Source organism: Sceloporus occidentalis, unplaced genomic scaffold (assembly GCF_023333645.1).
Source record: "Sceloporus occidentalis isolate IW3139 unplaced genomic scaffold, rSceOcc1.0.p SCAF_3, whole genome shotgun sequence".
NCBI lineage: Eukaryota > Metazoa > Chordata > Lepidosauria > Squamata > Phrynosomatidae > Sceloporus > Sceloporus occidentalis.
The window spans coordinates 58384913-58673270 of record NW_028316983.1 but is presented as its reverse complement, the minus strand read 5'-3'; the positions used below and the strand labels follow the sequence as shown (position 1 = coordinate 58673270).

The 288358-nt window shown below is 40.8% G+C and overlaps 1 protein-coding gene across 3 annotated transcripts; it reads right to left on the bottom strand.

Annotated features, from left to right (window-relative positions):
- Positions 1-49602: 49602 nt before the first annotated feature.
- Positions 49603-266652, bottom strand: LRRN2 (leucine rich repeat neuronal 2). 3 transcript variants are annotated; one of them, XM_089514566.1, is made up of 2 exons: positions 266160-266652; positions 49603-53360 (listed from the first exon to the last, which is right to left on the bottom strand). In XM_089514566.1, exon 2 carries the CDS (start codon positions 53119-53121, stop codon positions 51004-51006), a length of 2118 nt encoding a protein of 705 aa, XP_089370692.1. In that variant the 5' UTR covers positions 53122-53360; positions 266160-266652; the 3' UTR covers positions 49603-51003. The 3 variants fall into 3 exon arrangements, with proteins under 3 accessions (XP_089370692.1, XP_089370694.1, XP_089370693.1); XM_089514568.1 differs by lacking the exon at positions 266160-266652 and adding an exon at positions 114078-114097; XM_089514567.1 differs by lacking the exon at positions 266160-266652 and adding an exon at positions 53527-53659.
- Positions 266653-288358: the final 21706 nt, after the last annotated feature.

Here is a 288358-nt window from a genome sequence, read left to right as displayed (position 1 = left end):
TGCCAGTCCTGTCAGATTTTAGTGCATAGACTAATGAAGAGCAACTTCTTGTCCTTTGGCTTAGACTGCAAAATGTCTTGGTCTGGATCATAGTCTTATCTTCTACAGTCATCCCTTCATATTTACGGCTTTGATATTTGCGGATTTGATTATTCACGGATTTCATTAATATGTTCTCTTTAGGACTGTCTAGGTCCTCCAGTGCAACTCTGTGGTCAACTTTAACTAAGAGTTGCACTGAAAGACCATTTGTAGCTACTCCAGTGCCATTCTATGGTCAGTGTATGTTGGACATTGACCACAGAGTTGCACTGGAGGACCTAGAGATTCCTAGAGAGGTGTCCTCTCAGGTAAAAACAGTGTTTTTGTTATTTGCGGTTTTTCCATATTCACGGGGGTCTTGTTCCCCTAACCCTAGCGAATATGGAGGGACAACTGTATATTGTCTAAGCTATTTTTTCCCTTTCAAACAAGTTCTTTCCCTTGCTTTGAAGTGTACCTCTTGTATTTTTCTTGGTTTTGAACCTTAGAGGACAGGACTGAATTTACCTTTACCACCATATAGATGTGTGGGGAAAGGGAGCCAAAATGATTAAAGGGTTGGTGCACTATCCCTTCATCGAAAGGCTAAAGCATCTGAGGCTTTTTTGTTTGTGTGTTTAGTGGTGGAAAGCACTTAAGAGAGAGGTATAATAGGATTTTATAAAAATATGCACAGTGCCTAGAAAGTAGATAGAGGGTTTTCCCTCCTCCTCTTCTCCCCAAATGCTAGAATGTGTCATATGTTAAAATTTGACTGGTAGTAGATTCTGGACAAAGAAAAGAAAGTATTTCTTTACACAACTCATAACTGATGTTTAAAATTCATTGCCCTGGGCTGTGATACCTGCTATATTAGACTAGTCTTCCCCAACCTGATGCCCTCAGTATTTATATCTACAGCTCTCAACTCATCCCCTCCAACTAGCATGCTGTCTGGAGGTGATGGGAATTGCAGTCTAGAGGATGGCAAGTCAAGGAAATTTCACCTAGACAAATCCATGAAGGATAGTTCTATTCATGATCCCATGAATTTGCTTCTGTGCTCAGAGACAGTGAATGCTGATTATTGTGGAGGAATGAGTAGTAGACGGAGAGCCATCATTCTTTCTTTGTGGCTTCTGTGCCCCTGCCCAGCATTTCTTGAAGAAAAGCATCCTGCAATAGATGAAATAATTCAGGTTATCAGATGAGATCAACCTTCTTTAGTTTGGTGACATGTTTTAACTACAGCTCTCACATACTGCTTGGTGATGGTAGGATACCAAGTGTGAGAAGTTTGGCCAAGATTATCAAAATTTCACTCCCACTCAAGAAGCTAATCCTGTGAAGAATTGTGCACTGGCTATCTGACAACAGCTCCTTGGAAAATCTTTGGGTATTGCATTGATGTGGATTTTGGAATTTTAATCTAGGTCAGCATAGCTGCATTAACAATTTGTGTAACTTGGAAAATAGCAGATTCAGTTATATCAGGATCCTGTATTGGGAAATGGGAAAGCATGCAGGTGGCATTTTATTATTTGATCATTTGCCCCTTTGAACTACTAAGATAAAAAAAGAAATTAAAAGAAAAAGAAAATTTGTAGCTGGGCAATACTTTCATTAGAACAAACTAAACAAGATATTGGCCAACTCTGGATGTTGCATTTCTTTTTCTCCCTGTGAACCCATGCTGCTGCTTCTGTTTTTGTCTTTGGTCTGGAAAAAACAACTGGCTGCTAGGTAAAATTCAGAAGAAAGGTCTGCAAAATCAATTGTGAGTATTCTTTGCCCTTAAAAATCCTATGAAATTCATGGGGTTGCCATAATTTGGCAGGTGACTTGAAGGTGCACACACACACACACACAGAGGTAAAGCTAGCTAGCTTTTCTTCCATTGCCTTTCCTTAGTACAACATTTAACATTGTCTCCAGTTTTGTTAATATAACAAACCACCCAGTTTCTCTCTATTTCTACCTTTTCCTAATCAAAGATCTTGTAAATTTTGCCCAAGGATAGATGCAGTTTTGAGGAAAAAGTTGGATGTTATATTTTCAAAAAGAGATGACCAATTATTCTTTGTTTGTTCACAGCAGTCTTAAGGGCAGCTCCAAGGCTAACCTGAAATGTCTCACTAGTATGTTTTCAACCTCCCTTTTTCATTTCGTTTCAAGACTCGTGCAGCTTTCACTATCAAGTCAGTCTCTTCTCTCCCCTCCTATTGCTTCCTTTTTAAACGTATTGCAAATATCTTGTGACCTTTGATTTAGACTAATAGAAGTATTATATCAGTATTGGGTAATCATAATTCTTCATCACTGCCACCAGGGATTTTGGTTAAATCAGATTTTTGAAGCTATGGAATGTTCTTAAAGACACAGGAATGCCAATACATCTGATAGTCCTGATGAGAAATCTGGACAAAAGGCTACTATAAGAACGGAATAATGGCGGGATACAAACCGCCATATAGTACGTATAGGATACGTACTAGGGTTAGGAAGGGGCGGTGCTTCCGCACCCCCCTAACCCTAGTACGTATCCTATACGTACAAGATGGCAGCGCCCCTTCCACATGGGCGCCGCCATCTTTACGTACTGGACGCATAGCGTCCAGACGTGTCGCGTCCTTTGTGACGTAGTGAGTGCGCCCCTGGCGCCTCGCTACGTCGCAAACGCGACTCCAAAAGAAGCTCCATTTTGGAGCTTCTTTTTTGCTCCGCGCGGGAGCCGCGCGGTTTGGCTGCTGCAGCTCCCGCGCGAAGCAAACGGCGGTGGCGGGGAAGCGCCGCAAAGCGGCGGTTTGTATCCCGCCATAGAGAAACAAAATGTTTCCCATCAGGCAAGGCTGCATTCTATCACCCTACTTATTCAACTTGTATGCAAAAAGTATCACATGAAGAGCAGGTTTAGACTTAGAACAAGGAGGAGCAAAGATGGGAGGAAGGCACAAGAACAATATAAGGAAATTAGCACACCACCTTTTATTCCCATGCTAGACACGTGATGTAAATGCACAGGGATGTATTCTATCACACAGCTCCATCCCCAGGCAGTACTCATCCTGTACCTGACTCAGGCTTCCCCAGATCTTTTTTAAAAGTGGGAAAACTGCCTGGGGATGGAGCTGTGTGATAGAATCCATCCCTGTGTGTTTACATCCCGCACCTAGCACAGGAATAAAAGCTGGTGTGCTAATCTCTAAAATATGTGGCTAACACCATATTACTGGCAGAAAACATCATAGACCTGAAACAATTAATAAGGAAGGTCAAAGAAAAAAGTGTAAAGGCAGTCTATGACATAAAGAAAACAAAAATAATGACCATGGAACGTCTACATAAATTCAACCTAGACAATGAGGAAGTTGAAATATTTAAAGAGTTCTCTTACTTTGCAACAAACATTGATCAGAATGGACACTACAGTCAGGAAATCACAAAAAGGCTAGGGGAAGGGATACTGTGAAAGAACTAGACAAATTCCTAAAGAGTAAAGAGATACAACAGAGCACTAAAGTCAAAATCATGCAAGCCATTGTATTCCTCATCACCATGTACAGATGTGAGAGCTGGATAGTGAAGAAAGTCAATAAGAAAAAAGTCAACTCATTTGAGATGTGGTGCTGGAGAAGAGTACTGAGGACAATGTGGATGGCCAAAAAGATAAACAAATGGGTCTTTGAACAGATCAAGCCTGAAATCTTCCTGGAAACCAAGATGATGATGGGCTGTCATGAGAAGGCATAATTCATTAGAAAAGACAATAATGCTAGGAAGGGTAGAAGGTAGTAGAAAAAGAGGAAGACTGCACACCAGATGGGTAGACATAACCAGGGAGGTCATGGACCTGAATCAACAGGACCTAGGCAGAACAGAGGAGAACAGGGAGCCTTGGAGATGGAGAGGCAAGGAACTTGGACAGGGGGCGGGGCCAAGGCCTCTGAGGCTTCTTCTGCCCTGCTGCATTACCACCAGCCAGCTCCAAGCCAAGCTGAGGCTTTTTGTGTTTGTGCCTGTGCCTTTACCATCTGGGCAGCAGCTGAGGCAAGGAACTTGGACAGGGGGCGGGGCCAAGGCCTCTGAGGCTTCTTCTGCCCTGCTGCATTACCACCAGCCAGCTCCAAGCCAAGCTGAGGCTTTTGTGTTTGTGCCTGTGCCTTTACCATCTGGGCAGCAGCTGAGGCAAGGACACGCCCCCTCTGCCCTCTCGCCGGACCACCGACGCCACCAGAGCTGCGCCTTCGGCCGGGCGGCCTCCTCCTGGGGTGTCGGAGGTGCGCATCTGCGCACCGCCCCGGGAGTGCCGCCCACGGACTGGGGAGCTCCGCGGTGGGACCCCCCCTAAGACTCTGGGCTTGGCTTCTGGCTCTGGCGTTTGGCGGCCAGGAAGCGAGTGGGCCTTTAAGGAACACCTGGGGGGAAGCAGGGAGGAGCCCGCCAGGTGAGAGCGGCGGGTACAAAAGCCGGGCAACCGGCGCCTCCTTGACATGCCCCCCTCTGCCCTCTCGCCGGACCACCGACGCCACCAGAGCTGCGCCTTCGGCCGGGCGGCCTCCTCCCGGGGTGTCGGAGGTGCGCATCTGCGCACCGCCCCGGGAGTGCCGCCCACGGACTGGGGAGCTCCGCGGCGGGACCCCCTTAAGACTCTGGGCTTGGCTTCTGGCTTTGGCGTTTGGCGGCCAGGAAGCGAGTGGGCCTTTAAGGAACATCTGGGGGGAAGCAGGGAGGAGCCCGTCAGGTGAGAGCGGCGGGTACAAAAGCCGGGCAACCGGCGCCTCCTTGACACGCCCCCCTCTGCCCTCTCGCCGGACCACCGACGCCACCAGAGCTGCGCCTTCGGCCGGGCGGCCTCCTCCCGGGGTGTCGGAGGTGCGCATCTGCGCACCGCCCCGGGAGTGCCGCCCACGGACTGGGGAGCTCCGCGGCGGGACCCCGTTAAGACTCTGGGCTTGGCTTCTGGCTTTGGCATTTGGCGGCCAGGAAGCGAGTGGGCCTCTAAGGAACACCTGGGGGGAAGCAGGGAGGAGCCCGCCAGGTGAGAGCGGCGGGTACAAAAGCCGGGCAACCGGCGCCTCCTTGACACACCCCCCTCTGCCCTCTCGCCTGACCATCGACGCCACCAGAGCTGCGCCTTCGGCCGGGCGGCCTCCTCCCGGGGTGTCGGAGGTGCGCATCTGCGCACCGCCCCGGGAGTGCCGCCCACGGACTGGGGAGCTCCGTTGCTGCGGAGCTGCGCAATTGCGCAGCTTTTATTGGGCGAAGAGGCTTTGGACTAGCCTGGGAGCAGGGGATGCCTGTGGTGGCTAACCCCTGCTCCTCTAATAGCCATAGGAGGGTGGGGGGAGGATAGGGAAGCGGGGGATGCCTGGGCCGGGGATAACATCCTTGCGAGCAGGGCTCCAATTGAGGTTGTGTGGGGCAGGGGGAGGTATGGTGGTGGGAGAAGGGACTGGCGTTCCAGGGGAAGGCGTGATAGATGCATCATATCTATCCCGCCTTCCTGTCCCCCTCCCAACCAGAAGGACCTGAGGGTCACTCCAACCGTGCCACAAACCCTGTCGCTGCTCCTGTGCAATGCCAGGTCTGTCAACAACAAGACCCACATCCTCCAGGATCTGCTGGAGGATTCTAAGTGTGACCTGGCTTGCATTACCGAGACCTGGCTGGGGCCTGATGGGGATGCGGTGTGGGCTCAGGCCCTGCCCGCTGGGTTCTCGGTGAAGGATCAGCGCAGGTTAGGTGGGCGGGGGGGGGGAGTGGCCTTGATACATAGGAACACCGTGTCCCTCACCAGGAACCACATCCGACAGACCTCCTATATCGAGTGTATTTACCTGACCCTAAAGGCTAGGGACAGTCTAGGGATTCTGTTAGTGTATCGGCCACCCCGTGCATTAGCGGACTCCCTTAACGAGCTGACACAGCTGGTCGCTGAGCTGATGCTGGAGACGCCCAGGCTTCTTGTCCTGGGCGACTTCAACATCTCCCTCACGGCCAGCCATGTTCCATCCGGTGCGGCTCGGGAATTCATGGAGACCATGGCGGCCATGGGCCTGTCCCAGCTGATACAGGGTCCTACGCATTGTGCGCGTAATACTCTTGATTTGGTCTTCTGTTCGGAGGCGGAGAATCCGTGGGCGGAAATAGTTAATGTTTCCCCCCTGTCATGGACGGATCATTTCCTGGTAGAGGTGAAACTCAAGGCCTCTACCCAGATCCCCCCCGGGGGTGGTGGACCTGTTAGGATGGTCCACCCTCGAAGGCTGATGGAACCTGAGAGGTTCCAAGAAGCCTTAGAGGGGCTCACGGTTGGAAATGACGGCGACTCTGTTGATGCCCTCACCGGTATCTGGAATACCGGTCTTTCTAGGGCTATACACAGGATCGCTCCCAAGCGCCCTCTCAGGCCCGCTTCCAAGCGTAAGCCCTGGTATACGGAAGATCTCCGGGCAAGGAAGCGAGCTCTGCGACGGCTAGAGTACCGTTGGCGCAAACACCTCCACTTAGACGACAAGACTCTCCTAGACCAATTGTTAAAGGACTATGGAGAGGCAATACGAGCAACAAAGAACTCGTTCTATGGTGCTCGTATTGCGTCCGCTGAGTCGCGTCCGGCAGAGTTGTTCAGGGTGGTCAGGGAGCTAACTCAGCTCCCTCCCGCCCTGAACCAGATCCTTGAACCTTCTAAGGCCTGCTGTGACTTGTTTAACGACTTTTTTGCGGATAAAACTTCTCATATAAGCGAAGGTCTGAACGCCGACATTATAGCAGAACCTAGAGTAGAAGTGTCCAGAGCCTCCGTGGACTATGTTAAACTGGATCAGTTTGAGTTGGTGAGTACCGAGGATGTGGACAAGATCCTCGGAAGTGTCCGGAAAACAACCTGCTCTCTTGATCCCTGCCCCTCGTGGTTAGCAGCCCAGGGGGGACCGGCGGTAACATTGTTGTTACGCCGGATAATTAATACATCTCTGAGGGATGGGCTATTTCCATCGGATCTTAAATTGGCCATTGTAAAACCGATCCTAAAAAAGCCCTCCCTCGACCCCCTGGTTCATAATAATTATCGGCCTGTTTCGCTGCTACCGTTTTTGGGAAAGGTGATCGAGAGGGCGGTTGCGATCCAGCTTCAGGCGGTCTTGGATGAAACGGATTATCTGGACCCATTTCAAACTGGCTTCCGGGCGGGTTACGGGGTTGAGACTGCCATGGTCGCCCTGGTCGATGATCTCCGTCTGAGCATTGATGGGGGAAGCGTGTCCCTGTTGGTGCTCTTGGACATCTCAGCGGCTTTCGATACCATAGACCATGGTATCCTTCTGGGGCGCCTGGCAGAGGTGGGGATCGGGGGCACTGCGCTCCAGTGGTTCCGGTCCTACCTCTCCGGGAGGTCCCAGATGGTGCAGCTGGGAGACGTGTGCTCTGATGAGAGGCCCCTTAAAACTGGGGTCCCTCAAGGAGCCATTCTGTCTCCCATGCTATTTAACATTTACATGAAACCGCTGGGAGAGATCATCCGGAGACATGGGGCGCGGGGTTATCAGTACGCTGACGACACCCAAATTATTTTCTCTATGTCTCCGACTGATGCAGTGACCGGGGATGGCGTCTCTCCTCTCGTGGCCTGTCTAGAGTCAGAAATGGGCTGGATGAGGGAAAACCGACTCAAATTGAATCCAGAGAAAACGGAGGTACTAGTGATAGGTTCCCCTGGTCCAGGAATGGCGGTGGTTCCACCTGTCCTGAACGGGGTCACGCTCCCTGTGAAGGACTCCGTGCGCAGTCTGGGAGTGCTCCTTGACTCGTCGCTTCACCTGACTGTTCAGGTGAGTGCGACGGTCAGGAGCACCTGTTATCAGCTTCGGCTGATTCGCCAGCTGCGCCCATACCTGGCCCAGAGGGACCTAGAAACTGTTGTACATGCTCTGGTAACTTCGAGACTGGATTTCTGCAATGTACTCTACATGGGGCAACCCTTATACCAAACTCGGAAGCTGCAAATGGTGCAGAACATGGCAGCCCGGCTGGTCACTGGTGCTCCCAGGACCTGCCATATAACACCGGTTCTGAAAGACCTCCATTGGCTGCCCATTCGCTTCCGAGCCCAATATAAGGCGTTGGTAATCACCTATAAAGCCCTAAATGGCTTGGGCCCAGGATACCTGAAGGACCGCCTCTCCCCGTACATTCCGCCTCGCACCCTCAGAACGTCTGGGCAGCAATTACTGAAGGTGCCTGGGGCTAGGTTGGCCTCCACTACACGGAGGTCATTCTCCACAGCTGCCCCAGCCCTTTGGAATACGCTGCCCACCGAGCTCCGCTCGTCTACCACCCTGGCCCAATTCAGGAAGGATTTAAAGACCTTCCTGTTCCAACAGGCATTCCCCGAATAAAATCCTGTGGGCCTCCCTCCTCTTCCGTGGCCAAGAGGATGGGCTATGGGGCCTTTGTTGGTTTTTTTCTGTATGATTACTGTTTCGTATTTTAACTCTTGTCTTGATGTGTCTTGATTGTATTTTAACCCATGTTGTAAGCCGCCCTGATTTTTAGAAGGGCGGGATATAAATAAAAATTTTATTATTATTTATTATGGTTGCCATGAGCTGGGGTTGAATCAAGGGCAGCTGACAGTGACAGAGAACCACACTATACTGCACTGGTTCTTTATCTTTCTATCTCCCGCTAAAGCAGCAGTGAGACTGAAGCCCAAGACACTTTGCTGCTTGAGGTAAAAGACAAGATGGTGCCTGCTCCCAATTCCGTGTAAAAATTGACTAGATTGGTAGCTGAATCCTTACAGAGTTGTACAATTGGAATCGACTCCTGGGTCATCTAATCTAAGCCATCAGATACAGGAATCCACAGTTAAAGCATCCCTGAGAAATGGCTGCACAACCTCTGTTTAAAAACATCCACTGAAGGAGAACACACCACTTTCCAAGGGAGTCCATCTCACATCAAATGCCTGTTTCAGTCAGGAATTTCTTCCAAATCTCCTTTTTTTGTCATTCAAATCTGTTGGTTTGGGTCTCTTCCCCAGGAGCAGCAGGACACAAGCTTGCTCCAACTTTTGTGTGGTCTCATTTCAGCACTGGCAACAGAAAACATCTTCTTTACCTGAAAGCAAAGGCCTCACTTGGAAATGTGCTGCAGGGCACACAGATCCCTGCCCTTCAATTTCTTGCTGGGAATTGCTGGGACACTGGGAGCCACATAAGTCGTGAGGCAGAAATGGTCTCTGCTGCAACAGCTTAAGGGAGGGTACTTGTCCATTGAAGATGGTTGTGTTCAGCATTTAATTGCTACCTTGAGGATCAAGAAGATGACATTGTTGTCTTCTAAAATACTCCATGCTGGGAATGCTTGATAATACTGTATGACTACACCTGTCTCACTTTGTACAAGGCATGATGTGATTCTGTAAAGGCAGCAAGGGAAACCTTTTACAACAAACCAGGACTAGGGAGGGGAGTGTGATCGAGGACAGTGCAAAGACAGCCTGACAGGCCTTAATTAAGTGTTTGTCCCTTCGAAGCGGAACTCATCTGCATATCAGATTGACCCCTTTGCCCTCATCCCCATTAGCTCAGAAAGGCGCTCTGAAGAGGCCACAGGCATCAACCCAGGCTTTCTTTTCTTTCCAAGAGAGCCTTTATCCTGCTGTATCAAAAGCTCCAGCTGAGTGATTGTGAGGGGCTTTTGAGCCCTGGGGGCCATCAGGGTGGCAGTGATGATGGTACTGGTGAGAGTGAAGGAAGGACCTGCTCACTTTCTGGCTGGCTCTGCCTCTCCAACATTCTTTATTGTAGCTCATAAGCTGGCACTTGATGGTTAGCACATATTAATATTAATTTCTCATCAACTCAGTGGTGCCCATCTCTCTCTCTCTCTGTGTATGTAAATCAGAAATAAATTCCCTCCTAATTAAGATTTGATATGGGTCTGGAATGACACAGGAGCCACGAGATTGATAAAAGTCTTGCATTCCAGAGACAGCATAGTACAGATTGCAAGGAGACCTGGAGGATGGAATCTGAGGCTCAGGATGTTTTGCCCGGAAGGCATTTCTGTGACAGAACTTTTGCTCACTTCTGTCTGTTGGTTGTCCTTGACAAAGGAGGGCTCCTCCTCCTGATGCTGATGCTTCCCAAGATTGCAATCGGCAAGGCTCCAAGCAAAATGCCCGAGAGACAAAGTACTGAACTGGCAGTCACAAGTGATTTTACCTGGGCAGTGGCTATTGTAGAGGGCTTTTGGATTTGCTTTTGGCATCATGGTCACAATGTATCAAAGCTTCCTATCAGGGAAGGGAAAAATAATTTTGTTGAATTTGAAATTCTCAGCAAAAGGATCCATTTTAAATGCCCTGGAGCTCACTGCAAGTCAAAGTGTGTATTAGCTCAGAAACCTACACATTTGTGAGGCTCATAGTACATTTCAGAGAAATGAGAAAGGCACACAACTCGGCATGCATTTAAATATATGTGAACTGCTGAAAATGAGTACAATGGAAAAATACACACAATTATGCTTTAGTAAATGAGGTGACTGCATAGATTAAAATATGTACAAAAATATGTACAGTTTGCAACCTGATACAAACCAAGAAAGATCCCCCCCAAATGGTATGAACCAAGGAGGACTGATGAGATTTTCAAATCTTGACTCTGGTACACCATCACTCTGAGCAATTCTTTTCTTAGGCATTTCATGGCTATAAAGAGCCCATCTGAATCACATCAAAGGCCAACCTACCCACATTTGGTACCCTCTTAATATTTGGGTTTCACAGGCCATCTATGAAAGATAGAAATTGTAGTCCAAGGCATCTTGCCTGTCACGGTGGTCATCTCAATGCTTCTGGGAAAGCCACAATCAGGCATGAAGTGGAGCATCTTCCCCTGGTGTTGGCATTTGTTGGTGTACTGCTTCTGAAGACCGAGGTTCTGTTTAGCAACAATGGCTATTAGCCAATCATAGACCAATTCTTTATGAACTCGTCTAGTCCATAAAAAAGAGAGGAAAACATCTCAGGTAATGACCATCATCATATCCCTTAGGAGTGAATGCCACAGATAAATGGCACTGGATAATAAAGCCCTTTCTTCGTTTTTTTAAAAATCTCTTTCCAGTCAATTTCAACCTGGGGATGAAAATAATATTTAATAATGTTTGGACAGTAGCCCAAAAACATGTTTTCCAAATGTTGGGGAAACCCTGACAAGAATAATTCTGGAGTGAAAATAATCTTTGCAGTTTGGAACTCTTTCTGTGCACAATTCCCACATGGTTGTTTTGAGCAGAAAACAGCATTTTCTGTGCTGAAAATAATATATCTATGAACAAAAAATTCTGTGTACGAAATGCAGAGAAAATGATGCAGTTAAGGATTTACTTTGTGCAAAATTTGCACATGGTTGGTTTGCACAGAAAACAATATTTTCTGTGCAGAAAACAAAATATTATTGCCTGTGCAGAAAGTACAATTATCTGTGTCCAACAACCATGTGTGAATTTTGTTCAGAGTAAGTCTTGAATTGTGAATAGCTTTAGAAGACTGCTTGGGTTTGAAAGATTTTCATGCAGTGGGGGGAAAATACTAAAATTACTTGTTGCTTCTTTTGAGAAGAAACTTAATGAAGAATTACAGCCCTGTTTCACCCACAAGGCTTCACATTATGAGAAGTGTGCAAAATATTTCCCTATCTGTTATCTCTACCCTGTGCATCATTTGATAAGCCTCTATCATGTTCCTCCGCATCATCATTTTTCAATAACCCTGTTTTCTCTTATTCCTTTTAAGCCTCTAAACCAAAAAGGCCCAGCAATGGGAAACTCCTCAGCTCAGTGGAAATCTGCATTCTATCAAATGCAAAAAGGCAGTGGTGAGTGGGACCCCCATTCCATGATCTCTTTTTTGATCTATGAGGAAGTTATCAGGAGATGCTCTTTCAAGATCATAGAATCATAGAATCATAGAGTTGGAAGAGACCGCAAGGGCCATCCAGTCCAACCCCCTGCCATGCAGGAAATACAGATCCATCTATTCCATTGTACTGTATTAAAGTGTGTACTCTTGGCAACTAGTCAGCTCTCTTTTTCATTTCACTCCTATACTGTTTTACTATATGTGCCCCAGCATGTGCATATGTATTTTATTGATTTATTTAATCTATACTTGGCCTTTCTCTCAATAAGGGACCCAAGGCAGCTAACAATTTTAATCAAAACAAGGCATAGGTAAAACAATACATAGTATAATTTTTTAAAAATGGACAAACAATCTTACTGAATACACATTTGCTAAAAACAGTTTTAAAAGGCAGTTAAAAGATGATGGGGATAGATTTTACTCTTGGTAAACATGCATATTTAGTATATCGATTTAGTAAAACTCTGGTGCCACAACAAACTGCAATTCCCAGAATTCCATAGCATTGAGCCATGGCAGTCACAGTGATGTCAAACTGGACTATTTCTGCAGTGTGGATGCAGTCCATTTTAAGGGGCAATATGAGAGTGAAGTAAGCCATGTCTGATTTGCACAGGAGTACTAGAAAAGGAATGTGATAGAAATAAAAGTAGAGGCTGAAATCTTAGCAGTGAAGTGTTTTGAAGCATGTGTATTTGAATCTTTACAAATCTGTTTTTAAGCTACACCGACCTTGTGGTTTTTGGCTAATTCTTATCTGTTCTGGTTCCACTCACAATTTTCTATGTATCATTTTATAGCTAAGTTAGATGCATGCTTTGGAAAAGTTACTTTTTGGAATAAACTTCTGGAATCTTACAGTCAACATTGGTAGCATTGGCTATCCTGGAAGGGGTATTGTGGAATTTGTACTAAAAAGATAAACGTTGCTTTTTTGGAAATTAGCTGGATTTTTGTGTTTGTCGAGTAAGGTAGGAATGGAGATTGGGACTATAACATAAAGAAGATTTAATCATTCCAACATACCAATTTCCTATTGAAAACCACTCCCTTTAGCTGCTGTAGTAAGAAGCCATCTGTGCACATAAACATTCTATTTGGGGAGAAACAGCAGTTCTGGGATTTTCTTTACGTGGGCAAATGGCAAAAGAAAGAAATGAAACCTATTTTCCCTCTGCAATTAATTTCCCATTCAGACTTCTCACCCCTCCCCATTTCTGGGTTTGTTCTTCATGAAGCTTTGGAACAGTTAATTTTTTTATCTTTTTAGTTTTTATTGAATATTTAACAAATATTATATGATTCATTTTTATTTTGCTCCCTTACAACAAACTACAATGCCCAGAATTCCATAGCATTGAGCCATGGCAGTTAAAGTGGGGTCAAAGTAGATTATTTCTGCAGTGTGAATGCACCCTCCCTCCCATTCTCCCTCTTAATGGCTATACATATAATATATCCATATAGCACTTCATGAGCCATTTACCATAATATGGGTAATAATCCAAATCACATTGCTTATTCCTCTATACCCCCCTCGTGCATTAACTTTTTCTATTAACATTTTCCATTTATTGGTCCAAGATTCTAACTTTATCTGTCCAATATATTTCAATCTTCTTTTGCTAAGAAAATCAAATAATAAACATTTGACTATATATTTTTCAAGACTGAACTTAATCCACACTGATTTTTCCTTCCAACCCAAGACAATGACCATGTGCTGCTTTTAATATTTGCTGTGTAACATACTCTTTGTTCTTATTTGGCCCCAGTTTTCTTAAATTAAGGTAGTGCTATTTTCTTTCCCTAGAATCCTTTTAATTTCTTAACTATATTCCAAAATTTCAGAATGAAGGGACAGTCCCGCCACATATGGATGTATAATCTTTTAATACCACAACCATCCCAGCAGTTAGGTGAACAATCCCGTTTATAAAGGATAACTGATACAGTGTTCTATAACATCAGTTCCATTTGTTGTTCTTTTACTTTCATATTTTTATTTTTATTCTTTACTATTTTTTGGAATCCATATTTTGGTCTCATCTCTTGTAATTATTAAATCTTTATCCTAACAAGCTTTGAACCCTTCTTCAATGCTAAATTTGTCTCGAGCATAGCCTTATATATTATACCAATAAAACCTTTATCTCAGTTTAATTTTCTTTTTATTATACCATCTAGTAATGTACAGTAGGACCTTGTTATCTATCGGGGTTTGGTTCCCAGATCCCCTGCGGATAACAAAATCTGTGGATGCTCAAGTCCCATTAGATATAATAACATAGCAAAATGGTGTCCCTTATAAAAAATGGAAAATCAAGATTTGATATTTGAAATTTATACTTTTTTCGAACATTTTCAAACCATGGATGCTTGAATCCATATATAAAAAATCTGTTTATAAGAAGGGCCGACTGCATTTACTATTTTGTTATATCTTCTAGTAATGTATGTAGTCTATTTTCAGAATTGCCCAGCCATCATGGCCACTGGTGTTATGGGAGATGTAGTCCAAAAGGTAAAGTTTCCAAGCTCTGGTTCTTCACACAGACCCAAACTCAAGCTTAGCTCTCAAGAGGAACAGTTAAAGCCAGAGGAAAACTGTGATGATGTGGGGGTAGATATCACCTAGATGTAGTCTGACAGGCTCATAGCTCAAGGCCAACAGGGGTTTCATTATCCAGTTCTATATGATTTCAAGGTCATGGCGATCAGCTGGAAAAGAAAATGCACTGGCTTTTACATAAATGCCAGTACACTTACAGGTACTTTTCTGACATGCATTCCTACTCCCAGCTGGAGAATTACATCCCTTCAAAGTGATCAAAAACCCAAGAGACTCCTTTATATGTGTTTTTTCACATCTCATTCTCCTTTCTGCTGAGCTTACTGATCCCATAGAGTCTTATAGAAAGGTCAGGCTTGTGTTGGATGTTGTGAGTTGGAAGTATCTCCTATTCCAACTCCAAATGATTCAGGTCTGCTTCAGGTGACACTTCTAGCTGTGCATTTCAGCCCAAAGGAATATATTCAAGAGCTCTCAGAACTCATGCTACCCTGTTGTTGAGCTGTCCTATTATTTTTTGTTAATTTTCATCTAATTCTGCATTGTGATTCCAATGCTGATCAGTTTATAACTCTGTACATGCATATTAATAAGCAGGCATAATGTATGGTAGCAGTAGTGACTTGGTACAGTATTGGAATACAGTGACACCTGGGGGGAGTCCATGTCAAGCTGGTGGTGAATCCATTTTGGATTTTGTTTTAACTTTAAAGGAGTCATCAATGAAGCAAAAGTTATTTTGGGAATAGGTTTGCACACCTTGGGCAGCTCCTTTAAAGTCTGGAGTAACACCTGCAACAGATTCCCCACCCCAAGAGCAGCCCATCTTTTCTATACAACTCTATACAGGATTGGTTTGCTTGGACATTTCTATTTCAGGCATACCTTCTGTCAGAGCTATAATTTGTCCTCTTTCTATATTGCATTGTAATGCAGTGATTTTGGTAGAGGCTATAATTTCTAATGATAACAGCATGGCCAGGCACCATTACTCATCAACTGATAAAACATTAGCACCGGGAAAGCGATCAAGAGTCATAGAAATAATCTCCAAAATCACTGCACAGTGCTGGAACTCTGTATGGATTTATGTCTGCAATGTGGGCAATTTGAGTAACCTCATGGCTTACCTGAACTGCAGAAAAGCTGCTGGAGGAGGAAAAATAGTTAGTTTATATGTGCATGCATAGGCAGACAAGTATATCAAATCAGGTCTGATCAATTTTTAAACACTTCCTCCAAATTCTTGGCTCTCCCACATTTAATTTCCCTCCTTTATTTTGCTTACATAGGATTCATCCACTGATTTTATGATTTGCTGTGTCATGAGATGGTTGTGACAACAGTTGTTTTGGGGTATTATTCTTGATAGCAGTCAAACACATGGATGCAAGTGTTTAAAAGCCAGATGTAGAAAAAGTACTTGCAATAGATAAGCTGGGCTCCTCAAGAGTCCAGATTCAAGCATAGCTATGATTTTGTGACATTTTTTGACATTTTTGTTGTTGCTGTGTGCCTTCAATAATTTCTGATTTATGGAAACTCTAAGGCAATGAGTTTTTTCCTAGCAGAATTAACATTATCAGCTGGTATGATTTCTGTCAGACTTTTTCCTATTGACAATTCATTGCATGACAGGGAGGATCAACCCTCCATTTTAGAGTAAGGCAACTCCCTGTTAAAACCAGTATGATGAAGTGGTTTGAATGCCAGACTACAATTTTGGAAGAATAAGGTTCAAATCTCCATTCAACCATGGAAACCAATTTAGAAACCTTGGGCTTAAGAGGAAGGCAGAGGAATCCTCCTCTGAATAAATCTGGCTAAGCAAACTCTTGGATAAGGCTACCATACATTGGAGTCAAATTGAAGATACACAACAATGACTACTACTACTATTACAACTTCCCTGTTTAGCCGACAAGGTCACATCATCCTCTTTGAATGAAGAACTTTTGGGAGAGAATGAAAATGTACAGTACAAAGGAAATACACATTTCTTTGTGTGATACATTCCACAGTATATTGTTGTGGAGGAGAACTTTGTGGGAGAATTATGCCCTGATCACCATCTTTCCCTACCCTGCCCCATCGCTGTTTCTGCACCTGAATTTACATTGTTTGCTAAATGTATTGTTTTTACACTTTACATACTTTTGCAAGCATATGGTGACAACATTACCATATTCTGCTTTTGATAAATCAATAGTAGCCGCTTCTCCAGCTTGGTACTGTTGAGATGTAATAGACTACAAGTCCCATTCTCTTCAGCCACACTGGCCAGTCTTGGAATTGTACTCCAATGCTACTGGAGGGTACCAGGTTGGAGAAGGCATACTTTCAGGGTCATGGGAAACCTCATTTCTCCCAAAGCAATATATTCAGAGAAATGTATCCATTCCTTTTCCATGGCAATCCAGTCCCTTTACAAGGTTGAAAAGTTCACATTGGCAAAGTGAAGTTCTAAAGATTATCTCTTTTAAATAGTTTTCTGGATGGGAGAAGCCCACTGGCTACAAATTCTCCTCTACAGCAAAAGTGAGCAGGAAAAGGGACCAGATTTTAGTGACATACACCGTAAATATTAATGTTCAGTGCCTACCATCTGTATTTATGGCTTGCAATGACTTTTGCCTGAAACTGTGGAAAGTTGCAGCTGGGATATAGAGATAATACTAATCTGAATGGAACAATGTTCTGGCTTGGTACATAAGACAGCGTCCTCTGTTCCTAATGAGGTTGTAGAAGAGAAGATAGAAATTCAACACAATAGCTGTTTTCAAACTTCTGAAGGGCTGTTGCATGGAAGATGGAGTAAGCTTGTTTTCTGTCACTCCAGAGAGTAGGATCCAAAGTAATAGATGCAAATTACAAGAAGATTCTGACTAAATATTACAAAGGACTTCCTAATGGTAACAGGAAAGAACTCTTTGACACTGAAATGGACTATATTTGTTTAAAAATTTACTTCATTGGAGCTATCTCTCAGGAATGTTTTCAGTATGGACTCTTGTCTGGACTAAATAACCTTTGTAATACCTTCCAACTCTATAGTTATGTATCTCTTTTCTTTCTTACTGTTGTTGAGCTACTACAGGGTAATGACTGATTAGGATTATATTTTTATTATTATATTATTATATTATTTTAACATTTTAGCATTTTATAGTGTGTTTTAGTGTGTTCTGGTGTTCATTTTTTGATTGTATATATTTGATGTACTGCCTTTGGAAAGGGCATTATAAATAAATAAATATATTATTATTATTATTATTATTATTATTATTATTATTATTGCTAAAATATAGAATCACCATTTGGCCTAAGAAAGGGCAAAGTATTAAACAGAGCTTAGAAGAATTACTTTTTGACTACATCTCCCACACTGTCTGAGAATGATGGGAATTGTAACTGAACACATCTGGAGGGCAACCAGTTGGGGTTGACTGGCTAACATTAACCTTTCTTCATTAGCTCCAGATTTACATTTTTACCCAGTGATATTATGAGCTTGCCAGGACTTCCTAGCTTGGCTATTCTGCTCTATCTCAGAAAGTTTGTCTTTTACTAATTATTTTGCTTTGCCATGGAAATGCATTTTAGGACATTTGACTCTGCATTTCTCATAGATCTGAACAAATTTCTCAGGTTAAATCAATGAATGGATCTCATTGTTCATATCCAAAGAGTAATCTCTGGCATAAGTTTTTTTTTCCAAATACACACTCACATATGGGAAGATGAGCCCATTATATATTGTAACAACTAGTGCTTTGAAAAATATTTTTCCAAGTACACTTTCTGGTATCTCCAGCTAGCTTGGCCACTGACAATGCCAACTTGGGGATGCTGAGAGTTGAAGTCCAAACAACAACAACAAACCAGCTCTCCACAGTCCCGATATCAACAAACCTTGGCCTGTGGCTTCTGAAATTTATTACTCACAGATTACTTGGCACTAGGCCATACACTTTGCATATCAGGCATCAGTATTTAAATCCTCGGCCTCTCCAGTTAAAAAAGTGATGGGAAAACAAGCTATCCCTGAAACATTAAAAAATGCTGCAGTTACCGTAGACATTGTTGAATTATATGTATATATAGTCTGACCTAATTCCCTTTATTCCTCCTTGCCTTGGATTTATTTGTGCCATGTAATGCATCCCATAGCCTTTCCAGAAATGATAAAAGAATTGATAAAAACAGCTCCATTTCCATTATTTATAATAAAAATGCAGATTTTTTGTTTTTAAAAATGTGATCACCCGCAGCCCATGATCTGATTCCCACCAGGGAGTGTGTTGTGATGCCATACAAGCTGAACCTGAGTTTTGATAAGTGGTTAATGAGATTTGTAAGAGGTTAAAGCTAATGGATAATTGCTGAAATTCATAAAATGGTTCATTGCAAATTGGAAGCATGAGGTTTGAGGTGTGTGTGTAGGATAGTTAATTCTGACTCCCTCCACCCCAGTAGCTCAGTAAATGACTTAGTATTTCTTTTTCTGCTTTTGTAATCCTGACAGGCATGAATTTAACAGGCAACCGCTCACTTAAAGCCACTAGTGTCCTTTTAATTGGATCACACTCACTGATGAACCTTTTTGTTCTAGTTAGCAGTGGGAAGGGAGAAGAAACTATTTTAATGATAAATGTTTAAAAGTTAATGAATAAATGAATGAAAGTATTCCTACATCCCGAGTACAACATTAATGGGAGAACACAGACATGACCCAGGAGAGAAAGAGGAAAGAAAATTGTTATCAGAAAGTTAAAGCCACTAAGAGAAGATAGCTTGGGAAATTAGTTCAGCCATTCCACTCAGAGTCTTGCTGGCTGGGGAGAGGAACAGTCCAATCTGATCAGATAGCTTTTTAAAATAAATGTAGCATGTTTTATTGATTTGTATCCCACCTTTATCCCAAACTGGGACCCAAAGTGGCTTGCAATATATATTAAAACAGATTTCCTAAGACTACAACTGGTACAAAAGTGGCATTAAACAATCAATTCAATTAAAACATTATTTTAAAAATATTAATTTTCAAAGAATTGAAATTACATAAAACAAGTATTACATATTAAAACACCTGTTGCACAGCCCTCTACCACAACTAGTTAAAAGCTGAAGGCCTAGGCGCGTTACAAACCGCCATATAGGGACGTCCTCAGGACGTCCTAGGTTTAAAAAGGGGCGTCACTTCTTGACGCCCCAAACCTAATATGTCCTGAGGACGTACAAGATGGTGGCGCCCCATCTACATGGGGGCTGCCATAATGGCGTCACGAACACGCCGCCTCCAAACGAGGTGGCGCGGACGTGACGCTGTCTCACTGAGCGAGGGCGCATACTGCGCCCTTTTGTCGGAGCAGGAAGGAGCTCCGAAACGGAGCTCCTTTCTGGTCTTGCGTCGCTGGGCGTAGCCTTTAGATGGCTGCGCCCAGCGACGCAAGGGAGAAAGGGGCCAAGCGGCCCCTTTGTCCTCCTCCCCACTGCTGCGGGGTGTCCTTGGGGCTTGAAGCCCCAAGGACACCCCTTTCCAGGCCTTGGGGAAGGGGCCTTTTGCCGCTTCCCCGCGGCCTGGAAAGTGGTGGATTGGGGCCTCAGCGGCTGCCGCTCTGGCCACTGAGGCCCTGATCCGGCGGGGAAAGGGGCGGGTGCAGGCCGCCGCTTTTCAGCAGTCTGTAACGCGCCCTAGTTAAATAAGATGGTCTTTGCTTGCCAATGACAGGACACAAGAGATGGGGCCAACCAAGCTTCACGCAGGAGGGCATTCCATAGCCTAGGGCCATCCACCAAGCAAGCTTTTTCCTTTGTCTTCAGCAGACAAGCCCAAGAGGGTAATGGGATGAAGAGAAAGATCTCCCTAAAAGACTGCCAAACATAGGCACATTACAGACTGCCTGAAAGAGGCGGTCTGCCGCCGTCATCATTAGTGGCGCCGAGGAGCCCCAGCGGCCAAACTGCGAGGTTCCCTGGCACTGCAAAAAAGAAGCGCCAAAATGGTGCTTCTTTTTGTGCCCCAGAAGTGGCACCGCAAGTCACTAGTCGCGCACTCACAGCGTCACTTCTGCCAAGATGGTGGCGCCCGTGTAGAACGGGCGCCGCCATTTTGTACGTCCTCAGGATGTAGTAGGGTTGGGGGTGTGCGTAAAGCACGCCCTTTTCTAACCCTAGTATGTCCTGAGGACGTACTTTACGCCTGTTTGTAACGGACCATAGGCACACATATGAGGAGACAAGGGCTTTCAAATAGTTTTTTCTAGTTTTCTTAGCTTTTTATAACTGTTGTTGCTAATTGCCATCAATTTGCCTTGAATGAATGAAACTCAGGGCCTTGGCTTCTTTTCCTCCATACAGCAAAATACAGTCATTGGCCAAAATCCTATTGTTTGTCCCATGTAAAGTAGGATCATTGAATCAATAGGATATGTGTTGACTCATCTTTCAATAATGGATGGAATGAGTGTATTCAAGTCCAGGACTTATCAATAGGATTCAGGCTGCTATCCTTAACCCAGCTACGCTTGCCTATGATGTAGGAAGGTGGTAGTTTAGTTGTGTTTGAAAAGGATTAGACCTTCCCTAATTTAATGTCTTTCAGATCTAACGCCACAATTCACCCCAACCAGCACAGCAGTGCTATGGAGGTTAGGGATGATGGGCATTGTAGCTCAACACTTCTCCAGAGTTCCTGGTAGTGACAAGATAGCTTAGACAATCAGTGGGAATGGAAGCTATGTTTGTCATAGTCAGCTTAGCTGTCACTTCATTTTAAATGCACTAGTGGGTTTTCATCTTGACCGTACATATGGAAAAGATTACTGAGAAGGCATGTGCATTCTGGTCTGATTTTTAGCTAGGACTCATTGCCATGTTTGCTTCGATGGGTTATTGCAACACATCTGGAGCTGACAGGCAAGTCCAGCCAGGCTGCTTTAATCAGGTCTCCTGGTTGTGCAGGTTCCCTGGTGAAACATAATAATAATAATAATAATAATAATAATAATAATAGGATTTATTTATATACCACCCAATCACTGGGAATCCGAGTGGTTTACAACAGAGGGGATAATAGACGGTTCCCTGCCCTCAGGCTTACAATCTAAAAGACACGACACAAAAGGAGAAGGGAATGGTGAGGGGGGGAGGGGATCAGGTCCAGCATTCTTCTCTCCCTCTGAGGCCTGGACCAAGGCAGATGGACCGGAGGGAGGGGTCTTCTTCTTCAGGATAGCCCTGGTGGAGCTGGGCCAGCCTATTCAACTCCCTTGCAGGCTGAAGGATCACAGTTATGGAGGGAGGGCGCTCTATCTTCAGGCTGCCCTGATGGAGATGTTTGTTGGTTGTGATCTTGAGGTTTACCTTAAGGTACATTGACTCCTGCTTGTTCCAGTATGAAATAATGTGTAGTCCTTGTCCAGTTCCATATCTAGATATGAAATGGTTTGATACCAACTGCCAGTTAGACCGTATAAAATTAACACAGACAACTCCATTCACAAAGGTTGATTTTATTAGAATTTACCTTTTCTCTGTCAAGATTCAACTTCCTTCACTTTTCTAAGACTTCCATCACTTTGGCTTTACAGGAAAATGTTTATATCCTTTTAAAACAGGAAACTTGAAGCATGAGATAAAACATACAATTGAGTTGATTTGTTGAACTAGTTGAATTGTCTAAACGAGAGAATTATAATTATCCTATGATAGTACAAACCCCAGAATTGTAGATTGACCAGAATTTTCTAAGTGGATATAACCCAAGTATAAATATAAACATGTTGGAGAAGGAGGTATCTTACACCGTCCTGCACAGTACCTTTGCTTCTGGATATGCAAGAGCGAGTGGAGGCTCTTGAGCACAGCTTCCCCCCTTTCTTGGCCAATGGATTTGTAGTTTCATGAGATATTTAGAATTCTCTGCCAGAGAATCCCAGTGCTGTAGTTCAACAAGAGGTCTATTGTTCTAGCTGAATTGTCTAAACCAGAGAATTATAATTATCTTATGATATTACAAACCCCAGAATTCCACAGAACAATGGCAATTAAAGTGACAGTTCTAATTGCACAACTTGAATATACCCTTAGAAGTTTTTTTTCACAGTTAAACAAGCCTAGCATTGCAGCTTCAGAAATCACATGGTGCCTTGCTCTTAGCAAGGTTACAAAATAGTTAGTTTGTACATCATGAAGTTTAGGTTTCAAGCCACCCTGCCTGTTTCAGCAGTCATACACCCACGTATCTTTCATTTTTCAGTGACTTGGACACTTCAGTCTTCTCAAGTGTTCTGCTGTTCCCCCCCAAATAATTATATTCACTGTTCCCAAGGAAAGTCTAAACATGCAGGCATCTGTGCAGATTTCTAGCAACCAACCAGCTGTAGCAGTTTCCTTTTCCACCAGGAGAAGGACTTTTGTAAAGCTAATTAAGGCCCGGTGCAGACTGGAAGGGGCAGCCCGAGGCTGCCTCTTTTCTCTCCGGATCGTTGCCATGACAACTGCACGGCCACATCAACGATCCACAGCAAAAATGAGCTCCGAAACTGAATTCTTTCCGGTGCCTCCGCCGTGGCGCTGTAAGCACCCTGGGTCATTGCGGTGATGTTACACACATGCATTGTTGGGATGTGGTGTGCACACAACATCAGTATGCATCCCATGTGGACAGTGGTGCCTAAAGATGGTGCTGATATCACGTGTTAGGGCTCTGGACCGTGTGGATGCTGTGTGCTCCGGAACCCTGGAATTGGCCCCAGGCTGCCACAAACCGGCAGTCTGTACTGGCCCTAACTGGCAATTTAAAGCTTCCCACCAACACTTTGCACAATAACAGGAGTTTGTTGTTGTTGTTAACTGCCCTCAAGTAGACCTAGACTTGCGGTGACCCTATGATGAGACATCTCCAAGATACCCTCTGCTCAGATCCTGCAGGCTCTGGACTATTACCTCTTTGATTGACTCTAACAATCTGGCATTGGTCTTTCTCTCTTTCTACTGCCCTCTACCTTTCCTAGCATCATTGTCTTTTCCATCATGCCTTCTCATGATGTGGCCAAAGTATGAAAGTCTCAGTTTAGTCATCCTGACTTCCAGGGAGAGTTTGGGCTTGATCTGTTCTAGAACCTCACATTCTTTGACAGCATTCACATTTCTTTGAGAGCACTCCATAGCTTTTTGTGATCTATGCAGTCAAAGGTTTTGCTATAGTCAATAAAACACATGTACATTTTTTAAAAAATTTCTGGTTCACTTCATTAGCCATATTATGTTTGCAATGGGATACCTAGTTCCTCTTCCTTTTCTGAATTTAGCTTGTACCTCTGAGATGTCTCATTCCATATATGGTGGGGGTCTTTGGTGCAGAATTGTGGGCATGACTTTGCTTGCATGGGAAATTAGTGTGAAGGTTCTGTAGTTTCCACAAGCTTTTGTATCTCCCTTTTAAAGCCTTGGTGGCACAGTGGTTAAATGCCTGTACTGCAGCCACTCACTCAAAACCATAAGGTTGCAAGTTCAATACCAGCGAAAGGGCTCAAGCTCAACTCAGGCTTGCATCCTTCTGAGGTCGCTAAAATGAGTACCCAGATTGTTGGGGGCAATTAACTTACACTTTGTGAACCGCTTAGGGAGTACTTAAGTGCACTGATAAGCGGTATACAAATGTACTTGCTATTGGTATTGGTATTGCTATTGCTAGCCATAAGTCAGAAATGATTTGAAGGTGCACAACAATAACAACACCAACACCAAATTGCTTTGAGTGTAGCTTTCACTTCACTTCCCAAAATTTGGGGATCATCTTCATAAGTTTCTTCTTCCAATATATCATTTATTCTTTCATATTTTTAATAAAGCTCTCCTTTATATTGCTTCTATCTTTTTTATTCTCTCTATGGTTGTGTATTATTTTCCTTGTCTGATCATAGGGCATCCCTACACTTGGCTTAAATTTCTCTTTGAATTCCCATATCTTGTGGAAGCGGTCTCTTGTTCTTTCTTTTTTGTTGTTGGCTTCTTTTTTTCTGCATTGATTGTTGTAGTAATTCTCTTTGTCCTTATGCGTTAATCATTAGGCATCAGCATTCATGGTTCTGATTTTGTGCCTGTCTCCCTTTTCTTTTGCTTCTCATCTTTCGTTAACTGTGTGAAGCATTTTGTCTGTCATCTGTTGTTTCTTCTTCTTTTTGGCCACTGTTACTGTCTTTCTGCATTCCTTTTTAACAACGTCCCTGACTTCTGTCCATAGTTCTTCTGGTTCTTGGTCAACAAGACTTAATAGTGCAAATATATTTCTCACACTTTCTTTGAATTCTGTTGGAATGTTTTCCAGACCATATTTTGCATGGTTATTGATTTGGTATTCTTCAGCTTTATTCTAGTCTTGGATATTAGTTGTTCATGTTCTGTACTGCAGTCTGTGTAGCTCACAACATTATAATGTTCCTCCGGTGCTACTAAACTCATAGGGAAGCCTGACATAGGGTGTAAAGAGAATGACAGGAGACATCATCACCCCAGCTAATGAAAATGTCCTGCTGTTTAGACCCTCTGAGTCTTGGCTACACTACTCCACGGGATGTATCTCAATCCAGCTAAAATTAGCTAAAGACCTTTTAATGCATGCACTTAGTGTGTGTGTTCAAAAGAGAGCAGTTTTGCTCTGATTTACACATTTTAATTAGGCTGTTTGTTCAACTATATGTTCTGCAGACTCTTCTCCAGGTGTTCAGGAATCTTAGAAGAGTTCCTCATGAGTAAAATAGCATGGATGAGGTCCTTTTCAAACATTACTATGAATTTGTCTCCCCTGGGAAAAGGCTGCCATCATGCTGCTCCATTGTTATGCATTTGATATCCAGCATCTTGTTAGTGGCATCTGCAAACCTAAGTTTGCTTTATCTTTCCTTTTTTTGGGGGGGAAGGGGAGTCATTCTGGAGGCTGTTATTCTCTTTTTCCCTCTGCAGTGTCTGAAACCCCTACCCTCAGGATTCATCATTGTGCTGCAATATGACCATGACCATTTCATTGCTGATGGAGAGTGGAGGGGATAAAAGAAGCACCTGGCTATGCCCCTGTAGCCAAATGCAGAACAATAATTTACTGTAGCCAGACTGTGCTCTCCATAAGTCACGGAATGACCATTTGAGGTGGGGTGGGGGGCTATTGAAGCAAAACTGTAAATCCTGGGATTGGTGTTCCATAGTTGAGTGCCTCCTGTGGTATTCTTACACAGCTGTACAATGTAGGATCTTAGCAATGGTGTATTTATATACCATATGGAAAGGGTTTTTGTCCCACCAAAGTTGGTCCCATTGCTCTCACTGAAATTTAGTGAAGCCTAATATTGGCTGGATCAGTCTCCCAGAGTTTTTCTTTCAGTTTCAGCCAGCTTTTCTATCTGTAATTTCCTTCCTATTTGCTTTATAGATGTTCACTTTTTAGCCTAAATAGAGCTCAGGGCAGTATGGCAGCAACTAAGCCTCCGTTGATTGCAGGTTCTGAAAGCTAACATTAATTCTCTTGCAAAAGAAAGGTTCAGCAGCAAGTTTGTTCTAAAAGGGAAAGGTTGGGAGGGGGATGGTGCTTAAAATAGAATCTGGCACACAATGTCCTTAACTGAATTTTCTGGAAGCTAATAAGTTGTGTGTGAAATTCACAATGCTTTTTAGTCTGAGAAGAAACAGGATGGGAAGGTAAAGAGCAGAAGGTGCTGAGGAGATGCCCCATGTGCCAGACAGTTATTCCCCAAGCAAATGTAAAAACTGTAAACAATCATGACAGTAGTGGAAGTCTTCCAGGATACAAGAATCAGATGACACCTCAGATGCGGGAAAGAATGCACTTTTCCAACCAGCCTTTCATATTGAAAATGAAACCATAAGCAAATAACCTTTCTTCGCTTTTTCAAACAGATCATTTCTTCTCTCCATCTGTTTTTGTTTAATGTTCCCGTTATTTACCGGGAAGACTTAACCACAGCATAAAACTTTCCCCATATGATGTCCATAGATTTTAAGGTCATAAAGAACTCTTGTGAACATGAGCTTTCTAATCTTCAGTGTAGCACAAGGTGGAGAAATTCACCTATAATTCTTGCATCAGGCACATTAACCTGTGTCTGAACTATGGTGTATATTTTGGAAATGCTTCTGCAAGTGCCTCTCTGTTGGCAAGCAAAGAATTAATTTACCCAGTCAGCATTCCCCCACTACAGTCATATATTTGGGGAAATATTACTCAATACTTTCATTTCTTGGACCAAGAAACATTTTACATGCAACCACATGTATGTTTTCTCCAGTGGTTTCCTTGCTTCACTGAAAGCACACTCAAGAGGCTACATGTTTCACTGAAGTAACTGATGGAGAATGGCCTACCTAACCTTTTGTTTTTCTTTTAACCATACTACCCTCAGCTACTTTTCACATTGTAAAGAGAAAGGTTCCACTATACATTTTTTCCATCATGAGTGAAGTTTGGGGTGATTATTTTGAGTGTGAAAATAGCATAAATCCCCCACCCTGGAGGAAGCTGTCAGCTGTCTATGTGGCCACCATTTGCCTGTGAAAAGTTGAACATGTACATGTGACTGCAGTAATTTGAGTTTAGTTCAGAATTGGTGCTGGCACATTTAAAATACTGCATTATTAATGTTTTCAATGATATCCCTTAAACTGTTCCAGGCCAAAGATCAAGACAATAGCCTTTCTCACTGCTTTATGTGACTGCGTACTCCACTCCCCTGCCACAGCCCAATAACCTGTTCTGCTCTAAAATGTATTTGAATGGGCAGTCCATTCTAGAGAAGTTGTGCAAAATGCTCTGATATACCCATGACTGCAAAATGATGAGATCATTATCATTAACATTTTAATCATATGGTTGTACCCATGGTCATCAATGCAATATGCAAAGGGATCTGGTAGCACCTTTGAGACTAACAATGCAAAAGAGGTAGTAACTTCTTCAAATGCATCTGGCCAAGTCTACAAAAGCTGATGTTACTACTCTCCTTCCCCACCCCCCACAATTAGTCTCAAAGGTGCTGCAAGATATTTTGCATATTGATATTCTGGTTTCTTCTAGACCTTCTAATTGGACTATTTCATCATCCTTCATCATTCACTGTGGTGGTTAGAGTTTGAGAAATACAGACCAACAGCATCTGGAGAGCAAATTTTTCTTTTCAAAAATGATTTTATAAACTTACTTTTAAGTATGAAATCTCATGGCAAGTATCTAGGCTAAGGAACTGTCTGTGGACAGTTTTCATATTTGTTGTTGTTGTTGTTGTTGTTGTTGTTGTTGTTGTTGTGTGCCTTCAAATAATTCCCGACTTATAGTGACCCAAAAGTGAATCTGTCTTGGGGTTTTCTTGGGAAGATTTGTTCAGAGGAGGTTTTCCATTGTCTTCTCCTGAAGCTGAAAAGAGGCTATCAGAAGGGCCACTTGGTAACCCAAAAACAGGTTGAGCATCTTGCAGAAATGAAATACATCATGAGCTTTGGAGATCAACAATCCTCACAGCTTTTTCTAAAATGTAATACTGCTTCTATACAGCAACTGAAAAGCCAAGAATATATCCCAATGAACCTGGGTTTTGAATTTATTTTCTAGGAGGGAACATGATTTAAATTATTTATTTATTTATTTATTGGATTTATATCCTATGTTGCTCCCAAAATGGGAATCCCAAAATATTGTATTCTACATGTGGAAGGAGGACAGTCCTGGTTAGGAATTTATTGTGATATATTGTACATAAATGATTTTATTTGTGAAAATGAAGAATAGGTCGAGTTTCCCTTATCTGAAATGCTTGGGACCAGAAGTTTTGCATTTCTGATTTTTGGGGGGATTTTGGAATACCTGTATTATTATAAACATACATAATAAGATATCTTGGATATTCTGCCCTGGGCTTCTTACTGGCCACTGTGGGAAAGAAAGCTGGTCTAGATAGCCTTTGTACTGATCTGATATGACTCTTGTGTGCTTATAAACTGATATTTGTGCAAGACAGTGGTGGTGGGTTGGGTTCAAAACTACCATTCTGGTTAAGTATATCATTTCCTCTTTTACTTCCCACTCCATTTTTTTAAAGAGAGGTGGAGGGTTCAGGCTTACATGGAAGCCACTTCATGTATTCTAGAAGTTCTGCCCAAATGACTCAGATCAAAGCATATGCAAATTCTCTTCTGTATCTTCAGTGGATAGAAAAGACAGAATGTATACAAGAAGCTAGCAATAACAAGGGTTGAGAGGTGATCTTTTTTTTTTTTGAAGGACTTGACAGTGTAAGCAAATTAATGTTCCCTACAAATGTTCTGGATTGTGAATAGCCTTTAAACAGGATCTTTTAAGGACTTGTATAAGGCTTGACTCAAGCTGCAGACTCTGTAATCTAGTGACAGGAAGCTTGCAAGTGTTCCAGAAGGAAGGAAACAACTTTCTTATTTTAAAAGCAATCCCCAGAAACATAAATTAAAAGGTATGTTCTTCATCAAATCACTGAAATGGAAATCATTAGGACTCTTGATGGGATAGTGCACCTGTGGCTACAAACCGGGGTCACGTGGGCATCCTTGAGTAGCATTGCTCACTACATCTGCCTAACCAGAGATAGAATTTTGAAAATAACATAAAGAAAATGAAGACAACCCAGGTACAGAAAGCCATTTGGTTTCATTCTCATGAGACAACATCCAGAAATGACTTATGCCTAGCAGTCAAAAAACATATCCCTTCTAACACTGTTTCATTCTCAGGAGCTGCACAGTGGCCCATAAGTTCCAATAAGCAGGCCCTATAAAATTTTGCAGCCTTTATAATTCACAGTGTGCGCTTCAGTCTCTGACTATTCCCTCCTGATTAGGGATTTTGTCACAGTTCCACCTTCAAGGTAGTGATTCATAGGGTGGAAGGGTAGGCTGACTTTAATGGGAGTTTCACTGATTTGTGGCTTTTCTGACTTTGGCATCTAGGTGAGTCTGAAAGCCACTTCAGAAAAACATAAAATGGCCATATGTGAGGGTCAATCAGATGTAAAAGGAATGTATATTCCCTACAAATAACATGTTTTGCTTCCAGAAATAGAATATACATGCCACAGCAATCCGACTGGTAAAATAAGCCTATATTTACCTTTCAATGACCAGTCACAAAATGAAGCATGTCAAATGCAGCTGAGGAAATGTGGGCAATATGACAAACAAATTTCTTTCATTACTTGAGGAAGCAGTTTTTCTAAATATATGCTAAATGTATTATATAGTCTGACTGTAAGTTATAAAAAGAAAAAAGAAGTGATTTTGGCCTTTCCCAGGCCATGAATTAGGCCCAGTACAGACCGGCAGGGAGCGGCGTGTCCGTGCTGATTTTAGGGTTCCGGAGCATGCACCAACTGCACGCTCCAGAATCCTAGTCCATACGGACTGCATCATCATGGTGGCCTCCTGTCCACATGGTGGCTGCCATGATGACATCGTCACCGCACAGTATCCGGACACCACTTCCAGGAAGTGATGTCATGGTGGCACCCTTTCCATTTTACGGCGCCGCAAAAAAGAAGCTGCTTAGAGTGGCTTCTTTTTGGCAATGCGTTGGTGCCGTGCAGTGCGACTGCTGTGGCACTGACAAGGGGAAAAGACAGGTGGCACGAAGCTGCCCGTTTGTACCGTGCCTTAGGCACACACAAAACTGCTTAAAGCACTTGTGAACTTAACCACCTCCTCAGAGGTTAAGAGCAATTCTGGGTCTACTCTATAAACTTAGGTAGTTCTTTAAAGTTAAACAGTGCTTGGTGTTTAGGAAATTTTGAGAGTGATGATGTCTGTGTGTAGAGTGTTTTCCATATTCAAAATTGGCTACAAGGAAGTCATGCCCTGAAAAACAAATCTAAGATCACATGAATGCTCTGGTTTTATTTCCTTCAAATCATGTTCTCTACTGCTGTGCAATTGTTCTTCTCAGAGCTTGGAAAACTGACTTCTTGAGCTACAACTCCCAGTACCGCATATCATGCTGAAGTGCTATCATAGGTGTGTCCGCGGTTTGAAAATGTTAAAAAAAGTATAAATTTCAAATATCAAACCTTGATTTTCCATTTTTTAAAAAATAAGGGACACCATATTGCTATGCCATTATATTTAATGGGACTTGAGCATACACGGATTTTGTTATCCACGGGGGATCTTGGAACCAAACCCCAGCGTATAACAAGGGTCTACTGTACATTAAACTGATCTTAAAAGCACTCCACTGGCTGCCAATTAGTTTCAAGGCAAAGTGTTGATTATTACCTTTAAAGCCCCACTTGGTTTGGGTCTGAGTTACCTGCAAGATAACCTTTTCCCATACAATCTATCCTGAAGACTCAGGTTCTCTGCGAAGTGTTTGCTCCAACCACCCAGGACTAGACTGGCAAACCACTGGCAACAGATTCCCAGAAAACCTTTTTATGTGCTGCCCCTAGATTGCGGAATGACCTGCTGAAAGAGAGAGAGAGTTGCTGAAAATGCTGGCTGCATTTAAAACAGCTTTAAAGACATATCTCTCCTGGCAGGTCTACCCAGACAGTTTTAAATCATGAATTTTAGTTTGTAGAAGAGCTCTTATGAATGTGTTTAGAGGTTTTATAGTGTTGTGTCTTAACGGTGGGTTTATGTGTTTTAATTGTTTGTAAATTATCATGCTGTATCCCATCTTGAGCCTTGAGGAGAGGCAGAAAAAAGAAATAAAATTGGTGATGATGATGATGATCATCATCATCACTACTTCATTGAACTTTATTCTCTTTTCTGGTGAGTTGTATCATCTCATGATATATCTGAAGTATGTCCAAAGTTGTTAATTTATTTTTATTTTTTAATCTTTAATTTAAATGGGGATGTGGAAGAAAGTACAAACTCCCCCCCACCCCGCCTAAACACTGACATGTGCATCTGTGTTAGAGAGCTATCGAATAATTTTTTCCCATCCCCAAGAACGCTATAGTAAAATTGTCAGCCTCTATCACTTTGAAAAAACAGACATTTATTGGTCTGGCGTGTGTGTGTGTGTGTGTGTGTGTGTGTGTAGAACTAGAAATCACTTTTCTTCAAAAAGTTTGTGACTTGGAGTTCCAAGCACTATTACTGCAGCAGCTTTTAATCATTGGAAGTCTACTCCAGTATGATAAGTCTTAGGAGCTGTGTGCTCATTCCAATACTGGATGGCTACAAAGAAAATACTAAAAGGCCTAAAGAGCCTGGGTCCTCAATACTAGGAATGACTCTCCCCATATATGCTTGCAGGAGATTTGAGGCCTGCTAGAGGGACCCTCCTCTCTGTCTCACCAGTGGAAGCAATACGTATATTGTGTGTGTATGTGGAAGAGACGTTTCTCTGCTGTGGTGTCCTTGTTGTTGAATGTCCTCCCTATGGTAGCCCAATTGGTACCAATGCTGGATTCATTCTCATCCTAACATGGCTTTTGGCCTGTGAGATCCATATTGAAGCTTATAACATGGCCTTTTGTCCTAGTCTTGGGGTGGGGGGGATGATGTTGCCCAAATCTGTTTTAACTTGTTAAATTGCTTTAGGGGGTTAGAGTATTCCTTATTATGTTACATTTCAGTGATGCAGCCACTTCAGGCAACAGATCTGAGGAGTCATGAAAAGGAAATAAAAGGAAATAAATGGGTTGTTGTTGTTATTTTAATCCCAGAGATAAAGAGAGGAGGGTATGTATCCTGCTATGTGTCCTCAAATAACTTGGTTGGCTTTGGCTGACTTGGCTGCACCAAGACCTAGGTGAGCAAGGCTTGCCATTTGTGGCTTTGTTTCCGTCAGTGAAGTATCTAGGTATGCCCCACCCCTCCGTTAATTAAACTGCAAAGCTTGTGTTGCCTTTCTGTTGTGGAAGGGAGGCTGCTTCATTATTTTCACTAGTCCTCCCTTGCTTCAGTGCTGATCTCCCTCAAACTACAGATATTACTACACATGGCTTTTAAACCATGATCAGACCTGGAAAAAGTGGCTTTGGCAATACCTGTCACACAATGCTGAATCTGACTGTGGCTGCTGAACCCATCCCCCCAGTGTGGTTAGGGCATTCATTTTCATTGATGGGGGAAAGCCATCAATGAACTCACAGCTACGCTAGTCCCCAAGTGTGAAATGTTGCTGCTGGGCAATTGTAAGATTGGCAGTCACATCGTGTTAGTGTCCTCTCCTCTCCCTCTGTCCGTCCTCCCCTTCTACTCTCAAGCAGCTGATTATCTTTATTTCTTTCCCTTTTTAAATAAATTTAAATTACAGCATTAGAGTTCTGGAACTGCATGGAAAAGTGAATATAAAAAGAGATTAAAAATGTTTTAAAAACTTGAAGGCATGCTGGGTACAGCGTAGGGCAGGAAAGTAGGGTTAAAGGGGAGTCAGGAAAAGAGCATGATGGCAGCAGTGGTGAATACAAACTGAATATTTGAAAGACCGTATCTCCTCATATTAACCTGCTGGATCCTTAAAATCATCAGGGAAGGCTTTCTCTCAGTCCCACCACCATCACAGGCTCTCTTGGTGAGGACACATGAAAGAGTCTTCTCAGTAGCTGCTCCCATCCTCTGGAACTAGACTAACCCCCTCATTGGTTTTTTTTTTTTTTTTTTTGTCAGCAAGCAAAAACATTTTTATTTAAGCAAACTTTCAATGGTTAACCAGGGAAGGTTCTCATGTAGGCATATGTTTCCCCTGTATTTTAACTTTTGTATAATTTTAAAATGTTTTTATAGTGTTTTGACGTCATTATTTTAAATTATCATTTTTTAAAAAATTGTAAATGTTTTTAATTTGTTGTTTTGAAAGCTGCTTTTCTTGGGTCTCAAGAAAGGCAGCATAGAAATAAACTGAGTAAGTAAGTATGTAAGTAAATAAATAAATCAGTTTTCAGTGACAAGTACGACTGTGGCAGGAACGAGACCCGTGTAGTAAAGCCCTATGTCTGGTGTCCCATGAGCAGGAAATGTCTCCAAGGTACTTTGCTCAAGCCCACCTGCACAGCTGGGCATCTTTTCTAATTTTTGTGTTTATACTTCAAGAATAACTTATGATGACTGACTTTGCATTTAACCAGGTGCTCGCTTTTTACCATATGGCAGCCTGAAGGGGTTAGGGAGAATAGTACTATTCACTTTGTGAGCAGATGAGACAATAGAAAGAGGCAGTATAAAAAGAGAAGTGGGAAAGAACACTACTTTACAGTTGCGATTAGCCTCACAATCCAGTGTGAGATCAGCAATTGGCTCTGTTGCATTAAAAGGCTGCATTTTACTTAAAAGGCAAAACCAAGTGATATTCTAGCCAGAATTTCATTGGTATTAAGCACTCAGCATTGCATCCATTGTGAGTTCTTCTGATATCCATATGGTGAGACTCCTCCTAAGATTCCTCCTTATCTGTAAGAATAGAAAGATATTATGGCCAAGCAACTATAATTTGGCAATTTAAATTTTTGTTCTTGTTCAAAACTACAGTGGTTTATTTCTTTATTTAATTAATTTGTATCCTGCCATTTCATCAACAAAGGTGACTAAGCATAGTAATATATGAAGTAAAACATAGCCTACAACCAAACTTGTTTTTTTTAAAACCACAATTATAAACACCACAAAAGACCTAGAATACAACTATGGAAATAGAATAGCTGCACATTGGTAAGCAAGCAGCCATCCAACTAGAAGTATGCAATGTTGTTCTCATTATAGTATTTGTTTATGGTGCAGATTTTTTTCTTTCAAATCCTTCTGGGTGTAATCCTGCAGTGGCTTAATCCTAGTGGGTTGGATCAGTTCATAGTACTTAGTTTTCAAGAAACCAATTTAGACAAACAGGAGCCAGGGGAATAAAAAATCTGCTCGCCTTCTTTCCATCAAAATCTGGCTGCATCAAGCAAGTTTTCCTCAGCACAATGTTCTCATGATTCAGCTATTTACTCAGGGCCGCTCTCCCCACCCAAAAATCAGGACAGACTTGGTGTGACTGGAATATTTAGGTGACTATTGCATTGCTTTTAAAGTGCCTTATCCCTGATGGAATAAAGGTGTATTTAATTTTAAAACCAGCTGTTATCGCACATGCCGGTAGCCGGGCAAATGCAACCCATATACAGCCCAGATCTCAGCCACGCTTATCCAGCACCTTTTCAAAACCAGCAAAATCTCATTTATGAAAAGCCACTGGATAAGCACGGCTGGGATCCGGATGCAAACGGGTTGCATTTGCCCAGCCACCAGAGTGTGCGATAACAGCTGGTTTTAAAATTAAATGCACCTTTATTCCATAGGGGATAAGGTGCTTTAAATCAATGCAATAATCACCTTAGACTCTCCAAACAAAATATTTAAGGGCCAAGGGGAGACTCAGTGAGAATTCAATGTCAAGCTTGCCAAATATTTTCTGTTGATATTCTGGAGCTTACTAAATATTACAAAGATTCTCACAGCTGAATAAAAGCATGGTCATATTTGCATGTGTAACAGAGGGGAGAGAAGGGAAAGGGAATGAAATGACACATAATACATTGTCCAGTCATGGAAAAATAATTGTCCAATCATGGAAAAGAAACATAGGCAGTTTACAGGCTGCCCCTTTCCCCCAATGGATCGGGGCCTCAGCTGCCACAGCAGCAGCCCTAAGGCCCCGATACGCTGCTTTTCCAGGCTATGGGAAGCGGCAAAAGGCCGCTTCTCGCAGCCTGGAAAGGGGTGTCCTTGGGGCTTCAAGCTCCAAGGACACCTTGACAGCAGTGGGGAAAAAGAGAAAGGGGCTGCTCGGCGCCTTTCTATTTTGTGTCGCTGGCGCAGCCATGTAAAGGCTGCGCCAGTGACACAAATGAAGGAAGGAGCTCCATTTCGGAGCTCCTTCCTGCGCCGCGAAAAGGCACCACAGGCTCCCTTCTGTGGTGCCAGGACGTCACATCTGTGCCACTCCATTTGGAGGCGGCGCGGACGTGATGTCTTAATGGCGGCGTCCATGTAGAATGGGCGCCACCATTTTTTACGTACTGTGTACGTACTAGGGTTGGGGGCATCTGAAAGAGACACCCCCGGGCAACCCTAGTATGTACGGAGTATGTACTAGGGTACCCTTCTGGAAAGGGCCATAGTGATTGGTGATTGCAAGCCCCTCTGAAGAACCCTTGGAAGCCACTTAAATGCAATGCTCTGGGTTGACTCAGCATGGCATCCTTCCCTAGGTAACTAAAATGAGTACCCAACTTTGTAAACCACTTAGCACATTGATAAGTTGTATAGAAATGTACTTGATATTGCTATTTCGCAGAAACTGTCAAACTTAAAAAACAAACAAACCACAAGCCGCATCATGTTCCCAAAAGAACACCCTCCCCGACTTTGGCAATGTCTGGGCATCAGTTATTGGGGCAGGTAAGGGGACTAATTCACCAGCAGAAGAGGAAAACAGCTGTGCGGTGGTTTAAAGGGCCCACTTGATAGCACGGAAAATTTGAATGCACTGGATTTAAAGAGCTGGTATCTTCACCCACCAACTGGGAGCACTGAGAGGGGTAAAATAATGGTGATTTGCCACCAAGCCATGTCCTCTGCCCACCCTCTACCTATTACCCCTCCCTCCTGAGTGCCCTGAATAGGATCAGCAGAATGTTCCCATTGGCAGCTCCCTAAAATAACCTTGGTGCTTTTGAAAAGACTTGGAAAATGCCTTTGTTGCAAAAGCACTGGGTTAGGGGGGATTTATGCCGCCCCCCTGAAATTCAGGTCAGGAAAAACTGGTGCAAGTATGAATGACCCCCCCCCCCTTTAAAACCAGTTTCCAAACTGGTTTATAACAAAGTGTGAATGCACCCTCAGAATAACAATTAGGCTTTTAAAAGATTTCCATTTATGCCAATGGGAACTTTTTTTCCAAAGGCCTCTTGCTGTGGAATTCGGCTATGGGTCTAGAATGTAAATGGCTCAGTAAGGATGGGCAGAAAGAGATGGAATAGAAATGGAGGGAAAAGTAGAAAAAAGGGGAAGAAAGAGAGGAAGGCAAAAGCAAGTGCGAGGGGTGGGGTGGGGGTTAGAAGCCCTATCTGAGGGCTTATATTTGTAGACATCTGCACTCTGCACACAGAAAATGGGGCAATATGCCATGTGTTTCCTTGGAGGAATGGATAAATGGCATAGCCTTGGTTTCCACTCTCTTCCAAGGTAAGAAGGTAGAATAATTTCTGATCAAGGAAAACTGAAGAGAGTGGGTTGAAAGGTTGGATGGGAATATGAAACTTAGAATCATAGAGTTGGAAGAGACCTCAAGGGCCATCCAGTTCAACCCTTTGCCATGGAGGAATACACAGTCAAAGCACTCCTGACAGATGACCATCCTGCCTCTGTTTAAACATTTTCACTGATCAATATCTCTTACTGTCAGGAAATTCTTCTTAATGTTTAGGTGGAATTTCTTTTTCTGTAGTTTGAATCCATTGCTCCATGGACTGGTCTCTGGAGCAGCAGGAAAAAAAAAAAAGCTTGCTCCATTGACAATATGACATCCTCTCAAATATTTAAACATGATCAATGTCACCTTTTAAACCATCTCTTTCCCAGGCTGAACATACCAAGTTCCTTCATAGGGCATGGTTTCTTGACCAATTTTATCAATTTGATTGCACTCTTCTGGAAACGCTCCAGATTGCCAATATCCCTCTTGGATTATGGTGCCCAGGAATGGACACAGTATTCCAGGTGAGATCACAGAACAGATACTATGAATGGATGTGGGGAGGAGGAGGAGGAAGAATGATACAGTGAATATGTGGTGAATCCACTTCTGCATGTGAGCTGCATATTTCCTGGAAGGCTTGAGGCCCAGGTCAGGGAATTAAAGTGTCAACCAAGCAGCCAATGCACAGTCCTCATTAGCAGTTATAATGATCATGAGAAGTTTTCTTTCTTGCCTTCTAAAAATTAGGAGTAAACTCTATGTTCGTTTTTCCACCTTTGGAGTAGGTCGGTGGGTAGGTGCTTACAGTAGGAAGAGGCTCATATTATTTAATAAAAGAGAAAGAAAAGCAGCAAATAACTTTGTTTCACCTATCAGTAAGAAACTTTCCTTTCTTTCCTTTCTAGGAAGAATATGAAAAGATTAAAACCCTTTGTACAGCAGAAAGTGATATGGCCAGTATTCCTTAGTCTTAACCAAAAGAGTACACATTGTAATAAGCTGTCCACTGTAATAATTTCCATCAGTTTTAGTACCTTCTTGTGTCTATAAATATAGATTTTTTTTGGTTTTCTCCCCACCCCATCCCTCTGCTCCTCCAGACCCTTTTAACTCTTCTGTCTGGAGGGACCATTTCCCCACATTGATATGTGCTGAAACCAGTACAGTATTCATTATGAGTCAGGTTACATGTAAAGCAAATATACATTCCATGCAATTAACCCATTTTCCTCCCATAATATGATCTCTTTCAAAATACACATTTTAGAGGTGTAGTCTGTTCCCTTGCACTAAAGCATTAGGGCTCTCTAGCAGGGTATTTTATCTTACAAAATCCCAGAACAGAATGAAGGCATGACAGTTGAATGATACTCAACTTCTGTTCACTTTGCATATCCTCCAACTATCCCATTTTGGCAGGGACAGTCATAAGTAGTCTTCAGTCAACCCATTTTCCAGCCTCTTTTAAAATGTCACAGTGTCATGCCCTGTGAAGAAGCTGGAGATTCAGAGGCGGAAGCAGAAGAACCCAGCCTTGAGCCTGGCTCTGGTCTCTCAGTGCTTGTGCCAACAGAGACTGATGCCAATGAGGACAGGCAGGAGGAACCCAGCACCAATGCAGCAGAGGTTCCTGCTAGCTTCTCACACAGACGAGAAGGAGACAGACTTACCTGTGCCTTCCTTCAGCCAACAAAGATCTGAAAGAAAGGCTTGGCGTTGCTCACAAAGAATTTATAACGAACGCCGAGCAATTGGGGAATCACTGCACCAGTGAGAGCTGGAGATAAAAACCTGAGAAGAATGACACAACCTTTGTCAGAGGTTAACCAACTTCCCTGGTGAAAGCACTTTGTTCATGAACTCTTTTGCTGCTTGACTTCTTGGATTGGACCTTTAAACTTTGGATAGATGATTCTGCTTGTTGGAACTCCAGATTCTTAGATTGTTTGACTACTCTGATTGCTTGAACCTAGATTTTCAGACTGGCTAAGGACTTTGTTTTTGGAACTCCTTGTTTGCTCTAACCTCTTGTCATCTGATACTCAGGACTTGAATTATTTCAGACACTGTGTTTATTGCTCTTGTTGCTTTGCCATTATCTCAGTTGTTTTGGTTTGCTATTGGCTGCTGGCTGCTTTCCTAGACACCCAGTTTCTTGCTCCTCCTTTCTCTTTCCCCTTTTGTTCTCAGCATACTGAATTAGCAGAGAGAGAAAAGTGTAGGGGCAGAATCTTGTCTTTCCCAGTGAGCTAAGGCTAAAGCAAACTGCTGCAGCTTCTTCTAGCTTGTATGTTCTTCCTCAATAATTACCATCTTAGAAGATGGTATGTTCTTGCTCAATAATTTTTGCTACTCTAGCCACACGCTTGTGTTGTTTGGCCACACACAGATCATGTTTTTTTTAAAATGTGCAAAATGTTGGAGGGCATATGTTTGAGTTCCTGCCCCTTATTCTGCTTCTGTCACTTCTGTTGCTAGACCAGAGACAGACAAAGGCTGATGAAGAGCTGCAACAGCATTGGCTGTTGCTCATGGCCAGCGCAGGCCCTTCTTCACTTGATGGAAATGCCAGTACTGCCAGTAGTGCACACAACTTTAGATTGAATTCATTAATTTCACCACTGTTCTTTTAAGATGGTAATGTCATGCAGTTCTCTGAGTGAGGCCATTGGAGTTCTGTCCTAGAGACTTACCACTTCTGAGTACCATCAACAATCCTTGCATGCCATTTGCTTTGGTTCTAACTCTATACTGTATTGATTTTTCTCCAAAAAAATCCAAATGATGTGAAATTCAGGACTACAGTTCTTGTTAGCCTTAGGCAGCCAAGCTAATGGTCCTGGTTGAAATGCTTGAAGAAGTTATTTGTGGACTACAAATTCCAGAATCTCTTTGCCCACACAGCCACTGACCATGCTGGCTGAGGGTTTGTAGAGCAAAAGTAATAATTCCAATCTCTGAACAATTATGATATTGTAGTCAAACAACTTCTGGAGGTCCCCATGTTCCATATCCTTGATGTAAAATATTGATCTTGGCTTAAACTCTTCAAAACAAAGGACAGTGTGCTTTTCTGCTCAAACATTCCAAAGACTTGGCATAAGATTTTAGAACTTCAAGGCTTGGGAATACAATATTAAATGGCATAAAAGGGAAAATGGAGATACTGATCTTTCACATGTACCCCTGAGTAACTCCGTTGAAAGGGTACTGTAGATCAAAGAACCCTTGCTTCAGGATGACAGCAGTCCTCATTTAGGAAGTTACTTAAGCATGCATTCAATTTAAACATGGGAATTAAGCCCCATTTACTCAATGGAGCTAAAGCACATGATTAAATTTAAACAGAAGATTAAATACTGTGTTCAATGACACCAAGTCTGCCAAGAGCAAGTATCCAAAAGCTATCAAGAATGCCCCTAAAAACAGGAGCTTGGAGAATTAAACTGTATCCCTCTATATCAACCACTGAGAAAATGTCTCCTCAGCTAAATACAGCTGTGTTTACAGAGGATAAACCACAGAAAATAAGCTTGCTTTCTGCCACAGGAGGCAGACTTGCAGCAGCAATCACTTGATTTTAAGAGTAATCCCCTCCTTTATACTGAATAATAATAACAACAAGAAATCCACTTTACCTTTCTTCCCTGACATTTTTATGTTCCTTACACAGGGAAGGTGGATGACCACTAAACTGAACTAAGAATCACAGTTTTGTTTGGTCCAGGCTAAGTTCTAAATTAGACCAGAGCTTGGAAGGGTTATATTTTTGGACAACTGCCAACATTCCCCAGCCAGCATGGCCATAGGCTGGCAGATTCCAATTGGAAGACCAAAAAAATATTAAAATTTCTAAGCTGTATATTAGACATGAAGAGGTGGAAGCAGTGAAGATAACTGTTATTCCTAGATGGAGACCTGCATTATTGGGGGCTATCAGTCATTGCAAATGCACCTTGCCTGCAATAAAATGCAGGGAAATTCCGGTTATACAGTTGAAATGGCTATTGTTGAGCCATGATGATCACAGTCACAGGTGCTGAGATAAAACCAGAGGGGAGGCAGACATGAGTCAAGCCTATTGAAGGTTGTTTCAGTGAAAATAATCTAACTGTAACAACAAAGAAGTGGTAGTATGGAAACAAGAGGGACAAATATGTTTATTAATTATAACAAATGAGAAGGAAGCCTGCCATGAATTTGAAATTATGTACAGTTTAATTAGAAATTCTTAATGCCTGCTATTTAGTTCTGATGATGAACCTCTCTGGACTGGATCTATAGTTACTTAATAGAGGTTTACTGAGTTTTAAATACTGAAGCATGGATTTCTGAACTTGTTGTTTTCTGGACTTGACAGAGGCCTGTATTTTGTGAATATGAAAGCAACATCTGCTTCTCTGTTTGGGCTTGTAAAGTATATTAAGACAGAGGACTGATTAGATGAAATATCTCCTCCAGTTGAATCCAATAGGTGGAATGAAAGTACATGCCACTTTTTCTTACTCATCTCCCTGCAATACTATCACCACTTGTCTACCTTGGAACAGTGCTTCCAAATGCCACTTAGTGCTTCCAAATGCCTGCAGCTGCCCCTTTTACAGCCAGATCGGGGCTGCGGCAACAACATGCCATGGCACAGATCTGGCCTTTGCAGGTTGCAAAAAGGAGCTGCAAAAAGTGGCTCCTTTTTGCACCCTGCAAAGGGTGCAATAGCTGCGCTGCCGTAGCTTTACGACACTCATTCAATGCTGTGTTGTGCGGATGCAGTACCAGAGCAGTGCCATGATGCTGTGCACTGTGTGAAGTGGCATGCATCATTACGCCATCCTGGGGGCAGAGTTGGGGCATGCGTCATGTGGACAGAACACCCCAACTCCACCCCAGACCAGCCTTTATTGCCAGTCTGCACAGGGCCTTTATTTACTTTATGCATCTGAAGAAGTAGACTTTAGTCTACAAAAGCTAATTGAATCATAGAATCATAGAGTTGGAAGAGACCATAAGGGCCATCCAGTCCAACCCCCTGCCTTGCAGGAATTCTCAAATGCCACTTAGGGGCTGCTAACTTCTTTCTTTAAGGAGTCTCAAAGGTGCTACAAGATCTCTTTACATATCAGTTCACTTTAGTTCAATGTGCATAGGCAAGAATTGTATAATTTTACAATTTAATTAGGAAACCAGCTACAAATTTTTTTGCCCACAATTGCTGAATTGCACAGGTATGCATGACATCTCTACTACAGGGTTGGTGATGGCAACTCACTGGAGAAGCTGTGTATAATTGTTTCCTTCCACACATTGGGTTAGACTGGCAGGGATATTATCAATTGACTTGGCCTAGAATGACGTCTTTCTGGTTACAGCACCGGGGAATTATTATAAATAGACAGCATTTATACTATTGGAGAAGTACTTTAAATGCACATCTGGAGCCATGATGGTTGAGGAAAGGCCATTTCACACGCACACACTCACACTTTTAAATCCCTTATAAATGAAAGGGCAAAGATGTTCCACTCTCCATTTGCTACTTTGTTCTTCCATTGGTAACTAAAGAATAAAAATACAGTGCTCTATCTTGGCCTGAGAGAGAGACAAGTCGACTGTGGGCTGGTTGCAGTTCATGAAGCAAGAGCTAGAAGATTCTTTCACTACCATTGAGCAGGCCTACTTGGTTTCTTTTTGAAACTCAGAGAATGCAGAAGTAGTACTTCTGAAGGCCGAATAAGATGGAGCAAATTATTTTAGTTTGGCAAGTGAGAAAGAAGCAGAGGATGTTTTATCAGATCATAAGGATTCTGCACATCCTCTCTGAATTCATAAAGATGGGTAAGGTGGCCATCTCACTTGCATGAGACTTATAGTGGGGGAGCAAAGGTGTGGACAGGCTCTAGCAAATACAATGCTACCAGAATTCAAAGTTAAGTAGATTTATTATGTCTGGAATGTCAATATGTGAACCAAGCCTGTGCAGCTATATAACAAACTTTAATATTTTTGGTATTCAAATTGTAATTGATTATCAGCTGATATTCATTTCTGTGCTTATGCAGTCTGTGTAATTAAGCATCCGGACTCTGCCAAGACCCCACCTGAAATACTGGTTTTATGGAATTATGCCAATTTAACCCTTTAGTCACTGTTTACCAAAACAATCCATGTAAAAGCCTGGATTTGAAAACTGTCAACCAATCAGATTTGATGAAACCACTATGTAGGTTATATCTGCATCTTATCGAATGTTTCTTTCTCATTTGTGATTTTGTTTCTTTTCTATATCCTACTACATGTAAATTTTATAAATTTCTGCATTCAACTCTCTGGCTCCATAACTGGTGAAAACTGTAAACAGAAGGAAATGTGAAAACAGACAACCAGGAAAGGAAACATAATGCAAAGATAAATGATATCATGACATACAGTATAATGCCATACTCGAAGTCCCAAGATGCACTTTGCTGAAGTTCATTCTAGTACACAACAAGATCTTGAAGGAGAACTTTAAGTTTTGACTGAGGAATATGTAACTTGACCATCAAACTATGAATTTGTTGGGCTAAATGGTAAGTTTGCTCATTCCTAGCAGCAAAGAATACAGCAGGCATATATGTGTTTGGGGATGTGAAGACACCACTAAAAATTGACTTGCAGCATTCCATGCAATGGATTCCGACCCACAGTGAACCTTCTGTGACATAAGTATCATAAACTACCCAGATATGGACAATGAGCTGAAATGTAATTATTCCTATCTGCTGTGATTTTCTATTTCATACCATTTCATGGTGTATAGATACCTGAGTAATATGTGAGATACATCTGCAGAGCACAGATATGTAGGTACTAGTGAGAGATACCTGCAAAGTACAGATAGGTGAGCTATTTCATGTGACCACCAACCACTCCGATTGCTCGCATGTAATTATTTTTACATTATTCTCAGAACTTTTAAAAGGCCCATTTGTCCTGTGATGGCTGCTGAAAAAACCTAGAAGGCAGGTTAGGTCTTCTGTAGCTTTTGACCAGAGGATGGAAATCAAATTGCACCACAGTATAGTGGCTGTGGAATAGTAAATGAAAATGAAAAATTATTGGTGTTCTGTGTTGCTGCAGGCACCTCCATGTTGAGCTGATCGACAGTTGCTTCTACACTCACATTCATCTGACTCCACCATAACAGCTCACATTGCCAGGGCTGGCACATTGCTAAGGCTGGGATTGTATGTCCCATGTCAGTTTAATTTTTAATGACAGCCTTTCTACTGTACACCCTGAGCAATGCTGAGTTGTTTGCTGTTGTCACTTGCACTGGGCTTACAAACATTATGAGGGAAATTCCCTCTTGTTGATTTTGCCTCTTCTCTCTGATCAGTTCAAGGACCAAGGTCCCTCCTTCTAAAGGGAGTTGGCGTCATCATGTTTGCAGTGCTCTGGCACATCTTCTACATTAGTCTCTGGGCCTTGTAAACTTGCTAATGCAGCATATTCTGCATTAGATGATGACTGTTGAAACTGGCTGGCATTTCCCTGTAGGCACTTTAGTTTTTTTAACTGATAAAACACTTATAGGTTTGTAAGTAAAGAGTGGGCTTTTTAATCCATGTAGGAATGAATTTGACTGTAGGAAAGCCCAAGGCAATGTTCCTATACAAAGTCACATTAATGTCCTCAGTCCTATGCTATAGCACCTCTTTATCATCAAATCTGGCATCCAGTCTCCTTTTTTATCCTAGTCCTGATACACACAGTAGTGGTTAGAGCACTAGATTATAAGTCATACAAGCCGTGGAACAGTCATATTCTCTCAGCCTCAAAGGAAGGCAAAGGCAAACCCCCTCTGAACAAATATTGCAAAGAAATCACCATGATATCATCACCATAAATCAGAAATGACTTGAAGGCACACAGCAACAATGGCACATATCAGCTCTATCACTTGCTATCTTTTTCTGGAACTGGATTATTCTTTACAAGACTTGATTCAACAGGTTTCTGTTGAAAAAATGCTTTCTAAGGGGCCATTCAGACTACAGAAAAAAATGGGTTTGAAATTGATTCTTCCACGTGAAGTTCATATTGGGCCCAATTCTGTCACAATCCATGTCGGGGCTTGCACAAGGAAATGCCCCTTACCCCGGGGTATCCAGATTCGGGCTAAAATCCATCTTTTCTCAAAAGACTCAGGTTGCGCCAAATTTGAACTTGCCCTCGATCATGATCGGGGCAAATTAGGAAGGGATTAGGGTCAGGGGGCGGGCAGAGGTCAGAGCATTCCCTCCCATCATCAGAAGGGTGGGGGAGGAGGAGGAGGAGGAGGAGGAGGAGGAGGAGGAGGAGGAGGAGGAGGAGGAAAGAGCCGAAAAAAGGGGAATCGCTGGATGCAAAGGGTGACAGGAGAAAGGGGGAAATCAGGGGTGACTTTTGGGCTGCAGAAGGCTGTCGGAGAGAGGTGGGGGGGGTGGAGAAAGTGATGAAGGAGGAGGAGGAGAAAGGGGCTGTGGGAGGAAGGGAGCCATGGAGGGGATCCTAAAACGGAGCAGGAGGAGGAGGAGGAGGATGAAGGAGCTGGGGGAAAGGGTCAGTGGGCATCCCCGAGGAAGGAGAGGGTCTGAAGGAAGGAGGAGGAGGAGGAGGATTTCCAGGGGGAATTGGGTTGTGGGGCTACGCTGGGGCATGTAGGGAAATCAGGCTGCTTGTTCTACTTTCATTCCCTCTTGCTCCTGGATTATTGTCAGAGGGAGGTGGGGGGGGTGGAGAAAGCTGAAAGGGAGGAGAGGGTCGGAAGGAAGGAGGATTGCCCAGGGAAGTAGGGCTGTGGGTCCAAGCTGGGGGATGTAGGGACATCAGCCTCTTTTGACCATTTATGCGCATTATTTTTTGGGTGCTTGCTTGTTCTACTTTCCTCTTGCTCCTGGATTATTCTTATTCTTATTATTTGTGTTATATGAGGATGCTACAGGAATGCCTGCGCTGCATTTCCATTTTATTCTCAATTGATTCCATGGGTCTACTTTAGTTGGAACTGACAGGTCACACTCTCTCAGCCTCAGTGGAAGGCAATGGCAAAGCTCCTCTAGCAGGAGGAAAAGGGTCAGGTCAGGTCAGGTCAAAGGCAGGGCACGAACAGAGCCCACATCAGGCACCCCCTTCTTTTCCTATTTTTTAAAAATTATTTTTGACCAAATATGCGCATGATTTTTTTCTTGAGGCAGATAGAGCAGGGCTAGCGGCTTGTGCAAGGGGTTTCTCTGCTCGCTTCAAGCAAAGGGGAAATGTTGCGAATGCAAATGTTACAATCCTACAATACGAATGTTACATTTTTTGCTCTTGTCAATTAGGCAATGATACATGCTTTTGCTACTGAATTCAGAGGCAGCCCTGAATTGCTTTTAAAAGAAAAAAAAGAAATGCATGGCAATTGCATCCTTTACTGGCATTTCTGAGGTGAGGACTTTATTATTATTATTATTATTATTATCATTATTATCATTATTATTATTTCATGTGTAAGAGGCATTCTGGGGGGCAAGGAGTGGGGGATACATTAGCTTGCATGGGATTGAAAATGGGGACAGGGGCAGATCTGACCCAAATGCCTACATATACACGCAACACACAAAAAAGAGGTTTTAAAAAAATTGACACTGGGGCATTTTGTGCATGGCTCTTAAAAAAAAGGAGGGGGGAGGACACCTCCGATGCCCCTGCAAAAACGTCACCATGACGATAGCTTGATTGACAGCAGGCACCTTCACAGCAGGCACAGAATGCATTCGATTTAAAATGCCCCTCTTTTTGTAGTGGGCACTTGCTAACTGAGAGATTTGGGGGAGGGGCATCTGAATCAGCCCAGTTCCTTCCAGATTTTTGATGCCAGTCTGAATGGGGCCTTAAAGTAAGTTTTATTTGGTGTCTTTATAATGCAGATGGCTTTAAGACCCGCTTATTGAAGACCAGCAAAACATCCCATTATTAAGGAGACACTTTCAGATTTTTAAAGTGCAGTCAAATTTGATCAAGAAATAAGGCGGGAGACTGACTAACAAAATTTTGCAAGGCCAACAGTTTGTTCATTGCAAATACATTCTTCAAACAACCCAATAAACAACTGTATACATGAATATCTCCTGATGGCCAATATAGAAATCAAATAGATTACATCATTGAAAGCAGAAGCAGAAAGAAGATGTTCCAGTCTTTCTATAAAAACAAGACTAGGAGCAGATTGTTGAACAGACAATGAACTAATAGCAAAAGTTAGAGTAAAGCTAAAGAAGAACACTAAACCAACCATCATGCCAGAAACCTCTTCATAGAATATACAGACAGTGTGAAAAATAAATTTGTACTAGGAATTAGATGAACTCTGGACTGAAGCCAGGGACGAATGCAGAAATATACTATCTGTAGTTAAAAATGAAAGAGAAGCCTCAACAGATGAAACTCTTCAAGCAGTCAAAAACAGAAGGGAAGCAAAAGTAAAAGGCAACAGAAATAGAATAAAAACCCTGAATGCAACTGTTCGACAACTTGTGTGCAGGATAAGGAAAACTTCTATAATAAGCAATGTAAAGAAATAGAATTTGGCAACAAAAAGGGATGAGCAAGAGACCTCTTCCACAAGATATGGGAAATGCTCAGAGTGCTCTGACACATTAGATGAGCAAGTAGAAATAAAAAGATAGAAACAATACACTATATAAAAGAAATGAAAGGATGACAGATTCATTTGAAGAATGAAGATGAACCACCAATTTAAGAAACGGAAGTATAAACTGTATTGTCCACCCACCCTATATGCGGGAAATAATGGTGTGCGTGCTTGTGACAGTGCATGGGTGCGAGTACAAGCCCCATTACTTGCCTTCTGCGTAAACTCAAAGCCGTGGAAGGCCCACCCGCCTATGGGGAGGGCTGACTGTATTCAGAAATAAATCACCAGGAACATACCAATAGAGCTGCTTTAATCTACAGAGACAGAATCTACTCTAGTTCTAAGTAAAATATGAGAACAAAAATGGGAAACAAAACAATGGCCCACAGATTAGAAACACTCAATATACATTCCAGTCCCAAAGAAAGGAGACACTAGGGACTGTGGTAATCACAGGACCATTGCACTAATGTGAAGTGTAAAAATTAGAGAAAGAAACATCTACTATCTAAGATATGCAGATGGCATTATACTAAGATATTGGAATAGTTCAATATTGTTCATACCTTGGCTCAAGTGTGGAAACTGCAGACTGCACTCAAGAAATCAGAAGCAGTCTAAGATTTGGAAAGGCATCTATGAAGGAACTAGACAAGATCCCGAAATGTAAAGATATGTCACTGGATATTAAATTTAGAATGGTTCATGCCATCATCTTTCCAATATCTATGCATGATTGTGAAAGCTGGACAGTGAAGAAGGCTGATAGAAAGAAAGTAAACTCATTTGAAATATGATGCTGGAGAAGAGTTCTACGGATATTGTTGACTGCTAAAAAGACAAATAAATGGGTCCTAGAACAAATCAGGTCCGAATTCTCCCTAGAAGCCAAGATGTAGTTGTCTGAGCCAGTTGCCATACTTTGGCCATATCATGAGAAGGCATGTCTCTTTAAAAAAGACAATAATGCTTGGTAAGGTTGGGGGAAGTAGGAAAATAGGAAGACAGCGTACCAGATGGATAGACACATGACCCAGAGGGAAGCCATGACCCAGAGTCTGGGAGACATGACGAGAGCTGTAGAAGACAGAAGGACTTGGAGTCATTCATAGGGTCAATATAAGTCAAAGTCAACTTGAACATAACTAACAACAACAACAGCAAAAATTTCTTCTGAAACAGTAGGAAAGGCAGTATAAACAACAGTTCTTGTTTAAGGACTTGATTAGTGGGCAGAGATATGGTTTCTGATCCCTGGTGTTGTAACCTGTTCTAGTACATTACTCATCCTAATTGCAAAGATTTTAGTTGAGAGCATCATCCACTTGTTTTGGATGGGAAATCAATGAGATTACAACACAGCCTTTTGAAATGTTTAGGGTAGAACAGGGGTAGGCAATCTTTTTGAGCCGGGGGCCGGGTTGCTGTCCCTCAGACAACTGGGGGGCCGAAGTCAAAAAATAAATAATTAAATAATTTTAAAAAAATAATTAATATATAAATAAACCAGGACAAATGTAGGACAAAATTTTCAAATGGAAGACACTTTTTTTGAAAAAATGGAGGACACGTGAAAAAAGAGAGGAAGAGAGTCGTTTTGCTGTTGTTAAATAACTGGGAGCCAGAAATTCTTGTCAGTCTGCTGCAGGAAACTACCAACAGATTGAAGCATGTCTCTTTTGACTCTCCAGATGTTTTGCTTTATATTTCCATCAGCATGCCCAACAATGGCAAATATTGTCTCAAATTACCATAAATCCCATCCAGCATGGATTGTGTGGGTTGCATTCAAAAAATCTGGGGAACCAAAAATTCCTCACACTTCTTGATGTCACAGATCCATTTTCTTTCTATCCCTGTGTTAACTAGTAGACCAGAAGTGGGCAATTTGTGGTGCTCCAAACGTTTTGGACTGAACTCCCCACCATCCCTCACTATTTATTAAAGTAGACTGAAGTTGCAGTCCAGCAATATATGAACTTCTCACTCCTATAGTACATATTGAAAAATGGCACCACAGGGAAAGGCAAGGCTGATTGAGTCTTGGGCAGCTTTGTGACTTCCTGCTAGCATGTGCAATTGATGCCAGTAGCTCTGGTGGGGATGACTGTTCAGTCAGCTGCTCTCTTCCTGTTTGGTACTCACCTAAGCAGTATTCTGCCACTGTTGCAAAAATAAGAGAAGTTCCTTTTATAGACTACAACTCCCAGAATCTGTTACTGGCTACATTGGCTGGGAGATTCTTGGAATTGTAGTCCACAGACGTAAGTGACCCATGCGCTGCTCTTCCTGTTTCTGGTGTCATACATGCTGTGAAGGATATGGATGTTTCCTTCCTGGTAGGTCATCACCATTCAGGAGCCATCTGTTCCTATATGCTGTGTACTTCCAAGCCCCTTTCCCAAAGAACCACTGCTGCACATTTGAATTTGTGGAACCAAGGAAGAGGATAGCTGGAGGAGGAAAAGCACGCTGTCCACAGGTATATTTCATTTGCAGTTTTAATTGGCTTATCAGAAACAAAGAGGTGATGAGGGAGTTAGAAAACTGAATATTTATCCTCTCCCCTTTTCTTCAACCCCTGGCCCACTCCACTTGCCTTTGCCTCCTGGGATGTTTTGAATTATGCAGTATGGAGATCAGGCAGTTCAAACCAAAGAGTTCTGTATTCTTTGAAACTCTCTCACATCACAGATTATTCCCCACCCCCATTTTCTTCCCCCACTGCCCACCATATAGCTGAAGTAATGCTGACCTATCACAAAGCCTTTTAGCTATGGTAGATTGGTATACAAAGGATTTTTTCTTTCTTACTTTCTTTCATATTTTTTTTTTTTTACAAAAATGAAACAAAACAGAAAAGCAGGATTTTTTTTCACCCTCCCTCCTCCTTTTTCTTAAACATTATTCACAAAAGTTTACAAAATAGCCTTGAAATTAAGCTTTTGGGTTGAAATGCAATCCACGTTTCTAAGTGATGTTGCTAATTGATTCAAAGATTCATTCCTTGTTCTGAGGATCACTGTTATTTGTGATTCCCTAGTCTGATAAGGTTGCCTTCCCTTCCCTTCACCTTCCCTTTTCTTTGAGGTGGTCCACTGGAAGGAAACCACATAGCCTGCAATGAGAAGCATGTTGGGTTTGGTTTAAGATCCTTGATGGCAGTACAAATGTACACACAAAGGAAACTCCCACATGAAAAGGCCTTTTTTGTATTTCCAAAGGACCAGAAGTTTGCTGTACCAAAAGTATATTGGTAACAAGATGCTGCCAGAGGATCCACAGGCTGTGTGTGAGGGGAAGAGGAGTTTTGAGAGATACAAGGCTTGAAGCTTTGAGCTCATGTTATCTACTCTGGATGCTGCCTGTCTTTGTAAGAACTTCCCTCTCATAAAAATGGATTGTCTTTCTTGGCATAAAGGATCACTGGTGATTTGGGTGGATAAGGGACACATGAGGCCTTTATATTCTGCATCCTCCATGCTTATTGTTTCTCATGGTTGAGCATGTTCCCCCCTTTATATTTGGTAATTTTTAAAAAATCCACCAGATCTTATCCACCCTCCTGGGGGAAAAATATCAACCAACACGTTTCAAGAATCCAGTGGTGCTTGTACTTCCACAGATAAGAGTGTCTCGCCCTTTCTTCCTTGATCCCAGTGTTTGATGTAAGTTGGGTATACAACACGCACTGAAGATGAGTGTGTTTTCCATGGCATGCAAGGGCCCTGGCCATAGTTGCCTATAAGGCTAACAGTCAACAGCAAAAGGCAAAAAGACAGGACCATCAGGACACCCTGCCTCTTTTCCAAGTGCTGGTATGGAGCCTCTTTAGTCCTGGCATTGACACAGGCTACTTTGCTCTGCAAGTCTACAAAAGCTACATGAAGGCAAGCCCAGTATTCTGTGCTGTGGTGCAGCCGTGTGATGTTGTACATGTGAGTGCCTGTGGGAATGCGGGCCACACTTGTCATGTCTAAGCTAGGATCAAAGCTGGACCATGTGAGGTTAGAAGAAACTGTGTTGAGATGAGGTTTCCAAGTAACCAGGACGTGGTAGGCCTGGACCTCCTTCACTAGCAGCTCAAGCCTGTCCTCACTGAAGGGAAAAGAATTGTTGACCATTAGACTGATGCTCTTGGTGTCAGCACCTATGAGATTTTGAGCCATACATGTGTAGAGCCCAGCTTCTTGCACTGTAATCTTGTGGATCTCCAGGGTTCCTTCAGGGTACACTTTATACTTTCCATCTTCTGAATAGGGCATCAACTTGAGGCCTGATGGGGTGATCCAATATATCTCTGGTTCTGGTTCAGCTAGAGCCCTGCAGTGGAGAGAGAGATCCTCACCGCCCAACACCTCCAAATGAGAAGGAAAGCTTTTGTCAGAGATGAGGGGCAGGCATCTATCAGCCATTTCCCTGAAAGGGACATCCCGGATATGCTTTCTCTTTAGATCTGGAGGCTCAGCACATAATGTGGATTGTGGCTCAATGAAGCGTATGTGGTTTTCAGTACTATTAACCCAACGGATAACACAGTCACAGCGGATTGGATTGCTGTGGATACTGATTTCCTGAAGATTGGGGAGGGACTCCAGTGTCTGCTTATGCAAGGCACTGAGGGCATTGTTGTTGAGCATGAGGGTCTCCATCTGGGGCAGGTGGTGGAAAGCACTGGGATGGATATAGGACAGTTTAGGATTATTGGTCACATCCAGTTTGGTCAATTCAGGCAGGTTGATCAAAGCAAATTTGTCAATGGAAACCAGCTCCTCCATGTTGTTGAGTCCCAGTTCCTTCAGGTGCAGCATGTTGGTGAAGTCACTTTGCTTAATCCTCTGAAGTGGGTTTTTGTTAAGATCCAAGAATTTAAGACCAGGAACCTGCTGCAGTGCTCGCTTAGGGACATTGACCAGCTTGTTGTCATAGAAAGACAGGCTCTCTAGATTTTTTAGGCCTACTAGTGCATAATCTGAAATGTCTTTCAGGTGCATTCCAGCCAGAACTAGACTCCTCAGATTAGAAAGGGCTCTGAAGTTCATATCCAAAATGGCATCTACTTTGTTGCCTCCAATCATGAGGATCTCCAGACTGGGCAGGACTTGAAACCAGCGACTGTCAACTGACCTCAAGAAATTGGAGTTCAGATGGAGCCGAAGCAGGTTTCCAAGGCCTAGAAAAGCTTGGGGTGAGATCCTACGTATTTGATTGTGGTTAAGGTAAAGTTCTTGGAGATTGGCCAGGCCTGTGAAGCTGTTATCAGGCAGTTCAGACAGCTGATTCTCTTCCAGGTGGAGACTCAGCAGCTGGGGCATATTCTTCAGGCTGAAGTCCAAAATGTCAGAGAAGCTGTTTTGTGACAGATCTAGCTCTGTCAGGTTTCTCAGATAATCCAGCTCACTCTGCTCAACCTTAACAATATTGTTGCTTTGCAAGAGGAGGATCTGCGCCCCCTCTGGCAAGCTTTCAGGCACTGTGGAGATGAACAAATCATTACAGTCAACTGTGGTTGCTTCTCTGTATGAAGACCTAGGTGTGTACCATGGCCTGATCTGGCAGACGCACTTCAGTGGACATTTGACCTTCCAGGGTACGACAGGGATTGCAGTGGTGGTCGCCATACAGATGAGAAGCAAGTTCAATTGGAAGTGTCTCATTTTTAACTGGCAAGTCCAACTTCCATGCAAAGTGAAAGCCTTTACAGGACACATTTGGAACTCAACATGGACAAAATGCAGAGAAAGGTAAGGCAGACAGCAAGCAACCCCTTGATACTTCCACAGCTCTTATGGTTCCCGAGGGAAGATTCTGTGCAGAGATAGAAGGATTCCTCAGCTGAAGAGGTCATAATGGGTTGAGTGGCATTTCTCTATTCAGAGCTTCTCCTTTTCTTTCTCCATAGGTGATTCATTCTTGCTTGCATTGTCAAAGCTGCCTCTTAAGGCTTCACCTGGAAAAGATGAAACAAAGAATTTTGTGTGAGAAATGAAACATACAAGTCAAAGCTTAGCAGGTCAGCATTACATATACCATATTTTCTGGTGTATAAGACGACTGGGCGTATAAGACGACCCCCAACTTTTCCAGTTAAAATATAGAGTTTGGGATATACTTGCCGTATAAGACCACCCCTCTTCCAATGCACATCAAATAAAAATTTTAAAAACATCACTACATTTACCCCAACTCGTTCTCTAATCTTGGCTTGCTTGCTTGCTTGCCTGCTTGCTTATCTCTCTCTCTCTCTCTCTCTCTCCCTATCTCTCTCTCTCTCTCTCTCTCTCTCTATATATATATATATATATATATATATATATCATCTATCTATCTACTTCTCTATCTATCTATCTCTATCTATTTCTCTCTATCATCTATCTATCTATCTATCTATCTATCTATCTATCTATCTATCATCTATCTCCCTCTCTATTTCTCTCTCTCTCTCTCTATTTCTCTCTCTCTCTATCTCCCTCCCTCCCTCTCTCTCTCTCTATTTCTCTCTCTCTCTCTCTCTCTCCCTCTCTCTCTCTCTGTCTCTCTCCCTCTCTCTCTCCCTCCCTCTCTTTCCCTCCCCCCTCTCTCTCTATTTCTCTCTCTCTCTATCTGTTTCTCTCTCATCTATCTATCTATCTATCTATCTATCTATCTATCTATCTATCTATCTACCTCTCTCTCTCCCTCTCTCTATCTCCCTCCCCCCTCTCTCTCTATTTCTCTCTCTATCTGTTTCTCTCTCTGTCTCATCTATCTATCTATCTATCTATCTATCTATCTATCTATCTATCTCCCCCCTCTCCCTCTCTTTCATCTATCTATCATCTATCTATCTATCTATCTATCTATCTATCTATCTATCTATCTATCTATCTATCTATCTATCTCCCTCTCTCTATCTCTCTAACTATCTCTCTCTTTCTCCATCCCCCCCTCTCTCTATTTCTCTCTCTCTCTCCCTCTCTCTATCTATCTATTTCTTTCTCTCTCTCTCATCTCTCTCTCTCTATCTATCTGTCTCCCTCTCTCTCTCTCTGTCTCTCTCCCTCTCTCTCTCCCTCCCTCCCTCTATTTCGCTCTATCTATCTATTTCTCTCTCTCAGATAGATGATCTATCTATCTATCTATCTATCTATCTATCTATCTATCTATCTATCTATCTCCCCCTCTCTCTCTGTGTATCTCCCTCTCTCTCTCTCTCTCTCTCTCTCTCCCTCTCTCTATCTCCCTCCCCCTCTCTCTATTTCTCTCTCTCTCTCTATCTGTTTCTCTCTCTGTCTCATCTATCTATCTATCTATCTATCTATCTATCTATCTATCTATCTATCTATCTATCTATCTCCCTCTCTCTCTCCCTCCCTCCCTCCCTCCCTCCCTCCCTCCCTCTCTATTTCTCTCTCTCTCTCTCATCTATCTATCTATCTATCTATCTATCTATCTATCTATCTATCTAACTCCCTCTCTCTCTCTGTCTATCTCCCTCCCTCCGTATCTATCTATCTATCTATCTATCTATCTATCTATCTATCTATCTCCCTCTCTCTCTCTCTCCCTCACTCTCTCTCCCTCCCTCCCTCCCTCTCTCTCTATTTCTCTCTCTCTCTCTCTATTTCTCTCTCTCTCTCATCTATCTATCTATCTATCTATCTATCTATCTATCTCTATCTATTTATCTATCTATCTCCCTCTCTCTCTCTGTCTATCTCCCTCCCTCCGTCTCTCTCTCTCTCTCATCTATCTATTTATCTCTATCTATCTCTATTTCTGTGTGTGTGTGTCTATCTCCCTCTCTCTCTCTCTCTCTCTCATTTTTTATTTTTATTTTTATTTTCCTCAGGCCTTTGCTGAGGCCTGCAAAGCCTGCCTTGCATGCAGGCAGTGCCCTGGCCTACTATAGGCCAGGTTTAGGGGGCCTGATGCCCACAAACGCCGGCTTCCAAAGGGCTCCGCATCCGCAGGGCTTTGGAAGCCGGCAGCCAGGGAGGCACCCTCGCGCCGGCTTCCAAAGAGCTCCGGAGCCCTTTGGAAGCTGGCAGGACAACCAGGTAAGTGTTCTTACCGGCGTACAAGACGCCCCCCCCCCCCCAACTTTTGACCCCGTTTTAGAGGGTCAGAAAGTAGTCTTATACGCCGGAAAATATGGTACTTTAGAGTTTGTGACTGCAGAGCTCAGAACTGATAGGGTTTCTGTTCTGTCTTTGCATCTTGTGAAGACTGATCCAGTCCATTTGGCCAAAGAAACATCTAGTCTTTGGAAACATTTGAAACTGACTGCCAACTCTGTTCACATGTGGCTATTACAAATGAAATTGGAGTTTTAGGGAAAAGCTTTCAGACACCTTAGACTACAAGTCAATATTTTTAGATCCCACTGAAGAAAGTGAAAAAGAACTGCACAGATTTCTGGATGAAACTTCATATAAAGATTGCAGGAAGAAATCTATGAAGACACATCCCAGGAAACTTGACCAGGAATATTCTTCCTCCTACTACATAGCCACACACTGGGTAATGCTGAGAACCCCGATGCTCAGTCATTGGGATTTTTACAGCAAGAGTTCTGGCTATGTGGATTCTAGAAGTCCTTATCACAGGAGTCTGCCCATTTAGCTTGTGAATACCAGAAACTTCCTAGAGACACTATAAAAACCAAGAGGACTCTGGTTTGTGATGCACTTTCAGAATATTGGTCTAAGTAGATCATACGTCTGTGGGTAGAAAATACTAATGGTATATATCCCAACTCTTATTTTTCCTTGCTATTCACTAAGGTACATCATTTTCCAGCCCTAAAAATACATGAAGAGTAATATGAGATAAAACCAAAGGCCTATCGTATTCAACATCTTGTTTCCCAGTAGCTATCCCCAAGCCTATAGGAAACCTAAAAGCAGGATGTGACTGCAGCAGCCTGCTCCCACTTGTGCTTTTCAACAACTGATTGATATTCAGAGATACAGTTGGCCCTCTGTATCCCACATTCTTTATCCATGGATTCAACCATCTACAGCTCAAAAATATTAAATATATATACATATTCCAAAAAGCAAACCTTGATTTTACCATTTTATATAAGGAACACCATTTTACCATGCTATTTTATTTAATGAGATTTGAGTATCCACAGATTTTGATATCCATGGAGGGTCCTGGAACCAAACCCAGTGGATACCAAGGGCCCATTTAATATATAGGCATTGAAAGTCTTGTCGGCCTTTAATTTTCTAATTCCTTTTTGAAGCTGTTGAGGTTGGGGACTATCACTACAGCTTGTAGGAGTGACTTCCATAATTTGTACTACTTTTGTGACCATTGTCTTTCACTGGGTTGTGAAAGAAATGATAGTAGAGTCAGGACAGAGGGAGAAAAATGTTCCTCAACTACCTTTTCCATATTATGTATTAAAATCATAGACCTCTATCATATTGACATATTTTCCCATAAGGGAATTGGTGCAGTCCCTCAGTCAGTTGCCCTTTCCCTCACCTTTTCTAGCTGTTTGAGGGATGGTCATGAGACCTGTATACAGCATTCTATAAGAAGAAGGAACAGCTCAATAACCCGTTCTCTCCCTTTACTCTAAGTAGAACACTGACAACCCTGACAAGGTCTGCCTAAATCCTGTCAAGACTTAGTTGGGCAGGTAGAGTAATCTGTATATTTATACCTATGCCCATAGCTATATTTGTCTCTATATGTGTCTAAAAAGCCACGGATAGATGTATGATTCAGTGATCTGTCCTGGAGGTCTGGGCATTTGAGGATCTTGATTGGAATCTTGATAGGTTGCTTTTTAAAAGAATGGATTGAAGAGGTTACACTGAATAGTAGAATAACCATAGGGCTAGATAATTGTGGTGCTTGAGAATATGGGATTGTTGCTTTAACTCAGACACAGTACTACAGAACCATGTGTTGCATTCATTATAGTAGAATCCAAATGAAATACAAACACCTTGGCAAACCATTGTATATGATTGTGCCTCTAATTTCATTGCCTGTCTTCTTTGCAAAACTGTCTAAGTATAGTGACCTCCAAAGATGGAACATGTGTGGTTTGTCAATTCAGAGATCATAGAAAGCCATAGGTAGAATAAACCATGGTTTGTAAGCATGGTTTCTTTTTCCGGTTTGTTGGTCATTCACAAAAACAGTTTGCCACTTCAGACATTACTCTAATCATACTTAAGTTTCTTTTATCATAATTTTCTGTAGTGTCTGAATAGACAGATCAGGAAAACAAAAGTACAGATAGGTATGGTTGAAAAGACTTGTATGCTTTAGCAAAGGCATGGTTCACTTACTGACCACAAAGGAAAAGGTAGTTCACAAAATAATTTACATATCCTCTGATAACAGAGATTTATCCCGCCCTTCTTTTTCTTTTTCCCACATGTGAATACATGTATAGGTACTTTTCAGAAGTACAGATTACAAAGAAAAGCTTTATTGGAAATCTCTGGAGTTACTCCTTTCCCAGGTTAATCTGAGAGAGAGAAAGATCACTCATGCAATGATTCTGGAATTCTTACAAGAGACATTCCTAAAGAAGGGAGGGAGGATGAGTCTGATGTAAAAATGACTTTCCCCTATTTTCTGAGTCACATTAATGACCTTCACAAGAGACACATTCCAGGCTCAAATGAGCTCTTAGTTTCACTTGTGAATAAGCTGTAAAGCTCATGTAGGGATTACTGCTGGCTGTTACAGTGTTTTAATACTTTTATCTGCTGGCAGTTGTCTGAGTTAGAAGGCACTATCCAGATGCAGTAAGGCATGAACAACATGCAGTGGAGCTGACTGGAGAGACACAGAGCCATCTCTGTCAACAGGGAATGGGGAAACTGATGAGTCCAGTACTTGGGGCTGGGAAGGCAGGAGGCTGGTAAGCAGGGTCAGCTTCCTGACCTTGGTAGTTCTTCTTGAGTTGTCTAGAGACCCTTTCACACTTCAGAATTATAGCATTATGACTGAGTTTTAACTGTAAGGGTTCCATCCTATGGAATATAGCAATTGTAGTTTGTTATTGTGGTGTGATTCCATAGGATGTGACTGAAACAAAGTGAAATCAATGCTATAACTGTGTAGGATAAAAGTGCCCCTGGCCATTCCCTTTTTTTCAGGGCAGGACAGAGCTATGAGGTGTGTTGAGGGAAACTGAACGCCCTCAGGTTTGGTGGGCAACTTTATCTTGTCCTTTTTGTTGAAATAAAGTTGAACTACTGGTTGGGAAAATGGGCAGGCATTTTGTCCTTCCCATGAGGGAGCCAGAGGTTTCAGACCAGCCCTGAGAATAGCACATGAATGTTACTAAAAGTGATGTGCTTCTGGGATCCCAGCCCAGAGCCCATGTCTCTTATGTTAGTTCAAACTATGGCTATGGAAAACCTCTAGAAGTAGTTATTCACCTCTAGAGTGATGTGAGCTCCCAGTTAGAAAGTTGGGTGATTTTATTTTAAATGGGGATTTAAAAAACAAAAAACAAAAACTGAAAGTGGTATTTGGGGTCCACATGGAGGGGTTGGTGCATTGCCTCGAGGGTTTGTTATGGGAGCCCTGGAATGTACCACCACCAATGTAGAAAATTGCACTAATGTAGAAAACTAGCATATCAAGGAAGATGTAGAGCCCAGTTTTCTAAAATCTAGTTTTTGTACAAAGATAATAATCATCGGCTTTACTGAGTAATCTACCCCAGACCACTTTCCTGGGGTCCTTTTCCTTTTCTTGAAGGAAAACAAGAAAATCTAAATTTAAATAAGAAAATTTATTGTTTTGCAGCAACCTAATAGATTTATAGAAGAAGAAGAAGAAGAAGAAGAAGAAGAAGAAGAAGAAGAAGAAGACGACACTTCATAGAGTGGGAAAAGAAAGATGAAAGTTCATCATGAAGAATGAAAAAATCAATATAGCCTATCCTTTCTTCAACGCAGTTCCTATGGGAAATGGTATAATAAAAACCAAAGACCTTGCAGAAAGCAGAAGCATAAAGGCAAAGGATCAATTGTGGTAAATGCACCACAATAAAGCAATAGCATATAATCTTTATTCAGGCACCCTTTATAAGGAAAGTTCTCTCTCTGTGCATGCATGCATGCATCCATGGTCTAATAACATTAGCCTTGGGAAATCATGGCCCTGTCCATTGAGAACAAATGACATGTACAAAGTCAAATGCTTAACTTATTTTACAATTGGTAGTTTTGTTTTGCCTACTACAATCTGATTCTGATTTGGTGTTTTGGTCTTTTTGAATCTCCTTGTGAGTAACTGTGGAGTAGAGGCATTCAAATAGATTTGGAGATACCTTATTATTATTATTAGTATTATTTACTCATATATATATATATAAAAATGTGGGTCAAAAAATTGACCCAAAAAACCTGAGTCAACTTATCCACAGCTCGATGTAAGTACTGTACTTTAACTCTTATTTAAAAGAATGAACCATCCCCTAGTGAAAAGCAAGAGTATAATCTGTCCTGGAAGCACTGAACCCCTCTAGTCTCTTATCCATCAAGCCTTAAGAGTGAGCACAAAGAGTTATGTCTGCTGGAATTTTGCAAGTTCTTTGACATTGCTTTGCTTTACTTCATCTCTTAGATCTTTTGCTATATGCCCCTAGGTTTTACCCTTGACTTATCTACGGGTCATGGCCCCAAAACTTGCCCTCAACCTATACATGAGGTCGACTTATAGTTGAGTATATACAGTATACCTTTTTCTCAGTTTGGGATGCGAAGAGGCTTAGAACAGTTAAAGTAAACATAGCTAAACATTCACAACATACAAATGTTAAAAATGCAATCAAACTATCAAAATATTAAAACTAGTTAAAAATATAAACTATTAACAGGAAAAGAACAAATAGAAAATCGAGCACATTGTGCAGGGCTTTTTCCTCCTGACCAGTTTTCCAAGGCCTGACAAAACAAAACAAAAGTCTTTTCCTGTCTGCGTAAAGATAGCAAGGAGGGTATCATTCTAACCTTTCTGGGAAGGGAGTTCCAGAGTCTGGGGGCAGCCTCTGAGAAGGCTCTATGTACCTGTGAGGATGGTGGGACAGAGAGAAGGACCTCCCAGCAGATCTCCAAACAGAGTCAGGTTCATATGGGATATTATGTCCCTTCATTTAATGTTGACCTGAGCCATATAGTGTTTTACAGGTCATAACCAGCACTTTGAATTGTGTCAGGAAACAGACTGGCAGCTATTACAGCTGTTGCAACAGGAAAGTTGTGTGCTTCCTGTATTTCCCGGAGTTTGAAGTAATGTATTACGTGTAAACACATACAGAATGCATTATTATGGGAGGTAAAAAAAATCACAACAATATTCCTTTGATGATATAATGTAAAACAGATCACCTCATTTTTGGTGTACCAATTTTTATCTTTAAATAAGGGATTTAAAATAATTTAAAATTAACAACATATTACTATCACCTTATTTATAAAGTAACATGCAAAAACAATGAACATGTTGCTCCCCCCCCTAAAAAAGTCAACATCAAACTTAGCTTTGAAAATAATCTTTCCAGATTCAATGTTTTCACTGGAGATTGGAAATGTGAAATGAGGTGAAAGACATCATCCAAAAACAATTCATAATTGAAGACGTAGCATTTATTCTCAAGGTATAGTGGGGAACAATGTGGGACCTCATCTTTAAGTAGAAAGATTATCCTATGGATTAGTCATTACTTTCCTCTTTTTAATGGAGCTGGTTCTAAAAGAGAAACCTTCCAGAGGACCATTAAAACTTGGGAATTTCCTTCCTAAGGAGATCAGTTTGGCTCTCTCCTTGCTCTCCTTCCATCAAAAGGCACCTTTAGAAGCTTAAAAAAATGATAGCCTTTTGAAAAATGACTGCAAGGGCTTTTAATAAGGAGCTGTTTATCATCATCATCATCATCATCATCAATCTTGAATGTCTATTTTTAACAAGTTTAATTTTTTAAATACCTCGATTGCATTTAACTGTGTCTGCACTACATAATTACAGCAATCTGATCCCACTTCAACGGCCATGGCTCCATTATAATGAATCCTAGTATTTTTAGTTTGGTGAGGTCTGCAGAATTCTGAACTCCAGGAGTACAGCTCTCTGAAATATATTTCTAAACCACAAATTCCAGATTCCATAGAATGGAGCCATGATGGTTAAAGTGGGATCAAACTGCTATAATTATATAGAGTGGATAAACTCAAAGTTTATCCACTTGTATTTTCATTTGTACTTGATTTAACTGCTTTAAACCTTTGTGAATCTCAGTTCTGGGGGAAAGGGAGGATATGAATGAAGAAATGAATAGATGAAAAAATGAATGGTAACAACATAGGTAATAATACAGAACTGGTATCTCTGGAGCAGTGGCATCACTAAGGGGGTGCAGGGACTGTGGACCACACCAGGTGAAACAATAAAGTGGAGTTGATACCGCTGCTCCTCAAGCATCTACCTTTTGCCAGAAACAGTCTGTGGTATTCACCTGTGTCCTATTAAATTGCTGAAGAGATTATGTGAAGCTCAGTGGAAGGAGAAAGGAGAGGTCCCAGAGTTTTGTTTTGTTTTTAATTAAATTTTAATTAAAAAGTATTTTTTTTAAAAAAATAAATGTTATTCTTTTAAAATTTTCTTTAAAAACATAACCTTTTACCAAATTTTAACTTCAGCCACATGAAACTATGTATATGTAAGTGCACTAAGGCTATACATATGATATTGTAATTTAAAGGAATTATTTTAATTTTGCTAGGTGTTTATCTCACAACTATTACCATGACATTCAGTCATATGCAGGAATTATGATTTATGAGTAACATTAGTACAAAAAACATTACTAAGGATCCTGTATGGTGTGGTACAGGAGGAGGTCAGCGGCGGGTGACACCTCGCGTTACGGCACTGGGTGACACCAACCCTAGTTATACCACTGCTCTGGGGTGGGGTGGAGAAGGGTGGCCATCCTCTTACAGTATTGGTATCCTCATGGGAATTCTTTTAGGTGGGTCTGTTGGTGATGCTACCATCAGCCTTCAGATGGTCATTTGTGTTGGCAGTTTGTCAAATGACTTTTACAGTTCCAGTAACCCAATATAGAGTTCTGATGGTGTTGAAGCAGTTGGGCGCAGTATTTTACCAGGTAAGTGTGCAAAATGACAGCTTGGGGTTTCAGTTCTAATTAATGGTTTTGTGCTTATCACTCATTATTACTGATTCTTTGTCTGCTCTTCTCTGCTAATAGTCACACAAGGAATATAGGCTGGTCAATTCTTGGTATAGATTTAGCAATTTTACCTAATAGTGGAGCTACAGTAGAAGGCCCGTGGCTTGTCCCTGCTCTCAAACACCTTTGAACTGAGTTTCATGGTACTGTGTTGTTCATTTTTTAAAAGAGTTATAGCATGTAGCCCCAGCTGCAATTATTGCTGAGTTTTGTCCGTTGCCTTTTTTTTTTTGGGGGGGGGGGGTTAAGAGCTGCCTCCTAGGCACAAATTAGCTGGTAAAGCCCCCCCCCCCCTCATATTTCCCTATTATGGAATGGAGATATCGTCTAGCTTTATACACTAATGTTAGAGGTGCATGAGCTTAGCTGAACATAAAACAAACTTTTTGAAATTCTCCATATCTAGTTATAACATTAAGTATCCAGTAAATAATGCCGAAGCATCCTGTCAAACAACTATTTCTTATTGAAAATATTAAGAATAACAGAACACAATAAAAGTAGCAGTTTAGAAAAAGACAAAAAGACAATGATAAAAGTCAGGAATTGATCAATTTAAAAATCTTCTGCTTCCTGATGCTATTTTGTATTAGTGTTTACAAGGTCTTGGGGCATGCTGACCAGGGTGTGTGTGAATTGTAATGCAGCATATCTGGACGACACCAGGTTGAAAGAAGCTACTTTACTGAGTACATAGAGACAAGTTAGTATCTTAAAATCTAAAATTTGTAATATTCCCCTCCCTTACACACTGTAGTCCTAACAACAACAACAACAACAACAACCTATCCCTTCACTCACATGCCTGCTGTGAACTTGTAGCACAGACATGTTTTATCATAGAATCATAAAGATGGAAGGTACCACAAGCGCAATCTAGTCCAACTATTAACACACATCTGAAACATTCATGAGAGATCGCCACCAAACCTCAATTTAAAGACCTCCAAAGAAGGACAATCTACCACCCTCCAAGGCAACTGTTGAACAACTTTTGAAGATCTAAGGGGGACCCTTGCTTCTCAGAACATGACTGCAATAATAAGGCCACAACTTTTATTTATTACATACAGTTGGCGTTATTGTGGGACCAGATCCAGGCTTCAGCCAACCCACCTATTGGACAGTGAGTTGAACAGCTTGAGATGATAGCAATGGGATTCCACATGAGTTGATCCACTGTATCCCCTGTCACTTGCGAGCATGGCACACTAGGCATCCTTCCCGAGCTGGTATGCCTGTCACTTTCCACACACCCCAAATTCCTTAAGGGTACCTCCCCAATGTTCGTTGGACCTCCCAATTTAAAAAATGCCACCATGCTGTATCTGGATTGCATGCGTTCCCATCTTCAGTGGTGACAATAAACAGATGTACAATAAAGTTTGACACCAAGGAAGGGCAGATGGGAAGAAACTCCAGGATGGCTGGAGTTTGGTATGCTGGAGAGCGGGCTTATATGTTCACATGCTGGACCTGAGGGGAAACTTCCTTCCCACCAGACAACAACTTGATTCCCATTGGCAGGTAGTTTCAGCCTTTCTCCCAGAGCCATTGTAAAGTCATGCAGACATCAGGGAAGAAGATTCCCCTTGGATCGTAAACTCATCTCTCTGTGAGTCTGGAAGCACAGTTACTATCAGGAAGTTTTTACTAATGTTTAAGTGATTTTTTTTTTGTAATTTGAATTCATTGATTTGTGTCCTAGCCTCTGAAGCAGCAGAAAGCAAGCTTACTTCATCTTGTGTATGACATCCCTTTGAAAATTTAAAAATTGCTATCCAGTTACCTCTAAGTCTTCTCTAAGCTAAATATGCCCAATAATAATTATACATCTAGACTGAGATCCTACATTGTAGAGTCAGAGTATAAAGTTCAGCCTGTGCACTTCTGCTGGACAACCTCTTCTGCCTCCAATGAAATACAGCTTCCAATGACCAGAGCACACAACCCATGGATATTAGTGGCTAGGGGAGGGAAGATACATGGGCAGAGTTCAGCTATAGTTCTGTAGCTTGGAGAAGAAAGCAAATGTCACTGTCCCAGCTCTCCAATGGGTATATTAGTGTATACTGGAGACTGGGAGACTATGTCTCTTCTCAGAACTGATCTGGATGCTTCCTAAATCTCACCTGCAATTAAATTACCATGGAGACACATTCTAGTGCTGGGAAGCTGCTTTTTACAGTGGTGAGAGGATTTAACAAGGAGGTATTAAATATTCACCTTAATACCCAAAAAGTACCAGATCCTGTCTGATCTTGAAAGCTGAGCAGTATCAGCCCTGGTTGGTATTTGGATATAAGACAGCAAATGAATATAAGGTGCTGTAGGCTATATTTCAGAGGAAGGAACTGACAAAACCACCTCTGAATATTACTTGACTAAGAAAACCCTATGAAATTCATGAGCTCATCATAAGACAACAGTTGACTTGAAAGCACATACACACCCTTCTTCTGTAACAACCCAGAATAAATATCCTGGTGTAATAACATTATCCCATTTTATGGCATCAAGAAGATTCTGGCCAACGTGTCGCAAATAGTTCCTCATGGAACTAGAGTTTGGATGGTGGAAGAAAGGAAAAAAGATGAAACACAGAATTAATTGAAGTACTGGAATGCAGATTGGGAATGGCAGCCACATCTGGGGATCTGATGCTGAATTGGCAATTGTGTGCCATCTGTTTATTGCAGCGTATTTGTTATTTGAATGTAAATATTACAACGATACCATGTGTCTCTAGTGTTCTCTCAGCAATAAATAAATAAATAAATAAAAACCTAGCATTTCTCACCATTCAGGGTCCAGAAAGTAGGAAGTGTATAACAATATATCTATACAGATAACACTCACTTTTCAGTGATGGCACCAAAATTATTACACTGCTTTCATGACAGAGAAAACATTGAAAAGTGCAAATATTTCCCAATGGCTTGTTTTAGAAAACCTTAAGAATGTGATATTTTCAACAAGTGAACAGTTCTGAATCAACCCACATGGCAATTGAGAGCAAACAACATTTCACCGATGGGAGAACCCTTTACAATTTTGCACATGTCATTGGGGATGCAGATTTACTATTTTATTCTCACGCACAAGAATGAAAATTTTTGGATGTTTTCTGTCCTCTGAATAAGATTGCAAGAGATTTTGTGCATTTTTGATGGCTTTTTACATCTTGGAACTTTTTTTATTTTGCAAAAATTATATTTGTGCAGAAAAACATTGGTTGGCATTCTGTTCAATGATTATGATGTTGTAAACCTGACTTAGTACATTGTAACTATTCCATTTCATGAATACAGTTGTTGCATGATCATAATGATGAAAAGTGCTCCCAATATGCTACTTTGAAGCTTTGAAGCTTCTGCTCAACAGCCATTTCTAAGGAGATGGAGGGTGTCCCAGTGGGTAATGATGTTTCCGTTCCTCTTCTGGTTGCAGGGCATGCTGAGAGAGCAAGAGCAAGACAGAGCTGTGATAGGATCCATAAGGGACTCTGCAGCTCAATGGTGTAGCCATACCACATGGCCAGAGAGGGCTGGGCACTTCATTCCTCACCTCCCTGCTCTCCAGCATTTCAGCAACAGCTATGCTGTAAAGAGGCTGTAAGTCTTCAAAGGTAGGATTGTGAAGGACAGCTTTGGGAGAAACTGTTTCCATATGCAGGTCCTTGGCCATATGTGCTTTGCAAAAAAAGAAGAAAAGAGAAAAAAAGGATTTGTACAAACATTGTGTTGGGTTCTTTAGTACCAAATATATGTGTATTTCACACAAAATCTTTTACTCAGTGTTTTTGTGTAAAAAAACCACTGAAACTGAAGATAAATGGAGTGAGGACCCAATGCTGGTGTTTTTCCTTCTGGTGAAGAATGAAAAATCTGTCTGTCACTGACAATTTTTAAAATAGGTTGAGAAGGAACCAGGGTAGAGAAGGAAACGTTGCAGCGTCAGTGGACACAAGTCCAAAAAGGGAATAGCTGCTCCTTATTAGAGAGGTGGATTGTAGGAATTCCTCCCACACATACTTTTAGACTCTTGTGGGAATCTTCTGAGAGCGCAACTATATTTGCAAAGCTCTGTCCATATTTGGCCATTCTTATGTCACCTATGCTATTTCCCCCTATCTTTCCCATTATATTCTGGAGGCCCTGATCTTTAGTCAAACTAGATTAAAGGGTACACTAAAGTGAAATAAAGTCACTACTGATACAAAATACAGGCATAGCTGGGTATGTACTTGATCTTCAAGGACACATGGGACTTTTTATGCTCCTAGGCCCAGTAGACCTCCTAGGAGAGAAGGAACAGAATATTGCCTTTCCCAGTAGGCTCAAACAATGATATCTGCTGCAGTCTCCCCTAGCTTGTCTGTTCTTCATTAATAACTTTTACCATCTTGACCACACTCTGATGCTGCTTTGTCACATGTATCATGGTTCTCATCTGTAAAATGCTGGAAAGTATATCTCCTAGGGTGCTTTGAAACAAAAATGGTATCATTGCATGGAGGTGGGTGGTGGGCTTGGAAATACTGGTTAAGTCAAGCAGTCACAGACAGATGATTGCTTTTAAAACATTCAGCTTGGATGTACTTGGAGACAGTGTTCATTTGAGCCCCTTTATCTCCCTAGAATATTTCCTACTGAAGGCAGGCAGTTAAGCAATAATTTTAAGTTGCCACATAACTGATAAACATACTTGGTTGTTCTTGCACTGTAACAGTGTGGTTTTCACTACCCTGTTCTTCAATAGTAACAGCTGGTAAAGGACAACCCATTATGCCATAAACTGGACGAAGGTACAAAAGTCCCCAGGTGATTACAAATCAGTTCCACAATTTCTGTCTCTCCTCTTCCATATCACAAAACTGGGATCATTGTTTAAATGATATCATTGAAGGAGGAAGAGCTACAATGCTACTGTGATACTGTAGATCTTGGAGGTGCAAATGCATTAACCTACAAAGGTTCAAAACCTGATGGTGTACACATTTCTAGGATGCAACTGGTCCCAATGTTATCTCCATATGCATTATAAACATGGTCTGGTTATCAGCTATGACTTTGAAACCACCATTTCATGTGCAGAGTATTCCATCATATGGTGATATCAGAGATTTCTGGGCCCTAGAGTTCCATTAGGGTTGTACAGGACATAGTAACCTTACTAGGGAGCTGCTTCTATTGAACCGAAGATTTAATAATAATAATAATAATAATAATAATAATAATAAATTTTAATTATAGACCGCTATTCCGCAATGATCATAGCGGTGTACAGTAAAAAATTGCAATACAATACAAAATACAATGTGACAGTTAATGGAGGGAGAAGTCTCGTCCTTCAGGCAGTCCCTGATGTTGTTGGGTCTGCCTGATCGCTCCCTCTGAGGTCGAGATGACAGTTGAGGAGGGAAGGGCCTCTTCCTTCAGGCAGTCCCTGATGTTGCTGGGTCTGCCTGATCGTTCCCTCTGAGGTCGAGATGACAGTTGAGGAGGGAAGGGCCTCTTCCTTCAGGCAGTCCCTGATGTTGCTGGGTCTGCCTGATCGCTCCCTCTGAGGTCGAGATGACAGTTGAGGAGGGAAGGGGCTCTTCCTTCAGGCAGTCCCTGATGTTGCTGGGTCTGCCTGATCGTTCCCTCTGAGGTCGAGATGACAGTTGAGGAGGGAGGGGCCTCTTCCTTCAGGCAGTCCCTGATGTTGCTGGGTCTGCCTGATCGCTCCCTCTGAGGCCGAGATGACAGTTCTAAAGTATATATGCCTAGGATCAGGCATCAAGCTTCTTACTTGTCCTCCCCAACTTATTCAAGAACATATTCAACTCAGTTCAATCTTCCAGTTTTGCTTCGTGGTAGAAAGTCTCATTGATTTCTATAGCAGAGACAGCTAATGCTTTTAAAACCAGGGTGCTGGTATGGTGTAATTAATTGGTAAATGGAAATCACAAGCAAGGACTTTGAGGATGCTTGTTTTTCCTTTGGGGAGCTCGTTATGTGCCACTGTCCCCAGACGTCAGCTGGATGTTTTCCTAATGCCTCCTAAATAGACCTTAATGTAGTTTCCATAAGATGACTGCATCTCTTTATTTAATCACCTTGCTATTGCGGGGCTTGGGCTGTTGCATGGGAATCCAACTACACCCAACAAAAGGCTATTAAAATTAAATCTGCCTCCCTTGTAATGGGCCAAATGGGCTTGTAGCAGAACCATGAATTGGTTCACTAGAAGAACAAGATATTTAATTATAGAATAATTGTGAGGAGGGGGAACTGAAGGTACTACTTTGTGGAAGAGTACAAAAAAGAAGCTAAATTCTCTTATTACAAACTAAAAGTGGAATCATGGTGCCCTCCAGACACTGTTGGATTACAGCTTCCAGCAGCCATATTCAGTATATTCAATTGTGATCAATGCTGGGCAATGTAGTCCAACAGCAACTGGAAGGCCACATAATTTCCACCTCTGTTATAGATGTATTGATCCAGGAGATAGCAGTCAGTTACATCCTTGAATATGAACAAATGACCATCTGGACCAAGACATTGTCCTGAAGTCTGTGTAAAGGGCAATGTTTTACAAAAAGCTTGGTGCTTATTGCAAAATAGGTACACTAGCATGTGCCTAAAATACTTCACACAGGTTATATTATCTTGCAAAGACAAGATTGACAAGTGCAAAGTGACAATACAAAGAGTATTTTGATGTTAATTTGTCAGCATAGTAACGGACTCTTGACAGTGGGCAGAATAGAGGGGCAGCAACATGTTTTACATTTTGCAAAGACCGTTGGGGACAATGTGGTTGTGTAGAAATGCATGTGATTTTTTTCTGTGGAAAAAACTTATTTTCTCAACAGGAAACTGTTTTCTGTACAAGACCCATATCTTTTTGTGCAGAGGAAAGTGTATTTCTGTGAATGCACAAAAATTGTATTCTTGCACAGTGAAGAGAAAAAGTGTACATTCTATTCATTCTTGCCTGTGAGAAGGAAGATAGCAAAGATTTATATCCCTAGTGTGAACATAAGTTCCTGTTTTCCACAATTAAACAGAAAATGGAAGAGTAGTTCATATATGCATATTCCTCACTTGATTTCATAGCAATTAAGTATTTGCAACTGATTGTGTGTGAATTGCACTGAAAATAAAGTATTGTGTTTCAGGTGATCTGAAAACCCTGTTTTTGGCATCAGCTTTTCCACTCATGATATCTGACATAAGAAGAGCCCTGCAAAATCAGATCAATGGTTCATCATGTGAGCTCATCCTCATGCCTCCAAGGAGCCTACAAAGAGGGCACAAAGGCAATATCCTTTGGTTTTCAGCTGCTGGAATTTAGTGTGCAAAAATTCAGACCCATTTCTGAACTGTGGACTGCTGGCAGATCTGGACATTCCTCCATTATTATGTTGCACTCAGGGCTTGGAAAAACTGAAAAAAGTAAAGTTTTTATTATATCACAGCTGGCCACTGGCTGTGCTGGATGGAAAATTCAAGGAGTTATACTTCAAAAAGTAATTCTTCCAAGCTGTGATGCCCCAGGATCTCTATTGTTCTACTGCCAAACTCTCTGTGTCCAGAACTATTATCTTTTAAAGCCCATATTTTTTGGTTCTTGGGGTGGGTTGTTTTTTTGTGGTTTCACTTTATCTGAACCAATTAATTTCCAGTTATGGTAACTGGATGTGATAAAGGGATACGGTGGCTCAGGTAGTTAAGATGCTGACTCTGTTGATTGCAAGATCAGCAGGTTGACAGTTTGAGGCCTGGGTACCACATAATGGGGTGACACTAGTCCCAACTTCTGCCAACCTAGCAATTTGAAAGCATGCAAATGCAAGTAGATAAATAGGTAGCACTTTGATGGGAAGGTAAACAGTGTTCTGTGTAATCATGCTGGCCATATGATCACAGAGTAGTTTCTGACAATGCTGGCTCTTTGACTTAGTAACAGAGATGAGCACCACTCCCTATGGTTGGAAACGACTTGACAACATTGTCAATGGGAAATACCTTTATCTTTACCTATGGTTACTCATGGAAAAGAGAAAGGGAATGTACCTGTACAAGAGAGAGAAATTGCAGCGGCTGCTGCTTTTCTGAGAGACTCAGCACAGTTTTCAGGAAAACAAAACAAAATAGCAGTCTTGTTCCAACTGTACCTATGTCCCTTAATTTTCAATATTTCCTTCTCCTCCCCATTGTTAAAACTTGAAAATATATACGCGAGTTTGTAGCTATAAGTATTGAGAGAATTTCTAGAGAAGAATGTCTGACGTTTCATAGAACTGAATTTCATGCTTTGGAATCCTTGCCCCCATTACTAAAGAGCCAATATTAGTTCTACTCTCTTTAGTGTGAGAAGAAACAGAAGATCACATCATTTTGAAAACAATCAAGAAGGTAAAATAACATGTCTAACAAATTTCAGTGAAGTTTAATCTTCACTGAAGTGCCATTCAATGCCATCTTCTAGCCAGACACAGCAGGGAGCACAACTGTTTGCACAAGCACAGTGGTTAAATGCCAGTACTGCAGCCACAATGTTGTAAGTTTGATCCTAGAGGAGGGCTCCAAGGTCCACTCAGCCTTCCATCCTTTTGTATGTTGGTAAAATGAGGACCCAGCTTGTTGGAGTCAATTGGATTACACATTGTAAACTGCTTAGGGAGTGCTAGTTCACTGATAAGCGGTATAGAACTGTATTTGCTATTGCTACTTGCTATTGTTATGCTGTCAGGAGCCCTAACAACAGCAACATTTATTTATAAGGACCAAAGGGCAGAGCACCAAACATATATAAGCAAAACCAGACAATAAAACACAGACAGGAAAAAATCTAAAATGCTAAAATAGCATGTGAATATACTAAATATCCTAAAAGCACCAGATTCCATCTTTCTTGGAAGCTAAGTCATTGTCAGCCCTGTTTAGTATTTGGATGGCAGACTATAAAAGAATACCAGGTGCTGAATAGGCTGTATTTCAGAGGAAGGAACTGCCAAAATCACCTTTGAATATTCCTTGCCTAAAAAAACCCTATGAAATTTATGGGATCTGTGGCTTTAATATAGTACAAGTGTTCTGAAGACACTGATCATGGATTATATACATAGGGCATTTCAATCTTGCACACGTTCTTTATTCCAGAGTGAAGGGAAAGTGTAAGCCACCCCTGGGTTTATAAAGCAGATGAGAAGCAGGAACGAACCATGCATTCAGTTATGATGATACAGCCCTCCAGCTACCTTCAGGCATCTCTTTTTTTTTCTAGCCTAGATGGTGGTGGGAAGATTCCACATGAGATTCAAAGGCCTGCTCTTGGAAGCACCCTTTGCTATGAGCAGTTGTTGTGGTTACTTTTTAGAATGCACACATTGACTTTAGGGATGTGATCAACACACATCACTCTTACATTTCAGAGAGAAAGGTGCAGTATAATATGTTCTAGGTCATGTTTTAGATGGTGTACAAAGACTCACTTAGACGTACAATTTTTAAAAAATCATGAAAAGGTGAAAGTATGAGGAGGAAAAGGAAAACAAGTAGCAAATCTTTCTGCCTAAATCGAATGCCCCCAAACTATTTCATTTCATTTCATTTCACGCACATGTGTGTGTGTGTGTGTGTGTGTGTATGTATATCCTACAGCTGATGATCTCATGGTGTGGTACAAATTAAAACAATTCTAAAACAATTTGAAACCATTCAAAAGAATAAAATGAAATAGAAATTTACAAAAAATGGCTGGGACTGAAAACATAAGTTTTATCTTGGTGCTGAAAGGTTAAAAAGAAATCAAAGTTTATCTCGGCAGCGAAATGAGCCAATGTCAGTGTTGATTGGGTCCCCAAAGGGAGTAATTCCACAATTAAGGTAACATTGTAGAAGTACCTTTATTCATAAGGCCCTCTCCTGTGTCTCCAAATACCAAGTGGTAGGACGGAGAGGAGGGCTTCACCTGTCAGTGTTCAGACAGATATATTTAAAGAGTCTTATCAAAAAAAGGCCAAAACCATTTAGGGCAGATAAAGCAGGGAAAATGCATCCTCAAAGCCACACAGGCATGCACTGTGGTTTAAGCTCTTAATGCTGCATATGTCCTTATTCATAGTTACTACTAGCGTCAGGACTGAGGTGATTTGGATTGGGACTTTGGTACAGAGACAAAGAATGAGGCATCCCTGATGAAACAAAGGCGGGATACAGACGGGCAAAAAGGGGTGTGTTCATGACGTCATGAAGGTAGAGCCTTCAGACGGCCCTTACCTGAATGCCGCCATGAACACGCCGCCCGCACGCCCCAAGCGGGAAGAAGCGGCATTAAAAAGGTGCTGCTTTTCCCCGCTTCTTTTCTGTATGATGCGCAGCTGCGCAGCTCCGTCTGTAAGCTGCTGCACCGGTACGCCAGAATTGTTACGCTGCTAATTTAAGTTGCCCATTTAAAAGCTCCGTGTCTGCTGCATCACATAATGAGTCGGGGTCCTGGAACATGCGCAGTTTGCAGTCAGGCTTTAATTGCAGCGTCAGCTGTCATGCAGGTGTGGAAGCTGCAGCACAGCTGCAGCGCATTTTAAGACTCGTAACCCTAACCCTAACCCTAACCCTAGAGCAACATGTACGCATGCGCTGCTAGAATCGGGGAAAGTTTGGAATTTAAAGTGAACCCCTACACACATTCCTGTGCCATTTTCACCTAACAATAAAAACCCCTAAAACTTTAAATATTTACATATGTACAAGGGAGGTGATGGGGGATGGCAGGGGGACAGCGGTGGCAGTGGCGACAGCTGTGGCTGTGCATTGCAGATTCAGCAGGAGCGCGGGGACCAAAGGAGAGGAGGCATCCATGATGCTGGTGACATTGGCAACGTGGAAGCAGACAAGGATGCCAACACCAGCTGATCACCAGCTGGCAGGAGACCACTATTGTTCTTGGGCAGGGCGAGGGAAAAAGTTTTAAAGGGGCTTGGGTGCTTTAAATGTGCAGATAAGCTTTCTGCCGCCGCTGCTGAGCGCCGCAGCTACGCAGCTGCGCATCCGCCAGCCGGCAAAAGGAAAAAAAAAGCCCCGTTTTTGGCTGCCCGTGAGGAAGCTGCCTCTCTCTTTGCAGCGTCCTCCGAGGCGGCGGTTTGGAAACTGCAGGTCAGAAACGGCCCCAGGTGAGGCGTCTTCACTACTCCCCATGTGGAAGCCCCATCACCTGAGCCACGCCCCCGGGGCGGGCGGTCTGGAGGCTCCGTATTCAGCAGAATACACCTCCAAGACGTCTTCCCCTGCCCGTCTGTATCCCGCCTAGGATTCCCAGCAACTTTTTTTTGCTGTTTTTGAGAAAAAGAAAGACACTTGTGGCCCCAAGCGTAAAGTGTCCTCATATCATCTCTAGTTTGACCCTGAGAATAGCACTCTATAAAATTTCTCCATTACTGGGATGGTTAACATTGTGAAGTGTGTGTGAAAACACATTTACACCTGCAATTTTAATACTGATGTATATTTTTCTGTCTGTGAAACTTGTATCATCATCAGCAGAACTGAGGTTAAGGTCAGAAGCTCTCTAAGGGGAAGCTGCTTCTAAGGGAAATGCTCCCAGCCTTCCTTTGCTCCAAGCTTTCATTTTCATTCTCTTTAAAGTTCTGGTTAGAGGCTGCATGTTTTTATTCATAAGGCCAACCAGATTCTTCCAAAGTGCACATGGGTGTTTAAAAAGTCATGCACGCATATTCTTTACTTCTACAGTTGACTGATTTGCTGTGAAAACACGAGCATAACATTCATGTTTCCTAAAGCAAGCATGCCTTCGGTATAAAGAATGCAGGATGCTCCCAATTATTAAAAGCACATGTTATGAAATAAATAAAGATCAGGGGCATCCTTCTAATATACAGAGCCTGCCTAGAATGGATTCTCTCATTTCATCCTATGATCAAAAAAGTACTGGAATAATGGAAAAGAAAATACTGGAAATAAGTTGCTGCTAGAAGATGGGGGTAGAGCTGTTTGTAAGGTTCCTAGTATTTACCTCTTAATACACAGTTAATATGTGCCTCTGCTGATAGTATGATTTGATTAACCTACCAATGTAAAACTTGTAGCATCCTGATTTTTGTTGAGAGTTGGGCAAAGTGTGAGCCAATAAACCCTACTTTCCCAACCCCTGAAGTCACTCAAAGCCTCTACTAGCCATTTTAAATAAATAAATAAATAAATAAATAAATAAATAAATAAATAGGATTTTCAGACATTTTCCCACTCCAAACCACATGGAAAGACCCTAAATCATGCACCACAGCTCCATATAAAAGCATCTCCAAGTAGCTTTATACAGTATTTGTTAGAGTCGTCTCAAAATGATAACAGGAAGTGATGTGATATTACTTCCAGTCCAGTCATTTTGGAAAGAACTCTTATGAAAATAGAAATAGTTGGGACTACTGTTAGGAGGGAGTGTAGTCCATGTGGATGTGGGTAAAATGGACCCTGGCTCCCATACAGTTGCCTACCTCTGGCTTATAGCAATGCAGCATGGGATTGCATGCTTCACTGTTCAGGACCCATGATCAGGGTTACAGTTTTATTGAAGGCCTTATTATGTTTTGGGTATGACATCAGAGTGACACTTTCAAAAGGCTAAATGCTCAGATGCCATTAGAGATTGTGAAGGCAAGATGCCACCACACTAGGTGGGGAGGAACTGAGATGTTTTAAAAATTATCCCTAAGAGGATCTTGAGACTCTGGCATTGTACCATCATGCAGTAACATACTTAGTTGAGGAAAATGCATTGCAACATCATATTATATCAGCTACATCACTGATCACCAGGATGGGTTATTCTCTTCATAGATGTAGAATTCAAAGATATAGCCCTATTAGTCTGTAGAATCAGTATATAGAGAGATCTTGTAACACTTCTGAGACATGTTAGCACCTTGAGGATTCATAGACTTAAGGCTATGGCGTGTTACAAACCACTCAAAAGGGCGGTCTGCCACCGCCCTTGTTTGCTGTGCGAAGGAGCCATAGTGGACAAACCGCGCGGCTCCTCCACACAGCAAAAAGAACCCGCAAAAAGCGGGTTCTTCTTGTGGTGCAGTTATGACACCACAAGGCACCAATGGCACCCTTGTGGCATCAAAACTGCACCACGAAGTGCAGAAACTAGACGTCCGTCACATCAAAATGGTGGTGCCCATCTGTATGGGGCGCTGCCATTTTGACGCTCTCATCACGTGTGAGGGGCAAGGGGCGTCTAAAAGCGCTGCCCCTCGCATGTGATAACGGCGCCTCTATGGGCCCGTCTATAACACGCCTATGAAAACTTATGCTGCCAACTTGTTTCCTTCAGTTAGTCTCAAAGATGCTACAAGATTTCTCTTCTTATATGGGCTTCATTTAGATCAGTGGTGGGGAATGTGTGTGACCTTCCAAATTCTGAAGCTCATCAACTTCAGCTGGTGTGGCTGATGATCAAGGATTATGGGTCCTTTAGTCCATCTGAAGGACTACAAGTTCCCCATTCCTTAATTACATCTTGGCTGCCTGGACAATTTTCTACAAAAGCAGCCACCTCTCTGTGCAACCTTATTATTCCCCTGTGAAATAAATTTGTTTGCATTCCCAGGCCAGGATCAGTAGGCTATCTTTGGCAGCAAAACAAGATTTAGGATCAGCATTATAGAATACAGTGCTAGAATGAAAGCATGGAAATTGCACCTCACGTCTTCCATCTGCATCTTGTGAACCAGTGAGACTCTACTCACTTACCAATCCCCATCTGCTATGTTCACCTCCAAGAATCGAGATAGAAAAAGACCACTAAAGTGGAACTGTAAGAGTGAAAAATGTAAAACAAGATGAGGGAAATCTGTCAGGAAAGTTTCCCAAAGGGAAGTAACAGAACAAGAACAGCTGAACACATCCAACCTGCTCAACACAAAGGGTGCCTTTTGCAGGAGCTAGACAGCCGTGCTTATGAATAGGAGCCTCTTTTGGGCTAATTTTCCTGTGATGAAGAGCTTATTCTGTCTCAAACTGAAACCTCATTTTGAACCTATTATTAAATCTGGTTTGATCTCCATTGATTGTGCACTATTCTCATTCTGTGCTGCTGCTGACAAAGAGTACTGCTTAAGTACCCTGGCAAAGAATTTGTGTGTTTTGTTTGAAGGCTAGAGACAGAGCTGGTTAACTGCTTGGTCTTATGTTTTCAAAAATGGTGGATGAGCCATTAGTTGCTTCTTTGTCCCAAAAGTCCTAGATGCATCCTGAAATGTACACAGCAGACCCTTCATCCAATCAAGGCTGTGATCTTATATACACTTTCCCGATTGTTGGGAAGTCATCTGTGGCTGCATGCACACCACAGAAATAATCCAGCTTGACATGATTTTAACTGCCATGGCTCAATAGTATGGAATTCTAGGATTCATAGTTTTGTGAGAAATTTAGCTTTCTCTGCCAGAGAGTGCTGGTGCCACAACAAATCCCAGGATTCCAAAGCATGGAACCATTATAGTTAAAGTGGTGTAAATCTCAATTATTTCTGCAGTGTGGATGCAGCCTGTATCTCACAAGCCTTATATGACCTACATCCTGTGCTGTAGTTCTATTAAAATACCCCTTATTTAAAACTCTGAAAAACAGATTACAAAAGCTAGCAGGAAAGCATTCTGATGTTAGATGCACTAGAAACTGGGTGGCACAAAATTGCATACTATACAGAAGTTTCTTGAAATGGCCCACTTAACCAGCTGTTTCTGGACAGCAAGCTTTTTAAATGCTGTTCACCAGACTGGTGAGTGATTTTTATTCCACACAATCATAAATCTAAAACCAAGCAACCAAACCAAACCCCCCAAAAATAAAAAATAAATAAAAAATAACAAAAAACCAAAACAAAACAAACAAAAATAAATTATTAAAACATTATTTTAAAAAATCCTGTGGCTTTTCCTTTCTCCTCCCACTGAGCCTCACCCCATTCACACCATCTCTTCAGCATTTTAAAGGGACACGGGTGAACACCACAGCCTGCTTCTGCCCAAAGGCAGATGTTGGGAGAGCAGTAGTGTCACCCACCCATTAAGGTGTCACTTGGTGTGGCCTGCACGCCCTAGTGAACACTACTGACTTTAGGCAAATCCTTTTGAGCTCAGTGGGACATACTTCTGAGGAGTAGATATGTCTAGGCTTGGGCTGTTAATTTTTTTATCTGGTGCTTTCCTATCACCCCAGTATGTCCCAGAGGAAACCTGGGATTTATGTAGGTGAACAATAGCAGACCATAGTTAGACAAGAGGGCAAAAGTTATTAATGGGGAAGAACATGCAAAACTATCATTTTAATCAGAGAAACCCTGGAATTTATGTACTGAGTTTTGGAGTGTCTGAAAAAGAAAGTGGTAGTAGTGGGGAGGGAACGATAGATGATAGACATGAATAACAAGTAGTCCATCTTGACTGCATCTGTTTTCCCTCTGATAAGGTGCTGGGGTTTTTGGAGAAGCACAGAGCTGCATGTGTGGAGATTCACAGTGCAGTACATTGCTCATTAGTATCAGCAGGGAAACACAATTTAGACATCAAAATGTATTAGAGTGGCACTATGTCCTACTTGATACATGACTATCCTCCATTTGAATACCATCCTCTGTGTGACAGTGCCCTCTGTTTGAAAGTTTGTGTCATCATGGCCAACCACAAGGAGTACTCGGAGGATGATGAGGAGTACTTGGCTCCTCAGGTGCAGGAAGAATCTCAGGCCCCAGTTCTGCCTTGCCAGATCCCAACTCTGCTCTCCCAGCCCCAGTAGATTTGGCTCAGCCAGACCCTAGCTCTGTGGAATCTCCTCCAGTGGAGCCTGGAGCTCAGCACCACAGCCTTACCTCAGTAGAAGTGCCAGACTTGGGAGACATAGAGCAGGAGAGCATTGAGGTTCCTACCTTTAGCAAGAGGAGACCAGAAAGGGCGTGCCTTTAGCGTTCCAAGAGGCTTGCTGGGAAACGCTCATTAGGCAATCAGCAGTTGTGATAAGGGAGCTAGATATAAGGCACCTGGCAGACACTGAACTCTCCTGCCAGAAACTATTAGTTCTCATAAGTGAATGCTGCTTGATCTGACTCCTGGCTTCCTAGACTCTTGACTGCCTTTGAATCCTTGACCTTGGACCTTTATGTACTCATAAAAATTAGCATGTGAAAAATTTATGCAAATATGCATCTTTTCTTGCCCTCTTTCCCTCCCCTTTTCTTTAATCCCTCCCCCCCCCCCCCAAATAGTTAGTGGAGGGGAGGCTGGACACAAAATTAGGCAGAGTGAAGCAACCAACTCACGTAGCAGATGCCTGGAGTCTACATAACTGCCACTTGACTGTTCCCCCAGACATTTCCTTCTGTTCGAAGGGATAGAGCTGTGTGTGCCATAAGCAGGCTTATGAAGTCCCATCGCCATGAATTCAGGTAAGATTCAACTGGTCACTGTCTGCCTGTGGAACGGTGGTGGGAACACAATCTAGCCCTTTGCACCAGGTAGCAAAATATCATGGGTCTGGCCCTGGTAGAGTGATGAAGGATCCTGGGAGTGAGTGGGTGGGTGAGTGGCACTGTCTGGTTGTGGGAGGAGTGCATTTCTTGGGCAAAGCTGGAACTTTTCTTTTGCCCATTATTCTTCTAGTTCTCACTGGCTTTTGTCCTAAGGTCTAGCTATGTAAGGTAGCATTACTCTCTTGGAAGTACATTTATGTTCTTTGTTACGTGTGCTACCATGAAAATACCCTAAGGAAAAGGCTTATTGAATGTGTACCTCCACAGGCAACAAAGCACCAAATGGCAGTACTTTGAATTCTCTCTCCTGCTTTAAATTGATTGGATAAGCATTTGTTCAGCAGCTCTGGCAGGAAAAGCATAGAAGCCAGCAAGGCTTTTATCATTTGAAAACCAGCCAGTTTCCACCCTGTCATCATGGAGCAAAGTCCCATTTTTGCCTCTGCTCCCTTCCCCCCTCTCTGTATAAGGCAGAAAGGGAAGATGTGCTATCTGAACTGCACGCCTATGATGCAGAGTTCCTTTAAATAGTACCTTAGTTTGGAGTTCATATCCAATGATTCCTAGTTCAAACAAAATAAAGTTTACCATGGCTTTTGGATTATTGTGAATTTATTTGGAATTGCTTCTAAACACACAGTATAGACTGTTCCTTCCAGTGTTTCAAAATTGGACACCTACTATTTCTCTACTTCTTCCCACATGCCAGAGCGTCCTCCAGAGCAGATCTGGATGTGTTTGTGTTTGTGTGTATCAATTTCAGCAGTGGCATCTCTTCTGTTGTTGAGCAGACTGGGCAAACAGCTGTCATTTTTAACTAATTGAAGGCTTGTCATGTGGAAGGTGAAGTGAAATTGCTTTTTGGTGCTCCAGAGGACGGACTCAAAATGAATTATTTCATATTACAAGCATGGAAATTGCCAATAAACATTAAGGAGTACTTCCTGGTGGTAAGATCTGTTTGACAGAGGAACAGATTACCCTGGAAGGAGGTGGACTGTGCATAGTTGCAAATTTTAAACAGAGGTTAGATGGTCATCTTTCAGGGATGTTTTAGCTATGAATTCCTGTACTTGGAGGAGAATTGAACTAAATGGTCCCAGGGGAGCGAGTCTCTTTCAATTCTTTGATTAGAAGAATTAATCCCTTGACAATACAACATAGTACACATAGTGTTGGACTGTGGGAGAATTAAAATAGCAGTGCTCACATGCAGTGCAGGGGAGCAGATTAGGTTCAGTGTCAATGAAATCTATTGGAGTGCTTGGGTTTTGCCGAGGATGCTGGGCCTGGCCTATCATGTGAACTAGTGTCCAAGCATATTTTATTGGGGCCTGCTGATGTAACACTTCTCCCCCTCATCTGAAAGGCCTTGTCTGCTTTGAAAACTGGAAGGACTGATATATCTTTGTTTAGTTCCCTTTCAGCTCCTTACATTTCTGGCTGCCTGATATGTATTTATATCTAGACACAGCAGAAAAGCTTTGTATGCCACAAGGAAAGGCAAAAAAGAAGCCCAGGCTTTGGAGTGGAACATCTGAACAGGGCTTTCACATACATGCACAGGTCCTTCAAAGTAGCCTGAAAAGATGGATTACAAAGGATTCCAAATTGCATGGAAACTGCTATGCATATAAAGTCTGACTATGATTAAGAGAACGTGCAGAAATTGGGGAATGTGACCAGGTGGGGTGCACAGGTGCCCATGGTCTGTGGGTACAATCCCAATCCCTGTCCCCTTTGTAAATGTGTTCATGGGAAGAATTTTGAATTAGGACTGTAAAGGCACAGTGTTATTTTTTTATTCATTTGTATATGCAATATTATATAGTGCACCCACACCATACATGGGTGTGCCATGCGCAGCTTTCAGCTTACACTGAAGCCACGCTGTAATAAAATGAATGGTGTGCACGCCCATGGTGTGTGCACTGTCTTGTGCCACGAGCACAAAACCCATTGTATTCAATGGGGCTCAAGAATATGCATTTTTTGCCTTACCGGGGGGGGTGGGGGATGGTTCCCTTGGATAAAATAAGGGCCCACTGTATAAGGAATATTTATGAGATGGGTTTTGATTTTTTTTCTCCTCATGTAATTTCAATACACAGTCAGACCTCAATATCCACAGATTCTGCATCCATAGATTCCACCATCCATGGCTTGAAAATATTTTTATTTTTTCCTCCAAAAAGCAAATCTTGATTTTGCCATTTTATATCAAGGAGACCCTTTTGCTATGCCACTGTATACAATGGGTCTTGAGTATCCACAGATTGTGCTATCCACAGGGAATCACATGGAATCAAACAGATACCAACGGTCCACTGCACTAATTTTTTTAAATAAAAATGTAAAAACACAACCTGATGTTTTCTGTGCCAGCAAAATAAATAATCCAAATCATAGCTATAGCCTTAAATGTGGATCCTATCCTCTCTGTTTTATGGGCCCAAGAATAAAATGAAGATGCTTAATGGCATCTCTACACCTGCTTCTCTCACACACATATCTGTACTTGTGGTAGGCTTCCCTGGAGAATTCCTGTGAGCTCTTTTTAGTGCTACATTGCTGTTTTATGGACAACTACTTCATGTAAACACATGCATGTCTCATATTTTGACAACATGACTATCAGACCAAAATGGTGGAGCCAAGGATCTCACTATAGAAGAAAACAGAACCTTCCAGCTCTAAGATATGAGGCTGAAGTACGATACAGTCTTTCTGGTCCCAAAGGTAGAGAGATCAGTCTTTTGCGTCCCCGCCCCATGTTCTCTTTCTTATGCTGGATGTTCACTCGCAGCATAAAATTTTAGTTGCCAGGCACGACTGCTGTGATGTCCCTAGGTTTCAGACAGTGATATTCTAGAATGTCTGAGCATTGATGGATTACTTCAGCTGTGTGTTGTGCTGACTGAAAGAGCCTTCCACATCTTTTTGTGCTGGACTGAATCTTGAAGAACATATGGCTGGCATAATGGATTCTTACTTTGATAAACTCCAATCTTCTTGTGAGAAGATAAAATGCAGCTAAAGAGGGAGAGCAAGAAAGTGAGGCAGAAACCTTACCAAGCATATGAAGGAAGAGCTCCATAGTCTGTTTACAAAGCTGTTGCTCTTGCTACTGACAAATGCTCTGTAGAGGCTTGCTGCCAATTCACCTTGTGCAATACTTCAGATAGTGACTAGTCAACTGCCAGGAAATGTTTTCCTGGCATTTCCCCTTCCATCACTGCTCCTGATGGCTAAAGTAAGGTTGTGCTTGAAAATGTTTTACCTCCATCATAGTAGGAAAAGGGCAGAAGATTCATGTAAAAGATGGAAGACTTGAGATGGAAAAGGGCACATGGAAAGCATAGATTGTCAATGAGGAGAGAGATGTCATCAATATAGAGCTTGATAGGCTCAATAAAGACCTCTTCTGGTAAAAAAAATAGTGCCAAGTTCAGACAGTTTGAGAAAACAAATGAAACTAGGAATCCAGCTAGAGCAACTCCCTAAAGATGAGGAATGTCTATAGTGTAATAGATTTCCTTTGACAGTCCCCACCTTGCCCAGAGTATGAGAACAGAAGCACTATGCATGGTCCTTGGAGCAATTTTTGGCTCAGATTTGGCAGTTATGTTCTCTTTTGAACCCAGCCATCATCACTTGCCAATGCATTTGGCCCTGAAGGAGCTCATATTTGATAGCTGGTGGCTTCCATGTCAGTGAGGCAGTGAATCCACTCTGGGGTTTGATTTGAACCTTAAAAGAGCTATTCCAAGAGGCGCAACCAAAAATCAGATCATCAATTCCAGATCATCAACTCCTGGAGCAAATTTATTGTCTTGGGACTCTTCTGCACAAGCCCAATTTTTGCAGCAGCCATGCTACTAAAAATAAAATAATATACTGCTCTTAAGGTAGCTTTCACCACACCTCCTCTCATTTGTGCAACTAGGGCTGCTGTTCCAATCATGCTCTCTTCCAGACTTTCCCTTAAGCCCATGCCCCTGTCTTATGCCCTATGCCCCTGCCCAGCATACCTTTAGGTTTTTTTTTAAAATCTTCACTTTCTTCATGCAATTCCAGAGCTTTAATAGCACAAGTGAAGTCAAAAGGAAGAAAGAAAAAAAATAGAAAAACAATTACACGCTTGCCAGTTCATTGATGGGTTTTCCCCATCAATGAAAAGGGACAGGCTGGGGACAGCGCAGCTATAGGCTGATGAGTATGTCCATATCTTAATTGTGGTTAAAAAGCCATGTGTAGTAATTCCCCTACTGACATAAGAGCCACCAGCTGCCACTAATGCTTGTGTTGCTAAGCTTTGCTAAGGAGCCTGGAATGAAGAGAATGAAGAGATCATATTGGTTAGGGATGAGAATGGACCAATTTGTTTGGTTCTGCTCAGGTTCTCATTTTTTACAGTTGTTATTTTTACTTTGTGCTTTACACAAAGTTCATTCTTTCACATTTCTGTTTCAGTTAGCATTTTTCAAAACTCAACCTGAAAATCCACACACATATTTGTGAATATTTCTCCATTTAAATACATTGTTTGCCAACATATGCATTTCTGAAATCAATTTCCTTAAAAGAATGGTTGTGATCCTGCATTGTACTGGCGGAACATAAAGGTCTTCCAGACAGCTTTGCTTCCTCCCCTCTCCCTGTGTGCATGACCTGCCGTTCTCCTGTCAGGATGCTTCCCCTGCAAGGCAATTTAGCTGCCGGGGTAAAAAGGTTGGCAGCAGGCTGCTACAAGCTGTGTTTCTCTGAGTATGCTTGCTTTAAGAAACCTCTGAGGGACTTACAGGAGGACCATGAGAATTCTAAGGGTGCACCTTGGTGGCAGGGGGAAAAAACAGACTTGCAGAGTTATTGCATAGTGATGCTGGCTGCCTTCTTCCACAATGACTCTAAAAGGACATACAGAGGGGTAAAGTCTGTATATGCCAGACAGTGAGTTTCTGTGCCTACAGTTCCCAATACAGTGGGCCCTCCTTTTTTATGGGGTTAAGGTTGCAGGCCCCCTGTGAAAGTTGAAAAATTGCAAGTAAAAAACAAAACAAAACCACAACACTATTATTTTTACCTGAGAGATCACCTCTCTAGGAATCTCTAGGTTCTCCAGCACAACTCTATGGTCAGCATCCAGCAGAAGTTGACCATAGAATCACACTGAAGGATGTATAAATGTCTCAAGAAATGTTTTCTATAGGAATCTTTAGCACCCCTAGTGTGACTCTATGGTCAACTTCTGGCAGAGTGTGCTGGAAGACTGAGAGATTTCTAGAAAGAACATATCAATTAAATCTGTGAATAATAAAACCTGCAAAAGTCAAATCTGCAAATCTGGAGACCAACTGTATATACATTTTGGGATGCATTTCTCCCTATTATATATGTTTTGTGCACAATTTTTACTTGAAAACTGCATTACAATACATGGGACAGTGTAAGTAACACTACATAATTACATTTTGGTTTGTGCTCAAGTTTGGGGAGAGTGAATATGGTAGATTAGCATTAGAATGTCTCATCTTCTCTGTTAGGACATTGTTTTCCTCTCTTGGGGGATGCTAATGTTAACCCTGGTTTTCTGCATAGGAGACAAAAAGGCAAGCAGGCAGGCAGGAAGGCACATGAGGATGAGACTGGGTAAATCAAGTGACAGAGGAAGATTGAACAGAAGGGGAAATGCTACCAAATCAATCTGCACCTTCCCCCAGGCATGTCTGCCTGCCCTCTGGGATGAGATGCCAGTTTAAGAATAGGAACCCTGACAGATTAAGCTAAATATCCAACTAGTCTAGTATTCTGTTTTCAATAGTATCCAGCCACATACCTCTGGCAAGCTTGCAAACACTTCTCTGTTTTCTGTTTCCAGCACCTGCATTCCAAAATCTACTGCCTTCAGGGTTTACTTATGATGGATACTAGCTGGTGATAGAAGTATCCTATATGAATTTATCTAATAAGCCATCTCAGGTTCTAATTACACATTGGAAATGTCCCCCACCCACTTGAATTCTTCTTATGGGGAAGCAGTTTTAGAAAAAGATGCTTTCCAGTGGAGATATGGAAGTGAGGATGTTTAACTGTTTCCCTACCTACTGATTTGTTGCTGCAGTTCTTTTCCTCCAAGTTGCTTTTACTCCTATGAGATTTTTTTAAGGAAGACATTCAGAAAAACATATGTCGAAAGATGACAAGCAAACAACAAACAGATTTTCCTAAAAGAATTCCTTTTTGTCTAATGGTATCAAAAGTTAGAGAAACATCACAATAATAGTGTCATTTGGGTGATTTTCTGGTCAAGCAGGGAGAACTATAAAGGTCCAATACTGTAGTGATTGAACATGCTTCAACTGGCTTTGATCCTGCACCACAACAACACACTTTCACCACATGCATTTGATTTTAAGCCCGCTAGAACATATATTAGGTACTTCAATCATCTAAGGGAAGTCTCCAATTTACATTGGTTTAAAATCAGAAATTCATTAATTCTGTTCAGTCATATCCACCATTCATTTAACCAGAGAATCATAGAAAGGTGCCAAGTGTAACATGACAGCATGTTTCTCTATATGTATATTCCTCACCATTCAGCCCACATTTCTCACCACATCACTGTAAAAGTGCTGAAAGCTTAAATGTGGATTGTTACTTGTTACAGGACAATAACTGCTCAGCCAAAAGTGGTGAAACTTTCATACAACCAAACTCCACACCACACTTCTGGCCTAGTTTTGTCATAGGAGTTGTTAGAACAAGACAGTGTATTACACTGCAGGAATTAACACAAACCCTTAAGATCTGCAAGCTGACTCAAACTATTTCAATATTGGAATCAGGAGGACAATCAGTAGCCTGTGTGCTTTACACACAGGGTAGAGGGCAAAAACATAGAGAGAATTCATGCTGAGAGTTTCCATTCTGTTTCTGCTTCCTCCCCAACCTTGATAGAGATAATGAGTATCTTCTTCCCACTTACAAAAATCTGCCCTATGCAAATGGGAGCACTGAGCTGGGCAGGATTATTTCCATTGCTGAAATAAAGCTGGGGCAGGGGACCTGTTGGTCGTCATTTATTAGTTCCGCAGTCTAGAATGGAGTCTGCCTCATTATTTCTTAATTAGAAGCCAATGATGCCAGGAGGTAGCATGCAAAGTCATTTGCTGTTTTATTGCACTGCACCACAGTCTGGCTTCAGGGAGGGGAAACAGGGAGCCCCTTCTGAGCAGGAAGAACCAGATGAGACATTTATGAGTGTGTTTTAATGTTTCAACCACTGGGATGTATTTCAGTGTGGAGAGGAAGGAAATAAACTGTGCAGAGGTAGAACACTCATTTCAAACGTTTAAGGAGGAATTGAGCAATGTTAATATTTTTAAGAGTTGAGGGAGGGAAAAAGAAACATAATTCTTAACAGGCTTTTCCTCTCCTCTCCCCATAGGTCTTCCAGCATATTACAAAGGTGAATAAATATTATTAGTTACTCACTGAGATTGAAATTATCTGGTATCCCATCTCCATGGCACTCAGAGATGTGTTTTACAATTTAGGTCCAAAACACATTGCAGAAATAACCCAGTTTGAAACTCCTTTAACTGCCCTGGATCAGTCCTAGGGAATCCTGGGAATTATGAGTTATTGTGGCACCAGAGCTCTCTGACAGAGAATGCTAAATGTCTCACAAAACTACAGTTCCCCAAATTCCCAAGCATTGAGCCAGGGCAGTTAATGCAGTCTGAAACTGTATTATTTCTGCAGTGTGTTTTGAACCTTAGATGACAACTAGTGCATGCTTTCTTATTTACTGTCCCCAATGAATGACTGTGAAATGTAAATCCAAACCTCCAGACCCTTGTATTTCTGTTAGACAAAAACTTTTATAGGTGAATAGTTTGCTCATTTTTTTTGGAAAGGGTTTTCTTGGAGTAGTGCACCATGTAATGAAGAGAACACTTATCTGGAGATTGCCATAAATCACAACCATGATTGCTGAATCTAGGATCAATTTTGGGAGACTCATAATCCTTAAAAAAAATCCATACTAATAGGACCTGAGTCTCCTTTATAATAACAATAGCCATATTGTTTCCATTTTCAGTTTCAGGGGGATTAAAAAAAAAAAGGTTTTACATGTACAGCTAAGGTAAAACTCTGTGCTGATCTGGAGGTGTTGTAATTATTTCCTTGAAGCTTATCACATAGCTTTAAAAAGCAACTTACTGCTCCTGAATTGAATTCTAATTTGGGCTGTATCCTGGTTTTATCACATGGCTTTTGTCTCCAAATACACCATCTGAGTACAGCCTGGCTGCAACCTGGGTCCTTTAATACACTTCAGTGACTATTTTTCAAAGTTGAGAGCTTTTCGACTTTGAAAAATGGCCACCAAAGTGCATTAAGGGACCCGGATTGCAGCCAGGCTGTACTCGGATGGCAGTTTTGGAGACAAAAGCCATGCAATAGGACCAGGATGCAGTCCAAATTACAATTAAATTTGGGAGTGGTTAGTCGCTTTTTAAAGCTGTGCAATAAACTCTCTGGTCTAATGTTAGGAACATAAACATTTTACTATTTTGACTCCAACTCCCATAATCCCCCAGCCATTGGTAGTTTTGAAAAGTGCAGTAAAAAAAGTAAAATTTCTAAACTCTATGCTAATGTATGACTATTTGGATCAAGGAGGTGATATAACTGTGTAAATAGTTACCACAAATGGACTGTTACCACTGAGGCAAAATCATGGCATAATCATACTGATGCTAATTTTACTGGGTTGTTCTAAGTGAGGGAAGCTGCATCTCTGAATGTCCCCTTGAAGTTGTGGAATTAGCATTTATTTTTAAAGGGAATGTGCCTGCTGCCTGAGTTAAATCCCAGAGGGGAGATTAATCAGGATAAAACCTCAGAGACAGAAGACAGTACAACCCAAATCCTGTGTGAGGTGGAGAACAGCTCCTACCGAGAGCAGAAAGAGTCGTTTTACATGACAACGGTCACTGGTACTCAGCCCAGTTCAGACTGAGGAATCGGCTAAGATAGGGTGCGGAACCTTTTGAAGTCCAGATGTTTCAAATGTCAGCTACAAGCAGCCCCAACAAGTGTGGCCAAAAGTGGTGGCCAGTGGCTTCCATGTCTGGGATCGTGGACTGGCTTTGGGTTTCAAGCTTAACTTTAAAGGTACTGTCCTTATAGTATACACTGCCCACAAAATAAATTCTGCACACATGAGGATGAATTGGGGTAGGAGAGCCATAAACATTGTCTTTAGCTCAGTGCTGGAAAAGTAGGATTCTTCACAAACTAGCTAGCATTTAAAGGAGACAGGCATAGTCTAGCCTTTTCCCTAATTGTGTTTCTGTGGACATCATGCATTTCATCCAACGCTGCTGACAAAGTCTTATGGTAGCTAGGAACACACCACTTTTCTCAATTTCATAACATGGAAGCATAGCAATACTTTTTTCTACATTAATAAATGGGTATGTATTATGCATGCAGTTTTCTGGCATTCAGAATCAGTTCTTGAGTGAGTTCTGAGAAATTCCATTAGACTCAAAGGTGCTTCTCACAAAGATACATAAAAGCATTATTATTATTATTATTATTATTATTATTATTATTATAATAAACCTCTCCAGTTTCCAAACTAAAAGTTATTAATACCCAGTTTGTAGCCATAACATGTCCTCCCTACCACTATTCTTTAATTTAAGTAGCATTTTTCTCTCTCCTGTGGTTCAGCTTCAGATAAGATTGTAGCATGCTATAATGTCTTCATCATAGGCTCCTTTTTTCTGAGCTGAATGAAGCCAAGTTCTTTCTAATGCTGGTGATAAATTTTGTTTCTTTAATGATTCCAGTTGCTCATATGGTCCTTAACAAAATCACAAAGGCCTTTTCACAGTGGTTAATTATATTGTTCTAGTTAACCTTCATCATTAAGATCCAATTTCCACCACTGTGTAAAGGACATTTACAAATTTGCTTTCTCACTATTTTGCAAAACAGAGTTAAAACTGTCGTGGCCGGTGTACCCAAGCAACATCTGCATTTGAAATAAGACACAAGGAACAAGACTGCAAAAACCCACAAGGTTCCTTTGAGATAAAAGAGGTAGAGGAAAAACAAGCTATTATTTAGGTTTGCGGGTTGGCTCCTGCTGTCATTAAAATCAATGGACAGATTCCAACAGGAGCTGGACAAAGCTCTCAGTTGGCAATGGTGTGTCGAAAGGACACCTTCTCATTAGCTCCCGTGTAGCGCACACATTTGCTACATGTTGCCGGCAATCTGTTGCTGCTTCTGTTCAGGGAAGCGTGGGCTCAGATTCGGGGTTTTAAGAGTTTTTTATTATTATGATCTTCAGTTCAAAAGATTCGGCCTACAGTGCTGCATGCGGGAGTCTGCAAGAGAGGAAAAAAGCACTTGCTATGTGACTGGAAATTCAATGCTGGAACCACGTGATGTGTGTTGGAAATGTAAAGGTTCACTGTATCTCTTGATAATGAGCTACCGTCAGCTGAGATTCAGCAGTTTATACCTTCAGACCTTGCCTACTTCAGCCCTCAGTTGATATGATGCAATCCTTTAACAGTAAGGTGCGCAGAGGAGGCCAGAAAGGAAATGTCCTCTACCCTGTTTCCCAGCACTCAGCCTGAAGGCCATCTCAGTCCCACTCAGCTTCTATGGCCATTCTGTGGAGCCTTTCTGCTCATACATGGCACTATTGTTCTTACTTTTTATTGGTGCTAATACCAGCTTACCCTATTGGTTTTCTTCCCCTCCTCTTGTTTGATCATTTTATCATTTATTGATTATTAATTTTTGGTTACATATACAGGACATCTTGTTACTTGTAAATGCAGCCATGTTAATCTTATGCCTGTTTATATCTTTTTTAGTCACTGTTGAGATTGGTATTCCCTCCCTCCCTGTGCAGTAACCACCAGGATTTTCCCCCTTAACCCCCCTATAGCTGTTCTGTGCTTGGTGGGGAATGAAAGGATTGCACAACTGATCCTTTAATTGTAAGTTCACATATTTTATGACCTTTCCTTCTGATGCACACTATTGATTTTGAAGGGCTAATGCAAACAACAACAACAACAACAAACAAACCATTTGTAAAGTCTCACGTTGAGCCGCAGTATAATAATGCTGATGAAGTTTTTCTGCTCCTAATATACCAGGTGCTGTAGGCTATATATGTCAGAGAAAGGAACTGGCAAAACCACCTCTGAATATTCCTTGCCTAAGAAAGCCCTATGAAATTCATGAGGCTGCCATAAATCAATAGGTGACCTGAAAGCACATACACGCAGAGAGAAAGGAAACTGCAGCTGTCCAGATATGAGATTACTATACATGGGTTTTAAACAGCAATTACAACCAGAAAAAAAGTGCCTTTAGCAATACTTATAGCACATTGCCACCTCAAACTCATTGCTGCTGTGTCTGCGACATGCGGTTAGGGCATCCCTTTTCATTGATGGGGGAGTCCTGTAAATGACCTCCCTATCGTGCAAGTCCTTAGGTGTAAAACATTGTTGCCAGGGCAGTTTCAAGATTGGCAGTCACGCTGTGTCAGTGTCTTCTTCTCTCCGTCTGTCCCATTTCTCCCTTGCTATTCCCAACCAGATTGACTCCCTTTCCCCCCTTATTTCTTTTCTTTTAAAATTTAAAATTGAATTAGTAGAACTCCAAAAAAGTGTATGAAAAAGTGAAAATAAACATAAAATAAATAAAACCAAAAGGTACGCTGGATAGGACAGACAGTAGGTCAGGGAAGTGGGGTTAAGGAGGAAGGTGGAGAGAGCATCAGGGCAGAAAGAGCCCCAGTCACAAAACTGACAAGATGTGTGATATTGGCTGCTCTGAAAAGAGTATTTTCTAGTTATTTATTTAAAAAAGATGACATCATTGTGGCAAGAATGGGGCACATGTAGTAATGTCCATACTTAGCCTACAGCTTCAAACATCTGTGACCACTGGCCGTGCTGGCTGGGGCTGATTTGAGATGGAATCCACATTTGATGGTCCGCAAGTTCCCTAACTTTTACATTTGAAAAGCTAGGTAAATAATCACACACTCCCTCTCTATATATCTAAACATTTCAGGTATATATTGTAGAATGTATTTTCTTGATCGCTCAAATGAATTCTTCACTCAGAGTTTCCAAATTACTGCTGCTTGCAACAAGAATCTAATGGATGTCTTGTATATTCTGTACATATGCTCTGCATGTCTGCTTTTTAAGGAATTCTCTGTGTGTGAGAGAGAAAGAACAGAAAGTGATCTTTATTTTGGCAAGAGAGAGAGATACCTTGGCTGTGATTTCAAATATGCTCTCTGCTGAGATTTCATATATGCTGCACACATCACCAAAAACCCATATATGTACTTGACTAAAACTTGGAATGACTGGACAGTTAGAGTAGATATTTTTTTAAAAAGATGACCATCTTTTGAAGAGGAATCTAGATACATGTTTTCAGCATAATATAGTTATGTTTCCCTGACTAAGAGAGAATGGATGGACAGTGACCTTAAATAATTGAATCCCATCTATGAAAATATATGTTAGATGCCAGACCATTTGTAGTCTGAGAAGAACATGATTGTACGTGGTGAACAATGATGAGGTTTTTTTTTTAAAAAAAACACCTGTGTAATGTTTTCTCAGGGACAATCCAACTCTGACCATATCTGGGAATCCACCAATTGCCTCAAAAATGCACCCAAGGAATTGTTGCAATGGTATGGAGACCACATACAGTCCTGCACAGTCCTAAAATTGCATCTGAACACTCTTTACAACACTGCGAAATATTCTCTACCTCTTAGATTGTGCAGTACAGCTACTAAAGGGTGCAAAATGTCTTGGACTGACTCCGTATTCACATTAGTTTCTGTGACTGTGTGCAGTTTATATTTCTTCATGCATTTGGTTTAAGTTGTATGAGAGAAGCTCTCTCCAAGTTGGTCCTGCAGTTTCAACCCTTAGGCTTCAATCTCTCACCTTGCCCTTTTGTCCTCAGGCCTCAAGATGACCACAGTCTTGGACCAGTGGCTGTGCTGATCAGTGGATTCAGTATGGTAAAGTGTGACCAGTCCTTCTTATCCATTATTAAAATAAAACTTCTAGATGAAAGGTGAAGAAACTAAGAACAGTAAAGATTTACTATATGTAGGCAACCTGATTATTACATGACAGATCTGTTCCAGGCCACTTCGTGTAATATGATTTTTATGTAAAACCTGGAACATTATTTCTCTTACTTGAAATGAACAATGAAGTGTTTTCTCTAGGCACTTTCTAGGTTTTCTAGCATTATTCTATGGTATGCTTCTGCCGGACTTTGACCATAGAGGATAAATGTTCCCTCTAGGAATCTCTAGGTTCCCTAGCATGATTCTGTGGTCAGTTTCTGGCAGAAACATACCACAGAATCATTCTGGAGGACCTAGAAAATGCCTAGAGAGAACATATTTTCTTCTGACGCATGAAAGTGAATCTGTATTATAGGAACTTGCATAATATTATATATTTCTTCTGACGCATGAAAGTGAATTTGTATTATATGAGCTTGCAGTTCTTAAAGCTGTAACAAGTAAGATATCTTATGCTGGTTGCACACACAGTGCACAGTAAAGCCTCAGTTTCAAAGTAGCATTTCTCTCTGAACCCCTTCCACATTTTCTGCTCCCTAAAATTTAATTCAGATTGTCTCCATTCCCTTCCTCATAAACAGCCCTCACACTTTATTTCTGACCCCTAACTCCATATCATCCTGGCCCACTCTCCCCCTCTCTAACAGCCAGGTGTCTAGGTAATATCCTTTCACCCTGCAGGACACTTTCACAGCATCCTGAAGGCTGTGATTTACTAACTCTATCCAGACTTGTCGAGCTTCTCACTTCACAGATTATAGTAACTTTTCCCAGCTTTCTAGTCTTGTTTTACTCACAAGTAAAACAGTAATATTTTTAGACGGTGTACCATAACAAAAGGAAAAACAACAACTTCCAATGACAGGAAGACAGGAAAAAGTAGCAAATACTAAAAGGTTAGCAGTGCTATTATCAGATTATCATTAAAGGACAGAAAAAGTTTTAACCTCGAACCTACAAAAGTGTTAGCTCTTGCTTTCTTAACCTATGGCTTAGATCCAGAGCTGTCTTCCAACATGAGCCTGCCATGGTTTTTTGGGTCCTTGGGGAAAGGTTTCTTTCAGTCCCACCATCATCATCATAAGGACATTTGCTGAAGACATAGAACAGAGCCTTTTTGGTAGCAGCTTCCAGACTGTGGAAGCTAAGGAACTTGTTTTCTTTCTGCCAGCAGGCAAAGACCTCTCTGTTTACTCAGGTCTTTGACGGTTAACAATCAGTTGCAGAATACCCTTTAACTGGGGGAGTGTTATAATTTCATCATTATTACTCTATTTTGATGATCCTTTAAAATGTTTAAATTAATGTTTTCAATATGATTATTTGTCTAATTGTTTTGAACATTTGTATAATCCATTGTTTCAACTGTGTTTTGTTTTAAGTCATTGTGAACTACTCTTTGTCCCACATTAGGAGAGAAGTGGGATATTAATTACTTAATTACTTAATTATCTTCCGGTTCTTAATTAGTTAATCTGGTGAAGACGTCACATAAAAGGGGCCTCACCAACACTCAGACCCTTTCTCCAGCTGCCATTCACCTCTTGTTAGGCAAGCAAAGTACCTGAAAAAGAATCTCTAGGAATGGAGGAAGCTACCTTAAAATGAGCTAGAGTACTTATATATCTAGTTCAGATTTAATTATGCCAGGGGTGGGCTACTGTGGAGCTTCAGCATTTGTTGGATTATATCTCTCATAATCTCTTTGTTTTAGTTATGATGGCTAAGTGTGATGGAAATTATGCTGCAGGCCAAAAATGTATATCCATCTACAGTGGCCCAACCCTGGTCTACATTGATGATCAATAGACCTGCAGTGGTTTCAGATGAGTCTTTGCTGCCCTATCTGAGAATATTAAGGAAAGAGCCTGGTATCTTTTGCTTGCAAACCCCATACACTACCATTGAGCTGTGGTTCTGTTGCAGTTCTTAAAGCTTTCTGATTTATATTACTCACGAAATATACAGCATTGTAAGTATGCAAATTACTTTACACTTCCTGATTGCCTCCATAATAAGCTGGTGAGATAAAGTGTCATGATCCCCATTGTACAGATAAGGAAAGAAAGCAAAGATTGACTTGCCCAATTTCATTCGGTATATTCACAGCTGAAAGAATCGTACATTCTTTTCCATGTCTCTCACAGGCACAGGTCAAACAATCTAGGCTTGGGAACCATGCATAGCCAGTGCTGAAGAATGGGAGTTACATTCCAACAACACCTGGAGGGCCACAGTATTCCTATCTATGTACCAGACTGCCAGTTGCCTGTTGTGTTCACAACAACCTATTTCAAAGGAATCAAAATACTAGTCCATCCAACTACTGTTGTAAGGCAGATAATCCACATGGACTCACGTGCATAAACTAAAAAGAAACCCAGATTACAATGTCCCCCAGAAGAACATCTGTGCCAATAGCTTTAAATGATTTGAGCAACCCAGCAAGGCATGTACTACAGAGTTCTATACTCCTCACAACCACAATAATTCCTTTTTGGCCTCCGATTTAGCAAAACTCATCCACCAACTCATCCTAATATACATTTATTTGGTGCAAACTTTCCCTTCCAACTTCTTGCCCCTGCTGCCATTCACCTGCATCCCCACCTTGTATTTTCCTAGTGCAATTCAGAACTTGAGATTTTATTCTTAAAAATAATCAATTACAGCTATAGCTCTATGCCAGAGTAATTAGTCACCAGTATAGTTTATGAGTTTTAAAAGTATTTTTCTTATCTGTTTCTTAGAAATAACTAGAACAATTACTTTTAGTTACTTTTTAAAAAATTAAATGCTATAAACTGTTGTTCTGTTATCCTCTTGTCCACCTCATAACCCACAACTTAGCACAACACACCAGCATGAGGCAAAGCACAAACTGTGGGGAGAATCGTGTGATATCTCTGCTTCATTGTTTAATGAGGCAAAACTTGTGACAATTACCTTTTTTTTAGTAACAATTTCAGTGCAAAAGGAGTGAAATTATTATTTAAGTTGCAATCAGAATGCAACTTTGTTATGCCTAATTACTGAACAGATGGATTAATTATAAGTATGTTTTTGTAACAAGTTACTTTTAGATTCTGATAAGGTTTCCTAAGGAAATATGTCATTCTATCTTCCTCCTCAAATTGACTTACTGCTACTTATAGGGGACTGGGAAATGATGCATGCAGCAATGTTGCATCCTGTCTTAATTTTGACAAACATTGACTGGGAGTTTCATAACTGGAATTCAGCCACATCCATGCATCTAGTGCTACATGTTGTTCCTTTCCCTGTTAACCTGGCATGTACAGAGTTTGAGTCTATAGGTACCTAACTTTAAGATTTCTGCTCTGGTTCCGGAAACCTTGAATTTAATATTTTATGCACACGTCTGTAGACTTTCTGGTAGAACAGAGACCTCAAGATATTTATCATGCCAGCTAGATGAAAGTGGGATGTGTGGGAGAGCTTTCCCTATAATTCACTTCCACATCAAGAAAACGTCACCCTCTGCCTTTATGTAGTCAGGTTTCTCAAAAGAAATTAAACAAGTTATATTGACAGGCAGGGAATATAATATTTATATTATACTTCAAAATCAAAACACTTGTTCAGTTTCTTAGAATCTGCCCTAGGGCTCCTCCAGATGTGACAAACATGTCAGGAAATTGAAAAGTCATTGCTTTACTTCTTGGGTAATTTTTATCCCAAGGATGTCTCTGGTGTGCCAGATTATTTTCTGCTAAAGTCCAGTTCCATCTGCAACATTTTGTTCCCATGTTTGGGTGGGTTTCTTTTTAATTCTGAGTCATAGCAGAACAACAACAACAACAGTATCTTTCTGTCTTTTCTCTTTAAATCTTTAAAGAAGAGTTACAGTGCACCAGTATATTAGTTGATCACTGAAATGTCACTTTTGTACTCTAGCATTATAACAGCAACAACAAAATTAAATATCAGAGAGAAAAATTAACTGCAAACCCTAGTACCACCACAGCAAATTTTACCCCCATTTTTGAAAGCCTTTGGAAGAGCCCTACTGGAGATCTAAGAAATCATGACAAGCAGTCCATAAGAAGAATGGAACAGGTGACACAGAGGTGACAACAACTGGCAAAACACAGGGAATTATGTTGTGGGAAGTCACACTTCTTTAGACTAATGTGGAAGAGCTCAATCTTATTCAATCTTATTTTTCTCCTCAGGGGCCACAAAAGATATCCTCCAAATTCTATTTGCATATTTTACCTTTCAAATAGCTCAATGGCCCTAGCAATCAGTTAAAAACCTTTCTGCTGCTTTTACGCCTCAATAATAGATCTGACTAGCAATTTCATGTACAAATGTATATATTGAGTCCTAGCTGCAGAAATGGCATATGGTTTTAACGCCAGTGCTCATAGCTTGAAGGAGGTCTGTTGGGCAGGAAAGCCAAGCTCTCCCTCTGTGGTGCAATGGAAGCAGCAGATTGCTAGGACTGACTCCAGGCAAAGAAGAGTTTATGTAAAATAAGCTCTAGGCAGAAACTCTCAATAGCTTAAAAAGAGAGTATCAGAGATAGTCCTGTCCCTACAGGTGGAAAGGGGAGGGAGATGGCAAGTCCAATATGCTGAGGAAAAGACCACTCTGGAGACAGATAGCATAGTCTATCTGGACTGGAGGCTGAAAATCTGTCCCTTGAAGGAAGTACTTTACATGACAAAAAAGATCAGCTAGAGCAAAGCTCAGAGATGTTCAAACACACACACACACACACACACACACGCTCCCTCTGATATCACTGGTTCTGCTGAGTCTTACTCTTCTATGCCTGCCATCTATTACTTCATTAATGATACCACATGGCTAGGTTCAGTGCAGCCACTTTGCTAGTGGTATATGTGAACATACTGCTCCGCCCTTGTGTTTAAAAGGGAGCTGTTGGGCCTGTGCCAGCTCTCAAATCTGGCAAACATATCAGGAACAATGGTGGCTGCTAGCCTTCATGCCCATGGGGCAGTTAATCCACACTGTGTCTGAGTTTGAATCTTAAAGGAGCTATCCATGGGGCTGGAACTATTGGGAGAGTTGCATTCAGCACTTGGTATATCTCCTTTAAAGTCCAGTCTAAGGCCCAGGGAGGATTCACCACTGACACTGACATGGAACCCAGCAGCTGCTCCTGATCTGGACTCTGGGCTTTCATGCTGTCACGTCTACAGTATTCTCACACCCACCATTACTGTTGCTCCACCAATGAAGTTCCATGCTCCTAGGCAAGATCTGAGAAAACTTTGCAAAACAAATAGTATCAGCAGAGGGTATGTTCTCTGAGTCATGTTTGCCTGTTCTATGGAGGTTTTTACATCAGTTAGGGTCAAACCAGAGCTGATGTGGGAGATCTGCAGTTGGATTTCTTGACATTCTTTTCTAATGGATCTGGGTTGGATCCAAGTCACCATGCCGCTGATTGAATGATTTATCTAATTTTCCTGTTGCTGTCTCCAAAGCAGCTGTACTGTGTACAGAACTGACAGGTACCTATGCTGTTTCCTCCTCCCCACCATGGTTTATCACAGATTATTGGAGCGATTTAAGTTGAGCATAGAGTTTGTGAGAGTAGCAGTTAGTATTAGTTAGTCTCCATTCTCCCAATTGTTTTAACCTTGCTGAAAGGAGGTCCAATTATGCATCTTCAACACCACATCTTATGTAGGAACCTTTGGGAGCCCCGTGTGGGTAACATTCTTGCTGTGTGTCCAGCTACAAGAAAATAGCTGTACATATTGCTGCTGATCTCCCCACTGTGTGACACATGGATATGATTATGTTAGGTAGAAGCTGCTTTCAGGTTGGGTTTTGAGGCAGATTTGGCTCATTGCAAGCCTCTGCAACAGCTAGAAGAGAGAGTTACAATGGTGTAAGTCTAATTTCTGTCACTGTAATACACCAACAGGATGCCAGCTGTGGTTTTAGCTACTTTATTTTAATTTCTATTGTAAGCTGATTTGGGTCCCATATAGGGTTGCCATATAGCTCTGCCTCCAAACCAAGATGGGGTGGACACCCCACCCCTTCCCAGCCTTGCAACCAATCAGAGAGGCTTCCAGAGGCGGGACTTCTGGTCTCAATGGCCGCTGGGGCTTGTAGTCGCCAGTAGGAACCCACTGCAACTACAAGCCCCAGAGGCCTTTGCGACCGGAAGTCCTGCCCCCAGAAGCCTCCCTGATTGGTTGTGAGGCTGGGAAGGGGCAGTTCCTCCTGCAACTACAGGCCCCAGTGGCCTTTGCGGCTGGAGGTCTTGCCCCTTCCTCCAGCCAGAAGCCTCTCTAATTGGCTGTGAGGGCGGGAAGGGGAGGGACGTCTGGCCGTGCTTCATAGGGCTGGGGAGGAGGACCGAAGAAGACGGAAGTTAGTGGGCTGGAGGACAAGGGCAGCAGGCTGGAGGACAGAAGGCCAAAACCCAGGATTGTCCCGCCTAGAATCGGGACATGGCAACCCTCGTCCCATATCAAGAGAAAAGCAGGCCATGAATAAATCAAAATAAATAAATTGTCACATATGCCTGAAAAACATTCAGTGTATTCCTCAGGGGTACTCTCTGGGCATTTCCTCTCCCTGTCCACTTGATTTTAGACCAAGTGAGGTTTAGTCAGGACAGAATTCCCTGCATGTGAAACTTTTGTTTTCCCTCATCTATCCCTTCCCATGTGCTCCTTACTATTATTCTATGCTTCTATTTATTGAAGTACATGGCCATAAATACCTTTTATAACAAAGCAAATAGATCATGTGACCCAGGACACTTCCTTTTGGGATGTTGCTTATATAGAGAGTCTCTCCTCCTCAGCCTCCAATCCTTTCTTCCTTTTCCTTCTTCACCTATACCTTTTCAGTTCACCAGTATGGTGAGTTTAAGACGCAAGCTTTTTTCTTTTACCTGATCTATTTATTAGCTAGTTAGGATGTAGGCTTCCCCCATGCAAATGTAAATACCAAACCATTTGTAAACTTTTTCAAAATTTGCAACTTGAAACTGCCTGCCTTATTTATTTTGATCCTTTTCAGCTCTCAAGGATGAAGCAGCAGACAGACATGTTCTACTAAAGAAAGTGAATCCCTAATAGTTTTAGCTGTGTTATTTTTTATATTTAAATATTTTGTTTCCCATACAAGAGCTGACAGCCTAGGAAACTTTAATTCCCAACAACTCAGCCTACTCCCACACCAAATACCTCTTGCTAGAAGCAATGAAATAGCTATAAGTATCAGGATTACTAGTACTAGAGAAAAGGCTGTCTACTCCTTCCCAACAAGCAAGAAGGATTGTTTAGATGTCTTGTGTTCAGGGGAGGCACATCCTCAAGCCAGTCTTATGGGGCCCTCAAGTCCAAAAGGCTATTAACTGAGCTACAGAGGAAACAGTTTAAGTCTGTGCATGATGCTTTTTAAATTCTTGGTACAGTCTGTCCAAATGCACAACATACTCAAGAAAACACCCACTTAAAAAAACAAAACCCTTTTCAGACTATCCAAAGGAACTGAAGTAGAGCAAATAAGGAGAGAGCTCTCTGGGAGGGAGCAAGCAACAGAAATGATGGTGGTAGGGAATAAGCAGAGATAAAGAATTAGGAAGATAATGAGAGACTGGGGTGGGGGAAGAACAAGGGAGAGATAGTGGTTAAATGAAAAGAAACTAAAAGCCTTTTTCTAAAGGGGGGGGAGAGAATGCAATGAGAATGAGAATTGATGAGGCACAGAGAAGAGAAGAGTCCTTCCATCAGCAAGTTTGCCAGATGAAGCTGGGAGATAAATCACCAACTGGAAGCAGTCTAAGTTTCAGTGCTTGAGCTGGCTGCCTCTCTCCCTCTGTCATCTGTCTAATAGCCCAGCTTCAGGAGATAAATGGCTGCAGCTGAATCTCAGGCTATCCCACCTCATCTCTCCCCTCCCCACTTGCTGCTCCCCAGCCTCTCTTTTTCCTCACTCCCTCATTGCAAGGGCTTGTCACTTTCATGACTGCAAAAGTGCTGGTTGGCTGGTTCAAGGAACAGCAACATTACTCAGAATTGGACAGAACGACTGACGTTCAAATCAAGCATCTGCGGCTGTGATGTCTTGCAAGCATTTTATTAGGAGGATTATTATTTTTGTAAAGCCAGCGTTTGATGCATATAACAAAGGCAGTTGCCAGATCAAAGGAAGCAAATGAGAGGGACGGAGCCAGAAACCTGTGGCTGCAAACCCACTTGTTTTACACTAATATTTAATTTGAAAGCTGATTTCTGTCCCATTGTGTGAAAATAATTTTGACCCCTGGGATGATGGGTATTCCACCATACTGCAAACAATGCTGTAGTCCATTTCTACAAATGGAAAAAGCATGTGGTGGGAATTCCTGCCAGGATCCTACAACAGTTTGCATGGTGCAAATCTCCACTTTGAAGTTATGCATTAATTGTGCTACAATAGCATCATTGTGCAAATTAACCGAGACACCAAATGAGCAACTGAATGTGCAAACAAATATGCCTTTGTATCTATATGCAATATCAAGTGCACATCCATGTGCAATGGCATCAGATGTACAAATCCACTCTCACCACCTCAAAATGAGTGTGCACATTACTCAGTAGGAGTTTTTCACATTCTACTTGGATATTCATCTTCCCCAAGATGGTGTCATCTGTAAACCTGGCTTCTCCACTACTCACCATTAATTTCTGATCATTTATGAGTAAGTCAAATAGCATTAATCCAAGTACTGATCTGGAAGTGATCCCACTTTTCATTTCCTTCTAATGTAAAGACTACTTTCCATTTCCTTTTCTTTAATCATTTACTGTTTGTCAGGGAATCTTTAGTGGAAATTATGAAGCTAGACTTATTGTTCCTTTTAAGAACAGAAAAATAGAAGGAAACTCTGAATTTCATTCAGATACATTTCGGTCCAGTTCAAACAGAGACAAAACATTATACCATCATTTCCCTACACTTTCCCTCAAATTTTGTTTAAAGGAGGGCTGGGCGACTTGTTACAATTAGACTTCAGTTGCAGTTAGACTGCACCTCCAGTCGTTCATCACCATTGTTTTTGTGGGTTAGGGCTAATGGGAGTTGCCGTCCAATATCATCAGGAGGGCCACAATTTTCCACTGCTGGTTTAATGCAACAACAGTTGGTTGAATAATTACCTTTGCAATACTTGTACTATAGGTATTCACTTATTTTTCTCTAAATCACAGACAAATCTCAAAGGTCATCCATTTCAACCCCAGCTGAGCTAGGCTATCTGCTACTATGCCATCTCTGATATCTAGCCATCCAGCTTTTGCTTAAAAACCTTTAACAAAAAGAAACCCACTGCCTTCTGATGCAGTATACTCCATGGTCTAACCACTTGTACCTACTAATTCTTCCTAATGTTTAGCTGAGAGCCCACTTTATTTAATTTGAACCCATCAATTTGAAAGGATCAGAAGACAAAATCTGTTCCATCATCTGTTTACTAGCCATTCAACTAGCAAGTCTTCTGAATAACTTGACTGGTGTGAGTGACATTTTGTGGTGTAACACTGCTGTCCAAAAGGGTTGGCGTTTCTGCTACACTGTGGTTTTAAGATGGCTGGGTTGCTTTCCTCCTCTCTCTGTGAGTGCTTTTAAAATAGTTCTTTTGCTGAGACATTAGTGAATTTACCCTTTTGAAAAATGGCTGCTGTACTGGCTTTTAGTATTTTGTGGAATGACAGTTATTTCTGCCAAGACACTCAATCCCAAGTTCTCTTTGTTTCCTGTTGTGGGCTTTGATCAACTCCAATTGCCTTGGCTTTGCGAAGGGTTAAGGCCTCTATTAGCTGCATTCTTTTAGAAAGCCTGCTTTCCAGAATTTTAAGCACCAATCTAGTTCTAAAGGTACAGTATTCCTCTTTATCAGCAAACCCACAGTATTCTGTCTGTTCATACAAGATCTAACAAATGACTCAACAGTTTCTTCTGGCTTCTGAACCCTTTGGATGGGAAAAAGCAGGTTGGATCATATTCCCATAGGAGTGAGCTGGGCATCAAACTTGGCTAGAACAGTTTGTTCGTTGTGTTTGTAGCCTTCTTTAGCAATGTTAGAGGATTTACAAACTTGCTGGCTTCTTTGTCCTAGCATAAAGGAATGAACTTGACCACACTATTTCCTCTCCTAATTTGAACTCTGAAGCAGGTGAAAGCAAGCAAATGTTTCTTTCCATTTGCAGGCCTTGCCTCTGGATAATTAAAGATACATTTTTAGTTTGTGTTTGAAATTTGGCTTCTGACATCATGGTATGGCTCAGGAAACATACCAATCTGGAAACTAGGCTTGATCTCGCTTTTCAAACAAAACAAAACAGCTTCTGGAAACTGCCTCCTTCAACCTGATAAACCTAAGTACAATGCCATCTAGTGAATAAAGCTTATAGATGACAATATCCACATGCTAATTTAGGAGAGCTGCATGATGCCTTACAGAGTGGCATCACCTGTGTTTGTAAACCAGCAAGGACTGGATTGATTTGCTTTTGCTTTTAGTTCTCCTTACTTCCCTTCACCACTGTCATCACTTAGGAAAATCTGATTGTCTGTGTAGTGCCAGGACATTAGTCCATTCATGATGCAATTTGACTGTTGAAGAGAGGGAGAAATGCCAAGCAGGCAACAGAAAACAGGGAAATAGTGGTGCAAACCAGAATTTTAAAATTAATATTTGCCCATTTAAATGGAAGTGACGCAGGTTAAGGAAAGGGTTCTTTTTGCTTCTGAAAATCAAACCTTGCCTTTGAAAAAATCAAGCTGGAAAACATTCTGCACAGCCCTAGCTGGAAATATCTTTACTTTTACATTCTTTTTTGCCACTTTCTTCAGTACAGCAGTGGAAAAGCTTTGAAATTATAGGCCAGCAACCTGTTCCTTTCTTCATGACCTCTTCTCCCCCACCTCCATGCCTAAACCTAATAAACTGAGCTCAGGATCAGTGAGTAACACCCTGCTGTAAATGTTTGGGTTGGATGTTAATATGAAAAAGCATTCAACTCCAGCCGTGTTCTTGTCTGTAATTAATGACCCAGTTGGTTTTGCTTAGTACCCAAGGCAGATGATAGTGTTGCTCTGGCAATTGCAAACTCCTCACCCCAAAGGGCCATTTACAGTATTACTCAGTGATAATTTGTAAAGTTGCTCATTGAGTTGTAGGTTAATAATGACAATTAATAAAGTCCTTCTCCAGTCCCTAATTCTCTGGGAGGTTGATCCTGATACCTGGCGGGAAGACTCTGGGGCTTAGTATCTGGCTCCTTTCAAATATTTTGCCTTTAACTGAATCATAGTATTGATCCTTCTAGACCAATACACTGCCTACTCTGACTGGCAGTGGTTCCCAATAGCCTCAGGTGGAGTTTTTTCTTTCTCTGTTCCCTGTTACTTTCTAACTGGAGATGATAATGAAGTACAACCTGGAAATTTATGCCATTTGCAGCCGGAGACTTTCATGTCATTGGAAGTGAAATTTGCTCTGAATTTTAAGTTTGATTTTAGATCAAGCTTTAAATAGCTGTCCAAGGTACTGGACTTCAGCCTCCCCTCTCTCCAAGTTAGGTTAATCAATTTGGCATTAATTTGTAGCTGGGCCCAGGCTAGGATGGGTAAATCTGTTTGTTTTAGCTTCACTTGTTCTTGAATTATAAAAACAAGACAACAACAAAGACCTAAACACCTTAAGGTTTTTCTTCTCTGAATATGTAGCTTGTGAGGGTTGATAAATTCTTCTAAAATTAACTGAAATCAAATTTTCACATATCTGTTGTGGCCAAATTCAATAGATACAGCTATTTCCAGTTAGGGAAGGATGTTGTACCTTCCTGCCATACAGAATTTAAAGATGAGGAGCCTGCCAGAGGAAAAGAGGTGGCAACTGTAACTCAGTGTCACAACCATAGTTGCATACACAAGGATTGTAAACTCAACTTTTTAAACACTCAAGTTCCTAGGTCTTGATGGATGAATCTGTCTGTTTCAATCCCTTTCAGATTTAAGTTAAAAATAAAATAAAAAAGATAAACCCAAAGTTACTTCATCCTGAATCTGTTTTCTTTTTAAAAAAGACATCAAAACAAATTTTTCACTCGCTACAAAGCGATAATCCCTTATAGGTTATTTTTACTATTGTATAGAGATGGTGTAATTATGCAGAAACCGAGGGTGGGATTCTATTTCATACTGGTAAAGCATAAAGATCTGCCAACATAGTTATACAGGAAGTCTGGATCAGATGATGATGGCAAAATGGAATTCTCTGAGCCCTTGGTTCATTCGGTGACTGTTCTTGTTGGATGAGGGGGCAACATACAGCCTTTTGAATACTGCTCTACAAGGAGATACTGGATGCCTCTTTCTGCAGTGTCATCAGAAATATTTACACTGGTGTAACACTCAGTTGCACCAGCTTAAGAAGGGAATGGCCATGTATCCAAGGGCTACTTCACATTTGCAGCGTAAGCTGGTACCCACATGCACACCATTATGTGCCCTGACATGTGGAAGATCTGTCCTCCCACCACCTCAGAAACAGATAGATTTTCTGTGGATGGCTACTTTTCATATGTGCAATTGATCTAATGTCCATATTTCAATTAGAACTGCCTATTAAAATGACCCCAACATGGTGAATAGAGAGGGAGAAAGAAAAGAGGGCGTAAGGAAGAGATTTAAAAAGCTTAAAAGCAGTTCATTGTACAGAGAGATCTACAGAAAAGCAAGTGGGATGCCCATTTGGGGAGAAAGGAGGGATATAAATCCAATAAATAAATAGTACACTTGTGCACCCCTAAATCATAGTAACATTGCTTTTGTTGCACTTTAAATCTATGTGTGAGACTTTCCTTCCTAACCTGTCAGCCAAACAAAAAGTCTTAGAGGCAGTAATGGTTAAACATGGGGTTGACCCAATCGTGTGAAGCAGGAAGTGAGATTGCTTTTAAAAGCAAATGGACCTGAGTAGGTAAGGGGAACAAAACTTTTTTCTTTCCATGGCTTATACCCCAACAGTGTCTTTCCCCAGGTAGTTTTCTCTTTGTCTTGTCTTTAATACGGGATTCCTTCCCCTTACCTGGGCCTTGGAAAGTATGTGTTTGTGAGAAAAGTTATGGGCAGTAGACTTGGAGCAGGGGTCAACACTCCTCATTTGCGTGAACTCCTTTTGCTTTTAAAACCACATCACCATCATTAACCCTTTGTGCCTCAATATCCTGCATGTCTTCTTATATGCCTTTACATCCAAAGTAATGCCCAGTAAAGGATTTGTTGAGCCTCAGCTATGACCACTAATCAGGTCCCATCTCAACTGAAGGTAAAAAGAGGACAGATAATGGAATTTGCTAATTTTAGTCCAACTCTTTCCCACTAAGGCTTGCCAGATGTAAGTGGAAAAGAGAGCAGCTTGTGTTCCCTTCCCAAGAGATTAGGCAGCAGCAGGAGCAAGTGGGAGGTCAGTCACCATAACCTGGGAACAGCTGTGCTGTAATTCGTTCAATATACTGGGACAAAGTGAGGAAATGAAGCCTTCACCAATGTGTGCACTGACTCCATGGGAAAACATATTTTTTCCAAATCCCTTCTGGCCAAAAGGAGACGAACCTCATTTGGCTAAAAGTGAATATGACTGTAGGAAAAAGCATCATGTAGCTTTTTGGAGTTTGTGTTACCATTCTGTAGCCTTGCCACCTAAACTTTCAGGAGATGCTTATGGAATTCTATTTGCTGCAACAGAATTACAAAGCCTCCTCATGGTGAGGAACATAGGATTTAGAAAAGCTGATGACCCAAATTATGCTTTCCATAGACAATCCACCCTTGTGGTGCCTGTAGTGTGACATGCGGTAAATAAGTAGGAAATTACATTTTAGATACGTACTGGTCCATAGTCTAGCTGCTCAGGCCCAGAGATTAGTAGTAGCTAATTTCAATAAGTAGTTACTTGTAAATAATTCTTTTCTCCAATATCAACTATGGTGTGGTACAGACCATGCAAATGTGCTGTGCTGGCGCCGATTTTAGGGTTAGGGACCGCACGGCAACCACATGGTCCCTAACCCTAACATGGCGCGGCACTGCAACGTCACCTCGTGGCACTTACATAATGAGTATGCCAGTGGCGCACTTGTTATATCGGCCTTGCGGTGCAAAAAGAATCCAGTTTTTCCAGGTTCTTTTTCCTCTGGAGAGAAGCTGCGTGGTTTGGTGGCTGTGGCTTTCCTTTGGAGGAAATTAGGCCGCCGGCAGGCTGCCCTTTTTGGGTGGTCTGTCCCGTGCCTCTATAACATTGCAAAGGTAATTTACATTTGTGAGTTAATGTGGGACAGAGTCATTCCTTTTGCATTGTAACTGTAACTTCAAATTACTTTTATAGTGGGAGGGGTATGGTCTCATTAATTAGAAAGAACATAGCAAACTTGGAAAGGTTACTTGTTTTAGATTAGAAATAGTCATGCTGCCTGGGACTTGTTGTCTTAAAAAGTTCAGGAAATGTCAAATGGTTAAAGGCATGCCTTGTATTGCACCTCGTGTAGTGTTGTGAATGTTGAGGCAATGATAAGACAGTGTTACCCAGGCTGTTTTATATAAATTTTGGAATCAATGATAACCCTTGGATGACCCCTGGCCAGACTCCAAGCCTGTCCGCCATTACTGGCAAAGCGAGAGGACATGTACACCTCCCCTGAGGGAGTTCCCATATTAACATCTTAGAGGGTCCAGGGAAGTCGCATGAAGGGATTATCTCAAGGCTGGGAAGAGTGAAAGGATTACCTTCCCTGAAGCTATCAACCTCCTCCTCAAACCTATTGTCCAAGTGGCATAAGCCCTTTATACTATCTAAAGCAGACATCCAGGTGAAAAGAAAATGTTTAGAACACCTTTGTTCCGGCCAAGCCAGCCTCTTTGCCTCAGGCCAGATTTGGCCTATAAAAAGTCCCCACTTTGGCTGCTCAGCCTGCCATTTTCAAGGTCTACTTGCTCCACGTCAGTCAGACCTCTGTTTTGGTAGGCGGCATTTCTGCTCACCCCCAGGTTGCGGAGCAGACTTGTCTCACTGTCCAGCACCCCATTCACTTCCCGGAGGGAATCTACATTCTGGTAAGCATCTCCATTAGTAATGCCTGAAATCTGTTCCCATTTTCCAACCCTAATTTTCCTGAGTCCTGAGTGTGTGTGTGAGTGTATGCGCAACGCATGTGTTTTTCCCCTATTTCAATAAATTAGACATCTAGTTATTAATATCCGTCTCAGCTTTATTTATTGGGATCCCCTGGTCTACTCCGTATACATATCGGGAGGGCGATTTCGGTGGGCTCTTGTAGCCAGCCCCTCTTGCAATATTTGAGCTAATAACAATAATAATAAAATTCCCCTAAACGGACCCTTGGCTACAACAGATGGCTGGAGAATGTCTCGTACCAGCATGGAAGCTACTGCATTTATTTATTTCTTGTGAGCTTTCCCATACACATGGAATGACTTGGAGGCTGAAGGACTTTCCTTCTTTGGAGGTCTTTAAACAGAGGTTGAATGGCCATCTCTCAGGAGTCTTTTAGCAACTTGGCAGGGGGTTGGGCTCAATGGCCCTTGGAGTGTCAGGACCATGGTAAACAGGTCTGAGAAAATGACATGGATGTGGCCACTAGGTGGCACTGTTGTGCATGTTATTTACAGCTCTAGTGGCAATTATATGTGTCAGTATTTAAACAGTGTGTCATTGGAATGTTGATGCAATTGTCAACTGCAATTGTCAACTGTCACTGAGGGAGAGTGAGACAGTGTGTGCCTCAGAGTGGGTTGTTACTGGTGTGGGTGGGGGATGGTGTCAATGTATACACAGTGGAACTTCTTCTATGAATAAAAGCCTCATCTGAGAGAAGATTACAGTGTCTCTTTGCTCATTGAGAAAGCGACAGATGTTTCTCCAGCTCGCAAGCTGCTGACTACAGTCACAAAGGTGGAGAATCTGGCGCCATACATTGACGTGTTGCCTCACGTGCTGCACAACAACATCAAAAGCATTTCAAAATGGAATCCCTTCCAATTCTATGATTCTCTGATGATATATGCCTACCCAAGGGCTTGAAATCTGGTGAAGAGACCCTCCACAGTGTCTCACCACTGGGGTAACTCTCATAGATTTGGCCTTGTGGAATGCACTCTCCTTGGAAACCTGACTGGTGCCAATATTGGTTTCTTTTTGATGCCAGGTTTAGACATGACCTTTTATTAAAGCTTTTGAGGCCTATTTTACTTTTAAGCATGTACATGGTTTTAATTCCTTTTGCCTTTTAAAGCCCTTTTAATAAATTATTTAATTTGAAGTTGTTTATATTTTTTATCTGTTTCCTACCCTGTGATTTCATGATAAAAAGGTGGGATAACAATATTATAACAAACAAACAAGCAAAATGCTAGACAGGATAGGACTTTGTTCTGATCCAACATGACACTTATGTAAGAGCTTAACAGAAGCATATTATTCAAACCACCCATGAATCAAAGAGCAAAGAGGTCTTTGGATGAGCTAATGATGTAAACTTTCTTGAATATCACTGCAGAGCAGAATCGGGGTGAAAACTATTGACAAATTGTTTTTCAAATGCAAGCTGACAATAAAGAGCAGATTTTATAAATGTGATTAACTACTGTGCTTTTAATTGACCAATTAACTGATTCAAAGTACTAACATAACTGCTTTTGAAACATGCTTTCAGAATGCTTAATGGTGGTAACATTTTTTGTGGACCAAAAATATATGGGAGGGCATTCATTGCTTGCTTGGAAAATTATTAACAATACAGAAGCTCAACAAAGGAAGCCAAAGATCCAATGGAGAGGTATATATTTGTGGAACATTCTTTTTTCTTCTATGTTCAACTGGAGAAATACAGTCGGCCCTTCTTATACACTGATTTTTTTATACACGGATTCAAGCATACACGGTTTGAAAATGTTAAAAAATATATAAATTTCTGGGACTTGAGCATACACGGATTTTGTTATACACGGGGGATCTTGGAACCAAACTCCAGCATATAACAAGGGTCCACTGTATTTTATGTATGGAGTGGCCCATGATGTGTGGAGAATTCTCTGATCTGAATAGGAAGGGAGCAGCTCCTTTACAGACATATGTTTGCCTAAGGGTGATGATCCTCTGACTCCCTTAAATGTTACTGGACTGCAGCTCCTGTTAGCCCAGCTATCATGGTCAATGGCTGAGATGATGGGAATTATAGTCGAACAACATCTAGAACAGAAGCAAGGAAGGTGTAGCCCTCCAGATGTTGTCAGAATGTGAATTCCAGCAACCCTACTGACAGAGATGATTAAAACAAAACAAAACTCAAACTAACAAATGTTCTGAACAGGGTGATAGGAGAATGAAAACATGAAGAACTCAGAGAATTCCATGCCAACACATTTCTCCTGGAAAAAGATATAAAGCCTTGAATCAATCTTTTTCTGTTAAGAACTTGCAAGAATCCTTCCAACATCCACTGCTGACATCTCCAGATTATTCCATCCTGATTTGCTTCGGTGCTGACAGTGGCCACAGTTTCATAGCTCTTACTGTGCACTATGTTTGCATTGGTTCCAGAGGCATCAATGGGAGCATGATTAAATAAAAGCATTCTTCAGCTCTATGGCCTATGTCTCCTAATTAGACTAGTACTGATCTCCCCACCAATTCTTGCATGTTTAATTTATATAGAGTAGACAGTGGAAGCTTGTGGTTACAGTGTGTCAATGGGGTAGTGAATCCACTGTGAGTGTTTAAAGGAGCTCAAATTTAAATTTGCTATCCTAAGTACTGAATCTACTTGGGGAATATGGACATGTTCAATTACTTTAAATTTTATTCTAGAACCCAGAGTGGATTCACTGTCCCAGTGACATCAAAACTACTAGCTGCAATCAAGAGTACAATAAGTTTGCTTTTTTAGGTTGCAAAACAGCAGACTTAGCCAGTGAGCAAGGACAGAAATGGAACCTGAACATAGCTGTTGGGTTTGTATCTACATTACACAGTTATAGCACTATGAGACCACTAACTGCCATGGCTCCATCTTACCAAAACCTGGAGATGTAGTTTGGTTAATATTTAGAATTCTCTGCTGCAGAAATCTAGTGCTGAGGTTCAGGGGAGTGCACTAGAGCTTTCCAGCAGATGATTCTAAATACTTGCCAAGCTACAAATACCAAGATTCTGTAAGACAGAGCCATGGACTTAAAGTAGTATCAAACAGCTGTAACTGTGGAGTGTTATTTCTGTAAGAAATAAGGTGGATGTGTCTGCATGCTTAAAGGAACTCAAGGGTCGTACAAATCATTTTTAGAGAAAAAACAGCAACCCACAGCCTCTTCCCTAACAATTCAGCAAGAAATAAGCATGAATAAAAGCTAATAAATACAGGATGTTAGAAATGAAAAACACAGAATTGTTTGTATTAGGAATATCTAATGATGTTCTAAACTATAGAGTCTAAACTATAGCTTGACTACTCTATACAAGTAAATAGAAGACCTCAGAAATTCCATTCAAAGAAGACTGGACATTAAAAACTTTATAATTTGCAGAAATTATCCTCGGGCCAGTTCTATTCAACATCTTTATCAATGACTTGGAGGACAAAATTGGGGGAATACTTATCAAATTTGCAGATGACACCAAATTAGAAGGAGTAGCTAATACTCCAGAGGACAGGATCAAGATTCAAAATGACCTGAATAGACTAGAAAACTGGGCCAAAGCTAACAAAATGAAATTCAGCACAGAGAAATGTAAGGTACTGCACTTAGGGTGGAAAAATGAAAAGCACAGATATAGGATGGGGGACACCTGGCTTAAGGAGACAACATGTGAAAGGGATCTAGGAGTCCAAGTAGACCACAAGTTGAACATGAGTCAACAGTGTGATGTGGCAGCTAACAAGGCCAATGCGATTTTAGGCTGCATCAATAGAAGTATAGTGTCTAGATCCAGGGAAGTAATAGTGCCACCTGGAATACTGTGTCCGGTTCTGGGCACCACAATTAAAAAAGGACATTGAGAAACTGGAGCGTGTCCAAAGAAGAGTGACTAAAATGGTGAAAGGTCTGGAAACCATGCTCTATGAGGAACGACTTAGGGAGCTGGGGATGTTTAGCCTGGAAAAGAGAAGGTTAAGAGGTGATATGATAACCCTGTTTAAATATTTGAAGGGATATCATATTGAGGAGGGAGCAAGCTTGTTTTCTGCTGCCCCAGAGAATAGGACCTGGAGCAATGGATGCAAGCTGCAGGAAAAGAGATTCCACCTCAACATTAGGAGGAACTTCCTGACAGTAAGGACTGTTCGACAGCGGAACAAACTCCCTCGAAGTGTAGTGGAGTCTCCTTCCTTGGAGGTCTTCAAGCAGAGGCTGGATGGCCATCTGTCGGGGATGCTTTGATTGTGATTTCCTGCATGGCAAGGGGTTGGACTGGATGGCCCTTGCGGTCTCTTCCAACTCTATGATTCTAGGATTCTAGGATTCTAAATGGATAAACTAGCTATCACCATGAAAGAAAGAAAAAAAATCTGACAGTTTTGTGAAAGATTTTGAACCATTTGTTTAATTTCTTAATAAGAAAGACCACACATGCAGCTTTTGAGTCTTGAAGTATCAAGGAGCTGCTTACACCTGTAAATATGTGGAGGGAGTGGATGTTGATGTGAAGATATTAATGAAGAAGTACAAGAAAGGTTTATAATTACGTCCTAGGTATGGGAATTTGGGGAGTCATGTATATATGTGGTGGGGAGTTATGGGGTTGTGTTTGTTTCTTTTCGTCTGTGCGATTTGTGAAAATTCAATAAAAAAAATTGGGGGTGGGGGGGAAAAGAAAAAAAATCATAAATTAAGAGCAGGGTGATGGTGAGAGGGAAGGATGCTCCCTGGGGCCCTAGGCTGGGAGAAAAGTGGAATATGAATTAAACAAAGAAATAAATCCTAAATAAAATGGACTACCACCATCTGTACTTTAAAGCCCCCTGTAAACGGGCTTGGAAGGTCTAGAACCCTGGGAGAAAATGTTCTGTATGTACTGGCACTAATCTGATGTTACACCACAGAGTATGGATACAGGTCCCAGCTGTGATATTTATTTCAGAAATGGTGAATGCCGACATACTTTACTTGCCCCTTGGACTTTGAGCTGGATCTTTTTTAGACTGGTAATCTCTTCTATTTTAAATATCTTTATACAAGTGGAAGGAAAATCCTACCAGATAAAATTGTGTGTGTCCTGTCTTTACAGGACAAGTGTTCAGAAGGGATGAAAAAAAAGTTTCAGTGCAAAACTGGATCTTATTGAGAAAGACAACTATTGGGCTCAAACAGACAGGCTAAAATAAAGCTGCTTCAGGTCCTTAGGACTGGAGCATGGCTTTGGCGTGGCTTCTGGCCTCTTAGGATGCATGTATCATTTAAACAGCATACCTCCAAAGTGACCCAAAACAGCTTTATTTTGGCCTGACTGTTCGCACCCATTGAATCCCAGAGAGGATTTAATCCCAGATTAATTCTCCCCAAGTTCTAGATCAGCTGTTCCACAGATGGGATGGTTGGAGCGCCTATTAACTAGCTGTTAATCTTGAGTGAATATTCTAAATGACCCCCTTCTTGTTTAACATAAAATAACAATGTTATTAAATTTCAATTTCTTTGGATGAGCCATTTGTCATTAACATGGACAGGAACATATGTTTATGGAAGTAATACCTTTGCCCTCCTGTTAAAAATCAAGGATATTTTTCACATGTCAGTCTATCTGAAATACACTGATAGATCATAAATGTGGAACTGTAGGGTTGTAGCAGACTAAGGATTCAACCAGGGTCCATAGCTGAATGTTTTGACCATCAGTCAATGGCACAGCACATGCTTAAGGGAGATGGACCCAGGTCCAATACCCAGTATTTCCTATTAGAAGAATCAGGTTCCAGGTGATGGAAAAGACTTCTGTGGCTCGGTCTGAGATCCTGGAGACCTGCTGCCAAGCAGAGTAGAAAATATGATGGATGGAAAAATAGACTGACTTCAGAGTTTCCTATTTTTTTTTTGTCAGAGTTCAGCCTAAACATATTGTGAAATAAAACTAGCACCATCTTGAGTTAGTGAGAAAGTCTCTAGAGTATGAGATTTATCACACTAACAGGATCCCGTGGGCAAATGGGAGTTAAATGCAATTCAACGCAAAGAAAACCCAGAAATACCCGAAGTTTATCACATGACATCACAGTTAATGTGAAATAATGCAAAGTTAAACTGCAGTTAAAGTGGAGAAAACTGGCAGCTTTTTACTTTCGGAACAACCCAAAAGTAAAAAGCTGCAGTTTTTCTTCACTTTAACTGCGGTTTAACTTTGCATTATTTTGTTTTAGAAGCAATTTGGTGTGATAAACTCCCTGAATGTGCAAGTTTTGTTTAAACCTGAATGTACTTTAAATCGTGTTTAACTCCCGTGTGCCAGCAGGATCTTGCTAGTATGATAAACCTCTATGACAGACTCTATCCTAGTGTCCTGGGATTTGTAGTTTGGTGAGGCACTAGACCAGGCTGAATATTGCATCAGACTACAAATCCCAGGATTCTGTAGGATAGAGTCATGGTGGTTAAAGTTGTATGAAAACTGCTTTAGTTCTGTAGTGTGGATATACCCTGTATCTCTTAGTGATACTGCCTGAATTTTGAGATCTTCAGGAGAATGTTTTCTCTCAATCCCTCCATGGTTACAGGCATGTTTGGTGAGGACATATGAGAAGGCCTTCTTGGTGGCTGATCCCAGGCTCTGGATTTCCCTCCAGGGTAGCATCTTCTCTGCTTCCTTCTGCTGTCAGGAAAGATTTTTTAGACAGGCTTTTGGATATTAACTGGTTGCTGCAGAAAACAGGGAGATAAGAAATTGTATGTAAGTGTGTGCTATACTTTTATCATTGTTATATTTAAATTCTTTTAAATGGGTTTATATGTTATGTTTATCAATGTTTTAATTTTTTTATTGTTATGATTAGTTTTTAAGTGTATTTTGTTTTGTTTTAATCTGTGTTGTGAGCCACCCGGGATCCCATGCAGGGACAAATGTCCACTATTAAATAAAATAATACATAAATAAATAAAGTTAGCAGTGAAGTATTCTTCAAATATCATTAACACAGTTGAACTAACCATTATGGGAAATATACTATAAAGTAAAGCTGGATCCAATCTGCAAATTTCTCTGTATGGGAGAAATGTTGCAAGCATGTTGCTTGGTGAACTATAGAAGATGCCTTCTTAAGAGCTAAACATAAAGGCTTGGTTTGAAAACCTTTTAACTCTTTGGATGGAGTTAAAGTGTTGTGCAACAAGGGGAACAGTGTATGAAGGAAGCCTCAGTATATGACCTGTGATTATAGAGAGAATTGTGGTGTTTGGTTCAGAGTCTCTATGTTCTTTGATCTGGCCTATTCAAACATTAGGAAAGGATGCATAATAATCTTAGCTAAGTGTGTTCTACATCAGTATGTGCATGTTTGTATGCAAGAACATACATGCATGCACACACATACTCAAACAAAATCTGCCTTCTCCCTGTATGTTGACCTTGCCTGAAAAATTCAACCAGCTCTTCGAATTATTAGTTAGTTCTCTTAAGTTCTCTGAGAAATACACAATTGTTCAAATTAAAATGGTTTCAAAGTTGGAGAAGGAACTGTGGCCTTAATTCCTTATTTTTTCAACCCTCCTCCACACACCCAAACCCCTGGACCACTTCTGGGCATAAAATGCCTATGTCCTGCAATGGAGCTGTTTTACTATTTGCACAGTTCATTCATTCTCCCCTCCCCTCCCTGAATAATAATAATAATAATAATAATAATAATAATAATAATATGAAAGTCTTCAAATAAGCTGAAAATATAGGAAGTGCAAAAGAGGTCAATTTCCAGGAGTCTTTTCACATTGCAGTTATATTGCTACGATTCCTTTTTAACTGGTATGAGTGCATCCTATGAAATGCTGGGTTTTGAAGTTTAGAGAAGCAGTAGATCTCCCTGGCTGAGAATTCTAAATGCCCCCTTCCTAAATGTAAAATCCTAGGATTCCATAGGGTAGAATCATGGCATTTGAAGTGGAATTGTAGTACTATAAGTACTACAAGCATATAAGGGGTCTTGTTTACATTTCCAGCTGGAGATGCAATGGTGCAGCCCCCTGGCATAGGTGGATGGTAACTGTCCTGTGGTCCATAGTCCACCCTGAGTTGAAGTATAAATCTATACAATGCTATCAGATGCAACACAACACTAAATTCCAATCAAAGAAAATGAACTGGAATTAAAACAGAGAATAAGAATAATGTTGGCAGCCACCTTACAAGGTGATCACACTAAGGAAAATACATCTTAGCTTCATAAAAGCAGAGAGAAAATATGAGTATCATAAAATGATGTTAAAACAACATTAAAAGGCATGAGAGAATTTTTAAAAAAGGCTTCGTCTGGCCCAAGGAGATATTGTTGTCAGATGAATTTTTCTAGGGAGAGCTGAGGGCTGCTAAAAACTTCTCTTCTTCAAAGTCAGCCTTTGCATTTTGGTTTCAAACAGACTGCCAAGTCTAGTTTTGTATCCATGAGGTCTACAGAATTCTGGTTTTCAAGTGAAAGTGAAGGTTCTAAATGACTGGAACTGCGCATCCAATAGATCATGGGCTTAAATCCTACTGTTAGCTTTCATTTGAGTAGGGCCATTGAATCAACCGTATTTGCCTATGTGCTAACTCACAAACCCGCAATGGAGTCAGTGGATCTACTCTAGTTGGGACTAACCAACCGGCTTCCAACTGTGGTGTGGTGTCTGTTCCCCCCCCCCCTCCATATGATTGGGGACATAGAGGACACTATCTTCTTGAGAAAGTCATCCTCAACGTGTGGAGGACAATGAGAATAGAGGCTAAAAGGGATAGGGCTGGTGCACTTTTTCTTCTCATATATTGAACTTATTTAAGTGCTAGAATTTCTTAATAGGACTTAGGTTTCATTAGGTAGACTGATATAAATTTTAATGCTGGAAAAATAGGACAGAGCACATGCAACAATATTGTGTTTCCACACTATGAAGTATCCACAGCATGACTCTATTTATGTGCCTGTATATGCTTGTGTAATGTAAAAAGTCTTACCTTTCACGTTTCCATTATTTCAGTGACAAACTTTTCAGGGGAATCATTCTTAGACACTCAAAGCATTCAATTAGAGCTGCTCCCTCTCTTAGATTTCCAGTTCATGGAGACTGAGACCCTTGTATGAATGAGCAGAATGCTGTCCATAGTAATGATGTAATTACACTTGTTTTGAGATTACTTTATTTGGGGTAGGACCTGAAGTCAATGGGACAATTCCAGAGTAAACCATGTCCTTTAAGAATCATGTTCAGGTATTTGCCAGGGCATCGAAGCAGTAATTTAGAACAGCTCTGTTTGATGCATTGTATGCAAACAAAAATTAAATTCCATGAAATGTTCATGACACTAGAAATGGCTGGTGTGTGCATGTTCTGCATGATAAGTGCCAAAGAGGAAGAAAGAAAGAGAGAGCTCTCTTTACATTATGGCTGTTGCTTGGCAACCTAGGTGAGAGATACAACTCCCTTCCTCTTCTCATCCTCTTCTATTCTTGTATCATTTTCCCTCAAAGCCAAGAAGAACCTTCTCTGGTGTTGAGGGCAGTAGAACAGCCCAGATTATGCCAGACATTACTGAATATACATACCTGCAGCAATATGGCCAATCTAGTCATTCTGCAAACAAATATAACGGCTACATGTAAAGTCTGAGAAGTCTAGTATAACTCCAAATATTTTCTTATCTAGCTTGCATCCACCCCTGAAAAACTGTGGTGCACCTTCAGTTTCTGAAAATTCATTGTCCTCTTTTGGCATTTCAGAGAACTGGAGACCTTCACTCATAGTGGCAAGCGTTTCCAAGGGCTTACTTTGAGTTTGAAAAAAAAGGAGGAGGATGTATTATGGGCAAATGTGGCCTGATTGTCCATGTTGTCAGATTTGAACAAACCTGTATTTAATGTTTGCTAAATACAGAAGCAAAAAATGCTTACATGGGGAATATTAGTTTAGAATTGTCATCTTATAAATCTTTACTTCAGAGTAATCACACTGAAGTTTGAGACTCACTTGTTTGGATTGGATATTATGTCAGTCTTGATGGTAGGGGAAGAAATTTTGTGGGCAAAAAATATTGACTTTTCCCATTTAGGTATAGGGTATATTAGGTTTTGGCTACATCCACACTGCAGAAATAATCCAGTTTGACACCACTTTAACTGCCACAGCCCAATGTTATGGAATTCTGGGAATTTTAGTTGTGGCACCAGAGTTCTCTTATAGAGAAGGCTAAATGTCTCACAAAACGACAGTTTCCAGAATTCCATAGCATTGAGCCAGGGCATTTAAAGTGGTGTCAGCCTGGATTATTTCTGCAGTGTGGATGCAGCCTTTGGGGCAAAGGAAATGGAGGTCATTCCTCAATTCTTTTCAAAAGCCTTGGACTAAGGCAAATTTCATGCCTCCTAGTTTCTTTCACTTTCCAACCAGTACAGTGGGTGGTATTACTGTTTTGAAAACTTCTCTGAAAAACTAGCAAAGGGACAATGAAAAAGCACAGCACTGATAAGGCATCACTGGGCTGTAAAACCAGTGTGCCAGATCTTCCTTTGTAACATGGCAACCGAATCTCCTGCAGCAAAGCTGGCCTTCCTAATCTGTATGCTTTGTCACAGCCTCACACCATCCACTGGGTTAGCACCATGGCAACACCATGGTTTTTAAACACAGGAATTTGTGCTGCGATTGCAAACAGCATTAGGCAATTTAATTAAGAACCTGGCAACAACAACAAAAAATAAAGTCGTCACTTTAGAGCCATTTTATTAAATTCCACTGTATTGTGAATCCCTGTAACCTCACTGTTTTGTTTAGAAGCAGAATAGGACACATCTCTTTTCTACACATCCCTTTTTCTCATGTTTCAAAGGAGCCAAAATTGGGAGGGGAAGGGCCTGGAACATACTCATACAATGAGCAAAGGGGAAATTTGATGATACAGTGGGTCCTTAGACTCCTCTGGGTTTTGGGTCCAGGACACCCTCTCCCCCCAGGATACTAAAATCAATGGGTGCTCAAGTCCCATTATGTACAATGGATTAGTAAATGGTGTCCTTCATATAAAATGGCAAAATTAAGGTTTGCTTTTTTGATTTTTGGGGGGAATATTTTCACGCTGTGGATGGTTGAATTTGTGGATTCAGAATCTGTGGATACAGAGGGCAAGTTGTACCATTCTGTTTGGACTTGTTTCATAAAAAACAAAGCAAAACCCTGATCAAGTTAGCAATAAAAAAAACTACTACCTTTTTCATTTCAGAAAACTCTCATGAACTGAACCTTGACAAGACAGAGAGAGGGGTGGTAAAATGGAAGAAACGATACCTAGATTATGTGCCAGAAGTACCCATCTAGCAAAAGCAGACCCTATATCAGAGATGTTGAAGTGAGCACTGCTGTCAGCTGCTTTGCCCTAGACTTACCTCCTTCCTCTTATTCCTTATTGGAAGAAGAGCTTGGTTATTATTTTTTAAAAACTATACTTTCCCAGATCTCCCTTTCACATGGCAAGTGTCTGGGAATCTACAATTCCAAAATATATTTCCCCCAAGCTTTGGGTACACAAAGTAGAGAAATAAGATGCTCCACAAACAGAGCGTGGAAATGTTGCATTTTGGACTACAACCCCCTAAATCCCCCAGACAGCATTGGCTAGGAGTTTGTAGCCTCCTTCAAAGTAACATTTTCAAGCTCTACCCATGATTACCCTCCAAGGTGACATGAGACACCCCAGAATCACCAGAAGCAATACCTGATGAGCAAGACATGCTCCATACAATTTGCCACTGGTTCTCTCAGAATGAGAAGAATGAGAGGTGATTCTTGACTATAGGAATATTAATGTCCTCTGCTGACTATGGACCATTGTCAGAAAGTAGCTGTTGGCTAATCTTGCTGATGGAATATGTAGTCATAATTGGGGGTTACATCTATGCATGTACTATTTGGCTCTTATGGGAAAAAGTATTCTGCAACACCCACCAGTGTGTAAAAACAGGTGGGAATTGCCAGGAGTAGCTCCATCTTCATGGCCACTGAATGGCTTCAAGGGCACACTCAGTCTTGTTCTGGCTGCTCTTGAGCCCTGAGGAAGGAAGCAGAAGCTTCATGCTGGAAGTGGATGCTTCTCTGTGTCCACACATCTCCATGCAAAAGAGCACTCAGAATGAACCTGGGTAAAGTTTGAAACCAATCAGTGGCCAGGGAAGTGGAGCTATGCCCAGGCTGTCGTGTGCCAGGGGAAGCAGTTGGGCAGAGGGAGCCATCTTTGCTGCTTCCATAAGCATGTTGGCAGAGGCTTATACTGTGCTAGCTTGATGCTATATCTCAGCCAAAGTTCCACATTGTTGTTCTGATTTGCCTTGCACCCAGCTTTTGATGCTTGTTCCACAGGAACCAGACCCAATTCCAGACCCCTTGACCCTACTGTGCTCTCTTTCCACATATGCTTGCCATAGAAGTCCTAGTGTACAATAAGACAGAAAGTTAGATGTAAGTGCCTGAATGTGGCGAAAGTAAGTGGCTGGAATCCAGTTAGGTATATGCATATCTCTAAGTTTCCATATAGATGTGTGTGTCCTCTTTTGGGAACTGCAGGGGTTGGTATTCTCATCCTCCTCCCACAGAGCCCTAAGTGCCCCCCCCACCTAATATAATAAGCAGCCTCTGAAGTCCTTGGGAGGGCATTCTGTGCTAGAGAGCAAGCCGTATTACAGAAATCTCTATGCCCCCACAGCCAGTTGTGAAATGATGACATCAGGGCAGAGTCTTAACACTGCTGTATTCATTTTGCATCTGGCTACAGGGATGTAGCCAGACACATCTGTAATCCGGTCTGTTTCCTATGAAGCACAGAATGGCATTCCAGAGGCTTCAGAGGCTATTCAGTGCATGTGTGTGAGTGTCGACCTACAATGTAGTGTGGACCTACAATGCTGAGCAATACATGATTGCAGTCATAGGAGATTATCCCACAGCATTTTCCTACCTGGCTGGTCAAAAAGGGGAAAATTCCGTTCATAGCTGACATGCTTGCTTTTGGGCCATTCCAGGTGATGTATGTGCAAGAATCCTACTGGCCTCAATCTGTGCTTGTGTTCTGATTGGTCAGGACTACCTCCCCCACGCCCATCCCCAAACTCTACAATTCTTCCAGTGGTGACACAAGGAGGGTGACACAAATGATTTTATTTTTTCCCCATTGGTTTAATTTTTTTAAAAAAAAATTATAGATGTTATCATGCTGTGTTAACGAGAAAAAACAATACATGCTCATGACCAAAACATTTTGTTGGGATTCCTTGAAATGTCAACATTGGGGGAGGGGTTTGCAGTACTACAAACCTCACAGCAACAGCATGCATGCACAAATGACCTGAGCACCATTACCACCAGAACAGCAAAGGGTGTGTGATAGTATTCATTGACATCACATTAACATTGCATTATTACAAGTCAAATGCAGTAACACTTGTTCCCATATCATTAGTTTGCAGAGTGTTTCCTGGACACAATTGGAACGTTATGGACACTAGTGTGATAATCTTCATAGTGTCTGGAATGAAATGTGGGACTGTTCTCATTTGCTTTGCTCCTGACTGCTATTCATTAGTTTGATTTGCATTTATAACCTGGATACAACTTTCATGCATTGACACCTAGTTTTAGCATGACTGCAAAGGAAAAGCTGTACCAATACAGGATATGCACAGATGACCTGAATGTGGTAACAGGTCACAAATGATACATAAGGTATCACCCTACCATCTTCTTCCATGTGTTCATTACTCTCACACTTTGGGTAATTGCTGAAAGGGGTGATGGTTTCCTTCACACCGGCTTTTACCAAGTAAAGAAAACCAAGCTCTTTATTTACTCTTTTGTTCTGTACTTGGCCAGTCAGATCAGATACACAATCATTTCTACATCAGTTATGACTAGTTATGACTAGGAAATTATTGCCTGTCATCATACCACGATAGCATGATAACAATAAATATATAATTCATTATTCTGCAATCAAAATGCATTTGTCAGAACTGCTCAAAATTACAACTTTCTCTCAGAGCCACTGTCTGAACTCTGTGCTCATACCCACTCCTCTGTCTAATGTGTATTACAAAGTCAAATTCCTCTACCCCTATAATACTCATGTGGCCAGTTTGAACAAATCATAATTCCTCAGCTTAACCTATTTCCCAAGATTGTTCCTGTTTTCTGCACAGAAAATGCTGTTTCCTGTGCAAAAAATGCTCCAGTTGGGAAAACTGTGAAAATATTATTTTCTGCACAGAAAAAGATGCTTCTTGTACAAAAAGATGATTGTTTTCTGATCACCACATGCAGCTTTTGCACAGATCAGTTCTGAATTGTGAATAGGTTTGGAAAACTCTTTTTCATGATGGAAAGAAAATTGATAAAATTACTGACTGCCTCCTTCAGGAAGAAACTTAGGAGTTTATCACATGCAATTTTAATGCATGGGACAGAATCGGGCTGGAACAGGTTAAAACTTATTTTACTGCATGCAGAATTGCTGCTGCGCTGCCACCTGACCATCACCTGTCCTCCAGCAGTGCTCTGGTGGCCAATTTTGGTATTACAGAAGCTTTCCGTAGTACAAAAATTGGCTGACAGAGCACTTCTGGAGGACAGGTGATGGTCAGGTAGCAGTGCAGCAGCAATTTTCATGCAGTAAAATAAATTTTAACCTCAAAGGCTTTCATGGGTGGCATCCATAGTTTTTTGTGGGTTTTTTGGGCTATGTGGCCATGTTCTAGCAGAGTTTCTTTCTGACGTTTCGCCAGCATCTGTGGCTGACATCTTCTCAGATGCCAGCCACAGATGCTGGCGAAACGTCAGAAAGAAACTCTGCTAGAACATAGTCACATAGTCTGAAAAACCCACAAAAAACTATAAATTTTAACCTGTTACAACCTGATCCAGTCCCATGCCTGGGCTGGTGTTAAAATTGCATGCAATAAACAGTGAAAAATTACAGCCCTAAATCCCACCCACAAAATCTGACCCATTTTGGATGTATGGCCATTTTTACCTGAAGAACAGCTGAGTTGGTAGGTTATTTTCTCCCTCTGGCATTAATAGGGGAATGCTAAATCATCCTATATGTTGGGAGATTCAGAACAGAGAAGGATGTTTAAACTTAAATACTTATTTGCTACTGCAAGATGTAGTGGTGGAAAAGCCACTAAACTTGGGGACTTTAAAAGGTAGATGAGTTCATGAAGGATAAAATTTACTATGGATATTGTTCATGATGATTCCAGTGTAAGAGACAGAAAGCCTCTAAACATCAGTTATTAGTGGCATGAACATGAGGGTAATATTATACTCATGTTTTGCTTGTAGGGCCCAAAGACTCTAAAGGCACCAGAACCTGTCTGATCCTGGAAGCTAAACAGGGTCAGCCCTGGTTAGTACTTTGATGAGAGACCACCAATGAATAAAATACTGTCAGCTATATTTCAGAGGAAAGAACTGGAAAAACACCTCTGAATATTCATTGCCTAAGAAAACCCTATTTAATTCATGAGGTTGTTATAAGTCAACAGGTGGCCTGAAGGCATATATACACTCATTTTTGTAAGCTTTCCATAGACATCTGATTGGCTAATATGGGAAGGACGGCAGGACTAGATAGACCTTAATCTGAATCCATGTTGGGTCATCTCTGGGGTATTTCTGCTTGCACTTCTATAAATCATACAGTCACTTCTCTAATTTAGGTTCAATATGCGATTACAGCCTAAAAATCACAAGTGCACCCCTCTTTTCAACAGTACAGTGGTATAAGATGATTTCTGAAATGAATGGTCTGGGTAATGTGTCTTTAAAGGAATTCTGAACTTGGTTTCCTAGCAATACAAAATACAAGGGTCATTTTCTTGTCTCAGTTCACCAAAGCTCCACAAAGTGACCTTCTAGTCCTCTACAGTATACCTCAGTATAACATTGCCATTCCCTTGCATTTTTATACAGAGCTCTCACAGAATAGGTACTGCCCAACTCACAGACCTCCTGCTGTTTCCTGAAGTATGCTTTAGCCAAGTAAAACTCCATACTGGTAGCTATGGAGCGGGGCTATGAAGCTTTGACAGTACAGTGGTACCCCGGGATACGAAAGCACCGCCTTACGAAATTCCCGGGTTACGAAAAAAAATAATTTAAAAAAACTGTTCCGCGTTACGAAAGTTTTTTCGGGTTACGAAAAAACTTTTGGTGCTTTTCGGCGCTATTTCGCACCAAAAAGCGGCTTTCGCTATTAGCGCCTATGGCAATTCGGCTTGCGAAAGTCTTCCGGGTTACGAAAAGGGCAGCGGAACGAATTAATTTCGTAACCCGGGGGACCACTGTAGTTCTGTGAAACTGAGATGGCCTGAGACAAGAGGGCAATTTCATTCAAATAAAAATATTCTACTAAAATATTTCTATTGTAAACCTTGACTTTTAACCACTATGCCCCAGGCTGAGCTGGTCATATGTATGCCAAGGGCACACACTGCAGTAGCCAAGCTTGGTTTCTAACACTGACTCATAACTGCAGTTTCAGGCTTTGATTTCCGTTGGCTGGTAAAGGTCATAAAGGTTGTCTGAATTTGCCTAGAGCTTTTCTGATCTCAAAAAACAAAAACAAAATAAAACAAAACAAAAACACCCTGTTTCCAAGTGAGTATGTGAAGAGGTGTGGGCTTAATGGAGCTGCTGTGACAACTGCATATTTATACCTGAGCTCTGACTTTTTCATTTATAATATTCACTTAATTTAGGAGACTGTATTCAACTGGACTTCTAGTTGTTATGGCTGCCTGAGAAATGAATGCACAACCACAATGAGCTTGACAGTACTAATAGATGGATATGCCGAGTGTCAAGGTTTCATTAGTCAGCAGAGCAACCACTGTAACAATACTGACCTTTCTTTCATTACCTGCATCAGATTAGTTCTGGTGTTGTTGAAGTTGCAAATAGTCAGACCTTATGCTGTTCATATTACAGTCATGAGGCACAATGGCAGATATGAATAGGGATCCCTCTATGATATATGTGAGTGGGGGGATCTCCATATGGTGTTCTGCAATGGAATAATAACTAGTTGGTGCAGGTTCGGAGAATGGCAATGACACAGAATCCTGGGATGAGGCATCAGAGCTTTCTGTCAAACCTGGTGAATACATCATCAAACTACAAATAGATAGAGGATAGAGTAATTGCAGTTTAAATGGTGTCAAACTACTTTAATTCTGCATTGTGGATATACGCTGGACACCTTCCATAGAACTTTCATTCCTGGGATGAATTAAACCCATCTAGGGCCCCACTCTGCCTCTATGGGCATCTCTGGGCCATGTCCTCTTTCCCATGACATTTTTTTTTTGATGACTTTTCAACTTTTTGTATGCGTCTTCCAATTGTAAAGGCCTAAAACGAATCACCTAAATTGGAAGCTTTATTACTGATAAGAAGAGCTTTAAGCACTAAAAAAGGCATTTTTAGTGGCAACCATTTGCCTTTGGGCCTGTGGATTACTGGACTGCAGTCCCTTGACAGCTGAATGGAAGTTTAATCCAGAGTTTGAGCTGCAAATATGTTCCTCATCCTTGACATAGAGCAATCCAGTTGTGTACAAAGTCTTCTCATATCCACCCAACCATCTGTCCGTCCATCCATCCATTATGCTAAAAAACCATAAATAAAACTGAACAAGACACACAAATCTTAACAACTTGAATCAAGATCTTAGTTCAGGACACATGCACAACTGCAATATATTTTCTGTCCTGCAGAATTTTCTCTGCTGCAGCTACTCCCCAAATTTGAGTGGTAGAGAAGAACCCAGCTGTTATCCTACATCTGGATGCACAGCAATGTACAGCCTTTCAGATGTCTACGGTTTCCATAACTGGGGTGCCACAGCAGAGAAAGCCCTCTCCCATATCTTCAAATAGCACATTGCTCTGGCTGATGGGATACAGGGGAGGGCTCTTGCAACAGACCTTAAATCTTGGGCAGGTACCTGTATGGTGAGACGATCCTTCAAGTATTGAGGTCCCACACCATTCAGGTTATTGTTACCATCTTGAATTCAGAATGCAAATGAATTGGCATCCAGTGCAATTCTTTTAAAACCAGTGTTATGTGGATTTTGTGTGATGTTTCTGTCAGTAGTCTAGTTGCTGCATTTTGAAGCAGCTATAATTTCCAAGTTATCTTCAAGGGCAGCCCCACATAGGGTGCATAATAGTAGATGGAGAAGTTGCCACAATGCATGGACTACTATGGCTAAGTTATCTTGTCCAGGAAAGGTTGAGTTAGCCCAAGCACCTGGGACTCCAGTGGCAAAGACGAATCTAAGAGTACTTCCTAGCTACATACCTGCTCCTTCAAGGTGAATGCCACACCATCCAGGGCAGGTAGTTTATCCAGTCTCCAGTCCCAATAACCACCAATCCACATAGATTCTATCATATCAGGATTCAGCTTGACATTATTGGCTATCATCCATCCTATTACAGCATTAAGGCACTGGTCCAGTGCTTGCACAGACCAGCTGACTCAGATGATAAGGAGAAGTAGAGCTGGGTATCCTCAGCAATACTGATGGCATCCAACTCCCAATCCTTATACCATCATTATACTAACAGTATTCTTACCTACTCATATTGGGTTAAGTCTAGGATTGACTAGGAAAATTAGTATACAAAGTGGCACTCAGGAATGAGTCTCAATCTGTGCTTCAGAATAGCAATTATCTCTCAGCTTATCCTACCCCACAGGATTGTTATGGTATAATTATTTATATACTTCATTGAGTTTATACCAGAAGAGGTGAAGACTATCCATGGCTACTAGTTATGAATGGCAATGTTGAAAAATACCTTTCTTCTACTAGTAGAAATAGAGGTCAAACAGCAAATTAAACCAACAAAGTTATGTTTAGATTTGGCTGCTTTGTCTCTTTGCTTGATCTTGGGAGTGAACTATTTCCTTCTTTGGACTAGCCATCTGGGCAACTGGTTATCTTGAATCCCCTAGCCATCTTGGCAACTGGTCATGCTGGTTGGGGGATTCTGGGAGCTGTAGTTCCCCCAAAGAAACTTTTCCAAGTCGTGCTCTGGAGCATCATTCCCTCAGCATTAGCTGCAGCTATCACTCATATATCTGTCTTTAAGATTAAGGCCTTGTAGGGCAGTAAGCATAAGCATCCATATTAGTCTGACTTATCCCCTCCCTCTTGAGCACATACTCCACTCGACATCACTTTTTTCTGCTGGGTTGTGGTGTTTCCTTTTGAGGTTTTATTGCTGCTGTTGTCTCTTTTGCTTTGATATTGGTTATTTATTTATTTATTTAAAGCTGACACCAGTACCACCATTTTGGGAGATGCACTCTGGGCATTTCCCCAGTTTTTTGGAAGAGAAAATTAGGATTATAAATTCAAAAGTATGTGAGGGTGCATGCTGCACATATGCACATGTATTTGTGTGCATTTTTGCAAATTCAGAAGTGGTACCTTTTAATATTCTGTTTTACAGATTTCTTATTCCCAAATGGGAAAGACGTTGTATGTGCCAGAGTGCCTGCTGGGTCCAACCTGACTTAAAAGGGAGCAGAGTAAACAGGCTGAAAGCGTATATTTACATACTTTTTATGTTTGTGCCCTATTTGTTTAAAACACTTAATGTCTTGCCAAATTTTCCTTCACATCTCCTGTGCTTGATACCATGTGATGCTCTTTGTCGGTCTCTGTTTCTCAGTGTAGCAAGGCTGGTACCACTAATTCTGTTTGTTTTAGAGATGCCAAAAAGGGTGGGGTGGGGGGCTGTCAGGGAGTTATGTTGAGTAAACAGCCACAGCTGGCTTCACCTTGTTATCTTGCAGAATTCTTATACAGCCACCTGGCAAGAACAGCACTTGGATTGACTCTGATTTTGTTGTCCCTTGCCTTTTTTCCTGGAGTGGGGAGTCCCTTCTCCTCTTCCCCTGTTGTTGTCTTCATTAAAAGGACTGCAAAATATTTTATTTGCTCTTTGCTTCTGGTATTCTGGGGGATTCTGCCAACTATTTTACACAGTTTACACTTAAGGGGACTATTTGGTACCGAGGGACTGGGAGATGGAAAGTCTAGAGGAAAAGGTGCCCAATAAAGCAAGTATGATATTACTTTGGAAAGAGAATGACTAAGCAGTAGCAGGAAAAACCATCGAAGATGGAGCACCTCACTTGTCCTTCATGTCTACCATGGTGCTTGATGTTATAAGTGCAACAGCAAAAAGTGTAATAGGATGAAATTTTATTAAGGTTTTGTGCTAGTGTAACTGGGGTTATGTCAGTGGATCAACTTTTAACCATGTTGTATTCAGACAAAGCTATGCTTCACTGTGAAACAACTGCTGGGCAGGGTTGAGGAATAGCTGCCACAACCCAAAGAGCTACTGATTGGCAATGGAAAAACTCAGTTGTGCAACTACTGAGCTGGTCATCTCCATCTCCCTCCTGAGCATCCCAGACTTCATGTAAGTACAGAGGCAAAACTTTATGTTTCTCCTGTTTCACAGTATCTCAGCCATACTTTCTGCTCTTCTAGGCCCCGCTTCTCAGTCTGCACTATGAGTGCCATCATTTTTTTATCTGCTTCTTTAGCTGTATTGTTTTTGCAATGATGGTAACTGATCTGGATTGTTTAGGTGAGTTTCTGATTGTGGTCTCCTCAAATCTCCCAAAAGGTTCCACCAAATGGAATTCAAAAACCTATTTATTTACTTGAGGGAACGTCTCTCCCTGCATAATCCTCCCCGCACACTCAGAATTTCTGGAAAACTGACTCTTAACCAACCTAAGGTGAGGTTGGCATCCACTCAACAAAGGGCCTTTTCGGCTGTGGCGCCCTCTCTATGGAATGCCTTACCTGAAGGGATCCGTCTTAGCGGATCAGTGGAAGCCTTTAAGAAGGCTTTAAAAACTCATCTCTTCCTTCAAGCCTTCCCTCCTAATTCCGTTTAAGAATATATTCCCCTATTGATGTATAGTATTTATGATTTTTGATTTTAACCATGTCATTGGATGTTTTAAAATTTTGCTTGCATTTAATCTATTTTAATTATCTACTTTTAAGATGTGGTTTTTACTGTTCTTATTGTCTGTTTTTAGCAATTTCTGTACACCGCTTTGATAGTTGGAAAAGCGGTTAATAAATGAACAATTTATTATTATTATTTATATTAATTACATTCACGTTAAATTAATTTAGTCTATGAAGCCTTCTACAAAAAGTTCTTTCTCTTCTTGATGTAGGAAAGTTATCACACTTTCCCATTCCTTAAAGAAGTCTTCCATGCTTTCATTGTTTAATAATCTTGTCAGTTTGTCCATTTCGGCCAGTTCATAGATTTTATCTATCCACTCTCCTAATTCCGGAGTGTTTTCTTCTTTCCACCTTCGCGCCAAAACCATCCTTGCTGCAGTAATCAAATGAAATATTATTCTTCCATAACCTTTTTCTAATTTGCCATCCATTATATTAAGTAGATAAATTTCGGGTTTAAATTCCATTTTAATTTTTAACATTTTCCCAATTGAATTATGAATTTCATGCCAATATTTTTGAATTATCGGACAAGACCACCAACAGTGAAAAAACGTTCCTTTTTCTTTCGAACATTTCCAACATTTATCTTTTGTTCCATATATTTTTGCCAATTTATCTGGTGTAATATACCACCTATAGAACATTTTGTAATAATTCTCCTTAGTATTTTGACTTCTAGTATACTTTAAACGTTTATTCCACGTATACTCCCATTGATTTAATTGTATGTTACGTCCTATATTTTGTACATATTATTTTTAATTACTTCTTTTTCTAGTTCTATTTTCAGTAAAAATTTGTAAAGTTTGGAAAGTAAGCCTTTATTTTCTAATTTTAATAGTTTCTCCAATTCTGTTTCATCTTCCACAAACTTCCCCTCCCTCTGATCTGTTTTGAATCTTTCTTTTAGTTGCCACTTTAAATACCAATGTATTTTATAGTTCTGATCCCGAAATTCTTCTTCAGTCTTAAATCTATAAGTTTTCCCATCTTTTATCAGCAAATCTTTATACTTCAACCAATCCTTTACCAATCCTTTCTCTCTCCAAAGAAATGCTTCCTGTGGGGAGGTTTCTAATGTAATTGGTTCACCAATTTTTTTCCTTACTTTCTTCCAGATCCACAATAACGGCTTCCTTATACAGTGATTGTTAAATTCCTTGTCAATTTTTTCTTTATTATAGTATAAATAGGCATGCCAACCGAAAGTTAATTTCTCTCCCTCTAATCTCAATAATTTTCTATCTTTTAACTTTAACCAATCCTTAATCCACATCAAACACGTGGCTTGAAAGTAAATTTTTAAGTCTGGAACAGAGAGGCCTCCTCTTTCTTTAGAATCTTGAAGTATTTTCATTCTAACCCTTGGTTTTTTTCTCATCCATATAAATTTAGACAAGACTTTTTGCCAATTTTGTATTAATTTCTCTTTTTGTATTATTGGAATTGTTTGTTATAAAAAAAGAATCTTTGGTAGTATATTCATTTTAATCTTAAAATGGCCACGAAGAAATAGTACGAAACTAGAGTCTTTCTTAGAAGCGTTTAGTAATATGTAGCATACAGTGAACAAATAAGTAGATAACAAGGATTACAAATGAAATGTTAAAGATTATTCCAGTGTACAAGATAGGAAGCTTTGTGTTTTATGTTGATCGTATAGTTAGAAATAGGAGTCTGATTGTATAATTAGTTAGGGTTAGTTATTTGTTTATATGTTTTGAAGTTAGAATGACTGGCAGGAGGAAGAAGTAAGAAAGCTTTAGTATGTGTAAGAGGGTAAGTGTAAGTGAAGACAGTTGGTAAAGTGAAGAGGAGATATGAATGAAAGAAAGGATTGGAGAGAAAAAGGGAAAGAGAAGAAAGAATGGATAGAAGAGAAGTTTGTTGATGAAGAGAACAGGTTTTAATATTTAGAAGGCAAGGACTTTATATATTATTTTGATTTAGGTTTTGTTATGTGTATGATTTAAATTATGTTTGTCTATGTCTTGTATTTCAATTAAAAAAATTAAAAAACCCTATTTATTTCAAGCTGCTTTTTGATAGACAGAAAACTATGTTTTTAATCATCTAAAGTTTGAATAGTTGCTAATTACATGTTTAATCATCTAGTGAACTTAAGCACCATTGCTTTAAAAAAATCATTGGTTCAGTTCAGTTTCAGAGTAGTGTTTCACTAGCCTCTGCATAATTCATATCTATTTTCTCTCAATTTTTTTTTTAAATGGGATGGAGTTTTTATGCTTATTTTTAGAAGTATTCCCATGCTCTGAAACAGGTCTGGAAGAACTCCAAACCCTTTATACTTCCCCCATTTTGGAGGTGGAAAACATGAGTGAACCCTACTCCTGAAGGTCTAAGAAGCAGCAGAATAGCAAGAACTCGTGTGCTCATGCCCTCAAATGCCATTGAAACCCCAGATGTTTTAAACAGATATTGAAACTTCTGGTCAGGTTTTGGCTATGAAGGCAAAAATTGAAGGGGGGGTGAGGGAATCTGACTCCATGTGGAATGTTGGAAGTCTTTTTGTACATTTGTTTTTCATGTACATGATTTTTCAGCATGATTTCAAATGTTTATGAGAGTATGTTCTTAATATAAGACAGCTCTTAATGTGAAGTATACAGAAAGTGTTCTGCCATCTGCTTTTGTCTCTTAGTTTAGGTCACAGAGAGACATTGGAGTTTATCAGACAAGGGAAAATGGAAGTATAATCCAATGGCAATCTGAACGCAATCATGGGGTTTAACGTTATTGCGTGATAGACTACCACACGCAATTTCAGGCAATGGGAAGTCAGTCCTAATGCAATCATGGGGTTTCATGTTATTGTGTGAGAGGTGATCACATGCAATTTCAGGCAATGGCAAGCTATTTTCGGGCAATGGGGAGTCAGTTCGAACACAATTCGAATTCATGTAAATTCGCTGAACTAGCAAATTCACATGAATGCATTCTGGCCCCACTTTCTTTTCATTTGAAATTAAGAGAAATTCCTCTTGTGTGATAAACTCCATTGCTTTGGACAACTGTGGGTTCAGTTGTCCATGCAATGTGTTAGGAAAGCACAAAAATGTTTGAAAATGGGAGACATTTCAGATCATTGCACATGGACAACGATGCATGATTCTGTGTCTTTTCCACACAGAGAATCCCGAAAAAAATTCATTCTCTTCTGGAATTAAAGACAGAAGAACAGTGTGGAAAAACTGTACTTTTCTGTTATTCAAAACAAGGAAAGGGAGGAGGAGGAGGAGGAGGAGGAGGAGGAGGAGGAGGAGGAGGAGGAGGCAACAAAAGTAAAAACATCTGCTAGCTAATGAATTAATTGGTCGATATAGTAAAATGTTGGGGAAGATTAGGGTTGTCAGATCTCAGGGCCTGTGTCTTTTCACAGGTCATGTCCAGGCAGCAGATGAGTGTGCAAATTCTGCACTTTTTGTGGGCTCAGCTCCAACCAAAAGAAAAGGACTATATGAAAATCTTCAGCTCAGTTAATAGAGCAGCTGCTTGCTACAATGTGTAAGGCTTAATTGATTTGTTGTTGCAACTTACAAAGACTCTTCAGGGTCGGTGTTTATCTGTGTATTCACTTAGTGGACTTTTTCCTTCCCTTCCAGTCATTGCAGTGCCAGGACTCTCTTTCCACTCTGTGCTGCATCCACCTACTGGCCAGAATCAAGTAGGCTAAATCAAATGTTCTTTATTCTATCACCCTAATTCACTAATAATCAGTACATTTCATCTTAATTTGGAAATAGCCCCTTTAACTAAGATCTCTGTCTTAATTTCCAAACAAGAAAATAAGTTCTCCTCCCATCCCTCCCCATATGTGTATATTTGAATGACAGGTTCTGAGAAACTGTGGTTGGTAGTTTATGCTCAATGCTTAACAACTTTACTGGAGCAATCCCTAGGACTCAGGTTTTGGCTTGGAAACCTTTGGGCCTGTGGTGATGCTGAACTGGGAACCATAAAGGAGATGGATGTTCCTTTTTTATTGCATAACAGAATTGTGCTTTTTCCCTGTCAGGCGCTCTTCTCTTTTAAAATAAATAAAACAAAATAAAGAATTAGGCTGCAATAGATTGCATCACATTGCATTTTTGGAAACTTTACAGATGGCTGAGCTCTGATAAGACATGAATTCTGAAGTAGCTCACTTCTGCCACAGAATATAATGCCTGCTTTCAAGCATTGGCTTGACACCACGAGGCTTTAGATGTTTATAAATGGGAACATAACTAGCAAAGCCATCCAAGAGAAAGTCTGCTGGGCTGGAAAGGAAGCAAGGGCCCTCCTGGGGATGCCCTCTTTCTTTCTCTGTGAAAAAAAGGATCTGAAGTGGAAAGAGATAATAGAAAGAAAACACACCAAGTGGCCCTTTCTGGGTTTTACACATAGCAGTGAAAAAGCTTGTGGAGGAGATTTTAATCAGCAATGCATCAAGTTCTCTGTGATTCCAACATGATCAACAAAGTAAAGAAAAGCCAGAAATTTGTGTTACAGGTAGAGCTTGAAAAAGTTATGTTTCAGGACTATGATTTCCAGATTCCACCTGTCCTGTGCCAACAAAGCCACTGACCATGGAAATAAAATGTAAATACTGTAGTCTACAAAGGTAACCTTTGTAAGGTCTAGATATACATTACTGGAGGTTGGTGGCTCCCATGGCAGTGGGACAGTGAATCTGCTCCCAATTTTAGTCTGAACTTTAAAAGAGATATTAAAATTGGAGGAGGGAACACCAGCAATTTAAGATAAGCAGATGACTCAATACTACTATTTGAAAAAGAAAAGACTTGCAATGACTATTTAAGAAAGTCAAGGAAGAAATGCAAAGTCAGGATTACAAGTGAACTTTAAGAAAATGAAAATAATGACCACAGATGATCTATAAAAACTTTATATTAGATGGTGAAGACATTGAAATAAAGGCTTTTCATACCTTGGCTCAATTATTAATCAGAATGAAGACTGCAGTCAAGAAATGAGAAGACTGGAACTTGGAAGGGCAGCTATGAAGGAACTAGACATGATCCTCAAATGCAAAGATATATAATTGAATACCAAAGTCAGAATTATCCATGCCATCATATTTCTAGTTTCTATACATCATTCTGAAAGCTGGACAGTGAAGAAAGCTGATAGGAAGAAGATCAGTGTATTTTAAATGTAGTTCTGGTGGAGAGTTCTGTAGACACCACAGACTGCCAAAAAGACAAGTAAATGGATCCAAGAGCAAACCAAGCCTGAACTCACCCAAGAAGCCAAGATAACTAGACTACAACTGTCAAACTTTGGACATATTATGAGACAACATGACTCATTAGAAAATACAATAATGCTTTTTAAGGTAAGAAGGCAGTAGGAAAAGAGGAAGACCACATCATAAGTGGATAGACTTAATCAAGGAACCCATGGCTCTGGGTTTGCAAGATCTGAACAGGATAGTTGATGACTGGGGATCTTGGAGGCCTCTCATTCATAGGGTCACCATAAATTGAAATCACCTTGAAGTCACCTTTGGTGCCTCCAAATCTAGTCTAAAATCTAGAGCAGATCCACCACTCCACTGCTGTTGAAGCTACTAGTGGTACTACCACACACACCCCGACCCCTGGCTGCAAGAAAACAGATTAAAATTTAGTATGGCCAGATTGTTTTTACAAATAGACCTGTGGGAAAATGACTTTCCTGTTTCAGCAGTAATAACATGACTTATGAAATGCATACTTTAATTCTCTGATTCTCCTCCTGTTTTTACCACAATATATACAGATTTCTATGACATGCCAAATTTGCAACTAATACTTCCACTGGTACCCATGTGGCGCACATGATGGAATGCCAATTATAAAACTGTGGAAATGTCAGGAGTAAGATATTCTGTGTTAATAAAAATGTATCAATGGATGACATCTATATATGAACACAAGCTTTTATCGGATTGTAGGGAAATGTATATTTATGAAGATAATAATGGCAAGAGAATATGTAGGCCAGGACTAAAGCATCATTCCAGGTGTGTCTGGAAAGTTTGAAAATATGCAGAATTACACTAAATGAGTTCAGAACTATACTGTACATCTACACTATAGGTGCTGTTTAACCAATAATCTAATAGTCCAGAGGCGAACAGACTGCAGCCCTCTCAATATACTATTGCAAATAAATAAAAACAAATAAAAACAAATGGTTGCAACAGATTAGGGGTTAGGTGCTTACAGGATGTTCTTCATGTGTCAAAGTGATATGACTGTACTTTGATACTTTTATAATTCTGCTATCTAAACACCTTGAAGATATCAGATCCTTTCTTATCTTGGGAGCTAAGCAGCCCCAGCCCTGGTTAGTACTTGGATTGAAGACTACCAAGGAATCCTGGAGCTGTAGGCTATATTTCAGAGGAAGGCTACGGCAACCCACCTCTGAGTATCTTTACTTAAGAAAGCCTTTTGAAATTGATGGGGTCACCATAAGTCAACAGGCAACTTAAAGGCTCACCCCCACACACTTTGATAATAGCTATTCCACCTCAGGCAGTAAAATGATTTGGGCCAGTTAAATACCCAGAATACGGATCTTCCCAGAAAAGTATTTCTGCAAAAAGGAAAAGGGGAAAAAAAGAAAAAGAAAGAAAAAAAAATACAACTATATTGATTATAGTGCCCAGAATCTCTTAGACTGAGAAATTCTGGGAGTGGAAGTCCAAACACTGCTTCTTGGTAGCTTTACTTAGGCACTGTGCGGACTGGCCATTAAGGCCGGCCTGGGGTGGAGTTGGGGGATCACATCCACATGATGCACACCCCAACTCTGCCCCCAGAGTCTGTTATGTTGTGTGCTGCTCCACATGGCGCACAGCATCACGGTGCTCCTCTGATGTTGTGTCCACACAATGCAGTGCCAAAGGAGTGCCTTCAAGCTATAGCGCTGTGGCTATTGTGCCCCGGATTGGGGCTGTGGCATGTGGTTTCTGTGGCTCTGATTTAATGCACTTGAAGGTGGCTGCAGGCCACCCCTTAGGGGTGGTCTGGACAGCCCCATTGACTCTCGGATTACTTTTCTTGGAAAGCTAGACTTACCCTCTCTTTGCAGTTCTTCCATCAACGGGCAAAGAGTTTTTAACATTTCTGACAAGCTTTGGGAAAACTGAAGTTTTCTTTAAAATGAGCTTTTAAGAGGGTGCTGTGCTGTTTTAAGTGGATTGTTTTAAAACTCCTATTAATCATTTTAAATTGCATGACTGAAATTGCTTTTCATGCTTTTGATAATTAAATTCTACATTGTGGTGGAAATTCCTTGTTGAAATAAAAAGCCATAGAAACATGGACTCACTTTGGTTAAAGAAAAATAGGTTTTTAAAATAGAGGCTTGGAGTTTAGAAAAAAATTAGAGCAAAGGAGTAAAAAGAGCATCATGACCCGTAAGAAGCTGGCACCAACAGAATTAGACATAATATACACAATTTAAGATAAGGATACATTGTTGATGTTCAGAAGCAAGGTTAGGAGGAAAGCTACTAAATTCCTAAAGGAGGGGGTAAGGAGTGATGATGCAGTTTTAATGTATGCATGTATTTCTGTTCTGATTGTAAGAATTCTGTATGTTTAAATTGTAATTAGCCAATCAGGTGTATTGAAGAAGCTTCTTTGTCTTCAATAATATAAAAAGAGCCATTTTGTCTTGTTCGGGATCTCAGCTTTTTGGAACTTGAATTCCACTGAGTTCAATGTTTTCCTTTGTCGACAATTGTAAATAAACTTATGGATTTTCAATTTACTGGGTCCTCTTGTCAATCATTGCTATGCCAGGCCTAGATCTTTAAGTTTCCTGAAATTTCTGTTACAATATTAATGTTGATTTTTGTATATTTTAGCTATATTGTGTTTATTTCAGTTTGTAAACCTCCTTGTGATGCAGTTTCAAGAAAAATGCAGGGCATAAATAAAACTAACAACAACAACAACAACAACAACAATAAATAGTAACATTTCTACACTGTAGACAAATATACATTTTGCTTGCTGAAAGTTCTACATTCAAACCCTGGCATCTTCAGTTGATGGGATATGAAAGACCTCTGCCTGAGACCAGGGACAGCCACTGCCCATCAGAGTTGACAATACTGAGCTAGATGGACCAGTAATCTCATCTAATCACTGTCAGTTTCCTATCATTATCAAGTGCACTAATTCAGGTTGCTATCGCGATAGAAAATACATGCCAACTTCTGTACTGTTTACCATTAGTCCAAATGCCAAATTAGTTCAAGTTTCACCCCACAGCAATGATGGCATCAAAATGCCAATGGCGGCACAAAGCTTCTGCAAGTATGGATAACTTTTATGTTAAGTAATTTCCCTCTAAAGTCCTGCTGCTGGAGAAGTGCTACCCCCTGCCTCTTTTCACAGTGAGGAGGTGGTGCATTGTTATTGGAGATGCTTCCCTCCCCACCAGTATAGCTTCTGTGCCTTCAGTGTAGCAAAAAGCACAAAACTAATTGTGTGGGAAGTTGGCTTGCCCTCAGAGGGAGGGCTGAGTATTTATAGTGATTTTTGACTTTGGAGTGCCTGGAAAACATTTGGTTTAATAGGTTCTCTAGGAGGTCTAGTAAAAAGATTCATCTGATGAGCTGATCTAACATATAAAAAAGACATTTTGCACCTAGGAACAATACATCTGGCTCATGTATTGTATCAGATGTGAAACACACATGATTCATGCTTCTCACATTTCATGTTCCTATAATACATATGTGTTGTGCAGCTACAAGTTTTCACCTCTGAGCATATCAACAGCTGAACACCCTTTTGGCTTGAGTCCCGTTGAGTTGTGCTACTCGTATTTGCTCTTCACAAGTAGCTAGTTCAGTGCCTTCAGACCTGCAAGTCTCATCTTCTGACACTACTTCTTGTTCCAGTTTGGACTATCTCATCATAGGGTTTTCAAAATAAAAGATTTTGGGAATAGTTTACTATTGTCTCCTTCTGAGCACTATGGTCAGCCCTCCATAACCACACCTTTTTAGTTCCGAATTCAACCTTTCATGGCTTGAAAAAATTCAAAAAATACATAAAAGGAATGCTTGATTTTGCCATTTTATATAATAGATACCATTTTACTGTGCCATTGTATCTAATGGGACTTGAGTAGCTACAGATTTTGGTATCCATGGGAGTCCTGGAACCAAACCCCTACAGATACCAAGGGTCCACGGTACCAACAACTATGAGATATGGTTCCACTGCTGTTTCCTCTGAGAGATCCTCCACCAGTGTCATCCAGTAGCTATTTGGCACAACTATTAGTCTGGCTCCTCAGCAAAAGCTTATCTCACATGAGAGACCCTACCAGCAGCATTTCTACCACCAGCATAACCTTTTGCCTCACAAGAGGTCACAATCCCATCACTATAGAAAGGCAGTGCTATGGTGAATCTTTGGTATCTGCCCCTTTATAATGTATGTCAGTGGTACTTGTACTTTACTTTAAAGGAACCAGTGGTCTTACATCTGAAGCAGTCAGAGTTTGGAAGCAACTAAAGTTGTGGCTTTGACTTTTGCGGATTCGATTATTTGCAATTTTTATTAATATGTTATCTCTAGGAATCTCTAGGACCTCTAATGCAAGTTTACCAGAAGCTGACCTTTGTGTTGTGCTGGAGATCCTAGAGGTTCCTAGAGAAAACACTTCTCTAGGCATTTATAGGTCCTCCAGCATGATTCTGTGATCAGCTTTTGGCAGATGTTGACCACAGAGTTGCACTAGAGGACTTGGAGATTTCTAGAGATAAGTTTTCTCAGGTAAAAAGAATAGTGGTTTTTTATTTGCTGTTTTTCCACATTTGCAAGGGTCCTTCAGCCCTAACCCCAGCAAATGTGGAGGGACCACTGTAGTTACAAACAGCTAGTCATTCAGAATTAATTCCCTTTCCCAATAACAAAGGTATGATTTTATTATTACATAATAATTATAATTCAATGAGGGGTAAGATCACCGTTTTTGTGGTGTAGCTGTAACAGTTTAGCTAGCCCCGGTGGCGCAGTGGTTAAATGCAGCCACAAGGCTGTAAGTTTGATCCTAGAGAAGGGCTCCAATCAGACTTCCATCCTTTTGTAGGTTGGTAAAATGAATACCCAGCTTGTTGAGGGCAGTTACACATAAACCACTTAGGAGTGCCAGTTCACTGATATAAAAGTGTACTTGCTATTGCTATTGCTACTTTCCAGTTACAAGGGTGTGGCCACACTAAATGGTGGAAAAGAAATATCATAAGATTTAAGTTCTGGCTTGTGCTGTACCTCCTTCTGCCATGTCACCTTCTGTTATTACTGTTGAGGTGGACGAGAAGACCATGCCTTTTGTACCAGAGGCCAGTAGCATTCAAATTGTGTGTGTGTGTGGGTTTTTTTTTTTACCATATCTGGAAGTAACCATTTTACATTTTTTGAGAAATGGGTAAGTAAAGAGTTGCTTTTAAAACAGCAACTGTAGCAGTAGCTAACTACTTCAAAAGACAGTTGTACTATGTATTATTTTATAAAAGTAATAGACATTTCACTAGAAGCAGCACATGTGTACTTGAATACTGTTTAAGTTCCCTACTAACTATTCCTTTGTAAGGCCTATAGACCAGGATGATATCCTGATTTTCATTCCATGCTTTAGTGACAGCCATAATTGTAGAGGTGTTTTGATCACTGGGAATCTCGCTTCACAATATATCAGTGTTTCACTAAATGTTATCATGGAGGAGGGGAAATTCTCCATTTTTCAGGGATAGGACTCCCCATTGACTTCTTTCTTTCCACTGTGTTGGCAGCCAGTCCACCATTATGCATCTAATTACATTACTTCAAACCCTTAGATACTGGAGGTGGGAGGAATCGTGTCCTAAGAGAAATCTTAGAGAATAAAGGGAATGTGAAAAGAACACTATGGCTAGAATCTTCCTGGTGACTTATGCCAGTAGAACACAGCATGAGGCACTTTTGACAGTGGTGTGCAGCAGTGGTAGACAAACACAAGTGAAAGTCATATCTGTTAAGAGGGGAAACTGCTCTGCCAGGAGATGGCAGTGCCAACAATTGGCATCACAGCTTTCTCTCTTGAAAGAGATGGCTTGCAATGCTGTCCCCATCCCCTCATTGCTGCAGTGCCTGCAGCCATTTAATCCCTGCCATGGCACCTATGCCACTGATATGCATGGCAGGGGGTTGGACTGGATGGTCCTTGTGACCTTTTCATCTATGTGATTCTATGATATCTACTCTAACGTAGTTATGCCAGCCAACAGGATTGTAACGGTGCATCTCCTGTGCATCTCCAGGCATCGGCTCAGCTCAATGAAACTTTCTCCATTACCAGTGCATCTGAAACTTCCTTACTCTTTGTGGGGCATGGATACAAAAAGTATGTCATCTGAAGCAATTCTCTCCCCCCCCCCCCCCAAACCAGAAGGTTGGATAGAAGAACCCTGAAGTGATTGATTTCCAGATGCAGAAGCTTTTCTTCCTTGATCCCTGGTATTTTAATTCTCAGGTTGTTCTTGCTGCACTGATACTGAGCTGTCAGCTCTGGCTGTGAAACAACACGACAGGGAAAGCATCTCAGTGACCCTTTAATAGGCAAAGGATGCTGTTTATGATAATGCCAGCAATAAAACCTAGAGAGATTTGACAGCTTCCTTTTTGCACAGGGAACAGATCAAAACTCCCCTGTGCATCTGTCAGACTGAGGAAAACCTTTCGTTTCTCTAAATAAAATTCACATTTGGCTTCTTGTGACAGACACAGTAAGATGACAGACCAGGCACAGAGTATGTGGCCCAGAGTGTATAGTAGCTCCTCCAGCCCTTGGGGGAAGCAAATAGAAAAAAGATCTTCCTTCACATTTATGGGAGAAATGGGAAAGGGGAGCAGACATGGGTACAAGTTGCCCTATCTATCTGCCAAATGGAGCCAGGTGAGCTATATGTATGTCTGCCTGCTTGCCTGCCTGCCTGCATATCTAAACTTTACTCCTCATTTGCCTCAAATCCTAGATAGTTCAGTAGTATTTGGTCACAGGAACAGCAAGGAGTGACCATATAACACCAATATTGAAGTCACTCCACTGGCTGCCTATCAGTTTCTGGGCACAGTACAAGGTGTTGGTTATCACCTTTAAAGCCCTACATGGCTCAGGCCCAACCTATCTAAGAGATCGTCTGCTTCCATATAATCCACCCTGTACACTCAGGTCCTCAGGGAGGAATTTATTACAGCCCTTAAAGACCAGGTTGACAGCGACCTCCCAGAGGACACTTTCTGCAGCCGCTCCCAACTTATGGAATGGCCTGCCAGACAAGATCCGTCAAATTACCAATCTAGAGAGCTTTTAAAAAGCCATTAAGACGGCTCTCTTCCGGCAGGCCTTCCCAGAATAAAATACTCGGCCACGAATAAGACTTCCCATCTAGTGAACTCTGCCCATGATGATTATTATTTGGATTAGTTGGTTTTTAATATGTAGTTTTTAATCTTATACTGTTTAATCTTGTTTTAAGGGGGGGGGGAGCATTATATATATAGACTATATATATGGATGTATTTTAACTTGTTGTATGCTGCTTTGATTGCCTGGCAAAAAGCAGGATAGAAATAAAATTTTTATTTATTATTAGTATTTATTATTTTACTTGCTAAACAATGATGGCTGGTGAAGTGAAATGGTTGCAGGATTGGACTGTAACTTGGGAACATGAGGTCCAAGCCTCATTAACCATGAATCTTACCTTGGGTTAGATCCTCTTTGCCAGAATGACCTACCTGGCAAGGTTTTTGTGTGGATAAAGTGAGGAGGAGGAGGAGGGACATGCACCCTAACCTGAGTTCATTAGAGGATATGTGTGATATAAATGTAAAAAGACAATAGTTGAAAGTCCTGCATGGAAAGACAGACTGTAAAGTTCCACCCCCAAATAAAACTCCTCCCCATCTGCCCTTTCCCCTCCCTTCTCCTACAAGATTCAGCTGATTCCTGTCCCTAGCCAACACAGCCATGTAGTAGCTTCTGGAAGGCAGGGGTGGTAGAGAAGCAATGTCCCAATAACACAGTGACAAAGGCCTCTCTGGGGCCTCCTTAGACTATCATATTCACTAACAGGATGGCAGCCAATGTACTAGCTGCACATAGCTCTATCAGCAATGACTTCAGTAAAGATGGCAAACTAACCACTACCTCTTTCATCTCTCTAAGCAACCTGAAGCATTCCCAAAAGAACAACCCCACATCTTGATATACCAGTTCTTTGGGGCTCTCAACACAATCAACCCAAGATTCCATGGTTGTGTACACAAGTAGAATATGTGTTCAGATTCCATACGCACATACAACTTTGCCCCTTGAGTTCATCTGTGATGCTTACAAAATTTATATCTTATCCACTAGAGAAATCCACATCCTGGTCATTAGTATAAACTGTATACAATACACTTGTATACATAGTCTAGTAGACTAGCATACAATGCTCACAAATCACACATCATCTAGCATCATCCACTTGTAGGTTAAAAATGAGGAAGGAAGGAGGGTGGGTGGGAAGAAACATGACAACATTTTAAAGACTAACTAGCTTTTATTTTTGTATGAACCTTCATTGATATAAAATCCCACTTCTTTGGATGCAGTACTTAGTGGTATTATGGCCTCAGGAATAAAGCATATTTATACACTTGTGGGAATGGGAAAAAATGTAATAGGACTAAAAAAAAACAACGCAAATCATAAATTTTCTCCCCCCCCCCCCCCTTATTACATTGTGTTCCTCTCCTACAAATATATGAGACTAGCATGGCTGCTACTTGGGGGTATCTGTCCCACTGCTTCTGATTGCCACTGGGTATGCTGACCCAGTATGCAGAATGTTCGGATGGCAAAATGTGAACTAGAATTCTGATAAGTGCAGAAATAACGCATCTTAACACCACTTTAAATCAATGGTATGGAAATCTGGGATTTGTAGTTTTGTGAAATATTTAGCCTTTTCTGTCAGAGAGCTCTCATGCCACAACAAACAGCAAATCCCAGGGTTCCACAAGATGGAGCCATCGAAGATAAAGCAATGTGCAGTGCAGATTAGATCTACAGCATGAATCAATAGATTCAAATCACAAGAAAAGATATTGCAACTAAATATTAGGAAGAACCTTTTGACTTTCAGGGATGTTTGACAATGGAATAAGCTGTTTCAGCAGCTAGCTCTTTCACTGGAGGTTTTTAAACAAATCGGATGATCATTTCTTAGGAATGCTTTAGCTATGGGTTCCTGCATTACAGGGGGTTGGACTGTGATTCCTCTGAGAAAACTTCACATTTCTCACCCCAATGTAGGTTCAAGGATGCTGGCAGATTACTTTAGTCAAGTGATTCTGTTTTTCTTCTAAGGATTGATTCCCTATCTGTATAGCATTTCTGGCCCCACTACAGCAAAAAGGCAGGAGGAAAGAAGATTCAGAAGCTGTATCTGCCCACTGTTTCTCTCAGCTTGAGATGGTTGCTTTAGAAATATTTACTCCCCAAGTAATTGTAGCTGACACCTTGTGAGTGGTTTTCATTTCCCTTTTCCTTCACAGGTGACTGGCTGTGTTGGGGTATTAATAGCCAAAGGTTGGGAGGGCTGAGGCTGCTGGACCCAGCAGTAGATTGCCAAGAGCATTCATCTTAGCAGCCAGGACTCATTGCACACCCAACACTTATTTAAATAAATGACTCAGGGCTCTACTGCACAAGCCCTATTCTTGCAGCAATCCCATCAGTAGGGGCGGGGGGAAAGAAACATGCCACATTCAGAGTCCCAACATTACATGTCTTTGGAATTGTGTGAATGGGGCTTCTGCCACCATTGTGCTCTCTTCCTGAGCCCCCTTTCACTCTGTTTCCTTGCCTTATCCCCTATTCAGCATGCCTTTCAATTTTTTGTTTTTATTCTATTTTTATTTATTTTTCTTTTAACTCACATAGTTCAGCTACAGCAATGTAAATAAAAAGTTTTTTGTAAAAAAAGAAAAAAATATAGGAATAAAATAAAATAAAATAAAATAAAATAAAATAAAGGCAACCAGGCTGCTTGGGAATAGTGAGAGGGTGAAGGGGGGCACTGACACCACCTAACTGACAACAATGTGATGCCCTGAGAGTGCCATTTTGCCTCTGCTGTTGAGATCTCATTGAAGGGTTTCCCCCATCAATGATAAAGGATGCCCTAACCATGGTTGGGGAATGCAGTACCTACAGGCTGGAGCAGCATTGTACAAAAAAGTATTGCTCAAACTGTTTTTTTTCCAGGTGCAATCACAGTTATAGGAATCCCCTATGAAAGTGCAGTGTTTTTTTGTTGATCAGAGAAAGCAGGATTCCACAAACAAGTGAAGAAGGCAAAAGAGATATGGAGTGTTCTCCCCCCCACTTCCCGGCACAGTCTAGTGGACAGCAGGGTTTGCCATTAGGATCCATTGTTCTCTTCTGTTCATGGTGCTTCAGGCCAAAGTCACTGAGCTTCATTTATATGGTTTAGATAATGGTCCTGCCACATTTTACAGCAAGTCAGAGAACATAATACATTAAAGACTGTGAGACGCTCAGATAAACGTCAGGAGGAAAAGAAATTTTAGATGAATATATGTGTTCATTGTGCATGGCAGGTGAGTTTCACAAAGAGAGTGAAATCCATGTCCTAAGTAACTTTATTGAATTAGTGCTTGATGTATAATCCATAGCCTTTTGCTTCTGGTGGCTTGGTTACTGCTGTTTGTTGTATCTCCTGAGAGGCCTGCATTAATGTTGAACCAACATTTGTGACTCATTTTGTGTAGGTTTTTAAAAAGTCAGGCAAGGAATCACTGAGAAACTGAGCCCAAAATAGTCCAATTTTTTTTTAAATAGATCTAGGGGAAATCTTGTACAGGAGTTCCTTCTTTCAGAAAAAGGACATTGCATTATTTCAGGAGCATTGTAAACTTTTTAAAAATGTGTTCCCCCAAAGTAGCTTGGGGTTGGTAGCTCCAACTAGCCATCCAGATCTCTTTTCTATTTCTTTTTGAGGCAAGGGGTGCCATTTTGCTTTTGAAATTATATATCCTAATAGTTTAATAGGTGACAGCTTTTTGTATAGTTGTTTAAATGTTGGACTAGGAATTAGGGAGACCAGGATTCAGCCATTGAAATCAACTGAGTGATCCTGGGTGAGTCAGACTCTCTTAGGTCAATATCACACTACACTGTTATAGCACCATTATTCCACTTTAACTACTATGGCTGCCTTCTATGGAATTCTGGGTTTTATAGCTTAGTGAGTGCTAAGAGCTCTCTGGATGAGAATTCAAGATCCCCCCTCCCTAAAATCTCAGGATCCCACAAGAGGCAGCCCAAGCAGTTCAAGAGGAATAGTAGCCCTATAACATTGCATTGTGATAATGTCCTTAGTCTGAGAATGGCAAGTTTCCTTTCAATAAATCTTGCAAAGAAAACCCTAGGATAGGGTTATGATAGGCTGGAAGTAACTTGAAGGTATATAACAACAAGAAGAAGAGCCTAAAAAAACCTAGACTGATAGCTCTCTTCCCTCCTGCTTTAAGAAGGGAGGCATTTGACAAAAAACTAACTACGTTGTCTGATGGTCACTTTCATGCCCTTCTTTTAGGACATGACTGACAATTTGCAAACAGAGTTCAGAGAGGGTTATGTGATACCAGTGATGACACTTTAGACCAGTGGATTCCGAACTCCAAGTGTTTTGGAATTCACTTCCGAAAAGAGCTGGCCTGCAGCCTGGAATTCTGGGAGGTGAAGTCCAAAACATCTGGAGGATCAGAGTTTGAGAACCACTGCTGTAGACCATTAACTTTCACCAAGTGGCTATCCCCACTAGAATTGATGGGACCATCTGGATCATCTGGAAGGCCACTGTTGTCCATTCCTGCTACAGACTCATTAGGATGACTGTTGCATGATCACTTATGACATTTTTCATTATATGCTGTAAGTGTTATAGATTGTTTCTATATCAGGAACTTGTCCATGATCAGATTATTTTAAAAAGAAAACCAATCTGAACACATTATCTTCCTGGTTTTCTGAGAAGGTTGAATTTTCTGTTGTGCCTTCCATTTCAAAGATGTGTATTTAAAGATTTGTGTTTACATGTGTCTATGCTAAGGAGGGAAATTTTATAGCTAGCCAAAGAAATCCCAAATGTCCTGCTCCACCATCATCCAGATGATTACCATATTGTTTAAAATTTGTCATTAGCTTTTCTTAATGAAGAAAAACCCAATTTCCCCCATTGTATGATGGCTTTTCAGACTCTCAAAAAGCTCTTTGCTTGTGCACCAAACTTTAATTACTGTATTTCCTAGATCATAAAGTTAGTGTCTCAGTCATTTTAAAAATCTGGCTCATGCTTCTGTACTGGAGCTCTAAAAATGTAGCTTATTTTTAGAGGCTGACTTTATTTGAAAACCTGGTCTTCACAGCCTATTGATGTTTCCTATGAGTTTGAGGCTGGACTGATACAAATAATGGTGGGTTAACTGGGGACAGAGCAGCAGCAAGGGTTGTTTAAACAGCAGGCGGTGTTGAAAGAGAGCAAAGTATTGTCTCTCTTTTTTGTCACTTATGTCATTTTGTGTTTTTTTCTGTGTGACAGCCTTTGATGACTGACAGTAAGGAACAGCATAACACAAAGATTCAGTAAAAAGCCAGCTCTGGGATTGTGCGGTCTTCAAGACCTCCTTATGCTTCTGCATGTGGCCATTTATGCTGTTATAAGTCACCAACAGGACTCCAGCCTAAGGATCCTAAGTGGGTCCCAAAAATGATATGTATCTTTGTCCAGGACTCCACAAGCAGGGTACACACAATGAATTTAAACACTGTTAAACTAGTAATCAGCCCAAGACTCGCTAATTAGAAGACAATCCTTTAATAACCCAATTTAGTTGCAAAAGCATGAATGCTACCCTTTTGTGTTCCAGCTGTTTTTAACAGAAGAGAAATAGCTGCTTATTTCTTAGTCCAGGTGTGGGAAGTGGGCAAAATCTTTCTGCTGTTTTAGTCTTCTCTCAGGTCAAAGCCTTTCAGAATCCTCCCACCAGCAATAGGCATGACTGGAGTCAAGAACAGATGGCGTTATTGATGTGATCGTTACATGTGTTCAGTACATAGGTGACAACAGGAAATTCATTTAGCAGCAGAAAAGCCTTACATGTTATGTGTTGAATTTGTCTAAAGTCCTGGAACATGGCTTTTGCATTCTTCAAAATGCATTAGGTGTTTATATATAAATATTAAATTCATTCTGTTTAGAATTCCACTTCTACTCTATTTGGCATTGAATACATTTTCCTTTTCTTATGCTCAGTTCACAGTTATATCCAGTCAAACTCCTTCAACTTGTGGAAAAATGTTATTATTCCTAAATATGTTAAATTCCTAAATATTTTTATTTATTTTTTTTAAAAAAATCAAGATTCAATATAATATTCAAAAGCAATAAAATAAAATAAGAGAAGCAGGGCAAGGATTTAGTTGGGCAGTTACAAATCTGTATCCATCATAGCTGGTTGCCACTCATAGTATCCCTCCCTCCCTCCCTCCCACCCACCCACTCACCCCACAATTACCACTTATGGGGCAGCAGCCACTGCAATTTATGGGTGTCTTGTTGTTTGGAAATGATTGGTTGGGAATAAAAAACAGCTGACTGATGTTCCCACATCCTTCAATGAGCGATCTCTGTTGGGACAGGCAGAAGCGGGGTACCTGTCACAATCCCCCATTGCACCAGAGTTCACTTGTGCAAGCAGTAGTGCAAATATAGGTCTTCTGCTTCTCAATTGACAAGAGAACAACTCCCCATTAGTTGCACAAGCTGCTTCCCATTAAGTGGGGACTGTGTGACTAAACTAGGGAATACACAGGGATCATAAATATGAAGCAGTCATGAATGCATAACTCTAGATTGTACATTTGTAACTGTCCAAGTGATTTTCACCTGTTATCTGTGTAATATAAAGCAACACTATCCTCACAGCAGATCCTAAGGATAATCAATTGTCATAAAACCAAAAGTTATCCAGTCCCCTGCCATTCGATCCCTGAGACTAGAGAAATGTCATAAAGTTAATTGTATCATCTTTGTAATTTGTACAACACAGGATAGTAAGTAACATCAATAACCCAGAGGAGGGCACCAGATTTGACCAATGTGTTGGAAGTTTCCACCTCTTGCTTTAAGCTCTGGTACCAGAAAAAGAAGGCATTTTGTAAGCAGACATCTTAATAATTGGACTTGGGTTTAATATTTCTCTTCCATTCCCTTCAGTTGTTTCTCGCTCAAGGTTCTTGTCCATAAAACTGAAAGAAGGTTAAATCCATGGGTTGTACTAATCTAGCCTACAAACTTGCCTGTTCATTTGATCCTGTCTAGATGTTGTGATCCTCAGGAGAGGCCATTCTTTCAGTCCCACAACCTTCACATCCACATCTGTTAGGGACACATGATAGGGCCTTCTTGGTGGCCGTCCCTAGACTGCAATTCAAATTCTAGAGAGGCTTAAATGCCTCTCACCTCCTTGTTGTCCTTCTGTCAGAAGGTCAAAACATTTATATTCTGACACATTTTTGAGAACTGAAGGTTTTTAAAGAAAGGACTTGAATAGGGTGCTGTACTATTTTTAATTTTACTGTTTTAAGAGTCATGGAATCATAGACTCATAGAGTTGGAAGAGCCTGCAAGTACAACCTCCTTTCATGCTGGAATACATCATACATCCTGAAATATGGCTATCTAGCCTTTGTTTAAAATCCTCCAATGAAGGAGACTTCACTACACTCCAGAGTAGTGTATCCCATTATCAAACTGCTCTTATCAGAAAGTTCTTCCTAATGTTTAGGTGAAATCCCTTTTCTGTAGTTTGAATCCATTGCTCTGTGTCCTAGTCTCTGAATACAAGCTTGCTCCATTTTCTGGATGATACCCCTTCAAATATTTAAGCATGGCTATCATGTCATCTCTTAACTTTCTCTTCCCCAAGTTAAGCATATCCAGCTCCCTAAACTGCTCCTTGTAAGGCATGTTTTATCAGAACATTTACCATTTGGGTTGCCCTTCTCTGGACATGTTCCAGCTTGTCAATATCCCTCTTGAATTTGTGGTTTCAAAAATGGACACATTATCCCAGGTGGCATCTGAGTAGTACTATTACTTCTGTCAGTCTAGACACAACACTCCTATTGATGCAACCTAGAATTGCATTGACTTTTTAGCTACTCATCACAGTGCTGGATCATGTTTAGCTTGTGGTCTGCTAAGACTCCTAGATCCCTTTCACATGTATTGTTGTCACACCAACTGTCACCCATCCTATATCTTTGCATTTCCCCTTTTCTCTTTGCATTTTACATTTGGCCCAACTGTCTTTGAATTCTGACCTGTCCTCTGCAGTATTAGCTACCACTTCTAATTTGGTGTCATCTGCAAATTTGATAAACATGCTCTCTATACCATCATCCAAGTTATTTATAAAGATGTTGAAAAGCACTGGGTCCAGGACAGAATTCTGTGGGACCCCACTAGTCACTTCTTTAATTGACTTGTTTTAAAACCTTTGAAAATAATTTTAATTGGATGTTTGAAATGAATTTTAGTACTCTGTTTTTAACAGTTTTGCCAAAGTGGGAAATCACATGAGCTCCAGAGTCCTCTGATATATTCTGGCTACAGGTCCAAAAATTACATGAAGTGATAAATCCTGTTGTTAAATGAAATCACACTGCTTGAATCCGATCAGCCAGAACTAAGCAAAGCTCCTGAATGTTTCAGAGTAGAAATCAATCATGCTGAGATGCTACTTTCTAACAGTCCAACAGGAAGAGTATGAAGTGATGAAAAGTTTTGTAAAAAGGAAAGTTATGGCTCATTTGCATTTTAATGCTTGGAAACGTTCACAAAAAGTTGCGCTGAGGAAACGCATTAATAAATAGTAAAGTTGTTGTTTAATAATTGTTATTGTTTAATAATTATTTAAAATATAATTAAACAAATGTTAAAGACAACATATTCCAAAATTCTTGAGAATATTCTCCAAAAAATTATTTTCAAGAATTTTACCCCAGGGGGTTGGATTGGATGGCTCTGGTGGTCTCTTCATACTCTGTGCTTCTGTGAAATCACATTCTTCATACACATTCCAGAATTATTCTGGCCTCCCACCCTCTGTTTAACTTCTCATGCTTTTGGTTGTCCCAAATTTCTTTGTTTAAGGGTACAATTTTTCCCTAGTTGCCTAGGGCTAACCTGAGAGTGGAGAATAGCAGGCAACTTGAGGACAGAGCATGTTCTAGGCTGCATCTACACTGCAGAAATAACACAGTTTGACACCACAGCTCCATCCTATGGAATCCTGGGACTTATATTCTTACAAGGTCTTTAGCTTTCTTTGACATAGAGTGCTGGTACTTCACAAAACTTTAAATCCTAGGATTCTGTAGGATGGAGTCATGGCAGTTAAAATGATGTCAAACTGCATTATTTTTGCAGTGTAGATGCACCCCTAGTAAGGTACCCACACCACAGGCAGTATTGTGACTCTGTGGGTAGATCAGCTATACGCTTCGTTAGAGGTGGGTGAGGAATCATATTATGAACAACTTTAGAACCCTCTTCCATGAAAGGGGAAAATTTGTGTGGAGTTGGTCAAAATAGCAGATTTTGGAAAATGGGATTGCTATTCTTATCATATCATATGCGGATTATTATCCCAGATTCATTGATGTGAGTCAGTCTACCTTTAAGATGAACAAAAGCTACACTTATGGCCAGCCTCCCATGCTGCCTTTGGGTGTGGATTAAAATAGTATTTGTCTTTATCTAGAAGACATCCCACATTGTTGCTTTTGTATTCACTGATAGGCACAGGAAATTGATGCATGCCTTGATCTGAATAAGAAGGATCTGAACAAGAAGAAACACACACACTCAGAGACTATAATGTATCTCTGCCCTTTGCTGGAGATGCTGCACCCCAGAAACTCATTAGTGCACTGAGCACTGAACAAAATGAATATTGGCTTGCATTAGAGTTCCTTCTTTGGAAAGTGGAGCAGGCTTGAATCCCAGATGGGCCTGCCAGTTCCAGCTAATAAGAAGGATATTTCACAGATCAGACACAGTTTAATGAGTGCAAACAAACATTCTAAGATGCAGATTAGAGAGTGCAGGAAACAACTACTGTTGACAGACACACCATATTGGCCTCTTCTCAGGGATCCTAATCCAGCATCCTGGGAGCAACAGAAAGAATGAAAGATGGAACCAGCCAATACACAAGAGAGCCCATTCCACGCCAGTTCATGCATGGCTTCATAAAAGTTCTAAATTATCTTTCCCCAGCTCAGGCAAAAGCTGTGCCCGTTGATTTTTCATTCCTGTTTCTGACATCAGATGTTCATATCCAGTACATTCAGTTTTAACAAAATGTGAATTAACACTGAAGCACTCTTGTGAAAATGCAGATTTAACATTGACCCAGAGCACTTCCCATTCAAATACTAGTTCAGCCCCCCCCCCCCCCCCGCCCACACACACTAAGTGCAAAGCTGAAACAAATATTCACCGGCAATAAATATTCAAATAATTTAGATATCATCACCTCTTGAAAGTTTGCTTTTGCAAGCTTTGAATGGGAAACCTTATAAGATGTCAGAAATCAAAATATTATGTACCATTGTGTATTAGCTATTAAATGTTAGATAAAAAAATGCCACTTCAAATACTATCTGATGCCTGATAGATTTTGGATACTTTGTACACTATGCTACATTTTCTTACATGCAATGAAAAGCAATGAGCAACATCATGAATAACAAACTAACACACTGCAGAGATAATTCAGTTTGAGAGTGCTTTAACTGCCGTGGCTCAATGCTAGGGAATTCTGGAAACTATAGTTTTGTGAGACATTTAGCCTTCTCTGTCAGAGAGCTCTGGTGCCACAGTAAACTACAATTCCCAGGATTCTCAAGCAGTGAGCCAGGGCAGTTGAAGCAGTCTCAAACTACATTATTTCTGCAGTGTGTTTTGAATCCAAGTTACATTTTAAAATATTGCAATTATTTATAAAGAGGGGTCACCATAAAAAACAAAACAAAAACAGTTCCAAGTAACAGAAATCGGTTACTAAAAAAAAAAGAGTAACTTTTCAGTCTCTGCATCTAAGAATGACATTGGATTTACGCCTATATATTTTTGCATATCTGGTGACATGAGAATTGTTACACTCAAATAGCTCCTCCCCAAAGAAGTGGTTATTCATTTATTGCAATCTACTATTTAATCCTGGGCTCAGCCTGACAACTAAAAACAATGCGATCATTGAGAGAAAATTATAAACATGTCATTAGCCTTGTCGATAGAAAGAAGGAATTCTAAATTCTGAGGTTTCAGAAATGTAAAGAACACCTGCTACAGACAACTATGATATTGGCATGGACGCATACCAGTTAAGAGAATGGTTATTTGATTATTCTGTGTTGTGATTAGAGATGTATATCTTTGTATGTTTCCTTTTTGCATGTAAGGCTTAATAATTTCAAAGCATTCTCCCAGCTGGGAAAGATTATGTGAAAAATTGTGCATTTTTTTGAATTTTGTTTTGTTTTGTTAGATTTTTTCTCAGAAAAAAATCAGTAATTTTGTTTGCATTTTTTTCCTGCACAGAATATAATATTTTGCACATAAATTATTGCAGAAGAAGAAGAAGAAGAAGAAGAAGAAGAAGAAGAAGAAGAAGAAGAGGAGTAGTGGTCTTCTTGTCTTGTGCAGAGGAGAAACATCTGGTGGTAGACAGGGTTTTTTTAAAAATAAAAGTTGGATATTTCTTCATACTGTACTCTTTCTCATCAAGGACAAGAAAAAATACCAATATTCTTTACAGCCCTAATTGTGATGTAGGGTCACACATGCAACCATGTTGAATGTGATGTGAGAACTAGACAAACCCATGCATAACTGTATGCAATAACCATAATTACTGTAGCCTACCTTAAATTGGGGCTAGAATGGAAAAATCACCTGCACAGATGACACATCACATTTCACTTCCAATATACCATATATTAGCAGGTACAGAGATGCTACTCATATAAAATGTGCAGGTTTACCAACATATAAATTATTCCTTTATTCTGGGACAATTTATATGTAAGTCAGATACTATGACCTCTTCAGTGTCTTTATTGCAAAGTGACTTTGGCCAGAGTTTCTCCTTCAGCTCACTTCAACCTCCAAACCACATCTTGAGCAGCATCTGCACTGCAGAAATAAAGCAATTTGACACCACTTTAATGGCCATGAATCAATGCTATGGAATCCTGGGATTTGCACTTTGGTGGGCACCAGAACTCTCTGACAGAAAAGGGTAAACATCCCACAAAACTACTCATTCCAGAACTCCAAAGCACTGAACCATGGCAGTTCAAGTGGTGTCAAACTGCTTTATTTGTGCAGGGCAGACAAGGCCTTGGAGATGTAAAGAAGTCAGAAGGTAGAACAAATTTATATTAACAGGGTGTAAATCACACAACACCCAAATATATTAGCAAACCACAGTCCTCTCCTTTATGAACACTTCCCTATAACCAGTTGTGTTTTGTTTTTAATCTACTCTCTGGATTTTTATTACATCGGCCTCAACAGCTCAAGGTACTGTCCAAAAAGCAATTTATTATGTCAAGACATTAGAAAACAGGATCTGTAAAACATACATCAAGCTAACACTTTTTTTTAAAAAAAGGAATAAAATTTGACTACAAAAGGGCAAGGATTTATAAGGTCATATTTTCAAGGAATAAGAAATTTAGGATGCTGCTAAGAGGCTGAAAGGGTGCATGATGCATGACTATCCTAAGAAACATGGATTCATATATATATATATATATATATATATATATATATATATATATATATTTCAAGTAATCAGAAATTGTCACACAGTATGAGGTTCATCCGAACTAAGTGGGAGGCTCAACAGCCCCACTGGGGATAACGAGTGTTGTCTATCATACTCGGAGCTGACAGATAAGGCTGCAACCCTGATGAGATTCATGGCCTCGGGTTGTTTCTGTGACAGAACAAATCGCTACACTTGAATTGATAAGGAGAAGTCGCATATGAGATGAAAATTAGCAGCAAACATAGTTCAGGGAAAGGGCTGATCCTGCTGGACTCAGAGTCAAGGTAGTGCGCAGAACCTTGATGAAGAAAGAAGAACAGTACACAGTGTGCTGTCTATATGGAGGAAATTACACCTGTGCACTTCAGATCCCCAAATCAGGCAAAACAGGCTGGTAAACTTTGATTAATTGTGTTGCAGCACTAGCATAGCCATACTTGTTTCATTTCTCATAGCCATACTTGTTTGATTTCCTCAGATTTACCAAATACATCTAAGGAAATAGGCTCAAGTCTACAAAACTGCATGCTACCAACTTCTTTCTTTCAGCTATGTGCTAGAAGATCTCTTTCCATACTGATTTTATAGACAAACACAGCTACATCTTTGAATTCAGACAAAATGCTGTTTGTGATTCTTATTTTTGGTGGTTCTTATTTTGTATCAGTTGTAATTTTTAGCAGTTTTAAACCTTATTCATTTTAGGTTGAGAGTTTATATAGTGGAAGAGATGATTTGACTATAAAATATATCTTATAAATATTTTAAATAAATGAGAAGAGGCACCACAATCATTATTCTGACTCTTTCTCAGCTTCTTGATTTAAACTGCTGATGGACTTTTGTGTGGATAGTTCCAAACACAGTGTCTCCCCATGTTTAAAAAGATGCATAAGGGATAAAAGTTTATAGACATCATCTATCTAATCAATGCAGTTATCAACATAGACCTAGTCCAGACGGGCCGAAAAGGACGCCTTCGTCACGTGTGAGGGGTGCCTGGGGGTGGTGCTTCTAGATGCCCCTCGCCCCTTCCACGTGACGAGGGCATCAAAATGGCGATGCCCTGTACAGATGGGCACTGCCATTATGATGTGCCAGATGCATAGCATCCACACGTCATGGCACCATTATGATGTCACAAGTGCACCATTGGAGCACTGTGATGTTGTAATGGCGTTGCAAGAAGAACCTGATTTTCGCAGGTTCTTTTTGGTCTGCAGGGAAGCCCCACGGTCTGGAGGCTGCAGCTTCCCCACGGACCAAAACTAGGGAGATCCAAATTGTTTTCATGGGCCCGTTCCACATGGGCGGAAAGTACGTGCGTGGCACGTACTAGGGTTAGAAAGGGGCGTCCTTTCCGGACATCCCTAACCCTAGTACATGCCGAGTGTGTACAAAATGGCAGCGTCCATTCTACATGGGTGCTGCCATTTTGACGTCACGGACGCCTAGCGTCCGCATGTTGCACAACAGAAATGATGCCGCGAGTGCACCATTGGTGCTTTGTGACACCATTTCCGCACCGCGAGAAGAAGCTGCATTTTGCAACTTCTTTTTTGTTGCGTGGAGGAGTTGCGCAGTTTGGTCGCTGGGGCTCCTCCGCGCAGCAAATGATGATGCTGGCAGACCACCCTTTTTGGGCGGTCTGTAAAGCGCCATGCTTTCTTTTACAGTTTGTCTGAAAAATGACTTCTATCCTTTTTGTGCTGCAGAAGAAATAAGAGAATCAATTCAAGATGCTCAAAAGATATCTATTGATAGATTATTTCTACTAATGAGCAATGATGCCTTGTTTCTTCTGTGGGTTCTATTGGATACCCTGCAGTTTTTTGCTTCTTTTTCATATTCTTCCAGTACAGCATAAAGGTAGATAGAAGCTCAGACAGCAATGAACTAGGCCATGCAAAATTGGGAACCATAGAGATATGTATTAATCCAGAGGTAGGCAAAAGCTTTATTATTATCATTTTTATTATTATCATTATTATTATTATTTCATTTTTATGCTGTCTTTCTCCCAAAAATGAGCCCAAGGCAGCTCACAAATAGAAACATTTTAAAAACATATTGTAACAAAAACAATTAAAAACACCAAATAAAAACAATATAAAATTACATACATTAAAAACCACGGTGCCCACCCCATATAACAAACACCTGATATAAAAGCCATCCCATGATTATATATGAAAAGTCTGCCTGAATAAAATTCTTTTTGCTTGCTGACGAAAGTCAAGCAGGGAGGGGGTCAGCCTAGCTTTCTGTGGAAGAGCATTCTCAAGGGTGGAAGCAGCCACTGAGAAGGCTCTCTCTCATGCCATCACCAAATGAGCTTGTGATGGTGGCTCACAAAAAGAACATGCCCAGAAAACCCCATGATAGCTTTGCCTTAGGGTTGCTATAAGTCAAAACAACTTGAAGGCACACAACAACAACAACAACAACAAAGCAACTGTAGTAGATCCTAGGGCCCTTTTTTCTGCCTCAGAGATCATAGAAATTACTCAAATTCCTCCAAAGAAAACAGAAACTGGCAGAAGGCCACTAGTAATTTGGAAAATTGAGTATTTGAGAAACCTAAATAGTGAGGGGTGGTGGTGGTTCTGCATCCTGCATATTTAAAAGATGAATTGTTGTTGTTATTGTTGTTGTTGTTATCTTCTTATATCCCACCTTTCACCCAGGTGGTTCCTGGAAGCTTCAAAGAGAAGCAGCTCTCCTCTGGGGGGATAGACACGGGACAGTTGGGAGAATGTGGAGTGGCCTGCAAAAAACATTTTTGGTGACCACATGAAACCCCCAGGGCCACACTTTGTCCAACCTGCATTAGTCAAATGAATGAGATCTACATGATTAAAAGGGAGTGGGGTTGCGTGTTATTCCTGCACCAGCAATGTTTCCATCCTCCTAGCTGTGGCTTCCATTCACTAAGTGAAGGCATGCAAGAGAAACGTGTCCACACAACTGGGATGTCCAGTGTGATTGTATCTCCTGATTCTGTGGAAGGACCTGAACCAGTAGGCCTGCTTTACTATTATCCAGAGTGAGGCAGCTGCCTGAAGAAACTAATTTTGGATGTAATGAAGAGAAAATAGTCTTTTAATTACAGTATATACTAGTGTACAAGTCAACTAGTATATAAGTCAAGAACAGGTATGGGGGCCAGAACTTTGGCTTTTGATATGATCTATGCATGCGTCAAGGGTAAAACTTCGGGGGATGTAACAAAGGCTGTATAGGAAGATGGCTGTGTGATGAGTGGGGACAACAAACAGAAGCAAGTGGGGCTAAGAAAACATGTACATGTCCAAAAGGATGTAAAGGCAAGAGTTAAGGTACAGCATTAATTCTTATCAAAGTAAGTAAGGTAAGTACTGCACCTTAACTGTCTTCGAAAAAAGAACCATCCCTTTTTCTGAGCAGAGTGCTGAAAGATGAGAGCTTAATCCATATTGGGAGAACCTAAAAGAAGCACTGACCCCCTCTACTCTCTTGGTGCTCCTATGGGGGGGAAGCACTAAAGAGCCACTGCCACTGCTATTTTCACATTCAGGCATTCAAAAGGTCAAAAGTGATGCCAGAGGGGGCCAGTGCTTCCTTTAGGTTCTCCTGGAATGGACTAAGCTTTCACCTTTCACCTCTCTACTCAGAGAAGGGGATGATTTCTTTTTCTTTTCTTTTTTCTTTTTTTTGATAAGACTTAATATTTATATTGATCTATGGATAAGTTGACCCAGGTTTTTTAGCTCATTTTTTTTTATTAAAATGTCTATACATATGCATGAGAACATACAGTATTATTGTATTTTCACAGCCAGGCAGGAAAAGAAGCATTTGTAAGATTTTGTGCCACAAAAGCTAGATAAATTTGATCAGCTTTGGAAATTTGGGCTGACATCACATATTACACTTAGGAAGTCATAACCTAGATAACTCAGAGTTACAGATCCGTAGCTGCTCTGTATTCACTAATACAATAACAGCCAGCAGCTGAGCTGAGTGATGGGGGTCCATTCTGTGGCTGAGGGGGAGAACCAGGATGATGTTTCCAGTTCCTTCCACCAGTGAGTGAGGATGCAACAAGGAATTGTGAAAGAGATCCTGATCCTAATTGTCACATTCTCACTTGCTGTTAGGAGGAAGCTGGAAACATCATACTACTGTGTTCTGATTGGCCTCTGAATACCCTCCATCACTCAGTGTGGCTACTGGGAGGGTCAGGCCAGGAGACATTATATAGTTACACACTTGTAACTAATGCCTGTGCAGAGCAGCCATAAAGGCCGGCCTGGGGGCACAGTCGGGGTGTGGTGTCCACATGATGCATGCCCCAACTCCGCCCCAGGGTGGCATGATGCCACGCACCACTTTACAGGGTGTGCGGCATCACAGAGCTCCTCTAGCACTGCACCCACACCATGCAGCGCAAAAGGAGCACCTTAAATCTGCAGGGCCATGGCTGTTGTGTCCTTTCCAGGGAGTGAAAAGGAGCCTCTTTTTGTTGCTCCTTTTTGCACCCTAGAAAGGCTAGATTGGGGCTGCAGCATGTGGTTACTGCGGCCCTGATCCGGTGTGGCTGGAGATGGCTGCAGGCTGCTCCTTAAGGGTGATCTGCACAGTCCCTAAGTACACAATGTAGGAACTCAGTGGATATATCTTAGCTGTGACAGGAAGATGTAGTTTCTTGTTCCACTTCAGCAACTGAATGCTTTTGGCTATCCCTGCTCCATAAGTACAACTAGTTTATCCTTCCACCTCATGCTCAGTAAAGGCAGTTTTGCACTCTTATACAGTTTTGTTTCTTGGTGCATCAGGACTGTTTGCCTGAGGCTAGTACATACACTTTAAATATAAACGCTTCCATTAGGAAACAGCATTCCCCCCACACCAAGCCCATTTCAGAGACAATATTTTTATATTTTGGGGCCAGACTACATCTATTGTGGTTTCAAATGCATTTAGCTTGAAACATTTATTTAAAAGCAAACCTGCCCTTGATCACACTGACATTCTACAGTGGATTATTCCAATATAGTTTGTACTTTTTCCACATTATCTTTGTTCTCCTTGTGGTCTTTCTCCTTTGTTCCAGATTCCCCACTTATATGTTGCTTTTTGAAAGGAAGTACCTCATGTTTACACTGAAACTTAGGGGCCATTCAGACTACATTTTATCCTGGTTCAGAAACCGGATTAAAAGTGGGAAGTTCATACTGGTGCTGTTTTTGTTTTTACACTCAAATTTGAGTTTTGCACACCTGTTCAGGGGAAAATCCTCCTTGGCATGGGTCTATTGAAAGCGGAGTATTTCCTGTATCTTTTGAGAAAAACTGGGTGCTGGCAAATGTGAACCTGGCTCCGGTCATGATCGGGTCAAGTTCAGGGGAGGGATTTAGGTCAGAGGGAGGGCAGAGGGCGGAACATGCCTCCCCTCTCATCAGTAGCTTTCTCTCTCTCTCTCTCTCTCTTTTTGTAATTTTATTTTTGACAGATTTTGTGAATGTTTTTTCTACAGGGTGATACATATTGATAGAATGTGTCTGTTTGTGCTACATTTCCCTTTTATTTGCTTGCTGCTGGCACGGCACGTCACTTTGCAAATGGCTTTTTAAAAAATTATTTTTGTGTGTGTAATATGCAAATGCTGCAATGCGGATGTTACAGATGTTTCCCTTTCAATTTGGCAAATTGATACAATGTGTGAATGCTTTTGCTACATATGTGTATGTAATGGCATTCTGGGTGGCAACTGTAGGGAAAGCAAAGAAAGAGGATGCAAAGATGGCATTCTGAGGTGAGGTATTATTATTATTATTATCGTGACAGATTATGCAAATGCTTGTTCTACAGGTTGATACATATTGATAGAATGTGTCTGCTTGTGCTACATTTCCGTTTCGTTTGCTTGCTGCCGGCATGACAGGTCACCTTACAAGTGGCGTTATTTTGAAAATTATTTGTGAGTTTGTGTGTGTGTGTGTGTGTGTGTGTGTGTGTGACAGAATATGTGAATGCTTGTGTTTCCTTTTAAATTTGGCAAATTGATACAATGTGTGAATGCTTTTGCTACATATGTATATGTGTATGTAAGGCATTCTGGGGTGGCCATCGGAGGGAAAGTATAGAAAGAGGATGCAGAGATGGAATTCTGAGGTGAGGTATTATTATTATTATTGTTGTTGTTGTTGTTGTTGTTGTTGTTGTGTTGGGAAGAGGATGGCATGGGGGAGGGGGAGGCAAGGGCTTCAGAAGTAGCATTGGACTTGAAGGGAAGGGAAGGGGTTCCAAAGAGGAGGAAATGCTGGGCTGGAAGCGAAGGGGAAGCTAGAGGCTGGAATTCAGAGGGAAGGCTGTGGAAACCCATGACTTTGGGGGAGTCACACTCTCTCAGCCTCAGGGGAAAGGCAATGGCAAATCTCTTCAAAACCAATCTTGCCAAGAAAACCCCAGGATGGGGTCGTTTTAGGGTTGCCATAATCTGTAATGACCCAAATACACACAACACACACACACACCTGGAGGTTTTTAAATTTGAAAAGTTGACAGAATATGCGCACACTGCTGCCAGTTTTTTTTTTAAAGGAGGGGGGAAGCACCCATTTGGTTGGCCAATGGTTGTAGGATATGTCACCTTTGACGAAAGCGGAAGTGAATTTGATTGACAGCAAAAGAGGCTCCATTTTAAAGCGGTACTGCAAAAGTGAACTTCAGAGGGGCAAATTGCCCCGATCAAGGTAAACGGTAGTGGGCACTTGTAACTGAGCTGATTGGGTATGGGGGCAACCAGATCTACCCAGTTCTATTGAGAGCATATGGGCTAGTGAGAATGGGGCCTTAGACTGAACATTTTAGATTAAAAAGAAAGAGACCATGTCTTCAGGTAGAGGAGTACCTTATGATGACCCTTCAAATGTAAAATAGGAAATCTGGCCACCTTATAGCAGTCCTGGGTTGTAATTTTGAATTTCAATCATGTAGACACACAGAACTGTGATCAATATCGTACTTTAATATGCTAAATTCACTGCCTCCTCTCAGCTCTGGCAATGGAGCAGATAGTACTACTAACATGGACTCAGCTGTTGGGTGAATAATACACTGATTTTACATCCCAACCTAGTAACTGCATCTGTCCTTTTATGAACAGTTTGTCCTGCCTTTTAAGATTGAATCTGTTCCCAGTCCTGCAAGCAGGAGAAGAGAAGGGGATTTATGTACTGAATCTAGATATTCTTCTTCTCAGGGGGCTAATCTTTTTTCCACATCAGCCACAAACTAATGTGGGAACTGTGGGAACAAAGCACCCCACCTGTGTTTTATGATTCCAATCACAGCTTGACTAATGGCAACAGAACCATAAGTTCAAGCCTGCCAGCATGATAGAACTAGTGCATTCTGGGATTGTTATTCTGGCATCAGAGAAGTCAATATCCACCAGGCTTCCAGTTTCGGTGCCAGAGCTTGGCACGTCTTTTGGTACTCTGTCAAGTGAAATGTTGCCCCTCCCTTTATCTGTTCAATGTGCACTTTTCTGTTAAAGACAGAGCAGAGAATTCTTCTGTATTTTGTCAAATCACACAAATGGTGTCAGTACTGTACTCTTCCTCTTTTTCCTTCTCTGAACTTATAGTTCAAAATGGATTGCTGTTGTTAACTGCCATCATGATGACTTCAATGTATGGCAGCCCCATGAATGAGAGACCTTCAAGTCACTCTGTCATCAACTGCCCTGCTCAAATATTGCAGGCTTAGGGCCGTGGCTTCCTTCATTGACTCTTTCCATCTGAAATTCAGTCTCCTCTTTTCCTACTGCCTTCTCCCTTACCAAGCATTATTGTCGTTTTTAGGGAGTCATGACTTCTCATGATATGGCCAAAATATGATAGTCTTAGTTTTATCATCTTGGCTTCTAGGGAGAGTTCAGGCTTGATTTGCTTTAGGGCCCATTTATTTGTCTTTGTAGTAGTCTGCAGTATCTGTAGGACTCTTCTTCAGCACCACATTTCAAATGAGTTAATTTTTTTATCAGCTTTCTTCACTGTCCAACCTTTAGAAATAGAGGTGGTAAATATGATGGTATGGGCAATCCTAATTTTAATATTCAATGATATAGCTACATTTCAGGATCTTGAACAAATGCAAAGTTCATTACAATATTAAAATGCACAATACATATCTAGTAAAAATAAAGTCCAGTAAACATGACATTATAAATATATTTCCAGCTAAAGGGTGTCAAGAGTGAGACCAAATACAAGTTTCAGCAATAGGCACAACAACTGATGAAGTTCCAGAAGGTGGAGAGTGGGGAGATATTTTTGACAACGGAAATGGGCTTTGGCTCTTGGTCCTTTCCAAAATAAACAGGATGAATGTAATGGCTGCTCCCCTCCTCATGTAATCTGTGACACAACTCCAAAAAATGCCATTTTAAAAAAATGAAGTAATAATACAAGATATAGGTCAAATTCATAATGCCATCTTTCTCTCTTCCCTCACTTTTTACACAAATTTTTCACCATCGATTATATTGGCTAGGGCTGCTGGGAGTTGCAGTTCAACATGATTAAGCATGCTTTGCAGTCCTGCACTGTGAAGTTTATCACTTACCTCAGAATACTGCAGTGTATCTATAATTTGTTGTTAATGGTTTTGGATGGTTTTTCATGGTCTATGGAGTCTACCAATATTTGTTCAATATTCATAATAGAACATAGTCCCAGGTGATGGGAGCTCCCTCTACTACACATACAATAAAGCCCATATACACATTGTGATCATTCCCTATATCCAAAAGTCCTTCACAACTGCTTTCCCAGACTTCACAAAAGCACTTCTGCAGATGATTTATTTCCCAGTCATTCATCACCAGATGTTGCTTTTTCCTCTTTTGAAGGAAATAGCAAAAGTTGGCCATCTATGTGTCGGTGGGATTTTTTTTTAAATCTCATTTTTAGACATGCAGTCCACTTAGGCTACATCTGCACTGCAGAAATAATCCAGTTTGACACTGCTTTAACTGTTGTGGCTGAAAGCTATGGAATTCTGGGAATCATAGTATGTTGTGGCAGCAGCATTCTCTGACAGCTAATGGCTACATTTCTAACAAAATTACAATCCCCAGAATTTCATAACATTGAGTAATAGCAGTTAAAGTGCTGTCAAACTGGATTATTTCTACAGTGCAGGTGCAGCCTTAGAGGCAGCCTCCCTGATCAATTGGGTCTTCAAATGTCAACATTTCTTCAAGCAGGTCTTCTAGCATCTCCAGCCTCATGATATTTCAGGATTTCATACACTAATCAAAACCACACAGTAGGTATTCATCTAAGCTGAATACTTCAGGAATTATGCCCCAATTGTATAACCATTTGAGTTGTTTTCTTTCATATTTCATCAAAGATCTCATTTATGTATTATGTACTGCTGGTTTCAATGTAACAAGCGGGAACAGAGCCAGTAGCAATAAAAGAATGATTGTGCTTTTATCTCATATGTTACACAAATGAGCTCCTGAAAAAAAATGTTTTGTGTTTGCATCTTGGTTTTGGTCTGCACTTTAACTAGGATGCTCCAAGATGACTTTCAAAATCCCAGTGTTTTATTATTATTTTTCTCTTACATGTTCTGTGTTTCCATATAAACTTATTTTATAAATTCATCCTATGCCTCTTAACCTGCATGATTATCTTCATTCTTCTTTATGGCATATGACTATTAGGCCATTGTGCTATATTTCCCTCATATGTTAGTTTGTGATAAGCCAGTGTGGTGTAGTAGCTTAAATGTTAGATTAAATATCTGGAAGTTTGAGAGTTGCAGTTTGGCCCTGGAAACCCTATAGGTGACTATAGGCAAATCACACTGTCACAGCCCTAGAGAAAGGCAATGGAAAGTCATTTCTGAACCAGTTTTGGCCAAAAAGTACACAATAGGGTCACTATGCTCCAAAACACACTGCAGAAATAATCTAGTTTCAGACTGCTTTAACTGCTCTGGCTCAGTGCTAGGGGCTCCTGAGAATTGTAGTTTATTGTGGCACCAGAGCTCTCTGAGAGAGAAGGTTAAATGTCTCACAAAACTACAGTTCCCAGAATTTTCCAGCACTTCTGCAGTGTGTTTTGGACCTTTAAGTCAGAAAATTGTTTGAAGGCATACAGCAAGAGCAACAACAACAAGAATAACAATGACATGTTGTTCTGTGGTACTTGTCCAAAACTGTCTCTTACTGTATTAAAACAAGGAAACAGTAAGGTTTTTAATAATGTGAAAACATACTTCTTGGGCAAAGCACAATTTTCACACAAAAACAGTCTTTCTAGAAGCACAGATACTTTTTGTCATGGGTGAAGGGGGGATGTGCAAAACACTATTTTTAAAAAGAAAAAATTCACGTGTGGTTCTAGAAACAGTGCTTTTCGTATGAATTTTGCAAAAAAGTAAAATTTTGCATGAAAAGTATTTTTGAGATTGGAAACAGTGACCACGATCACTGTATTCCATTACTGTAGTTACATGTGATGATCCCAATCCCTACCCCCACAAAGCCAATCTTTTCAGATGGGCAACATCCTGGTCGAAGCATTTTTGTGCTGCTTCAGATCAGAGTGCTGAGAAATGCATCTGCAATGCTTTTCTGGTCAATGGGCATGTCAAAAACAGGCAGCTCGTGAGACTCCTTGGGCTCCTGCTGCAACTGTTTTTCTCAAGGCACGCCACAACTGGGAGAGCACTGCAGACATCATTTTCCATTGCCTTGATCTCCAGTGTTTCAGAAATCCTTCAGCTGGTAGATTTTGGGAGTCTCATGTGGACATTAATGACCATAAATAGGAATCTCCAGCAGTTATGAGTTTGTAAGTCCAGCTTTCCTCTCCCAAATGAAATCCTGAGAAGGAAGTTCGAATGGCCTCTCAGGGGTTAACTCCCTCTCCTCCACTCTTCATTTTCCTCCAGGAGAGATTTCATGCCAGGCTGCATAAAGTAAATAATATGATATTACAAAAGACTGCAGTATAGTATATTAGATACCACAGCACTATTACAGAGCGTCTGTCAGCACCAATCACCATGACTGATGACTTATCAGAAGCAGACTTGACGTTTCCAAATGAGCTGTTTTGATAGAGATGTCATTTATAAAAGGACCTTAACATAGAAAGAAAACCAGATACAAACTGGGATGTAAATGGAAAGCAGCTGTCACCTTTGTATTACCTATTGATAGGGTTCCACCTTGGCAACAAAACAATTTGATGTTTTCTAAAACTGAGGAAATGAAAAACAACTAAATATCACATAGGAAAAGCTTTGTTAGAAGATACTAGGTTCAGAAAAACCTGGTACCTAAGGTATGTGACACTTCTCTGAATCTATTGTCTTCAGTTCTGCCTATTTATTTTTAAAGTACACATATGTACTGAATATTTTTATGATAACATTATAGTAAGAACAGAATCTGGAGTGTGAAAGTAAGTACTTATAAGAGACTAATTATTTTCAACTAATTCTTCCCCAGTAACTAAAGCATGACAACTACATTATATTACAATTGTCACTATGTGGGATAAGTTTACTATTTTTTCTAGTGTACCCAAGGCTGCTGCCACACTGCAGAATTTATGCAGTTTGACATTACTTTAACTGTCATGGCTCCATCCTATGGAATTCTGGGAATTGTAGTTTGTTGTGGCACCAGAGCACTCTGACAGAGAAGGCTAAATACAGTATCTCACAAAACTACAAATCTCAGAATTCCATAGCATTGAGCCATGGCAGTTAGAGCAGTGTCAAATTGCATTAATTGTGCAGTGTAGATGAGGCTTTAGTGTAATATGGGTGTGCGGCCCCACTCAGGGGGGAGGTTTTGATATTTTTCATTATTTTTTCCTTTTTAGAAGGCCCCGAGGGCCCTAAGAACAGCCCTAGGGGCTGCTTAGGGACCATACTTCACCACCGATCTATATGTACATACGAGGTGTTCTCATTTTCATGTGGAATTTCCATCAATGGTCAATTTAGGCTGAGAATCACCTTGCCCTTTGGAACCAGCGTATGAGAGGACTGAGCAATCTGAAGTAGTAATAGGAGAGAGAAGAATGAAATGGCAGACTATTGTGTGACTTTCAAAGCTTGTGAAGAGAGTACTGAAAAGCACGACGAAAAGAAAACAGTGAGGAAACAAGCTTCACATGCTCTGAGATGGTCAACTGTTTATTCAGTATTTTTTTAAGTCTAATGCATTTGGGGCTCAGTTAGAAAAAGCTTTCTTCAGGGATTTTCAGAAGAAATCACTAGAGTTGAAAAACACTCTCTGAAATGCAGAGTGTTTATATATGATAGAATATATCATATAGAGAGTAGAGCATATAGTATATCATATGTAGAGTATGAGAGAGAAGAGTGAAATGGCCGACTATTGTGTGACTCTCAAAGCTTGATGAGCATGCACTGATCAGGATGGGTACTGTGTGTGTTTGTGGGTGGATTAACACAGCCTCCTCACCTCTCTCCAGCATTTGCACTGGTTGCAGTAAGAGAAAAATGCATATTGTAATGTGAAGCTGGAAAGGGTGCAATCCTAGAGGATACAATCCATCACAAATGGGTAGAATCCTAGAAGCTTGGGAGAGATTTACAGCCCCAGACTTAGCTGAGGGCCTAGTGGAGACTTCTATGATGGACAAGTCCCTCACCCATGCACAGAAATCTTCGGAGTTCTGTCCTAACCGTATTCTCATCCTGGGGGTTAGGATAACTTGTATAGTTGTGTGGTGAAATCCAGTGCCACTGGCCATGCAAATTAGGGGATTCTGGACCTTATCAACCAAAAGGTAACATTTCCAATGCTAAAATTTGCAATGGCTTTTATTTAACAGGGATTATTTGCACAGGAAATTGAAGTGATATATAACAACCTTGTGGGTTGCCTAGGAATTCCTTGTTTCCTCACATCATATGACCTAAAAATCAATGTACGAACAATTAGTCCCAAAGTATTTAAGCAATAGGATTGCTAGCTGAAATACTGCTGCATATTTCTTTCCATTGCTATTTTCAACCATGCCTTTCTCCTGCTGTGTTCTTGTCCTTGCCTTGTCCTTCTAGATTCCCTTTCCTTTCTTTGTCTTTTTCTTCTAGCTTTTGTGGTTTAGTTTTTGGGATTCCAGTAATAAACCCTCCCTTTGTGTTGGTGCATTTGTTGGGCTCGTGCCTAGTCATAGTTACCTGCACTTGACTATACCTCACCTCTCAGTAAAGGTGGTTCTTTTGCTGACCATCTGTGCTAAAGAGGAAATAAAGCATACTATTTCTGATCTTCAAACAAACAAACAAACAAACAAACAAACAAACAAATAAAATCACTTAATGTATTCATTAAATTTAAAACTTTAATTTATGTAAATATAAAATAGTCTACTCTCTGTATTTAGGCCAAACTAAAATAATAATAATAATACACAAGCCAGGTGGCAACTATGCCTATTTCTCTCTTGATAAAGTTGTTCTAGTAACATTTATGTCTCTCTTGGGGCACTTTTGGAGTGGATTCATTAAGGTTTTTAAAGTGCTCTGAGACCTTCAGGGTTGGAAGGACCCTGCTTTATTATGATCCTCTGTGTCCTTCCCCCACCCTTGATTGCTCCTATAAATAAGTGAATTAATTAGGTAAAGTAATACTCAGATATTTCACTGTCCCTCCAGAGGGAAATCTGGCAAAGAGTTTGAATATTAGAACACTAGTTTAATAATAATAATAAAAAAAAAAATCTAGGAAAACAGCTTTTTCTGCAGCCAGCCTGAGGCAGGAAGTTGGTATCCAATTAAATTTAAAAAGCCTATTTGCAGGAACAGCACAATGCTAGATGCAGTGGGTACCAATGACACAAACTAGAATAGATGTGAGTTATGGTTAAAATTTATGTCATTTTCGTGTTAATATGAACCAACCTAAATTTCATTTCCAATTCCAAAGTGATACATAAACTGGAATTCAGCTCAACTCAGCTTCAGGTTTTCTGTATGTCTCTGGATTTCATTATGCCGTTTTCCAGTTAAAAGTACAAAAAACCATGGCATACAAAAATGAATATTTTAAGAAATTTACATACAAAAATGCATTGATTAGAGAAAACAGTGCATGTTTGAAAAAATGTGTATAATATGTATATGTATATTTGTGTATGGTTATATGAGTGTGAGAGAGAGACTGCATGAATTACATTTTTAAAAAATAAAACACATAAATGATATGGAAATGAATGGAACAACCTTGAAAAATGTGAAAAGGAACTAGAATGTGAAATGGACAGACTTGTCTATTCTTTTAGAAGAGAGAGAATTTTATCCCAATATAGAGATCACACAGCTGAAGACAGGACAATAATCTGACAAAATCTACAAGGACTGATTCCCCTGAAATAAGGAATATTTCAGGGGAATCAGTCCTTGTAGATTTTGTCAGATTATTGGACATGAAATGATTGGATTGTTATGGAGGATAGGAAAAAAGATTTTCAGCCTATAATTGTTTATGTTATACAGTATATCAAAACATTTTCAGGTGATTGGCACTTTAAATAGAAGTGGGTGTGCATGACCAGTCCTTGTTGTTCTTGTTAGCTGCCCTCAGGTCAGCCTCGACTCATGGCAACCCTGTGCATGAGACATCTCCAAGACCCTCTGTCCTTTACCACTCTACTTAGGTACTGCAAATTCATGCCCGTGGCCACCCTGATTGAGTCTAGCCATCTGGCATGCAGTCTTCCTTTCTTTCTGCTGCCTTCTATTTTTCCTAGCATTATTATCTTTTCCAGTGATTCATGCCTTCTCATGATGTGACCAAAGTACGACAGCCTCTCTTTAATTATCATAGCTTCTATGGAGAGTTCAGACTTCATCTGTTCAAGGACCATTTGTTTGTCTGATTTCCATGTACGTTCACAAGGCAACTCACTAACTCTTTAGGAGCTTTACCATAGCAATAATATCCTGTGTTTCACCTGTAGTGGTTACTTGACAAGGAAACAAAGGCCATAGCACAAAACAACACTGTATATGCTGCAGGTCTATTCAGCCATAAAACATCAAGGATGTGTCTTTTGAAGTACCAGGAGGTACTTCTACATGGAGGATGCCTTTGATATATGGTGGCACAACAAAAATTCACAAGGTAGCTGCTACTGTCATTACTCAAGCTCATAATCATCCCTCTAGCTGCTTTGAGAAGCTTTGTTTGAGACTAATTTGTGTGTTTGTGTGTGTGATTTTTTTGCGGGGGGAGGGGGAGGGAGGAAGGATCACAGTACAAGAAAAAGTGCTGGTTAACACTTCTGTGCCTAGCTGTGATCTTTCCCCATTAAAGCCACACTTTGATTAATGCATTTGAAAGGGCCTTTCTGATTATGAGGGAAGGGAGCCAGGGAAGGAGAATCTGTGGGTGGAAAATGATGCAGGGTAAGCATTCAGGATGCTAACTATTTGCTTGCTAGCCTCTTCCAATTAAGCAGTCCCATTCTTCTAGGTAGTTCAAATACCAGTTGAAATTTAGTGTTCTTTATGGCACTACAAATAAGGAGATGATGAGCCCTTCTGGCTAGTTAACTGGGCAAACTCTTTGCAAAGTTAACTCTTTGCAAAAACAAACAAAAAACAACGCTTTGATGTATCCATTTCTGCCTTCAGGGTTCCTTAGCATACACCACATACCTTCATTACCATAGACTTTTAAAGTATGGAAATTTGTAGGCTACATAAATACACATATCTTAGCATGTTACAGCACTTGCAAGATATCATGAGCGATCAAAGTGAACTTATGCTAAATACTCTTGTAATTTTGTAACCAAGATTTGATGTATGCAGTGTAAGTAGAATTCCAACTTTCTTTCTTTCTTTATCACTCCTATTGTAACCCTTTGTGCTACTAAAATCTTCTCCAGAAGTTAAGGTGCATTGGGAGCAGCCAGAGGTTGTGTGAATTTTGGTGGAAATTGTGAAGTTCAGCACTGGATTCTAGCCCATGAAATTAATTTGATGAACTCCAGAGGAACGTCTGAAGGGTAGCTACTAAAAGGCTCATGAGAAATGAACAAGAACAGGACTAGCTATTTTAGTGCTTTGGAGTATTGAAAGTTTCAGAGGGAATCTGCTCCGCAACTCCCTGTGCAGTAATTTGTGAGGTGTGCATGTCATTGAGTGGGTGGGGATGGAGCCACATTACATTCTCTATCTAATTCTGTCACATATGAACAGAGTTTGGAAGTAATTAGTTAATTGTAATGACTAGTTCCTGATAACTAAGGTATACCAGTTACATTGCATTATAATTATAATTTAATGATGACCAACCTTTTTCACTCTAAGAGTTACTACAGATTGAGTCTTCCTTATCTGAAATGCTTGGGACCAGAAGTGTTTTAGATTTCAGATTTTCTTTTTCTTTTCTTTTCTTTTTTTGATTTTGAAATACCTGTATTTGCATATACTTACATGATGAGAGATATCTTGAAAATGGGACCCAAGTCTAAACACAGAACTCATTTATGTTTCATATACACATCATACACATAGCCTGAAGGTAAATTTATACAATATTTTAAATAATTTTGTGTATGAAATAAAGTATACTGAAGTAGACCGAACCACCAGAAAGCAAAGGTGTCACTCAGCCATGCATAAAAAAAGTTTTGCTTTTTGAAATATTTGAGATTTCAGAATTTTGGATAAGGGAGACTCAACCGGTACTATAATTAACAATCTGTGTTTTCACTAAGTAATGTAGGAATACCACATTGTTCACGTGTGCTTTATGCTTCATGGGGAATCAGTGAAGAGAATCAGATGAAAGTATATTCTGGATTTCAGACCAGCAGCTCATAGCACACACATAATTTCTTTTGAGTAATGTAGTTTAGTTACTTTTGAGAAAAAAGTAAGGAAACTCTTTTTTTGAAAGCATAACTATAACAGTAACTAACCATTGAGGAGCTTGGTGTTCAAATGGTAAATAATTACTTTTAATAATAACTTTGCAGCTGTGCACACAGCCCCGAAGGGGCAGTGTCCACTTGCTCCTTTTACAGCCATAATCGGGGCTGCAGCAACCGCACACAAAGGCCCCAATCTGGCCTTTCCATAGTGCAAAAAAGGAGCTGCAAAAAGTGGCTCCTTTTTGTACCCTGGAAAGGGTGTGATAGCTGCATCACTGCAGCTATACAGAGCTCGTTTGGCGCTGTGTCATACGGACACAGTGCCAGAGGAGCGCCATGGTGCTGTGCACCACATGCTATACAGTGTGATGCACAGCATCATGCCACCCTGGGGTGGAGCTGGGGCATGCATCATGTACATGCTATGCCCCGACTCCGCTGCCAACCCAGCCTTTAAGGCCGGTGTGTACAGAGCCTTTATAAACGTTGTTTATTCAAACCCTACACATACATTCCAATCTAATCTGTTTCAACCTCACTTGCCTTTCTTTCTTCTACACATGCACACATGTACACACATTTCTCCCTCATGAAAAGGCATGCATTTACATCTGATTAATATTCCTCATCATTTTATTCTCTTCTCCCTTTTTCTGGAGCTCAAACCCAGGGGAAAATGAGAGCAACTACTTTGGCTGTATGCTATTACTGCCATTTTTCTTAGTCTTAACTGAGCTCTTAGAACAGCTCTGTAGTTAAGAAGTGAGCTGTTCTGTGTTTAAAAAGCAACATCAAAATGTGTTTCTTAGCCAGTTGAGATAGTTTGCCCTATAACTACAAAATTTGATGGTGGAATCTCTTGGAGTACAAGCTTCCCACATTCATGGTAGCTGGGTGAGAAAAGTGAGTGAGTGATAGCAGTATAAAAATAGGAAAAATGTTTCCAATTTTTGTTTGTTTGTTTCACATTATCAGTTGTTTCATGTTATCTGATGTTTTAGGAATTCCAGATATGCTACTAAAATGCATCTTTCACTCAAGCCTTATTAAGGATTTATATATTAGTAACAAATAAAACAGAAAGGAATATTTGAATGCTTTAGCAATGGAAACCCATTGGGTAACCTTAGGCAAGTCACACTCTGTCAGCCTTAGAAGAAGGCAATGGCAAAGGCATGTAAGCCTAAACGGAATAGCCTGGTGCATGTAGTGCTGTGTCTCACATCTTGTAGCTTCATCTTAACAGTTCTGGGGTTTGTAGGGACAGATGTAGACAAAAAGTCTTCCTCGTGCAATTGTCTGTATTGGATACAAATATGGCACGAGCTGGAAATATATGGTGGTTATTGTGTTGGAGGCTACTTAGTACAGCCCTGGTCTTGCTTGCCTGTTGTGTTTACTCCTTGTGTTCACTCCTTTTAGGTAATGCTGAAAGGGGGCTTTACATTATGCCAGTTATAGATGGTTGTGTCTGGTACTAGGTACAAAGTCATCAAGGCACTCATCACTGTATATTGAATTGATGTGTGTTGAGGTGTTGCTTGTTTGCACTGAAATACTGGACAGATCCACTGAAGAGCTCCTGAGCATTCCACAGTGCAGACTAGTTAGAGGCTACTACACTCTCTTTCATCCTTGAATGGAGGGTGAACATGAGTCTCATCAATGCAGCAACATTGTTCTTGGTTACCAAACCTTTCCAAGCAAACAGCCACAGAGAGACAAGATGGAAGCTGAGATATACAACAACGGAAACAGGGAACAAAATGGAGACCATCTGTCAAAAATCCTTTCTATTCAAACTAGTTGTCCTTTTCCAGTATTTGTGCTTGTTACTTTACATGCATGCACAGTGACAGTTCTACCTTGCATGCTCTCCAGAAGTTCACTACTTTTCATTCAAACTCCCCTCCATTTCATTATTCAGTTTTTTAATCATTTTAATTCTACCAAGCTGCTTGCTGCCAGGACTTGGAAGCTGTGTTTATTGGCTTCGTCCCTTGTTGTTTGTTGAAAATACACAATAAGTTTTTTTTAAAAAAAAATTCAAAGAACACAACACAACATGGGAGTATAGGTACGTTCCCAGCATTGCCTATGCAATCAAGAAGTATACTTTTTCTTCTCATTGTGATCTTGGTGCAGTGCAACAAGAGGGAAGCATTCCCCCTTTGCCAAGGCATCTGGGCAATGCTCCATCTAATCCCATGCTGTGCTGAGAGTGATTAATCTTTGCCCACCACACAGAAGGATCCCTTTCCCTAACACTGAAGATATAACTACATTTCATTGTCATGTAAAGAGGAGTTTCTTTTGCCGTGTAATTTTAACTCTTCATTATGGAATCATAATAGACTCATAGAGTTGGAAGAAACCATAAGGGCCATCCAGTCCAACCCCCTGCCATGCAGGAATACACAAGCAAAATACTCACAACAGATGACTATCCAGCCTCCGTTTAAAAGCTCCAAAGAAGGAGACTCCACCACACACTGAGGGAGTGTGTTCCACTGTCAAACAGCTCTTACTGTCAGCAAGTTCTTCCTAATGTTTAAATTGAATCTCTTTTCCTTTAGTTTAACTTTTCTATTATTTTTCTAATATCCAATTTGGCTTCACTAAATGTGGGAGGAAAAAACTTGCACAGTTCTAGCATCAGCTTGTGCTGTGTCTTGTGTTCTGCTACAGGTGCTGAGCTGATGCCAAGACAGAAGATATGAAAGTTTCATACCACAGGCCAGGATTAGCCTGTGGTAACCATTTTAGTTACTCTTTTTTTTAAAATGTTTTGTTACTTTGTGCAAAATGGTATTTAGTATCGCAATTATGGATTCACAACCTAGAGTTACAAATCTATAAACGATCTGTATAAATAAAACTATGTAGTCTCATTGTTAACCTATGTAAAACCTAACCTAATCCACTTTAAGAGCCAGCCACCAGATCAAGTGAAGAAGATCTGCTCAGCTGTCAAGGGACATAAGGAAGACAGTGCCTCCACACCCCTCCTGCCAGTGAGGAAGCAATCTTCAGGAGCAGGAACCCTGACACAAGTCTTGCTACAGCTGCACTTGGTGAGGGAAGTGGGGCAGAAATGTCATTCTGTTTGCACGCCAGTTGCCAGCTAAATGGATTTCCTTAATCCAGTCCATTGGCTGGATCTTAAAGTGGATGGGGGAGAAGGCTGGGCCAGGAGACATTGCTTAGTTATATCTCCTTAACTAAGATCTAGGGGGTTATTCAGAAAGTGAAAATAATGCAGCATGAATCTGGGTTGAATCTCTGTTGTTCATATGCATCCTGAATGCACCTGATTAAGATTTTTTGGGTGGGTTGCCAAAAAAAAAAAAAAAAAAAAGACTTAACCCAGGATAATTGTTGCTGGGGGTTTTCCCCTGAGTTTTACAAAAAGATTCACATCATTGGCAGTGTGAATAACCAATGCAAATAGACCCAGGATTAAACTCTGCATGCCTTGAACACATTTCCAGTACATTCACATTGATTCCATTTTTATTTGACTGCGGCACGTGTGAGCAACGAAACACACAGATGTGCAGAGATGTGGTTCCATAGTGTGAATAACAAACCTGGAATATGTGAATGAGGTTATTTGCATCATTCCACTAAAAAAAAGGAAGATGTCTTAATGACCCCCAGGACTCTGGCACCTATATTAAAATTCTAACTTTTGTTACTTGGAGGTTACTTTTAAGAAAACATCAGAATGTTACAAGTTAATTATACATAAACACTTACTGTATATTCATGAGTATAAGTCTAGAAATTTTAGTTTAAAAAGTCAACCCCCAAAAAACTGAGTTGACTTATCCATGTACCTTACATCTTACCAAAAAAGGAACCTTCCCATTCCTTGAGTAGAGTGGTGAAATGTGAGAGCTTAGTCAGTCCAGAACTCAGCAGCAGAGGCACAGCAACCACGGCGTGGCATAGAGCAGCACTCTATAAAGCTGCCCCACCCCTAGAAACACCAGGCCAGCCACTGAGGCTGAGAGACACCAGGCCAGCAACGATGGCTGAGAGATACCAAACCAGCTACTGAGGCTGAGAGACACCAGGCCAGCAACTTAACGCCAGCTCCCCAGCCCTCTAGAAGACTGCTCCAGCCTGAGAGGAATGTTATTATCAGTTAATGCCTGAGGGAGTATTAAGGACCAGTCTTTTGTTGTTATTGTCTTGCATTTTGCATTGTATTGTATTTCTGCTGCCAGGATGGAGTTAGACATTGTCAGTTTTTGCTATTATTGCTATTATGATTTGTTATTTTTGTTATTGTTATTTACTATGTATTTTGGGGATTAATCTTGAGTTGTATTGATTTGATCTGTCAATTGTTATGCAGTTTTTATTATTGTTGTTATTTGCTATGCATTCTTCTTGCTATTTATTATCATTGTAATTTGTTATGTTATTTTTATTCTATTGTATTTGTGATGTGTTTTTCTTAATGCTGTGATTGAGCGGGATATAAATAAATAATTTATTATTATTATTATTATTATTGTTGTTGGTGGTGGTGGTGGTGTCCCAGGAAAACTTAAAAGCAGCATCGACCCTCTTGACTTCCTCCAATGTAGTGCCATTTCTCCATTTTTTTTAATGCCTCGGGCATTAAATGCCCTTGGAAAATGGTGACAATGGTGATCTTTTGATGCTTCCTCTCAAAGGAGCACCATGGGGAATCTGGCTTTGAAAGATCTGAAGAAGACATTTGTGAATGTTTGTTAGCTTTTCTTGGTTAAAATCAGACAATGTTATCATATTAAAGTTAAAGGCTATAATCACTGCTAATGTTGGTTCCATTTTCTTTGTTTTTCCTTTGCATGCTTTTTTACATTTGCACATATTCTAAGCCACACCCATGCCTGGTCATCTCTTCCATACATCCCACAGCCACCATTTATTGTAGTTATCTCCTGATCCATCTGACCTTTAGGGTGAGCACAAACCTGCAGGTTCCTGAGGGACTTTTGTAAGTTCTTTGGCATTGTTTTTCTTTGCTTCGTACTTAACATCTTTTGTAATACGCTCCTAAATTTTATACTTGACTTATCTACAGGTTATATTACAATCCATAGGTTTGGTGCCAAAATCTGCTTTTGACTTATACATGTGGTCAACTTATATATGAGTATATATAGTAAATAATAAGAGTGCACATCCTGTAAAAATGGAAATACAGCCCAACCTCTGTATCTGCGGACTTGTCATCTGCGGATTTCAGCATCTGCAGATGGCGAGCCTGTGGGGGAGGCAGCAGAGGAGGAAGAGGAGGAAAAAAGAGGAGGCGATGGTGGCAGTGGCGAGGGGAAGAAGGAGGAAGAAGAAGGAAGAAGAGGAGGAGGGGTGGCGGTGGGGGGAAGAGGAGGAGGAGTGGAGGAGGTGGGAGGAAGAGTGGTGGGGGGAGATGAGAAGGAGGAAGAACAAGGAAGAGGAAGACAGAGGAGCAAGAGTGGCAGTGGCTGTGGTGGTGGGGAACTGGGAGGGAGGAGGAAGGAAGGAAGGAAGGAAGGAAGGAAGGAAGGAAGGAAGGGGAGGAGGAGACGGTGACAATGACTGGGGGTAAATGGAGGAGGAGGAGGAGGAGGAGGAAGAAGAAGGAAGAGTGGCAACGGCGATGGAGAGGATAAGAGGAGGAGGAGGGAGGAGGAGGCAAGACAAGCCAGAGGAGAAGGAAGAAATGCAGTTGCCCACTGCAGTGAGGTGGGCTTCAGGAGGGGGGAACCGCAGAGTCCCCAATGGTGGCTGCACCACTATTGAGGACAATGGGACCTGAGCATCTGTGGATTTTGGTATCTGTGGGGGGGATCCAGAAGGGATCCCTGTGAGGATAGCGCGGGCCAACTGTAACTGAAAACAATTACTGCTATACTTGGAAAGAGATACAATTATCTAGCATTATGTTACAATCATAATATGATTTAGTTATGCCCTACTATGAGTGAGTTGACCAGGCAGGCCCAGCTCCATCAGGGCTAGCCTGGAAGAAGAGACTCCTCCCTCCATAACTGTCATCTTCTGGCCTGTGAGGGAGTTGACCAGGCAGGCCCAGCTCCATCAGGGCTAGCCTGGAAGAAGAGTCTCCTCCCTCCATAACAGTCATCTTCCGGCCTATGAGGGAGTTGATCAGGCAGGCCCAGCTCCACCAGGGCTAGCCTGAAGAAGAAGAGCCCTCCCTCCAGTCCATCTGCCTTGGTCCAGGCCTCAGAGGGAGAGAAGAATGCTGGACTTGATCCTCCCTCACCATTCCCTTCTCCTTTTGTGTCGTGTCTTTTTAGATTGTAAGCCTGAGGGCAGGGAACTGTCTATTATCCCCTCTGTTGTAAGCCGCCCGGATTCCCAGTGATTGGGTGGCATATAAATAAATCCTATTATTATCATTATCATTATTATTATTGAGAAAATGAATTAATTGGCAGGTAACGCATTATCTATAAAATTTTAATTCCAGGTGGAATCACTCTTGCTTCTTGCCCCTTATATTTCTCCATCTCATACTAAGCTGCTTCTCAGTGTTCTGTGCTACTTCATCTCCTACACCATATAATATGATTTGAATGTGTAGGTAACAGGTACAAGACAATCTTGCCAGTTTTGCACAACCATATGTTTGCTGCTATGGCAAGTTATGCCACATATCGTCCTAAGGACTTTTGAAAGGTCAAATTTTACTCCTTCCCTCTTCATATATGTTACTCTGAAAATGCACTGCACAGAATACCTAGATATGCAGAATAGGCCCAGCAAGCTGTGCCCATTTACAAATAAAGGAAAATGCTTGGCTCTCCAAAATCTTAATAAGAGGCAAAAATGTGGTTAGTCTTTTAAAAATGACACTTAAGACTCTATATAATTCAAGATTTGCTAGTCAAGTCTTCCATCCAGTTTTAATTATTGGCTGATTGGCAAGCTTAAAAAATTAGACAATTCATTTTGTTTGAAGGAGGGCTGCAAGCTTTAATTACTTTAATTGCCAGATGAAGCAACTGAAACTTGAGTTGATTGTCCAGTTTAATCAGTGAGGTTGAGATGTAAGGGCACACTTCCTGCGTACGTTTTTAAAAAGCCTACTTCAATTTGATATGTTATGGAAATGGAATGTAAAAGAGGAAACGTATTAAAGATGTCCCTCTACTAATGACTGATAATTTTTCAGGACAAACTCATAAGTACTTACTAGAGAATATTTTTCATTGAAGTTAGTTAGACTTTTGTTGTTGTTAAATGCCCTCAAATCAATCTCGACCTGTGGCAACCCTATGGATGAGACGTCTCCAATACTTTCTACTAAAGAGAAACAGGATGGTCCTATTCTACATATATAATAAAATAAAAAATATTTAGCACACCTTCAGTACTTCAAAATGGCATTGCCTGAATCCTTGCTAATGCATAAGAGTATTCAATCAATCCATTAAACTGAAGGTGGCTTGTCCACTAAAAATTCCTTCATCATCTGGCATGCTTAATTCGACTATATTTCTTGACAGTAACATTTTTCCTAGCTTTAATAAATTAAATAATGTTTTTAAAACATTATTTTTAATGCATTGCCTATATGGGGAGATATCCCTAATTGTTTACAACAGTGCCATCAACACCGAGCACCATTTTAAGGGACAGCTCTATTTAAAATCCAATAAACGCTCACATTTTAATTTGTGACTAATGAATGAATTGATTATGTGTGCCAATACATCAATTAGCACTTTTAATGCCAGCAAAAATAACATGAAAAGCAACATGAGATTATACAGAAGAAACTGAATAAGAGAATGAGTTTAAGTCAAAAGGCAAATCAAAAGAATTATAGAACACAAACAATGATGTAATTTCCCTTCTAATTTTTCTCACACACACAACTGCATCCTTTTTCATAAGAACAGTTAAAAAACCCAGTTCTACTGGCCTGTCTATTTTCCTATGTGGGTACATCCACATAGGACATGGTTTTAAGAGGTACTGACACAAAAGCAATGTTGGCTTCAATGTTGAATTTACTTAAATAAAACTGTTACAATTTGAACAATGTTACATTACAAAATGTTAAAATATGAATATACATGCATGTACAAATGAAAATATACACTCTAAATAAACAATATATTTTTATTCATATACTGTGTCAAATTGCAGCACACAACATTTGCATGTAAATGTAACAGGGGTCCCAAGTGTAAAAAAATTGAGTACTACTCCATAGGATTCCACTACTTGACCTTATTAAACCAATGAGCTAAATCTAATTTTGTGATGGCAGTGGCTGGCAGTCACAGTTGAACTTGTGTCACCTTCTCTCTCCCTTTTAGTCTTGCATACCATCCTAAAACTGACTTTGGACAACATCTAGGAGTAGCTGTGTTGGCCATATAGCAAATCCAGTAACATCCAAAGAATGATACCTTTATTGGAACAACCAAAGTGCACAACTACATGTTGTAAACTTTCGAAGTCACATTGGCCTCTTCACCAGGCAAAGAGGAGAAAAAAAATGAAGATGTTAGTCATAGGCCTGTATTTTCTGTTTCTGGTCTTAGTTCAGATCGTAGGGAGGGATATCTCCAGGCTGGCACCTCCCCCTTTGACCATGTAGTCATTGGAAGATTTTCAAATTCAAGGAAATTTAATGTCCATTTGCAATTCAAAGAAGATGTTTCCTTCAAATCCAGCATGTCTCCTTCCTTTGTGAAGTCACAGGCTCCTATGTTGGTAGAGAACACTGAATTTCTCAAGAAGTCTCCATGTTTTGCATCAGGAAAACTTTAGATGATGTAGAGGTAAAGCATACCAATCAGTTCCAATATTAGAAAAAATGCTTTACCTATGTTTGAGGTAGAAACCTCAGATGGCAAGGTCCCAGTGCACTGGCTCTCTTTAGGATTCCTATGACTAACATCTTCAATTTCTTTCTCATGCTTGCCTGAAGAAGAAGCCAGTGTGAATTTGAAAGCTTGCAACATGTAGTTGTGCATTTTGGTTGGCCCAATAAAAGTTTCATTCTTTGGATGTTATTGACTCTAGAAAGTTTCCCAAGCCTTCAGGGCTGATTTTGGGGGACACATGGGGAGGCTATGCCTATGAGGGCAAAACACTTTCCTCCAGGATTCACTAGGTTCCATCCCTCCATAAGAAATCCACTGTTGGATCATTTCCTATATATTTTATTTATGAAAATTTTAAAGCACTCAGTTTCTTCATGAATTATTTGTGCCATTTCTAGATAATCATGAGATATTTCTACAGGAAATGTATAACTACAGGCAAAAAGCTTGGACCTAACCCTTAGGAAGAATTTCTTTTGACAGTGGAACACTGTCCTTTGGAGTGTGGCAGAGTCTGCTTTTTTGGAGGCGTTTAAGCAGAGGCTGGATGGCCATCTGTTGGAACTGCTTTGATTGTGTATTCCTGCATGGCAGGGGGTTGGACTGGATGGTCCTTGTGATCTCTTCCAACTCTATGATTCTTTGATTCAAATAAGATTCAGCTTCACTCAGTAGAGATTTTTTTTAAAACTATAATGTAAATAGATTTTCAAACCTGGAACTATACTTGTTAGACACTTTTATGACCAGCTGAAATTCCCTCCCTGAAAACAACCCTAAATTCTGTGGCTCATAATAAGATAATGGGAGCTGGTAATCTTCGCTGGAGATGAGCATCAAGAAAGGAATTGTCTAGAAGAATAGATGGCATTGTGGAAGCTGATACAATATTGTTTTCCCCAAAGGCAAACAATAATATTCATAGTGAATGAATACTTAGCAGCTATTCAAACAATTCGCAGAAAAGAAAGCAAAAGAAAGGTGATGATTGCCTGAGGAAGCTTTCAGATGTGCCTTTATGGGTATATGAAAGCAGGAATCCCAACAGTATTTTTAATAAAGCCCCAGAAAAGATAAAACAGGTAAATTTCTAGAATCTGTGCTCTGAATGAAAATCTACCATAGAAATGACAGGCAAAGATATCCTCATTTGCTGGATAGCAAAGAAATCAATCTGATTTCCTTTTGTGAGGGACCCTTTTATGCCAATGCCCACAGAGTGTTATCATTCATCATGCCAGAGAGACCAAAGACAACTCACCCAAGCAGAAGAATTGAATGGACAGGTTCAGGGATGGATCCTCAAGGAGCACTTTACTCCAGCAAACCATCTGTGCCTTTTCCTTTAAAATGTCACACAGACAAAGCTAATTTCCTTTGCTAATGAGATATTAGCTGAACAATCCATGTTATTATCTACTTTCATGTCAAAGGTACTTATACAAGTTCACATCTATGCTCTGAAAGCATCAGTAGTTTGTTCTACTAGTGACCTTTGGCAGTAAAGCACTTCGCTGCTTTGCTGCCTGTTGTTTGTGGTTAACTGACCTCAAGTTGGCCCTGACTCATGGTGACCCTGTGGATAAGACATCCCGTCCTCCATTGCTCTGTTTAGGTCCTGTAAATTCAAGTCCGTGTCCTCCTTAATGAGTCTATCCATCTGGCTTGTGGTCTTCTTCTCTTTCTGCTGCCTTTTACCTTCCCTAGCATTACTGTCTTTTCTAGCGAGTCATGCCTTCTCATGATGTGGCCAAAGTAAAACTGCCTTGATTTTGTCATCTTGGCTTCCAGGGAGAGTTCAGGCTTGATCTGTTCTAGGATCTATTTGTTTGTCTTTTTGGCCATCCCTGATATATTCTCATGACTCTTCTCCAGCACCACATCTCAAATGGGTTGATTTTCTTTCTATCAGCTTTCTTCACTGTCCAGCTCTCGCATCCATACATGGTTTGGTCCCATTACATAGAAATGACAGTCTTCTTATTTCTTGACTGCAGTTTCCATTATTATCAGTGTTTGAAACTGAATGCAGTATGGAACTGTTAGAAGTGAATTGTTTTACTGGTGAAACTACTACTAGATTAAACTACTGCTGTCTGAGATCATGAATATAACTGAAGCTACATCAATATAATGCTATATTGGTATTGCTAAGGCATTCAACCTCCCATATTTACTATAGCAGGTAAATTTCCACCCAGTAGTTTCCTATTTTCTGGCATGAACTAGTTTTTCATAACCATTCCATTGATGCAGCTCCTAGTTTGCCCTGCTTTTCCTTCAGCCAAAAGCTTTGCCTTCTAAATGTTCAGTAAATGTCTAACCTCTTCTTGCTTTTAGAGTGATTGCTCACGCAAAGGAATGAACAAGAAAGGATTGTCCAGCTGATAGTCTGCATTTGCAGCACTGCAAGAACAGCAGTTGGGATCCAATTCTTCACTAAGTACATTTCTAAAGGAAGCAATAAATAATTTCAGCAATTTTCTTCCTACAAGAAAGTCATTTAAACTGCACATTTTCCAAGACCTATTCCAGGTTCAGGATTTAGTCTGCACAAAATTCACATGAGATTTTTCTGTGTGTACAGAAAACAGCATTTTATGTACAGAAAATAATATTGCTGTTCCCTGCACATAAAATGTAGTTGTGGACTTACTCTGCACAATTTATTTTGCATGTGTATATTTGAACAGAAAGCAGCATACAACAGATATTACTGTAGAGTAATATCCACGGATGTTATGCAGTAACAGAGATCCATGGGAAATTAATCTAGATCTTGTACATTCAGGGGAAGAAAAATAATGTAAATAGAATAATGTAAATAGGGGACTGACCTCAGGGTAGGTGCTATTTACAATATCTGTTGTGTAGCTATTGGGCTTATAATCTATGCTACAGCAGAAAGAACACAATACTTGTGTCATTCAGGACATATATATTTTTAAAAGCCTAAGATTGGTTTGCTGATTCCTCAAAACCTTGATGAATGAAGCACTCTGATTATGACTGTGAATAATAGCAGCTGGAAAGTTAGCCTTCTGAAATCTTCTTTTATATGATTCATAACAACACCCTGTATCCAAACTACAGTGTTTTCCCAGAGGATGAGCTTGCCTTTTCTGCCTGATGATTCCTGAGAACCATTGCACTAGCAGGGAAACAATGTAGCTTTGATTTAGCTAATTTAAGGGAAGTGCAGCACTATTGCTAATTGAACTCATGTCAAGTATAACATTGATTTTGGGAATGGGAGTGGGCTGTAGTCAGCACTGTTCTCAATGCAGATGGTTCTGGGGACTGTGCAAACTTGCAAAGATACTTGAAGCCATGCAAATGAAACAAAATGAATTTGGGCAGGGTCAAGAATGCCAACTTCAGAAATGATCTGTTGTATAGATGCTACTCACTAAGTTATGAACAGAAGAACAATATGGTCCAGCAGAAATATTAAGAATAATACCTGATTTAGATGAGTTGTTCCAGGAAGAGCAAACTGACTTTAAGCTCAAACCTGTGCAGGTTTATTCAGCACTAATTCCCATCATGTTGATAGGCCTTGTTCACTAGCAGTAAGTGAATGTATAGTACTGCAGTTCTACATTTTGAGGTAAAGGTCTAAATGACTTCCAATGGATTATGAATTATCTGTTGTTGTTATTGTTAATCACTCTCAGATTGGTCTTGACCCATGGTGACCCTGTGGATGAAACGTCTCCAAGACTCCCTGTCCTCCACTGCACTGCTCAGTTCTTGCAAACTCATATTTGTGACTTCCTTAATAGAATCCATCAATGTGGACTTCCTCTCTTTCTACTTTCCTCCATCTTTCCTAGCATTGTTTTTTTTTTCCAATGAGCCATGCCTTCTCGTGATATGTCTGAAGCACGACAGCCTCAGTTTTGTCATCTTGGCTTCCATGGAGATTTCTGGTTTGATCTGCTCTAGGACACATTTGTTTGTCTTCTTGGCCATCCATGGGATTCATAGAATCATAGAGTTGGAAGAGACCGCAAAGGCCATCCAGTCCAACCCCCTGCCATGCAGGAACTCTCAATCAAAGCATCCCCAACAGATAGCCATCTAGTCTCTGCTCTGATTCTCAGCACTCTTCTCCAGTACCACATATCAAATGAATTGATTTTCTTCCTATCTTCTTTCTTAATTGCCCAGCTCTCACATCCATACATGGTAATAGGAAATACAATATCTTGTATGATTCTAACTTTTGTGCTCAGTTGTATATCTTTGCTTTTTAGGATCTTTTCTAGTTCTTTCATAGATACCCTCTCCATTCTTAACCTTCTTCTGATTTCCTAGCTACAGTCCTGTTCCTATCAATGTTTGATCCCAGGTATGAGAATTCTTTTGCTATTTCTATTTCCTCATTGTCTAGGTTGAATTTGTATAGATTCTCCATGGTCGTTATTTTTGTTTTCTTTTTATTCAATAGTAAGCCTGCCTTTGCACTTTTTTCCTTGATCTTTTTAGTAGTTGTTCCAGCACTGTGAGGTCTTCTATGGTTTCCACCATGGTTTCATGTCCATATTTTAGGAGATTATCACACTACTGGCTTTTCCCCGATCTGGGCACAGGCTGAGACTGGGCTGGGAACATGAGCTTCTGCACAGCTCTGTGCCCAGATCATTACCGTACCAGCCAGCCGTCCTTAGCTAAAAAGACTTTTTTTCTGCCGTTCTGACTGGGGACAGGATGGTAATGATCTGGGCACAGGGCTGTGTGGTAGCACAACTTCCCAGCCCAATCTCAGCCCATGCCCAGATCAGGAAAAAGGCAATGCGATAATCTCCTTAGATTATTGATATTCCTTCCTCCTATTTTCACTCCTGATTCTTCTGTGGCTAAGCCTGCTTTTCTTTCCATATATTCTGCATATAAAATGAATTATGAATTATATATACATATAATTGAAATTATGAAATATGGAATTATGAACTATATATGCATATAATTAGAGATGCCAGATGAGAACCTATAGAACATTGGGTATTTACACTTTTCTGTATAAAATAATTCAAAGCAGTTTATAACAAGTTCATAAAAGACATGTAGTTATTATAATAGTTATAGACTTACAATTACTCCTGTAAGCTTTTTTTAAGGTGCCATCACCCACAATGGTATGATATGCAGCTACCAGAGAAGGAACCCTCTCTACAGTGGCCAGCTGTCTGTAAAATTCCCTCCAGAGAGAGTTCTTCCTGTTATCCTTATTACATTTAGAGACCAGGCTAAACCATTCCTCTTTTGTTTTGCATTTAATCTTTAATTTGTTGGGTTTATTATCAAGTTTTAATGCTGGTTTTTAAGTATCTTTATATGTTAACATTTTAATAGTAAAACCAACTCTCTTGTTGCTTTGTTGAGTGTTTTGAATTTTTATTATTCCCCAAATTATTGTCAGTTGGGTGGTATAGAAATAAAATACATAAAAGGATTTGAGAAAAAACAAATTACCAAATCAGTTTTGTTCCATTTCATATATTTACCTTTCAAAGAGCCAAGGAAACAGGGGATTAATGTGATTAATTATAGTGACATACAGCCTAATGTCTGGCTTGCTTGGCATGACTAGCTTCCATTTTTAAAAGCACACATTTTGAGAGTCTGCAGTATTAGCCTGTAGTGATTTTTAAGGCAAATACAAATGTTATAGGACTATATTTTAATTTTAAAAACATTACAACATCATCCCTGCTTATTTAAAAAGACCCAAATGTTATCTTGCCAGTCTTGTCCTCCTTTTTTGTTCTTACCCCAAAGACGAGTTGTTGTTTTTTATACAAAAAACCCAAACCCTGATACCTTTAGTCATCATATTAATATGACAATCAAAGTTTGTTGTTGTTTGGCTTCAAGTCATTTCCAATTTATGGCAACCCTAAGGCGAATCTATCATGGGGTTTCCTTGGCAAGATTTCCTTAGAGGAGGTTTTACATTGCTTTCCCTTGAAGCTGAGAGCATGTGAATTGCCCAAAGTCTCCCAGTGGGTTTTATGGGTGAGCAGGGAAGCGAACCCTGGTCTCCAGAGTCATAGTCCAACACTCAAATCATTACACCATGCTGGCTCCAGTCCTCTCCCTCCTTATCACTTCCAGGATATTTTCAGCTTATTCCTTATTTCTTTCTTAGTTCCCCACCTCCTTTTAATGTTTTTAATTTCCACAAAAACTCCCTCTGGAGCCTTGGTAATAAAACAGTAGACTCTTGTGCTTGGAGAGATCATCACCCACACACACTAGTTAAGATTTGAAAAGGTGAGGGGTGTGGTTGGAAGCTTTTCCTCACTTATGGTTAGTGAGCGTTTATGAAGGCTGATCATTCCCAACACAGGAGTCTGTTGCTTTTGTGCTGAAGTGCTAGAGATTTTTAATTTGTTTTCCCTGGAGTTATAATGCTAAAGTGGTACACTAACAAGACTACTCCTGTGTATTTTGGAGAAAAATTCCCCACCCACCCACAGATTCCTTGTGTGAACTGAGGCACTGTTTATGGTGTGTGTGTGTGAGAGAGTGATCTTTCTCCAAGGAAAAGAGACAGGAATAGCACCATTACAGTTCATCACTTTTGCATTATAACGGTCAACATTTTTTTTTAAACGGATGCACTAGGGGAGAAACAGGAGACCATATGAGGATTTCAACAAACTGGAAACATATCTGGGAGGTGTCAGGGGATGGGATATACCCCCATCCAACTGCAAAAGCAAGGCATACACAAGTGAACCAAAACGTGCTCTGTTTCTATTGAAATATTTTTTTATTCTAAGTCAGGTGTGTTTGGATGGGGAAACAATAAGCAGCATCAAGAAGCAACATTACATCATGAAATATAAAGTGGCAGAAATCGCCTGTCTTGGTGAGCCCTTACTTTGTTCCTTGGGTTGCAGCCACAGTGGAGAAGTAATGCATTTTGACACCACTGTAACTGTTGTTGCCCCTTCCCATGGAATCCTTGGATTTTTAATGTGTTGTGCCACCAAAGCTCTCTGACAGAGAAGGCTAAAAGTTTCATAAGACTGCAAATCCCAGAATTCCATAGCATTGAGCCATGGCAGTTAAAGCTGTGTCAAACTACATTGATTCTTCAGTGTAGATGCAGTCTCAGAGAACCAAAATCTTATTAATTCAACCCTTCCTTTTGCTGCTCAGTTTCCCCATCAGTGTCCAGATTTGCTCTAAATTTTTGGTCACTTCTCTTGGAAAAGGAGTCAGGGAAAAAACATGGTGCAGTGGTTTGAGCACTGGACTATGACTCTGGAGACCAGGGTTTGAATTGCCACTCTCCACTCATCTCCGAAAGGGAAGATTTTTTTTGCCCAACTATGGGAACTTTAAAAGTGTGCAAAATCTCCCTTGTCCCTTCTCCCTTCTCAACTTCCCAACTGTTTTCTGTTTGCTGGGTTGTCTGCATGGGCCAAAAGGCCTGGGTTCTCCTCCTAGCCTTGTGTCTTCTAGTTCAGATGATGCAGACCAAAAACCCGAGAGCAGGATCAGGCCTGAAGTCAATATTCCTGGGTCATTTACCTGTGTTTCCACATAAAGAGTCCCAAGATTTCCAAATCAAGTGAAGTAATAATCCCACCACATTCTGCACTGGCCAGGCCTCATTTGGATTACTGCGTTTAGTTCTGGACACCTTAGTAAGGATAGAGAGATGTTGGACTGAGTTCAGAAAAGGGTGATGGGGATGGTAAGAGGTACGGAGAACAAAATATATGAGGAGAATTTGAAGAAGCTGGGCATGTTCAGCTTGGTGAAGAGAAGACTGAGAGATGACATGATTGTCCTCTTTAAATACTCCAAGGGCTGCCACAAAGAAGAGGATGCAGACATGTTCGCTGTTGTCTCGGAAGATAGAATTAGGTTTGATAGTTTCAAGTTAGAGGAGGGAGGATCTTGATTGAACATTAAAAGGAACTTCTTAAGAGTGAGATCAGTTCTGCAATGGAATAAATTGCCTAGAGAGATGGCGAGATCTTCCCTGGATGTCTTCAAAAGAGGCTGGACAGTTAGCTGCTTGGGATGGTCTAAACTGGAGATCCTGCATTGAGTAGGGTGTTGGACCTGATGGCACATGAGGCCCCTTTCAACTCTATGTTTCTAGAATAGCAATAGAATCATAGAATCATAGTATTGCCTTGGCAATTCTTATAACGTTGTTTGTACCTTCTGTGACTCTGTATAAAGGAAGCAACAGACTTTACCTGGAAAGCTGGTGTACAAAAAGCTAACTTTTTCCAGACAAGATACGTTTGCAGCAGTAGATTCACGGTGATGCCTTATTACAGCAAATTTGTATTGACTATTGCTGAAGTTTTGACTACAGCTACATGAAAAATGCTAGGATTTGACCTCCTTTGGCACAGCTACTGAGCTGGTGATGCTTCCTTATGCTTAAGATGGCCAAACGTGAGAGAAGATATTTTTTGTAGTTTTGAAGAGGGAAGGTCAATTTTTTTACTGCCTTTCTTGTTCCCAGAAAATAAATTTCAGCTGAAACATGAAACCATTGTACCACCAGTTAGAGGAGGTATAGGTTAAGTGCAACGTATGAGCTGCACACAGCCTCCAAAACTGATTTTCAAGTTTCTCAAGGGTCCTCCATGCCCCCACCACACAAAAAGTGTGTGTGGGTTGGACAATAGACTCCCTTAAGGCTTAAAGCGGGGGACTGAGCTATTTTGTTATGTTTTTCTCCCGACTACCAATTTTTAATGGGATTTTTGTTTTTAAAGAATTGATTAGATCAGAAAGCCCAGTTACTTCCTGGTTTGAAGCAAGACTTGTAGAGGCCTTTAAAAAGGCAAAGGGAAACAAAAATGCCAGAAAACATTGCATAATAATCAGTAGTCCTCTGTTCTAGAGCCTCTAAGCCAGGGGTAGGCAACCTTTTTGAGCCTGGAGGCCAGGTTAGTGTCCCCCAGCCAACGGGGGGGGGGGGGGGGGGGGCAGCAAAAAAATAAATAATTAAATAATTAAATAATATAGGATTACATTTTCAAATGTAGGACACATTTTTAAAAATGGAGGACATGCGAAAAAATTTGATGATTTTTAAAAAATGTTAATGTAAATGCATGTTTCTTAGGCATTATCAAAATGGAGGACATTTGAGCATTATTCCTAGACAGATGGCAGAAATGGACTTCCCTTTCTGGCCAAACACCCCCCCTCCCCCCCATATACACACACACAATTCCAAAACACACACTAAGCACATTTGGGAGTTCCACATGGCTTTACTTAACATGGCAATCTCTTGCATATTTAATCAGAGGCTTATTGCAGAACCAAACTCTTTGGGTTTCACACTGAACATGGTTTAACATGGCTATGCATATATTGAACATGTCCAGGTGGTTTCACAAGAAGTGGATTTGCTGTTTCAGGTTTCTTGCACCAACTATACTTCTCAGAAGTGTGTACTTGGTCAAGGGGCTTTGGTTTTTCTTCACTGTGCATGAGTTTGTAAAAATCACAGCAATTTAGACTGGCCATGCCTCAGAACCAAAAACACACAGAAAAGGCACTTTGGAAAGTCACACTCTCTCGGCTTCTGAAACAGTGCCTGCATGCCTCTCAAGCTGACTCATATCATCATCATCATCATCATCATCATTGTCAAAACAAGGGAGACGTGTTAGCATTAAAAGCACTCCCCCAAAAAAACCTTGAGGCCTCTCTGGCCACTCATCTCCTCCTCCTCCTCCTGTACCCTCCTCTTCTTCCTTTTCCCTCCTCCTCCTCCTCCTCCTCCCCCCTCCCTGCCTTCTTCTCCTCCCCCCTGGGGGCAGGGCAGAGGAGGCAGAGGAGGCGGGGCCATGCTCTGAGGGTGGGGAGGGGAAAGGAGAGGCCGCGTGCGGCCTGCCCTTTCCCCTCTCCACCCCAGGCCCCAGCGCCCTGCTCTTCCTCCTCCATGAGGAGGAGGCAGCACGGGGGCATGCTGAGAGGGCGGGGGAGGGCGGAGAGGGCGGCGCATGGCCTCCCTCTCTGCCCCCTCCGCCCACACAGCTGCCCAAGCGCCGCCTCCTCTTCCTCCTCCGTGAGGGGGAGGAGGAGGAGGCAGCGCGGGGGTGCGCTGAGAGGGCGGGGGAGGGCAGAGAGGGCGGTGCACGGCCTCCCTCTCCGCCCCCTCTGTCCTCAGAGCGTCCTAAGCACCGCCTCCTCTTCCTCCTCCAAGAGGGGGAGGAGGAGAAGGCAGTGCGGGGCGCGCTGAGAGGGCGGGGGAGGGCGGAGATGGCGGCACATGGCCTCCCTCTCCGCCCCCTCCTCCCTCAGAGCGGTCAACCCAGCTGCGGCGGGGGCAGCGGCAGGACCAGACAGGGGCCGGTCCCAAGGCCTTGGCAGGCCGGATGCAGCCCGCGGGCCGTAGTTTGCCAACCCCTGCTCTAAGCCAAATAATGCAGCGCCTCCTATCACATATGTGGAAAATACCTGATGGTGCATGGGAAGAGTAGGGTTAGACTTTTGTTAATTGACATATTTAGCATCCCATCTGGAGAATCTCACTAAAACTCTCCAGTAATAATGCTACTAGAGGGAAGAAATGACCAGAGGTCACCGAACTGTATGTAGATATGTGGTTCTCTCCCACAGGTTTGTGCTGTTTACTAGATCTGGTGAGCAGTAGCAGATCTCTGACTGCTACTGTGTTGCCTCTAAAAATGTGGTCTTTAGCTGTGTTCTTCAATTCAACTTTGCTTAAACTCTGAACCTTGAGCTCTGAATAGAGATCTTAATGGATTTGTCTTTCTCTCAGTACCTCAAATACTAGCAGGACTGTTCCTTCCTGGAAAAGGTGCTTTACTTTTTGCTCTATTTCTCTTTCTTTTTGTTCTTTTTTTCTGTGTCAGGTACACACACGCACAGACACTGTCACACAGACATGAACCACAGACACTAGAGTTCACAAAGCAGCATGAACTGGCAGGCCTGAGCACTAAATTGACTGTACATGCTTTAAAAATGTACTCTTTGCCCTCTGTATCCATGGATTTTTATCCGTGGATTCAAGCATCCATGGTTTCAAAATATTTTTTAAAATGTATAAATTCCAAAGGTCAAACCTTCATTTTGCCATTTTATGTAAAGGACACCATTTTACTCTGCTATTGTATTTAATGGGACTTGTGCATACATGGATTTTGTTGTCCGGGGGGGGGGGTGTCCTCGAACCAAACCCCAGAAGATACCAAGGTCCCACTCTAATACTACTACCACCACTACTACTACTCCTTGTCTTCCTCCCCCTGCCCAAAAGCAAATGCATATGTGGGTAGTCTCAAAATCCCTGGCACTACCTGTCTGCATTTTGGCAGTGTTTATTTGTCCCTACTCCTCGTGCCATCTGGTGGGTGTGTGGGGGTGCTGCTGCGATAGGGTTGCTATATCCCGTTTTTATGCGGGACTTTCATGCTTTTGGGGCTTTAGGAATGCCCCCGCCTGGTTTTAATACACATCCCAGGCCCAGCCTCCAGTGAAGGCCTGCAGTTGCTTTCTCCCGGCTGTTTTATGGCCTTGGCCAATGCTGGGGATGGAGGAGCTGAAACTCTGCCTCTACCACTCCTCCCACCAGCTCTCCGTGACTCTGTTCACTTCCCTCCTCTCTGGGCCCTGGTTTGGCCTCTGCTTTGTTTCATCAGGCAGGCAGGCAGGCCGGCAGCAGGCAGGTAAGCTCCTGGCTGAGGGTGGCGGCTGGTCAGCTGCCTGGAGCCCCTCTCCATTGCTCTGAAGGGGGTGCAGGCAGCAGGGAAGGGGGGAGAGAGAGAGAGAGAGAGAGAGAGAGAGAAGCCAGGCTCCCTCCTTTCCCATCAACTCCTCCAAGTTCTTCTTTGTCTCCTTTTTCTTCTTCTTCTTGAGGAAGGGAAGGGAAGGGGGGCTGGACTTGTCCCTGAGGAACGACGGGAGCACGCCTGCCTCCCTCCCTGGCTCTTGTGTGTGTCTCTGTGTCTGTATACAACACAACAAGTCCATCCCCCCTTCCCTTCCCCTTCCTCAAGAAGAAGAAGGAGACAAAGAAGAACTTGGAAGAGTTGAGGAGGAGGAACAGAAAGGGGAGGGAGCCTGGTCTCTCCCTCTCCCTCTCCCTCTCCCTCTCCCTCTCCCTCTCCCTCACACACACACACACACACACACACTCTCACACATATACACACAAAGATGTGTGTATATATGTGTATGTGTGTATGTATGTGTGTGTGTGTGTATATATATATATATATATATATATATATTTATACACACACACACACACACACACACACACATCGTCAGATACATTTAGTCTTAGAGGTGCTCCAAAATCTCTATGTCTTTTAATTCTATTATTATTATTATTATTATTATTATTATTATTATTATTAACTGAAAGAGTCTGCTTCCTCAGATGCATTTAGTCTGAGAGGTGCAACAAGATCTCTATAATATAATGATTTATATTAATGTTTTTTTTTATCATCTACCATGTGTTTATTCAGTGAGTTGGGATCTAGGCCTGGGGGCCTGAGAGAAAGAACAATAACATATCTCCAGTTTCACCTAGAACATTGTCACATGGGCTTTCTCCCGGCCCCAGATTCGACTGAAACTTTGGGAATTTGTTTTCCAGATCGGGTGTTATCGCATATGTCTGTGCTCAGACTGGAGGGATTGTGACTATGCCTCCGGTCTGAGCGTGGACATGTACGATAACACCCCACAGAAAGAAAATTTCCCAAAGTTTCAGTGTGCTCTGAGGTCGATTGGAAAGCCTATGTGATAATCTTCCTAGTTTATGCTGCCCAAAACAAACCTGTAGGGAACTGATGTGAGCGGAGTTAAATTATGAAGGTATAGATTCCTCTGTCCATGAAATATTCAGGATTTTGTTTTACAGAAGAAACTTCATAAAATGAGATCTTTATGTCAGAGGTCATTCCATAGCTCTGAGAAAGGTAAGAAGATTCTTTCCTTGCTCTCTCAGCTGACTCATCTGAACTTACTTGAATATCAACCAATTTGGATTAATTGGCAATCAATTAAGCCTCTTAAAAAAATCTCTTGGAGGAATGTTTGGCCACTACACTGGGGACTTTCAGAGCTTGAAAGCCTAATAACATGAACCAAAGAGATAACCTTCTTGTTAGCTTGAACAGAGAAAGACATATTTCAATAGGCACAAGGGAAAGAAATAAGGCCTAATTAGCAAGAAGTGTTTGCTGTCACAATGCTACTGGCACAGAACCTGTGCTGAAATAAGCTGAACTGCAGCCTTGCCACGTCGATGAGCTACTGGTAACCAGAGGTCTGATAGATATTAATCATATTCATGTTCTGTCTGAATAAACAGAGCATCGTTCTTTGGGGTTGTTACCCTACTGCAGTCTGTGCATTGGGGAACTAGAGGCTATGGCACTTTGAGCCAAAGAAACATACTCATGTAACCTTCAACTGCCCCAGTTTTATTATGGCCAATGCAAATTCATAGTCACTATGTTGCCTTTTTTATTTACCTTAAGACTGCAACAAGTTTCCTGTCCAACTCTGTCAGTTCAAAAGATAAGAACAGATGCAATATTTTCACAAAACTCTCCTACCTGCTTACCCTTTGCATTGCTAACACTGCCTATTCATAAGTCTGACAATACTGAACTCTATTTCCTCCTTTATCCACAAGAAGAGTATGATATTTGTAGACTAGACAGCACAGCCAGTGGTGAGGGATGATGGGGGGGGGGGGGTCTAATAGAACTATATCTAAGTAGCCACAGGTGCCCATCTCTCATCTACAAGACATTAGAGTTAGAAGTATTACTTTCACTCTGATTTTGCTTTATGGAAACGTCACATAGCTGATAAGATGTATTTGCAAGGCCCAAGACATTTTGATGCCTGAGGTGAAGGATATGATGTTGCTTTTCCCAATTCACTTAAAGAAGCTAAACAGACAAGCAGTTGAATCTTACACTGGAACTGGTAAAGGGACAGCTTTTTCTACCTCGTGTGAGGGCAGCAGGCTAGTTTAGGAGTTATAAGTAAATTTGCCTTTAGTGTACAACTCTCTCTTTAAACAGAGCAGAGTAGTCAATGAGCTGTTGCCACCAAGCACCTGCCACCTGAAGTGACCACCTCACTCTGCCCTATAGTGGGGCTACTTAATTTGTTTGAAAAGGAAAAAGTGGACACACCAGAGCATGGTTAATATCTGTGCCCAAAGCACTGTGGAAAGTACAAGTGATGCTTTGCATCTTGATCCTAATCACGTTTATTTGGAAGTAAGGAGGTACCTTTAAGACTAACTGATTTACTTTACCATGAGCATTTATTGCTCACAATTCACTTCCTCAAATGCCCTGATGGAGTACAGTATTCAAGCTTCAGATATAAAATTCTATTAACCATCTGTTATCTGTATCTGTGAACTACTAAAGATACAGAAGCCATTCAACCTGGCAACCTAGTATAAATGCACTGTGGGCATGGTGTCAGAGTGAAATGGGATATAGAAAAGGACAATTGACACATTGGTCATAAACCTTCAAAGAACCTAACATGAATGTCTGTCACTTAATACACAGGTTTGCTAGCTTCAAGGCTATTGATTGTCTCTGAAGAGTGGGAAGCAATGCCTTCTGCTTTCAGGAAAGTTGGATGAGTGGAAAGCAGAGTCTTATCTTGACAAAGCTTTTCTTTTCTTTTTTGCTTTTGGTTATACACACTACTTTCATGAAAGCCAACCTATTAATATATGTAGTGCACTAAGGCTCTGTTATTCCAGCTCAGATCTCTGCTAATAGACTGGGATTTGTGAATGTTTCCTAATTCAGCTGTCTTCATTTCCAATCTTCCTTTGAAATTCCTTTGTCTGAAATTCATTTGTCTGAATAACTGTGCATTAAACTACAGATGTCATACTGTTTATGTTAAGTCTTTTGAAGCTTGATGGCCAGTGTGATAATTGCCATTTTCTGTATCCCACTTTACTCTAATCCCACACACCATAGTAATGTAACTGTGCATTTGTACCTGAGGATTTAATATTATACTCCATCAGTGCATCTGAGAAGTGGACTTTAATTCATGAAAGTGCATGACAAAATAAATCAGTAAGTATTAAAGGTGTTACGAGACCCTTTCCTGCTACTTTTCCTTCCCTACTTTTTATACTGTTCTCAGAGAGATGCACTTCCTTTCATTTCAAAGTAGTATGCCTAAGACTGCAGACTTACTTAGAACATAATCCTGTTTACGCATACTAGGAAGCAAGTCCCTTTCAATTACAGCTAAGTAACTAAGATTCATCAAGTTCAGTTGTTTTTATTTCCAGACTCGTTTGAAATGGTCAGTAGACTAATTCAATACATTGATCTATCCTTATTTCGAGACAGATAAGCAATGGAGTGCAGCCTAGATGGATTTATTTACTTTTTATTTTTTTTGCCCAGAACATTTTAGTGTCATTAATAATAGTTCATTATTTGCAAAAAGCATTGATCCCAAACCAATCAACAGGCCATTGTCACACTATACAATTATAGCACTGGGAACCAGCATGGCACAGTGATTTGAGCATTGGGCTATGACTCTGAAGATCAGGGTTTGAATCCCAGTTTGGCTATTGAAACACACTGGGAGACCTTGGGCAAGTCATATAACCTCAGCCTCAGAGGATGGCAGTGGCAAACCTTTTTTGAAGAAACGTGCCAAGAAAGCCCTGTGATAGGTGTGGCTTGGGGTCACCATAGTTGGAAATGACTTGAAGGTACAAAACAACAACAATTATAGCATTATGATTCTGCTTTAATTGTCAGGGCTGCATCCTGTGAAATCTGATGAGGTACTAGAACTCTCTGGCAGAGAATTCAAAATGACCCTTCCCTAAACTGAAAAAGCCAGGATTACACAGGATTGAATCATGGAAGTTAATGTGGAATACAGTGCCTCTTGTCAAGTTTAACTCTTGAGCCAAAACAGATGCAACAATGAACTGAAGCTTTCAGTACAACCTAGTTGTGATTATAGCTGAATTTGGAGCCTATTGTTTTGTTTTTGATTAAGCTGCATTTTGCATTTAGTTTGATCAGATACAGGTATGGTCCTCAAGAGTGAATAATAGATGGCCTAATATCCATGGGAAACATGGTTTCCATATTCCAGTCAGTAATGGGACTTTGGATAAAGTAATTACATCTCAGCTTCTAGTCTTGATATGTAACGTGAAAACAATACTCACTCAGCTTACAAGAGATCCTTGTGAAAACAAAGGCTGCAATCCATTTTGCACATTCAAAATGCTCTATATTCATAATGAGAGTCTGTCACAGATTCAGATTCCTGGCTGGTTTTCAGAAGTCCCCAAATGCATCTAGCTCTGTTCAGCCCCATTTGCACTGCCATAACAGAATGTCCAACAGATATTACATCGGAGGGTTACTTGGTATTCAATGTCTAACAAATGCCTTCTTCAATCTAAATTAAATCCCACACTGAAAAGCAATTTACCGTGAGACCATGAGTTCATTAGAAACCCTGGCTGAATCCAAAAGGTACTGCAGAGAGCAAGAGATGCACACGAAAGCAGGTAGTGAGTCAAAGTTAGAAAGGAGGAAAATCATCATATTAGGGAGATGAAGATTAAGTGACAATTCACGCACCCCTCCCATCCCAAATGGAAGGATGAGCAGGCAGACCTAACAAACTGTGACAAAGTGGAGTGTGCCGATACTAGCAGTCAATTCCCTTAAATAAAACTTTTATTGGAAATGATATCTGAAAACAAGCAGGCTACAACAGGAATTAATGGTGATGCATCCCAGTCGAGCTTTGCATTCACAGTATTCCTGGGGAAAAGAGACGTTGCCCTGTTTGTTTCTGAATACAGAATGCAAGGGTGATGATTTGAGGAAGGTAGGGGTTGTTGGGGGGGGGTGGAGAGCAAAGAGGAGGAGTGAGGCAGAACCATTTAGCCTCCATTAGCCCAAATTAAAATCAGAAATGAGATGACAATTACAATTTGTGACCAGCTAATTGTTTCTCTCAGTTGCTGATCGTTCTGTAGATTTGGAAAATTAATTGTTCACAATCCCAGGTGTATTGGCTTTGAACCCTGCTGAGGAAATTAAACTCCTTTGAGCTTGGAGGCTGTGATTCTGATCCATGCATTACAGACCAAGCCTAGTAAAACATAAAAGGGAATTACTATTCACATTGGGAAGCGATTACTTAGTGTTAAAGAAAAATGTGTTTATTTTGTGAACTAGAGGAAGCAGAAATCCCAAAGTTACAAAACTGTTAGCACACAGACCAGTAAAAAAATTTAGAGTGCCACCTTCTTCCTTTGTACCAAATTCTAGAACATTACAATGGATTCTGGTTTATGCCGCTCTACATCAGTAAACATTCCGAAGCAAGCAAGTTCAGGTGGGCTGTGGAATACTGAATAAATACAAACATATGGGAAACATATCCGGGGGTAGTTGTGTTGGCCATTTTGGAGGTTACTGTCCCTTATAAACACAAAGGTTTTGTGCAGCCACATTAATAGAGATGGTAGGTTTGTTTTGTTAAAGATCTCTGCCATGTTTTCCCCACTTCCTTGATTCTTCCAGACTGACTGATCTCCAGTTTTCATTGGGCTGTTGTTTTTGTGATGTGGGAACATATAGTTTTTGTTGGGTGGGTTTTTAGAATGGAAGTGGAGAAATATTGAGAAGGGGAGGGAAAGCAACTAGCATATTAGGGAAAGTACCATCCAAGCTAATTCTCTGAGTGGTTCTTCTTTATTTTTGTCAAACAGATCCTATGTCAAAATGTTGTAGTAAAATCACCAAATAAAAACTGGCCTGTTTGCTGAATGTGTGGAAGATCAGAGATGGAGAAGTTATCAGGATATTGTTTAAAACATTAAGTTAATCATTAATGAACTTTAAAAAAAAGGAATTCAGTTATATTCACACTGACAGGGGAAGGTTTTAGAAGTTAATTTTTAAATTGGCATTTAGATTTATGTTATATTAGTGAGAATGAAAGTAAACATTCCCATCCATGATTTTATTTCTCTTCTCTCTCCCTCACTATGTCTGTTTTGAGTTTTGGAGAGAAGGAAAAATCTGTGTGAGCTTTTGATTTAAAACTTCGTAACCTTGAACGTAACCTTATTATCATACTCTAATCATGAATGAAAATGAGAAAAATATTCAATTTCTATTTATTAAAACATCTGATGGTGAAATATTAAATAATTGCAGAGGCAGGCATGATTTCTTAATGGGATGTGTAATATTTTTAACCCCCTAAGATGGGGGTGGCTACATTTGCAAGCATTGTTGCACTGAAATCCTCTTGGAAGTTGCTTTGTAGGAGTAAAATCCTTCTTTGGGATCAAAATACCTTTTCTCTAGTGAGCTAAAGTATACAAGGTGTTTGTACTCCCCACTTTGACAACAATTTTGTGAGACGACAGGTCAGGCTGAGAAAGACAGTGACTGTCTCAAAGACACCCCAAGACCTTCATGGCTCTGTGGAGATATAAACATGGATCTTCCAAATCCCAGTCCAACATTATGACCACATTTTAAATTTTACATTAAATAAGCATATTTCAAAATCAATTTTGTAGCTACCTATCACCACTAAGTTTTCAGCTGGAGGAACTGAGGTAGTATTACTCTTTTTCAGTCATTGCTGATAATAGCCAAGGATGAGGCATTCCCCCAAGGGCAAGAAAATCAGCAGGAATAGTTTTTCTTTAACATATTTATAATAAAATAGTTATTGAAAAATTAACTATCCCTTGGGCTCTTTCACTGACTGTAATGAAAGAGCTACACATCGGACACAGTCCAAAACCCCCAAAAGCTAGCTAGCAAGTCTTGTTGCTTTGATGTTTACATTGTGCCTCCTGAATCTTATAATTTCTTGACTGGGTTTTATCCTACCGCACATCAGCCAGAATCCTGTTGGTATCTTACACAAGCACAAGTACCCCTTTGGAAGTGAGTGGGAATTTTAGTCAAGTGTGCAATTTCTGTACAGAGTCATGGAAAGGGACTTGATCATGTAGTGGCATCACACATGCAGGGGTGCATTCTCAGCCAATATGCATTTGCTGAAATTGGTGATGGTATGCTTTGGTTGTGCATTTGACTGTAATTCAATTGCAGATTCAGTTGTGCAACATTGCTATTTAACACAAGGTTGATATAACACAATTAATGCATAACTACACCTTTGAACACCACAACATCAGTGTAGGATCTTGGGCACTAGGAGCAGTTTTACTAATGTTTATTATAAGGAGTAAGAAAGCAAGACACCTTCACCACAGATTAGCAGGATGGTACTTGGAGATAATATCTTCTGACAATGCTGTCTAGACTTAGGGAGAATGGTTTAAAGCTATTGTTGTTGTCTGACCTCAAGTCATTGCCTGTTGAATTAGAACAAGTTGCTTAGAAGACCATTTTCACTCTTTATCATGAGATTGTCTTCTAAATCAATATTCCATACTCCAGGTACCATTATATGTTAACAGAATACAAAGCTGTTTGTGACAAACAGCATGAAAACTACCATGAGCTACCAAAAAAGAAAAGAAATCCATCATGAATGCTGTGTACTTAATTCAAGTAAGTTGTGAAACATTCTATGAAATTCTCTAATTTGTACTGTTTTCCAAATAATACTATTTTATATTTGCATGGTATAATTCTAATTTGTTCTCTACATTGTATAATGCTTGCTGGTCTTTTTCTTTCCAGGTATACTTTTTGATTCAGAATGGGGATTACCTCTTCTTATGTGCAGTAAGGTACCAACCAAATTGAAGCACTTCCTATTGTGTTTCCCAGTAGGATTAAAATAAAGAAAAATTTAAAGGTAAATTAAAATAAAAAGTATTTGTCTTTCCCTCAATTGTGATCTTCTTTCTAATTCTTGAAGCATGCCACAGGATGAATGTTCCATTATTAACAGACTGGTTACAACAAATGGCTTGTCCCCCTAGGTGTGGACAACTTTGCGAGTTTGGCTACCAGGAGGATCAGGATGACCTTTGTTTTGCCTAAGGCAGCAGAGGGTAGGGGTGCCTATTTGTACACTGATTTATTTGTCCTTGTCATAAAAATATGATTGAAATATGAAAAGTATGCTTTTAGCAGGGTATTGTACCAGATGGCCCATAGGGTTCCTTCCAACACTATGATTCTATGATGATGACAGGTTGCATAATATAGAGTATAGAATGGGAATTTATGGTCTTACAGACATTGTTGGAATGCAGCTCCCATCAATCCTAACCAGTATAGCTGTTGGTGTGGAATGGTAACAGCTGCAATATCTAGAGGACCACACAATTCTCTCCCCTAATACAGAGTACATTCACACCATACAGTTATTGTGATATATGTTGTGTGTTTCTTTAAGTCTTACATCCTCTCTCTTCATTCACCTGTTCTGTGTTACTGTGTTTCTATAAATCTTTATGTGATCTTTGGAGTGGCAGGAGTTGTTTGGAAAGAGACTGACTATGTGTGTGAGTATTCTGAAGCTCCAGTTTTCCAGAAGATACTGATGTTTGAATAAATGTATTTATCTTGAAAAGAAACTTGACGGAGCATTCTTCACAACACTACATGGTGTCAGAAGTATGGACTTTCTTTGCCCTCCACCTCCCCTGGTTTTGCAGGGTAATTTGGCGGTGAGATGGAAGCAGTGGGAACAAGCCTGTCAAAATTATCTTACAGCAGTTGGAGCAGATAAATATTCAAGGACAAGACAAATAGCTATACTCCTGAGTTGTGTTGGCCAGGATGCTGTTGAAGTCTATAATACGTTTGTTTTCTCCGATACGGAGCCAAAAGATATTGAGGAAGTACTTAAGAACTTTAGAGACTATTTTACTCCTCGGACAAATGTTATATTTGAGCGTTATTTGTTTTGGAGTTGCTTATGGAAAAGCGAAGATTCTGTTGATACTTTTGTCACAGACACATGAGGCAAAGCAAAAAACTGTGATTTTGGTTCTATGACAAATGAGATGTTAAGAGACAAAATTGTTTTCAGTGCACCGGAGCAGATGAAGGAAAGCGTTTTAAAGCAGTCTGACCTTACATTAGAGAAGGCATTGGAATTGTGCCGTTTGGCTGAAGTGACCACAGCTCGGTTGCAGACTATGGTATGTTATGGCAAACAACAACAGGAAGTGTGTGGAACACATCAAGATTTTGAAGAAATACCAGTTCACACTCTTGGACATAAAAAGTTTGCTTTGGATAAGAAACAGGCTCCTGTTGGATGTATATTATGTGGAAGATGCGGAACTGAACACAGACCATACAAGTGCCCTGCATTTGGGAAACTATGTCATAAGTGTGGAAAGAAAAGTCATTTTGCTAAGCTGTGTAGGCTTATGAGGACAAATGAGAGTGGAAGACAAGAAGGACATCAAGTTCATAATTTGAACTTACAAAGTTTATTTATAGGACTTCTATCTCATGATATTGCTGAACCTGTGCTGGCAAATCAAACCCCAGGATGGTATGCAGATGTAACCTTGAAAGGGTTAGCTGTAAAGTTTAAACTAGATACAGGGGCTGAGACAAATGTTTTGCCATCATAGTTGACAACAACTATGTCAGGCACAGGTCCTTTAATATTTTGATGTTGAAAAGCCAGTAATTGTTCAAGCTGATGTGTCAAAAAATGGATTAGGTGCTTGTTTGATGCAAGATGATAAGCCAGTATTTTATGCATCCAGATCTCTTAGTCAGGCAGAACAAAATTATGCTCAAATAGAGAAGGAATTGTTAGCTGTGTTGTATGCAATGAAGAAATTCCATCAATATGTCTTTGGTAAGAAAGTATTAGTTCAGTCTGATCATAAACCACTAGAAGTAATTTTCAAAAAGCCAATTGGTGGGGCTCCTGCTCGTTTACAGCGTATGTTATTACAACTTCAAAGATACCAACTCAACATAGTGTATACTCCAGGGAAGTATATGTATTTAGCTGACACATTATCCAGGGCTACCGTTGATCCTCCTAGCAATGATGAACAACAAGTAGAGGGGGAAAGAGTGATACATAAGTTGAGTATGATAGCAATGCATCCAGCAGGGGTTGCAGCTATAAAAGAGGCAACTGAGAAGGATGAACAGCTTCAGGTAGTGGTCACTTTTCTAACACAGGGGTAGCCACAATATTACAGAGAGGTACCCTCAACAGCGAAACCATTCTGGTCAGTGAGAGATTCCCTCCAATATGAAGAGGGTATTCTCTATGAAGAGAGAGGATGTAAGACTTAAAGAAACATACAACGTATATCACAGTTATAGCAGTTACTCAGACTACTTTAACTGCTATGGTTCTGTCTTATGGAACTGTGGGAAGTATTGTGTGGTGAGGTACTTAGAATTGTCTGGCAGAGAGCTCTGGTACTGTGGTTCAGGGGACCAGACTAGCACTCACTAGCAAAGAATTATAAATACTCAATCAAAATTGTCAGTTGCAGCCACAAGAATTAAGAATGCAAGAATGCAGCCACAAGAATTAAAGTTAGTATCAAATTGTGTTAACTTCATAGTGCATCTATATCCATAATTTATGGACTCTAGAGGCTTTCAAGATATGTGTTACCATAACACCCACACTCGGTGCTGGGAATGACAGGATTTAATATCAACAGATATTGTGGGCAAGTTCAAAGAGCTCTCACCAACATTTTGAGTCTACAGGTGCCAGAGAAAAATAGAGTAGAATCTAAGGGCAACTTCCTTTTCAAGGGTTGGTTACAAGTATATGAAAGTCGAATCATGTATACTCATCAAAAGTACATCCAATAATTGCTTTAAAGTTTTTTTAAACTTCTTTATCTTTTTAATTGTATTTTATTCTTTTAATATGTAACTTGTTTTAATATTTTAATATTTTAATTCTATTTTAAAGTACTATTTTTGTATGCTTTTAATTGTACTGTTTTTTAATGTTGTGAGTGCTGAGTCCCAGTTTTGGGAAAAGGGTGGATTATACACACACACACACACACACACACACACACACACACACACATATATATATACATATATATGAGCATCCATATATAGTATTAGTGCCATTCTCCTTAAATATATATGTGGATATTGATTTTTTAAAAATGTTTTGGATTCTTGCTGAGGAAATGAAGGAATATTCTGCAATTGCTCACTGTTTGTATTTGTTGCAATTTTTTTTACTCAGGGTTTCTCTGTCTCACAACAAAGATATTGAGCTAGAAGGAATGCCCTTTGGGGATTTGTGACCTTCCTGAAGTACTCCAAGCTCAGTTTTGAAGCCAAGAACAAAGTCTCTCCCCAGAGCTAATCTTCCCACCGTTAGTGAGGTTTGGAAAAAGAAACTTATTTCACAAACTCATTTTGATATGACACAAAAATAACAAAGCAAATAATGTTCCATCAATGACAGAAAAGAGTTTCCAGGTCATAAAAGAGGAAAGTGAGCTAGAGAAGAGGTGAAAAGGAAACGTTATGAAAACAACAGCAAGCTGGATATGCAGGGTTGCCTTTACGTTTTTGCACATAGCCAGGAAACTGGGCTAGTAGCTCCGTCTATGTGTGAATTTTAAAAGCTGCTGGTATTTGGCAACATCAAAAAGCATCACTCACTGGAAAAGGCAATAATGCTTGGTAAGGTAGAAGGCAGGAGGAAAAGGGGGAAGACCATACTCCAGGTGGATAGACTCTGCAAAACCTTATCAGGGTTATTGATGGCAGGGTGGCTCTGCCATAGGGCTGCCATGAGTCAAAGTTGACTTGATGATAGTTTTCCAATTACAAGTGGCAGAAAGAGGAGTGGGGTAAGGGACCCCATCACATGGGGTTTAAACCCCGGCTTATCTTTCCCAAATGCAGTCCTAATTCAGGAGGCAGCTGAGGGTGTTATCACAAAGAAATCACTGCTGAATTGCCACCTGGGTCCATCCTGGATGCAGCCTGGAACCTGTAAGCTGCCTCTGTGGCCATTTTTAGAATCCAGAAGCTTCCGACTTCTAAAAATGGCTGTTGAAATGGCTTAGAGGACCTGGACTGCATCCAGACAAACCCAGGCAGCAATTAGGCAGCTATTTTTTTTTTTTTTTTTTTTTTTGTGATAACACCTGGTTGCCTCCTGAGTTAGGACTGAATTCAGGAAAGGTAAGCTGGGGTGTTAGCCCCATGCAATAGGGTCCAAGGGCAGCTCCCATTTCCTTTCTTTGTTGATCTCAGTCTTGTACACTAGAAAGAAGCTTAAACACAATGCGGCATCACTGAAAACTTGCTTTTATCAGAATACTTAAATCAGCAGCTCAGCTTTTGATTCTCCAGATGTTTTTGACTTCAGTTCTCAGAAGCCCTATCTAATATAACCAATCAGGGTTACTGGAAAATAAAGACCAAAACATCTGGAGGACCAGAGGCTGGGAACATGGACCTAAATCAAAAACTCCTCCCTGCTACATACACTCACACCAACTTTTAAAAATGCAAAAGCACTTTAAAGGTGTATTTTAAAAGTACCACTTTATGCTTATGGGGAAAAAAACTATGAGGGTGTATCATAGAATGAGTTCCGCTAGCAATTCAGATATCTGGCCCTGGTTTCCCAGCTCCCACTTTTGTTGTTTAGTACCAGCTGTCTGCTTGTATTCAAGATTTTAGTTGCATACTTCTCAATCAAAACTTATGACACCTCTATCCAGTGGTTATTTTTACATCGTTTGCAGGCTTCCAGATGGAATAGCACAGTTGCCATTAATAGTTGGAGGACTCAGGAATTTGACAAGTGTTCATTTAACCAGTATAAATAGATGAGGCCATCCCTGAGTTCCACGCAATACTTTTATTCCTCTTTGGGTGCTTTCCATTCTAGCTGGAATGCAGCTGCAAATGAGGAAGCACATTATATGTTCTAAGATGAGATGCTTCCGTTGTGGCAACCCCTTTCCCCCCAGTTGCTAATTAGTGGAGGCTTGTGCACTAAAGTGACAGATCATTCTGGATTTTCCTTTGGTATTTAATGTAATAACATAGATGTCAGTATTCCATCCCTAGATTTGAAGTGCTGCCAACCCACACTCTATTAGCATATCTGCAAAGTACAAGAAAAAAAAAACCCAGCATGAAGTGGTAACACAAACTGAATCCTCCTGATAGCAACTTTCAGCTCAGCATTAGAGCAAATGATTTGGTTGCTGAAGATCTCAGGTTCAAGATATATCTACAGCTGAAAGTATCAGGTGACATTCAAATGAGTTTGAAACAACAATGAAAATACCTCTGCATGAGACCTTAACAGTCTGACGTTGCCTGTGGTGGATTACTATGTGCCTAGTCTTGGATGTGATTAAAATTCAAGCCTTACCTTGCAAAGCTGGGAGTAAGGGATAATGGGAACTGCAATCTAACAATATTTTTAGGGTCACAGGTTGCACACGCTTGGGCTAAATCAATGCAAGATGTTTGCTTAGGATACCTCCAGGTACCTTTTCAAACTACATGATTATAGTGGTATGATTCCTCTTTAGTTGCCATGGTTTCAGCCTATGGAATTTTGGGATTTGCAGTTTAGAGAAGGGCTTTTAAATTCTCAGTCAGAGAGTTCTAGTGCCTCACCAAACTAGTGCTTCACATCCTGCTTTTCTCCCAATATGGGGTCCAAAACAACTCACAAAAGATTAAAACAAAATACAGCTTTAAAAAGTCATTATAATTAACACAGTTTTAAAAAACAATCAGATTAGCTATCTTAGTACTAATTTAAAACAGTTTAAATGCATTTAATATATAGCAATGAACATAAAAATATCCCCAAAGACTCTGCAGCAGCCAGAAATTGATCTGTATGAAAGATAAATGGTGACACCAGAACAAAATAAAAATAAGGACCTGGGGGTGACAGAGAAAGCCAGGTGGGGGGAGGGGGGAATAGAAAGGCTCTATTTGGCTCCAGACAGTCTTGGGTTCCAGTGAACAGTTGATTTAGAACTGTCCATAGTCCTGAGACATTCTCCTGGTAAATTTACAACCAGATCTGTATCCCAGTTCTCCAGTGCTTCCCAAGAATCTCTTATTATCTAATAGGCCTTATTTTAGTTGAGGCCAGAAGATCTTGCATTTAATTTGCTTGAAAGAACTCTGAGTGAGAGGTGTGTATTGTTGTGTGGATGGATCAGTTTGTTTGTAAGTCTTTAGTGGCTTTGCAAGGGTAAAAAATATGCAAAAGTAATAAATACCAGAAGTAATCTTCCAACTATGTATCTTTTCAGTTATTTCATCTTCGTCCACATACGAAGCAGCATGTAACTTGTGGACCAGACTCATTTTATTTGTTTGTTTGTTTGTTTATTTATAGTATTTATACCCCGCTCTTCAGCCAAAATGCTATCAGAGCGGCTTACATTTTTTAAATTAGACATTTCCCTGCCCTCAGGCTTACACTCTAAAAAGACAAGACACAAAAGGAGAAGGGCATGGCAGTGGGGGAGGGGGAAAGTCCAGCAGATCTTCTCTCCCTCTGATGCTTAGATCACGGCAGAGGGACTGGAGGAGGGAGGGCCCTTCTTCTTTTTCAGGCAAGGCCTGATGGAGTTGGCCTGCCCATCTCTCCCTCTGGATGATGGTGGATAGAGGGAGGGCCCTTCTTCTTTTTCAGGCAAGGGCTGGAGTTGGACTGCCATCTCTCCCTCTAGATGATGATGGATAGAGGGAGGGTCCTTCTTCTTTTTCAAGCAAGGCCTGGAATTAGCCTGCCATCTCTCCCTCTGGATGATGGTGGATAGAGGGAGGGTCCTCATAAAGAGAGGGCCCTGTCCATGCTGACTATGCCCCCTTCTGTCATTTGGGAAACACACAAGTTCACAGGGCATGGGTTACTCATGAGATTTTTTACTGCTTTCAGCTCTTGAGAAATGATGGTACCAAAGAGTGATGATGGTACCATAAGCCATTCTTTGTAGGAGTCAGGGGGCCTAGTCAGCCGAGTGAAGCTGTATCTCTGTCTCAAAGTTCCTGGGCAGGACAGCATAGCTGAGGTGGGTCTGACAATGCAGCTTACAATCAGTAGGGCTCAGCAACATGGTGTTGGGGGTGGGGAATCTATGGGATTAATTTGGGACTTCCCTGCACAGGGAGAGGGACAACTGCATATTGGATTGTATCCACAGAACACCAGGCCTACAAACAACTATGGCTTCATCAACAAATGTCTTTTAACTGCTTTATAAGGTAAGAGAGAAAGATATGGGTGAGGATATTAACGATTAGAAAGGGTAAAACCTAATAAAAAGTGGGTGGACCAGATCTGGGCCAAAATCTGGTTCTCAGCTTTTATATATATATATATATATATATATATATATATATATATATTGTGGTCATAGAGTGCAAAGTTGCCATACCTTATCACCGAGTTATTACACTGACATTATTTACCACCCAATGTAGCCTTAATGGGAACTGCATGGACTTTTATGATGATTCATTTATTATTAGGCTGTTACCAGCCCATTACTTTCCTAGGATCTGCTGCAAGCCCAGTTATGTATGTAGGCTATTACCCAGTCAGGAATATGCAGGATGATGCATCTCACAACAAAGATATAGTTAACAGGACCCCAACTGCAGGAGTTCCAGGCTGGGAGGGCTACAGATTTCAGAACATCTGTACTGGCGATTTGGTTCACAGGGGTTTCTGTTCATATCATCCATACAAATTTGAGCATGAGTATTTGGGGAAGCTGAGGAGGATATATGGGGGAGACCTATTGGCTCAGTTGCTCCCTCACAAGGTTGTTCCCCCCATTGCTTATCACAGAGTTTAAATTATTTAAATAGTTTCATAGGTCAATAAAGTAGACCCTTTTCAACCCAAGTTCTTGTGCCTGGTCTCTTTATTTCCATTATGCGTCAGCAAATGCCACACATGTGATATACCGTAGTTTTGAAATATATGGGACCTTTCTTGCCCATGGGATTTTACAGCACATCTTGTCCAAAGATGTGAAATTTTACTTCCAGTGATAAGATATGTAGTGCTGTTAGGCTATATTCTATTTCAGACCTGTACCATAGTGGCAAAAGTTATGATCCTGACTGCCCCAAAGCAAGAAGATTGATCGTCATACTAATCTGTATCTTGGCTTGGCTAACCTCAAAAGTATTTCCTGCTGTATCAGCCCAAGCAGCTTCCCCGACTTGGCTTTTTAGCTAGTGAGAAGACAGGAATGATTTATAACCCCTACTGCAGCCTGGCAAGCTGAACAGGAGTGGTTGGCAGGGGAGGACCCCCTGAACATTGCTGTTTTGGAAATAGGAGGGTAAGGGTCTTATGGGCAGGGTGAATATTTGCCTTTTAACCTGAAAGCACAGTGTAGATGTTCCCGAACCCAAATGTGCTGACATTATTTGGGAAATGCAATTTCATTTCTTCTTCCAGAATCAAAGAAGAACATTTACAGAGCAACACGTGATTTGCAATGGGTGAAATGAACCAAATGGACCAGCTAACCTAAAAAATTGGGGAATGACAATTGACAGGTTTGTTCACCATGTACACATACTGAAAGAAGTACTGGAATGTATGAAATTATACTGGAAGAAGGGGGTGCGGAGGCAATATTTGCAACTCCACCTTCCTCTTGCAGCATCCTATACAACCTAAAAAGCTGCTCTGGAGAGCTGAATGGTAGAGGAGAGATGAGAAAATCTATTTCATTTTCTCCCACTTATTCATTTATTCATTTTTAAAAAACAACCCTCAAGCACTTTCCATTACAGATTTGAAGACATGTGCAAATTTGGGTAAATTCCTCACAGAGTAACTGAAATAACGTTCTCTCCTATTTGTACCAGCCAATTAAACTGTTCCCAGGATGAAAAGCATCATGTTGTGTCTGCTTGCCATGGAGAGGTTAAAGATGAGGAAACTGTCAGAAAACAAGACCTGAACCTTCATTCAGTACAACCAGAACTAACTGAATACATGGGAATTTGAATAAGATGTTTAAGATCTAGGCTTTCAAATTCCACTGCCTGGATGGATGTTTCTATGCATTTACATTTCTTCCACATTCTCTTTTCTTTTCTTTTCTTTTCTATCTTTCTTTCTTTTAGGTAAATTCTTATCAAGAATGAGTTGAAACAAAATCCTCACCACAACCTCTTCTGGTGTAGTATAAGAATGATTCTTGGGTTGCAGTAGAAAAGGGTAATTGACAAAGTTTGTCCATTCAGCCTCATCTTCCCCCAGAGTGCCTCTGCTGGATCCTGAGGCTTTCTGTGAACAGTAGAGGCCCTCCCATTCAAAGAATGGCCACTTTGGAGCCTACCTAATGCTTTAAGACAACTTCTCTATGGCCGCATACAGACAGGCCAAAATAAAGCTGCTTCGGGTCACTTTGGAGATGTGCTTTTTAAAAGATGCATGGGTCTTAAGAGTCCAGAAGCTGCTCCAAGGCTGTGCTCCAGTCCTTAGGACTGGAATGTGGCTTTGGCGCAGCTTCCGGACTCTTAAGATGCATGCATCATTTAAATAGCATACCTCCAAAGTGACCCAAAGCAGCTTTATTTTGGCCTGTCTGTATGGGGCCTTTGTATGATTTTTGAGGAACACTTCAGATAGTCCATATGGCACTATGGGCACAGGGGCCAAAACAAGCAAGGCAGTTGTAGGTATTGGCTGTCTTTTCAAATATTAGCCACAGCAGTGCCCTCCATCTCCATTTTGGCCTTTTTCTCATTATGAGCAGATAGTGTATGTTATTTTACTGACCACTATGAAATCTTAACTTTCAGCTATGATTATTTTCTTTGTTTAGTATCAAGTATCAAACATGGTAGGTCATACTATTATTGTGCCATGAAAATTATATTAACAGACATGTGAGAAATATGGAAAGAAGCCTACAGCCACTTCCCCCTACTCCCATTTTAAAAGATACAAAAAATGGCCAGAAATGCTGCACAAACCTCTTTTTATAAGGTCAGCAATTAATAGGACATACATGAACTTCATGTTTTTCCCACTCAGGGACCAGAGAGCTCTGATAGAGACAACGGTCATGCTTGCATCCAACCTTCTCAACATTACAAAGATGAGTATCTCTGCCTATTTTTTAAGGAAACATATACGTTTCAAGATTATGTGTAGCAACATGGCACATTGGAAGCAGGACCAAAAGCAAAAGACTAACAGAACTCTTCGCCCTAGCAAACTTGTTTGACACTCCTTTTGATACCATTTTTTCTGTATGAGACAATCCTTGCTTAGTCTGGCATTTGCTTCATAAGGTGTGGTACATATCGCCAACAAGTGGCATACCAGTGCCGATTCTGGGGTTAGAGACTACGCGGCAACTGCACGGTCCCTAACCCTAGTATGTGCGGGTGGTGTAACAATGGCGGCACCCCTGTATACATGAGCACGGCCATTGTTATGTAAGCACCACATGGCATTTGCACGTTGCCACACAGTGCTTACATAATAATAATAATAATAATAATAATAATAGGATTTATTTATATACCGCCCAATCACTGGGAATCTGAGCGGTTTACAACAGAGGTGATAATAGATGGTTCCCTGCCCTCAGGCTTACAATCTAAAAAGACATGACACAAAAGGAGAAGGGAATGGTGAGGGGGGACGGGATCAGGTCCAGCATTCTTCTCTCCCTCTGAGGCCTGGACCAAGGCAGATGGACTGGAGGGAGGGCTCTTCTTCTTCAGCCTAGCCCTGGTGGAGCTAGCCTGCCTCTCTCTCCCTCAAGACGGAGAATGAAGGGAGGGCTTGTCTTCTTCCAGGCAGGTCTGATGAAGCTAGTCTGCCTCTCTCTCCCTCAAGATGGTGGATGAAGGGGGGGGGCTTGTCTTCTTCCAGGAAGGTCTGATGGAGCTAGTCTGCCTCTCTCTCCCTCAAGATGGTGGATGAAGGGGGGGGGCTTGTCTTCTTCCAGGAAGGTCTGATGGAGCTAGTCTGCCTCTCTCTCCCTCAAGATGGTGGATGAAGGGGGGGGGGGGGCTTGTCTTCTTCCAGGAAGGTCTGATGGAGCTAGTCTGCCTCTCTCTCCCTCAAGATGGTGGATGAAGGGGGGGCTTTTCTTCTTCCAGGCAGGCCTCGTAGAGCTAGCCTGCCTCTTTCTCCCTCAAGATGGTGGCTGCAGGGAGGGATTGTCTTCTTCCAGGCAGGCCTGGTGGAGCTAGTCTGCCAATCTCTCTCTCAAGATGGTGGATGAAGGGAGGGCTTGCGCCATTGGCGCACTTGTTACGCCACCCCTGCAGCTCAAAAAGAACCCGTTTTTTCCGGGTTCTTTTTCCTTTGTAGGGAAGCCACATAGTTTGGTGGCTGCGGCTTCCCTATGGAGGAAATTAGGCTGCCGACAGGCCACCCTTTTCAGGTGGTCTGTCCCTTGCCTAAATTTTAGTTAAAGTTTTGTTTTGTAGTATCAGTCTACTTTCATTACATTTTGCTGTTCTGTAATTTTATCATTGGTTTTTTTGGTAACTGTTAATAGCCACAGTTATTAGTCTAGTTTAATTGTATTTTAACTTTTATGTTAATATTTTAGTTGTACTGTGCTTTTAAATGGTTCATAGCTGCCTTGAATCCTGTGTGGGAGAAAGACAGGGTATAAATCAACTGACTAACTAACTAACTTACAGAAACTTGCACAGCGCTGTCGTATGCAAAAGTTTTCTAATACATTATGGCAGTCTTCACAACACCTCTCTACATTAGGCTTATACCAGCAGCATCATTACCACCATCATTATCTTGCATATGGCTCTAGATAGATGAGCAAGGAGACATACAGACTGCATTGTTGAAACTGAAAAGTTTATTCAGTCCATTTGAAGTAAATGTAGGAGGGATGGGGTTTCCTACATTGCTATTTAATCCCTCAGAACAACAACAAATAAATAGGGCATGGAGGAGCACTAAACCTTTTATGAAGAAGAAAAAGAATTGCCTGCCTAAGTGGCTATGCAATATGTTGAATATAGTGAACTATCCTATCATCATCTATCAGCAGCTTGTTGGATATTTTAAAAATTATTATTATTGTTGTTGTTGTTATTATTATTATTATTATTATTATTATTGACCTTTATTTATAAAGCGCTGACATTTGTGGATCAGGAGTAATGAAAACAAATGGGCAGCTTAAAAATGTGTTAAAAGTCTGGGACTAACCTTTTCTACCAGACCTTATTAATGTTGTTTATTTATGGTGGCTTCTCTAGCATGAGAAACTATACTCTCCCTTAATATTAAACAAGATCAGCAGCTTTTGATTTCATCTCATGAAATCATTGGAAAGTAAGAACAGAACGTTGTGTCTATAGCCCTGTTACTTCAGCACAATCATCTGTCTAAGAGAGAATAAAAAGAATAGACTAGATAATCCATTTCAAGGAGAATTTTTTCCTAAACCCTATTAGTTACAGATTAGCAGATGCTCTGAAGAAGAAGAGCTGGAACACTCTCCCAGTCCTTAGAGAGTAGCAGTATCCAGGGGCAACAAAAGAAGGATTTTCCTCTCACTCCTCTTAACCCATCATTAAGTCTGCACATGCATGCTCAACCTTCAGTCACATCCTTTGGCAGTGGTACAAGAGGGATGGGATTCCAACTCAAGAAGTAGGCAGGCCCTTGAGGTGATATAAAGTTCTTTTATTATTAAATGACATGTGCCTAAATCCTATTGTTAGTCCCACGTAGTGTAGATGCATGAAATCAACTGAATTTACCTATGTTGACTCACCATTCAACAACTGATCAAATGGGTCTACTCTAGTTGTGGCAGACGAACAGAATTCCAGCTATGCTTTCCTGTACATGTATGTGCTTTTAGGTCACTTGTTGACTTATGGTGACCCCGATGAATTCCACAGGGGTTTCATAGGGCATACCTACATGGATGATTTACACCAGTCACCCCCCACCCTCAAATTGCCCTGTCCACATCATGCAGGGCTAAAACCCCAATTTGACTGTGGACTGTCTTCACAGCATGAGGCTAGCTCTGCATCGAATCCAGGCCACTCTTACCTTAAACCACATTTAAATACTCACTATTTACTCCAGATTTTCCATGTAGCTGTTTACATGTGCATCCTGTTATGCTGCTCAGTGCCGCCACTTCTGGCTTGAGTCATTCCCTCTGAGGTCACTATGAGGCACCTATGTAATTGTAATGTATGTAAATGTAATGATTGATGCTAGGCACCTTGTTCTCTACCTCAGAGTGAGTGACATGTGCCAGCAGCAACGCCAGGTGAAACAGTGGGATTCACATGTTGACAGCCACCCAGCATAACTCTAGAATGCCCAAGTAACAGGGAATTCAGGGCAGCTGTGGGGCCAGAATACTCTGGGAGTAGCCCAGAGTATTCTGGCCAGTGTAGGGGTCTTAGTCAAGGAATACTCACAGGTGGTTTTGCGAGTTCTTTCCTCTGAAATGTACCCTATAGCATCTGATATTCATTGGTGATCTCCCATTCAAGTACTATCCAGGACTGACACAGCATAGCTTCCAACATCAGATGGAATTTGGTGCCTTTAGGGTATTTAGGCCTCTTTTAAGGTATTTAGGCCCAATGCTTTCCTGCCATTTTTAAAAGATGAATGGTCTGCTGATTTAGAAATTTAACATGATCAGTTACATCAGATTGTAGCTCTCCATAGGCCATAATTTAGCACTAGTGCCTAAACTAAGAGATAAGCCAAACAAACATAGAAAAACGAAAATCCAAGGTGTAATTGAGCTTACTGTAGCCTAATTAATGATGTAGGCATGTAAACATTTCATTAAAATAAAAATAAATTGAACTTTTTTGTGCTATTTTTTTTCTGTGCAGAAAATGCTGTGGGTTTTTTGGTGTAAATTTTGCAAAGAATAAGTTACCAACTACAGCATTTTATGTACATGAAACATAGGCGGGTTATAGACCGCCGCTTTGAGGTGGTCTGCCGCCGCCGCCGTTTGCTCCGTAAGGGAGCCGCCGCAGCCACACCGTGCGGCTCCCTTGCGGAGCAAAAAAGAAGCTCCAAAATGGAGCTTCTTTAAGCGGCGCCTCTATGACGTCGCGAGGCACCAGGGGCGGACTCACGACGTCATAGATGCCGTGACACGTGTGGACGCACAGCGTCCGATACGTAAACATGGCGGCCCCCATGTGGAAGGGGCGCCACCATGTTGTACGTATGGAATACGTACTAGGGCTAGGGGGGTGCGGAAGCACCGCCCCTTCCTAACCCTAGTACGTATTCATTACGTACTAAATGGCGGTCTGTAACCCGCCATAGTTCTATTTTCTTCTCCAAAATGTTAAGCACGAATTTTGTGCAGAATAATCCGGAACTGTGGATAGTATTTGAAAACTGCGTAATTTTCAATGACTTTTTCCTAATATGTGGGAAAATATTAAAATTATTTGTTGCTTCCTTTGAGAATGAAATTAGTGAAGAATTGCAACCCTATCTGGATCTTTCTGGACCTTTCTTGAAAATGCCTGGACTAAATGAAGACTAAACTGAGAACAGAAATGAGGGAGCTCTCTTTGTGGATCATTCCTGCTATTATTACTAGAGAAGCTAGACAATGCTTCTTCCTCCTACCCAGAGATATTTTAAGAAGAAAAATTCAAATGATGTGGCACATTCATGCCAGTCTTTGAATAAATCAAAATTATCAAGTTTTCTTCTTTTGGAAGTACATAGAGCTAATGGGTTATTAAACAGAGAGTAAACTTCCCTCTCTACCTGCAGTGTTGGTATGATGATGGTGGTGGTTATGATGATGATTACTGTTTCTTAGCCACTTCTCCTTATCAATCACCAGTTTAAAAATATAATAACTTAGAAGAGTTAAAAATAATAATATATTAAAGACAATCAATTCACAATTTAAAAACCATATGGATAGGCCTGCCAGAAGAAATTGATCTTTAATGGTATTTTAAATGCAGATATTGTATCCAGTTGCTGAATCTCTTCCAGCAGGTCATTTCACAATTTGGGGGCAGCTGATGAAAATGTCCTCTGGTTAACAGTTGCCAGCCTAGTCCTGGCTGACTGGAGTATATGTTCAAAAACAATATAGGAGACAAGTTCTATATGTTTATAGATGGTCACTTCTTTATTTTCTTATTACTTTAGAAAGCCCAACTTGTTTTGGCCTCTATCTTATAGGGAGCTCTGCTGGTGAAGTGGTTAAATGTCAGGACTGCACCCACAAGGTTGTGAGTTTTATCCCAGGGCTCCAAGGTTGACTCAGCCTTCCATCCTTTTGTAGGCTGGTAAAGTGAGCACCCACCTTGTTGGAGGCAACTGACTTACAGACGGTAAACTGCTTTGACTGTTGTATATGCACAGTACAAAAATGTGCATATGGATGATGTCCTATTGGTTTCTTCATACTCATTATAGTGTTATATGATTGTTTGGGGGCATTAATTCAGTATACATCACAACATCCTTGATATTCCTAGTTCTTTTGTAGGACATTAGAAGTTTTTTTTTTTAACATGCCTTTTTATAAATTTATGTAGTTTTTAAAAAAAATATATGGTTAAATGTGAGAGAACAATGCAGGTTATTAGTCTGGACTCTTTGTTGTTTCTTTAAATGTTGTGAATGCAGTCACTCCACTGCTTTTCTTAAACTGTTAGGGGCTATACATGCAGCCACCCTTTTACTGTCCAGATCGGGGCAGCAGCCACTGCACTCTGTAGTCATTATCCAGCCTCCGGAGGGCAGAAAAAGGAACCGCAAAGTGCAGCTCCTTTTTACGTCCTCTAAAAGGCATCACAGCCATGGCAGTGTGGCTTTGTGATGCTCTTTTGGTGTTGAATATCTAGATGCAGCACCAGGGTTGTGCTGTGATGCCACATACCATCTAGAACAGTGCATGGCATCATAGTGCAAGGGGGTGGAGTCATGGCATTGAGAGTGCGGAAATGCCACCGTGAATCTGCCCACAGGCTGGCACTTTGTGCCCATCTGTACCTGGCCTTAGTATGTGAATAACCCCTTGCCATCAGATGTTTTGACAATATAATGGATCCATCTTAATGTGCAGTCAGCCCTTATTATACACAGATATTTTTATAAATGGATTCAAGCATCCACGATTTGAAAATTTTCAAAAAAAGTATAAATTTCAAATATCAAACCTTGATTTTCTAATTTTTATAAGGGAAACAATTTTGCTATTTAATGGGACTTGAGCATCCACAAATTTTGTTATCCACGGTGGATGTTGGAACCAAACCCCAGCATATAACAAGGGTCCACTGTGTTTTATTCTAAGAAATTTTTAATATGGGAGTTATAGGATGATTGCTATCAAATAATGTACTTATTGACATCTGTAATATATATATATATATATATATGGATTAGATTATTTCCTTCTTTCTTAATCTTCAGATCTAGCAATAGCAATAGCACGTACATTTCTATACTGCTTTTCAGTGCACTTAAGCAGTTTACTAAGTGTAAACTAATTGTCCCCAACAAGCTGGGTACTCATTTTAGTCACCTCAGAAGGATGCCAGGCTGAGTCAACCCTGGAGCCCCTGGCTGGTATTGAACTCACAACCTTGCAGTTTGTGAGTGAATGGCTGCAATGCAGGCATTAACCACTGTACCACCAGGGTTTCTACTGCATGGTCTAAAAAATGGAACTCTGTTTTGTTTCGTTGAAACTCAAACTATATGCACCAAAACCAAAACCAAATGGAGAAATGGCTACTTGTTCTTTCTTTCTTTTGTTTTCTTAAAGAGAGAGATGTAGAGTGTCATTTAGAAGAAAATCCCCCCAAGGACATTTCAGGTAGAACATTTAACAACATGTAAGTGACAAAATCTTTGCAAATCATAGAACTGGTCTTCCCTAGTTTGGTTCCCTCTGAATATGTGCATGTTTGTGGTCTTGTTGGTTGTAGATGCTGGGACATGTAACCTAGCACATCTGGAAAGCACCTTCTTAAATGAGGCTGTCATATAAAAGGAGAATTGTTGGGAGGAGGAGCTACTGCAGAAAGTTCCTTAGCCAGACAGCAATTTAATAACTGGCAAAACAAGGATTTAGTGGAAGGATCATTATGAATGCAAAGGGAAGACTGAAAAGCGGCAGTGTGAATGAAGCTTCCTTGGCTTAATCATAAGCAAGGTTAGGACAGTGGCAATATGATCTTGTGTAAGCAACTTGAAGTGCCAGCTAATCATTAATTAAGAAGAAATCTCTAGTGCTCTTTCTGATTCCACCGAGGCTTCTTCATTGGCAGAGAATGGAAAGCATGGTTGAATCCTTCACATAGTATAAGCAGCTTTTGGATTTAATGATAGGCTTGTGAGTGAAAGAAGGGAAACATACTAGCACTTCAGGAACAAAAGTCCAATGTCATGAAGATGGTTGATTCAAGGCATTCTGCTCAAAGTACATAATTATCTAAGAGCCCGTACAGACAGGCCAAAATAAAGCTGCTTCGGGTCACTTTGGAGGTATGCTGTTTAAATGTTGCATGCGTCCTAAGAGGCTGGAAGCCGCACCAAAGCCTAAGGACTGGAGGGCAGCTTTGGTGCAGCTTCTGGCCTCTTAAAATGCATGTGTCATTTAAACAGTATACCTCCAAAGTGACCAGAAGCAGCTTTATTTTGGTCTGTCTGTACAGACCCTAAATATCAGGAAAGACAATTTCTACACAACATAAAGGGCCCAGAAGCACTTCTTGCCATCCTCATCAGTAAAAGTCCAGTCACAAATTAAAGAGCTAGTACCCTTTTGTGACACCACAATATGCTGATTGAGGAAGCTGCCTCATCCTGTCTAATGGTAGGACTGTTCTTGGTAAAGAGAACACTACCACACAGTTGTATTTCCAAAGACTCTAGAGTTTATCACATGAGAGGCATCCCATGCAGAAACGGGATTTAAAATGGATATTTTTAAAAAAAACCCAAAACCTAAGACAGACAAAAGCATGACTGATTTTCAGACACATCAGGGTTAAAGTAACATTAAACTGGCTAGAAAGTTGGCAAAATGCTATTCTTTTTTACTTTCAGGATTTTCCAGTAATAAAAAAAATTGTATTTTGTCTACTTTCTAGCCGGGTTAATGTTGCATTAATGCACCTTAACAGCGATGTTGTCTGAAAATCAATTGCACTTTTGCATGCCTTTTCTACTTTCTGTCTGGGTTAATGTTTGGTTAACATGGACATCGTCTGATAATAAACCTGCTTTTGTGGGTTTTTCCACTTTAAATCCTCTTTTTTCATGGGATCCCTCCCATGTGATAAACTGTTCTTTCAAAACAAAGACACAGAGGCAGCACTTAATCTGAACCCAAGCTATGTCCCAGAGCCTCTCTTTAATATCAAAAGCTTCCAGGTGCATATGAAGTAGTTATAATGACAATGTATCTCTAAACATGTGCTGAGAAGAGAGCAAGATTTTTCTTGCTCCCCGCAGGCAATATTACTGGCTATTGTAGGAGATGGAACATGAGATTACATAACCCTTCAATCTGATCCAGTTTGTTAGGTTTTGCATTTATTTAGAACCATTTGTTCAGGGTTGGGGAACTTTTATTCTTCCAACCGCCCTTTCATATCACACAATTATACCACTATAGTTCCATTTTAACAGCCATGGCAATGTTTTACAGAATCCTAGTTTTTGTAATATGGTACTAGAATTCTGTGGCTGAGGATTCTCCCTAAACTACAAATTCCAGGGCTCCATAGGATATTGCCATGGCAGTTACAGTGGAATCATGGGGTTATAACTGTGTAGTGTGAAAGAACTACAAGATGTGATAGCATAATACAACTTTCCCAATCCCTTACTGTTGACCATCCTGAATGGAGTTTATGGGAACAATGGCCCTATACAGACAGCCAAAATAAAGCTGCTTTGAGTCACTTTGGAGGTATGGTGTTTCAATGATGCATGCGTCCTAAGAGTCTGGAAGCTGCAGCAAAGCCGCACTCCAGTCCTTAGGACTGGAGCGTGGCTTTGGTGCGGCTTCTGGACTCTTAGGATGCATGTATCATTGAAGCAGCATACCTCCAAAGTGACTTGAAGCAGCTTTATTTTGGCTGTCTGTATCAGGCCTATAGGTGAAAACATAAAGAGGCCCCAAAGTTCCAGAGCAATGGCTTAGTTAAAATCTGGCCCCTAACAAGAGTTCAGGAGTTTGCAAATTTGGAGAGCCTGGGAGCAGTGGCATCGCTAGGTTTGGTGTCACCCAGTGCAATAACTCATGGTGTCACCCATGGTCCTCCTTCCATACCACACCATACAGAATCCTTAGGAATGTGTTTTTGTACCAATGTTACTCACAAATCATAATTCCTATATTTCACTGGCGGCACTGGTAATAGTTGTGACATGAACAGCTAACAAAATTAAAATTATACCTTTAAATTACAATAGCTTACATATAGCCTAAATGTGGTTAAAGTGAAAATTTGGTAAAATGGCATGTTTTTAAAGAAAAATTTAAAAGAATATATATTTTATTTGTTTAAAAAATATTTTTTAAAAAAATATATTAAAATTTAAGAAAACCTGGGGCCTCTCCTTTCTCCTTTCACTGAGCCTCACCCCTTCCATTTCTTTGCCATTTTAAAAGGTCACAGATGCATGCCACAGCCTGTTTCTGTAAAAAGGCAGATGTTTGGGGGACGGGCAATGGTGTCACCCCTCCGTAGGGTTTCACCTGGTGCAGTCTGAATCCCCTGCACCCCCCTAGTGACACTACTTCCTAGGAGCCACTTTCCATTAGCCCCAGATGTGCTCTGAGATGCACCAACACCTATTTGGAAAGCGTGAAATGACCAGAAGAAAACCAGAAGTTAAAATCTGGGTGGGTTGTTTTGTTTTGCTCTGGATTCCCCCCACAAAACAAAGAAGTGCAACCTAGGAAATTTGTAGGAAAACCATGCTCTGGAGGTATCATGCTCCATTTATTTATTTATTGCAAAAATACTGAGGCTGATGGGGACTCAGGAGGCTGCAAAAATAGCCCTAGAGGTTACATACAGGCTGCGAAGCTCATGTTCTTTCCCCTTCCTCTTCAATGATGGGACAGTTTTGTCATGCAAACATTGAACTTGTGGCGTTCCCAGTCTTTAAGTGAAGGGACAACTGTCTTTTTTTCTTTAAGGTTTTTGAATTCTCCTGGATTGTTGTCAATGTGAACAAAATGACATATTTGATGGAAAGAGTGTTAAAAATAAATGTTGTAGTAGTAGTAGTAGCAGTAGTTATAACTGGTAGAAAAGAGGTCAAGTTTTAATCAGACATTTTGAGGTTCTGTATATATTACTTACTACTCACCTGACTAGGAGCTTCTTCCTGGTAAATCTCTTTGCCTTGCATTTAATGTCTTAATTGGATATAAGGCTGAGAACAGGGCTTTTGCTCTGATTTTAACCAGGGTATAGCTTCTAGCAACATCTCATTGGATTTGATTTGATTGTTTGATTTATAACCCACTCTACAACACTTTCCGAAGGTGGCTTCAGAGAAGTTAAACAAATGAAAGAAACAGTAAAATAAATGAAAGCAAAAACATTAAAGCAAGAACATTACAATATGAGGCTATAAAAGTGCAACATATAAACTTAGTCAGAGGTATTAAAAACAAAAGAGAATGAGTTCAAACAGAAAATGCACAGAGGATAAAAAAGTCTGGGGGAGGGAGGTTTTTGGTGCCAGAATGACACCAAAGTAGGGCCAAGGTGAACCTTCCTGGGGAGACCATGGGGCTGTGCAGACGGGCCATGCTCTCCCCCTTTGGAGGGGTCACAAAGAATCCACTTCTGACGAGTTCTTTTTGCATTCCCAAAGGGGCCCCATTGGCATGCTTGTGCAGCATGATGATTACCCTTATGCGTAGTGCTGTTTGGGCATTGCCATTGGACACATTCTATCTCCATGTATAAATGTTTCCAAGTAATGTAGAGTTCTAACAGAAAGGAGTTAGGGATTTTTTCCCACTTCAGAAACTGGTCACTCTGTTCCCTGTGCATTTTGGGGGGGGGGGAAATTCTGATGTGGGTGGGAAAAGATGATGCCCAGCATCTTTGAAAAAGTCTTGCCCCATTGTTAAACATTGAACTGTTTGGAGAAGAAGTTTGGCTTGTGCAATTTGTACTGTCTAAAAATCCCCATTTGCCATCTGACAGTAAGAAATACCATTAGGGATGTTGGAATGTCATAGATCTTACCTTTACTAACTGTGACATAAACCTGATGGTAAAGAGGGAGGAAGATCACTCAGGAGATGTGATCATGGATTAAACTGAACAAGGCAAAATTAAGTTTGAAAAGAGAAGGAGGAGTTTACAGTTTAGCAGCCATGGCTTTTCAGAAACAGGAGTGAAAGGCCTGTAGAGTGTCTTGATTCAAATTCAGTAGGCTGAGAGGTAAGTGAAGATTATATTGTGTTATTGTATGTAAACAGCACTGACAGTAAGCTATATGATTAGCTACTAAGAGGCAAGGGAAGCTCTTCCTACAAGAAAATGTATGCATCAGAGATGAGGATTGTATGGGCCTTCATATGTTGGACCACAGCTCCAATTACCAGATGGAATGCCAGCTAGGGATGCAGAACATCTGGGGGGCGGCATCATGCCTTCTTCAAATCTAGATGAATCAGAAGGTGTTGAGCTTGATACAAAAATTAATAGATGAATTCCCATGTCATAATTTAAGCAGTAAATTAGAATAAATAGTACTAAGGTGCTCAGTAGGCCACCCATGTTGGAGAAAATACCATATCTTTGCCCTGCTTACACATACTGGGCTTGTCAAAAGGTGGTGTGGAGTAGCTTTCCTTCTTTTCCTCTTTTCCCCTCCCTCTTCCCCTCTCTCCCCCTCCTTCTCTTCTGCCTCCTTTTCTTTTTCCTCCTACTCATCTTCTTCCTCCTCTAATAAAAAAAATACTTGCTGTATATACTCATGTATATACAAGTCTAGAAATTTTAGTCAAATAATTGACCCTAAAAACCTAGGCCGACATCCACGGGTGAATGAAAATTCTATATTTTAACTCTTATTAAAAAGGGAACCATCTCCTGGTGACAGGCAAGAGAGCAATTTGCCCTGGGAGCATTGACCTCCCTCTATTCTCTCTTCCATCCAGCCTTCAGTGTGAGCCAAAACAGTTATGCTTGCCATAATTTTGTAGGTCCTTTGGCATTGTTTTCCTTTGCTTCATCATTTAGATCCATTGTTGCATGTGCTCAAGTTTCACCCTCGACTTATCCAAGAGTTATATCAAAATCCATAATTTTGCCCCCAAAACCTGCCCTCGACTTATACATGAAGTCGACTTATAGTCGAGTATATACGGTATTTACAATGACAGTTCAAGTTGGTCTAGTCTTTCCCCTTTTTGGAGACCCTCTGAGGGAATTACGGTCTGGCAAACACAAGTCCTCATTCAATATGTATATGATGCACTCCTCCCCAGAACCTGAAAAAAAACCCTTGCTTTTTGAACTACATGCTGGTTGGAGAATCCTGGGAATTGTAGTTCAAAAACACTTCCCAAGCTCACCCTGCTACCATTAGAAAAGTGAGAGTATGGTGGACAAGCTCATGTTTGGCAAATCAGATTTCCTAAGGCTTTATCCATTCTTTAGGAAACAAAATATTTAAATATCAAAAATATCAAAGCTAAGCCTGCTAGAGATTAGCTTTCATTTGCAGAGTAACAGAAGAACAAGTCTGATACTGCTTCTTTGAGAACTGAAACTGACTCAAAAACAAAAAAGACAGGTAGCTTGCAATGAATGAAAAAGTTTATTAATGACTTGAATTTACATATGCACGGGGAGCCTACATCCTAATTAGAAAGGAAAGAAGGTGAAGAAATCGTTAGTCTCACTATCTTTCAGAGGAAGATGTGTGGGAGATGGTGAGTGTCCCAACAAGAACAGAAGATGTTTTTTATGTGTGTAACTTCTGAAAGGGAAGTGACCCAAATCACATGGTTTGCTTACAGGGTTACAAAATATATTTATTGCCATGTAATTCAATGTTAGTAGGGAGCAAATGGAAAGTTTTAAATGAGGAAAGATAGTAGAGTTTCACAGCAGGAAATACTATGCTATCTAAAATCCCAATTGCTCTAAATAGCAAAGAGAGACTGCTGAAATTTTCCAAAAGCTACATACTTCCACATTAGGGAGCTATTCAGGGTGTTGTTGTTGTTAGCTGCCTTTGAGTTGACTTCAACCCATGGTGACTCCATGGATGAGAAACCTCCAAGTTAACCTGTCCTTAGCTGCCCTGCTCAGGTTCTGCAGATTCATAGCCGTATCTTTCTTGATTGAGGGCCCGAACAGACAGGCCAAAATAAAGCTGCTTTGGGTCACTTTGGAGGTATGCTGTTTAAATGACACACACATCTTAAGAGGCCAGAAGCTGTGCCAAAGCTGCGCTCCAGTCCTAGACTCAATCAAGGTCTTGTTCTCTTGTTTTCTGCTGCTCCAGAGAACGGGACCCAGAACAATGGATGCAAGCTACAAGAAAAGAGATTCCACCTACATTAGTAGGAACTTCCTGACAGTAAGGGCTATTCCACAGTGGAACACATTCCCTCAGAGTGTGTTGGAATCTCCTTCCTTGGAGGTCTTTAAACAGAGGCTGGATGGCCATCTGTTGGGGTTGCTTTGATTGAGAGTTCCTGCATGGCAGGGGGTTGCACTGGATGGCCCTTGTGGTGTCTTCCAACTCTATGATTGTATGATTCTTCCTACTGTCTTCTACCTTGCCAAGCATTATCATCTTTTCTAGAGAGTTCTGTCTTCTTGTGATGTGTCCAAAGTATGACAGCATCAGTTTAATCATCCTAATTTCTAGGGAGAGTTCAAGCTTGATTTGCTTTAAGACCCATCTTTTTAGCCATCCACAGAATGCACAGAACTCTTCTTCAGTACCAAATCTCAAATGAGTTGATTTTCTTCCTATCAGGTTTCTTCACTGTCTAGCTTTCCCACTCATACATAGAATCAAAGAATCACAGAGTTGGAAGAGACCACAAGGTACCAACCCCCTGCCATGCAGGAAATCTAAATCAAAGCATCCTTGACAGATGGCCATCCAGCCTTTGTTTAAAGACCTCTAAGGAAGGAGACTCCACTACACTCCGAGGGAGTTTGTTCCACTGTTGAACAGCCCTTACTGTCAGGAAGTTCCTCCTAATGTTGAGGTGGAATCTCTTTTCCTGTAGTTTGTATCCATTGCTCTGGGTCCTATTCTCTGGAGCAGCAGAAAACAAGCTAGCTCCCTCCACAATATGACATCCCTTCAAGTATTTAAATAGGGCAATCAAGGTTTTCATTTTTGAATTTATGTATTTTTTTAGTATCTTCAAGCCGTGGATACTTAAATCTGTGAATTTAGCTTTATGAATCTGTAGATAGGGAGGGCCCACTGTATAGACACAGAAGAATAAACATGATTCATTTTCCATTGGCAAACTTTTGCATAAAACTGTATTGGTTCATAAAGCTACATTCATCATTCAGTTTTGACAAGTGAAAAGACAGAATCTATTTCTCCACACACACACACACACACCTCAAAATTGAGTCTCCAGCCCCTTCCCTTGCACATAACCAATTTTTCTGGATATTTTACAGCCCTACCTAGAAGTGAAGTACTTTGATGTTTGTGATTGATTTCACATAGCAGAAGCTCATATCCAGTAGCGAAAGGCAGGCCATCTAGCATCAGGCTACCGCCATTAGCTAAGTGGGAGCAAACCTTTTGAGAACACTGTGCCTGAGGCATTTGGGCAGCACCCATGGTGCCATCCCTTTCCCCTCTATGCATGGCTGACTTCTTCAGTCTTTCAAACTCTGCTCTCTCGTCACACTGAGTTGAAAACAGGAACATCTGTTGGCAAGAGGCCCTCCCCTCCCCAGCTTTTTCCTCCCCTCCCCACATAGAAACTGCAGGCTCTCTCCTGCTGTTTGCCACAGCCAAGAGACACTTATTATTCTAGCAGCTGTTTCTGCAATTAGAACTACAGGGGTTTCCAACAGGCTGCCCCCTTCTGCCCTTCCCTCAGTCCTGAGCTACATAGGGCAGGAGTATGCTCTGAGGCAGCAAAATGTGTTTATATGTCTGTGCATGTGCGTGCGTGCGTGCATGTTTGTGAGCTGACTGTTCTCTGTCTGAGTCCTGGTTGGTTATTATATGCTGATGAAGTGAAAAATGGGGCTATTATCTAGAAAGGATGGTTCAAGGCATGTTTCTACCACTGCCCACTTTCACAAATGGAAACAGAGTTGGTAATGAATCATATGCTGTCACCGATGATGGGACAGCAATGGCAAAGTTATAAACACTATTACAAATCAAAAGCCCTCCATTTAATGTACTACAGCTAACATCCTGTTAGTGGCATGTCTGTGTGTGTGCACAGGCCGTCAAGTCACCTGTAAACCTATAAAATTCATGGTGACTCCATGAATTCATAGGGTTTTCTTAGGCAAGGAACACTCACAGATGGTTTTGGAAGATCCTTCCTCTATATAGCCTACAGAAATATAGCCAACAGCAACTGGTATTCTTTGGTGGTCTCCCATCCAGGTACTAATCAGGGCTAACCCTCCTAAGAGGATCAGACAGGATCTGGTGCATTTAGGGTATGTAGGCATTGTTAGTGACATACAAATGCATAAGTCATGCTACACAAGTAGTGCAAATTATTTGCTATAGTGCAGTGGATGATTTGTACTGATAATGACAGAAGTGGAATTACACATACAGCAATAATATGCATTGAAGCTGTGTACTGTGCATTGAGGTTGCACATTGTGCACTGCAGTTATCCTTAAATTATGCTAAGGGGATATTGAATTGCATTGCACATATGTCTAAAACAGAAGTAGGAATTGTGAGGCCTTTAAGATGTTTCTGAATTGCAATTCCTAGCAACCCTGGCCAGAGCAGCCAATTATGAGGAATTATGGGAGTTACAGTTTACTTCCCAAAAGGCTGCATGTGTCCCACCCCTGATCTAAATGCAGGAACAGCAAGCCTACACATTGTATGCATGTATGTGTTTACAGAAATATATATGTACATAGATATATTGCTGGTGTGCCCTATGCAACAGGACAGCCAGCGTGGTACAGTGGTTTGAGTGTTGGACTATGGCACTGGAAATCAGGGTGCAAATCCCTGCTCAGTCATGGAAACCCACTCGGTGACCTTGGGCAAATCACACTCTCTTAACTTCAGAGGAAGCAAAGGCAAACTCCTCTCAACAAATACAGGCAAGAAAACCCCATGACAGGTTTGCCTTAGGAGTGCCATATGTTGGAAATGACTCGAAGGCACACAACAACCACCTATGTATCATGTACATATCATGGAAAATATACTGGTAATCTTCTGAGGTGTTTAGGCTTGTCAGCTGTATGAGTTTGTCCAATGTTTTTTTCCCCATTTTTAAATATTGATTGGTAGAATGAAATTAATAAATGTTAGTATAATAAATTGATAAAACAAAATATTGGTTAATTCACCTTACAATAATATATAAAAACTTTTACATAATATCCCCCATACATATAATATATCCCTTTATATTCCCTTCTTTACTACTTTATCTAAATCTAATTCATATTTCTTTTCATCATATACTTTTCATAATTCCCTCCCCCTGTTTCCCCCTTCCCCCAAGTGCTCCCCATCACCAGAGCCTAATATCTTCTTATAACTCTACCTCCAGAATTGTAGCTCTTCCTCTGGTGGTAAGACACCTCCTTCTTTTACTAAAACCTTTTGTACAAATGTTTTCCATATTGCTTCGAAATCATTTCTCTTGATTATTCCTCTTCTAAACTTAATTCCACTAGTTAACTTATCATTAATTGCTATTTGCCATATCTCTCTATACCAATCTTGTATTTGTAAATCTCCCTGGTCTTTCCACTTTTTTGCTATCATTAATCTTGCCGTTGTTACTAAATTTGTGATTAAATCCTTTATAACTTGGGTGCAGTTAGTTTTATCATATAAAGATAATAAAGCTATCTTTGGACAAAATTCTAAATCAATTTTTGTTATTTCTTTTATCTCTTCAAATACAATTTGCCAAAATTTCCTTACGGTTCTACAACCCCACCACATATGCATATAAGTGCCTATCTCTTGACACCCTCTCCAACATAACCTTGAATAATTCTTATTTATATAACTTAACCTTACTGGTGTTAAATACCATTTCCAAATTATTTTTAATAATTCTCCTTTATTCGTATAGAATAAAATTTTAAATGGCGAGTTTGTCCAATGTTAAAGGCTAGTCTGGTAAAGAAAGCACAGAGGCCCCTTTCCCAGGTCTGTTTTGCATTCCCAATTAACCTCATGAAAGAGAAAGGATAATTTTAAATCTCCATCACTATAAAGGATTCAACTTCATTTCTTCTTTTCTGTACACCGCTTTGATCATCGCGGAAAAGCGGTATAAAAATAAATTATTATTATTATTATTATTATTATTTTCCTGGGGAGAGAGGGTAGCCTAAATGTTTGTGTACACACACACACACACACACACAGAGAGAGAGAGAGAGAGAGAGAGAGTAAAAGAACTGCTGAACTTCACCCGAAGCTTGGCCTAAGCCTAGGATGACCACTGCAGACTACCCTGTAAGGGACATACTTTGGAAGGATGGGATCTGAGCATTTTTTAAAAAATGTCCCATAAACTTCTCTGGGAAGAAGACAGTCAAAATGCTTGCTTTCAAAAAGGCTAGCTGAATTTACTCATAGCAATGGATCTTGTGGTAGATACTCCAGTCTGTGTGCATCTCATTCCTGTGAATATGAGCCTTCCCAGAGCTCCCTTGCTCAGAGATGCCCAGGCCCATCCATGCATCAGCTCTACCTGATAGGCCAGTGCTGCTAACCCAGACTTAGCACTCCACCTTATGCCCTCACTTGTTATTGTTGTGTTGGCCAACCTAGCGCTGTCCTGCAAAACTGGGAGCGATTCAAAGCAATATTCCTCATGAAGACATCCTGCCCACCTCAACCTTTGTCTGACAAGAGGAAAAGAAGCAACAATTTTAACATCGTGAGCAGAATAGTAAATCCTTGGCTATTTATTAGAACAGGAAAGTGCAGAAAAAGAGGTGTCCATTCAAATGAAGAGGCTTTGAGTTTGAGAAGGGGAGAGTAGGCTCCCTGGACATCTGACTTGGGGTGTGATGAGGGGCTTTGCAGTGTCTTTTTCATAGCCCTGCTTAATTAGTGTGTCTAACATTAAAGGCATCTGGGCATGTGGAGCAGTTGGGGGGCAAGAAAAAGAGAGAGCGAATGAAAAAGAGAGAGAGAGAGAGAAGCCAATCTCCAGCTGCCAAAAAGCTGTAAATTACAACAAATGCCAATAAGTCATTAGGAAGCACAAGAAAAATGTGGGGTTGCCATAGCAACTGACATTTACAGCTTTCAGGCGATGTTCCGGGGGCTGTGTTCTCTCATTCCTCAGGTGTGTGCAGGAGATAGAAAGAGAAGTGTGCAGCTCCCAATTATTATGCCATGGGTAGCTGGGGGTGGGAGAGAAGGGTGGGGAGGTTTGTGGGTGGGAGTCAAAATATGCCAGGCTGAAAGGGAACTTGTGGCATTAATCAAGGCTTACAAAAGGCAAGCTGACAATTGGGTTTCACTGGACAGACCCTCCCAAGGGTGGGTGGCGGGGAAGCAAGGATGTCAATCACTCTCTCTTCTCTTCACATAGGTTAGAGCATGAAGGCATATACTGGGGCATGAAACGCCGGCAGCTTATTAACTTTGGCATCCATTTTTTTCATGTATAGGGTGGGATAGCAGCTCCATCATAATTGCAAGGTACTGCACAGAACCTCAAAAGAGGCTGGGGCGGGGGGGAGAAGTACAAAGAATTGCAAGAAAGAAGAAAAAGGGTGGCCTACTGTTGTACAAGGTGATCCTAGGGGTGGAAAAGAATGTCATTAGATTCAACAGTCCTGATGGAGGTAGCCTTTTCATATGGCTCACCAGCTGTATCAAGAAGAAACATACCTCATCTTAAGAATTCATATATCTGCAAGGCTTTCCCATGGCATTTCAGAGAAACAAAGTGTGCATGAGGCACCCATTATAATGTGCAATGGGGATTAAAAATGTGTACAGGTGAAAAAAATGTACAAAATACTTTGGTCAATGGGGAAAATGTGTACCTTATGTAAAATGTATAAATAAATGTGCACTTTAGGCAAATGTGTGCAAAAATATGGATAGATTTCTAAAAGTGTCACAACCAGAAATGATCACAGCCTGATACAAAACAAGGACAGGAAGAAAATGGGACTCAGAGGAATGCAATGAGACTGGAGGAGAGAGATCTTTACATACTCGGTTGCTCCTAATATGTACACTTTCTAGGAATGTCTCTGTGCATCATACAAATGATATTATCCATGTGTCTAATATTGCTGTTACAAGCAGTTTCTACCATTTTTCCAGGTTTACACTGGTTTTTACAAATTTTACATTTACATTTTTATATTTTACATACCAACACTGCAGAATTAAAGTAGCCTAACAACACTTTAACTGCCACGATTCTATCCTACAGAATCATGGGATTTGTAGTCTGGTGAGGCACCAGAGCCCTCTGGCAGACCAGGCTGAGTATCTCACCAAACTACAAACTGGTGTGCTGCAAACTGAATGTCTCTACAGATCCTCATGTCATGATGAGAGTCATCAGTGTCAATCCAAACTAAAAGCATGATCTGGACAGCAGATGGAGCAATAGAAACCAGGGTGTCAGTAGATATAACTATGGCAACGACCACAGCAACCACCACAAAAATTCCTCTCAAAATCATCCCTTTTCCCACCAAACCATTGGCTGGTGGGAGGAGTCTTGTAAGCAAGGCTAAAGTCTTATGTAGGTAGTACATCAAAGAAGACTTCCCTCAAGAGCACCCATGAGAAAAAATATTTATGAAATCTGGACCGAACAAGTGAAAAAAAAATGCTATATGACACATGCAAAGAACACATAAAAATGAATGTGTTTCCCCCCAAGATGAACAGGACATCTCATACTTGCTTGAATGACAGCTGACATAAATGTGTATAATTCTACTGATAAAAGAAATATGAATTCTTTAGAATGATGGGAGAAATGATTTCATTTGGTTCACATAGTTCAAATGAGGGGCTTGCTGATGCACCCTTTGCCTTTTATAGAAAGATGCACCTTCTCCTTGCTATGATAGCTAATTTAAATGTTTTCCCTTGAATTAGACTGTCAGAGGAAAATAAGATGTTGCACACTTCCTACCTACAAGGGAAGGATCATCTACTGCAAACCACCAAATAACTCATTCTCTCTCTCCAACCCCCTCCCAGCAGCCAGAGTGAATTATGAAGATCCTTTCTTAGAATGAAAGAGATGGAATTGCCCTTCATGGGTGAGGAGTTCTATTTATTCTCAGCAAATTCACTTCCACTTTATTTTAAATTAAACTGTCTTGACTCTTACCACTTGGAACCTGATGATGAAGGAGGAGCCAGGGGAATGAGAGCAAGGCCTAATATGGTCCCCTCTCCAGAAAAAAAAGAGGATTGGGAAATTAGCACCTAGATGGGCTAGAGTTTAAGCAAACACAAAGTTGGACCAAAAAAATAATGCATGGGAGGCATTCCAAGATGAAGGAGATAAGGCCAGATGGGAAATATTTCTGTTCTTCTGGCATTCCCGTGAATTATTGCATTTTGCAACACCTGATATTCCTAACAATGAAATCTTCAATACTGAACTGGGCTAGAAAGAACAGAAGGAAGAAAGACCTAATAGTTCCAGACAAGGGATAATAGGTTGATACATCTGGTTCCATTGGACATTTTTGTAGTTATTGTTGATGATCATAGCATCATAGGAATTTATTATACAGGAGGGAAGCACCCAAATCCCATGCATAAATGAGGTTTAAACCTGGGAAAACCCAGCAAGAGCAGGATTGTTTTCAGATGGTGTCACCCAAATTAAGCATTAACACAACATTAACCAATACAAAAAGCCTCAAAACAGCACTACTTCTTAACTTCAGCAAAATCCTGAAGTTAAAAAGTGGTGTGATTTTGCTGCTTTTTGTATGGGTTAATGTCACGTTAATTCACGTGATATGTCCAAAAACAATCCCACTCTTGTGGGATTTCCCAGGATTTAAACCCTGTTTATGCATGGGATTTAGGTGCTCTGCCTCCCATGTGATAAACTCCATAGAGTTGGAAGAGACCACAAGGACAATCCAATCCAACCACCTGCCATGCAGAAACAGTAATCAAAGCACCTCCAACAGATGGTAATTCAGGCTCTGTTTCCATTACCAATACACAATTTTTTACACACACACACCACCTCCCATCCACAAGTATGAATGATTCAGTCTTTCGTTTAGATAAACCTACCTAATGGTAATGGGGGGTGGGGGGTGGGGGTGCAGCAGATGTGTTCTTCTCTCTTTCTCACCTCTGCTTATCCCAGCTTCTTCCCATCACAAATCCTCCAGATAACCAATAGTCCATCCATTTGCCAGAATTTGGCAGGGAAAATCCTATTAATAGTCTGTCATCGCATTTTTCCTGCCACTTTTAAAACATTCCATTTCCCTCTCCTTCTCTCACTTTCTCCTTTTGCCACCAGCTTACTTTAGTTGCTGCAAACTGAGTTCAAAGTGCAAAATTAGTTCATACCCAATTAGCAAGGGAAGATGAGAGGAAAGTCATTTTCTTGTTCTTCTTGATAGATTCAGGCAAAAACAAACTGTTACAGCATCTCCTAACTTATATGTTCTTCTTCATTAACACCTTTTGCCATCTTCAGCACACTCTGATTCTATATATATCCCAGTCTTCATCTGTGAAATACCAATGAATACCAGTCAAGTGCCGCATATGTGGACCAACAGTTAATGAGTATAGCTGATAACCCATTGTGCAATTGTGTATAAACAATGGGTATTCACATGCTTTAATGTACAACTGCATGCATGCACAGTGGTCCAACATGTACAACTCTGCTTACTCTGCTGTCAGCTGGATATGATGATTATACATTGTCCAAAAAATATATATTCTGCATGTATTGCACAACTTATGCATGTATAAGTTGCTAACAGGTTGCTGGCTAATGCTTGCCAGTGTTGGGCTTTTGTTCCCATAAAATCTAATTCATATGGGTTTTAAACCAGGGTTGGGGAACTTTTGGCCCTTCAGATCTTATAGAGTAATGACCATGCCATTTGAGGTTTCTGGGAGCTGAAATCCAAAATGTTGCCCATTTGGACTTCTATTGCTCAGCACTAGAGAGAACAGATAGGATTATTTCCCCCATAACCCAACATCTGCTCATCTCTTAGCCAGAAATCCCGAGTTCTATGGAATGTAAACTGATATTTTTGGTTTTTTTTTTAATAAACAGCTTTATTCAATATTTCAGGAGAACTCCATACAAAGTCATAGAAAACATACAAAAGCATACAGTGTTGTACAACATATAAATGAACAGGACATCTGTTCCAATGCAAGGTGGCAACAGTAGATATTTTTTGGTGGTGGTGGACAAACACACCAGATACTCACATGTGATGACCCTGAAGGAAAAGGGTGATGCAGTAAAATCCTTCAAGGAGTGGGTCAACATGGTGGAGAGGGAATTCCAATGCAAGGTGGGGGCATTGGTGATGGAGAAAGGAGGTGATTTCCTTAGTAATGAGTTGAAAGCCTAGCTGAAAAGCAAAGGCATCCGTCACAATACAACAAACCCTGAAGTTCCTCTGGAGGACGGGTTAGCAGAGAGGAGGATAGGAGTGTTGAAGCAGATGAAAGACTGCATGCTCCTAGATGCAGAGGCGTCAGATGGGTTATGGAGCGAAGCAGTGCTTACTGTCAGTTACCTAGTAAACTGAATTTGGAATTCTGAGTTGAAAACAACCCCATTTGAAATGCTGTAATATGATGTGTTGTATACTTTTTCCTCGAATTTGTGAACCGCTTTGATCTCATTGGAAAAGCAGTACAGAAATAAAGATTTTATTATTTATTAATATTATAAATGCAAAGAGACATTAGTAACAAAAGCCCAGGAAATAATTTTCCTGTTTCCTTATTCTCACAGATCTTCCAGAAAGTAAAACTAACTTAGTTCTATGTTAGCACAGTACCCTTAGATAGCTTCCCTGTCTTTAATGGAGTTCTTACAAGAAAACTCTAGTTTGTTTCTTGAGCCATTTTTGTCTTTACTCCTTAATCAGAACTGACAGGCACTGTACACGCACACACTCTCAATCATGAAACATTTGATGAGCCACATGTTTCCTACCAGAAGGCTCTATTCAAACAGGTATGGGATTTCTCTGTGCTGCCCTGACAACTATATCAATTGATCATCTATAGTTTCCAAGAATATCACATGGCACGAAAAAGATCCAGTATTAGCCATTGACTTTAATAGGCTTAGGATTCTAGCCCTAAGGGATGTGTCTTGTTTACATGTAAAGCTCTACTTGGCTTGGGCAGTCATGAAGAACTAATTTGATTTTCCAGTGGAAAACTAGTCCCAGAGTCAGTAGGGCATCACTGTTTCATAGGAACCTCAGTCTGCTATAGTTATTCAAAAACTGCTATTACTTCCTGCTCCAATTATCAGCCATTTCTGTTGCCTCTGTTCTGAACTCTGATCTCTAGTGGAGAACAGACCATCTCCTCCATCATTTATTTTCAAGAAAACACTCCAGAAAACTGTAATCTTTGCTTGCCTGAGCTTCATGTTTACAGATTTGTTTTGTTTTTCTGCTTAGTTATCAAATTAGAGTAACTCTTCTCCCCAGGTGGGGAAGATAATTTTAAAAAAAAGATTGCCTTCTCTTTTCTAATGTCCCCTCTGTGTTATTCCATGCTTGATGAAGAACTGCCCAGAACATTTGAAAAATAAAATAAAAAGTTGTTCCAGTTATCACAAGAAACAGAAATCTCAGAGACCAGCTGTCATCGCTTAGATAAAATGAAGCTTCACATAGCCTCTCAGACCTATTTGCAGCTGGGGTGGGGGGGGGGGGGAGAGGGAACACAGCAGTTCTGCTGATAGCATATGATGGGCAGCAGAACTCAATCTGGCAATTTACTGTACATTTCGCATAAAAACTGAGATTGGTGCTGATGTTGGCTGCACTTGTTTTGTATATCCAAAGTAGTTTAATTGAATCATATCATAACTCCTTGGTGAGGCTGTTTTCTCTGTGTGTGACCAATTATCTATCCTCATCGTATGCACAGTAGCTACGTTGACACTACATTTCAGCTCACTTCCAAGTTTCTTCAGCCTTCAACCTTGAAACAAATACTACAAATCAATAGTAAAAAGCTAAGAATGAAACATATACTTGCATTGTCAGTCTAAGAAACCCAAAGGTTCATAAACATGCTCCTAATTTTGTTCATCTCTGGTTAATCAAGATACCATTTTATATAAAAGCATGGATTTATCTTTATTAGTTAGAAAAGTGCAGATGTTGAAGCATATGTAACATTCCCTTGTAGCACTTCAACTCTCTCTATTAGAATCCACATCCATTTAAAGCTGCCTTGATTTTTTTAAAGTAATGTTTAACATTTGATGCTTCTCCCTGTATTACCAAAGCTTTCTGGAATTACGCCCCCCCCCCCACACGCACACCTTGTGCCCTAACATTTGGCGTGTGGGGGAGAGCCACTGGCTTCAGTCATTGTTAAATAAATAAATAAATAAATAAATTTTATTTATTATTGTTATTATTATTGTTGAAACGGAACGTACAACTGATGTACACAAGGATCAGGCTTCCTGTGTTGCCAAGTGGATTGTCTTTCCCCTTCCCCCTCTCTTACTTAACAGGAGGTGGCATTGCCCTTTCATCCATCTCCTGTGAGAAATTACAGGCATTACACTCTGTGTATGCTGTCTGGAGCCATACACGTCAATTTCAACCTCCTCCCACTAAAGGGTAGGCAACACACTGTTGGTTTTTCTCATGTTGCACATGGCATTAAAGAGTATCAATCCTAGTCTGTTATTAATTCCTATTGCGTATCACACACACCACATCCCCCTGAGGGCCATTTGGACTTCTTTTTTCCCCCCCCTGTATATAATTAGTTGCCTTTAAAATATTTCCTAGAAATACAGAATGTCATTCTTAGTTGAAACCCCTCACATTTTTTAAAAGCTTACAATCATGTCCCCACAATTAAGATGCAAATGTTAAACATATTATTCCTTCCACACTTTGATGCTGTGACCACAGAGAGTTCATCGTTTCCTTTTGGCAGTTATGTGTTGCAGCATTCCAGGGATCTATAGCAGTGTGTCTTGTTGTTGACTTTCCTTATTAGAAGGCAGCAGGGGGTGGGAGTAGGGGGAAGATATAATTACAATAATGCCAACAACAGCAGCAGCAACAATTTTCTCATCAAAACGCCAGCTTTTTAGGGACTGAAATACCTGATTACTGAATATTTGATTAGCCATCTCCTACTCTACCTCAATGCTGTACATTCTGGAGCAGTATCTAGTTATATAAGTGTGTGTGACATGAAATCAGAAGGAAGGGATATTATGCAGTTTTGGCGTGGTGGGTGGATAGCATGGTAGATCTTTTGATATCCCAATCCATTAAAAATATATGAAAATTCTCTGGGGTGTAGGGTTGCCATTTGTCCTGGGAAACCTGGAAAATCCCAGATTGAAGGGACTAAAAAATGTTCCTGTCAGCTGGGCTAGTTGAAGCAGTATATCCCAGATTTTTCCCTCATCACAGCACAATGGGTAGCTTAAAATGTTGCTTTTAACATTTTTAACAAATCAGGATGCGAATTAAACCATAAGTGGGAATAGGCCCTGTAATATGTTGTTTTTGTTTGTTGGTGCTAGCCAAAGTGTTATTTTAGTATCTTCTCTAGTTGCATACCTGCTTAAATGAACATCCCCACGCTTGATTTATGCATGTCCAACATGCCCACACAGATACATATGCAATATGGTATCTGTCATAAAATTCTATTGTTTTCTATCTTCTTAACAAATGACGAAGAGTAAGTATCAATTCTTGTAGGTTTACATACTTTAAAAAATCTTACCCATGAAAGACAATGGCTCAAAAAGAACAAAACCATTTCTTAGCATTTCCATTTCAGAGGAAGATAAAGTGGCCTTTGCCACCACTAAAGCTAAACTAAGCAATTAATTGGAAGTAGGTAGAAACAGATATAATACTTACCAAGCAGATATACTGATACCCAGTTATGCACACTCTTTAAAATTGTGAATGAGCCACTCACATTTCTTGTCTCTTGAGAACTATCACTTCTTTGTGGGAATGTTCATGTGACTATCAGACCCTATCTGTCCTGTCCCAACTACCACAAGTTCTTGCCCTGCCATCAATGTGAATCTGCCAGTCAAACATCCACTCTTTCAAATTTTCCAGGAAAATTAAGAGAAAATCAAGATTTCCCCCCCTGTGTATTAAAGACCTCAGGCAACTAAAAGCTCTATATCCACTGCAATTGGTCAGAACTTCATGTGTCTGGATCGCTGCTATTTCTAAGGCTCAAAACAGATGGGCTAAATAGCCTGGCACAAGGCAGTGCTGGTGCCATTCACACCATACCCATGGCAACCATACACATCTGGTCCGTATCTGGGCTGCCACCACAGTCCCCACTTGAAAGAACATATTCTATCTGCTCCTTCTTGGAACAATTCTTTCCAGATGATGCAGGCTCATTCTCGGATGACATTGCCAGAATCTGTATCATTTGGCCTGTGTGTTTCAGGCCTAAGTGAGTGAGGTTTTTTTTTTAAATTATTATTGTGTAGACAACCCCAGAACTGCCAAAGTCAGAATCAGCTTGAAGAGATATAACAACAAATCTCCAACTGGCAACTTGATCAGTCCACACTTATATAAGTTCTATTTATTCAAGACGTCTATTGAACTGGGGACTAAAAAACAGAATTCAGCCCATTATTCCTATCTTTGCTCCCTGGACAGAGCTCCATAGCCACAGTGGCACAGCTATACGGTGCTCCTTTGCTGCTGTGTCATATAGATGCAGCGCTGGAGGAGTGCTGTGATGCCAGCCACTAAGTGAAGTGATGCATCATGGCACCCTGGGGGGTGGAGTCAGGGTGTGCGTCATCTGGACATGATGCTCTGACTCTGTCCCCAGGCCAGCCTTAATGGCCGATCTGAACAGGGCCTTAAAGAGGTTCATTCATTGGACAGATACAGCTGGCCCTCCATATACACAGATTATTTTATCCACAGATTCAAGTACGCATGGATTGAAAGCATTCCAAAAAATATAAATTCCCAAAAGTAAACCTTGGTTTTGCTATGAGCATGCACAGATTTTTGTATCAATGGGGGGGGGGGGGGAATCCTGGAACCAAACCCCAGCAGATACCAAGGGCCCACTGTACTTTAAAAGCAGTTGATTACAGTTACCTTTGTAATGCAAAATAGTGATGAATTACAATGATAGTTACAATTATTAAAAAGTAACTTCACTTTCACATTTTTGAAAGTTACTTTTTAAAACATGTCTGAATGCTGCAAGCTTCTGAACTTTGATACAAAATATATTCCTATCCTGTCCAGCTCATTATTGCCAATACATGCATAGCAGCAACATAAGCCAGTACTTGATCCATATGCTAGTCCTCATCTACCATTTATTGAGTCCATATCCCTGTCACTATAAAAGTAACTAATAGGTTACAGTTACACTGCGAAAAGGAATGAAGTTATTCCTCATGTGAGAAATGTCATTGTCAAAATTGCACTACCCTTGATAGGCTACCACCAAAGTTCTAGAGCCATGACCATATAGCTGGTTTATACGGAGCCACATCCAGCCATCAACTGAGTCCCCAGATGTGTTTGCAGCTGACACAGCATGCTTGACATTGGAATAGGGATTTGCAAGATCCTCAGTGCTTCCAAGATTTTATTCAATTTCTGTTGTCTCAGCATGATATGACTGCACTAACTGCAGCTCCCTGGAAAGACCTTAACTCTGGTGTGAGACTGAGATGCTAATATTTTTTCCTATTATGTTTTTCATATTTTGTGCAAATTACAAATGTAATTTGTGCAAAACTCATTGTTGAAAGAAGTATCAGGAACAATAGGTTGCTTTTTTTAAAAAGATAATATTAGGATTTTTCTATAATATGATCCCAAGGTTGAGGATATGCCAAATACATCTAGTACACACATTGTGCATTTTAAGAAACTTAGTAAAAGTCTGCAGATTTTACAAAATATACAATTTTTCTGAGGAACACCTCCTTCCCCCAAATCAACAGATCTCACCATCATGCATTAAGGAGGAAAAAAAAGTTTTCTTGTGAACCATCATGTGAAGATGAAAACAATCAGGATTAATCCCCAGAAAGCCCCTTCCTGGCTCCACTAGGATTATAATATAAGTGCAAGTTTCCTAGTAATTTCATGTCTCAGTAAGGATAAGAAAAAGTCTTTCCTTCAATAAATCCTAGGGCAAAACTAAATGCATTCTCTGTCCTAGATGGGTCATTGACCACTGTATGATATTTGGCTTTACATTTTGCTTCTAACTCATGATTGGCAGCAATTCTAAAGTGCATTTTGCTTCTAACTCACGATTGCAGCAACTCTAAAGTGCTCCTTGCAAAGACAGATATGCATGATGGATGTTGCATGAAATAAACTTTTGCTTGTCTGGAACAGTAACTTGTCACTGACTCTGATTCCACTAATGTTGATGTAGGTCTGCAGGAACTGCACTGAATTACAAGGCATCACGTTAACTCACCTGGTCTTCTCCCTTTATTCTTCCATCATCACCATGATCAACTGCTCATATCATATCACTCACAGAGTCACAATTCACTTCTGTTATAAGTTGCTGTTTTTTAAAGCCTGAAGTCATGAAACTCATAATCAAACTGAGACCATTTCAGTGTTGACATGCACTGCTTATAAAAGAGCCTTCATCTGATTCTTGCCGAGAAAAACTTCACAGTGCGATTGTTCCCTATACCTGACAGCTAACAAGCCCCAAACACATTAGAAATAGCTTGACAGTATTAATCTTTAACTACCACAGTTTGTGAGAAATCACTAAGCAATGGCCAAACCCCCTTTCAGTTAAAGAACCACCTGTGTTTTCTTTTGTGGGTTTTTCGGGCTATGTGGTCATGTTCCAGAAAAGTTTCTTCCTCACGTTTTGCCAGCATCTGTGGCTGGCATCTTCAGATGGCACCTGTGGCTGGCACCTATGTTTTCTGTGAAAGTGGAGGTCATCTTCTGATTTTGCCTCCTTCCAATTCATAACTCGTGTTCTCTACAGATATACACATCTAAAAATTGTGATTTTTAATGTTGTAAACCTGACATATCAGTATAATAGTACCATACCAGCAGGTTAAAAAAAAAGTGGAGTTTCATTCAGTTTGGCTATATTGCAAATTATAGAATAGAATCATAGAGATGCAAGGGCCCTCAGATCTCCATTTAGAGCATCCTTAACATGTAGCTATTCAGTCTCTTTCTGAAGGCATCCAGAGAAGGAGATCCCACTACCTTACTAAACAACTTGGCAGTATTTTACCCCAAAGGTCTTCTCCACTCAGAATGGAAAATGAGATTCTTCCCATTCATGTTCACCTGATATGTATGTTCAGCATGGGCTTTGCAGTTACAATCACAGAATTTATTTGATGACTGTCATTGTTGTGGCCAGGCCATCTGCCCAAGCAAAATTTTATTTGGTAAATATCTTCTCTGTTGGGGTGGAAAGATGTCTTCAGTTTTTTTGCAAATGTATTTTATAAATGGTATCTTCCAAGCAGATCTAAAAACTTCTCTATATTTGAGGTGTGCTTTTGGGAGAAGAGTGAAAGTGATTGAATTTCCAAGTGGCTTTATGCCATAGTTAGCACTGGAAAAGGCAATTAACAAGAGATATTAAGGTATAATGCATGACATGCATGCAATGATACCACTGCACAGAAGCTGAGAGAAAACTCTCCTAGGGGTAAACTTCTACTAGCTTTAAGGCAGAGGAGAGATGGCTGGAAGATCTAATGATCTGTGTTGACAGTTATGTTTAAACATGCTTGCTTACTCCTGCAACTTAACTTTACCTTTTCTTGAAGGGCCCATGCTCTCAAATGTGGAATTTTGAGTGATTGTGGGTATCCTGTCCTGTTTATGCTTAGGGCCTAAATACCCTAATGGCACCAGATATTATCTGATCTTGGATGCTAAGCATGGTCAGCCCTGGTTAGTACTAGGATGGGAGATTACTAAGGAATAACAGGTGTTGTACACTACATTTCAAAGGAAGGAACTGGAAAAACCATCTCTGAGGAATCCTTGCCTAAGAAAACCTTTTGAAATCCATGGGGTCACCATAAGTTGATAGGCAGCTCATCTTGAAGGTACAACCCCCACCCACCCCCACACACTCAATCTACATAAGGGATAAGTTTTTGACCCTCAAATTAGGGATATACTTTGCAACTATAACATTCAACCATGATTGTGATGCTATAATTAGGGTTGTCAGCTCTCTTTCTCCCCTTTTTGACAGGCTCCTTTCTTTAACAGTTATGTTGCATGCACAATTTTCTTGAAAAAAATTAAGGAAAAATAGTTTTCTTTCCCATTTCCACCCTGCCCCCATACTTTTCCCCAGAAAAACTGGGGGGAATGGATGATAGAATATTTTCTTTTAGAAAATATTCTTTTAGAATACACACAAAAACGCTCACCTTAATCTCTAAAAATTAGATAGCAAACAAATACACTTGTCCTTCCATATTCACTAGGGTTAGGGGCACAAGACCCCTGTGAATATGGAAAAACCGCAGATAACAAAAACACCATGTTTTTCCCTGAGAGAACACCTCTCTAAGGAATCTCTAGGTCCTCCAGTGCAACTGTGTGGCCAACGTCCGACAGACACTGACTACAGAATTGCGCTGGAGGAGCTACAAAGGCCTAGTAGAGAAGTCTCTCTAGTAATCTCTAGGTCTTTCAGTGCAATTTTTAGTTAAAGTTGACCATAGAGTTGCACTGGAGGACCTAGATATCCCTAGAGAGAACATATTAATCAAATCCGTGAATAATCAAATCTGCAAATATCAAAGCCACAAATATGGAGGGATGAGTGTATTTACGTTAAGACCATGTATTGAAATTTCTGGTTTCCTGGTTTCCTTTTCTTATTTTCTTTTATGGAACTACAAGAGACTAAAGAAGACAGAGTAATTGTTTCTTTTAATAATGTTGATGGTTACTTTCATGTTTTCGTGTTTGTTTTTTGCCTGCTTTTTATAAATTGGCAAAAGGGAAGAGGTTCCTTACACGTCAGGTGTTTCTTATAGTTCAGGATCTAATATAGTCATTTGTAACAGGGGCTGCATCCATACTGCAGAAATAATCTAGATTGACAGTACTTCAACTGCCATGGCTCTATGCTATGGAATTCTGGGAATTGTAGTTTTGTGAGACATTTAACCTTCTCTGTCACAGAGCTCTGGTGCTACACCAGCCAAAATTCCCAGTTACATAGTACTGAGCCAAGGCAGTTAAAGCAGTGTCAAAATGCATTGTTTATGAAGTCTGGATGCAGCCTAGGCTTTTTAAAAAAAATAAATTCATTTTCCACTTATTACATGATACTTTAATGTCAAGCCAAATTAAATATAGCATGTTTTATGTTCCTAAAACATCAAAGTCACTTTCAATCCATATTGTTGTGTGCCTTCAAGTCCTTTCCAACTTCGGGTGACCCTAAGATGTTTTATCATAGGGTTTTCTTGACAAGTTTCTTTAGAGGAGGTAAAATGATGCTAATATTGCATTTTCTATTTTTCTGAATATTTCTGTCACTCCACCCACAAAACAGGAAAAAAAACCCAGTCCCCCCCCCCCCCCCATGGCTTCAAAATTTCTGGATATTTTACATTTCTAAACATGCAAGTGAAACCTGGAGGTTTCCATGGTGGTAATAGCTGTAAATACTTAATTTTGCTGCTGGAGAAAGAAGTTTTTTTCAGACTGGTTTTGGTAGGAATTCTCTAAAATTTATGAACTCTTCATTTTGGGAATGGAAAGAACTTGAACCTTTTTTAAAAGAAAAAATTAAACGCAGGAAAACGTGACAGTTTCATTCAAACCAAACCTGTCCTTAGCAGGCTATGATTTCAAATAGAGACACTTGGAGGGAGAAAGGAAAACAGAGCAAGCTTCCAAGAGAAAGAAGTCTCTAGGGGCCATGTGTCTTCCAGCAGCTAGCATTGGAATCCTAACTAAAAGATGCACTGCCTGTACAGAGCAGATTAGGCACAAGCTCTTCTTTTAGCAATAGGTTCTTCTGTCAATTGATCCCAGAGATCCACCAATAGAGCAATTGTCAGTAAAACTACTCTGCTGGCTAAAATCTGCCAGAAGCAATAATAATAGAAAGGACCTTTCTCTATCACTTACCAATGTACCTAGCAGTTTACAAAGTGTAAGCTAATTGCCCCCAATAAGCTGGGTACTCATTTTAGTGACCTACAGAAGGATGCCAGGCTGAGCCTGAAGAAGAACCAAAAGGGGACAGCGATGGGGTGTGGCAAAGGAGGAGTTGAATTATACTAGCTCCAAACCTCCTCCAGCACAGAGTCATAGCCAGAACGCTGGCTGACTAGGACAAGTACAGTCAGATGTCATTTCCAACACTCTTGGGAGTTTATCACATGAAGGAAATCCTGTGCAAAAACAAGGGTATAAACTGGGGGAAAAACCCACAAAAGCAGCTTGATTTTCACATAACATCATTGTTAAACTAATGCTAACCCAAATGGAAAGTGGAGAGAAAGTAAACAAAATCTCAAAAGTAAAAAGAAGCAGCTTCTGTTTATTCTCCATTTGGGTTAACACAAGTTTAATAATGAAATGTGTGAAAATGAACCCGCTTGTGTGGGTTTTTTCTACTTTTTCAATCATGTTTTTGCACGGGATTTCCCCCATGTGATAAACTCCTTAGTCTGAGAGGAGATTGGATTTTACACAGCTTCAGTTGGCCTAGTGTTGGCCCAGCTGACTCTTGGCCATCTTCACACATTAAAAATAAAGATCAGGAAGCAATGAGGCAAATAAAAAACTAAACAAACAAACAAACAAACAAACAAAGGAGAATAGGTAGATTTGATATGCTTTGAATATTGTGTTATAAAATGGTTTGTTCAGGCTTTATCTTGAAATCATTTTAAGCCTATCTGTTTTCCTTGTGGTTTTAATTTGTTGCAAACCACCTTCCTATTTGTCCGCCTTGTTGATTCCTGAGCTTTATTGCCTTAAGACTATTACTGGTGCATCATGCTACTTCTGTCCTTCTGTATGAATCTCATGGCCATCTTCACCAGTTAGAACTGTGCTCTGAAGCTGTAGTTCATTCCTAGAACCACTTTATTCCCTATTTGCCCTCTGCACAATCTGAAAGTCTTAGTTCCAAATAAATATTTCTAAGGTACAAAACATACTACAGAAATAATCCAGTTTGAGACTGCTTTAACTGCCCTGTCTCAATGCTAGCAGATTCTGGGAACTGTAGTTTTATAAGACATTTAGCTTTCTCTGCCAAAGAGCTCTGGTGCCATAATAAACCACAGTTCCCAGGATTTCCTAGTATTAAGCCAGGACAGTTAAAGCAGTCTCAAACTGGATTATTTCTGCAGTGTGTTCTGGACCCAAGTTATGATGTGAGGGTGAAATACAGGAGAAAGAAGAGCAGGTGTCATACTGAGGATGGAGCAAGTTTGTTTTCTGTTGCTCCAGAGACTAGAACACAGAACAATTGTTTTCTGTTGCTCCAGAGACTAGAACACAGAACAAGCTACAGGAAAAGAGATTCCACCTCAACATTAGGAGGAACTGCCTGATAGTAAGAGCTGTTTAACAGTGTGACACACTCCCTTGGAGAGTGGTGGAATCTCCTTCCTTGGAGGTCTTTAAATAGAAGCTGGATGGCCATCTGTCAATGATGCTTTGATTATGATTTCCTGCATGGCAGGGGGTTGGACTGGCTTGCCCTTGCAGCCTCTTCCAACTCTATGGTCTAGATGCATGCTAGGGTTCCCTCAGGGCGTCCTTTACAGACACCCCGCAACCCTAACACATAGCTGCGGCGGCATAATGGTGGCGCCCTGTATACACGGGTGCCGCCATTATGACGTCACGGCCATGCCATGTCCAAACAACACAGTGCGGGTGTGACTTGTCTGCACCGCGTCAGGCCGCTTGTGGTGGCATCGGATGGAGCTCTGAAATAGAGCTCCTTTCCGGAGGGCGCCTCATTCCCATGGCAACTAGATTTCCACAGGAACGACACCAGGGAGAAAGGGACCGAGCAGCCCCTTTCTCCCCTGGCTGTGGCTCCCGGGGTGTCCTGGGGCATGAAGCCCCAAGAACACCCCTTTTTGGGACCAGGGAGAAGTGGCATTTTGCTGCTACTCCCTGGTCCTGAAAAGCGTCGAATTGGGGCCTCTGGGCTGCCGCTGTGGCTGCCCTGGCCCCAATACATAGCACAAAGGGGCGGCTGCAGGCCGCCCTAAATGGGCGGTCTGTATCCCGCCTACGATTCTATGATAGGTCTATGCCATACTAGTTAGCATTTGAAATAGTGAAAAGGGAAAGGAGATTTTACCAGTAAAGGAATGTAATTGAATTAAATCATCATCATTCCATGTCACTTATACCTCTTTCAATTGCTATCCAAATCTGCCATTCAATTTCCACTCTTTTCATTTTATATATATATATATATATATATATATATGAATGATTTTCATAGCTCTTCCTGCAAGTACAATCCTCATTCAGCCCTCCTGCTGGTTTGCATCAGCTGCAAAGTAATGGGAACCATTTTTCACATGTTGTAGAGAGAGTTTCACTGACTCTGGTGTATAATCAGAGCAGGAGAAAGAGGGAGATTTGAGGTATGATAAGTTATCTCCTTTAAACATAAACAGGTCTTGTTAATTTAACTTACATTTGAAACAGAAAATGGCATAGGAGGAAATTCAGCACTTGCCAAATGGAAAAGGACAAATTCAGTCAAGTAGGGGATGAGGAATTTTGCTTTGGAAAATCAGAGTGGATGGAGAAGGGGAAGAGATGGTATATGTGCATATCAATAAATTAACCAGGAATCTACACAGCATTAAATACCCTAACATATCTGGAGACCCTTGCTGAAATCCAACTTTGCCTTTTTAAATAGTTGCATGATGAAAAGGAAGGCACAACAGAAGATCTCAGCCTTGGAATATGATTCTCCAGAGTAATCTAGACACAGTTTATTCAGCAGGCATCTGGAACAGCTCAGACTTCAGATGGTGTCAGGGGGAGATTCCATTAAACCTGGAAACCTTGCAGTGGAACAAACTACAAGGAAATGACTTCCTATTCTTTGGATGTATCAGGGACATAGAAAGACTCTTTCCGACTAAGCATGCCAGACAGGAACCACTGTCGATGTCTAGCCTGGATTCTAGAGTCCTGCAGTCAGTAGGCCGTGTAATACCCACAAACTTCTTATCCCCTAGAAGTAACTCTATCATTAGACAAAGTGAAGATGCAGAGGGTGAGGGATCAGGAAGTGACAAAACTATGTCTGCCATGCAGCCAGTGCTGTGTTTGTGAGGCTAGCCTCTGATCCCTAGGTGTGGTGAAGAATGTAGCAGTATTGCCAGTACTTAAGTACATTTCAGCTATCAACTTGTGTGTAGAGACAGTTATGCCTTGGTGTCTTCTATGACAGTGAGGTGGGGAATTGAGTTGTTGATTTTAGTATAGATTTGCAAGCTATTTAAGGATCTGAAATTAATTTGCAGATATGGTCCCATGCCTTGGATACCTACTTCTAATTATGGACTAAAATGGAAGTGGATTCATCAGCCCACTGACATGAGAGACACCAGACACCATTGGATATGGTGGTTGATAGCATGTGGAGCCACCATGAAAACAAAATATCTTGGGCCATACATCAGAATCCCTCTAAAGCAGGTGGTCCAAATGCCACATGGAATTTTTGGCGCCTCAAGGTGCAACCCTTGAAGTTTCTCTGCAGCAATTTCATCCCATTTCAAGCCACCCAACCCTTGCTCCAACTAAAATACTCCTGTTGTAAAGGATGGCAATAGGGGAGGGAGAAGGTGAGAAATATATAAGTAAATGGAGCAGGGACATTCCCCCTACTCTTGTTGCTACTTTTGCAAATCACTTTTCTCTTCTTGTTGGTTTGTTTCTCCCCTCCTGGGTATGTGTGAAGATAATGGGGAGATGCAACCCTGGATATAAAGTCCAACTGAGTGAAGAAAAATCCAGCTCTAAATAATAAATAATAAATAAAATAAATAAACTTTCTTCTTATACCTTGCCTTTCTGATGCAGCAATCAAGGCAGCTTACATGACTAGAATATGTTGGAATAATACATACATTCAATAAATAAATTGACCCCCCCTTTGAAACAGGAAACAAACAGCTTTGAAACAGCTCTCCCTCTAACCTGTCCATACATGTTGTATTTTAAATATCTCCCTTTTAAAAATATGTGCCAAGTTACACCACTTCCATGTCAAATTTGACAATCTGTAGTGTGGCTATTTAGAGAAAAATAAATAAATGGGAAAGGCTTAAATCAGAAAAGCGGGCTTTTTGCATTCTGGCTTGTATCTAAAAACTAAACAATATATCAGGGCTGCTGAAGGGGTATCCCTCCAGGTGTTGTTTGGCTGCCTCAGATAGCAAGTGGAATGAGATGGTAGTAGTTGCAGGTCAATATCAGCAAGAAGGTTACACATTGCTCACACCTCAGTATGTGTTGAAAGCGAGGGAGAGAATGCTGGGGGGAAGGGGAAAGAAGATGAGTTATTCCAAAATGCTCCCCTTCAGCCAATTAAGGAAGAAATCATTCAAGTAGTTGGTACAGATTTTGTAAGATCCATTGGCAATACATCCTCAGTGGGGTCCCTCCCTCATTGTTTCAACTTTGTCCTCATTGTCATTATTGCCAAATGTTCCTGTTGTCTCTTTTTCATCATCACTGCTCACTCTCAGGGTTGAGAACCAAACAACAGACCAGCTGCAGGTAGATAGCTACTGCTCCTCCTTCTCACCAGCATTGTGCCTCACTCCTTCTGAGCCACCATGAGACCTGGGTGAACTGTAGGCTGTGGGAGTGAAGCAAGGGAGGGGATTTCTGACAATTCCTCCTCCCTCCCAGAATGTGGGCCCTCAACTGATGCCATGCCAATTCTTGTGATCAGCCTGCCATTCTTCATTTTAAAAAGACAATCAGCTTGACTTGAATATCATCTCAGGATCACTTCACAAAGATTACATAGGGGCTTGACAGACGGGAAGCTCCGCATTGTTGCCGCAGCCACGAAATGGCGTGGCAATGATGCACTCCCTCTTGGGAGCAAAAAGAAGCTGCCTACAGCAGCTTCCTGGAAGGGGTGTGATTGGCACATGCCAATCATGTCACTTCCTGCCGGCACTGTTTGGGTGCTGCGTGACGTTCATGCCATCGTGGCAACAGCTTTCTGTTGTTGTTTTTTCCCTCCTTCAGCTGATTAACACCTTGAAATAAAAACAACAATATGATTACATCATGTAGCTATGGTTTAAAACTGATGAATATATTGCATGATGTAGAGATGATTTTTGCTCCTCCATCTGTCTGTCCGTATTGCTGCCTCCTGGTCACATTGTTGGGGGAAGTGCTTCCTATTTCCCTGTGTTCTTGAAGTGTAGATCAAGCAAAGAGCTTGGAGTTGTTACTTTTTTTAAAAAAAAATTATAACTTGCTTGCTGGTGGTAACTTTTCCAAGCTCTGATCATGATGTATGCAGGTGTATGATGTAGAAACCTAACATAAACATTTGCTTCCTGTTTATTATGAATACAATGGCTCAATGAACTTGAAGCACATTTACATAGAAATATATCCCCATGGTTTTACTAGAATTTCAAAATGTCATTAGTTATTCCGCAGTAGACTGGTAGACATTGGGTACCTATATAGTTATTACATCAACCACCACATTTCATTTGAACTGTCAGCAGTGCCCTCTAATTTAGCATACAGAACACACTGTTCAACTACTGGGTGTGTCTCTGTGTATGAACAAATTGTGAACACAACAGCAACAGAATTCCCTTTTAAAACTAAAAGAGCAAGAAGCCACCTGAATGTTATATACCATGTTCTCACCCAGTTTAAAACATACTGTCAGAGCTGTTCATTCAATATTTGTTAATTTAATAATTTGATTTCCATTAGCTCAATATTCAAAATGGGATATTTGCTAATAAAATAATTTCCTAGTCCACAACTTTGGATAGTCTCATTGGTGTTCACAAGACTACTGGAAACATTTATGAGCTATTGCTTTTTATGTTCTAATTTGCTAACTCAGTAGTGGCACAGCAGAACATTTGTCCCAGGTGCCTTCATTCCTGCTTGCTAGCCTTTTAGCAGCTCCGGCTCTTACAGTAAACAGTGGGCAGAAGACTAAACCACACACTGTGCTAAAATTATATGTAACATGCAGCTGAACCTAATTTTCTTTTCATATCCCAAGTAATTTGGCACCCCAGTGTGCAGGGCTCCAAAATATATTGGAAGCAGTATGCATGGGTCAGAAATTGGACATCTGTTTTCCTTCTAAATCCCCCCACCTATCCCACTCCCACCAAGTCTCTTTGTTCTGCTCCTTCTGGCTAGTGCTTCATTGCTCATTTACTTGCCTTCTCTTTGCTACTACAGTTAACCAGAAGAAGAATACAAAGCAACATCAGAATTGTGTTATTTCTGTCTCCGCATTCTGATTTGTGCTTGCCTGCTCAGAGAAAGCAGTTGAATAGGCTTATAGTCACTTATGGAGCCTGGTGGCTTCCCTGTCAGGTAGGCAGTGAATCTACTATGGGTTTTAGTCCAAACAAAAAGCGGATTCACTCACCTGGAAGCTGCCAGCCACCTCTGACAGTAAGTAAAAGGGCAGAGAGATTCAGGAGTTAACTATGTGCCCCACCCTAAATTGGTGTGGTTTGCAAAAATGCCTAGCAGCCCTGCATGTGATCATAAGAGTGCTGCTGGATCAGACTAAAGAGCCATCTGGCTTGGTATTCTGTTTCCAATAGTGGTCAGCCGGATGCTTCTGGGAATCTCACAAACAGGGAATGAAAAGAAAGAATCAAGGGAAGTAATAGTACCACTCTATTCTGCTTTGGTCAGGCCTCACCTGGAATACTAAAACCATTTCTGGGTACCACAGTGCAAAAAGGATGTGGACAAACTGGAACATGTCCAGAGGAAGGCAATCAAAATGGTGAAAAGTTTGGAAACCATGCCTTATGAGGTACAACTTAGGGAGCTGGGTATGTTTAGCCTGCAGTAGAAAAGGTTAAGAGGTGATATAATAGTCCTATTTAAATATTTGGAGGGATGTCATACTGAAAATGGAGCAAATCTGTTTTCTGCAGCTCAAAATAATAAGACCCAGGAGCTTATCGCTTAAACTTTTGTCTCTGTTCTGGGCATGGGAAGGAGAGGTGTGTGGGTGAGTGAAAATGGATTTTATCACATGCTAAACCATTGGCAAGGTGTCCACGTGCCATTGCTGACCCTAACTCATCCCTGAGCCAGGCTCAGGCATGTGAATTTTGCTCAGCCAGAAAGCTTCCAGCTGAGCAAGAAAATTTTCCGGCTGAACAAAATTTGCATGCCTGAGCCTGGCCTGGTTCGGGGATGGGTTAGGGTCAGCAATGGCATGGGGATGTCTTGCTGACAGTTTAGCATGCAATAAAATCTGTTTTTACTCAGCCACACGCGTCCCCTGCCTTTGCCCAGAACAGAGACAAAAGTGTGTGCGATAAACTCCTCAGACCAATGGGTTCAAACTATAAGAGATTCCACCTCAACATTAGGAAGAACTTCCTGACAGTAAGAGCCAGTGTAGTGGAGTCTCCTTTTTTGGAGTATTTTTAAACAGAGGCTGGATAGCCATCTGTTGGGGATGTTTTGAATTTATATTCCTGCATGGCAGGAGGTTGGATTGGATGGCCCTTGCAATTTCTTCCAACTCCATCATTCTATGATTCCAAGGTAACAGTCCTCCATATCATCCTCAGATTCTATCATCAACACCTAATTTAGACAACTCCTCAGGTCCTGATTTCCTCCTTTTGTGTAGATGACATGTGCTACAGGTCTTATTAAATCAAGTGATTTGAATGTGGTTCACTTTAAGACTTCCCCATTTTTCTCAAAGCATATCAGTCTGTTTTATGTTTAGAAAGTGGATCTCATGTTAATATGATTCTTGACTATTTTCCGTCACTAAATAGATTGAACTGGCTCTCACCACACGGAGGAATTGCCTGTGGGTGAATGATGCCTGACCAATGAAAATTTCTAGGATAGGAATTAAAGCAATCCAATTCATCTCCTTCTTTGTTTAAAAATGTATTTTGCATGGATATGGCATGTTGCTCAGTCAAAAAAAGGGGAACAAATGAACAGAGTGGTTAGCTGACTGGAAATGCTTAGTTCATTTCCATCTTAATATTCCCTTGTATGTTAGAAGACATTTTGTCAGTTCAGTAGGATGTGGTGTGAAAGATGGAAATCTTAGCTATGCAAAAGAATATGAATATCTTGTAGTTGTTACAGCAGGACCTGTTAGAGCAGAAACTGAGGCTCACTAGACTACAAATCGGAAATGCTCCTCTTTCTTTTCTTTAAAAATAAAAATTGTCAGCAATTAAAATGGATAAAATCAAGGTAGTATTACTGAATTTTACAGGCACACATATAGTTCTCTAGAGAACAGAACAATTTTGTGTCTTGTCTTTGAACTTTGAGTATTGATTCAACTGAAATGTAAGGAAAATGAAAGAAGAACAAAGCCCATCTGGTATGAATGAGATGTCCTTATAGAGTATAATTTGACGGAATATAATTTTGGAGAGGAAAATTATGCCCAGTGCTAATCTCTGCTAAATATTACTTCATAATAACACAGAGAAAGGTTATTAATATCTAATGGGAATCACTAGTCTCTCCATGGGGTCTGTTGATATTCTAAGTATTTTAGACGCAGAAGGTGCTAGAGGGAAAAACTGGCCTTAAAGTCAAATGGAACTACTGAATAATTCATTTAAAGTAAATAATTAAGGGCATCTATGATGCTGCATTTACCATTTACATTATCAGCACACACTGACAGGAAAGATGGCCCAACATTCAGTATGGATTGGTACTTTCAGAAAATCTAGTTTATTCAGGTATACAGAGTCTTCCAACTAAAATACAATGAAACATTTTATGAACATAAAACAGACCATCAGAGCTGTTATTTAGGCAATTATTTTTGTTTGTTGTGTTCTAAGGATTTTTTTAAAAAGGAAAATATTTAAGTGTTATGCATTTCTGATTTCTTAGCCAGAAAGCTTAATTGGCTACAGCTTCTAACTTTGGATGTGCTTGATTAAATGGGCGTAAACATTCTTTACCAATCATAGTGTGTTTTTGCTGGAACAGTTGTTGTATACACAAGTGATATGTGCCATGTATGAAAATTGTTGTGTGCAAAGCACACCTCTAAACTATAAAGAAGGCGATGGAGGGATTAACAACAGAGGCTTTATCCAAAAATGACCAAAAAAAGAGCTTCTTCAGTGTGTGTGTGTGTGTGTGTGTGTGTGTGTGTGTGTAGGGATGCAAAATTGCACCCTAAGCTGTTATCATTTGCCCCTCTCCTTTTCTCATCCAGAAAAATCAGTATTTCATGTGTGTGTGTGTGTGTGTGAGAGAGAGAGAGAGAGAGAGAGAGAGAGAGGATGAGAGGCATCATGGGTCAGATTTCAAATCCTAGCTCGGGCATGTAAACCCACTGTATGAACCTGGGCAAGTCACACTCTCTCAGCCTCAGAGGATGGCGATGGCAAACCACTTCTGAAAAAATCCACAAGAAAATCCTAGTGATCATAAGGTTGCCATAAGTCAGAAACAACTTGAGGGCACATAACAACAACAACAACAACAACAACAACAACACATGTATATAGTGAAAATGTGGCTCACATGTTCTTGAATCTTCCTCCTTCTGGGTATTCATGAATTAAGCCCAAGAAAACAATATGGAGCAGTGGTTAAAATGACAGAATAGAATTTGGGAAATCCAATTGAAAGGACCCACTGAACCATGAAATTCATTGTGTGACCAAAAACAAGTCAAATTTCAGACTGACCAAACTCACAGGGTTCTTGTGAGCATGAAATAAGCAGGAAAAAAAAGCCATCCACACTTCCTTAAACCACTTGGAGGATGAATGTGACACAGCAGAACAATCATTATCATCTTTGTTCTCATTGTCATCGTGCTCATCTCTTTCATTCATCAACTTGCTGCACACAACATGTTCCATCTGCTTGATAAGACATCTAATCCTACTTTCTGTTCCTACAATGGCCAACCAAATGCTCCAATAGTAAAGTTAGAGAGCAACTTCCTATTTGTGTCCCTTACAAAGTGGCATTCAAGAGCATAGTGCCCCCAATACTGGAGGTTAATATACACCCATCATAAGTAATACCTAAGAACCAACATGCTGTAGTGATTTGAGTGTTGGACTAGGAACCTGAGAGAGCAATGTTTAAATCACTGTTCAGCCACAGAAATCCACTGGAGGACATTGGACAAGTCACACTCCTTCAGCCTTTCAGAAAGGCAAGGAAATCCCTCTCTGAACAATCTTGCCAAGAAAACCCCATGATGATAGGGAAAAAGCTTGAAGGCACATGATAACAAAGTAATACACATAAGCAATCTTATCCTTCCTTCCTTTTCCTCCACCTGAATCCTTCATAATGAGAAGTGCGCATTACATTTTGTGTTCAACCTTGGACAGGTCTCACTCCTTCTCATTATTATTATTATTATTATTATTATTATTATTTACTCCAAGTAAACTGGGCTCTCTGTTCAAGCAGCACCTTCTGCATATAGTTACAGAAAATGCATAATCAGGGCCAACTGCTAGCTGAAAATAAAGGATATTACCTGCATACTACCAAACTACTATCATCAGTATCCACCTTGCACAGAGAGAAGTCATACACCTCAGGTCACTCTTCCCCATTAGCGTTCCTTTCGGCAAAGCCAGGAACTTGAACAGACTTGCATTAAATTCTGTGCCGGAGATACACCATAGTGCAATCGGAGCAATTTTCTTGACCATTTATTGCCTAACTAAAAACCACTCATTGGAACAGCCTTTTACACAACCTGCAATAAATATATTTATCACAAAATACTCTACCCCATCAACAACCTCCAGACCTGCACGTATATTTCACTGCCTATAAACTGATTGATGCCCTGGAACTGTTTCAGACTTTTAAAACAGCTTTTCCTCTCCTGCTTCTCATACTCTATGACCTAGAGAAAAAAATAAAAGAGGGTAAGAAAGAGACAGAAGTCAAGTTCAAAATGGCCTATAATGCAGGAATGAGGAAGTGGGCAAGACACAGGAAGAGGGAAGAACCAGTGTTGAAACATCCAAGGGCACAGCAAAGCTGCCTAAAACCTGTCCTTGCTCTTTGCAGAGGTGGGTAAGATATGCAAACAAAATTTCCAGATAAATTAAGGAATAACAAAGAATTAACAATATAGATTTCTACCTATCCACTCAGGTGAAAGTCCCATTGCTACAGTCACAGGCAGATAGATTATTGCAGGAGTGGGTGGATTTCAGGCTGCTGTTCTTTTTTATTTTTATTAAAAAAAATTCTACTAGAATGCCAGGAACTGAAGGATTTGGAGTTATGGATGGGCCATTTTAGTAAGCTCAGTCTGGCTCATGTTCTTTTCCCCCAATGTTGTTATTTTCTTTTAGTCAGTACCCCCCAAAAGTGTTTTTTTTTTCCAGAGAGTCTTCCCCAGCAATAATTGTAAAGTAGAAGTGGAGTCCACCAGTTGCAGGATTGCAGATTGCATCCTGAGGGAGTTACAGTTCACCAACATCTGGAGGGTCCTATGATTCCATCCCTATTGTAAACTCTGGAATGGTGTGGAGAGATGAGAAATATTAGCTTGGTACTTCACAACTTAAATGATATCTAGGGCTGTCTCATTGGGGAGGGGTCATAGGACCATTAAGTGAAAGGGCAGAATTATTTAATCAACCCACTGGCGGGCAGTGGAAGGGAAGTCTTTGACTGGTATTTTTTGTGGGTTTTTCAGGCTGTGAGGCTGTGTTCTAGAAGAGTTTATTCCTGACATTTCTCCAGAAGCTGTCTCTCTGAAGATGCCAGCCACAGCTGCTGGTGAAACATCAGGAATAAACTCTTCTAGAACATGGCATCATAGCCTGAAAAACCCACAAAAAAGTATGGATGCTGGCCATAAAAGCCTTAGACTTCACTTTCAATAGTAATTTGCCACTGCTGTCCACAACTGAATGTAGATAGTAAAGATGAAAAGCAAGAAGAATATCATCTCCATGAAGAAAAAACAGAATTTATTTCTGAAACAGCGTACAGGTGTAGCCTATTTTAAGAGTATAAAAGCACTGAGAGGTGACATAACCCTACCCACTGCAGCTCTTGTGCAATATCTGTTCATTTTAAAGAAACATGTATGCAGGGGGGTAGAGGTTTAGATTATCCCCTTAAATTGTAACACCAACCTTGATCTCTTCAAGCTTTTTGCAAATTTATTTTTTATTATGATGTGTGTTAGCACAAAAGCTTGACTTGGTGGTACAAAAGCTTGGTACATATATACATACACACATATACTGTATTTTCAGCATTTTCTTGCAAAGTGTGTTAATGGTTCGTAAACTGATAACTTCAAGAGAAAGAAAAAGGAAAGTTATTTCCCAGGAAACAATAATTTCATTTTCAGAGGCCCACCCAGCAGAATAAGAGAAAGTAGCTGCTGGCACATCCTGCTCATAGAAAAAGGCAGAAGAAGATATCATCAATCAATGCGCCAGTGGCTCACACCTCATTGCAAAGAGAGTCCAAGCGAGACACAGATCTCCATTGTGCTTCCAGGCACAGGGACTAGATTGCAAAAGCAATTGGCTGCAGCAAGCTCCTACATGTAGGGAATTAATTAGTTGGCCCCCATTGTATGTCCTGTGGTTTCTGCAGGCCAAATCCCCACATGATCTTAAAGAGCAAGGCGAAGACTAGATGGAGACAGACTGATTTACACGAGTTGAAGATCATAACGCTATACTGGCTAGTGGCTACTGAATCATAATTCTACCTCTTCCAAAGAAATAAACTTTCTATAATATATTATTAATATGTGTGTGATCTATCTATCTATCTATCTATCTATCTATCTATCTATCTATCTGTGAATATATATTAAGATACATCTGAATTGTGCAGTTTCTTTATCACTTGGACAGCACGGTTATATTACTTTTGATCATGAAATTCAGTCCTTTCTCTTGTAATATGGATTAATGCTCTTGGTACTGTCAGGGTACTATCACCCTCATAATATTGTCACAAGCAAACAGCTTTTTGATTTTCAAGCATTTCTCATTAAGCAGAAATAATAATAATATTGTTTTACAAATCAGGTATTGTACAAAGAAATACTGATAATAATTCCAATAATGAACCAATAATGACAATTAAAAAAAGTAACATTGGCCCTGTCCAGATGGGCCCTTTGCGGCGTGTCCACAATGTGCTAGGGTTGCCTTGGGGTGGCGCGTGCATACGCCCCGCAACCCTAGTATGTCATGCACACACCACAGTTACACAGCACCATACATACGGTGTGTGCAATGATTACATCACAGCTGCGCTGCCTACATACGGTGCTGCGCAGCTGTGACGTAACCATGCCATCTCTGGTGCTTTGCGGCGCTTTGCAGCACCGCAAAAAGGAGCCGCATTTTGCAGCTCCTTTTTTGCTGCACAGCAGCACCGCACAATTTGTATGCTGTGGCACCCCTGCGCAGCAAAGAGAGGTACCGAGGAGATGCCTCTTTTTAGCGGTCTGCACCCCGCCATTGTCATAATGTTCCAATAAAATTTTATTCTTTCTGCTATTTTCTGAATGTTCCAAATAGGATCAGAGGTTGTGGATTTCTCCAGTTCGCTGTTGATAAACATTATATCCTTAACACTAAACAATATATTAATTGAGCAACTTTTCTGCTGTTCAGACACTTCTTCTTTATAGACGTATTGTTTTTCAATTAACCTTCAGGAGTAATTCTAGCACTGTATGGAATCGCCAGTCAAAGGAGACCAAGGGGCAGGGATGCAGAATCTCTTTGTTTATCTAAGTAGTAGTTAACTTTTTACCAGCTTTGTGCGCCAAGGAAATTTTGAAGCAGTTCATCATCTCTCTTGGTTATCATTTTAAACTTCCTGGACACAGGTGTATCTCTTGTGTAAAGTGAAATCCTGTTAAAATTTTAGCTGGTAGCCATATTTTTCAACAGGTGTTCCACCCTGCCATCTCTTTTGACCACAGACTGTCCACCTTCACACAACTTCTTCTACATAATTATTCCCCAGGTTAGCTATTAATTGAGTGTTTTATAAAAACTGATTGATGCCTATTAATGTTACTAGATGTTTTTTCAAGCAATATATATATATATAATTATGATAGTAGACCTAACAGCAGAAATTGCTAGTTGCTGTATGCCAAATGTTCTCCGAGACTTACAAATAATAGCAACTCTATTTTCTGTTTAGTTGTGAAATTGCAGCTCTTCTGCTTCTATTAGGTTGGTTTGAATGGCTACAAAACAACTTTGTTGCCTGGTGAATCGAATTACCCTGAAAACCAATAGCAATGGCATAAATAAGGTGATCTAACTGCCATATGGTGGTTTTATCTGGAATTATTTATACATCCAAATGTCATTTTTGGCAAACCTTTATAACTGGTTGCATTTTGCAATGTATGTCCCAAACTCCAGGAATTAACTGAGTGGGAGGGAAGAGTATCACTTTATTTCTCCAAACTGTGTTGTATTTGACTTCTCATTAGAATTGCTGCCATTCCTTATGACTGCTAGAATTAGCAGAAATTTCCACTAGAAGTTCTTTAGTAATTCATTTCTTCAGAATGCTTTCAGATTTCCACTAGAAGAAGCACTGGGATGATGGCTGGGGAGGGGGGGAGTCTGAGAATTGTAGCCCCCAAAGTAGCTTTTCTAAGCTGTACCAAAAACATGTTCTGAAAACCCAGCTGTTTCCACACAGTGGATGATTTCATGACCTCAGTTTACTGGGAACCTGAGAAAACTTGATAACTATGAGAGTTCTGTGCCTGGGTTATGGGATACTAATTCATGGCTGGCCAGCTTTACATCTGAAAGACTCTATCACTTGTTCCAGTAGCTTAGGCCAAAATGGCTGAGGCACAAAAGTTGAATAATTTCTAATAGAATCATACAACTGCAAAAGAATTACTTAAACCAGAAAAGCATTTATTTATGTACAAGAAAATATGAACTTTCAGAAAGGAACAAAATGCTAATTCCTGTGGCAATTCATGTTGTAAAATATTACAAGAGGTCTGATCTTTACAAGTTTAGGGTAATTTGAGGATTCATTTTTGGCAGAAGGGACCTTTAAGTCACAGGAAAGCAAAATCTAGTTGTGGTTCTTTTTTAGCCTGACACGATAATGTCACTGTATGGCAGTCATTGTGGAAGCAAGACTTGAAAGCCCCTATAGGTATTTAGTGGATTTAGAGCTGATGTATTTCAGATCTTCCCCTGGTATCTTCAGATCTGTTTTTTATATATAGCGAGAGAATCTTATATAGCCACTGAAGACGGTTGGTTCAGACATGCAGATGTATATACAAAAATAAATGTCATATAACAACCAGTTACTTCATGTGAAACATACCTTTGAAAATAAACACAGCAGAGAGCAGGAGTGAATAGTTTTTCCAGGGAAGCCTTTGATGTAATAGTAGAGGGGAAAAGGATAGAATGTAAGACAAACCTTGTTGTAACTTTGGATATACCTAAGGGTATACCATAGGAGGATAAAGTAAAACAAAGATTCAAGAGAATATATCCCAGGAAGAACACACTTTAGTTTAGTGTATCTTGAATTTCAATAAGAAAACAAATTGACTTTTTCTATATGCATATCACAATGTCAAAGACATGATTTTTAATGCAGTAGTCCTAATTTCTTTCCCAATGACTATAGTGTTGCTTTACTTCATTGAATTATACATTCATAATATAAAGTAACAAGAGCTCAGAAAAATTGCTTTTTTGGACTACAATTCCCATAATTCTCCATGATGGCTGGGATTCTGATGAACTATAGGTCTAAAAAGTAACTTTTCAAGCTCTGAAACTGAGCACTCAAAACAAAGCACTGCCCAAACACCATAACTGTGTAAACTGAACATATTTGAAGGTGAATAGGATTTAGATGTATAGAGTGTAGCATATACTGTATAGACTATAGCTTTTTTAGGAAGGCATCTGAACAAGAAGGGCTAAATAGATGGTGGGGCCATAAGTGTGGCCATAAACCTGCTCCTCAAACATCCCTACGCATCTGGCAGCCTTAGAGATATTTGTGCATCAAACGTAAGATATATAGAGGGCATTGCAGCAGTCAAATGCTAGTACTGAGTTCCTGTGATTGGGAACTGTGCCTTATAATTTGCTTCCCAATCATATGAGCTCTGTAGCTGTGTTCAGCCAAATGTATGAAAGACCCATGCACCTGGCAGCCTTAGAAAGGGCTATAGAACTTTGTGCTCAATGCAGAAAAAGCTAGTACAGTGCCACTCAAAGTGGGGATCTGTGAACTGGTGCTGGTCCACAAGCTATTGGCTACCAAACCACAGCAAGTTTCCAGGAAATAAAGAAATGGTTATAGTCAGTGGGCACAAATATGGGCACAGATGAGCTAGTCTCTCACATGGTGGTGGTGGGGAACTGCCAGTTCCTCACATGAAACAGTTTAAAAAGCACTGATATGGGGACATTTGGGGGATAGGGGCTCCATTCTTATCAATATCCATACTATTTTTTTAGACCTTCATATGTTTAGGGGAACATGAACAGGGCTTGTACATGTAAATAGGACACACACACAGTCTGTTCATATAGTAGCGAACACCACTTTTTGCACAAGTTTCACCCACGAGACAGAGGCTACATGAATGTAATTTAAGTCTGCCTTATTGAAACATATTTTAGCTGCCTTTCCTCTTGGCAGACAGCAGAGTGGTACACAGATATGATTTAAAACAGAAGTATAGTTTTAAAAAACCAAGAATATCTTCATGGGACAAACAGAGAATTGAGCAGATATAATGGAACAAACAAAATCTGGGTAAACAAAGAAGGTTTGAGTTGGGTATTCCATTGTTGGATTAGAGGTTCAGTCTCCCTTACCCATAATTCTGTAATCCAAAATATTTCAAAATGCAAAACGTTTCTCATGAGTGTCTGAGAAAGTGATGCTTTTGCTTTCTGATGTACACAAACTTTGTTTCATGCACAAATTATTTTTAAAATATTGTATAAAATTACCTTTTGGCTAGGTATATAAAGTATATATGAAACATAAATCTCAATATGTATGTATATGCAAATACAGGTATTCCAAAATTCACAAAAAAGTGAAATCCAAACCACTTCTCATCCCAAACATTTTGAATAGGAGAGACTCAACCTGTACAATAATGTGTACATAGCTTAATGTGTATATCAATGTACTCATGGACAGTTACAGTGTAAGAAGCAGGACCTGTGGCAGGCACAGCTCCTCCGTTGTACACATTCAGTGAACACACATAGTTGCAACACGTGCACAACCCTTTTGCTAATATAGCCACAAAAGAGCATCTTAATTCTTTCTGTGGTCCTTTTTCCTCATGTGTGGATTCAAGTGATTCCAGTTTGTAAGACGTTATGAAATATCAAATATCACAGCACACATCTTTGACAAGACTTGACAATCCTCATGTTTCCCTGCATAATAGTTCCCCTGCTATACAGTGAAATAAGCAGCAAGAAGAGGGGAAGATGTTCTTTCTTGTTCTTTTTAAAAATGATTGTAAAAGATGTACATTCAGTGGATAATATTTTCACCAAGCTCATATTGGAGATATATTTAAGATTTTGTAGGAAGGAAAAGTGTCACCTTTTATTGAGCCAGCTTCAGCAGTAGAGAATTGTTCAAGCAACATATAACTCTGTTGGACAGAAATGAATACCTAGGTATTAGCCTTAAGCTTATACTCTATGAGTGTTTTCATTGAAGGAATGTACACACTTAGACTAAGAAAAGCCATGACTTTCCTCATTCATAAAGTCAAATAGACTAATGCCACAAAATACAAATCCAACATAGTAACTCACAACAAACTAGAAAAAATTATAGAAGTTAGTAATAAACCCACCCTGATATTTAGCAGCCTCTTTACTGTATTCTTTTAATTCCAGATGGGGGAAGATGCTAGTATACATTGTAAAGTATAAAGATGGTTCTTTATTCTTTTGTGGAAATATTTGAGGAGCAGATTTGTAAACCTTTAGCCTTGTAGACTGAATTACAAAAAGTGTTGGATTCAATGGGATCTTGCCTTCTAATTTGTGCAAGATTTTTGGGCTGCACCTGAGCTTAATAATTAGCATTATTTCCATCCCTTAGATTTCTGGACCAAAACCTCAGCCTAGGGATTGGGCCCTTGAGATGTTACAGGGAATGGGTTCTTACGATGACTCAAATGTGGGGCAAGCAAGGGGAACTGGGAAGCAGGCCAGAACAAATTCTGGGTCAGCTGACTGTGGAAACAGACATGAGAGTAATGAATCCAGAATTTGGCTAAAACCTGTCTAATCAGGTAATATGGCTAAAAGTAGAGCATTTTTCAATGGCAGAGTGGATGATAACATGCACACAGTAGCGCAACTCAGCCCTTCCTAGCCACAGATTCCTTAATCATGGATTCAACCATTCACAGTTTGAAAATATTAAAAACATATATAAATACCAAAAACCAAACCTTGATCTTGCCATTTTATATAAAGGGGCATTACTTGGCAATTATATTTAATGGTACCTGAGTATCCATGCATTTTAATACCCACAGTGTGTGTGTGTGTGTCCTGGAACCAAACTCCAGTGGATATCAAGGGCCCACTGTACTAGGAATTGCAACAGCACACATGACACAGGGAGAATTTTTTCCAGACCCTACACTGTTTCTGAGGATTGTGGAGGGCCCATTTCTATCTCTCCTTCACTCCTGCCTTTTTGAGTGTATCAACACTGCATAAGCACAGCACACAAAGAAATAATGCAATACTGCACTAGAGCGTCCTGCTGCTAGCTGGGAGTAGGTAGTGATGGGTGCCCAATCTTTAAAGCCCTCTTGCATAAAACATTTCTCCTCCTGAATTCATGGTAGCTCAGAGAAAAACCAGTGAATATTACAATCATGCTTCCCCTTGTATATTCATAAATGAATGGTTGAGGGCTAAAGGTGAGGGCTAAAGAAGAGATGTTGCTGTATAAATCAGAGCTTGGGATTTATTTTTATTATTATTATTATTATACTGGCTTTAGAGGGTGAAGGGTTGTGGGAATTCTAATTCAAGAAAATAACTTTTTAAAGCTCTGATATAGAGTCATAAGGGTGTAAAAACAAATTTCCTGAGACTCAAAGCCCAAACAGACAGGCCAAAATAAAAGCTGCTTTGGGCCAGTTTGGAGGTATGCTGTTTAAATGATACATTCATCTTAGGACTGGAGCATGGCTTTGGCGTGGCTTCTGGCCTCTTAGAACACATGCATCATTCAAAGTGTCTGTTCAGGCCCTTAGTTTGCTATTATTGGATTATCACCTCACACTTAATCTAAGTTCAGTTTGACCAAATTAAGGTCAATTAAGCTTGCCCCTTTGTGGGTAAAAAGAAGAGGGGGAATAGGTACACTTTCCACACCTGCATCCTTATTAATGTCCCCCCAAACCTGTGGTATGATCAGACCTTGTAAGAGAAAGGCTTTTTGTTTGATATAGGACCTTATCGCACACACAATTTTAAACATTCTGGGGACCGAAGGAGGACACTCGTGTGCGCGCGCATGCTGCAGAAAACGGAGTTTATCGCACACAAATACGTCCTCCAAGAAGCCCTGTTCCGTCCCCCGGCGCGCACCCGTTCGCGTCCAGTCCTGACGGGCGTGATATTTGCCTGACGGTAATCTGTCAGGCAAAAATCACGCCCGTCAGGACTGGACGCGAACGGGTGTGCGTCGGGGGACGGAACAGGGCCTCTTGGAGGATGTATTTGTGTGTGATAAACTCCGTTTTCTGCAGCACGCACGCGCACACGAGCGTCCTCCTTTGGTCCCCAGAATGTGTGTGTGATAAGGTCCATAGTCTCTAGCATTTCATAAGTGTTCATAGATCCAAAGATCCCAACAGGATTTCCCATGAACTCTTATGGTCAGGACACAGCAGTGCCAGTGGAAACTCAATGTTTTCCAGCCAAAACCAGCTCATCATCACCAGGCAATATGTCCAAGGTTCAGATCTCACTTTGATCACATTTTTTAAAAGATATGAATCCCTTGGTGACCATATTGGCTGAGGGATAATTGTGGCTATAGCACAAATGTAATGTTTACAAACTCCTTTAACAAACCTTAGCTTCTTATAATGTCAGGATTATAGAACCATTGTGCAGTGTTGTTGCAAGGTTTACTGAAACCATGTATATAAAGTGCTTGAACACTCAGATGCTTATCATATAAATAAGGATATTAGAAAATGGTAAACCAACTTTGCTAAATTACTTAGCCCAGGGCTGGTCAGTCTTCCAAAATTATCTTCAGCCTTTAAAAAAAAAAATCATCACCACAACTTTACTTTCTTAAGTCCTTGGGGTCCAGCAACACAGCAATCTAGTTAATTTTATTTTTGCCTGAAGGTAAACTCTGTAAAGATCAGCGCTTGTACAAAAAACAATGGTTCCATCAGCACTTTCTGTTGTCTCATAGTACACTCTTGGACCAATATACATGCCAATCATAATAAAATCTTCCATTTTGATGGAAAGTCTCTTCAAACAGAATACCCAACAAATGTTTTACAGAGCATTCCAGTACTTAATCACTAACATTCCCACTGTATTTCTACTCTCAGAACTGTCACATGTGAATATCAACAATTAAGACCTATGCAAAAATGAAAACTGACCCACTAAAATTGGACGTCTCATATTTTCACCCATCTTTCTCGCTCCAACAAGGCTGTTCCTGCTTCAGAAGTAAATGCACCTTTTCTTCCAGCAGCACAGTAGCTTCATGTGCAACCATTTCCTATCAATGTAAAATGACAAGTGTTTTACACTTGCTTTTAACACTGAAGCTGAACTAGTGTAAATGTCACTGTCTACAACATAAGGCTACAGAGCAGTGTGGAACTAGGTCAACTGAACAGGGGTGGTTTCCCCAAGGTGAACAGTGACACGAGGTTTAGAAAGGCTGCAGTGTATTTCTGTGAGTGAACAATGGGAAGGTAAGGGGTGAGTTTGGTGAGCAGAAGACATTTTGACCCATAAGAAAGAAGGACAAGCAAAAAGCCCTTGGCAGATATTTGATTAAAATAGATTATTTTCTCATAATCCTGAGTTCAGCCATTGCGTCAGTTTACTGGAAATTCTGATGGCAGAGGGATGAATACTCTCCATATTAGGTTTCCAGTTTTCAAGTCCCTACAGGTTATTCTACAGGTGATGATTTGGAACAGAATCCATTCCTCCTTATGAAGAAACATCAAGAACCTACAAACTGCAGCATTCACCCTGCTTACTTAGCATGATGCTACGTGCCTGCTTTCTTACTGGATGCTGAACAAAGCACAAAAGTCCCCTGCTCCCAAGGGCAAACATCACTAATTTTTTTTTAGATTGGCAACTGTGGTCACTAAAAATTAAATGCACTCTTAGCTTTATACACACTCACATGGTGGTAGTGGTGGGACACCAAGCTTTCTGATCAAATGTCTCTACATCACTTTGAACTCGTCTTTGGTATCTTCTTGCCCAAAGCCTAGAATGCAGACCCTTCATTCTCAAATTACCCAGAGGTTTCAGCTGTGATTCATGGAGACCTAGTCTTCATACACTAAAACAAGGGGGGGAGTCATTATGCCAAAACTGAAAATAAACATCTCCCCCAGATGAAGGAGCAGCAGCTGCCAAAGACCTGAACATTTTCTTTAAAGAGAATGCTAAGAGGGTCTGAAAGCTATATCGATGCTGAGTGGGCATAGCAGAACCCATGATCAGGTCCCCAAAGGATGTTTTGGTCATTTTGCAGAAGTGGAAGGAAAAGACTTACAACCTCTTTTTATGGATCTTTCACACCACCTAGGTGTGAAATGTGAATTCCAGCTGTGCTGATACACCTCCCCTGTAGAGTTCTAGTTCCGAGTACATTACATGGAAAATACAAAAATAAGTGCAAAGCCTGTGTGTTTCTCTCCCCACTTTTCTCCCCAAATAAAGACACCCCTGACATACATACACAGGGGGGGGGGGGGGGCGGGAGGGCAACCATGGAAAGCTCATGCAGACCTTCAGTCAAATCTTTCCATTCTTAAGTCCCATGTAATGGAGTTCTACTTGGTTTTGAACAGAAATCAACATTATGTCTGGAACATGGTGTTAGGCTTGGGGACACTGGGGAAGAATTGCTCTGGTCCTTCAACATGATGCTTTTTATGGTGACATTTTGTGGAGAGAGTTACACAAAGGATGAGAGACAAAGATACAGGTATGCAAAATAAAGGAGAAGCAGATTAAAAGCAACTCTTTGGCTTTTAGAGCAAGAAAAATTATGGCCACAGAGTTGTCTTTTTGCAGAGTATCATTTTTTAAAATCGCAAATTCATTTTCCATTGACCTCTCCCTCCCTTTCCCCTTAGTGAGAGCACCTTCCCAATTACTAGGGAAGGGTTTGTTTCACATCCATGATCCAAGTGAAGGATATACACACTCTTACAGATCTGTTATTTGTGAAATCTCATGTTTTTAAACTCCCTCTGCCTTTGCTAGACAGCTACACAATTCCACACTGCATAGGATTAACATGATGAGGTTGCAGTGCAGATCAGACATACAATTTATGAAAACAAGGGGAAAGAATTGCAGGAAAACAGGAAGGCAATGAAAGGGGAGACTTAACAGAGTCTCTTTATAGAGGAATGTTTGATGCTGTAACAAAAGCATGAAATCATGCTTTTGTCACTGCATTTTTCCTAAGTAAGTGCAGAAGAAAAAGAAGGCTCAGACCCCCCCCCCCCCCCGATGCCTTACTTGTTCCATCAACCCTTCAGCAGATCTGATCCCTTGTCTTTCACTCTTTCTGGCCAGCCTAAACCTCTTGGTTACAGGCAAGCTCAGCTTCTTCATTCTCTGAGCTAGAGATTATGACAGACAGACATCATCTGGTGTTGTATAGGCTTTAAAAGATTGATGTAATGGAGGGTGAAAGGTAGTTCTTTTTTGACTTGCCTTCATTAGGTGATGAATCCTGTGAAGTGGGGACCCTCTCTCTTAATGCGCCAAGTTAATTCTTAGCACTTTTTCCTTCAGAGCTCACTTGTCTTTATCACCTCTTCCTGTTCATTTTGTTTCCTCTTTCATCTCCTTGGGAATCTGGTCTGAACCCTTTCATTTCTCCCAATTGCCTTTCCATTGTAGGGCAGGGATAGAAGGTGATAGGCTAGACTTTCTTCACTAATACATCTTCCTCCTATCTAACACCTTGGGTGAGTCAATGGTTTGTTGTTGTTTTTGCGACATGAAGGGCTAATTAGAAGACATACATGATGGCTAACAAGTTGCAGCATCCCTGGATGAAACAAGGGTGGATAATGATTACAAGCAAGACCTGCACAACCCTACAGGGACCACTCTGAAGCCATTCTGGATTAAGCATAAAAGTGAGCCATATGACAATCTGACTAGGTGCTTCTGCACTGATCCTTTTACACCAGTCACTGAGAATTTGGCCCCATCTCCTTGAAGGGGGATGGCACACACCTGGATTTCATTGTCATGCAAGAGCAATCAGAATGTAACCTCTACTTTCTCAAGTCAACTGGAGCTTTATCCTGTTAGGCTGGAGATCTATAACTGAACTTTGTTGTCAGTCACCCATAATTTTTCCTAGCTGAGGTAGTGTCGCTGCCTCCCTTTCTCATTTTGTCTCCCTTCCACTAAGCATCAAAATATAGAGATAAAGACAGGTTCCACCAGCCAACCACATACAACACTTTTTTTGTTGTCAGCATTCAGTCTCTCTCAAAATGAGGAGGCAAGAGAAAGAGAAAGAGAAGAAGAAGAAGAAAGGGTGTCAAATAGAAGCTCCTTTATCTGCGTTGGAGAATCCCCTTTGCTCCTGCTACTGCCATCACTGATGAATAACAGAGCTGAACTTACCCTTGGACTCTCCTCTCTTCTCCCAGAGCCAGTGTTATTTGTCTATTCTCTTGCTGCCTTTGCTGCACACACATCTGTCTCTGGCTGATGCCTGGAGTTGGTAGACAGGAGGCGGCTGAGGTGGTGTTGGTTCTGTAGCCCAGATGAAGCTCAGGAGGATTCAGTTTTCCCCCAGCACTGAGGAGATGGTGGCAGAACAGTCTCTGCCTTTATCCTTTCCTTCCTTCCTTGTATCCCTCTTCTTTCCAGCTAGTTCTTTGGAGGCAGCAACAGCAGAGCAGAGAACGGCTCTCATTCCTTTCCCAGCTCACATCTCATTTGCTCTCTCACACACATACACACACACTTGGCTCTCTTTTCCTTTCATCGGCTCCCACCACCGTCACATCACACTCACCTCCTCCCCTTCTAGATTTCCTCCCTCCTCCTTCTCGCTGGAGTCTTGTCACTGCAATGTGCCACCCACCTGAATCAGCTTCTGCCTGCTTTGCCACTTAACTCCCGAGGCACCAGCAAGCTCCATGTGGTAAACAACAGAGTGTGTGTGAGAGAGACACAGGGTGTAACTGTCTGTATATAGGGAAGCAGGCAACAGAGGCAAGAATAGGGGTGGGTAGGAACGCTGGTGGAAGTGACAAGCTTCAAGAAAGGCAGCCGCCTCCAAACAGAGATTGCCACTGCTGGGCCTTCAGGCAAAACCCTTCAAAGTTGCCAAGGCTGAAGTATTGTGCCAGTGGGGAGGAAGAAATGCAAAACATTCAGGACATAAATGCAGCTGGTAGCAGACTATACATCAACTTGATTTATTTTTATATAATGTTAAATAAAACAATATATTGGGGTGTGGGTTTTTTGACCTCAACATTACAAAATTAAATCCCTAGAGCTGGGATGGGCAACTGTGATGGGTCCAGGGGCCAGTTTTCAGGCTTGGGACTGCCAAAAATGAAAAAAAAAAAAACAAAAACAGTTGCTAGAAATTCACTGCAAGTTTTTGAAAATAGTTATATTTTGATTTTGAACAGTGTAGTTTCCTGCAACCTCTCCTGCAGACTTCTAGGAAGAGCACAATTTACTACTTTCTTTGGTCAGAAAGGGGACAGTTTGTCAGAGTCAAGGGCCACAAAAACAGCTTTGCCCCAGGACTGGATTTTGCCCATGCTTGTCCCCCTAGATATCATCTAGGGTGTTGCCTTTGCTCTAATTGGTCAGAACATTAGTGGGTAGGACCAAGTGTGGTTCTTTCAGAGCAACTTGAGAGAATGTTGTTGGCCGTTTCCCCCTTTCATTTGAGAAATGGTCCTGACATGTTTTCCCTAGACTGGGTCAATGTGTTAGAGAGCTTGAAGAGAGTATGTGGTCATGCTAGATAAGGGCTCTTCAGACTAGCCATTAAGGCCGGCCTGGTGGCAGAGTTGGGGTGTCACGTCCACATGATGCACGCCCAGACTTTGCCCTCCAGGGCGCTGTGACACTGCATGCCGCTCCACATAGTGCATGCATCATGATGCTCCTCTAGCGCTGTGTCCGCATGATGCAGCATTGAACGAGCTCTGTATAGCTGCGGTGCTGTGGCTATCGCAACCTTTCTAGGGCACAAAATGGAGCTGCTATTTCCAGCTCCCTTTTGTGCCCTGAAAAGGCCAGATTGGGGCTGTGGCATGCAGTTCCCACAGCCCTGATCCAGCTAGGAAAGGGGCGGTGTCACATCATCCCTTAGGGGCTGTATGTACAGCCATGTAGTCCAGAAATGTAGCCTTTTTAACCTTTGGCTTTTGATGAGCCCTCCCATGAGCTTTTCCCAATATAACCAGTGGTCCAGGATAATGGAAGTTGTGGTCCTTGGAGAAGGTTGCTCTTTTTTCCTTTATAATAAGAAAAGGAAGCTGAGCATTTAGGGAAAGTAGTGGAGCAGGGCACACAGACTGTTTGGTGGCTGTAGTATAAAAACTGTACTTGCACTTGCTTGATCTTTCTATAAGTTCTCTTCTCTGGAATCCCTCAGATGCCCAGATGTCTGCTTGTAATGCCACCTTACCTGAGCTTGGCACTCTGCCATGGATTTTAAATCTCTACCATAGATCTTAAATATAGGATTTTTATTCAATGGGCAATATAAAAACAAACCTCAAGATAACTTCTTGTTCATCTCTCAAAACTAATGGGACCAGGAACCCTAAACCTGTTCGGAGGTAGTGCTGGTCAACATTGGCAGGAAATTATTTAATTTTAAAAATATTAATTTTGCCTACTTACAGATATTTGCAAAGGGTCAGCAAATGATTTTTCCCATCCATTGTCATTCAAACATCCTTGAATATAAAGACTCTTATAAACAAAATGTCTACTTAGAGGTCTCGTCCATGTTTTCAGCTTAGCTTACTCCTGAGGAAGTGTGCATAGGATAGATTGTCTACAGTCTTTTTTATTCCTGATAATATTTGTTTGTGTGTGATCATTTAGCTAACTTCTAACTGATAATAGATGAGGACAATAGACAAGGAGCTTCAAGCTACATGGGCATGGGTGGCCCAATTTTCATCAATTTTTTCCTATAGCTACTTAATTACCTGGACTGTGGTGCTGGTTGTCATGAATCATTGTTCCTTGTTGCTGTTGTTGTTGTTGTGTGCCTTCAAGTCATTTCTGACTTATGGTGACCCTAAGGAGAACCTATCATGAGGTTTTCTTGGCATGTTTCTTCTGAGGGCTTTGCCATTGCCATCCTCTGAGGTTGAGAGAGTGTTCTTTCCCAAGGTAACCTAGCAGGTTTACATAACCAAGTGGGATTCAAATCCTGGTCTCCAGAGTCATAGTTCAATGCTCAAACCACTACGCCACACTGTCTCTGCATTGTCCCTTAGCAGCAAATAAAATGTATTGATCAGAAAATTTGTGGGGAGGCAGATAGAAGTCCCAGAATCCCTTAGGCAGAAGAATAAACTGGCAATACTGGCTGGAGGCTGAGATTCATAACTCAAACAGTAGATTATTCAAGCTCTGGTAAACTGTGTTCTCAGTTGAGACTGCAGGTGAATATATTTGAATGTGTGTGTTGGTGGTGATATGTTTGTGTATCAAGGTCTAGGTGAGTGTATGATGAGATGGGTTGCCATGAGTTCTAAATGCATAATGTCACAAAAAAGCAGAGCTTACAAACAGCTGGTTGAATCTAGCTAGCTACATCTTGTCAACCTCCAAGATGGTTTAATTAGTTCCTTTGTTTGATAATGGTACGCGCTACCAGTGAGTCTGGAAAAAATGGTTAAATGTAACTAGTTATAGTGCTAATTCATCCTTCTTGATTCCCAGAGGGCTGGGAGACAGATGAAGCAGTTATTCAATAGAATAGTAATAATAATAGTGGCAAAACTTAATTGAATTCCATGCTTTAGAACAGCCTTTTCCAACCTGGCAGTTTCCAGTGTGTTGAACTAAAATCCCACCATCCCCAGAAACCAATCAGATGGTAAAATTTGTATCCCAACGTGTTCTGAAATGTGAGGATAAATAAAGGAGCCAGTAACAAAATGTGCCATTAGGAGAGAACATTGAGAATCTGTAAAGCCACCTTGATTCCCATCATGGGATTATAGGCAGACTATAAAGTCTATAAATAAATACATAAACAAATAAATAAAATTTCACAGTTCTTTTAAAATGAATGAATAAATCATTAATGCAACAAATTAAATTTCCACATTACCAATATTAATGACAACAAATTAATTTCCACCTTTTCCCAACTTGACGTATAAACTCATTATTCTAAGATCTCCAAAAACAAAAAGGCAAATATAGGGAAACTATTACTACAGGAGTCTCATAGATATATTTACAAGTAGTGTAACTGTAGTGTCAAAATATACTGTGCCCATACAGAGACAGTAAAACAGAACTGCTTGGGCTGCTGATGAAGGAAAAGGATCATTCTCAAGTTGAAAAAAGAAATGCATCATGATTCACTTGGTGATTCAAAAACAGAGCCAGCCCAAAATATTTTGTTGTCTGAAGAACAGAGGAAATGGTGTTCCCTCTTCTCCATTCATGGTGCAGAATATTCTAAAACACATGAGAAACTGAAATACCAATTCTTTTCACTGGTACAGTGTGTGTGTGTGTTGGGGGGGGGGAATCAGTCACCATCACCATTATCATTAGCACTGCCACTATTATTGCCACCATAACTCTCAGTTACTAACACTACAATTTATGACACTTCATAACAGTCAAAATCTGCTTGACTGAGTGAGGTTTGCTTCTTGGCATTAGTCAATGCTTGCCGTTTGCTTATTGGCATTAGCTAGCCCCAACAAGGAACTACCCTACAGCTCAGAGAAGCTCCTTCAGTACTTCATCAACCCAGCTTTACATAATCGTGCAGAGATTTTCAGTGACAGCTCATGCCTTCCATATCAGTGAGACCATGAATCCACTGTGCTTTTTAAAAAAACCTACAACCTTAGTGCTATCCAAGGTGCTGAACTCTATGCCTGCAGCACAGATTCACCATCTTTCTGACTTGGTAGCCACCACCTGCCACAGTAGACCATGCTGAAGATCAATTTGAAAGCATTGGCTGCAATTCTACCCACCTTGAAAAGCAGTTGAAAAGTAGTGCCATGAAAAGGCATACAAATAATGGATATTGGACTCAAAGGCATGAGCAGACTTGAGGGCAACAATTGTATGCAGTATGGGAAGATGTTTTGGTGACTGGTTTCTTTAGCTACAATGCTTCTGCCTTTATACTTTAGGATTAGATAGAAACTCTTTACAAATGTTCAGGGTTAGGAAATTTGAAGAGTGATTGGCCAGAATTTCTGATGACAAGGAGCTCTATAACTATAATCCAGCCAACACTCACTAACCCACCCTCCCAGCATGGTCATTTCATGGCTGGTGGAGAGCAGGTGGGATTTGAGAAGTGTCTGGCTATGTTCCTGTGGCTAGATTCTCCTACAGCAACACTGCTGGTTGATTAGTATTGTATTGTATTGTTAAATAATGCTGTTTTTACACTATTGTGCACTTTGTAATTTGTATTGCTGATACTGTTGTGATCCTGCCTCGATCCGCAGGGAGAGGCGGGAAATAGAAATAAAAAATTGATATTATTATTATTATTATTATTATTAGATATCAAATGATCCAGTGAGGTCTCAGCAGATAATGCAATCAATATGTGTCTTGATAACCATATTGTGTCTGTGTGCACAGAGATTCTCTTAGTGATTCTGAACCTTATATTCCAGGTTTCTGTCTCATGAGAAGAGCCACCATAGACAGAAGAGCATCTCCTCTGCAAACTCATTGCTTTTTAACATAAAGCAAGACTGGAGAATGGGTTAGTACTCTCCTTCTTTACTTAATAAACAAGAGAATGACTAATAGAACCCCCATTGGAAAAGGCATGTGGATACTTCTAGTCATCTAGCAGAAATTGATAGGAAGAAATATATGCAGCAATGGAGTGAGAGGAGCTTGGGAAACCTTTCACATGCCATGTCCTTATATTACCTACAGGTCTTGCCCCATAGCAAGATTTACTTGTCCCATGGCTTTTCCAAGGCCTGCTCCCCAAGATTTGCCTGAACTATCTATGATTGCTAGAGTCTATTAAACACCTTACATTATATCATAGCATAGGATGATTGCTCTAAACCTTTTATCTAGAAATATAGTTAATAGCAGACTCAAGAAAGGAATGACATCAAGGAATCCAATAAGAGATCACTTGGGTAGTGCCAGCCCTACTATTAGGCAGAAAGCTAGATGTCATTAAACAGCAGTAAATTGTTATTTAATTCTCTATTACTTTTGCTGCTGGGGTGGGGGCATAGGCTTCTGGGACATTCTGCCTCTTGTTCTAAAATAACTTGATTGTCTTTGGGTACTACACATTTGTATTTGTGTGGAGTGTCATTTTCTGATGTGCTTCAGACAGCAAAATGTCTTGGCCTGGCCCTGCAAAAAGGATAGAGAAATAACAACAATTCTATTCCCTGACAGCTACTGTAAATATGAACTGAGATCTATATGACTGCTACTGCCAAAATTCTGGATATTGTTTATTTATTTATTTGTTTATTTGCAGAGAGCAGATCCAAATTGTATGGATTGAGATAGAAACCTCCAGCTGAGAATTGCTGGGCTGTCATCTACATTTCAGAGTCAGCTCCAAATACTAACACAAAGGCTGACATGATTTTGACAGCATCATCTTGGATTCTGTTTTTAGCTGTCCTTCTAAGCTTTCTCTCAAATCAGCTTGATAAAGTCACAAAGCAGCAATCTTGCCCATAGTGCTGTTCTATGTATACTTTACCTTACAAAACAATCTATTATTTACCCCAGAATCATCTATCCCATATATAAAATGGGAGCTGGAAGCAACTCTAAACCATAGACTTGCAATATAGAGCTTAAAACTTTCATTTTTAGGAATCTGGTTCCATTCTTGGCAAGAGGATATTTTCCAACCCCATCATGAAACCTGAATTTGGAACTGAACTGGAAGTGAAATGATTGCAAGGGTGAGTCAGATTTAGGATCCTATTCTCATTCTACTTTATCTGGCCCTGACATATTATGCTGGATGACTGAAGTCAACAAAAGTATGGTCCACTGTTCTCTCGGCAACAGCTCCTGGAGCCATGAATCTCTTAGATTCTGGGAGCACCAACTGTGACTGTGACTATAGCCATTGGCTTCCAGTTTTGTATTTTCCTTGTCACACATCAGATTGTAGATGGCAACTTGGTTTTCTTCCATTCCTAACAACTTGCCTGGGGCAGTGAACTAGGAAGGAAGGAGACAGAACACACGTGTGTTAAGAGGGTGAGGGGGAGTGAATGCAGTGACCTGATTTTGTTGGTGATGCTGCAGCAGCACATTGTTCCAGACTGATAAAGCCCACAAGCCTGGTTTAAATGACTGTTTCTAACTGCTGCACTTGGTGCAAAAATATAAGCGTGTGGCTAGATTATGTAAATTTAGTTTAGATGTGTACTTTTTTAAATGCCTTTCTAAATATGGATGGTTTTCAGCATAAAAATACCATTTAAAAAAAAATCCTCCAGACATCAAACTGAGAGATTTGGCAAGATGATATGGATGGATGGATGGATGGATGGATGGATGGATGGATGGATGGGCATCTCACTTCTGGCCACAAGGTGGGTGGAAATCAAGGCTTTATTGTGGTTGTTGCTATTGTTCTTACAGGCACTATTTTGCTTGGAATTCAAAAGGGTTAGTTATTCAGACATTCTGATGAGTCTTCTGCATGAGTCCTGTTCTCACGGGAGTCACAGTAGTAAAAATAAAATGGGGACATACCGCTCTTGAAGGGAGCCATCACTACACCTCCTCTCATTTACATGATCCTATTGTGTTCTCTTCCTGACTCTCTCTTAACCCTGCTTCCCTGCCTTAGGCATGCCTTTACATTTTTCCTCCCACTTTTTTCATGCAGTCCCAGAGCTCTGCTACTGTGACTGAAATCAAAAAGAAAGAAAGAAAAGAAATAGAAAAATAAATAAAGGTAATAAAGATAATCAGGAAAAGTGAAGGTGAGGGTGGACAGGAGGAGAAGGGGACACTGACACCATGTGACTCGCAATTGTGCAACTCTGCACCTGGGGGCCTGTGCACTTGCCAGGTCACTGATGAGTTCCAACTTGAGGGAACTGAAAAATTTGAATCAAATGGTTCAACTGCATGAAACTCTAACAAACAAAAAAAAAAAACCCAAAAAACTGTTATTGGAGCTGGTCTCCATTTGGTCCCCTCTATTTGTCTCTGTTCTACTGAACTTTATGCCTATTCATTTTGTCCAGTCTCTTCTGTTCATTCCATACATCACACAGGATCACTGGCTCTTGCCTAACATCACTATTTGCTTCAACCCTAGCTGATTCTCTCTTTATCCCAGGAAAGATAAGCATCAGACCTGAACTGACCTGTAACCTAAACTCTCCATGGATCCTGCCTTTTCAGTTAAGCCTTGCCCTTGGATACCTTGAATGCTAACTTGAAGGCAATTCCCATTATATGAGATTGCTGAAGAGAGACAGTAAGGATTCCCTTCCTGATTTTACTCCTCCTTCCTCTGTTCCAGGTGAGAAAGAACACCCAAACCCAACCTTCTCAGCTGACATTTGCAAGTACTGACAAACAACATTTTCTTTTTCCCCCTTCTCCTTCCTTGAATAGTGAAGAGTAAGCAGAAGCACAGAAGCAAGAAACAGGTCAACCTTGTTTCAATAGGGGTCTGTCCAGTTCTGGCACTGTTGACACCTTTAAGCTCCTTTCAGCACTGAAGTCAAGTACAGTTTGATTAGCTGCTTACAGCACTATAAGTAATGGTTCTGGATAGATGCCCCAAAGTTCAAGACGGAAACAGCTATAGTTAGTTATAACATTGGACAAGTTACTTTTTTCTGATCAAAGTCCACAGAATCTACCAGCCAGCATTGCTAGGGTAATTGGCCAAAAGACTGATTTTTCCCAAGTGCCATATTGGATGTGCTATAGACATGGGCTATAATTAGGGTGAGCAGGATTTCCATGGGGTTCCTTTCTCACAACAGAAGTTGACCATTCATGAGGTAGTGCTTCCCTAGTGGGAAAATGTACTTTGCTGTTTTGACTGGAAACTTACCTCTCTTCTGACAAAACACTTGCCAAGAGAGGTGGAGATAGCATGCTGGGCATTTGTACTGTAGATTGCCTGATTCAAAGTGGTTGAAATAGCTACTTAAAAAGAAGGCATAAGCCACAACAAGTGGAGAAAGCCGTCCACCCCTTACCTTTCTAAATGGCCACTAAATGGGAGGCAAACTGTTCCCAAAGACTGCCAAAATGTAGTAAGTGGGGCAATGGTGTAGTGATAACTTTTGAAGTACATGCACTTTTCATGATAATCTCCATAGACAGCACCCCAAGGAGAGTCCAAAAACACAGGTGGCTGTGTTAATCCAAACCAGTTCTAGCAGTTTTCCTTCCCACTAATGAACAGTCTCTTGTAAAGTTCAGAGATTAAATTTTTTGTTTTTTGTACTGCAACTCCAAGAATGTCTGAGTTATTAGAGCCTTTGGGCTTTGTTTATCCACTAAACCTCACTGAAAGAAGAAAATGAAGAATATCACCAACACGCATTGGCTGAAGGGCTCTGAAAGTTCTAGACCAAAATCGTTTTGCAAACTCGGGTAAAGTAATAGATTTTACTTTCTCATTCAAGACCAGCCCACTGCAAAATACAACATTATTACAACAATTACAAAATAATACATTATTACAACAATGATAGCTTACCACAATAAATATTGTTGTTGGCAAAATCTCCATCCCATCACCAGCTAGTGTGAAGACACCAGCTATTCTTAGATAGAACAAGAAGAACAGAAAGGAAAGTCAGAGGAATGCCATCATCATTGATGCTGTTTAAGAAGTACTAGGGGCTCTTTCACACTACACAATTACAGCAGCATGATTCCATTTTAGCTGCCAATTTTCATCCTATGGTATCTTAGAATTTGCAGTTTATGGAGGGATATTAAAAATTTTGTGCCAGAGAGCATTAATGGCTCACCAAATTGCAAACCCCAGAATTCCCGGGATGTTGCTATGCCAGTTAAAGTGGGATCATGGTGCTATAACTGTATAATGTGAAGCAGTCCCAGAACATTGTTTTACAGAGAGCATGCACACACAGAGAGATATACATGTGCACACAGGCACAAACAGAGACACAGACACAGACTTTTGGCCAGCTGTTTTTGCTTAGGTTGCCAGCAGTAGCTGATGGTTTCTATAAAACTGGAAGAGTGAATCATTCAAGGCTTTAGCCTGAATTTAAAAGAGCTATCCAAGGTGCTGAACATAATTTTGGGGAAAGATCCTGCATTTAGATAACTCCTCTAATGTTTAGACAGTGATGGCGAACCTTTTAGAGACCGAGTGCCCAAACTCAGTGGCGTTCCCGCACTGGGTGTCATCTAGAGCAGGGGAGGGATGACTTTTTGGGTGCAGCACTACCACGGGGCAAGGGTGGACTTCTTGGGGCAGGACTTCCAGGAGAAAAAAAACCCAAGGCACACTCTCTCAGTCTCAGGCTAGCAATAGTAACACACACACACACACCCATGAAACTTGCCAAGAAAATCCCATGACAGTTTCACTTTAGGGTTGCCAGGAATGACTTGAAGATCCACACACATGACACACCCTCTCAGCCTCAGGCTAGCAATACCAACCCCCCGTGACAAAACACTGTGCTGCTGCCACTTCCTCTTCCTTCTGTTGCTCCTCTCTCTCCCTCTCACCTGTGGCTCGTGGGTCACTGGTGGCATGGAGCCACCACCACCACTTCCTCCTCCTCTTCTTCCTCCTCCCTCCATCCCTCCCAGTTCTCACTGGCAGCAGGTGGATGGCTGGTGGCATGGGACTGCCACCGCTGCTGCTACTTCCTCTTTCTCCTCTTCCTTCTCTTCTTCCTCCTCCTCCTCTTCTTCCCACTTCTTCCTTCTCTTCCTCCTCCCTCCTTCCCTCCTCTCACTGGCAAGAGGGCGGCTGATGACACGAGACTGCCAAAACTGTCACTGCTTCCTCCTCCACCTCCTCCTCTCCCTCCCTCCCTCCCCTCACCGGTGGTGAGAACATCGTATGCCCACAGAGAGTGTTCCACATGTCAACACTGGCATGCATGCCATGGATTCGCCATGTCTGGTTTAGACTAAAACCCAGTGCAGATTCACCACTGGCATGGACCCCTCAAGCTACCACTGCATATTGCCTTTGAGATGTCTGTTCAGGAGTGCAGGCATTAACACAGATTGATCAATACTGTCTTCAACAATAATGTTCAGTCCATTCTTTGGGAACATAAGGTTATCATCACCTTGTAGCTATACTGACCTGAAGTTTGTTGTGGTGACCACAACTTGCTTCTGTGCTGTTCTAATCACTTACAAAAGGACTGGGCTGCTTGCTGGGTTTCAGATGGAAGCCTATTTCAAGCACAGCAAGTTTGGCAGTCTCTGAAGAACCCGAAGAGATGGAAGAATAAATGGAAGCACTTATGTATTTATCAGCAAACCTTTCAAGTGTTTCCTAAAACACTTAAAAATTAAGTTCCTAGTAAGATGTCAGAGGTTAAAGTATCACTATGTCTCAGCTATTCAAATATCATAATTCAGTTTTAAGACTAACTATGAGATTAATTTAAGATCAGGAGATTGTTTTTTAAAAGAAAAGAAAAGAAAAAGGAAAAACTTAGAAGTGTTTGAGAATCCGAGGCGGGTTACACACTGCCATGAAAGTACGTGTGGAGCGCGTACTAGGGTTAGGGAGGTGTGGTGCTTCCACACCTCCCTAACCCTAATACGTGCTCTGCGCGTAAAAAATGACGGCGGCCGTTCCAGATGGCCGCTGCCATGAGGACGTCATAGTCGCGCTGCCTCTATACGGGGCGGCACGGACATGACGTCCTTGCTCCGCGCCGGGGCGCCTAGGGCGCCCTTAGCGCGAACCAGGAAGGAGCGCCGTTTTGGAGCTCCTTCCTGGTTTGCGGTGCCGCTTTGCTTCACTGGGCGCAGCCTTCAGACGGCTGCGCCCAGTGAAGCAAGGGAGAAAGGGGCCAAGCGGCCCCTTTCTCCCCCTCCCCGCCGCCGCGCGGTGTCCTTGGGGCTTGAAGTGTTAAGGAAAAAGCAACATGGGACATACAGTGATTGAAATAAAACATGTATGTGAGAGTCAGAGTGACTCAGCAGAAGCCAATGGAGAACCACACAGGTGTACATGGTAATAGAATTAACAAGTCCTGAGTGCCAAGGACAAGAAATGCATAGTGAATAATTGGACACACCTGACAATTGTAAAGTGGTCAAGGATGAGATGATGAAATCATCTAATCTGGATAGAAACAAGAGAACCAATGGGAATGACGTACACGCCTACTGGGTGGAAACAGACCACAGTAGGTGGTACCTTGGTTTGACTATAATAATGACTATGAATCCCAGTATGTTTTGTGGGTAGTAGCAGTGGGTAGTAGTAGTGGATTGGAGAGTGAGGAGTTGAGTATTGTTGGATAGTTTGGAGCTGTGTATATAGTAGAATAAAGTAGATCTTTTATATAAGACTACTGAGTTGTCTGGTGTCTTGGGTGAAGCTACAAGAACCAGCAGGACCCTGATGAAGAAGGGTGAAGACTTCTGTGGAAGCAAGAGTGAGAAGGCTTGGAGAGTTTGTCAGGGTCTTCAGCCTATTCTCTGCAACTCTTGCAAAGCTTTAACAACTGGCCAAAACTGGTCAGCGTGGTGCACAACCAGGTGGTGAGTTCCAGGCCAGAGGTGAAGAGCCACAACTCCCATCATCCCTGACAAGGGTTATGGGCCCAGTCACTGCAGCACCCAGCATCCACAGAAGCTGAAAGTTCCAGAGAGTGGAAGACAGATCAGAGCAAGCTTTTTACGCTGCACTGATAAGCTCCGTGAGTAACTCCTCCTGTATTTTGATTAAGCCCAAAAGGGGTCAGCTGTGCATACTCAGAAGGACTGTGTCAATTGAGTCACTGCACAAATTAAAATGGAGATTTTGAAGTTTAGCAAATTGAATAGAAGCAACTATTCCACCTGGAAGATTTATGCCCAGTCTCTGCTTGTAAAAGAAAGTTTATGGGACACTGTTCTAGCCGGGCTGCCAGCCGATGCTAATGCAGCTACGAAAGAAAAAGATAGTAAAGCAAAGGCTTGTCTTTTCCTAATGCTGGAAGAAGACTTGATTAACGACGTTAGAGATAAGGAAACCGCCAAAGATGTGTGGGACACTTTGCAAAGATTACACACTCCTTCTACTGCCTTTGCAAAAATGCTATGGTCGAAAAGAATATATAGGCAAAAGATGGAGAAGGGCCAGTGTGTCGTGGAGCATTTGAAAAAGATGCAAGATTTGTTTGTGCAAGCTGAGCTTAGAGGCGTGGAAATTGGCAGAGAACAACAGTGTTACATCTTGATTGAGTCCCTAGACTCTACTTGGGGCAACATCACAAATGCTCTGCAGAACTTACCAACTGAAGAATTAACGAGAGACTTAGTTGTGGCCAGAATTCTGGAAGAAAACCAGAGGAGACTGTCTGAGAGAGATGACGCAGCAACTTCCAGGACTGTGCCAAGGGAGCAAGCCAAGCCTGATGTGCGTGGGATGGTCCAGGCAGCTTCTTCAAGGGAGCAACGGAGATGTTTCTACTGCAAAAAGATAGGACACCTGCAGAGGCACTGTAATCTTTTGGCTGCTGATAGAAGCAAGCAACAGAGCAGGTGGCAACCTCGACATGACCAGAGGCAGAAGCAATCCAAGCCGCCATTTTTGAAGGACAATAAGAATAATAATAAGGGGTTTGCAACAATGATAAAGGAAAAACAAAAAGCAAACTCTAAATGGCTTGTAGATTCAGGAGCTTCGTCCTCTATGTGTAACAACATTAACTTAATTAGTGAGAGAAAGCCAGCAAATGTTAATGCCGTAGTTTTGGCAGATGGGAATGAGCTTAGTACTGTGAATCAAATGGGAACAGTTTACATTCCAGGGCTGAAAGAAAACTTTAATGATGTTTTGCATGTTAAGGAATTAGAAAACAATTTGTTATCAGTAAGCAAATTAACAGACAGAGACTATATAGTAACTTTTGAAAAGAACCTGTGTAAAATAACTTTGAATGGGGAACTGCGTGGCATAGGCTTAAAGAAAGATAAGCTTTATTTTCTGGAAGAGAATGTTGATAGTTATAAGATAGAGAATGCTAATACTATAGATAATGTTCCATTGCACAAAGACTGCATACATGAACTGCACAGAAAATTTGGCCATGCAAGCTTTAAGTGTTTGAAGAGTTTAATAAGCATGTGTCCAGATTTGAAAGTGGCAGAATGTAAAAATCATTTAGACTGTACTGTATGTAACCAAGTGAAGGTCAGAGCATATCCAGTTGCTAAGAAGTCTAAAAGGATTGCTCAGAGACCATTTCAATATGTACATGCGGATGTAGCCCAAGCCAATTGTTTGTCACTAGGGGGAAGCAAATATTTTCTGGTAATTGTTGATAGATTTTCAAGATTTGCATATGTAAGAATACTGAAAAATAAGTCAGAAGCTGGACAAAGTTTAAAAGCATGGGTCAGGATGATAGAAACAAGGTTTGATAGTCAAGTTGGGACTATTGTCACAGATAGAGGTGGCGAATTTTTAAATAACCAACTGTACAATTGGTTTCAGAAAGTGGGGATAAGGCATGAAACCACAAATCCTGCTTGTCCAAGTGAGGATGGTTTAGCAGAGAGAAAAATCCAGGACATCAAAAGGATTTCTGCATGTATGATGGCAGATGCAGGCGTAGGTGAAAGTCTCTGGGGAGAAGCTACGCTGACTGCAATACATATAAGTAATAGGATGTACCACTCTGAGATTGAAGACATTCCCTACAGGGTTTTGTATGGGAGAGTGCCAAATTTCAAATATCTAAGAGTGTTTGGTCAATTTGCACATGTGTACATACCTGCCTGTTTCAGAAGGAAAGGAGAACCAAAAAGCAAAAGGCTGATGTTCCTAGGTTATTCAGGGAACAGTTACAAGTTTCTAATGAGAGGAAAAGAGATACAGTACTCCAGGTCTGCAAATTTTGAGAGACATGCTGGCTGGGACAAGCTGCATGCAAACAAAGAAGTGTTTTTGAGATTAGGTAGCTCAAGTGAGCAGCAAGCACAGACTGAACCAACTTCAGGAAACGGAGGGGTATCAGTCAAGCCAGAAGCCTCAACCAGCAGTAGTGGTAGTACCTCAGATGAGGAGACACAAACAAGACCAGTAACTACTAGGATGACAGAGGACAAAAGATTTAGCAAAAAGACAACATCTACTAGTGCAGACAGTGATGAGGAGAGAGGCAGATCGACAGAATTCGTACCCAGGCGAAGTCACAGAGTTAGAAAGTCACCAGATAGGTTTGTTGTGACACAGGCAAGAGCTTGTACAGTTATAGAAGAGCCTGAAAGTTTTGAAGAATTGGAAACCTTTTCTAGGGAAGAACAGGAAAGATGGTGTGAAGCAATGGATAGTGAATTTAGTTGCTTGGTGAACAAAGATGTTTTTGAAGTTGTGGATAGACCCAAAGATAAGAAAGTGATTGGTTGTAAATGGGTGTATAAGAGAAAGGAAATGCCTGATGGTAGCATTAAGTACAAAGCAAGATTGGTAGCTAAGGGTTTTGCACAACAGCAATATGAGAATTATGATAAGACTTATTCTCCAACAGCAAAGCCAGAAAGTTTGAGAATGGTGTTAGCTGTAGCAGCAAGAAGGAATTTAGTAGTAGAGCATTTTGATTTTGAAACGGCTTACTTAAATGCAAATTTGGATGAAGAAATTTTTATGGAACAGCCACAAGGTTTTGAAGAGAATGGAAGTCAGAAAGTTTATAGATTAAAGAAGGCATTGTATGGTTTGAAACAGAGTGCTAGAGCTTGGAATTTGTGTATCAATGATGAGCTAGTGAAGCTAGGTTACAAGAGAAGCGTGGCAGATGCTTGTGTATATACAAAAGGAGACATAGTGTTAGTGATTTATGTTGATGACTTGTGCGTGGCAGCAAAGTCAAAACAGGACATAGAAACAGTGAAGAGAGAATTGTCTGAAAAGTTTGTTTTAAAGGACTTAGGTTTGTTGAAGTCTTATTTAGGCATCAATGTTGAGTGGACACAAGAGGGACATTGTTTATTGAGTCAGAAGAAAAAGATTGAGAATTTGATAGAAAAGTGTGGACTACAGAGTGCCAAGATAGTAAAAGCTCCAATGACAACTGGTTTCGTTTCTGAGCCAACAACCAGAGATTTTGAGGACAAGACATTTTTCAGGAGTGTAATAGGATCTCTTCAGTTCATTTCTTGCCACACTAGACCAGACATTGCGTATTCTGTGAACATTTTATCTAGAAGAGTTTCTAATCCTAAAATTGAGGATTGGACAGCCGTGAAACATTTGTTGAGATACTTGAAAGGGACTTTAGACAAGAAGTTGATCATAAGAAGCAGCAACGCTGATCTAGATTGTTTTGTTGACAGTTCGTTTGCATCAGAATCAGGAGACAAGAAGTCAGTCACAGGAATGATAATCAAGTATAGTGAAAGTCCCATAGTTTGGAGAAGTAGAAAACAAACAAACGTAGCGTTAAGTACAACTGAGGCAGAATTTGCAGCACTGAACGAAATAGTGAACGAGGTACAGTGGATTGAACAATTGTTAATTGACCTGAATGAAAATTTCAGAGTACCAGTGGAAATTCAAGAAGATTCACAATCATGCATAGCAATGGCTGAAACAGAAAGTTTGAAAAACAGAACCAAATATGTGGGTGTAAGATACCAAAATGTAAGAGACATGGTACAAAAAGGAGAAATAGAGTTAAGGTACATAGAGACACAATATAACATTGCAGATTTGTTCACGAAAGCACTAACAGTGGAGAAACATGAAAGGTTAACACAAATGGTTGGAATGACATTTTAAGTCACATACAATATTTTATTTCGGAGGGGATTGTTAAGGAAAAAGCAACATGGGACATACAGTGATTGAAATAAAACATGTATGTGAGAGTCAGAGTGACTCAGCAGAAGCCAATGGAGAACCACACAGGTGTACATGGTAATAGAATTAACAAGTCCTGAGTGCCAAGGACAAGAAATGCATAGTGAATAATTGGACACACCTGACAATTGTAAAGTGGTCAAGGATGAGATGATGAAATCATCTAATCTGGATAGAAACAAGAGAACCAATGGGAATGACGTACACGCCTACTGGGTGGAAACAGACCACAGTAGGTGGTACCTTGGTTTGACTATAATAATGACTATGAATCCCAGTATGTTTTGTGGGTAGTAGCAGTGGGTAGTAGTAGTGGATTGGAGAGTGAGGAGTTGAGTATTGTTGGATAGTTTGGAGCTGTGTATATAGTAGAATAAAGTAGATCTTTTATATAAGACTACTGAGTTGTCTGGTGTCTTGGGTGAAGCTACAAGAACCAGCAGGACCCTGATGAAGAAGGGTGAAGACTTCTGTGGAAGCAAGAGTGAGAAGGCTTGGAGAGTTTGTCAGGGTCTTCAGCCTATTCTCTGCAACTCTTGCAAAGCTTTAACAACTGGCCAAAACTGGTCAGCGTGGTGCACAACCAGGTGGTGAGTTCCAGGCCAGAGGTGAAGAGCCACAACTCCCATCATCCCTGACATGAAGCCCCAAGGACACCCCTTTTCAGGCTGCGGGGAAGCGGCGTTTTGCCGCTTCCCCACAGCCTGGAAAGCGGCAGATCGGGGCCTCAGCGGCTGCCGTTCTGGCCGCTGTGGCCCCGATACACCGGGGAAAGGGGCGGGTACAGCCTGCCCCAAATAGGCGGTCTGTAACCCGCCCTAGTATCTTCCTTTAGATTTCTAATATTCATTTAAACTTGAAATAGGTTTCCCCCCAGATATTAAGAGAAAATGTACACACACAGAGTTCTTTGGCTTTTGGCCATTTCCCCAAACTGTCAAGAACTTAAAAAAACTGAGTAGAAAATGAGTGCATCTTGATTCTAGTGTAATTGTGTGCAAGTGCTGAGGTTGTCATGTGCCTTAAGAGTATTTACACCAAAAAATTATAACAACGTGAACTGCCATGGGATCTTGGGATTTCTAGTTTGTTGAGGGACTTGGTGAAGGACTTGGAATTTCTTGCTAGAGAGATTTAATGCTTCAAGGGCTTCATAGAGTTTTAAGAACCTCATTTAAGTACAGATCACAGGATTCCATAGAATGGAGCCATGACAATTAAAGTGGTATCAGATTGATAGTATTGTGTAGCGTGGATACAGGTCTAGCGATGGAATATTGGGGCTCTAATGGAAGAGAAACAAACAGGCAATAGGGACTAAAGAGATGAGTTCACAGAAAGCCAAGGAGGAATAGAATGATCTTAATAAGAAGATGGCAATCTGAGCACATGTGCAATCATAAGAAATGTAAATCAAGGAAAAAGTTAATGATGAGAACTTATTTTATGCACAGACTGACTTCATGTCTAAAAAAAAGCTGCCATTCTGGTGAAGTAAATTTGATGCTGTTCATAATGCTCCTCTGGATCAACATTCAGCATTCCAAATGAAGTGCAAAGAACTGGAACTGATCTAGTTGATTTGGGGTGATTTTTAACAGGTGCCTTCTAGAACTAACAGTGAAAAGGTTTTGTGCCGCTGTTTCCTACTTAACAGAGAAACGGCAAATGAAGCAGTGGGGGAAAATGGACCCCCTGTAAAAATTCCATGAATGAGGAACAGCAATTGTACAATAAAAGCCACATCTAGAAGTACCATGACTCATTGCATTTCCCCCTCTGTCCTTACAGAGATTCTTTTTAAAAAAAATTCTAATCTGTATTAGCTCAGATTATGTAAGATTTGTCCCCATGTGTTCCATGTAGTCTAGCAACCTGACTCCTACCTCTGCCTATGTTCACAATCCTTTTATCCATGCCTAAACCCCAGCTCAATCCTTCCCTCTCCATACCAACTTTTCATCTTGGTAGTAAAGTCATTAAATATATTTGTTGCTTCTTTGAAGGCTGATCCTCAGGGCCAAAGTCCAGAAAGTCTGAGTTGTGCTCCAAATGCTTCACAATTACTTTCCTCTTTCTAGTGTCTGCTCCCTGAGGCAGCCACCATATTCTGCCCAATGACAGGACCAGCCCAGGTACAATTCTCACATGGAAGGCTCGCTTGTGATCTTGCATATGTATCCTCCAAAAGGAAGAACAACTCCAGCTAGTATATTCAGAGACTCAGTGAACTATTGGAGTAGTTTATTTTGAAGAAGGGAAGAGCTTGTGCAACAGAGGAAAGAGAAGTTTATTGTAGCAGAAAGCTCCCTCTAGTGGAAATCCTCCGTGCCCAGTAAAGCAGAACAATCCCACTTCTAAAATGTCTTTTCCTGTCACAGCAGAAACCTAAACTGAAAACAATTTCTAATTATTATCACCGTCATAGGAAAATTCTACTGATTTCATTTAGCATATCAGCCCACTTATTCTTACAGAAAGTAATCATCATACAAGCCCTGCTTGGCAGAGCTCAAATGTTTCAATTGATTTAACAAAAAATGTGTGATTTTTCTCTTAGAGAAGAAAGAAATAATGAGAACTTATCGTAGAGCTGTATCACAGAGAAATATCTGTGTATCCATATCTTTCTCTGACCTTTAAAGTGTCAGTATTTTAAGGATGGCCACTCTTTCTTCAGCTGACAGTCATAACAACAACAACAACAACAACAACAACAACAACATTTATATGCTGCCTCTCCACCAGGATCAAGGTGGCTTATATCATAGGTCATCTGTTACAGGGCAGGTGCATGCTGGGAGTGAATTATACCAAACCAGCAGTGGCTGCAGTCAGAGCCCAAAGTGAAAAGGATAATAGAATCACTGAGTTGGCAGGGGCTTCATGGGCCATGAGGTTCAACCCACTGCTCAGTGCAAAATCTCCAACTACAGATTCTCCAGCAGGTAGCTGCCTAGCCTTATTCTGAAGACATCCAGAGAAGGAGATCTTACCAGTGCTATAGGCAATTGGTCCCACTGCTGAAGCACTCTTAATGTCAAGAAGTTCCTTCTAATGTTCTATCCTTCTGGAACATAGGGTGATGGAATAGCAGAGAACAGTCCTGCCCCCTCCTGTCTGTTACAGTTTTGATGTACTCAGAAAAGTATAGTCATATCACCTCTCAGTCTTCTCTTCACCAAGGCAAACATGCCCAACTCCTTCAACCTCTCCTCATGTTTTTTTCCATATCTTTTATTATCCTCATTGCCCTTCTCTTCCAGTTTGAAGTCGAAGGCTTTCATGGCCAGTATCCATAGTTTTTTGTAGGTTTGGGGGGCTGTCTGCTTTCCTTTCCTTTGTAAAGCAGCCCTGGCTGTACAAACTGAGAAGCAAGAGGAGAAGAAGTGTGCTAAGACAATGGCAGTGAGGTGTGGTGGTAGTGGGGAACAAGGTGGGGTACCAATTTAAAAATGAGATCCTGAACAGATTATGTTCAAGATGTTCAGGGGAACTTAAGTTTCCAGAACTTAAAGGGGAAGCTGACCATTTTACACTCCAACCAAAGCTCTCAGAGTTTTCTCACAGTCTCTTTTCCCTTTTCCCAAAAACAGTGCACCTTTTGTTTACGTGGAGGATCTGATCTGGACGTCCCCGCGTAAAACAAATAACATGTATGCTCGAGCCCCATTGAAATGAATGGGGTTTAAGGGAAATGATAAGAAAATCCTCTATTATATGACTGCAACAGCTAGAATCTGCTTTGCGCAAAAATGGAAAAATAACAAATGTCCAAGTTTAGAAGATTGGATAATGAAAATCTATGAAGCTATCACAATGGATAATTTAACCCAAGCTTTAAGAAAAGATGTAAAGAAAGATGTGACAGACATATGGGGGAAGGTGATCGAATTTTTGGAGAGGCAATGGGGTGAAATAGCAGTGATATCTTTAAAATGTAATACTAGTCAGGCTGGCTAAGTGATATCTAATACAACGGGAGATAATGGTACAACTGAGGAAAGTTGGATCCACTGCTGCTAATGGTGATTGTCGGAAAGTCATATATTATGTAACAGATTGCAAAGGTAGGAGGAAGTCAAAGATAGTGTGTTTGTTAGGTCTGTAGTGTGAGTGTATTTGTTTGTAACTAATGAAGAGCAAGAAGGGAGATGTTTGGGAAGTAGATAAAGTGTTATGGTAAGTGAAGAAGGTAAGAGCAAGTAGATAACTCAGGTTAGGAAGAAAGAGAGAGTGAGAGATGGATAGAAGTATAGGAAGAAAGGAAGAGCAGGATGATTTAAGAAGGTTTAGAAGGAGTTAAGTAAGGTTGCTCCTCATTAGAAATACTGCTTGCATTATATAAAAAGTAGTATATGTATGTATGAATGAGATATAAGGTGTAAATAAGTATGTATATATGATACATTTGTCTATTCATTTTTATTGTATTATTTCTCTGTTTCTTTTTGTTTGTTTGTTTGTTTTTATTTTTGTTCTTGTTGTTATTGCCATTTTAGTATTGTATTTTTGTTATCATAATTGTGTATATTTTAACAATAAAAATAAAAAAAAAAGAAATGAATGGGGTTTGTGTATGTGGCGGTGCGGCAGTGTGCACCCCATTCGTCCCTATGGGACATGCTGCCTCTTCCTCCCCGCACGGCTTTCAGCATATGCTGAAAGCCATGCAAAGTGCACCCGCGTATGACACGGGCACACTGTATTTCCATATGCCCTTGAATGTAATCTTCATTGTTTTCCCTAACATCTACTTAGGATATTAAAAAAGTCAGCCTTTATGCATATTCTTTCCTTCTGTCAGTGAGTCATTTTCAATTTCCTGGCCCAGAAATTTCTGCCACTTTGATTTGAAGTAGCTATGTACATCCTGTGAGCACTATGTTCATATATATTAATGTTATTATGTAAATTGATGTGATGTATTGGCCAGTTTGCTAAATTAGTCTCTTAATCCAAAGCCCTTCCTAAATGGGCCAACTGGGAATCCAGTGATGGTGAAACCTAAGTGGGGGACAGAATACAAAGGTCATCTCATCCATCAATGTCTACATGAACATGCAGCTTGCAAACACAGAAGAGTCCTTTGGTGGAGCACTCAGTGTACTGTAGTTCTGATAAAATGAAATGATGGCCTGTGGGAGGAGGAGGAGGAGAAGGAGGAGGTGAACTATGAGAATAGCTTGTGAAACATGTTTGGCTGATTTTTTTTCAAAGTTAAAATCTTTTTTTTTTTTGGCAGCTTTTTATATATATAACGTATTAGTAATAATTCTAGAGTGTGAAAAGGTGTTTCATGGAGTCCATGGGTTGTATTGTTTTTAATTGTTCTTGTCATGGTTTTAAATTATTATATATTTTGTTTTAAGGTACAGTCAGCCCTCTGTATCCATGGATTATGCATCCATGTATTCAATAATCTATGGCTTGAAAATATTCAAAATCTCGACCCCGAAGCAAACTTTGATTTTGCCATTTTATATAAGAGACACAATTTTACTACCCCATTGTATATAATGGGACTAGAGGATCCACAAATTTTGGTATCCAT

What these genes read in the sequence shown, in the direction of transcription:
- LRRN2 (XM_089514566.1), bottom strand. Translation starts at nt 53,121, where the DNA reads ATGTGTCCTGTAAAGGCTTTCACTTTGCATGGAAGTTGGACTTGCCAG.